This window comes from Pectinophora gossypiella, chromosome 25 (genome assembly GCF_024362695.1).
Source record: "Pectinophora gossypiella chromosome 25, ilPecGoss1.1, whole genome shotgun sequence".
Taxonomy (NCBI): Eukaryota; Metazoa; Arthropoda; class Insecta; order Lepidoptera; family Gelechiidae; genus Pectinophora; species Pectinophora gossypiella.
In genome coordinates, this window is record NC_065428.1 from 5602745 (window position 1) to 5810466 (window position 207722).

At 37.9% G+C, this 207722-nt stretch overlaps 4 protein-coding genes across 4 annotated transcripts; all 4 read left to right on the forward strand.

The window, feature by feature from the left end:
- Positions 1-1983: 1983 nt before the first annotated feature.
- LOC126378147 (uncharacterized) lies at positions 1984-3787 on the forward strand. Its single transcript, XM_050026336.1, has 2 exons — positions 1984-2230; positions 2560-3787. Exons 1-2 carry the CDS (start codon positions 2196-2198, stop codon positions 3545-3547), a joined length of 1023 nt encoding a protein of 340 aa, XP_049882293.1. The 5' UTR covers positions 1984-2195; the 3' UTR covers positions 3548-3787.
- A 10307-nt stretch (positions 3788-14094) lies between these two features.
- On the forward strand, positions 14095-19697 carry LOC126378146 (uncharacterized). The gene is made up of 3 exons (XM_050026335.1): positions 14095-14246; positions 15291-16231; positions 19482-19697. Exons 2-3 carry the CDS (start codon positions 15291-15293, stop codon positions 19582-19584), a joined length of 1044 nt encoding a protein of 347 aa, XP_049882292.1. The 5' UTR covers positions 14095-14246; the 3' UTR covers positions 19585-19697.
- A 1950-nt stretch (positions 19698-21647) lies between these two features.
- On the forward strand, positions 21648-164749 carry LOC126378040 (E3 ubiquitin-protein ligase CBL). Its single transcript, XM_050026127.1, has 13 exons — positions 21648-22375; positions 143556-143702; positions 144210-144353; positions 145949-146074; positions 146553-146668; positions 147414-147520; positions 147650-147762; positions 148714-148796; positions 149807-149895; positions 156141-156378; positions 156728-156840; positions 157354-158362; positions 159204-164749. Exons 1-13 carry the CDS (start codon positions 21834-21836, stop codon positions 159422-159424), a joined length of 3048 nt encoding a protein of 1015 aa, XP_049882084.1. The 5' UTR covers positions 21648-21833; the 3' UTR covers positions 159425-164749.
- Positions 164750-175291: 10542 nt separating this feature from the next.
- LOC126378004 (uncharacterized) lies at positions 175292-192720 on the forward strand. The gene is made up of 4 exons (XM_050026025.1): positions 175292-175328; positions 177055-177147; positions 190582-190742; positions 192538-192720. The coding sequence occupies exons 1-4, from the start codon at positions 175292-175294 to the stop codon at positions 192718-192720; spliced, it is 474 nt and encodes a 157-aa protein (XP_049881982.1).
- The last annotated feature ends 15002 nt before the right edge of the window (positions 192721-207722 follow it).

The following is a 207722-nucleotide window of genomic DNA, read 5'->3' on the forward strand; positions in this document are numbered from 1 at the left end:
ATTTAAAGACGCCTTTAAAATTTAAAGAGCGTTTCTGCAACTGACTGTAAGATAATAACAACATGGCGTCACGCCTGTATCCCAAAGGGCTAGGCAGAGATGTAGTAGTACGCATATTGTCAGTGGAAAGGCAAAATTAATTAATAGTGTTTTGATTTTTTATATATTCGGAATCAGCATTTCATTCTGCATCAATCTGTCTAGGTAGCATTGCGATACGAGCACTTTTTTGTCGCTTACGTAAATTGAAATAAAGATGATTTTTCTTTAGTCAGGTTTCAGAAGCGACACCTTTTTCGCGTTTTTAAATTACTATTTACAATAAATAAAGAGTAAAGATAATTTTTATCCATTTTTATGCACTGAATGACATGTAAGGAAGTTTGTAGTGTATAATAAGTAATTTGGACCTTCTTAAGATTGTGGATTATCAGTAACTTTGCTATGGTGTTCCTATATTTTTAACAATTTTTAACTTTATTTTTAAGTAAGTATTTATATATTGTAACCCTCGCAAGCAGCGCGGTCACTCCCAACACGAGCATATTAAATTGCTTACTGGGAGGCCCACAATTTCGATATTGTAAAATACTGGAGAAAAATCAAATTTTTTTTATTATTTTATTTTTAACAAAAGTCGTAAAAGTAACAAAATTTTGGAATTAACTTTATCATTTATGTCGCTTTCGTAAAAAACAGAATCAATTCTTTCGTAGCTCCGGAAGAGATCTCCGTAAAAATAGTAGCCATACATAATTTGGTGCTCGGAAACAATCGTATTTGTTTATTCCATACAATTATTGCTCAACAATCTACCGTGTGGTCTTATTATGAGGCTTTAATTTAAATCTCGTATTGACTCAGTCGTGACTTTCACGGTATATAAGGTACAGTTTTCCAATCTCAATCTTCATTCATCATCATCTCCCTAGCATTATCCGGTTTTTCCCAGGGTCCGCTTACCTTACCCGAAGATTTGACAGGAACTATTTTTTACAGAAGCGACTGCTTGTCTGACATTCCAACTTAGGTCACATACCTCCGAAAATGCATTTCTCGGGAATGTGGGTTTCCTCACGATGTTTTCCTTCACCGCTGAGCACTGATAATCGTTTATGATCCAAACATGAATTCGAAAACAAATTCGACAATCATTGGTTTAGGCTTGTACTGGATTCGAATCTGCGACCTCAAAGTGAGAGGCAAGCATTCTACCAACTGGGCTCCATTAATAATAACCTCAATCTGCATTCATTAAATCTAGTTTGTAAGGTTGATGACCGACGTCATCACGATGTCATAGTTATTATTGTGCCTCCAAAGGCCTTTCATATCATTTAACTTACTTACGGTTTTACATTAAAATGACTAGTATAACGTAAAATAAAATTAGGAGGTGTCTGCAAGAATCGCGGTCACTATCTATATATAAAAAAACAAACAACACTAGATAGTCGATAGGCTATTGTTTCTGACACATTGCTGTGTATCAATATTATCGATAGTATCGATAGTTCTTGCAATAGTCAGAAACGATAGCCTATCGACTATTTCTATTGTTTTTATAAACTGTCATCATCATCACAAACAAGTAGTTTAAAATATTTCTGTCCTATGTATATAACGTGCACTATTCAAAGGCGGAGGACAGGAGTCCTAGTACGGCATTGAAATAGACTGTTCTGGGCGCCATCACACTCGCGTCAGAATGCTACACCGACAAGAGCGTGGCTCTTAAATTAGTGATGATGTGTATAACGGATGTATTGACACAAAGTACATAACAGAACATATTGATCAATAGATTAAGCTTGTTATCAAAACTACCAATGTCAGTAATGTTAAACATAATTATATTCGTTAGCGTTATCGATTTATTTAGAAAATAACAAATTAACGAGCGCTTTTATTAAATTTTATGGCAGGATACTAATTATTGAACATATAAATAGTACCGAATGTAGCAGAAAGTAGTTTAGTGTAACACCGGACAGTTATCAAAGTGTGGATATTAAAGTGGCATGAAAAAAGTGCATAATAAATAGAGAAAAAGAAGAATAAGAATAAAATAAATTTATTGCCAGTAACAATTTACAATAGCAAGAATATTTAGTAAAACTGAGAACACAGAAAAATAACAACAAGAACTAACAGATACATGATTTGTCCTGGCAACACATTAAGAAGAACACAAAATGGAAAATTTTAACATCACAACCTTTGACAATGAGTACGATTATTATTACAGAAACATGACTGCATTAAGGGACATTGCTGTTCCTACGAATGCTGATAATCTTGGTGCAGCTGATTCGTCACAAATACTATTAACACCGTGGCTTTTACTCGTAACACTAGTCCTTATCATGAAGATCTTGAAGTCTTAAAGCAAAAGTTGAAGACTTCAACAAAAGAAATAAAATTAAAAAAACAAGTGCTACAGAAGAGAGTAAATTCAAAAGATATATAAGATCTTCATGCTAAGGAACAATGCTACCAGTATAAGCCACAAAACAACAACAAACGTAACTTAAAAAATATGGAATTTACCCCAAACAGAAGATTCGAAATAACAACAATGTCGAAAGTTCTAACCATCGTGCAAAATGTCACAGTTTCGATTTATGAAACCATAAATGAAACAGTAAATGAAACTTTGTTAAATGAAAACAGGACTGAAGTTCCATCACTTGAAGATGAAGAAGATGACATTGGTCATAACGAAGAATTTTACAATTCGACTTGCAATGTTCTGAATGAATGTTCACCGTTAATATTATACCTCGGACTTCTACCACTTTTGCTGTGTCTTATTATCTTTGTTATATTCAATTGTAAATTCTGCAAACTCTCAAACTACGTTTACAATTTTTTCAGTATGCAACACGGGATCTTTGGGTTGTTGCACTTATTCTGTCTCCCTCTAGCTTATTCAAATGATCTATGTGACTCCTCTTTTAGTTATATTCTCTTTTACTTTGAATTAATCTTGCCTCTTTGGACACTAGCGTTTGCAAGTATAGTATTTTTGCAAATATTTCTATTCGGCCTAAACGTAAATATCTATACGCGAAAAGAATTAACTTCATTTGGGCACGTATCTACGTCAATTGTACTGTTCTATAATGAGATTGTGAACTTTTTGGTAGAACAAGACGTTCTGTCTTTATCTATAAGGTTTACATCAGAGTTTCTAATAATGTGTGTACCGATAATGATACTTTCGTTAGTAATCATAAATATGTTTCAGAAACCGAAAATTCCGCTTTATATATGCAGTTTTATAGTTTCTCAGTTATTAATTTTCATTTTATCAGATATTCTTTTGGTTTGGTTTAACATTGCTTTTTATTACAAGAAAAGACCTGTAAAACTGGAGATATTAGCTTCGTTATTGTGTTTAAGGTTGGTTGTTGAAGGCTGTTGGTTCTTGTTTAGTAATGCTTTTATAACACGTTTTATATCAAAATGTCCGGAAGATGATGATGTCAGTGTTGACACTATCGATATGTCTGATATTACTCATCGGGAACATACTCGTGTCTAATTAGTTTTATTAGTTTTAACTGTTCAAAGGGGAAATGCTGCCAGTCTTTTTGGCACTTTGCCTGATGATGCTTTGGATGAGTTTTTCTATATGTCGTTTTGTGTTTTAAAAACTTACTTGTTTACTAAATTCCTTTGTTTTCCCCTCTCCATTGTGTACTACTGTAAAATTGTAAAATATTGTAGTATCCTTCAAAAATATTTTTGTATTGTGTAACTAGGGATTAAAATTTATAACTAATCTTTTATTTTATTTTATAATAATGGGCCATCATGTTTTTCTTCTATTTGGGTTGTGAGGTGGATGACCAACCTCATCATCCCGGACCCCTGACATGACTCATACGTAGTTATATCAGTAAATAGAAACCAAGACCAACGGATTCACGTGCCTTCCGAAGCACGGATCATTTTACATTCGGAAAATCAGGTGTAATGTACCTATAACCAAACTAGGCATTGCAAAGTGATATTTGTGATATGTCCCCACCGGGATGTCAGTGGTTGAGCGCTGAGCTCACGATCCGAAGGCCCCGGGTTCGATTCCCGGTGGGGACATATCACAAAAATTACTTCGTGATCCCTAGTTTAGGTATAACATCACAGGCTGATCACCTGATTGTGCGAAAGTAATATGATCCGAGCTTTGGAAGGCACGTTAAGCCATTGGTCCCGGTTACTACTTACTGATGTATGTAGTTGTTACACGAGCCATGTCAGGGGCCTTTGGCGGCTCAATAATAACCCTGACAGAGTTGATGAGGATGGTAATCCACCACACAACCCACACGATAGAAGAAGAATCACAACTAAAGGCGTCCTATGTTTTAATTCATTCCCAGTTCAGCATAATAGCTCTAATAATCCAACAAATCACAAAAGCCTACGTCATAGTCCGGATATAAATGTAATTTTGCTTTGCTATCCGAAATTTCTCATAATAGAATTGAATTTAGCCGAAACTACAATCAATTTGGGCAAAATGGCTGAATGCAAAATATCAAATTCGTCATTATTGCCCGTCCTGTATTAATTAGTAGAACTGCGAACCGGTTACTATTATATTTCGGTTCATTCTCGTTACTGCTCTTATTAATCGAAGGACGTAATATACGATCCCGACGACCCGATTACTCTAGCCATAGAGGCAGCCAATCAGCTCGCGACACCAAACAGCTGCCGGCGTGGTCGACGATTTCCCTCAATAGCGCACTAGGGTCGATAAATTCTTTCAAATATTTTTCTTCTCAGATTACGACCTGAGCCGAGGTTCGCGCCCAACTGGACACCCTCAGGCCTGTTGTCTTAAACATTGTAACGGGTGAGAGCCTTCAACGCTCCCCATTTGTCCAGCCAAGTAGTTAATGCCATCTGCGGCAAATCTACAATAAGTCAAGTCAAAAATAAATTGTTATTAACTTTAGTCTTTTTTTATACATATCTTACTCTGATATTATTAAAAAAATATCGCAATCTAATGTCTGTGGTATCACTATTACGAATAAAACATAAACAATCTATACGTGAGTAAAAAAAATAGGTGGTATGGAGCATACGCCACCACGCTGCTTCATTGCGGGTGTCTTTGAGAGTATGATATAAGAATAATCTTTATTTTTACTAAAAAAGTAACGATCCGGAGGTCCCGGGTTCGATTCCCGGTGGGGACAAATCACAAAAATAACTTTGTGATCCCTAGTTTGGTTTGAGCATTACAGGCTTATCACCTGATTGTCCAAAAGTAAGATGATCCGTGCTTCGAAAGGCACGTTAAGCCGTTAGTTCCCGGTTATTACTTACTGGTATGTACGTAATCGTTACATGAGCCATATCAGGAGCCTATGGCGGTTCAGTAATAACCCTGACACCATGGTTGATGGGGTTGGTAATCCACCTCGCAATCCCCGCGATAGAAGAGAAGAATGGCAAATATTTTGCCACCAAAAAGACTGATTCCAGTACACACTATCTAATTTTATTTTAAACTACGTATACCTGTCATTTTCTTATCCGCCGAAAAGGAAAGGGACGGGTAATCGACTGGCATAAAATTTATAAAACACACGTCAATTTTAGGCGTTTTGAAAAAACCTTCACAAATTTGGGAGGCCACTAAGGGAAATAAGTAGAAATTATCCAATGGGGAGTAGACTGTGTAAATACAATAGAGGTGTGTTATTTCAAATCCCCAGTGCTTCCACGAACATTTCCCGGTTGCATTTATAATGAAACCAATAACGACACTAAACTATATAATTACTGAAAATCGTGTTAAATTGAGTACCCCGATATCGACCCCGCCGGCGTGGTCGACGATTTCCCTCATTCAGCGCTTATCGCTATCGACCCGCTAGGGTCGATTAATTCTTTCAAATATTTTTCCTCTCAGACGACGCCCTGAGCCGAGGTTCGCGCCCAACTGGGCACCCTCAGGCTGTTGTCTTAAACGTTGTACCGGGTGAGAGCCTTCAACGCTCCCCATTTGTCCGGCCAAGTAGTTAATGCCATCTGCGGCAAATCTACAATAAGTCACGTCAAAAAAAGAAAAAAAAATTGCGAGCTGATATAGGATTTTGAAAAACATTATTTTTTATATTAACACACACGCAGTTGTCCAACACACTTGGCCGAGCATTATAGACGGCGATACCGCTCACCACCTATCACAGTGGTCTAAGAGTAAGCTTGGTGAGGCGTCGAATTCAATCCCGGTGGGGACCTACCACAAAAATCACTTTGTGATCCCTAGTTTGGTTAGGACATTACAGGGTTGATCACCTGATTCTCTGAAAGTAAGATGATCCATGCTTCGGGAGGCACGTTACTACTTACTGATATATGCACGTAGTCGTTACATGAGCCACGTCAGGGACTTTGACGGCTCAATAATAACCCTGACACCAGGGTTGATAAGGTTGGTAATCCACCTCACAACCCACACGATAGAAGAAGAAGGTGAGGCGTGGATACTTAGTTCATCTTGCGACCTGAATACCTCAATTTTAAGAACATTCACAAAAAGTCTTTACTCGAACGGGATTCAAACCCGTGACTCTTGTCTAGAAGTTCCATGCGCCGAACCTGACACACCAATTCTTACCTTTATTAAACTAGGTAATATGTCAAAACAAACGAAATACGAGAAATATCCAGTTCATAGTCAACTGGCCAAACCAAAGATTGAAAGGCAAAGCCAAATTGTACAGAAACATTTGGCCTTATTTGGTTACACCCACGCGAATTCTACGACTTATCGGTTTCCGTTTTGGTCTTAATATGGATATGGATCTTTATGGAATACAAGTAGAAATATTTATTTATTTATCAATGTTCTAGAACTATCTTTACAAGACTATTCCAATACAATAGTTCACTAGAAATATACATAATTATACAGATCTTAAAATAATATTTTAATAATAATTTTACAATAAGATTCCCATTGACATTCAGAATTTGCCTTTCAACTGTTTTAAGACAGTAGTTAAACAAAAATTTTACAAAAAAGGTTATTATAAAGTTAGTGATTATTTAGAAGATATGAATGCATGGGATTAACTGTCTGAGAACTGATATTAGGCAGCTAAATTACTCAATTGTATACCAATATTTTATGTTTATTTTTTTTAAAGAACGTCTAGGGCTCTGTGCCGAGGTTTTTCTTGCAGCTTCTTTTCCCCGGCTATACAGGTTGTGAGAAGCTGCAGTAGTTTTAGGCGGATGAGAAGTTCGTTATGTAAAATTCAAAGTGTAACTATGTTACCTATTGAATAAAGATATTTTTGAATTTGAATAATATTGATTATATAGTGTATATAGCATGTAACATATAAGGTGACCTTTCGGAATTCGGCCAAGCTACATATAAATAATAAGTTTATTAATTTATAATAGATATGTATCGTCTTCTCTATCGTCGTCTGCATTAGCAGTCGTTAATAACCATCAATCCGCACTGGGCTCGCGTGATGGTTTAAGGCCCGTTATCCCTATTCATCCACAGGGAAGGCCCGTGCCCCAGCAGTCGGGACGTTAATGGGCTGATGATGATGATGTATCGTCTCTCTAGCTTTATCCCGTTTATCACAGGGTCCGCTTACCTAACCTGAAGTTTTTATCGGTCCAGTTTTTAACAGAAGCGACTGCCTGTCTGACCTTCCAACCAGCGAAGGGAAAAACCAGCCCAATACAAGTTAGGTCAGATACCTCCGAAAATGCATTTCTCAGGAATGTGGGTTTCCTCACGATGTTTTCCTTCACCACTGAGCACGTGATAATCATATATGATCCAAACATGAATTCGAAAACAAATTCAAAAATCATTCATTTAGGACTGTGCTGGATTCGAAACTGCGACCTCAAAGTGAGAGGCAATCGTTCTACCACTTAACAACTACCAATAATAAATATAATTATTTAGAACAATTTCGCGCTGGTGGCGCAACTATACTGATTTTATGAAATAGGGCCCTTAGAAGTTTGAACTATGGTGTTCTTAGTATAAATAACTAATCTTCACTCTAACTTACAGGCATATCCATATAAATACCACGTCGTACGCAGCTCGTGCGCCGGCGCCGTCTCGCCGACTTGATAACCGTTACATTGGACACACTATGTCGAGACTATGTTGAGTAGTGTCGAGAGGCTTTGAGGGCCGTAGAGAAACGTTTAGAAAGAAATTATGCTACTTGAATTGGGCAAAAGATTTCGCTGCATTTGGACAGACATGAAAATACATAATACATAAATGCCAGCATAGTATTATATTTTATGAAAGCAGACTCCGTGATAACGGGACAATGTGCAAATATCCAGTTAGAATTCACGTAAATTGACGACATACATAACATAACCAATACTTTATTGCAGGAAAAAACAAAAGCTAGCATTATCCCGTTTTTCACAGGGTCCGATTACCTAAAGATTTGACAGGATCGTTTTTTTTACAGAAGCGACTGCCCGTTTGAACTTTCAACCAGCGAAGAGAAAACCAACCCAATAAAGGTTAGGTCGAATACCTCCGAAAATGCATTTCATTTAACCTGAACCTGATGATGTTATCGAGGATAAACATGTTGAATTATTTTCCAATCTAAAGTACCTATATCATTTCGCAGGGTGTTATAGAAACATCTTTAAGAGAGAGGTTCTAAAGTTTTTATAAATTGATCGATCTTTCTACAATATTACCTACGTTCTTTCTATTCACTAAGTCACTAACCCCAATAACCGTATATTTACAATGTGATCGATGTCTCCCTTTGACCTATTTCCACTTTAAAGGCGAATTTTCACAATTTTCAACCAAAACCATCACAACTTGATCTTTAGCAAACCAAAGAACCCCGTTGAAACTCCTATCGAAATAAACTATTATAGGGCCACGCTTATTTTGTCCTTATCCGCAGACGAAACAAGTTTACATTTGCCGTCGATTACGTTGCGTTTCGGGTTGAAATGGATGGGCTTTTCAGTTGATCGAAGGTAAAAAGGGATGGTAGAATTTAAGGGGGTTTCATTCATTACCTGACATGACATGGGATTGTGAAAAATGATGTCTCTTTTACCCCTTAGCGGATAAAAGGGTACCTCTGAGGTTGTAGCCGAAGTGGTGAAGGATAGGTAAGCTTTCACGTGTAAATACAGCGAATGGATTCGTTCGGGCAGTTTTTTTTACTAAAAGATCTGAGTGCGTTATACAGGGTGTTAGTGATATCGTAAAGAAAACTTTGAGGGATGATTCAGACCATGATTCTCATTCTGATAACAAGTGGAATGAAAAGTAAAGTGAAAACTAAAACTTTCATAAATTTTCCGACAGGAAATTCCACTTGATATCAACTCAGAATCATTCTGAATTATCCACCTCGGTAGTCGGTGTCAGTAACATCCTGTAAGAAGTCTTTTTTTTTAGATGTACCTCATTTAAAAAAACTGAAGAGAGAAATGACTTTATTGCAATAAGACGCCACACAAAGTAACGCAAAACAAAACTCCGCTTAGCCGCTAAGCCTTACCGACGGCACTGAAAGGTATCAGCGCCCGATATAGGTACGATCCTAACGACCCAATTACTCTAGCAATAGATGCGGCCAATGAACTCGCAACAACAAGGAATCGAACCCGGACCTCCAGATCGTGAGCCCAACGCTCTAACCACTAGACCACAGAGGCTGTTAATACATACCTACCTATATAGTAACATACTTACCTACTTAACAACTTAGTCAAATGAGATTAATACATACATAATCTCACGCCTGTTTCCTACCGGGGTAAGCAGAGACTATGGAATTCCATTTGCTCTGATCCTGACATACTTTTCTTGATTCCTCCACATTCATCAATCGTTTTATACACTCATGCCGGTTCGGAGTAGATCGTACTGAACCTTTTCTTCAAATGAGATAATTTTTACGAAACGTCAAAACGAAAATTTTCTATAGAATTTGTATGAAAATACTCTCTTGTGACGTCATCAATAAACGCGGTCAAACGTCGTACCTACTCATTGTTATTTCAATCACAATGAAAAATCGAAAATAAAACTTAATATTGAAAAATGAAATTGTTTATTCATCGTGTTAGACTGGCTTATAAGACACGACGAATTTATTAAAAACATCATAGAAGGAAAGCTACAAGGAAAGAGAGGAAGGGGAGGACCAAGAAGACCTTACATGGAACAGATTAAAGAAAAGGTTAACATCGTGTCTTATAGGGAAGTCAACGAATTGGCCTTTGATAGACTGGAATGGAAAATGCTACACCGACAAAAGCGTGGCTCTTAAATTGATAATGATTGGACTGGCTTATATTTCTAGATTAGCGTTTTATGATTTATCTTTGACCAGGTCAAATACCCTATTATTGGAAGGTATGTGATTGTGTTCAATAGTCCACCCAACAGTCAACCCAACATTAATAACACCATAACATTTTCAAAATTGCCATCAAACCCTGCTGGAGAAAGTATTCTCCCGATGACAAAATACATGATTAAAGTTTGGGGGATGACTTATTATGCTGGCAGCGTCGACGTTCATCCATTTGTCATCCAGGGGTAATGTGACGTCGATATATACGGGGACGGATTAAGAGAATCCATAATTGGGTTGACCGGGTCAAAGATAAATTATAAAATGCCAAACTAGTAATAAAATCCAGTCTAAGATGATCAAAAATCAATGTCATTTAACTTTTCTACTTATTTTCGAATTTTATTTGTGAATTAAGTAACAATGAGTACGACGTTTGACCGCTTTTATTGATGACGTCACAGGACAGTAATTCCATACAAACTCCATAGAAAACTATCGTTTTGATGTTTCTTAAAAAGTATCTCATTTGACTAGGTTGTCACTTAGTTTTTTTTTGACGTGACTTATTGTAGATTTGCCGCAGGTGGTATTAACTACTTGGCCGGACAAATGGGGAGCGCTGAAGGCTCTCACCCGGTAATTGTCAAGTAGCCTATAGCCCTGTTTCAGGAACGCGTTACTTTCATTGTAGTGTCCCTGCTTCGAATCTCGGCTCGGGCCCTAAACCACATATATGAGATTTGACTTACTTGTTGAAATTGACGTTAACAGGCGAGGACTTATCTCTAAGAGAGTTCTCTTCCTGCCAACCCAGAGGTAGTACAAGAATAGCTGCGGGAGAACAAAAAAATGTAATATACAAAATATAATAATTACATTTAAATGACGTAATAATGACCCCGATTCTTGCAGACACCTCCTAATTTTATTTTAAAGTTAAAGTTGTCAATCATCCGTCCCTTTATTTTCGGCGGATAAGAAAATGACAGGTATAACTTAAAATAAAATTAGGAGGTGTATGCAGGAATCAGCACCAGTAAATATATAAAAAATAAATAGACCATGAGAGCTAGGCCTCTATAAATCGATACAAATACGAATAGCATACATTATATCTAGATGTATACCTTTTATATATTATTAGACTACTACTTCTTTCCATCGAAGAACACTCAAAATCAAAAAATTAACGTAACAAAACAGAAACTCAGAGGTAAATCCATCGCAACATGAACTAAGTACAAACACCTCTCCGAGCTTTCTGTTAAACCAACGTGATAGGTGAGCCGTATCGCCATTTATAACGGTCGAGCCAACTATGTTAGTGAAAACATCAAATGAACATTGCATAGAATAGCCCAGTTCGAATCAAAGAAAAGTCTGTATTCAAAATATATCTGACATGTAATTGAGGTCAAAGAATCTACAATACTTACACCAGAAAACTCAATTTTATTTTTAAGTTCTGAAAGACGCTGGCGCGGGTCGGTATTATGCGCTTAAGTGTTTGCTGTCGGCAGCAGATTAGCCGGCTTTAGACTACCTAGAGTTATCAAGACATCGAGATCGTATATTAAGAAAGAAGAAAGAAAGAAAGAAAGAAACATTTATTACTTCCGGGCACCACAGACACAGACAGACAGGTACATTACATTCAACACAGGACAGAAACCACACGGAAATCAATACACAGAAAAAAGAAAAGAAAAGAAAACATAAAGAAAACCAAGATCAAAAATTATTAAAAAAAAAGAAGAAAAACAAACCAAAATCACAAAAATATTACGTCCTTCGCGGGCCAATATTTATCGGGACTATTCCTGCGCATGATGACCCTATTCCGAAGCTGCAACACACAACTCAATCGTTCTGAATCCGCGCCTGTCGCCAGCATGATTAAAGTTTCCTTCATTCATCACCTTTGTCGTTTCACAATTATTTTGAGTAACGCTCCCCGAGCCGAGGTTGGCACCTGAGTACATTTGGAGGCTTCAATGTTCACGCTTCACGGGTTTATTGACAATAGCCTGAAAGGTATTAGCTTGAGGAAGTCATTTTTGGGATTAAAAGTGGAGTTGGTTGAAGTTTTTCAGACTCTTCTGTTCGTTGAGAACATTTACGTATATACATACATACGTACATAAGATCGCGCTTATTTCCCTTTGGGGGTAGGCAGAGACCACGGAACTCCACTTACTGCGATCCTGACACACCACCTTCGCTTCCTCCACTCTTATCAAAGTCTTTATGCATGCTTGCCGGTTTAGAATACTCTTGATGTGGTCGCGGTATGTACACACAGGCCTTCCTCTTCCATTTCTACCACTTACACCCATCTTAAAATCATCTTCTTCTTCTATCGTGTGGGTTGTGAGGTAAATTACCAACCTCATCAACCCTGCCAGGGTTACTATTGAGCCGCCAAAGGCCCCTGACATACTCATATAACGACTACGTAGGTACATACATCAGTAAGTAGTAACCGGGACCAACGGCTTAACGTGCATTCCGAAGCACGGATCGTCTTACTTTCGGACAATCAGGTGATTAGCCTGGGAACTAGGGACCACAAAGTAATTTTTGTGATATGTCCCCACCGGGAATCGAACCCAAGACCTCCGGATCTTGAACCCAACGCTCAATCACTGGACCCCGGAGGCCGTTAAAATCATAAAAAGTTTTATTTATTTAATGCATCACAGCAAACCAAACCAGCCTTATGATTTCGAGAACATCTACATTATGACTAAAATGAATGCTAGGTTAAGTGTAACGGTAATAGGTATATATATCAAGTTGTGTGTGTTGAAGAGGATTTGTTTTTTTTTTATGTGATTTACTGTAGGTTTGCATCCCTTGGCCGGACTAATGGGGCGGTCTCACCCGGTACAAGTAAGACGATCCGTGCTTCGGAAGGCACGTTAAGCCGTTGGTCCCGGTTACTTCTTACTGATGTAAGTAAGTAGTCGTTACATAAGTCATGTCAGGGGCCTTTGGTGGCTCAATAGTAACCCTGACACCAGTGTTGATGAGGTTGGTAATCCACCTCACAACCCATACGTGGGAAGAAGACCCGGTACAAAATTTAAGACAACAGTCTTGAGGGTGCCATTTGGGCACGAACCTTGGCTCAAGGCGCCGTCTGAGTGGATTATATTTAACATAATTAATCGACTCCATTGGGTCGATAGCGATAAGCGCTGAATGTGGGGAAACGCCGGTTATGCTCAGTATCGACGTCCTGAAGTGTTTGGGGTCGCCAGCTGATTGGGCGCCTCTATGACTAGAGTAATAGTGTATTTTATCTATCCATCTAGAGCTAGCTTTGGGACCACTATTCGTCACGATGTCCTTAGAAAAGGTTTAGTACGATCTACTCTGAACCGGCGTGCGTGTATGTAAGCGATTGATGAATGTGGCGGAACCAAGAGAAGTGTGTCAGGATCGAAGCAAATGGAATTCCATAGTCTGATTGCCCGGTGGGAAATACGCGTGAGTTCATGTATTCGTCACAAAACAAGGGAAATATCACAAAATCGATAAGCTGTTAAATAATTATTTATTGGTGATTCACACTTCAAACTATTTAAAACAACTACAAGTACGTACAAAGAATAAATAACTGACATTTTCACCACAACATCAACAATTATTATTTATTCATAACAAATCGTAAACAGCTAACAAACAATATACAACGATGTCAATACAAAAGTATTCGTAAACAATGATAAAGTATATATAGAAACTTGTGATAATAAATGTGACAGTGCGCATTGGCTTACGATGTAAGGAAGTCTGATAGCTGTGAGTGAAGTGACAAGAAAAAATTATACTCAATTAACTAATAAAAGGATTGAAGAATAAATTAAAAAGGTATTTATTGATATTTAACTAAAGGTAGATACTTATAATTATTATTTAGTGGTACTTACTGGATCATAAATTATTATCACGTGATCAGCGGTGAAGGAAAACATCGCGAGGAAACCCATATACCCGAGAAATGCATTTTCGGAGGTATGTGACCTAACCTGTATTGGGCTGGTTTTCCCTTCACGGGTTGGAAGGTCAGACAGGCAGTTGCTTCTGTAAAAAACTGGACCTGTCGAATCTTCAGGTAAGGTAAGCGGACCCTTTAAAAACGGGATAATGCTAGGGAGATGAGTGGTACTTATTGGTATTGGTACTTATTTTGTTTATTATGTAGACCGTTTTGTGTTCATTTACCCTATTTCATTATTTACTTATACCTCCAATCATTATTTATTTACCCTATTGCATTATAAACTTATACTTACACCGTTTGATTACTTGCGGCTCTGCCCACCCCATTAGGGATTACGGGCGTGAGTTTATGTATGTACTTACACCGTCCAATATTTTGCAAGTTCTTTCACCATAAAGTTGCCTGGAAGAAATTAATATTTTGCAATAATGCCGCTGACTCTACTTCTCTTCTCACATTTGTAACTTTTTTAATGTTGTATTCACATATGCAATAAAGATTTTTTGTATTGTATTGTATATTAGCAGTGGTGATTATATAGTTGGTGGTTCGTTGGAAAAACCACAGAATTCGACTTTATGAGTTTGAAAATATGGAAACTTTTAAAGTGTCCATATTTCTTAAACTTTCACACTAATCTTTAGTTTTAGCTTTTATAAATAAAAGTAAATAGCAAACTCCATTCTAAGTAAACTAACCTACCTTTCGTCGAAAAGTTTCGTCGATTTTTTGAACCCTCATAACTCTAGTTTAGTTTATACCAGATAAACCAAATTCTCAGGATATTTTGTCAGCAGAAGTCATAATGTTTCAAATACATAACGATTATGCTTCATTTCATTATTCTTTTAACCAGAAACTTAAAAAGCCTTAAAATAATGATATTGACATTCATATTCTTCGCATTACAGATGGATCTTTCTTCAATACTCATTCTATTCCCGATGGCGTTATCGATTCACGCGACGCCTATAATGACACGCGAGAGATTGGCCCAACGAAACTACCATCAACAGTTCTGCAGCAGTCTTCTCAACTTCAACAATTATTTCTACTCCTTAGAAGACCAGAAGAACGTAACTGGAATTCCAGCTGACTTGAGCATCCATTGGAAAACCGGGAATATATTCTTCACGTTGATCAGCGAGGAAATGCGAATGACCCTGCAAGTACTTCATCCCAGTGGCGAATTTGAGACTATCAAAGTTGCTGGACTAGGCCAATCGACTACTGTTGATAACCTCAACGATATTGTATACTTAGCTACAGATAACGGTGTATATAAATACAAGGAAGACGGTAGTGTAGAATTATATTCAGCTCTAGGTGAAGACGTCATGTATATAGCAGTTTCTAGCGACGGCAATACTATGTACATAGCAACATGGCCACAAAACCGAGTGCAGAAAATCACGAATGATGGACAGAAACAGGAGACATTCTCTGTCATTCCTAACGGGCACGGTCTGACTTTGGATACTAGAAATAACATATACTTTGTTGCTACCAAAACGTCTTATATCCTGAAGAATGGTTATACAATTCCTATTAAAATCAAAGGTCTACCTAGTGATAAGATGACGGGAGTCTTCGTCAGTAGATCTGATGAGGTATTTGCTATGGATGAAAATAGTAACCTTTACACTGTAGATCCTGAAAATGCTAACGCCAAGCACATAGGATCTTTCAATGTAACTGGGGTCAACTCGTTCGCTATGGATTCTGCCGACAACGTCTTGATTGGTGTGAAAGGAGCCATTTTAAAATTCAACGCGTATGAAAAGAATCCTTGCAAGCAATATGAAATGTATGAACCGATTAAGTCAGCGACAATTGAAAAGGACGAATCTCAGTAAGTTATTTATGTGCTAAAAATATTCTGTGTGTTGTGTTGTTGTTAATAAAGTTGCTGTTCGCCTATAAGGTGCATTGGTTACTTGTTTATAATGCAATTGTTTGTAGTGAGTGCTCATTCGTTATTGTATAGTGAATCTTAAATCTTCCCTTTCTGATGGATGAAGATAGCACACTTTAAATTGCACATTGTATTACTAAATCTGCAGCATAAAACATAAATTCACAAGGACTTAAATCCATATTCAGAGAAAAGATAAGATTTCGATTTGGAAATGTAATCACAGCATTAGGTGAAGTTATTGTTATAGACGAGTCAATTTTCAATCTTCGATCGTATACGTATAATAATCACATAAATATAATGATCGAAGTTTTCAACGAAAAGATTATGGACTAAGCAAATGAATCATAATGTATAACCAATCTACGCTCTATATAACTAACTGTATATATTAACAGTTAAATTTAGATGCATAACTGGTTTCATATCTAGTTAGAAGTGCACCTGTTCAGTTGACTTTAATTTAATGTCTGCTAACCTATCGTGTGTAAACTTCTCATTGAGTTCGTATTACGTAAACTCATGCTTTTGATCTCTACTAGGGTAGCTAGAGTGTCACGGTTCTAAATAAAATGTGATATCAAAGCTTCCCGATTTATGGTTTGTGATAATCTTTTTAGTTATTCCTCTTATGGTTCTATTTTCTTTAAGGACCTGAAAAGGGCACTCCAAAAACCATTTTGTGTAAAAAATCTGAACATTATACGTTAAGCTGTTTATCGTCTTTAGCTTTTCACAACTAGGCCGGGAGAGCAAGCTGAACGCGTTGTATGGTTTTTCATTTTTTATTCCCTCCCAGTCCAACATAGAACCAGCATAGTAAGTAACAAATAATACTATAACATACTTAGGTACATGTGCAGAATAATGTCGATAACAATTTGTAATTAGTTAAAACTGATAACCTTTAATGACTAACCTGTGACAGTGACATTATACTATTTAAAACAACCATTATGTTTTATTTCTCCGTATAGTACAGATTCTGATGATGATTCAGCAACATTTCCATCGGTTGCATATAATTCCAAGGTTTACATAACGAGTACGTTTCGTACAACAAAAAGAACGGCAATAAATAAGGAAGGAAATCCATCAGATACAGAAGAGTATAGAGTGTACGTAGTGCCATTATCGGGCACATCTCCTGCGCAATCATTGCCTTCAGAAAGCGCATCTACCAAACCTTTGCCTTCATCTCTACCACCAAGCAGCTCTAAAGGAAATTGGTGGACCTTCCTAAAACATTGGCCAGCACATATTATTGGGATGACAAGCACACCTATTTTTGATTGAATAATTACCACTAAAAGGTGGGATTGTAATGATATGTTCAAGACAAGTGGTAACTGCGACTAACATCTTACTTTTGATGTGTGGGAGCTGATTGGTCGCTGATTTGTGATTATTGCTCTTAAACTTCCTACTTTATAATTTTCATATTTTGTTGATCGTCTTTTGATGTTAACGTCTTTGATTCTTTGCTCTCTAGCATTTGGCTGAGTGTTTTTTCAGCTCATATTATAGCATACTCAATATTCATGTTCCGTTTCCACCTGACGACGTATCTCCATTCCATAATTTCGGTCTGTTTGTCTTTAAAATATCTAGACTATTTACCGTGTGTTCGAGTAACTGCTACTAAGACTTGTCTCATCATCATCATCATCAGCCCATTAACGTCACCACTGCTGGGGCACGGGCCTTCCCTATGGATGGATAGGGAGATCGGGCCTTAAACCATCACGCGGGCCCAGTGCGGATTGATGGTTATTAACGACTGCCAATGCAGCCGGGACCAACGGCTTAACGTGCCTTCCGAAGCACGGAGGAGCTCGAGATGAAAACTTTTTTTTTGTGGTCACCCATCCTATGACCGGCCTTTGCGAAGTTGCTTTACTTCAACAATCGCAGACCGAGCGCGTTAACCGCTGCGCCACAGAGCTCCTCCTGCGCCACCGAGCTCCTCTTGACTATTAATATACGGAATAAGAAGACTTGTCTATTCATCGTTATTTACTCAATTTCGATCATAATGCATTCAAATTCTTTGATTCCTTTTCTTTTATCGTATGGGTTGTGAAGTGGATTATCAACCTCACCAACCCTGGTGTCACAGTTATTATTGAGCCGCCTTAGGCCTCTGACATGACTCATATAACGACTACGTCTTTACATCAGTAAGTAGTAACCGGGACCAAAGCTTACCGTGCCTTCCGGACGCACGGATCATCTTACTTAAGGACAATCGGATGATCAGCCTTTAACGGCCTCTGTGGTCACGATCCGGGAGTCCCGGGTTCAAATCCCGGTGGGGACACAAAAATCACTTTGTGATCCCTAGTTTGGTTAGGACATTACAGGCTGATCACCAGATTGTCCGAAAGTAAGATGATCCGTGCTTCGGAAGGCACGTTAAGCCGTTGGTCCCGGCTACTATTTATAAGTAGTCGTTACATGAGCCATGTTAGGGGCCTTTGGCGGCTCAATAATAACCCTGACACCAGGGTTGATGGGGTTGGGGTTGGATCCACCTCACAACCCACACAATAGAAGAAGAAGCCTTTAATGTCCTGAACAACTATGGATCACCAGTAATTTTTTGCTCATCTGCTTTTTGTATGTCTATCGTGAGGCTTCAAACTATACATTTCAGTTTTCAGCTCATTATTATCTCTTCTGGATATGTCTTGTTCAAGTCTCTTATAGATGTCTTATAACAATTAAAAAATAAAATAAAGAATTTCTACCTTATTTGATGCTGATTAATGGTTGTTAACGATTTTTTTATTATTTTATATACTTACCTACTAGCTGTGTTAGGGTTGTCGTCTTTTCGGCATTCTAAGTTTTTTATGGTCTATAATAAATTGTCAGTAATAAAGAAAGGCAACCATTTATTTTTAAGATAACTTGCATGAATATTAATAGTTCTGATTGCTCGTTGGAATAAGAAGGTACATTTTTTTTTAAATTGGATATTTAAGTCTGGGAACAATGAACATTAGTATTATGTAAATTCTAAATTTAAAAATACCTACGTAAAGGTGGATTAGTTATCGTCGTCTTAGGGTGATGCAACCCGGTCAGCTAGGTAACGGTGTAAGGTAGCAGATGGCTTCCTTTCCTCATAGTATTTTTAACAGATTAAAACTGATGATAATGTTACTTAATAATTTACCAGGCCTGGCAAAAAAGGAAAGAGACACAACGCGAAGAAACGCAAGCCAAAAAGATCACCAACCACTTCCACCACCGAAGCTACGGAAGAAGACGACGAGGAATAAACTTTAATAATAATGCTCATTTTGTTAATACTTTTCAATTATTTCACTTGTTATTCTTCACAATTTTCATTATTATTGCTAAATAAAATTAAATGTTTTTTTCTTCACAGTAATTCTGATTTTTTATTTTACAACGCCATCTAATGGCAAGAAATTGAACTACTTGCATATTATAGTGCCATCTATTCAATTATCTAGATACTATCACAAGAAGACAAAAGAAAACACAACTTGTAACACGATTACCATATTAGCTCACAGATGTCGCTAGTTGCATAATCATGAGCGTTTTGATAAAGCTACTACATAAAAAAAAATACAGTAAAACACAGTAGTGACAATAGAAATAAATATAAGTACAAAAACAGGAATTCAGTTAAAAAGATTATATTACGTCAATCGACCTTTTATCTTGTATTTTTGTCTCAAAAATAAAGTAGAAGAGAAATAAAACGGGAACAGCAAAATGTACCGTTATTACTATGCAACTACCAAACGCAACATAAAATGTTGCCAGTTTATTTACTAATGGTTTTAAGTGGGTAAATTTGTACCAAAATTGTCATGTGTTATGTCTAACTGTTAAAATTAAGTTCTGTGCAATAAAGTGTATTTGATTTCATTCGGTTGATTAATTGTACCTAATATTCATACCGTAGGTGTACATAACCGAACGTCTTACGACACGATGACAATGACATACAAGATAACAGGGAAGAGAAGTTTCGGATACTTTTTGCTCAGGATAAAAGCGTAACTAAAAATTTTAATAAAGAAATAAAAGTCATTTTTAAGTTTTTAGGCGTAAACTAACGCTTTCTTTAATAAGACAGAAAAATTTTAGGTAAACAAATCGTGGCCACTTTTATTGTATTTTTGAAGGAGGCAAATTATGATGTATCGGACGGTAATAAGCACTAATATTCTATAATGTATATATTATATTGTAATAGTAATACTGTAATGTAATCGATCACTCAATCCAAATTGAATAAGCTAAAAGCATCGTTAATATGTTATGCTACAAAAACCCAACAAATTGTCAATAATGTGGACGAACATAGTTTTTCTGTTCTGTCTGTTTGTCATACTAAACTACACCATGATAATAAATTAACGTAGCATGATTAAAGTGCCATAATCCCTCGTCTCTTTCGAACTAGGCGATGTACTATAATTATCACTGTTCTGGCATTCTAATTAAGGTATACGTTATTAACAGGGCATTAATCTACTATTGTTTTGAATTTTACCACAATGTTGTGTGAGTGATGGTAAGTACCTAATTACCAAAAAAAAACTGGCACAAATATATATTATATAAAAAAATATTGATGCTTGATATTTTTATCACATTATGTATAAATAGATTTATGCTACCTATATATTGCAACTCTTTATTTTGATCAGAATAATAATGGGTAGAAGATAATAAAAGACAATGATAATGATACTTTGATGTCTTGTAATAATGATGCGTTATGAGATGGGATGGGTAATTGTGCCTGAAAAACAAAGACAAAAGACGCATATTAAGTATTCTGTTATCCATGAAATTATAAAAATATTTACAGCGCCATCTATATTGTTTTTAAGGTATATAGCCTGGAAAGTCCCTCATTAAGTTGTAGTTTCATATTTTTATTGGACCTATACTTATGCATTTCTCTCTGTAGTAACTAAAAAAAATAAAAAAAAAGTTTATTTCGTTTACAATAACCTTAATTAACAATAATCAGGGTTGGAGCCTGCTAGTAAGTGCAAAAACACCTGTGACAACAGGATCCGCTCCTCCATAGCCATTCATAATTATACAACATATTTTACCGCTTATGTTGGTAGTTAATAATAATCAGTCCTCACAAGGGACACATTGCTACGATTGAAACAAAATAAGCACTTTTTTCTTATTTAACTGTTTGGAAATAATATATTATTAGCAATAAATGTTATAATAGTACACGAGCACCCCCAACTTCGGATATAATAGGTGAATTACGAGAATTAAATGGCAACACTAAATTTCCAACCTCAAACACCCCATTATTTGTCAAATTGTCATACGCGTCGGGGATGTGTCAATGAGCGTTTGTCGCTGCGGATTTATTTGTGTCGTAAATGTTGTGCGATATTGTGATAATGAGAAAACACACGCTGAACTACCTTATTATTAAGTGATGATTGTGTTTTGAGTTGAGTGCTTTATATAAATTGTTGTTTTCGATTTGTATGTCATTACACTTCCCAACATGGCGGCAGCTCGTCACAAGTCACAGCCGAAAAACATTTCTTCAATATTTTCGAAGCTCCACGGGGCATTCTCTGATGCGGTGTGCCCTACAAAGCTGGCCACTGACAAAAGAACCCTGGATAAGACTTGGAAGTTGATGGATAAAGTGGTTAAACTGTGTCAACACCATAAAATGAACTTGAAAAACAGTCCGCCGTTTATTCTTGATATTTTGCCGGATACATATCAGCGGTTGCGGGTTATATACTCGAAGTACGAGGATAATATGCAGGCGTTGAATAATAATGAACATTTTAATATATTTATTATAAATTTGATAAGGAAATGTAAACAGGCGATCAAGTTGTTTAAAGAAGGCAAAGAGAAGATGTTTGATGAGAATTCTCACTACAGAAGGAACCTGACTAAGCTTAGTTTGGTGTTCAGCCACATGCTGAGCGAGCTGAAGGCCATGTTCCCTAATGGAACGTTTGCCGGAGACCAGTTCCGTATCACCAAGAGTGATGCTGCCGAGTTCTGGAGGACTAACTTTGGCAACAGGTGAGTTTTTATATCTAGTTTATACTGTGTCCTGCTTTTAATCATACATGTCCTATTATTCCGAAATTCTTAACCTTGTTTGCAAGATTTGGGGATGATCAACCTGATTTACATGTATTCATGCATTTGTGTGTATAAGGGATAGCGTTGAAATATACTGTTTTATAGAAGTGTCTAGAAACATCTGGAAACAGTTAAATAGGAAGAGAAGCTCTTGCTTTGCAGTAGAACATTGATAAAAAAAAAATATTTATCCATTTAATATTATATTGAGTTTCAATTCATTGTTGTTTTGAGATTATAGATAGTTGACATCACATGGTTTCCAAGTTTTGTGTCTGGCAATGGGCTCTCCCCCAATTACATGGGACTTTACACCTCTGCCTACCCTTCGGGGGTACGGACGTGATGCTATGTTATGGTAATATTAAATTGATGCTAATCATAACACATAACATAACATAAACAGCCTATACACGTCCCACTGCTAGGCACAGGCCTCCCCTCAATCAACCAGAGGGGGTATGGAGCATACTCCACCACACTGCTCCACTGCGGGTTGATGGAGGTGTTTTTACGGCAACTGCTTAAAAAGAAATACAGACCATAGAAATTATTCTTGTTACATTTGTTTCTCGTACATGTAGGTACTTAATTATGTATTTACTATATTATTTATGCAATTGATCTTGTTATGCATAAGTGATGAAATACATGTGACTCAATGCAAAGACATGTGGGTGCATTATTTCAAATCCTTACCACTGCTTAGGTTTGCAAAATGAATATGCTGAACACCCTCCATGTTCCAGTGACGTCATCGTCACGATCTGGAGATCCCGGATATGAATCCCGATGGGAATATATATTCTTTTTTATATAATTATTTTCGAGGCTTGAGCCACTCTTGGTGATTATGCCAGCCTCATAGTGTAGAGAGTTTAATGATGATCAAATCATCAATTTACAAAAGAACACCATTACAGCACTACACCATGCTGTTCAGGGATTGTTATTCCTAAGAGACACAGTACAGTATTTATATTATAAAAGCCTTGCTGCAACGGACACTGGATCTGCCAAGTGGCACCCAATCTCTCCTCCATGTAGATTTTGGTGGAATAATTTCCTTCTAATCTGTTTGTTCGGGTCACACTCCACCAAGAAATGCATAAGGTCCTCAACAGTCCCACAGCGTGTACAATTGGGCGAGTCCCTCTTTCTCATTAAAAAGTTAAATTTATTAAGTGGGATGGGGATATAATATCACAAGACTCACTTTGATACCCAGTTTGGTAAGGACATTGCAGACTGATCATAAGTGTCCAATAGTAAGATAATCCGTGCTTCTGAGCATGGTAAGCAGTAAATCCCAGTAGTCGTTACATGAGCCATGACAGTGGCCTTTGGCGGCTCAATAGTAACCTTGACACCAGGGTTGCTGAGGTGGGTCATTGATCTTACAACCCACATAAATGTTATTTTGTATAACAACTTGACAAACTTAGGTGAAGCATAGGTATTCAGTTCATCTTGCGATCCATGCACCTCTGTCTAACCCGTTTGGGATAATACTTATGAGCTTATGTTATGTTTGTATTTAGCAACTAAGTATGATCGACTATAATAAAATAGGCAGTGCGTAAGATGGACGCATTTTAGCAAAAATGTTTAAATTAAACAAAGATTGATAATGTAAAGATTCCTTTTTCTATATAATAAACAAACATAGGCTTCAAGTATGATATATATTTAGAACATAATCGGTACAGTTTTCTTAGTTTCGTGAAATATGTATAAACATAACTTATGCTCACGACTATATCCCAAGGGGTAGTCAGAGATACATTTATCGCAAGATGAACTAAGTACCCACACCTCTCCGAGCTTTCTATTAGGGCAACGTAAGTGGTGAGCGGTATCGTCGTCTGTTATGCTATAAGATATATTTTTTTTTTTTTTTTCATTTTTGTGCCCAAACATGCGATCGGTCGACTGACCATAAGCAGTTTTGATGGTTTGGTTTTATTAACATGCAGGACAGGCCCCCTCATTAGAAGGCTGCCTTCATTAAGGTGCTACTGTATGTTATCCCATATGTGCGTCCTTTTGAGGCGTCTCATATAGTGGTTGTCACTTAAACTCCGGGCCAGTTTGTTTTGGTGATGAGTAATTCGATCTCTGTATAGCCTTGTAGTTGTGGCAATTTCTTGCTTAACTGTCCTCATTCCAAGGTACTCGTGTAGTTCGTCCATGCGAGTGAACCAAGGTGCTTGCGCTATTGATTTGAGCACTCCGTTTTGGAAGCGTTGTAGTATTTCCATATTTGATGTTTTTGCAGCACCCCACAACTGAATGCCGTAAGTCCATACTGGTTTCAGTACCGCTTTGTACACCAGTATTTTATTTTCGACGGAGAGCCGTGATCTTCTGCCCAGGAGCCACTTCAATGTCCTAAATCGGTGGTTACATTCATCACGTTTCTTTTGGATATGTGTTTTCCAAATTTGCTTCCGGTCTAGATGAAAGCCGAGATATTTTACTGTTGTATTGTGTGGCATGGTCTCTTGGCCAAGTTTCACGGGTGGGCAGTCTTCTTTCCTCAAGGTAAAAGTTATGTGGTTGGACTTTGTTGCGCTAGCCTTGATACGCCAGGCTTTCATCCAGGTGTGTCTAGATGTATCTGCAGATTACTTGAAGCAGTCGCAGCGTTAATGTCCGATGACAGGATAGCAGTATCATCCGCGAATGTAGCCGTCATCACACTGTCTGACTCAGGTACGTCAGCCGTGAATACGAGGTATAACAATGGTCCGAGCACTGATCCCTGGGGGACTCCAGCCTTGATGTCATAGAAGTCTGAAACTGCGTCGTTGATTTTAACATAGAAAATGCGGCTCTCTAGGTAGGATTCTAAGAGAAGGTACATATTATGTGGTAGCGTTTTTTTGAGCTTGTACTTTAGGCCATCGTGCCAGACCTTGTCAAAGGCCTGTTGCACGTCGAGGAACACTCCTGAACAGTATTTCTTGTGTTCGAGGGATTTTCTAACGTGCTCACACACTCTATGCACCTGCTCAATAGTTGAGTGATGCCTCCGAAACCCGAATTGATGTTCTGGAATGAGCGACCCTTCCATGAGACATTCATTCAGTCGTGTTGCCAAGATTCTCTCAAACACCTTCGACGGAAGAAGACTTATGGGTCGATATGAGGACGTCAGATGTGGCGGCTTTCCAGGTTTTGGAATCATTGTTATCTGCGAGACTTTCCAAATACTTGGATAATACGCAGACCTTAATATGGCGTTAAACAGAGAAACGATCAAGACCAGCGCCTTTCTTGGTAAGTTTCTTAGCACTTCCGCTGTTATTAGGTCAAACCCGGGGGCTTTTTTGAGTTCAAGGTCATGTATTGTCCGACGGAGCTCTGCAGGCGTACAGCATCGTACAGGAGGACTAAGCTGGAGATCGCTTTTTAGAAATGATGTCACCTCTCGATCCGTATCTCTATCTATAAGATATAATAAACCATCAAATAAAACATCCAAGGCTTAAAGAGCTCGTAGCGGTACCCTTAGCGTGCGGGGACTGTTGCGGTATCGCGATTCGGTGCGGGGAGGGGAGTGTCCTTTTTGTACACATAGTAGTATACAAATATTTCGGCCACACGATGCGTAGAGGTGATGACAGTTTAGAGAAATTGATTGTGGTTGGAAACACTGAAGGCAAAAGATCGTGTGGTCGTTCACCAAATAGATGGACTGATCAAGTGAAAGACTCGTCGTCATCCAAGTTCTACACAGTAGTAAGGGATGCGCTGGGCAGGAACCGGTGGAGGCTGATCATCCGCTCCAGGTGCAACCCTGATGCCCACGATCCTCAGATATGAGGGACCGACCCAAGAGAGAGAGAAAATTAATACCATGTATAGAACGGTTACTCCGCCCCGCGCCAATTTGTATCGGGCGCCGATCTCACCCCCTCTGGGTCTTACTTTAGTCTTAAATCGCCGTAAGCCGCTAAGGGGAAGGGGAATAGCGTGCAGACTATACAAGGTTGTAAGAATGAGATTTTTGTATGAAGTGTCTGGTCTGGAGTGTGGTAACATTATACCTTCTCTTTCCTTCCTATCTGTACTTTAACCATAGTAAAGTAATAAAAAGTAATATGAAGCCCGTATAAAACAACACAAACTTGTTTGACCTGGCGAGACAGGTGCAAGCAGTATGCAGGTACCGTAGATACATAGTACTAGATAGGCTGTAATAAAAATACGAGTAAAAACTTGTAGCATGTCTTGGTTTTTTATACTGTTGCTACTTATGGAATTAATTGTTATTTTTCTTCTTTTCTCGATATAGAAGTCAGATACAAGAAGATAAATTATTTATGTCTAAATATTATCCAGCTCATTACCTAATGGATAGTCCATCATTGTAATAAAAACATAAGGAACAAGACAGTAGAATAATTACACTTCTCGTCAATACCTCGCAAGTTTGTTTTGTATGCTCTTCTTCTATCGTGTGGGTTGTGAGGTGGAGTACCAACCTCATCAACCCTGGTGTCAGTGTTACTATTGAGTCGGCAAACATGGCTCATGTAACGACTACTTACTTAATCAGTAAGTAGTAACCGGGACCAACGGCTTAACGTGCCTTCCGAAGCACGGATCATCTTACTTTCGGATCTGGTGATCAGCCAGTAATTTCCTAACCAAACTAGGGCCTACAGAGTAATTTTTGTGATATGTTCCCACCGGGAATCGAATCCGGGATCTCCGGATCGTGAGCCCAACGCTCAACCACTGGACCACGGAAGTCGTTATGTGGTGGGTATTTAATTCTAAATGTTAAATTTTCCAAATTAGAATGTAAAATTTAATATCTTGTTTTTTGTTGTACGCGTAGTACAAGCACGGAAGTGTTTCATTCTTTTTGACGAGAAGTAATATTACACGTTGGTAATTTTAACATCCTATCCAATCATAAGAGGTTCCTGCCTTAGTATCGCATTTAAACACAGGTGCATTATACTTTACGTACTGTTTGCACTACAAATTCCTGTCAAATGCCAGTAATTATTGTACAACATGTTTAAACAGCGTCAATTGACAGTGCTAAAAGCTTTTACAGGTCATTGCACTTTACGTGTTATTAGTTGTGAGTCAAAAGTGTAAAGTGATGTTTACTTTAGTACTTAAAATGACGTAATATTTTTACGGTGTATGTATAAAGATTCTATATTTAAATAATATCACCTCGCGATTGACTACAATCTCATCTGATGGTAAGTGACAATGTGGTCTAGGGTGCCGAGCTGCATTGTGTGACGGACGCGGCAGAGACTTGGCTAGGGGATTTTAAGCTGAATGTATGATCCACGCAGGATATTTTATTTTTGTCTGCGCAACATCACTAGACCCGTCAGCGTGACACCTTCCCCATTCCACGATATGTCGACATTATGCCACGACACGGAACAATATAGACGTTAATTACTTTGAAACACGATTCATTGTCCCGCTTCCTGGTAGAAACAAGATATTCCCATGGGAAAATGTTTAGGAAATATGTCGTGATTGATCATGTTTTGTTCCTTGTTACGTCATCAAAGACAGACGTACAGGCAGATTGAACTCAAGCCCGTTATTCCTAATATGGGCATAGCCACAAGCAATCGGGGGTATTTTTCTTTTATGAAAATTTTATATTAGCCAATGACCCGACAAAATTAAGTTGACAGCACACGTAAAACGGAAATAATGTGAGCGAAATGCCTATTTTGTTCGCCCGGGTTATCAATCAGTTGTCAATCATCCGTACCTTTCCATTTCGGCGGATAAGAAAATGACAGATATAACTTAAAATTAGGAGGTGTCTGCAGGAATCGGGACCATTATGAACCGTGCCCTGATAGGCGATCAGACGAGAAACATTACATCAGGAATAGTTTTGTTATTAAAACATCTATAATGGAATTCCATGTATGGCGTTTATCAAATAACAGGAGGAAATTATTCATTAAACATACAATAGCTACCTTGTACCAGACATAAAACATGTATTGACAACTTCCGTTGAACAAGTCTAAATTAATATTAATTTGTCAAAAAATGAAGAACAAATACTATGTATAATAACATAGTATTAGGGTTTAATCCGGGGTAGGGTTTGATCTGGGTGACCGCATTCACAGTATGGCGACTCCTTTAAGCCGCATTTATGTAGGTGATGGTTCGACTTTCCATGGTTGGTCATGATTGGTTGCGCAATTCCTAACTTAAGACACACATGATTTTTGTTTCTATAGCACTTCCTCTTTTATCGTGTGGGTTGTGAGATGGATTACCAACTCCATCAACCCTGCGGGCTTAGCATCGTAAGAATGAAGAACAAATACTATGTATAAATACATAGATATACAAATACATATAAAATATTGTATATACATCATTCTTCATTCTTTGACAAATTAATATTAATTTAGACTTGTTCTATAGAACGGTAGCTCTCCGTCCCGCACCAATTCGTATCGAGCGACTTCACCCCCTCTGGGCCTTACTTTAATCTTAAATGGCCGTAAGCCGCTAAGGAGTAAAGGAGATGTGATTCCAAAGTGGGAATATTCGCAGCTGTAAAAAGGCGCGGAATTAATGTCAAAAGAGCTTCATTACCTAACCTTTAGCCAGATGGAAACAAGCTACAAGAAAGAACAATCTCGAATAAAAAATTCAGCCATCCTACTGAAGAGTTTTTACAACAGGAACATTCCCTTTTCTGGGAACTTTCCCGGGAGCGGCACATTATAGATAGCTTGCGCTTACGCGTTAGGTGACACACTGTAAGAATGAGATTTTTGTATGGAGTGTCCAGGGTGCGGTATGATGCAAATTAGTAGTGAACACGTATCCAAATTGCAGTAGATCTTGGACCTTGCGTTTACCACACTGACCGACGTACTTACTTTTATCGTGAGTGTCATGTATAGATGAAGAAACTAACACATAAAAACTTACAATATAAACTTTCAATCGGTCTCTCTCTCATTATTGAAGAGTTGCGCTCTTGTCGGTGGAGTAATCGCCATTCCTTTCTTCTCTCTGCCAAATTCTTCACCTGCTGATACGACACGACCTGCACCTTCTCTTTTATTTGTTTCATAAATGTTTTCCTAGATCCTCTCTTTCCGTATTTTTTTCCTTCTATGAAGTTCTTTATAAATGAATCGTGTTGTATCAGGTGGCCAATCATATTTCCTCTCCGATTCTCTAAAGTCTTTATTTTGGTTCTGTTTTCTTCAACTCTTTCCAGAACTATTTCATTTGACACTACCTTATATCTTCCATCTTTCGCCAACACACATCCAAACGCTTCCAATCTCTCTCTGTCTCTCTGTATCATATAGTCCATGTTAAACTTTCAATCAGAGACACCATTTAAATATGATCCTACCTATATGATTCTTTAAAAGAATGAAACATTGTCTGCATTGACACATTATAATACATTCTTTGTTCTATGTATGGTATGCAAAAAGTTGTCAATACCTAACCCATTTCCTGCTATAGAAATTGAATTATAATTGTTAAGCCGGTGTTTTTCCACACGTTTTTTGTGACGTGTCTATCGATAAGTTTAATTTGTCTGAGTTAGGCGTTACAATTTTTTCTAGAATCTGTGTACATTCTACAAAAAAATGAAGCTTTATCCGTGATTGAGTGAATCAAACCAATGAAGCCATCTTGTGCTTAGCAGCCATTTTTGATACTTGGAAGTCCCAATAAGCATTATAATGCATTAGAACTTCAGCAGGTATTTACTTATGAAAGTAAGATTATATTAATAATGAACATCTATCTAGTAACATCATAAACATCCTATGTTGTACATCCCACTGCTGGGCACAGGCCTTCCGTCAATTAAACGGAGGGAGTATGAAGCACACTCTGCCACGCTGCTCCAGTGCGGGTTGATGGAGGTGTTTGAGCTAATAGCCCGGGACCAACGACCTAACGTACCTTCCGAAGCAGGGAATCATCTTACTTTTCACAACCCGCAACAACAACAGCACTTCCATCAACCCGCAGTGGAACAGCATGGTGGAGTACGCTGCATGCCCGTGTAAATAGATGTACGTTTATTGGCTGTTTATGTATTATGGTATCTTATTTCTATACCTACGTAGTTACATCTCCAACACCGTATTAATACATTCTGACCTGTCAAATTACTCTTTTAATAACAGTAAAGATTCCTTATCAACAGTCAACAGGTATACGATTGCACAGACACTTGAAACGCTATAACATAGATCGCGTTCAGAGACGCGCGGGACGTCAAGCGGCGCGAAAAAACAAACGTATGACGATGTACTGAGCGTTCACGGAAAAGCGTTTTCGCGCGCGTTTGTTTGAATCGTAGGGTCACTCTTCTTCTATCGTGTGGGTTGTTAGGTGGAGTACCAACCTCATCAACCCTGGTGTCAGGCCTGTCTGGTGCAAAGGCCCCTGACATGGCTCATATAACGACTACTTACATCAGTAATTAGTAACCGGGACAACGGCTTAACGTGCCTTAATTATAGATAACCACTTTTTTATATACTTTTTCTACACAATTGCATGATGTGTTTAAGTATAAGTAGTTACTACATTTAGCTTTTAAGATCTGAAATGTAATATATTATAATGTTTTAGTGTGTCAGGAGCTCGGTGGCGCAGCGGTAAACGCGCTCGGTCTGCGATTGTTGAAGTTAAGCAACTTTCGCAAAGGCCGGTCATAGGATGGGTGACCACAAAAAAAAGTTTTCATCTCGAGCTCCTCCGTGCTTCGGAAGGCACGTTAAGCTGTTGGTCCCGGCTGCATTAGCAGTCGTTAATAACCATCAATCCGCACTGGGCCCGCGTGATGGTTTAAGGCCCGATCTCCCTATCCATCCATAGGGAAGGCCCGTGCCCCAGCAGTGGGGACGTTTATGGGCTGATGATGATGAGTGTGACTGTTAGTAAACTAAAATAAATAAATAAATTTCCATGAAAGGAGACAACAAGGAGAAAGGAGACGCTTGACGCCCGCGCACCGCGTCGCTTGACGCCCCTGACGTGTCCCTGAACGAGGCCTAAGAGCTGTTATGTCCACTAATTGACGCTAAGTAACTGACATTTGACTAACTATCAGTGTCAAATGTCTGAGCCATTAGATGGGAGTAGTCACTTGCACGATCATATTGTGTGCTAACAGCTAATATATCAGTTGACAGATGCCATTGTTTCACGTCTTGATTTGATTACTGAAGGTGTAGTATACCACTGAAGAATTTCGACAGGGGTGTATGGGTAAAAATGTGTCCTTCAAGCTGGTATAGGATAGTTTTCAACTGTCAAATTAGTTACGTTTTACAAAAGGTTTTTACGCAAAATTACGTACGCGGTACTTATGGAATTCAACGGCCTGTGTGGTCCAGTGGCTGAGCGTTGGAATTGCTGTTTAGCAATAAGGTCGCCTATTGTGCTTATTTTGATTCACATGTATATGTCCTGTGTGTATGTTTTGTGCAATTAAGAATTATTGATTGAGAGATTGAATTTTAAGCACAAATTTAAAGAACCCTTTCAAAATTTTTACATTTTACATTACCCGACACTATTAAGTTGACAACACACGTCAAACGGGTAGCGTATCGGCAAGATGCTTATTTGATTCGCTCGGGTTATTCATTCATTAACTCATTTATTTTAATGTCAATCATCCATCTCTTTCCTTTTTGACGGATAAGAAAATGACAGGTGTAAATTAAAATAAAATTTGAGGTGTCTGCAGGAATAAAGGCAGTATCAAAAGTGTTCGTTTGTTTTTAACCAGACGAAAATGCATAATTTATGTTTACATTTGCTTGCACTTTCCTCGTTTAGATTGTAAATGTGACTTGTCATAACGGAAACAGGAAAAATAATGGCGTTTCGCTCAACTTAACGGAATTTGCATTTTGTTACAGAAATGTTTGGATTTTTTATTTTTTTGTCACGTTTTGTAACGTTCCCTGAGGAGCTGTTTCTATTCCTGGTTTATGGTCCAGTTTAGAGGGTTCAAAAATTCCACGTTCAAACTAGTCAAATCAGTTACTTTTTGCTAAGCGTCAAAACACGAAATTACTATGGAATGAAAAAGCACACTGTGACGTCATAGAAAAACGTGATAAAACGTCTGACTTGTTTTTTTTTTTATTAAAATTCTTGAATAAGTGAAATAGAAAAAGAAAATGTTTTTCGTAGTTGAACCGGGGACCTCCGGATCGTAAGCCCAATGCTCAAACCACTGGACCACTGAGGCCGTTCTTGTATTTAATGATATTTCTAAATACAAATAACAATTTCCTCATTTCATGCTTAAAATGTATAACATAAAAACTCCCGTATCGTACCATCTGCTTCCATTCACAAGATACCACATTAATCTTGTTTTGCGATGAGTGACCGACATCGATACATGAATGGGCTGATAACACTCAATACACAGGACGTTTGTACTCCGACATCGATCATTGACGCTTATCGATGAATGAGCGACTTTCCAGCGATCGATCGATAATTTTATCACGTAATAGGCTAATATGCGCAACGTGATAAAATTATCGACCGATTCAATATATTTTATTTCCCCTAAAGGTGGGTGCTGACCGGTGTCACGAGGCGTATTGTACCATTCGCAGCGAGCATCTAATTTTATTTTAAGTTATATCTGTCATTTTCTTATGCGCCGAAAAGGAAAGGGACGGGTAATCGACAAGCATAAAATTTATGGAATACACGTCAATTTTAAGCACAAATCTAAAACAACCGTCTAAAAATTTTACATTGGCCAATAACGAAAGAATTATGTTGACAGTACACGTCAAACGGTTTGCATACCAGTCAACCTATTTGATTCGCCCGGGTTATTCATTCACTCATTCATTTTCGGCGGATAAGAAAATGACAGGTATAACTTAAAGTAAAATTGGAAGGTGTCTGCAGGAATCGGGGCCACTGTTGGTTTTATTAACCAAACAGTGTCATAATTAAATTTATTTTTAAAGCATAACATCGCTGGCTGTATATTTGACATCTATCTCGATTATGAAGATAAACGCTCTATGCTACTAACCGTCAGGTCTTGTTTATTTCTAGTGACTAATGAGTTTCACTTGAATTTCAAATCTACAATATATCTTTCATTTAGATTGCATGACTAGATGATACCGACATTTTTGTCAACACCATTTTGTCGTGTTCGATGGATTCATAACATCGATATAAATTATCAAATCCTATGTTTTCAAGTACTTCTGAGGCCTAATCGGCTGAATCATTTCCTCTATTATATGTCTTATCGGTGTTGATAAAATTGTTTCCGTTCGGGTTATCTAAGCCTAGTGTATGTAATAAGGGAAGTCGTGTAATCTAATCGTGCGAATATTGACGTAATTTCATCAGGTACTTACGCGTACCATTCATTCAATGTTTTGTCTATATTACATGTGTACAATGGCCCCGATTCCTGGAGACACCGTCTAATTTTATTTTAAGTTATATCTGTCATTTTCATATCCGTCGAAAAGGAAAGGGACGGATGATTCACAGCTCTTAATTTTAGGAAGAATGAGTAAATGAACGTGTCGGGTTATTGACTGATGTAAAATTTTTAGACGGTTGGTTTAGATATGTGCTTAAAATTGACGTGTGTTCCATAAATTTTATGCTTGTCGATTACCCGTCCCTTTCCTTTTCGGCGGATAAGAAAATGACAGATATAACTTAAAATAAAATTAGATGGTATTTACAGGAATTAGCACCAATGTGTATATAACTCGAGTTCGTTCATATAGATATCGAATTACGTTTCACAATTGGCTACTCCAGCCTCCGTGGTCCAGTAGTTTGAGCGTTGGGCTCACAATCCGGAGGTCCCGGGTTCAAATCCCGTTGGGGAAATATCACAAAAATCTAATTTATTTAGGACATTACAGGCTGATCACCTGATTGTCCGAAAGTAAGGTGCTTCGTGCTTCGGAAGGCACTTTAAACCGTTGGTCCCGGTTACTTCTTACTGATGTAAGTAAGGTCGTTACATGAGTCATGTCAGGGGCCTTTGGCGGCTCAATAGTAACCCTGACTGATGGGGTTTCACAACCCACACGACAGAAGAAGAAGATTGGCTACTTGACAGTTTTCGAGTATGTATTTAAAAAAATACAAATGCTTATTTTAATCGTCATTAAGTTTTCATTTTCTCGAAAAAGCTTTATATAATAGAAAAAAAAAACATATGTTTCTTCATTAATTTTAAATTTCGCGCGAAAACGGTTGGTCACGTGACATTTTGCTCAATGACGTCACATTTAATAAGAAAGATATCAAACAGTACATATAGCTTGAAACCTAACAGATAGTTTTTGTTTATTTTGTGAAATGTGACGTCACACGATGCTTAATCATGGCCGCCCGTGTTTCGGGTATTGTAATACACAGATAAAAAATCGCATTCTTATTTTGTAAAAATTAAATATTTAAAAATTATCTTAATAAAAAATCTATTGGATAATTATCGTTAAATGATAAACTACCATACAAGAATAAGAAGAATAAAATAAATTTATTGCCGTTGGTCCCGGTTACTACTTACTGGTGTAAGTTAGTAGTCGTTACATGAGCCATGTCAGGGGCCTTTGGCGGCTCAATAGTAACCCTGACACCAGGGTTGATGGGGTTGGTAATCCACCTCATAATCCACACGATAGAAGAAGAAGAAGAATTTATTGCCAGTAACAATTTACATTTATTTTGCTATAAGAACTAGGTAATATATCCGACATATTTCATATTTTATTGTTACAAATAAATGTCAAGTCAAGTAGCCAAATGAATATTTGCACGAAACATTTTAGACAAAAAACATGTTTTATTACGTAAAAAAGAATTCGGTTCCGCGTTTCTGCCGGTTCGAACCTCTGTACCTGACTTGCACCAATGAGTTACTACTCCAGCTATGACTTAGTCAGCTCTGTGAGGCGTGGGTATTTAGTTCTTCAGTACCTAATGAGCGAATTAATGAATAACGCGGGGGAATAAAATAGGCATCTCGCTGATATACAAACCGTTTGACGTGTGCTGTCAACTTAATTATGTCGACTTATTGGCCAATATACAGTTTTGTGAGAGTTTTTTTGGCTGCCTAATATTGACGTGTGTTCCTTAAATTTTATGTCTTTCGATTACCCGTCCCTTTCTTTTTCGGCGGATAAGAAAATTACAAGTATAGCCATATATTGGACACTTCATACAAACAACCTCGTTTAACACAGACACCACACATTGACGTTATCGTACACGCGCATCTGTGTGTGTGATATCTGACGCCATACGATTGAAGACTAAACTATGTCCGAAGACGGTTAGGTAAACCTAGCTCCGACGCTGGTGGGGAGCGGAGAGTTGCCGTTCTATACGTAGTATTATTTCTTATTATATGGTACATAACATAAATAGCCTATACGTCTCACTGCTAGGCACAAGCCTCCCCTCGATCAACCGGAGGGGGTATGGAGCATACTCCACCACGCTGCTCCAATGCGGGTTGGTGGAGGTATTTTTACGGCTAATAGCCGGAACCAACGGCTTGATGTGCCCTCCGAAGCACGGTAGTTTATGGCATAACTTAAAATAAACTTAGATGGTGTGTACGATGGTGGGTATGATCACCAATGTTTGGCTCAATCGCAAGTATTACTTAATGCTTGTAAATTCCTTGTCGTAGAACGTTCTACGCTTTCTAGATTATAAGATGTGTCATACGCAATTCATTTATGCTATAACAACTCGTACAAACAATACCTACTTACTTACCTTCCTAGGTATGACGTTATGTGTATGGGTTATTATATTATGGAGTAGTGGATGTTAGGTGGGCTTTTACAAAACATTTACATCTCGATTACTATCCATATTTATCCGTTATTGTTGAAAAAAGTTGTGCCATTTCTCTTCTTGTTATTTATATTGTCTTTTGTGTCTTCCTGTGTAGAATAAACTAATAAACATAACAGCATTACATAAGCTCACGACTATATCCCAATTGGGGTAGTCAAAGAGCAAACGTGCAGTCACTGAGCCCAGCGAATTATTTGTAAACAGTGGTGAAACTATGAACCATTAGTTGTCATAATTATAAAATTTATGCTTTTGTAGGTGTTTTTGGTCTATTACAGAAACGACATGTAACCAGGAGGTCTTAAATGCAACCAATTAATTTATTACTTTGCAAGAAACTGATAGGACTTTTCCAGCTTATCGTACATTCATCGCAAGATGAAGTATGTACAGTCATGAGCAATATCATGTACCCACTTTAGAACCCTGTCGCATTATCATATTTGACATTTAATGAGATTTACGGTTTAATTTGTCAAAAAAGTTAATGTGACATGGTTTCAAAGTGTATATTAGTACACGTGACCGTACTCTCATCTCACTGAGCTATAGATAGATAAAATACTTTATTGAGCACAATTGACACAAGATCCTGACCGGACCTGTCAAATCTTCAGGTTAGGTAAGCGGACCCTGTGAAAAACGGGATAATGCTAGGGAGATGATGATGAATGGACATGAGATACAGAAAGGCACAACAGGCGGCCTTATTGCTCATGCAGCAATTTCTTCCAGGCAACCCAAGTACAGGAGCTATCTGTTTGACCAACAATAGAGACTACTAAAATCAGTAAATTATTAAAAAAGGGGATTGATCCTTTAACCGGAATGAGATCATGGTCCTCAATCCATTTCCTTTCATCAACACATGTTACATTACCATGTCTGTGTGACGTCACGAATCGGAAATGCAGCCGACTCGGTCGGATGAACCAATGACAATAATATCGCTTCCAACGCGTTTCCGCTTGTTAATGTGATTTGGCCTGTTTTAATTCTATTTAGTGGCTACATTGGAATCGGATGTTACGAATCCAGAAATCAGAATCATTTATTCAACGTAATTATCATGGATAAACTTGTTGAAGGTCAATGTAACATTTTTGAATTTACGTCATTTCGCAAGGTTTTATGGCTGAGGAGAAGAAACGACAAGAAACTGCAATAGCAACACATCTTTTAAAAACCAATGAGGGTGTACATTACAAGTTATTTAATAACTAGAGGAACATATTCAATACCAGGAACACATTCAATATCCTAACTTTATATTATAAATGCGAAAGTGTATCAATGTGTAAGTGTATAGTGTGTCTGTCTGTTTGTTTGACCGGCTGTCACGACAAAACGGAACGACGAATTGACATGATTTTTAAGTGGAGATAGTTGAAGAGTCGGAGAGTGATATAGGCTGCTTTTTGTCTGTTTCTAACCAGTCACTTCTCCAAAATGGTGGGGTGGAATTATGTACCGAGTATTCTGCAATTTAAAGTTGAAACCTAAAAATTGGTACATAGGAATTACATTAGGAAAGGTGAACCGTGTTACCCCGCGAGCGAAGCCGCGTAAAATACATGTAAATACCTTTTCTATTTTATCGCTTACAACATATGTATCGCTTTATGACATGTGGTAAGCGAACTCTTAGAACAGATTGGCATACAACCACGGTCTCACAACCCACACGAGAGGAGAGAAACATTTGAATCGTTTGCTTCACTCGCATTTTCTTTATCAGCAAAATATTGTATTGTAAATGTCATTATTTGCTAAAGGAAATCCTAGTCAATTATCATAATAAAATATATTGGAAGAAGATAAGAATCGAAATGTTAATTTTAGATTTAATATTATAAGGCATGCTGTGCCAAATATTGATAAACAAAGGAAGCTCATGAAGATTTGAGTAGACTATAATTAACACGAGTTTTACTAAGAACCTTTGAGCAAGGTGAACTTATTATAAGTTATTTGCCTTAGAGATTCAAAACGCCTCACCAGCTTTTATTAGTCTATTTTCGCTTGTCATTCTACCCGGCTTCGTCTGGATACAAGGTTTCCCTTATTGTCTTTTCAGAGATAAGCTTATCCAGTTCATACAAGTAAAAACCGCATGCGAATCCATTCTCGATTTTAGCCCGGATATACATAAGACAGGTTTACCTTTATAGTGTGAATCGACTAGCTTCTATAGGCCGTTGGTCCCGGGTTATAGCAAGCACCTCCACCAACGCACAGGGGAGCAGCGTGGTGGAGTATGCTCCTGAAGGAAAGCCTGTTCCCAGCAGTAGGACGTATATAATATAGGTTGTTTCTTTTGATTCTCAAAACTGAAAAGGACTTTATCTCCTTTCGATTTTGTGTTGCCAATAAACAAAAACAGGGAATGGCCTTTTTTTAAAAAAAAAAAAAACAAACTTAAGACTAGGCTTCGGCCTTAATCTACGAAATAACCTGAGGCTGACTTGGTAAGAATTTTATAATACAAAATAATAATATGACTTGGCTGTATGGGCTATGTTCCCTTTGCCTGTTCTATGGACAAAATAATCGAGATACTATATATAAAGGCCGTCCTATAGGTAATGTTCTTAACGGAATTATGTAACCTATTAGGTATATTGGTGAAATGTTGACGTTGACGCAATTTCCCAGCGTTTGTTTGTTTTCGTCTTAAAGAGATTGGCACGGCGAGAATCAAATGGAATTGCGAGGGGGCGATCTGAATGGAGGAAATTGTACTGCTTGCGTTTTGAGCAGTCTAGAATAGAAATTGAAAAAATAAACCATTGAATGAAAAGTAGTTACGTTTTGGCGGCGTGGGTGTGGGATTGTTGAAAACATAAATATATTTAATATTTTTAAATTTGGAAACACTTTTGTGATTACGTTCATTCGCGGAACTTCCGCACTTCCTTCTCACAATACAACACAAGAACAAAACGCTGCTGTTTTATTTCGTAAATACGATTTCACCACCCCGACTCCCAAGGATTTCTTCAGGGATGTTGTTGGGGTAGTGTGGCTAGGGATCGTCGATTCCAGTTCTCAACATCTAATTACATTTTAAGTTATGCCCGTCATTTTCTTATCCGCCGTAAAGGAAAGGGACGGATGATTGACATTATTAGACATCTTAATTTTAAAATAAATGAGTGAATTAAAGAGTAACCAAGACGAATCAAATTAATAAGCAACCAGTGTAAGTGCGTAGTCGTTACATGAGTCATGTCAGGGGCCTACGGCGGCTCAGTAATAACCCTGACACCAGGGTTGATGGGGTTGGTAATCCACCTCACAATCCACACAATAGAAGAGAAGACCCGTTTTGAAGTGTGCTGGTAACTTAATGTTGTCGGGTAACTTAATGTAAAATTTTGAGAGGATTGTTTATATTTCTATCTAAAATTGACGTGTGTTCCATAAATTTTATGCCTGTCGATTACCCGTCCTTTTCGTTTTAGGTGCATAAGAAAATCACATGTATAACTTGAAATAAAATTAGATGGTGTGTTTTGGAATCAGCACCTACTTAATCAAGTAAGTAGGTATAATTATACAGCAGTACGTTGATAATTAAATTCGTGACTATCTCGTCACAAGCTGTCACGAGTTGACTAGAGTAATAAAATATTACATTTATGTGGGATGGGGCATGAAGAAAACGATTACTATTTCTAATAAACTTTGTTTATTTTGCAACGTTGTATGAGTTTTTACTTTTCCGTTATTCAAAAACACCCGTTCGCCATATCTCTGTCATTCTGCAACCCTTTTCTCTCTCGCTCACTCGTCGCTCTCTTTCACACACTTTGCGTTACGTTTCATTCAGCCTATCATTCCTACACTCGGCCATCCTGCTCTCAGTCTGTCCTCAGACTGACACATTCTGATATTACATTTAATAACAACTTTTATACACAAATAACTACTACTTGACAAACATCTTTGTTGTAAATGAAATAATAAAATCAATAACTTTTTGAACAAACTTTAGAAATAATTATCTGTTAAACTTAACATCACTACTTACACTATCTTTAAACACACTGTAGAAATAATATGATATCTTAAACTACCCCTTAACATCTTATTACAACATACCTACTAGAAAAAAAAAACAAAATAAGTAACTTAAACACCTGAACCTTGAAATAAAATTAACTAAATAAAGACACTATCAAATAACACCATTCTGGATCATAGTCACTTCGTTTATAGTCTTTTTCAGAGTACCAACCAGGTCTCCTTCTTCAAACATCCGTATTTTCTTTCTCTTTCTGTCAAATGCCCTTTCATTTTCTTCGTGTACCTTTCGTAGTCCTCCTATGTACTTCTGTCTTTTCTTCCTGTTAAATATCTTATTGTCTTCCTCTTGTACTTTTAGTTTTAGCACCTTATCTTGTACACTTTTGTCCATGCATTCTTTCTTGTTATTTTTATCAAACAATTGACAACATTCCAGATTCTGTTTTATCTTCATAGGCCTGTAGTTGTCAGTCACTTCTGGTACTACTGGAACTTCGGTAACCTGTTGCTCATCACGGGCAGGTAGACACCGTAAAGTCAACTTATTATCATGTGGCATAATCTTAATATCACCAGCATCAATCACAACTGTAGTATTAGCCAGAAAAGGTTGTCCTAAAATGGCCTGATACGGTATAGCAGTGTCCGGTATTACGTGGAACACCACATCAAAAGCATACCCGTCCATTTCCATACTAGTTGTCAACTTGCCATGAGAATACACCTTTGTAGAACCAACTCCTGATATTGTCATATTTTCATCTTCACAACACTTTAGTCCGAGCTTAGAATACGTATCACTCGTTATGAGATTAATGTCACTGCCGGTATCGATCAAACATTGTACTTCTTCTTCACAAATGCGCGATAATTTAAGCGATTTATTCGAAAGTCCACTTTTGAAAACACTAAGTACCGTTGCCGCCTTTGACGTCTGATTTGACGTTGACATTTCTTCATTCGTGTCCGCGTGACTTCGTTCATTCCATTCATTCGCGATCGGAGCGCCCTCTTGCGACTGCACGTATAAAGCTTGCCTATGGAATTCACGCCCACCATCATGGCGACTTGTCGAAGCCGTAGAATTTGTCACGTGATTTATCTTGCAATCTCTGCTTATGTGGCCGAAACTATTGCACTTAAAGCACTTCACGCCTTTCGGACACGCAATAGCCCCATGATCTTGATCGCCGCACTTATAACAATGCTGCCCCTTCACAGATTTTTTACTTTCAAATCGATCCATGCTTGTAGACATCCTTTGGTTTCCTTCACCTTCATAACGTTTCTTCATCTTCTCTTTCATAGTTTCATACAACATTAACTTCTCTTTCAATGCACCATACGTAACTACACCGTACAAAATAGCTTTGTTCATTTCATGATCGGTAATTCCGTCAATTATGTACTGAATGGCTACATAATCCGGGAATTTCGCCCTACGGCCCAATTCTTTCATAGTCAGCATGTACTGATAGTATGTCTCGTTCTTGCGCTTTTTCCGTGCACTCATAATCTCGTGCATTTCCTTACAATTTTCTATGGAGTCTGGAAATTCCTTTTGTAACGCATTCTTCAGTTCTTCATATGATTTAAACGGTTTTTCGGACCTCAACCATAGCTCCGCGGTACCAACCAATGATCGTCGCGCTATAATTAACTTCTGCTGCGCGGTCCATGAGAATATCTCGGCGTTATCTTCAATATCCTGCGCCCATTTAGCGGATGAATAGGTTTTATCTTCGGCGCTAAACTTCGGAATAACATCGGCCATTGTACACAAATTCCCCGTACTCATAAATGTAAATTCACCTCTTTCTTCTTTCGTCTTCAACATCTTTCGTCTTATTTCTTCTTTTATTTTCTTATTACTTCGCAAAACACCTTTAATGCTCAGTAAACACCTTTAATACGTCGTAAATCTTCTTTTCATCTTAAATTTTCATAACCTTTTTCCGTCTCGTGCCTGGTAATCTTCTTCAAACTTGGTAATCGTCAACTATATGCCCATCCCGGACGAGCCCCCAAAAATTGTGGGATGGGGCATGAAGAAAACGATTACTATTTCTAATAAACTTTGTTTATTTTGCAACGTTGTATGAGTTTTTACTTTTCCGTTATTCAAAAACACCCGTTCGCCATATCTCTGTCATTCTGCAACCCTTTTCTCTCTCGCTCACTCGTCGCTCTCTTTCACACACTTTGCGTTACGTTTCATTCAGCCTATCATTCCTACATTTATAATATGATTTGTCGACTTGGAAAACATCCTGAGGAAACCCACATTCACAAATGCGTTTCGGAGGTATATAACTTAATCTGTATTGCTCTGGTTTTCCCTTAGCGGGTTGGAAGGTTAGACAGGCAGGCGCTTCTGTATAAAAACCAGACCAGTCAAATCTTCAGGTTAGTTAGGTAAGCGGACCCCGTGAAAATGGGATAATATGACTTAAAGGACCTAGGCATGCCTTTTAAGGTCTGTCGTTTGCATATTTGCCACCAATTTTGAATTTAGAACTATTCAAAATTCAAATTTGTTGGAATTTAGAATATCAAAACAATTGAAAACATTATGATTAATGCAATTGTTTAATCCCAATGTTGTTGGTTTGAATCTGTCAGGTTAGGTACGAAATAGAATCTTACTAAGGAAAATGTCCGTGAAATATATTTCGATAACTTTCGAATACAGTGTTCAGCGACTGCAGTGTCCTACCTGAATTCATGATCAGTAGGTACGTCTCGCTATTTGCTCAATATAACCAATATAATATATCGTTATATTTATTTTGCGTTTCACCTGATTTTCTCAAGGCTTCCTCTACTTTTCTATTACAATTTGATCGCTAACGAATACGTATTCATAAATAGATTGAAAGGACATTAATAACATTGATTCCGAAAACGACGTTAAAGCTGAAGAAAAACAACAATGCCAGGAAAATATTACCTGTTTGCGGTTTTGTGCAAATAAAGATGCTCAAAAATATTCGAGAAATATATTTGTCAATTATACAAAATCCGTTGTAATGAGATTGTGATTTTAACATTGACAGCCTATGTGATATACATCCCACTTCTAGGCACAGGTCTCATGTCTATCAACCAGATTATTAGCGAATATGTTTTTTAACACTAACTCTTAAACCCTACGATGGCAAAGATAACTCATGCTTATAGGCATTGTTGTGATGGATGCTGATCGATTTTCTTTTTATCATAACATAAGGGTACTTTATGAAACAAATAAAAGAGAAGGTGCAGGTCGTGTCGTATCGGGAGGTGAAGGTTTTGGCGGGAAGAAGAGAGGAATGGCGGTTACTCCACCGACAAGAACGCAGCTCTTAAATAGAGAGAGAGAAGGGTACTCAGAGGTACATCCATCCCATCGAGCTTTCTGTTAGACCAATGTGATAGGTGGTGAGCCGTATCGCCGTATATAATTTTCGTGCCAACTGTGTTAGTGAAAACTGCACTTAAGATTTTAATAACTCATTGGTTCGGACTGTGCGCCCCCCGTGTGAGAACTAAGCCGGTGAACCGCAGGACCTCTGTGACTATTCTGTTTATCGTCCATGCATTTGACGCATGATTCGTTGGTGAATTTTTCTCACCTTTTTCAAACAAAGAACTCTTACAACAAAGAGCGTGAAGGAACAAAGACACATAACGGCGACACCCGTTCCCTCGATTACACATTTCCTCCCTCAATGTCACAAGGTGTGCAGTAACCATCTGTCCTTCCCTAATATTCGCATGGGGCATTTGCCCAACAACCTTCTGCAATTAACTTCCGCAGGCGTTTTTGTAATTAACAGGGGAAAGTACTACATTTTGCCAGGCTATTTAGAATGTTCATAGAATGGAGAAACCGCTTTTAAGCGATAAAGCTGCCATTTGCCATGTACCTTAGTTTTCGTAAATATTTCCTTTAATTTTGGTGCAATATATTTTTATTGTATGGTATGGAGCTCGATTTCATGGGGTGCTAGTCAACCGCAATATTTTCAATACTGGTACATAAATCCACGCTAATTTCTAATGTAGCTGAGCTTGCAGGGACTTTTGATACGTAGTCCTAAGATGGATATGATGAACCGTATGGTAACAGACGATCTGGGGGGTTAAAATAGCCACATCGAAGCAATTCATCTAAAAAAGCAATAATGCAATTTGCCATTTGCGCGTATAAAAGTAAGTGCGCAATATACACAAATGTTAAATAGTAATATTGCTTTTTTAGGTGAATTGCTTCGATGTAGCCTTTTTAACTCGCCAGGCCTTCTTTACCTAAATCTCGATATTCTGGAATAAAGTCTCGATTTTTGATCATTTTATGTGCGGAATTCAAAATATATGTATATAAAATATAATATAAAATAATATAATATATAAAATATTCAAAATATAAATATATGTATATAAAGATATGTAACATACATAAAAAATCCACACCCGCTTTCTCAATGGAGCGGGCAGCGCTACAAGCAATAAAAAAAAAACATGCAGAAAATACATTCAGCGCTTTTTTTTCTGTTCCCAGTTCTGCATTTAAACAGATTCCTCATCATCCTGTTACATAGGGACAATTGAATAGTCACATTTGGCGTTTCCTTAACTTCATGGATACTTATAAGGTTTCATTTTCCATACTGGCTATCGTCTATCATGACTCTCACACTTTAGCAGCGTAATACATGCTTACATATTTAAAATTAAGCCGATAAGTAACATAGATTCTCATTAATATGAATAGCTCAGTCAGTAAGAACACACACACAGTATACGAGGGGAGGTCAAAAAGTTCGCGGAATGGAGGGGTTGGAGGGGGTTGGTTTGCTCGTACAGGTAGCCGCTAGTTGCACACCTCATTAACAGTATATGTACCAAGTTTGAAGCAAATCGGGTCATTAACGTTTGAACTATCGACCAGCAAACAAGTGAATCGGGAAGAACTCAGCGAATATGGAGAAAATTGAACACCGCGCCGTCATTAAGTTCCTCACCAAGCAAGGAAAATCCGCTCAGACGATTTTTCAAGAGCTGTTAGCAGTTTACGCGGACTCTGCCCCTGGTAAAACCATGGTTTACAAGTGGCATAGTCTTTTCAAGCAAGGAAGAGAGTCGATTGAAGATGACCCCCGCTCCGGACGGCCCATTGAGGCCACCACACCGGAAATCATCGAAAAAGTAGAGAAACTTGTATTAGAAGATACCCGCTTGAAGAAGAAGCAGCTTGCAGCAATGGTCGGTGTATCCGAAACAAGTATTTTAAATATCCTACATCAACATCTTGGGATGACTAAGGTCAGCGCAAGATGGGTTCCAAGAATGCTCACGCCACTTCAAAAAAGCGAGCGTGTCGAGTGTTCTCGCCAGTTTTTAGAGCTCTGTGGAGAGAATAAGGAAGAAGTTATGGCCCGGATTGTTACTGGAGATGAAACCTGGGTTCACCACTATGAACCTGAGTCGAAGCAAGAGTCGATGCAGTGGCATAAAAAAGGCACACCTCCTCCAAAGAAGTTTAAGGTGTCACAATCGGCCGGAAAGATCATGGCCACTATTTTTTGGGATACAGAAGGTATTTTGCTGATTGATTATAAAGATCGTGGTGTGACTATAACGGGACATTACTACGCTTCTTTACTGGATAGATTGAAAGAGGCTATCAAGGAACAAAGAAGAGGAAAGCTGTCAAGAGGTGTGCTCCTTTTGCACGACAACGCACCCGTCCACACGTGCCATGTTGCGACGGCTGCCATTCACCGATGCGGGTTCGAAAAATTAAACCACCCGCCTTACAGTCCAGACTTGGCCCCCAGCGATTATTATTTGTTCCCAAAAATGAAAAAGGAACTGCGTGGACGAAAATTTGGCGATGATGAAGAAGTCAAGTCTGCAATTTCGGCCTATTTTGACAGCAAAGAGAAATCTTTTTTTTATGATGGAATAAACAAATTATTTGATAGATCCGGAAAATGTGTTAAGGTTAAGGGAGAATATATTGAAAAGGAAAAATAGTTTCGTGTTTAATTTCGACCCCCTTCCCCCTCATTCCGCGAACTTTTTGACCTCCCCTCGTAGGTACACTTTTATACCATGTCACATTAACTTTTTTGACAAATTAAATCGTAAGTCTCATTGAATATCAAATATGATAGTGCGATAGAGTTCTAAAGTGGGTACATGATATTGCTCATGACTGTACCTAATCAAGTATTTCAGTTCTTTAAAAAATCTGCGCCCAAATATATTCATCATCTCTGTTTGTTTAGCGCACGACAGACACTTGACCGAATATTTTCATATATCAAAGCGTGCGTCACTGTCAGAGGCCGGACGATATAATTAAGCTTGCCTTCATTGTGCTAAAGGACAGGGGTCGTCCGCTACTTAACAGACCTCGGGTGCTCACAACCTGTTTCAAAACATTTACTTATCTGACCTTCCAACCCACTAAGGGAAAACTAGCCCTATAGGGCTAGTTGTATACAGGTTAAGTCGTATACCTACGAGACGCATTTCCCGAGAATGTGGGTTTCTTCACGATGTTTTCCAAAAAAACATGTTTTCTAACTCGGCAAGTCATATTATAAATGTAATTTATTACTCAATTCAACTCGTGGCTTGTGACAAGATAGTTACGAATTTAATTATCAGCGTATTGCTGTAAAATTATACCTACTTACTTGATTAAGTTGGTGCTAATTCCTGTACACACCATCTAATTTTATTTCAAGTTTTATCTGTGATTTTCTTATCCGCCGAAAAGAAAAGGAAAACTGGCAATCGACAAGCATAAAATGTATGGAACACTCGTCAATTTTAAACACAAATCTATATAAATTTTAACAGTTTGCATACCAGCGAGATTTACCGGGTTATCGTTCATTTACTCAATCTTCCTAAAATTAATAACTGTCAATCATTCGTCCCTTTTGCAGCTTCTTTTCCCCGGCTATACAGGTTGTGAGAAGCTGCAGTAGTTTTAGGCGGATGAGACGTTCGTTATGTAAAATTGACGATTCAAAGTGTAACTATGTTACCTACTGAATAAAGATATTTTTGAATTTGAATTTTCTTTTCGGCGGATAAGAAAATGACAGGTATAACTTAAAGTAAAATTAAGAGGTGTCTGCAGGAAAATACCAATTTCGCATTATAATAAACGTTGCTTTATAAGGTAGGATGTATGAACATCGGTCAAAAATATTCGATAATTATTTTTGTCAATGACAACAACTAAATAGCTGATGTTATCAATATTTTCTTCATAGTTTCTTGTAAATATACCTAATACTTTAAAAAATAGTATTTCCCTACAAATAGTCGGCTTTCCTGCCTCAGTCGGGGATGTGGGATTATGAAGTGGGGAAAAAGTACCTCCTCTAGGTACTGATTTAAACTTTGATCATTAGCAGAAACGTGGAACATCCATTAGACACAAAGTGAGCCTAGCCTACCCAGGTCCATTATTAATGTTAGTTTACGAGTTTTATCACTCATCTATATTTCCTATGTTATGTCATGCTATGTTACGAGTATGTGAAGCTATGTCATGTTATGCTAACTTTGCGTCAGGATGCTACGCTGTAGTTATAAAATGTTTTACATCTGGCAATGAAATATACGCCGTGGTAGCTCAGTTGGTAGAACGCTTGCCTCTCACTTTGAGGTCGCAGGTTCGAATCCAGCACAGGCCTAAACCAATGATTGTCGAATTTGTTTTCGAATTCATGTTTGGATCATAAACGATTATCACGTGCTCTGTGGTGAAAGAAAACATCATGAGGAATGCTTTTTCGGAGGTATGTGACATAACCTGTATTGGGCTGGATTACCCTTCGCGGGTTGGAAGGTCAGATAGGCAGTCACTTCTGTAATGAACCGGACCTTTCAAATCTTCAGGTTAGGTAAGCGGACCCAGTGAAAACACGGAATAATGCTAGGGAAATGATGATCTGGCAATGAAATCTAGACAAGACCCTCGTTTAGCTTAGTCGCAGTCGGGTAACACAGATAACAGCCAATCTAACGGATCTAACTTTTAAATGTTACAAGTTTAACAAGTCAAACTTGTTTTTGGAATGCAGTGCGAAAAATATGCATTTTGTGACAGGGTTATAATTTATTTTTATGTATTCTCGATATCAAACTAACGGGGTCTTTTTAAGTGATTCTGATGAGTTTAGTCGTTTCGCTAGCTACTACCTTCCAACATGTAAACTTAAATTAATACCTGGTATTAAATTAGTTCCTCATTGGTGTTCTTCTACTTGTTGAATAACTTGTAATATATACCTACATTAATTTAAAAGATGTGTTGCTGTTGCAGTTTCTTGTCATTTAATCTACTCAGCCATAAGACCTTACGAAAAGATGTAGATTCAAAAATATTACATTGACCTCCAACAAGTTTATCCATGATAATTAAGTTGCATAAATGATTCTGATACCTAAAGTATGGCGCACTATGAATTAAATAACTAATTTATTTTATAAATCTGCTTGCCACCTAAAATTTCGAACTGTTCTGTACAATTCGATTACTCTTTGCGTCTACACTGAAAAATGATTGGTTATATTGTTTAAAAAATGCGTTGTCGCATTCTTTTTTGTAAACAATAACCAATAATTTTTCAATGTACTTTTAAAACATAAGCTCATGATTTTATCCCAGTTGGGGTATTCAGAGGTACATCCGTCGCAAGATGAATATACGGAAATAGTACGGAAGTACCCACATGTCACGAGTTTTCTATTAGACCAACGTGATGATAGGTGGTAAGCCGTATCGCTGTCTATAATGGTTGAGCCAACTGAAATATAAATTAATAAGTCATTGCTTCACGTTCACCGTTTGAGAAGCAAGCCGGTATACCACAGACAGTGACTTTTTTAAATTATGCTGTTCTTTACTACTATCTTTCAAAGCTATTCTCTTCGTAACTCCCAACCCATACACTTGTAGCCACAGGTTCAAAAGAACTCTGTCTCTTTAAATGTCGTGACATTAGGCGACAACTTTTCATTTCACGAGCGAATTTCCCCTCGGAACGGAAGCGACGGACAAAAAGTCGGCTAAAAACGGAATCCAACGCGCGGACCGTCATCCGCTCAAAACATCCGCCGGCTTAACGATCCCATTCAGAAGCTGGGTTGCCAGCTACATACGAAAATTGAGCAGAGTTTTCTGTAAATTATTGTTTGGGAAATTTTTCGACCAAATAACACACCTCAACACAGACACAAAGCAACAGAAAGCTCGGTGAGGTGTGGGTACTTAGTTCATCTTGCGATGGACGTTCCTCTGACTAGCCATTAGGATATAGTCGTGAGCTTATGTTATAAAATTAAATACTGTTGGCTCGGATGGGATTTGAACCCGCAGCTCTTGTCAAGACGCGGCGAGCTTTTCGATCTATATCGTCATGGTGTACATACGGTCACGAGTACTAATATGTATACACTTCGAAACCATGTCACATTAACATTTTTGACAAATTAAACCGCAAGTCTCATTAAATGTCGAATTTGATAGTGCGTCAGGGTTCTAAAGTGGGTACATGATATTGCTCATGACTGTACATCATACATAAATTACTTACCCCGGTGTGAAATAGGCGTGAGTTTTTATGTATACAATATGATTGTATTATGTTGTCATTATGCCGACGCCGATTTCATTTTATCTTTGTGAGTTTCCCTAAGCACGAATTAGCGCTATAAAAATATAAAATTCTTTATAATAATGGATTATGGTTAATGTCTCATAAGACATTAATAATAATAATAATATCTTATCATTCTCTCGGATTTTTTATTATTACTTTATTATAGGGAGATTTCAGATTGTTTAAAATCTTCTTGTTATAAGTACGAGTATAAGAGCTTAATGTTAAAACTTTTCGTTACTTTAATAAGTATTTCCAATTGATAATTTGTCATTCATTTGAATTTCAGAATTGTTAGTGTGTCTTTCGCCTTTGATCTTTTGAAAAGTCTTTATTGTAGTGATTGTGCCACGCAAATAGTCGCTGAAACTTTACAAATGGTATTTGATCGCTTTTCAAATTCTACTATAAAATCAATGTTAAATAATAAAGGCCAGCTCACCACCCATTCAACCCACGAAATTTAAAATACTTAATTATATCATCAACAGCCTCCGTGGTCTAGTGGTTAGAGCGTTAGGCTCAAGATCTGGAGGTCCGGGTTCGATTCCCGATGGGGACATTGTCGAAATCACTTTGTGAGACTGTCCTTTGTTTGGTAAGGGCTTTTCAGGCTTGAATCACCTGATTGTCTGAAAAAGTAAGATGATTCCGTGCTTCGGAGGGCACGTTAAGCTGTTGGTCCCGGCTATTAGCCGTAAAAACACCTTTACCAACCCGCAGTGGAGCAGCGTGGTGGAGTATGCTCCATATCCCCGGTTGATTGTGGGGAGGCCTGTGCCCAGCAGTGGGACGTATATAGGCTGTTTATGTATCATCATCTCTAGCATGATCCCGTTTTTCACGAGGTCCGCCTACCTAACCTGAAAATTTTACAGGTCTGGTTTTTTACAGAAGCGTCTGCCTGTCTGACCATCCAACCCGCGAAGGGAAAACCAGCCCAATACAGTTTAGAACACATACCTACGAAAATGCGTTTCTCGGGAATGAGGGCTGCCTCACGATGTTTTTTTTCACCGCTGAGCACGTGATAATCATTTATGATCCAAACATGAAACTGAAATACTTAAGTATCGATTCTGAATAAAGAAATCGGGTTACAAACTCCCACAATTGTGGACAAAAGTTTTTACACTGGCAACCCTGAAATGCCAAAGTTGTGACGTCACCAAATACGAATTCCGTTTGAGCGGAAGGTTCAGGAAACCCTTTCGGCTGAATAGTTGGCTTGACGTCATGTCAGTGCCACTCACGTGGTGAAGTTAAAACGAAAATAAACTGGGATAATGGCGGGTTATTTTGGCGTCAGCTTTTTAATGTAGGTACGGACTCAATGTACGCGCCTTCTTTGTTTGAGGTTAACCTTTAAATGCGAAATGAGACGCAATCTCGCAATCGGTTGTACTTTTCTGTTTATTATTCTCACTCCATGGGTAAGCGGAGACTATAGATTCCATTTGCGTCGATCCTGACACACTTGTCTTGCTTCCTCCACATTCATCAATCGTTTCATACACGCACGCTGGTTCAGAGTAGGTCGTACTGAACCTTTTCTTAGGACATCTCCAATTTGGTCGATGTACGTCCTTCTAGGTCTACTTACCTATGTGTAGGTACTCTTCTGTTTATTATTTTATACATAAACAGCCTATTTACGTCCCACTGCTGGGCACAGACCTCCCCTCAATCAACCGGAGGGGGTAAGGAGCATACTCCACCACGCTGCTCCAATGCGGGTTGGTGGAGGTGTTTTTAGGGCTAATAGTCGGGACCAACGGCTTAACGTGCCCTCCGAAGCACGGAATCATCTTACTTTTTCGGACAATCAGGTGATTCAAGCCTGAAAAGTCCTTACCAAACAAAGGACAGTCTCACAAAGTGATTTCGACAATGTCCCCATCGGGAATCGAACCCGGACCTCCAGATCGTGAGCCTAACGCTCTAACCACTAGACCACGGAGGCTGTCCTAGACCACGGAGGCTGCCCTAGACCACGGAGGCTGTTATTATTTTATATACATACATAAACTCGTGTCTATTTCCCACCGGGGTGAACAAAGCGGGGTGGGGGGTATCCCATTTGCTTCGATCCTGACATACTTCTCTTGCTTCCTCCGCATTAATCACCAATCATTAGTTTTGTTTTATTGTTTTATACCTCTCTATTGCAAATTGTTTTTATTCTATAGGCGTGATCTGATGTATGATACATGTATTATTGTTTTGATTTACTGAAATGTGTCTTACTATTTGATAAATAACGTGAGATAACATAACGAAACTAAATAATATGAAATTCCGACGTTTTTCCCGGAAATCCAAGGTATCGTAAACGATTTCTATTTTTAGCAGACACATCACATATTATAACAACAGGCTATTATCATATAAAAATCATCTTTCAGTCAGGTAAAAAGTTAGTATTTCGTTATTTATTTTCCACAACGACCTCCGTGATCTAGTAGTTAGAGCGTTGTTCTCTCGATCTTGAGATCCCGGGTCCAATTCCCGGTGATCCCTAGTCGGTTAGGACATTGCAGGCAGGTCACCCTATTGTCCGAAAGTTGTCGGAGGGCACGTTAAGCAGTGGGTCCCGGCAAGTTTACTTAAGTACATGAGCCAATTCAGGGCCTTTAGTGGTTTCAATAGTCTTCTTCTATCGTGTGGGTTGTGAGGTGGGTTACCGACCCCATCAACCCTGGTGACAGGGTTGCTATTGAGCCGCCATAGGCCCCTGACATGGCTCATGTAACGACTACTAACTTACATCAGTAAGTAGTAACCGCGTCCAACGGATTATATTTCTTTCGGACAATCAGGTGATCAGTCTGTAATGTCCTATAACCAAACTAGGGATCACAAAGTGATTTTCTTGATGTGTCCCCACCGGGATTTGAACTCGGGACCTCCGGATCGTGAGCCCAACGCTCGAACCACTGGACCACGTAGGCCGTTTCTATTAGTAATTCGCCATCATTCATTCGCCTCACAACCCACACAAGAGAACATTTTCCACTATAATACAGAAACGTTTCCTCTTCAATATATTTATGTTATTTATAGTAAAATAAATAAAGAACACTATTTATAAAATATAATATACTGTTGCTTGAATTTTATGCAGCAATGTAAACTAATTCCGCTCTAACTGTCATTGCAAAGATTCTTTAATAAAAATTGAAACTTAAAAGGAAATTTTTAGTTCACAGCAATTTTTTACTTTTAAGTTCTCATTCAAATGTTTGTAGGAAGGACGTTAAGAGAAAAAGCAATGTTTTCTTAAGATACTACGAAAGCCAGAGCAATCAATTTTCAATCCGGCGGAAATTTCTTTCCTTATGGATTGCAAACATCGTTGGCAGTTTGAAAAATGAGGGTACACTGCTTCTGAAAGTTGTACTGATTTGAAAGAAAGTAATATATTATTATAAAAGAATACAAAAAATAAGTATTTACTTAAGTATGTAGACGTTATATGAGTAAAGGGCCTTTGGCGGCTCAATAGTAACCCTGACACACATGAGAAAAGTACGAAAAAATCACAATCAAAACATACACAAATTGAGGATTAAAAAATGTTAAATAACTCTATAATAAAACTTTAATATTAGTAACATACCCAGTTTTAATCACTTAATATTACCATAAATATCACTCTAACTACGAATACCAATTATTATTACTACGAATTATAATAAGTAATATTAATAAAATCCAATACAGAAACTAGTTTTTCAGTTTACGCTTCTCACAACGACACAATCTGTTCACATGTTTTTTCTTCGAAGTTCCAGACAGAACACCCGCCAAAATGTTTTTTTTTTTAAGTGACAATAAAACCTTTTCATTCTTTTTTGATGACAACTTCTAAAAGTACAGCCATCGGAAGATGAACTAAGTACCCACATCTCACCAACTTGGTGAGCCGTATCGCCGTCTATAATGGTCGAGCCTAATGTGTTAATGAAAACTGCGCTTCAGATAAATTAATAACTCATTGGTGCAAGTCCCGTATCGGGGTTCGAACTGGCGCTCCCTGTTTGAGAAGCAAGCCGGTGTATCACAGGACTACGTTGACGTGTCATAGAACAAGTTTAATCGAATTCTCTTCAGATGGAGCAACTGCTAATTTTAGCAGCAGCCCCAAGACAATTTGACGTGACGAACTTAATTTACAATGATGTCACACAAGTCAGTGTTGAATGGTGGAAGTTTCAGTCTGATGTTTAAGTTTGCCACTTGGTTCTGATTTGAATATAACAGATACGAGTTTCGTAGTCATAATTTTATATTATTACATTGACGTAGTAATATAAAATTATGACTACGAAACTCGTATCTGTTCTGACTCGTATCTGTCAATGTACGGCCGAAAAAAAAATCAGAATCCTGATTCAATTCAATTCGTTTATTTGCGAATAACCAATATGTACATCAGATGCAAACCAAATATAAGAGAAATAATATTAAATGTCAAAATAGGTTACAATAAAACTAGGGTAAGTCAGGGATAGTTGGCCATATTTATTTTAGAGCCTGTTAAAGAAAAACATTTCGTGGTACAGCAAAAATTTTATTTGTATTTTTGAATTTTGATTAATTAGCTTAGTGTTATTTAATACAAAATTATCAATTTGAAACGAGAACGCCTAAAATAAAAAAGTTTTAGTTTACAAAAAATTACATCATACCTCATAAGTTACTATTAAGTAAATAATAATTAAAAATAATGTTATATAATGAAAACCAAACTTGTGACAATTTTCAAACCTTAAAGAATTTCTTCCTTCCGTCCCTTTATCCATAACCCAGATTCCTTTGTTTCCAAAATTTGCAATAGTCCTACACGAACCTCCCATACTGCCATAGTGCATACAGGGAATATCGCCGGTTGGTGTCACACCATATTTTTTATTATTTAATACATTTATATGTAATTAATATTGTTATCTCTTTTCAGGTAATCATCAGCAGTCTTATCATCACTCTAGCTAATGAGGTAGTAGTAAAGAATCTAGATAATATAATGAAAATTATATTAAACACACGACTTTTCTTACCAGGGTAACATACTATGGAATTCCATTTCCTTGGATCCAGACATACCTACCTACTTCTGTTGCTTCCTCCGCATTGATAATTGATTAATACACGCGCACCAATTCAGAGTACATAGATTATGTCAAATCTTTTTAAAGACATTCTCTATATTGACTATACATAATATACTTCTAATAAAGAGTAATGTTACTGTTTCGTAAAATTCGTGCTGCAATTGTTTTTATACAAAAGTAGTCTGTGGTTTGAAAACGCAAGTAGGTAAATCGTGCTATCTACACAAGGGCTTAGTGTTACTAGCACATTGAACAACTACTGAACATTTCAAGGTAAAGCGAAATACATACATAAACTTACGCCTATTTCCCACCGGGGTAAGCGGAGATTACGGAATTATATGTTTCGATCCTGACACAATTCTCCTGCTTCCTCCACGTTCATCAATCGTTTCGTACACGTGTGACAGTTTAGAGTAGGTACATTGTACTAATCCTTTTCTAAAGACATCTCCAATTTAAAAAAGGAATAAGTCCAAAAAATTCAAGAAACATAAATGTGTTTGACATTTTCCTTAGTATTAACACTACCAAAACCTTAGATGCAAATATTTATTTATTTATTTATTAATAAATAAATAAATAATAAATAAATAATAATAATAACTAATTAATTAATTTTTTTTATATAATAATAAATTTTCTGTTGCTAGAGTAATGCTACCGATTATTCGTGTTTGCACTAATATTTATTAAGAGGGGTGTCACAAGATGTGTGGGCGTCCCCAACTAAGCTTTCCTTCGGTATAATATACAGGTTGTTAGAGACACCGTAACTAAAACTTTGAGGGATGTTTGAGACCGTGATTCTGAGTTGATATCAAGTGAAATTAACCGTCACCAAGGTGGAACTGAAAATAAATTTAAAAAACACTATAATTCTAATTAATGCCGGAAACGGCAGGAAATTCCGCTTATTTCCCTTTTTGTCTACTTATTGAATTCCGCCTACGTTACGGCGTCACCAACTACTTGTATAACCACAATCAGGGACTGGTACAAAGTAGAACTGTAACTGCAAAGGATTTCCTTGGAAAGTGCCAACAATGTGGAATTTACTGGATACTTTAGTTGAACTATTCCAAGTTTCTAGAACTTGCTCTGGATTTACATGTGGTGGCTGCATATGGGTTATCAATTCAAACTTTGTCACGGTTGCGATTTTATTCGTCTCGTTAACTTTACCACATTGACATTTAATAGTTACTTATTCCGCTTCCTCTGGGTACAATTGGGTCGTGTAGGTACTAGGTTCAAGATAAATTATGAAATTCTAATTACTAAATAAAGGCAGATCTAGAACTGACGGCTAACATTTTCTTTTTTTATATTCAACTCATTTATGAATTTTAATCAAGAAAAACGTAATAATAAGTCCGACATTTTATTATAAATTCCATAGTAATATCATGTTTGACGTTTAGTAAGAAGTAATTGATTTGACTAGTTGGACACTACGCAATTTTTACCATATTTATTCTTGTTGGAAAATACAAAATATAAAAGATGCTAAAACATTCAGCGCTTTTCGAGATTAGCCTGAACATACTGAGGACAGACAGACATATTTATTATTATTTTGTATTTTAACCGCTGTCCTGTCTCTTTTACCGATTTATATTTGTAAGTCTTAAACCGATTACACTAAAATTATTTGATTTTATAACGGCTTATTTTTTCCAAATTATCGCCCAACAGCCTGCCCACGGAAAGTTGCCGCCCACAATATAGAAATAGACTAATCTTAAAACATAAAATAAAGGATTAAAAAGAAAACAAAAACGAAGTTAAATAAACTAAAAATAAAACAAATTATTTTCAATTACCAAATAACTATTCCTTAGTTAAAAAACTCGCTTCGAATCGTACCGTATCGTATTTTCTTAGATTACTTCATTGTAAAGGATAACCTTCCTGTAACTAACGTAATAAATGGGTAATTTGTCTTTTGCGTCCAATGAATTCGGTAAATTGGTTAAATGAGCCGAGAAATACCATTGGGAATATAAAAGAAATAACCGAAAATGTGGCAACGAATTTTGTGGAGGAACAAATTGGTAGCTAACTACCATGATCTGGAATAAGGAACTGTTCTATATGTTTGTATTATGTGCAATAAAGAATTATTGATTGAGGGTAAAGGTAAGGAAAAAGGAAGGGGAAGGGGGAAATATTCAGTAAGATCTACTCTGAACCGGCGTGCGTGTATGAAACGATTGTTGAATGTGGGGGAAGCAAGAGAAATGTCACGATCGAAGCAAATGGATTTCCATAGTTTCTGCTTACCCCAGTGGGAAATGGGCGTGTTTTTATGAATGTATGTTATGTCTCGGTGGCGCAGCGGTTAACGCGCTCGGTCTGCGATTGTTGAAGTAAAGCAACTTTCGCAAAGGCTAGTCATAGGATGGGTGACCACAAAAAAAAAGTTTTCATCTCGAGCTCCTCCGTGCTTCGGAAGGCACGTTAAGCCGTTGGTCCGGGCTGCATTAGCAGTCGTTAATAACCATCAATCCGCACTGGGCCCGCGTGATGGTTTAAGGCCCGATCTCCCTATCCATCCATAGGGAAGGCCCGTGCCCTAGCAGTGGGGACGTTAATGGGCTGATGATGATGATGATAATGTTATGTATGTGATTGAGGGTAGGCGAATCGAAATAGCTCAATGTGAATGTGTTTTGGGGAAACCTCTGAATAATACTGCGTATAGAACAGTAAATCTCCACCCCACACCAACTCGTATCGGGCGGTTAGCTAGATTTACCTCACACCCTCTGGGGCTTGCTTTTGTCTAAATGGCGGCAAGGAGTGTCCGGGTGTCTGTAGGTGTGTAAGACAGGTATATTTTTAGAAGTGTCTATGTAATTTGGTTTTGTATAAGTGGAGTGTTGTTCGCCCACAAATACCTGACAATTCAATAAAAAGGTCCCTCTCCTTCTATAGATTCTGACATCTCTATAGCTCGACTTTCAAAGTTTCTATCTTCCGTAAGTTGAAATTAATTTGTATTACAATTAGTTTCAGAGTAAATAACTAAAGGGCCGTAGGATTAAAGTTACACTTCCATCACAAAACTTTTCGTTTACCTCAAAATTTTCGGCTGTCTAAGTTACTTCCTAGAATATTGAAAGCAGACTTGACTGCTCTATATACAAAGCACATCGGCTTCAAAGTTCGAAAGTCAAAGTTTGCCTCATACAAGCCTAGTTGGCAATGTTGGCATGTTTCAAACGCTTCGGTAAAGTTTGGCACTTTAACGAAATCTTATTTCAGTTCCGTTCTTGACTCGTGTCCTGTGTTTTGCGTTTAAGGTATTATTATTTTTACTGACTTTCCATTTAGCAACAAGCATGTCAGATTCCCTGACGTGATTGATTTTTTTAAAATTTATTTTCGAATTTTAAACATTTTTCTTTTTCATTTGCTTAATGTTTCCAGATATTTATTATACTTTTGTTTGTTTGTGTTTTAATTTCAATCATAAAAGAGATTTTCTGCTTCGTTAAATCTGTGTGGGAGTTACGAGGTTGAGGTTTTAACCCACATTTTCTTCCACCCACGCGGTGCATCGTTTTAAATCATTGTTTACCTACACAAAATATTCTAGTGCGCAAACATGACTATATTATAAGACTATTGTCTTTAAGAAGTTTTACTCATTTACTAATCTCTTGAATTATAAGGTTAATACCTCTATAGGTAGGATTGTAACAAAAAACTAAGCGACATCATTTAGCCCCGTCTAATATTTATCTATTTTTATTAATTTTCATTTTTAGTTGTAATGTTAGATTATTTTGGTATTTGGGGTAGTTCTAATCTTAGGGACCACTATTTCGCGTAGTGTTTTATATTATTATATGCCTCTATACCTTCCTAAATTAGGAACATAGATTAGTTCATTTATTGATATTTGTTACTTTCAAAAAAGTCGGAGCCGTATCATTATCATAGTTGATGAAGAATTTTCACACTAGAAATACGATTTATTATTTATTTTTTTAAAGAGTAGGTAGATATTTTTCTCAAGATCGTACAGTTTTGAAACAGCCTATTCCGTTTCACGGAACACTCCCTTTTAGGTCTTGATATTAAACCAGTTTACAACGCAGAAACATATTCGGTTCGTGATCAGACAAATGCCAGGCGGCTGACATTTGAGATGGGCCAGTGAGATGGAAACGATAGTCAGAATCACAAAGGTTATTGTGAAGCCGAGTATAAGGGTACTCAAACCATTTTTGTCAGTGAATTTTGCTTCTCTGAGCGGAATTTTTTTGTGTAATTCCAAAGTTTATGCCAATAATTTAATATATAGATTCCTGCCCTTATTCACTAACGATATCAACAGAACAAACTTTTTTATTATTATTATTATTAACAATGTCAATGACTCTTGATGAATGATGATGCTTTAGTAAGCCACAGTATGCATATGTTGAGCCTCTTGGTGACTGGATCTCACAAAAGTATCTATCAGTTCAGCTATGTTATTATGTTACGTTTATAATCTGAGAAAGAGAACATTACATCGAAAAAGCCTGCCTTGGGTTTTGAACCCACAGCTCTTGTTGAGGCGGGACGAGGGTGTACCATTACACCACCGGGTCCTCATCCTGTCCATGCGACTTTTTCGATCTATATCATCAGGATGTCAGGCCGTCGAAGTTTTTCGCGCAGTCCATTATTTTGGATAAGACATAGCATTTTTCTATCAGTACCTAACCGAAAATGTTTGTTTATATGAAATTTGGCTTTATCGCCGTTCGTGATGAGGTGTCGGACTTAGAGGTCTTCCGATAATTTAATTAATCACACATTTCTTTAATACGGTTGCAAGTTTTTTTTTTTTAATTTTGCTCCTATCTTAGGGCAGGTTAGGCTACACTGTTGACTAACCAAAACTCAAGATAACAAAGTTCAAAACCATTTGCGCAACCACACAATAAATGTTACATTCGCTGCATTATTCTCTCGAGAACATGAATCGCAATGGCTGTCCTTTTTCATTCTCCTGACAAAAGATAAATCAGATAAAATGTAACGCCCTGAAATAACCTGCTCGTGTTTCGGCCCTCTACATCACACTTCGACGGTACAGCCTCTTAGACTCCTAATAATAAACGAACGGGCTCTGTCAACATATCTGGCTAATAGACCAAACGTTCGACCAATCGCGACTCCTTCTGTGACCTTTCGGCGTGTAGGTATACGATCTTAAGTGAGCCTTTACCTAAATTAGTTGACTGAAATTTTGAAAAGTTGGTGAAACACCAAACAAGATTTAGGCGTCTATTTGGTTGTATCGACGATGCTTCGTTATATTATCTAAGCTACCTAATAACGTGTACAGGCTTCATTTTTGCCAGGAAAATGAAATGTGTTAGCTGAGTGTTGTGAGCGCTTCATAAAAGGTTCTTTGTGAATTTTACAGGATAATACTTTGAGCTAAACTGGCTATCAAATAAATATAGTTATATCATCCTTATTATTAAATTCTTTGCTTCTATTTTAGTATGGGAGCGAATAAAAGACGTGATAAGGCTTATACAATAATGTTGGAATCGCATAATCTTGGGTATGTCGGAAAGACATACAGGCGGAGTGTGTTCTTTGTAACATGATGAGCCATGAACTTGCTATAAGCTGCTCATCTATTACCGTTATACGGTTCATCATATTCATTACCTCGTCATCAAAAGAACTGTCTTCCGATTATTTGTGGCTCTGGTCATCTTATTAGGGATTACGGGCTCAAGTTTCTGTGTTTATCTTCTTCTTCTAATCCTGTTGCGATGTAAGACTCGAGTAACAGATTTCCATTCCTCGCGATCTTTTGCAGTCTCTGTAGCTTGCAGTGCTCCCATGACATGCCGAGAGTTTTTAACTCTTGGTCAACCGAGCGTCGCCAGGTCTCTTTGGGCCGCCCCCTTTTGCATTTTCCACGCACACCCCAGATTTGAGCTCGTCGGGACGGGTGTTCCACAGGTTTTCTAAGGACATGACCAATCCACCACCATTTCCGTGTGCGGATGCTAGCCTCCACAGTATTTTGCCTGTGATAGTTTTAGGCCAGAAGATCTATAATATTGTGTTTACATTATGCATATAATATTTATTTATTAGCTCATTGCTTTGTAGAAGGATTTGTTTAACCATACGTACTCCTACCTATCTAATTAGTATTGCACGTCAATCAATGCTACTGCTTAATCAATTATGAGTCACTAATTAAGACTTGACATTAGTATTTCCTGTTTGATTGCAATATCAATTTGTATTGTTTATTCATTAATATTCTTCTTTAAATCCTGCTATCCCCTGTTTGGATATAGGGCTCGAACAACAGATTTCCACTTGTCGTGATCTTTTGCACCCCTTGTAGCTCATCTACAAAGTTTCTTCTATCATCCAAGACATGTTTAATAGAGACAAGTACTTCTTTTGTTACATTTCTCCTATCTAACTTTTCATTTCATTCGGTAACGGCGTCCGTGGTCCAGTGGTTTGAGCGCTGGGCTCATGATCCGGAGGCTCCGGGTTTAAATCCCGCTGGGGACATATCACGAAAATCACTCTGTGATCGCTAGTTTGGCTTTCCCTAGTTAGGACGTTACAGGCTGATCATCTGATTGTCCGAAGGGAAGATGATGTTTCTGAAGGCACGTTAAGCCGTTGGTACCGGTTACTTTACTGATGACGTCTCAATAGTAGCCTTGACACCAGGGTTGATGGAGTTGGTAATCCACCTCACAACTCACACGATAGAAGAAGATAACTCACACGACAGAATAATTTCATTCGGTGTAACAAAATAATTTAATACCAAATTCGTCATATGCATTTCCTCTGCACTCTGAAAGCATGTAACATTAGAACAAATATTTTGCAAGTTATTAATATCATAATCTTTCGAACTTTAGCATTTATATTAAGCTAGCTACAGCTGACAACTTGGGGTCTCTTATCTTCTCTTGGGGGAGTTTATAAGTGAGTTGCCGAGTATTAATGGGTTTAATCAGTATTAGACTAAAACGTGGTATCTTGTACGTTACATTTTAATTAGACGATGAACTCTGAGCCAATTGTTGTTAGTATGTTATTACTTGAAAATTACTTAGCTACATAAGATTATTGAATTATTAAGGTTTGTGCTTCCACTTCAGTCTATTCTGAGATTTTGTTGTGGTATGTTTATTAGCATAAATTAGCATCAAACGTGTATCGCAGAAGGAGTAGGCAGAGGTGTATAGTATATTGTACAGTCATGAGTCATGAGCAATATCATGTACCCACTATAGAACCCTGTCGCACTATCATATATGACATTTAATGAGACTTACGGTTTAATTTGTCAAAAAAGTTAATGTGACATGGTTTCAAAGTGTTTACATATTATTACTCGTGACCGTACACCCAGTCTTCGCCGGCTATGTTTAAGTCTCATGTAATAGGAAGGCTAAATAGGAGGCGAGCTTAATGAACAAATCCTGGTAACCACGTGATATCAATTATTATGAATGATCCGAACATGAATTCAGATTCAAAAGTCGAATTGCTGTTTAGAGCCCGAGCCGAAATTCGAATTCGTGACGGGTCACGCTACGATGTAAGTCACGCATTATCCGAACAAGGCTATCACTGATCCTTATTATATTAATGGCCTCCGTGGTCCAGTGGTTGAGCGTTGGGCTCACCACCCGGAGGTCTCGGATTCGAATCCCGGTGGGGACATATCACAAAAATCACTTTGTGATCCCTAGTTTGGTTAGGATAATTATTACAGGCTGATCACCGGATTGTCCCAAACGTAAGATGATCCGTGCTTCGGAAGGCACGTTAAGCCGTTGGTCCCGGTTACTACTTACTGATGTAAGTAAGTAGTCGTTACATGAGCCATGTCAGGGGCCTTTGGCGGCTCAATAATAACCCTGACAGCAGTTTTTTTTAAAGATGGTCCGTGCTTCGGGATGCACGTTAAGCCGTTGGTCCCGGTTACTACTTACTGATGTAAGTAAGTAGTCGTTACATGAACCATGTCAGGGGCCTTTGGCGGCTCAATAACAACCCTGAAACCAGGGTTGATGAAGTTGGTAATTCACCTTACAACCCACACGATAGAAGATTATATTTATTAGGTGTGTTTATAATTAGTCCCTTCGATTGTAAAGGACACCGTACGTACACTGTACTTTTGAAGTAAACGTACCCTGTCGAGGCAGAAAGAACAACTGAACTATTACAAATGCGTCTTTTGTAGTTGTTTGTCGGTACATTGGACTTTGCCCTTCCCTTAAAAATATATTTATCTACTCTGTTCTGTTTGTCTATCTACGTATTTCCGTAGAACTACTCAAGACGCAATGCTGTGTCAATTACACAAAGAAATCACCCCGAAACCCGATATTCACCTAAAGACATGTCGTAACCAAGATCGATAGGTTACAATAAAAAGTAAAAGCAGCTAGTAAATAAATAAAAAGAAGAAAAAGAACGCCGAATATTCTAAAATAGAGCTAAGGACGATTCGCTCGATAAACGAAATCTCTTGGCGTCGATCCAGAATGGTGAGAAAATACCCACAATAGCAACTAAAATAAATCCATTCACGAAAAGTAAGGTGGAAAATAAGAATCAATCGACGAAACTCCGCTGACGGAAAACAAACCTTATCTCACACATTTTACGATTGCAAATTGAGTATATGTAAGTGTCAAAGCGAGCTTAACTGGAGATTAAGCTAGATTGCGTCTTAGGTGATTACTGGTAGAGTTGATATTGCAAATTGGTGTAGTGCGAAGGGGTCGTTTCAGGGTTTACGATGGGTCAGGTTCGTGAAGACGGAACGCTCAATTTGTTTATTACCCTGACAGACAGACTCATGTCCATTAACACATTGAGGGTCACACGTCTCCAGAAGACAAACTTGCAGCCACAGCTGATAATGAAGTCCTAAGAAAGTTATGATCTTTGAAAGGCATAACGAATTTCTTAGAATAATAGGCGACTAATTAAAGGCGTTTTCTCTTTTTCCTTACTTCGAGACCTACAGATAAGCTGCTTTAAGACGGTATTTTTAACGACGTGCAAAGTTATGAATGAATGAGGCAAGTTTTTACGATCCGTCTTGCTAGTACGTCACGTTTACTTCAGTTTGACGTAGCCGAGGTAATTCCGTTGCTGAGTCTGTACTTTAATATTGATCTTTGTGTTCAAGGACTTATTCTATCTCGTCTTCCTTAGGACCTATTCCTTCGGAAGAGGTTCTGGCACATGAATTTATTACTATTATGTTGTTTTAGGCCAAAAAATGTATATGACCTTGAGTAATGTTATTTTGGTTTTTGATGTATTTATATATTTTTACTTTGTTTTAGCAATATCTAATTAATACATTTCAAGGAGAGGTGTTTATATACCAGTAAATATAACAAGAAAAGCTGTTGGCGATAATGTATACAAGATTGCACTGACGAAATCAATGGCCCAAAATACTGCGTAGTATTTATACTACGGGCTTTAGCTGATGTTGATACATGTGGTGTTATTGAGCAAAAATAAGATGGCCAACGAAAGAAAGTAAATGCAGTACAAGATATTAATAGTATCACAGGAAGTGACACGTCGGTCGTCTGTCGTATCACGCCCTTGATACATTCGTTGTTTTGACGCGCACGTCTGTATGAATGGTAGAGCACCATTGATACGTTGAGTTCGTCTGGTGTAATAATATCTTTACTCGCGCGTATTGATAAAGTATCGACATGAATAATGTATCGAGGACATTTTTGGGAGTTTTGGTTCTTGAACTTTCTACCAGGGAAAAAAATACTTTGACGGAGTTTGGTCGGTTTGATATAGTAGTGTTATATTTAGAAGATGAATGGTTAATGACGAGTACTTTTTTTAAATATCACAGAATATTTGTGATTATCGACAGTGTATTTCTTTATGACAAAAAAAAAGTTAGAAAAGGAACATCATATCCTATCTGGTATACTCCATCTTTGATTAAGTTGTTACATTGTAAAAATAAGATACGCTTGAGATATCATAAGTACAATAACCCAAGAGACGAACTTGAATATGCCTTGTACCGAGAGCGGTGCAACAAAATGATGCATTCTTGCTATAGAGATTATAAAGCCAAAATCGAAAAGAGCATTAGACTTAACCCTAAACACTTTTGGACATACGTGGAAAGTAGAAAGAAGACCAGTGACTCCATTCCTGCTGTCATGCACCTGGGGCAGCAGATCGCTGACAGTGGCCAAGCAATCGCTGACCAGTTTGCCACTCATTTTTCATCAGTATATTCTGTGGACTCAGGACAGTTATTATATTCAGAACCTAATCAAGAATCCATTGGTTCTTTGTCATTGGTGGAGATTGAAAAATCGGCGATTATTGCCAAATTGAAGTCTCTCGATGCCACCAAAGGCGCAGGACCAGATTGCATACCGCCCGTATTTTTTAGGCAGTGAAAGGCCGATTCTGTATCGCTCTTTTGAACATATCTATGTACTTTACGATCGTTTATAATTATATTAAATATTTTAGCGAACATCATCATCATTGACCTTAGATGTTTATTTCGGATTAAATTGTGCGAAATAGACATCTAATCATTGTACCAGTCGTTTTTTATGCCTGTGCAAGCCAATTTATACATAGCATTATTTATTCAAGAAAAGCATTAGGATATCTAAAGATTACGTTCTTAATTTAGATCATGCTACCTAACTCTCTGAACTTTGCTCATTTTTAATCATAATTCAATGACTTTGCATTTTGTGTTAATGAACTCTTGAGTGTTTATGTTTTTTTCTACTCCTCTACTTTAATCTGGCATTTAAATAACCAAAAAGTCTAATATAAGTACATACATAATTAAACTCTTTGAAAAAGTTTACGCTCTATGGCCTATAAAAGCATTGTTTACAAAGTGTAACTGTACTATAATGTCGCCAAAAAAGCATTGTTGTTGTTTTTTTTTTTTTTTGACCTGGAAACTGGCACCTTTACTTTGTTTGGTGCCATAGATATACTATAAAAAAAAAGTATACATTTGCCGCCATTTTCCCGCGCGTTGGAAAATAAATTGGAAATTTTTTGTTTCGTTTAAAATTACGTCGTCGTAGAAAAAGTATTGTATGCAACGTTGTATAACTAGGTCAAAAAATGCTCGTGGCGTCTCTTATTGCGATGTTCGCCAAGGCTCACATCGCAACTCACGCCACTCGCATTTTTTGACCCTTCTTATACAACTGTTGCATAAAATACTATAATATTCACTTGCCAAGGTCTCAGTGCGAAATAACAAATGTACTGTAATGCTCCCGACCTTCTTTAAGTAGGTGTACCTAGCTTCTTTAAGTGCTAGCGTTGGGAAAGAGAATACATTTGAATGTTTTATGAACGGCTCATTCAAGATTCTCTGACGAAGAATCTGCATTAAATAATTCAAAAACGAACCGTATTGCAATCGAAACTTAGAGTTTTCTTTGTGTAATATTCTTAGAATTTCTCATGGAATTGCGAAAGATAAGATATTACATTTTTAACATCAAATGTCAGACACGTGTTAACGATCAGAGAGGAAGTAGGTAAAGGGAAATGAATTCAATGTAAATATCGCAAATCACGACTCGGAAAGACCGAATAAACCAACTACTTATAAAGTGTGACTTAGAAGACTCATAGATTGCACTATTTATGCATGTTACATGTCAGTATTTAATAGATGCTTTCATTTTAGTGACAGGTTTACGTCATATATGAATTCAGCAGAATTTTATACCTACAACAACAAGCCCTAAACCGTTCTAACATTGACCCCTCGACGATACGACCAAATAGACGCATCATGTCTGATTTATCGCATTGACTTCATTCTGCCAACTACCTGACGTACCTAAGTGGTGATGAAAGTGGGACGCTGTGTTCTAATTAGTTCAAAGATCCTAACATCGAAAGGAAAAAGGAAGTCTGAACTGGACTTTATAAGTTTAAATTCATGTTTGGAATATAGATAATTGATATCACATGATTTCTAGGATTTGTGCCCGGTTGACTGCAATAGGCTCGCCCATGTCGCCCCCTATTCGATGGGACTTAAACATAGCTGGCGAGGACTCGCTGTATATGCTATACACTTGTGTTCCTCCCCGTTTGGTGGGGAGATACAGGCGTGATTCTATGTAATGTGAACGAAGTGGTTGTTTGCCGGACATAATCTTTTATTTGATCTATTAGTCAAACGTGTTGACAGGACCCGTTCATATGTCATTGGGAGTCTAGAGGTTGTATCGCCAATGCCTTGAATAAAAGGAATTGGAAGGAAATTGTTGTTTACCAAAAACTGTTTACAAGGGTTCGATCAAAACAAAAGCCTTTCCACAAGATCAACATCCGTCAGGTTAGAAAACAATAACAGATGAGTCTTCAGAATAAATTGAGTAGAAAGTTGTTAAGTAGACAATTAGTGCTAATGGGTAAATAATAACGTTTGAGGATTGTTGCTTGAAAATGTTTTGTGGTGGCATTTAAATAATAATTTAGATATAACTTCTGATTTTGACAAAGCAATCAGGAATTAATTAAGTAACCGGAGTCAGTGAGTTTTGATTATAATCAGATGTATTTGCATTTCCGCTGTGCTTGAATAAATAATCTTATCAGCTTATACATATTTCGCATCGCATGATATGTTTTGATAAGATCTTATTTCGAAAACGACTTTCAGGGAAACACACCGTAATAGTTTTCTGCACATATTAGTCCGGGCAATAGAGGGATTGTAGACTGCGTGAGAACCTAAGCGATTCCTGACTGAACTAAAAGTCCCCACGTCTAGGAGGCGACCCGGTGTGAGGGGAGGGGCTAAGGTTTTGGTTTTTAGCTTTTATTTTTATTATTAATTACTGTATTTAAAACATTGTTTTGTGTCGCAAAATGTGTGTAGGAGGAAAAAGTCACATTTTAATTTTTCGCTAACGTATAACGCCATCTAAATTGCTTTTGGTGAACGTAGCCTAGAAAGTGAGGAGCTCGGTGGCGCAGCGGTAAACGCGGTTGGTCTGCGATTGTTGAAGTTAAGCAACTTGCGCAAAGGCCGGTCATAGGATGGGTGACCACAAAAAAAGTTTTCATCTCGAGCTCCTCCGTGCTTCGGAGGGCACGTTAAGCCATTGGTCCCGGCTGCATTAGCAGTCGTTAATAACCACCAATCCGCACTGGGCCCGCGTGATGGTTTAAGGCCCGATCTCCCTATCCATCCATAGGGAAGGCCCGTGCCCCAGCAGTGGGGACGTTAATGGGCTGGTGATGATGATGATGAGCCAGAGAAAGTCCCTCATTACAAGTAGTACACGAGGCAGATAGCTAAACCGGTATGTATTACAGTTATGGTTTAACAAATACAAAACATTTGTATATATCTACAATGAAGGCATGTTTGTCCATAATGTCGCATGTTTTGAATAACAAGTCAATCGAAATTTCAGGCGGCGCCCACGCGTGTTACGGTTTACTCCAACCTTCCGCTGATAAACAATGCAATTAGTGATGTTTCAATTCGATTATCCTCTCCATTGGAGTCGAGTATTGCGCCTACTCGAGTATTTGTTTTATGTTTTGTTTAATCTGTTGTAAAAAGGGTGTATTTTCATATCTTTATCGAATCGTTTCGCGTTCGACTGTAAGCTCATTTTTCGATTAAAAATAAAAGGAACACTTTCTCTAATCTCAGGGGTCTACAAACGCCACATTAGAGACATTCATCTATAAAGCATTATTGCAATTTAACATTTGATATTGTAACAAATAGCAATATTAGCAATAAAGAATTGCTTCAATTTAGCCTTTATTATTTGAGTTAATAAAGCAGATTTAGTAATGTTTGTATGCTTTGTGCAATAAAGTACCTACATTTGATTTGATGTTGTCTCTGTAACAATTATTCTTAATTTTTTATTTATTTCGACAGCTCGAAAACTTTCCTTCTCTGATTGTGAAAAAGGATAGAATTAGTTCTATAAAAAAAAAAATCGCCCATAAAATAAAAAGCCCAGTACCCCTGCTGGGCACAGGCCTTCCCTCAATCAACCGGAGGGGTTATGGCGCATACTCCACTCTGCTCCACAAACAACTCTACACATTTTATAATAAGTAACTGAAACTACAAGAGTTGTTTATAATACCTAAAAGCAAATAACGTAGGTAAACGAAACTTATTTCCCTATTTCAAAATGCGCATTCAGTTTCGAGTTTGTTCAGAACGTTCAGAATTCGAGATACAGTTCGTAACTACTCGATTTAGTGAATTTCGTACTTGAGTTGCGTTACGAATTAGTAATGGAGGTCTTTATACATCCCTAAGTGAATACAATATAATACTCGTATATACATCAAATCTGAGTGGGATGATATTATTGTCCTCATTTTCCTTTGTTTGGACAAACCCTGTGTAATACGATGAAGATTAATTCAGATACATATTCTATTTTTAATTACAATAGATATGACGAACTGTGTCATGTAAGCTTTTCACGCCAATCGTCTATTTGAATAATTTTGACATTTCTTTCTAACACCCTGATTTCGGATGGCTGTAACTGTATACACACACTACACTGCCACAACGCCCACCACCACCACCACTGCTACTACTGTGGGTGTGTTCAGACCATGATTCTGAGTTGATATCAAGTGGATTTTCCTGACCGAAAATTCATGAACATTTTAGTATTTTTTCCTTTTTTCCTGAAAATTATTTTCCTTTCTTTACTTTTGCGACGGAAAATTACACTTGATATCAACTCAAAATCATGGCCTGAATCTTCCCTCAAAGTTTTCGTTACGATGTCACTAACACCCAGTATATAAAAACTTTTACCTACTTACTTTACCTGTACTTTAATACTTTACTTCGTGGGTATCCGGGTATTGTGGCTTGTTTAACAAAGTTTCAAATTGAGTAATCTTCGTATCGATCGCTTGAATCATTCATTGATCAGTTGACCTGACCTGGATTGTTTGTTGGCTTCACTTTTGTTTATCACGGAATCTGAAGCTGTAGTAAGTATTAAAGTTCCTTTCATAAACATTTTCATTCATAACCTTTCGGTGTCCATAAAGTTGTTCAACTTGTATTGTCTTGGGGCTGGTGTCCAATGAAAAGTTTTTTTTTTTTGTGTTCTCCATAACATGAATGAACTCTATACTAAAGAACTATCAATCACCGTAGTAAAGCGTCTCCCGTTATTTAGTTATTAGGTAAGTCTGGTATTGGTGCTAATTCCTGCAGACACCGCCTAATTTTATTTTAAGTTATATCCGTCATTTTCATATCCGTCGAAAAGTAAAGGGACGGATGATTCACAGCTCTTAATTTTAGGAAGAATGAGTAAATGAATGAATAACCCGGGCGAATCAAAAGGTACCTCGCTGGTATGCAATCCGTTTGACGTGCTGTCTACTTAACTGTGACGGGTTATTGACGGATGTAAAATTTTTAGACGGTTGGTTTAGATTTGTGCTTAAAATTGACGTGTGTTCCATAAATTTTATGCTTGTCGATTACCCGTCCCTTTCCTTTTCGGCGGATAAGAAAATGACAGATATAACCTAAAATAAAATTAGATGGTATTTACAGGAATTAGCACCATTATCTCTGTAAAAGAAATAAATATTTTTATTTTTTTTATTATGTGTGTTCCTTAAGTCATTAAATAAATAACTTGTAATGCAAACTTTCATTGATTGAAAAGATGTGTTGCTGTTGCAGTTTCTTATCATTTCTTCTCCTTAGCCATTAGCACTGCTGGTGAGATGGTGAATGTCAATGACCAGTAATCCTAATAATTTGTTATCTTAATAAGTTAAAAAAATGTTGAATGGCGTTGTAAAGTATGACCACGCTCCGATGTAGCCAAGTAGTTAATTTTCCAGTCAATTAATTAATACCATATGGGGTAAATCTACAATAAGTCACGTCATAAGAAGGGCTAATAGCGACGCAAAATGACAATTGTGTAGACCATGATATAAGAAAATCAGCGGGCTTAGTACCGTAAGCACGCGACTCTTTCTCGTCGCGACAGAGATCGTCTGTCTCTTTCAGTGCAGTACTGTGAGAGAGTGACGGGTGACGTATGTCGAGGCGAGAATGAGTCGCGCGCTTACGGTGCTAAGTCTGCAGGTATGCTCAATCCTGTGACAAACCCCCATTGATGACGTAAATGTTACTACTGTGTTACCATTAAATTGTATCTCCAACATTCCAAGGACGTAAATATTATTATTGAAAATTAAGGGAATTACTGGCTAATGTATTTAATTACTATTACTTGTCACATAAGTATATAAAAATCATTAAGAGTGTAAGTAAATCTTTTACTAAAAGTTCAAAATTTCAACATTGGTCGTGGGTAATTTATTTTTTACAAAATGGCAACGCAAGGTGGGATGACGTCAGCTGGGCTAACTTTGAAATATTAGCTTGAACTTTTGAGCATACCTGGTCTTCTTACCATGGTGAAGACTATTTTTCCGAAATGCCCGGCAACACATGAGTCGATTTATATGTTTGCCAGTGTATAATATTTTGCATGTCTTTTGCTTTGGTTTGATTATGTAACTAACTTGAAGGCACACAATTAATGTGTAGGTTTCAATATAATACTTTTATTCTTTGTAGAAAACATCTCATAAAATGCCAATAAAAGTAGACAAACATTGTAACATTTTTACGTTTCCAAGAAATGTAATAAATGTTGGTGTTTCAAACCTTTGAGCTTTTAAGAAAAATTTTATAAATGGCAGGAATTTGTCTTAAGTAAACGCCGATTCGATATTTTTTATTAACTTCCGCGTAGGTCCAGCTTTTCATGACGCTTATCTGTACTGATACTTTTAAATCAATTACTTAATTGAAATCGAATTTTTTGAGGATACTTTTGCGTCACTTATGCTAAGATACTTTAGTGATAGAAAATATACTTAAGTACCTACCCCACATGCTTTAACCTATCGCACTAGATGGTACATCATATTAAGTAAAAGTTTTTAATGCGACGAATGGGTGCCGAGACAAACCACTGTGGTTTAACGGCATCATTCAAACCATGTATTTAGATTAAGGATATAATGAAAATAAATAAAAAAAAGAAAGAAAACTTTATTTATTAATTAACAAAAGTATTATTTGAAGTCCATTTTACAATGGACGTAAAAAGAAAATTAAACATAATATAGTAAATTATTGGTAAACGAGATCAAAATAAAACTGACATTATCCCTTTTTTGCATATTCTGCCTTCATATACTGAAAAAGTCCGTTAAGTGGCAAAAGTTCATTTTGAGAAAACATCAAAGTACCTGAATAACTACTTTTTACCCGACTACGTCGAAGCAAAAAGGAGGGTTATGAGTTTGCCCACTATGTATGAATGTATGTAGGTACGTATATGAATAAACGAATGCCACTCTGTTCTAAAAGTTGGATTACCACGGCATAGGACCACGGCCAATGTCAGATATTGGACATTACAGGCTGATCACCTGATTGTCCAAAAGTAAGATGATCCGTGCCTCGGAAGGCACGTTAAGCAGTTGGTCCCGGTTATTACTTACTGATGTAAGTAGCCGTTACATGACCCATGTTAGTGGCCTTTGGCGGATCAATAATAACCCTGACACCAGGGTTGATGAGGTTGGTAATTCACCTCACAACCCACACGATAGAAGAAAACTACGGCTTCTTTGAGTATTGTTGAGGATATCATCCCACAGTCGAGTTTCCCGCCATGCTCAGGATGACGTCATGCCGATTAATTTTATGTCCAGTCCAAGAAATGAGAATATAAATACGCCTGTACGCACAAGTATTGTAACGTTATGAATGGCCAAAGCACATTCGCTGTTTTGTCGACCTTGTTCGTTTTGCTGGCAATCGGACGTTACAATTTTAGTTTAGTGGGTCATTAAACGAACGGGCCGTGGGCTATAATCGGAGTAGCCAGACGGTCAAATTGAAATCTACCGTCTGGTAACACAAGAGGGTTTGATTTTGATTGCCCGTGACGCGTCAAGAGTGTTATGTAGTTATTGAATTATGAAATTGTAGGAGTTTGATGAATGGATTACCAACCTCATCAACCCTGGTGTCAGGGTTACTATTGAGCCGCCAAAGGCTCCTGACATGACTCATTTAACGACTACGCACTTACATCAATAAGTAGTAACCGGGACCAACGGCTTAACGTGCCTTCCGAAGCACGGATCGTCTTGCTTTTGGGCAATCAGTTGATCAGTCTGTAATGTCCTAACCAAACTGGGGATCACAAAGTTTTTTTTTTTAAGTTATTCTTCTGATATGTCTCCACCGAGTTTCGAACCCAGAACCTCGCTCAACCACTGGACCACGGAGGTGGTAATAATAGATAAAGAGGCAAGACATCATCATACTTACATAGGCCTATTCCCCACCGGGCTTAGCGAAGACTATGGAATTCCATAAAGAAATAAAAAGAGAGAGGGAGAAAAAGAAAGAAAGGATGAAATAGTTAAGAATTAATAACTTAAAGAATATTTTTCGATTACTTTGGAATTTTGGTGTCGTTCTGGGGAACATGGGAAGACACCGGAACCACAAAAAATAACTACTTTCTTAATCTTCTCTTTGGTTTTGCTTCATCTTTTCTGGTTTCCCTTGGGTAATAATATGATTTTTATTGTGAAACGGCTTCCTTTAATGATTGAAATGTTCTTTCTGGCAGTCCTAGATTCGTTTCCAGCTATAAGTAACTATTAAATAATAATTTCCAAATTCGAAATTTTTCTTTTTTGTATTTTATTAATTCACTTTCCCTATAGACTTTACCTTAATTATGGTAGGATACAACGTATCCCAATGTACATGAGTCTCACGTATAAAAAAACTACTTTTAGTTCTTTCCCCCTTAGCCCATATTATTGTGCAGGACGCCCGTTTATTATTTTATTACTGGCCATAAGTTATGACGTCCTTAACTAAACGTAACGGCGATTTAATAGATTTGGTCTCGGTAAACGAAAGTGACCGTAAAATAAAATTTATATGGCTTTAGAACCGCAACACGATGGCTGTATGTATGATTTGATCATGTTAAAATGCTATTTTTGAGTCTTAAACATCTCTTTAGGAGTGAGCATAGCCATAAGTCGTTGGAAGGCAAGTTGTAGCAGCACTTGGAATTAGAATTAAAAACCGAATGCTGATTATCAGTCCACCATAAAGGCATACACCGGTCATTCCATACCAAATCTCATTTTTACCGTGTGCCGCCTAACGCGTAAGTGTGAGCGAGACAGACGGTCCGCGCTCTCCTCCTTACTCCATACGGCCATTTAAGTCTAAAATAATACCAAGCGATCGACCTAGGTCGACGACACTCCTCTTCGAGTCGCTAGATTCTCTTCCTTCGTCATTACGCGAACTGCTAAAGAATGAAATTCTCTTCCTGTGTCATTGTTTCCCGATATGTACATATAATTTGGAGATTTTCAAGGCAAGAGTGAATAGGCACTATTCGAGTTTGCGTGCTCCACCTTAGACCGTATCGCTGTTTTAGTGGTCTAAATCAGCGATACGGTCTAAGGTGGAGGTGGCTGGATCGTGGTGAAACGCACTCAAAAAAGTCTTACCAGAAGCGGTGAGGTCGGCACCCGATACGAATTGGTGCGGGGCGGAGAATAAACCGTTCTATACGTGGTATTATTCTTTATTCTATAATTATAACCCGCAATGAATGTCAATAGTCATATTTAATAAAGAACTACTACAAGAAAAAGTAGTGGATGCAGTTAGAAAACATCTAAAATATTTCTAAATTTGAATCTAACGGTCTCTATTCACGGAACAAATTACACTTCCACATCAATATGAAACTTGCAAATTGAATAATAAAGTACGGACTCTAAAGGCACGATCTTTGAAATGTCAAGAGTCTTGAATATGCTTCGATCTTCCACGTTCCAAATTCAAATACCTTTTGAACGTGGAAACCGGACGCCATATTGGAGAACCCTTTCGAATTTAACGCGGGAATAAACTGGGTTGCAATATAATATAGCTAGTAGGAATCTGTGTTGCCAGATCTTAGCTTTTCCAGAAATTTCTATGTGAATACTTTGCTAGAAATACGGTGATATATTCGAGAGACCAGTAACTTTAAGCGCAGAATTGCAATATCCGCTTTTGGATTTGTGAATTATTTACTCACTTTACGTTACACGTAGCGTTTCCTCTTTGCTGTGTGGTAGAAACGGCATGGTACATAGAATAAGTAATTAAGTAGTTAATGCTATTTCGGGGAATTTACCCACTACTGGAGGATCAAAACATACTTTTATATGCGCTAAAGTCAAATTGCAATATTGCGTGTTAGATGAATTGCTTTGATGTGACCTTTTTAACCCCTCTGGACACATACAAGCAACCCGAGGGCGTATGGGTCGTACTCCACAAACACGCTTTATGACTTCTTACAAATTTTGTTCTCGACTGCAATTGGCATTTTCCTTGTAACTTTTGCAAGCAAAGAATCTACTTGAAGAGACGGCGAGTTCCGCAAAGAATACTTCAAAATAATTCCTCATCGTGTCTGCTTCAACGATCGCGAATGTATTTTTAAACTTCACTCGAGTGACCCGAGTCGTTCACACGTTAAGACCACAATGACAACGGAATAAAATTTCCGATCATGGCAGAACTGGTTCACAGTAACATCGTATACCATACGGTCTTTTTAGGGTTCCGAACCTCAAAGGGCAAAACGGAACTCTTATAGGATCATTATATTGTTCGTCAGTCTGTAAAGGCTCTTTTTGAAATTAAAGAAAGAAAGCAAGAATAAAGATACTTACATCTGATACAGCTGCTGTAAAAAAATCAAGCTTCTAAATTAACGTAATCCAGAGATACGGCAATAAGCATCAAAACCTATTGGATGTACTATCACCAAAAATATATATGTATTTTTGCGATTACAAACCTATTTGCAGTTGGTAAACTAATCGTGAACTATTTCGATGTACCTATTGAGACAATAGTCAACGAAGAATTCAAAGCCAATACCAATCGGTGCGTGAATTGAACTTGCACTTGACCAGCTTTTAAGTGTCGTTACACTTATTGCTGTAAACACTCTTCCTTAAAAAGTAATCGAGTTTCATCAAATCGGTTCAACAGTCAATATCAATCGATTTATCTAGTCAGAAATCCAGGGAGTAATCGCTAGTATCATTGAACCACGGGTAAATAAAATTACCCGTGAACTTGGCAATGGGTCGATTCATTGGAACCACGGGTAAGGATTGTTAAAAAAATAATAGTCTAGAGTTATTTTCGCACGCATATGTACCGAATATGAGTATGGATTTTCTCTGAACATGACTTGGTTATTCGTATTCTTGCATTGAACTGAAGTAGGTTTTATAAGGCATGCATTCTCCATGCGTCATAATGTAGAACGCGAAGCTGTAATGAAAAACATTGGAGTGTTATGATGTTTCTGACACCTAGTCGTGTCATCCTGCATATGCACAGCATTATGCTATTCAAATATTATACTGGTGGCTCACCACCTATCACGTTGGTCTAGCAGAAATCTCAGTGAGAACTGAGTACCCCAATTGGGATATCGTCATGAGGTTATGTTATACTGGCAATTTACACTATATGCTTACTATGACAGAGTCAAAGATAATACTTGAAATGTTCCATACTGCTTGATATCCTTTATCTTATTGTAGACTTTGACTCTAGGATTTAACAAAATAAGCAAGAGACATTTTGGTGAAAGGACATTCTGGTGAAGGGAAATTTTGGGGAAAGGACATTATCTACTGCAACGGAGTCCTCCATTGTTAATTTTATGAACTTGATGAAAAATAATAATGAACTGGTTTGTTATGTGTTGGGTTCTTTAATAATATTGCGACTATACGTATACAAGAGTGACTGCCAGTAATATGTTTATCCTATAGTCTGCCTTGGGTCTGGGTATGTTATTAAAATATATTCATAGGGAATATACCTTTATTTTTCCATGTCATATAAAACAGCGGATAAAACAAATTAAAACGACAAGATAGAGCTCAATATTAATAATATCCTGTTCGCTAATGTCAATGTAGTCACATCCACATCCTGTCAGTTCGTCTTTTCTGCCTTTTTAATACCAGCTCGTCCTGTCACGCTTTTATATTAATAAAACGCAATAAATACCTCCTCCCCTCGCACACGAGGTCGACTATATGGCTTGGGTTTACTCTGACTCATGACAAAGATATGATTGATGAAAAACGCTATGTCTTCCTTACTAGACTGAAATCAGACGACGCCTTAAGCCGAATTTTGAATGGAATAGAATATAAATTGTCTATTATAAAACCCGAGGTGGGTTAGCCCTCAGATCTTAAATTTTGCAGCAGTTGAGCTCCCCATTTATCCGGCCAAGTAGTTTATGCCATTTGTAGCAAATCTACAAATGTGTTATGTTTTTGTAAAGACCGTCTAGGGTCCTGTGTCGAGGCTTTTCTTGCGGTTTCTTTTCCCCGGCTATACAGGTTGTGAGAAGCTGCAGTCATTTTAGGCGAATGAGACGTTCGTAATGTAAAAAATGTCGATTCAAAGTGTAACTATACTACTTGGTATGGGGTGAGAACTTAGTTCATCTTACGATGGATGTATCCATGTCTACCCCAATTGAGATATATCGTGATCTTATGTTTGTAATAAGCGCGAATTTGGCATCAATTTCGGATCAGAATGTAAATAGACTTTATTAGACTTTGTAGACTTCCTCGACATACTCCAAGAAGGCATGGAACATCTTATTTTTCGTCTGCGAGATTTTGTAGGGTAAAAAAACTAGCATAGGTACTTATTATATCATCCTTATGGAGGAAAAAGGGTCTTCCTCAATGTTTGCGCTAGGGAAATATGTACTGACTATATTTAGTTGGAAATAGTTCTAGTATATGGAGGAAAGTTAAAAATACACCTTTATTTGTTAGCCATTACGGCGGAGGAAAATATAAGATGTGTTCTATATACAACAATGTCTCCATAGTTACAGAAGTGTACTCTTCTTCTATAGCGTGGGTTGTGAAAGATGGTGTGCCGTTCCGGGAACGTTCTCGATGTAAAACTCTTTTACAGTAAGGACACTTGTCTGCTTTTCTTTTTCAAGATGGTCTTTCTTGTACTCTGATCTTATCTGCCTAAAAAGTTGGCAATAGTCATTTTTACATAAGGCCTTTTTACATAGTCTTTTTACATAAGGCCTTTGAGGAGCTCGGTGGCGCACCGGTAAACGCGCTCGGTCTGCGATTGTTGAAGTTAAGCAACTTTCGCAAAGGCCGGTCATAGGATGGGTGACCACAAAAAAAAAGTTTTCGGAAGTTTTCGGAACGGATCGGAAGGCACGTTAAGCCATTGGTCCTGGGTGCATTAGCAGTCGTTGATAACCACAAATCCGCACTAGGCCCGCGTGGTGGTTTAAGGCCCGATCTCCCTATCCATCCATAGGGAAGGCCCGTGCAGTGGGGACGTTAATGGGCTTGGTGATGGTGATGGTAAGGCCTTTTTACTGCCGGGGACGTTCTCGGCACATCCTTGGTTGTGAAGTGGATGACCGACCTCAGCAACCCTGGTGTCAGGATTATTATTGAGCCGCCATAGGCCATTGACATGGCTCATGTAACGACTTGATGTATATAGAGCACTTACTGTTCGTTTTTATTAGCTAAATATAGATTTCGCTTTTAAAAGTTTTCGTTGATGCCTCGTGATGAAATATGATATGATATTTTAAGAGGTTGTATGTCGTCGTGTTGCTTTGTCCATCCCCGTAAGGATCATGGCCGTGAGTTTGTATATGTATGTATTTACTTCATATGGTATGTTCTTTTTTCTTAATTCTTCATATAAGAGCTTGTCCAGAAAGGGCGAATTTGCCGCGATTCTCTCGCGCGTTTTACGCGCGACCGTTGCGTCCACAAGGTACGTGCCAACGCGCGAGCATTTGGGAAAATTTTGGCGCTCCATTGCCCTCGATACGTGCACTCGCTCTAAAGTTCGCGCGTTAACTGGACGCAACAAGGCGTCCCTAGTATCTCAACTCGCGCGCAATACGCGCGAGTCGAGAGTCTGGCGTAGTGCACACGATTTACGCGCGTATTTTGAATTCGCGCGATGCTTGTGTACACGCTGTCTAGTATCTCACTAACGCGCGAATTATTTCGCGCGAATCGTTTCGCGGCGAATTCGCCCTTTGTGGACAAGCTCTAAAATCGTCGTCCTATACAATAAACTGTGTGATTTTTAGATAACGTAAGCTGGAAAGTCCCTTATTGTATAACAGTATTTTATGTTTTTTTTATTAAAAGAACATCTACGGCCCTGTGCCGAAGTTTTTCTTGCAGCTTCTTTCCCCCGGCTATACAGGTTGTGAGACGCTGCAGTCGTTTTAGGCGGATAAGACGTTCGTTACGTAAAAATGAAAAAGCAAAAGTACTGATGACTTTTATGACAAAAATGAATAAGTTAACAGTTAACCGCATTGTTTACAGTTTAATGTAACTATTTGTGTCCGCAACTACGGTAATTTGAAACGAGAATTACAAAAACTACCATAGGGTCAAATGAGTTCAACGTTTACGGCTTGACTTGTATTATAGTCGATTGCTTTATTATGACTGGATACGTATAATGGCATTTGAAGAAGAAATATATATTAATGTTTTTAAGAATTGTTCAATTTTTTTTATTATATCCTTAATCTAAATACATGGTTTGAATGATGCCGTTAAACCACAGAGGTTTGTCTCGGCACCCATTCGTCGCATTAAAACAGAAAAAAAAAACAATAATAATATAAAAATATAGAAAACATTGAAAGGAATCATGCCGATAGTTATCCACAAATAAACTCAAAAACAGACACAGCGCTCTGTCGTACCGAGTAGGCATAAATGCCAATCAAAACGACGAATGCGACAGTTATAAAAGGCAAAATGAAAAATTGTAACATCTTATGTGTTTTTGTGTGTGTGTGTTCTTACATGTGTTGGTTGACATCGTTGCAAAGGCGGGAAAGTTGTGGATCAGGTTAAAATGCAGGAGGCCAGCAGAGGGATGATGCCGGCTAATTGATGATAATGTGTTTTTATTTGACCGTTGTATTAATTTCACGTGTTTTTTACTGATTGGACATTAATAACGCGTAGAATATCTTGTATGATAGGTATGATAATGATAACTCACAGATAAGATCAAACCATACAACTAACACCTAGTTTGTTATTTTCAAGAAAAACAAATCTTTAGTCTTATTCGTTAGTAGCAGGCCGAGCATTTTTATACTTATTAGTATTATTTTTTGATATATACGTCCACTTTCTAGTTACCTTATTTTAGATGAGCATCGGACCGCTCTTTACTGTAATAAGGCCGAAAGAACGCGTCTCACGTTCTTCAATATCACATACCATGGACCTTAATTTTGAATCGCTCACCTTCAATTCACGTTCGAAAATATATTATCCATTTCACATAGCACATCAGAAGTTGTCATTTGCAAGATGAGACGGGTATACAAGGTGGACCAGAGATTCACGTTCAAAATGAAAAATTAGATAATGGGGCTCATTAAACAAACACCCCCATGAATGTTCAACGATTATTTACGGTTTAGGAGATATGACCCATTTTGTACCTTTTTCAAGACTCTACCTTACTTCAGAAATCATTATTTTCTTGTTATCTCTTTATTAATAATTCTTACATTTAATTTCATACCTGTTACTAGCCACTAGGGCCACTAGCTGAGAAAATAAAAACAGCCAAATCAAAGATAAAAAATGTTATTGGAAGTCAAAGTGAGAATTTGACCATCAATTAAAACTGAGATGTGTCGCGTTCTTATCACGCGAATCAAATAGGTTGTACTTACTAGGGTAAATAAAACGGTATATAGAAATAAAACCAAGTTTATTGACATTAAATCCCTAGCAAGTACATAGATCGGATCTCTGGGTCGCAGGTAATTTGATACTGGCTGAGCACCCTTGGTGCAGTAGGAAAACTACCACTTCCCTGTAACTCTTCCCACGACGACACGGGGTACACCGGCGCGCGCAGCAGGGCAGCAGAAACGGTGGGGTAAGTACAGGACCGAAAGTGGATCCAGCGGGTTGTAGAACCCGAAAGGTGAAGCGGTAGAGGTAAGTACAGGACCGGTAGTGGGTCCTGCGGTTGTAGAACTCGAAGGGTGAACCCTGGAACCCGGAATTAGTCATTTCAAGAATTGTCCGAATTCCCAGTCTGACTGCCACATGCCGATTCCTTAGCTTGATTGAAGATGGGAAGTGGATAGCAAGCAAGCTTAGCAATCTAAGATGTGGCTGTCAGCAAATTACACACAATAAAAGTGAATTTAGCAAAATAAATTTAGAAAAAGAACAAAGAACAAGATAAATTTATGGTAGGTAGTTGTTTTTAAAAAACTATCTAACAAAATAGTAAAATTGAATATTTTAAGCTGAATAATTTTAATAGTAACGATATTAAACGTATTTTGTACATTATTATTGTTCCATTTAAGAATTATTTAAACAAGGAAAGTACTTAGGTACAAAGATAACTTTACGTTGGTTAAGTAGAATTAATTTAGAAAAATTGACAATTTAAATGTTGTTTTGAACATAAAAGATTGCTAATTATGATATAAAATAAGCACTAAAGCGTGAAAATACATTTACACGATGATTATGAAAAATGACAGTCATGCAATGAACAAAGAAAGCATGTACTAGTCTACGTTGATATTTAAACTAATAAAAATAGTAATTGCTACACTTACCCAATTAATGGGGATAACACAACACTATAAATTATTATATCGTAGACAAAATTAGTAAAAAAACGTATTTAAAAAATATACGAGTAATCGAGGTGTTCTCGCTACAAAGGCAGAAGGATTGTGTCGAACATCCGACCGGAAGAGTAACGGCTCGGCTGTGGAATGTAGGTACGGCTACCTACGCAATGTGATAATTATTAAAGTCGTACAATATTAACGGAATTATTTTGTAAATAGATATGTTTTGTTAAATTAATTAGTATATGTTTATTTATGTAATAATATTTTAGTTTTAAGCAGTAGTTTTTAAGTGTTTTCAATGATAACTTTTTGATAGTTCCTAACAGAAAAACAAGAGCAATTACACTCAGTAGTAAAACGCGGCAGGCGTTACATACCCCCCTTTTTTGGGTAGGATTTTCGCTAAGAAAATCCGCTGACTAAAATGTAAGCTAGTCTGTCCTTCTTACTATTGACCATTCTAAAAATTACGTGGTACACATTCATTTCAACCCTTCCATTCACCCCCCTACTTTCTTTCATCCCTTTCACACACAAACAGTTATCTTATTTCGTTTTAAGTGACTGCGTCCTTTCCAAAAAGAGTACTAGACTTTTAACCGCAGCTTAGTACTCACACGTAATCAATAGGAGATTTAAGGTAACCGTTTTTTTTTTTCTTTTTATAGTATAATTTTCTTATCTTCGGGGTAGGGCCGAAGATAAAATAAATAGAATGTCCTAGGGGTAGGGCCTGGAGATTCAATATTTTTTTTTTGTAAAAAAAAAATTAGAAATACTATATATAAGTAAATATATTTAAGACGGTAGGTAGTTTTAGTAAGTAAGACATTGTTTTAGGCTAGTTTTGGATTTTTTAGTATAGTTTTAGTAAGTGTAGTTTTAGTTTTTTTTTTTTTTTTAAGGTAGTATGTAAGGTATTTTTAGAGAATATTAGAAGATATTAGAAGACGCATGCCATGCTCAAGATTTAAGTTTTTGGCAGGCCTAAGGCGTTTGATGGTATTACACATCAATCTCTTGACTGACTCTTACAGTCTGCTCGAGAATTAGTAAGCAGCTGGGGGATTCTATGTTTTTCTCTCACTTCCATCCCAGCAAGGAAGTTGTATAAATATAGAAAGTTTTATTTTAGTTAGGTAATTTTTTGTTTATTAAGTTTAGATATAATTATTTAGAATAGTTTGTAAGTTTAATATCCTTGACATGCCATGTACCTCTTCATAAAGGAGTTCATCTTTCTGAAGTGATAGATATTTAATTGGACGAGACATCTCTATTACTTTATGTTTAAATTGTAATTAGTTTAGTTGAATAGTTATTTTTTTGAGTAAGTGTTGCAAGTACCTGAAGTCTTAATAACTAAAACACAACAAACGGCAGAAGGAAAATAACAAGAAAACAAACGCTACTATCAAAAGTACACAACAATTAAAACACAGGGATAGACAGAGGTTGGCAGTGCAAAATCAAAGTTTTCCTTCTGTGCGATGTGGTAGGTTCGATTTTGTGTTTTTAATTGTATGCAATCACCTTGAAAGAGAAATAGTAAGGTATTCCCACAAAGCAACCACAGCACACAAAAGTTGCAGTTACAATTCACTTAAAGCTAGACAAAATAATCAGACCAACACCAAAGATGACCAAAAATGCTAAAACCAGCAAAAAGGATACTCAGCTCAGTATTTCCTTAGTTGGGCGCCATTGTCGCGTTCTTATCACGCGAATCAAATAGGTTGTACTTACTAGGGTAAATAAAACGGTATATAGAAATAAAACCAAGTTTATTGACATTAAATCCCTAGCAAGTACATAGATCGGATCTCTGGGTCGCAGGTAATTTGATACTGGCTGAGCACCCTTGGTGCAGTAGGAAAACTACCACTTCCCTGTAACTCTTCCCACGACGACACGGGGTACACCGGCGCGCGCAGCAGGGCAGCAGAAACGGTGGGGTAAGTACAGGACCGAAAGTGGATCCAGCGGGTTGTAGAACCCGAAAGGTGAAGCGGTAGAGGTAAGTACAGGACCGGTAGTGGGTCCTGCGGTTGTAGAACTCGAAGGGTGAACCCTGGAACCCGGAATTAGTCATTTCAAGAATTGTCCGAATTCCCAGTCTGACTGCCACATGCCGATTCCTTAGCTTGATTGAAGATGGGAAGTGGATAGCAAGCAAGCTTAGCAATCTAAGATGTGGCTGTCAGCAAATTACACACAATAAAAGTGAATTTAGCAAAATAAATTTAGAAAAAGAACAAAGAACAAGATAAATTTATGGTAGGTAGTTGTTTTTAAAAAACTATCTAACAAAATAGTAAAATTGAATATTTTAAGCTGAATAATTTTAATAGTAACGATATTAAACGTATTTTGTACATTATTATTGTTCCATTTAAGAATTATTTAAACAAGGAAAGTACTTAGGTACAAAGATAACTTTACGTTGGTTAAGTAGAATTAATTTAGAAAAATTGACAATTTAAATGTTGTTTTGAACATAAAAGATTGCTAATTATGATATAAAATAAGCACTAAAGCGTGAAAATACATTTACACGATGATTATGAAAAATGACAGTCATGCAATGAACAAAGAAAGCATGTACTAGTCTACGTTGATATTTAAACTAATAAAAATAGTAATTGCTACACTTACCCAATTAATGGGGATAACACAACACTATAAATTATTATATCGTAGACAAAATTAGTAAAAAAACGTATTTAAAAAATATACGAGTAATCGAGGTGTTCTCGCTACAAAGGCAGAAGGATTGTGTCGAACATCCGACCGGAAGAGTAACGGCTCGGCTGTGGAATGTAGGTACGGCTACCTACGCAATGTGATAATTATTAAAGTCGTACAATATTAACGGAATTATTTTGTAAATAGATATGTTTTGTTAAATTAATTAGTATATGTTTATTTATGTAATAATATTTTAGTTTTAAGCAGTAGTTTTTAAGTGTTTTCAATGATAACTTTTTGATAGTTCCTAACAGAAAAACAAGAGCAATTACACTCAGTAGTAAAACGCGGCAGGCGTTACAGATGAGTTGAGTTGTTAAAACTTCGCCAATAAATAATGAACACATGAGGTGTTCACGGACTCTGACAGTATTTCTAAAAACTGCTCCATTTAATAGAGGTTTTAGAAATAGGTTTTTAGAAGTATACTAAAAAAAAGATAGAAGATGCGAAGATATCTTCGCACGTGAGTTGATGTACAAAAATAAGGCCCCATGATTGCAGCATCTAAAAGCATCACTTGCTATTCTAGGAACTACACAGCTAGGTGGTCTGTACTTAAACCGTTTCCCGCCAAAAGAGCAAAAAGTCTGCCCACAGTAGCGAATCCAGTGAAGCAAGTGGGTAAGCCCAAACTCAAACGGATAAGTACAGTTTCAATTCAAGCTAAATGACTAAAATTAATAAGTGAGTCACTCAGCAGGGCTCACATAATACCAGAGTCGTCGTCGGCTCACGTGGTAGCGTGTGCTGAGCGTGAGTCTTTTATTAGGAACCTCACCAGATTTAATAGAGCTACCATTTTGTGTTATGCTATTATATTATCATTATTATTTTTATATTATTTTGGTTTTTTATTTTTCCTTTCGTTCTTTCAAATCGGAATTCTGGATCCGCCACTGCTGGCCGGTAATGATCGCGATCGCGTCATCTGGCCGCCCGACACCGTTTCCGCTAAGCAGTGTTGCCATTTAGAACACATATTCCCCACATTATACAGAAACAAGCAGGCTGGTAAAGGCGGGTAGGGTACGGAAATGATGTATGAAAATTGGATTTACCAGAAAGGATGCCGCGAAAATGTTGTCACGGTTCCGCATCGTAATTGTAAACCTTGTTGTTCTACAAATTAAACCTTGTTGTTCTACAAATTCAAAGTTCTTTATTATTTTTTTTAAAATTTGCCTTGTCTAAGATGAGTAGGTTGAGTACTTTAGTGCAAGGCATATTTTTATCGCATTTCCAATAATGTCCTAATTAGTATGTTTAACAAAAGCGCAGGTCAATTATGAAATATGCTGAAAACAATAAAATTGGATAAACGCGAATCTTTCGTCATTACAACGTGAATTCTTTTTTCCATGTTTTTTCTCTTAAAATGGTAAAGTATTAATGACAGCAACACTGACATCGGCCATCTTAGAAGTATTTATGGGCGGTAATTTTTCGTTTCGCATCGTCGTAATGGTTAGCTCTGTTACTCAGCAGGTTTCAGCTTGCATTGGCCATTGCCGGAGCCATTAGTATGTGTCACTGTCAACCTCAGTTAGTTTTGGCATTAACAAAGAAGAGTACTTCTTGAAATATTAAGTTTCTTCACCTTGTATTGTATGCGGAGAGGTCCAATCTTCATGTGTCCTTTATATGTGTTCCGTTGAGCTATGTTAAGCAATATTAAATAATTGTGACAAATAAAAGTGCATCTAGGTGTTTTGTGAATATTTTGTCGACCAGTTGTTTCGATCATTACAGACGGGGTACTTAGTTCATCTTGCGATGGATGTACTTACTTTAATTCTCTGACTTTAATTGGGATATAGTCGTGAGCTTATGTGATGTTCTCTGTGTGGCCCATTTCTTGCAGGTTTTTCTTTTTTTTTTTAAATGTTGGCTACAAGTAAGAAACTTATATAGCATTCTATTCTATTCAAAAATTTACCCATTCATGGTATAAACTTACTCAGGTTATCTATTATTTATAGATATTGCGTTCTCACAATATTTTCTCAATCATTATCATAATATGTTTACCTTATTTGCTTCTCATTCATCATAATCAGCCACAGTTTCGCAGTTAAACTCGACAGCTATTACCATCTGATGCCATTATACTATATTGTTATAATTCCCATCGTTAATTAAAACAATACAATGTGCATCATTACCATTGAAGATGCAACCTCTAGACACCTAATAACATATGAACTGGTTCTGACTAATAGATCAGGACATAAGCGGTTATTACATTTCTCTATCCACCGGGCGAGGTGCGTCAATGTTGCCGATTTGCCGATCAGATCGTGTAGTCTAATAGCAAATCGGCGGAGCGTAACCATGGTGACCACGATCTCGAGTGAGTTGGTGAGGAGTAACCATGGTAACCACCCGTGACCTTGACGCATCTAGCCCGATGGATAGGGTAATGTCATAACCTCTATACCTATAAGATGCTGCCTGACAACGTTCGGACGATCGCGGCTACGTCAGTGGCGTATTTTGCCGTTTTTAAGAAAACAGCGTCTAGTGAGTTGCCAGAATTAATTCTATGAGAAAGATTCCAACATTAGGTGTCTATCGGGCTGTATCGTCGATGTACATTTCATTTCCCTTATCGAATCAATCAACATCATTACGATGCTTAAAGCCATTCATTACATTCTCATACCCGTCAATTTATACGCGAATTATTCCTTGTTTAGGTAGGTACCTTTTATAATATGCTTCATGAAGACTCTATTTAACTCATTGCCGATCGATTTAAAAATAATAACCCTTATACTGTTTTTCTTTTTAGAGTTCAGTGGAACTAGAAAAGGGTAAAAGAAACCAATATGCTCTCTTCATCATCTCCTTATACTGTTTTTTACAGGGTCCGCTTACCTAACCTGAAGATTTGACAGGTCCGGTTTTATACACAAACGACTGTCTGTCTGATCTTCCAACCTGCGAAGGGAAAACTAACCCAATACAGGTGAGGTCACATACCTCCGAAAATGTATTTCACCGCTGAGTACGTGATAATCATTTATGATCCAAATATGAATTCGGAAACAAATTTGACAATCATTGGTTTAGGACTGTGCTGGTTTCGAAGCTGCGACCTCAAAGTGAGAGGCAAGCGTTTTAACCATCTGGGCTACCACGGCTCAGAAACCAGTATGCTCTCTTATTGTTCTATTTTTTGAGTAATGTGGTGCAAGTCAGAAATGTTGTTTTGTTGGTATACATAAATTCTTCACTAAAGATCATGTCACGATCATGAGATCACGTCCTGTCCAACGTGATGGTCAATTACCCGAGCAGTGGGTTAGTAACCTGCCATTTTATAATTCATTATCAATATCTGTGCATCAATATTAATAATGCACATTTTTTTTTTTTTAATTTTAGCTAGAAAGGAGTGGGTATGTATACTTATACATCTCTGTCCACTCACTACAGGTTTGATGCTATGAATTTTCTTTTACTTGTCGAGTTGAAAGTGTAGGCTGAAAGATAATATTAATTTCATAGAACATTTGATTAGTTAAGAAAAATGTATACCTAGCTACTAATGCGCATTTAACTGTCGTACGTAGTATTATTCCTCATTCTACTCTTATGCTGTCGTTTCATAATTAGGAAATAATTGATCCTGAAAAATAACATAGCAGTATACTTTAAATAAACATCATCTACCTATACAGAAATATCGCTACAATATTACGATTTTAGTTAATACAAAATCTTAAATACAGAACTCTCCATTTGCTTCTAAAGTTTGCTCATAACCAGTTTTTTTTCCAACTTATGGGAACTGGATTGCGTGCATTCAAAGGACCTGACAAGCTTTGTTCGTCTCCTATTAAGTATGATTGGTGTACTAATTAGAAGTTTTGCCGACAACACTTCGCATGATTCCGGGAACGATTTGAGAAGTCAAGAGTTTAGTCTTTGAAGTCTTCAGATCTTTTGTACTTTATTGTTTCTGTTTTTGAAGTCTGTGTACTGTTACAAGTTTTTGTGTATTTCAAAATGGTCATGTTTTAAAAGTTTTGTTTTGTGTTTGTTACAGGTAAGGATTCGTATAGCTTTACAAAGATGTTTGACAAAATAGCAGTCTAAAGGTAAACTTACAAAAGTATCGAAATAACAAATACCAGTCAAATATTATTTGCCAAAATCATTTTATTACTACGTCGGTTGCAGATCGCGAGCTATACTATGTTTGTTTAAAGCTTAGCCCTTATAGCTGACGCAGTATTCCCGCCGAGTCGCAGTCTGCACACAACTGTGGAACGTCAAAGGAGCATCAGCTATATGAACTATGCTTAACTCAGTTTAGCTCGCGATCTGCAACCAGCATCAACCATGTTTTTTTTACATTTGAAATATTGAAACATTCTACTCTGATAGACCGGTTTATCAGATGAATCTATCATCTATTTGTGTAAATTTTTTTTATATGTTGTGTGCAATAAAGTATATTTGATTTGATGAAACAGTCGTAAGACCGAATGTCCTTTTAGAAACTGTTTGTTTAACCCTCGAAATCCTCGGCTTTAGGAAGATAATATGTCGTGATCACACAGTCAATTTCTACATATAGCCTTATAGTGAGACCATATTTTTTTACCCGGATTGAAATTAGCATGTCTGTTGCGTGGTTTTGTTAACCAAATTGACATCCAAATGTAATTTTTCAAAAAAGCGCTTTCTAATAATCTGCATCAGAAAAAATACTTTCTCTCCCAACTAATAATAATAATAATAATAATAAAGCTTTATTTCAGAAAACATTCCATACATACAAAATACAACACAATTAAAATATAATAATAAAATTTACAAAAATAACAACACCTGACAATAATAACAATACTTACTTAAATAACTATCATAGTATACCACTACTTTTTCCCCACAGAGAGCAATGTCCAGAATCGCATGATGTGAGAGTCGAAACTTGTCGCAATACTTCTAATGATGGTGTTAGAACTGGACATTACTCTCTGCATGAGAGAAGCAACACGTTTCCTTAACACAGCTGCAAAACCATCTGTGCGCCAGAAACAGAACATCCCAGAGGCACTACAATATCTAGGCAACCGAAACATTGCTCTAAATACATCGTTATATTGGACACGCAGGACACTGTGCGATTGCTTGGTATAGTTGGTCCAGAGACCGCACGTGTATAAAGTCTGACAGTAGGCCTTGAACAAGGTGACTTTGACTTGGTCAGAACATCGTGCGAATCTCCGGGCCAACATATTACCTCGCATTGCCAATGCCCTGCGTTCCCTTTCAATATCATCATTATCATTCAAGTGCTCATTAACAATATGCCCAAGATAACGAAACTTATTAACACGTTCAATCTGAGTCCCATTTAATAGAACATCAGGGACAAAATCAGGGCCATTTTTATATTTAAAAACCATTAGCACAGATTTTTTACTATTATAAACTAATCCGTGAGATTGGACATAACTTTCACAAATGTCAATAAGCTTCCTCAGGCCTCTTATTGATGGGCTGAGCAAAACCATATCGTCTGCATAACTAAGATTATTAACACTACATCCACCTATGTGGCAACCAACACGTGATTTGCTCAGCTCACCAATAAGATCGTCGACATAAATGTTAAAAAGACTAGGAGAACTTATTCCACCTTGCCTAACCCCACATTTTAATTTGTAAGTATCAGAAAAAGAGTCAGACCACCTAACTGTATTTTTCTGATTATTGTACCAAAATCTAAACATATTTATTACCTCTCTAGACAATGATGACTTTTCAAGTTTATCCCATAATAAATCATAATTTACAAGATCAAAAGCTTTAGATAAATCTAAAAAACAAGCATAAACATTTGTCTTACGAGCAGTATAATAAGAAACTGTGTGCTTAAGACCTAATATTGCCATTTCAGTGGACAAATGTGGGCGAAATCCAAACTGACCATCATGTAATTTCATATGTCTCGATAATCTCACATCAAATAGCTTATCTAAAACTTTAGCTATTACAGTAGCCAGTGAAATAGGTCTATAGTTACCAACAGAAGATATATCACCTGTTTTATTCTTAACAATTGGTACAACAATAGTTTTTATTACTAAGACATCAATTTCCAATACATACAAAATACAAACAATTTTAATCGAAAACCAACAATTCCACATATCCACCACACGTTCAGTTGCATCAGTAGGATAGAACAATGCAGTTGGGCAACGAATGGCCCCACTATGATCAGCCAACACACTTTCAACATCAGAATTTATGATTAGCCTATTGTATTTTATTACCTGTGATTATCCTTGATACTGTAATACAAGTACCTATGCACTACACATGCGTTGTTGAGCAACATAATATCACATAGATTAACTGATTCTGAACTGATATTGGAATGTGGTTAGGAGTTGAAGAATTTTGGTTATAAGAATTTATTGTAGCACCTACTCTCAATAATCTTAATGTGGATACACAAATAAGTTCAGGGTTGTACTTTTATTTAAGTTTCACCTTACTGGCCTTATCTTCACCAGATGAGAGCCCTCAAAGTGTCCCGTTTGTCCGGCCCAGTAGTGAATACCATGTGAGGCAAACTATAACGTAACAAGATGCCTTACCCTTGCTTTGCCGTTAAAACAGGTAGTCATGCACAGGCCTATTCAAATTGCCAATATCAAAGACGATGTGAGTGAGTAAAAAAACTCCAAAAAATCAAAATCCTTCGGACTTTTTCAAGAATCAGTAGCGCAATTTTTCCCCCGAATTGAATTATTGGGTCACTGACTACGCTTTGAACTTTGCTGTTCATCGTCCCTTAATTCCTTGCCGTCTTGTCGAGTTGCAACACGGTCTACTTTACAATAAGGAATCAGCTTTTCGTATCCATTCACGCGTATGTTTCGTATCCATATAAAATTCTGTTTCCTCTGGTTAGGTTATAAATAGGCATTTTCTAGGCATGCTTATGTAAGCATGTCCCTCCCTTGTCTACTTCGCCACTTACCTTTTTCCACTTACTGGAATCAAAACGTTAGTGGCCTAAAAATGTTTCTTGCTGTAGTTGCTCTCAGATATCAAATTCCAAAAAATACAAACTGTTTATATTTCAATCAAAATTATTTTCAAGAGAAAGCCTGAGACAGTATTAAACTGCGTCAGTAATCCAGATCAATTCGTGAGAATTTTTTTAAATTGAGTTCTGTGTTCTCTGCAAAAAAAAAATAATAGCAGAACGAAACTGACGGTAAACACTGGTATTACGTTAAAGGTGCCAGTAATTGGAGCTAAATAAGAAAATCACCAGAGCAATATTGGTAAAAGGCAATTTTAATGACTATTTTCGGTATGGTGCAAAAGAAACTGTATAGCTAATTGAGGTAAGCACTTATTCTCTGTTGAGGTTTGGGATGTCAAATTAATTTCAAGTCACGAATGCCTCGGCTGAGATACTTTCAAAAGGTTATCCGGGGATTGGGGATAGAAATACCAGAAGGCTCGTTGTTAGTTTTATTTAAAAAGAGTTAACCAACGATTTAGCTCAATTAGTTGGTCAAAATCTTCGTTTCGTTTCGTTTCCATATTCGTTTTTTTGTTGGTATTTCTATAAGCCTTATTATATACCTTCATTCCCAATCACAGAATACATAAACTCACCACCACGCTTCCTAATGAGGTGAGCAGAGTCACAATCACTGTGATATATTCCGAAGACAACTTGTAACAAATTTTGACATGATGTCCTAAGATGAATCCCAGACCTGTGTCAAAAATTAATACGAATTTGTCGTTCATAGAAGAATCAATAAATCAAAAAATATTTATCTATGGTATGGGATTTATAATTATTATGTATGACGTAGGCAGACACCAGTGCTGGCGCTGCTAAATATACCAAAATACACAATTTCCATCCATCTCCCTAGCGTTACCCCGTTTTCACAGGGTCCTCTAACCTAACCTGAAGATTCGACACAGGTTTTTTTCTGAAACTATCTGATCTTCCAACGAAGGGAAAACCAGCCCAATACAGCGGTTACGTCACATCGAAACACATTTCTCGGAAATGCGGGTTTCCTCACAGAGTTTTCCTTCACCGCTGAGCACGTAATATTAATTTATGATCCAAACATAAATTCGCTAATATATCAGGTAAATTTCCATAAATTTCCATTTACAATTGATGCGTGGATGTAATAGCTTGAACGTTTCGCTCTCGGGACTAGCATAATTATACACATTTATACTACTTTTGTTCTCAAACGTTCAAATGATCTCCGATTTAGCTGTATCTGAGGAATCAGTGTTTCAAAGTCGTCTATTAGTTTGATTTCTTCATTGCCACCCGTTATGCTTTGAAGATTTGATATGGCGATGAGTTTTAAGTAGCTTTTGCGAAATGTGTGTTATTTTATAGCTATTTTTATGCCTAAGTTGCTTCATTATTTGTTCTTGACTTGGTTTTCGTTGCTTACTAAGGCGTGATGTTGTGATAGTTATTTCGATACTATGAACTTCACGCATCGGTTTGAACTGGTTGCCTTGAGGTTATTGTTATTTTACTTTATTAACATAACCCAAGCTGACGACCATATCCCAATTGGGGTAGTCAGAGGTACCTCCATAACAAGATGAACTAAGTACCCACACCTCACCTAGCTTCCTATTAGACCAACGTGATAGGTGGTGAGCATATCACCATATATAGTGGTTGAGCCAATTGTGTTAGTGAAAACTGCACTTAAGATAAATGAATAATTCATCGGTGCAAATCCGCCCAATAAATAGTAGGTATCTACTGAACAGATTTCTTATAGGTCTGATAAAACAATTTATAAACGATAGATCCTAGCAACAAAGGAGACCCTCAGCACTAAATTAAACGCGTCCGCATGTCGCCTGATAAGTCTAGTCACCTCGCAAGTGGCCACAAAAAGACATTTTTGGCTGGAACGCAATATCGTTTTACCCGCCGATCATTGCGTAGTAACACAAGCGCTAGTTATAGTTGTGCGGTACCAAAGAAGCAATGAATGACGCGGAAAGTTTTATAATACGAACGTTGCCTCGGCAAAACATTTCGTTTTGTGCATATTTTGGTCCCACCGGCGATGCTCCGGCGGGATAAATCTGTAATAAAAACTTTTTGTTATAAACCAAACATACCTTATATAACCAGAACAACGAACGTTGATTACCAAACCCTCGAAGCATCTTAGAACGCGCTGAAGGGGGTGGGGGGGGGGGGAGAAGGAATTCTTTGAAAAGCTGAACAATATGGAAGTGATTAATATCTTTAATCTATTTTATTTATTACCAACCACGAAATTACCTACAAACAATTTGTTTACCAAGCGCCGAAGAAGATATTTGTTATATTTATCGTGCTATTTTTATGGAAGGCTTCTTGGTAAATTGGCTTCCTCCAGATTGCTTGAAACAAACATCTTTGGTACAAAAACGAAAATCATGATTTGATGGCATTGTCTTACTTTTAAAAATAGAATATCAGAAAAGTTGACGAATAGAAAATGAAAAAAATATATATATGTACGAGGATTTCTGTAAGTGTCAAATTACTATGGAACGTCATAGAAAAATGAGACAAAATGTCGCACTTATTATTATGTACATTTTTATTTATTAAAATTCACTAATAAATTAAATAGAAAAAAGAAAACGTTTTTTGTCACCCTTAGATCTGTCTTTATTTATTAATCAGTATTTCATAATTTCCACACCCAGCCACACAGCCTCCGTGGTCTAGTGGTAAGAGCGTTAGGCTCACGATCTGGAGGTCCGGGTTCGATTCCCGATGGGGTCATTCGAAATCACTTTGTGAGGCTGTCCTTTGTTTGGTAAGGACTTTTCAGGCTTGAATCACCTGATTGTCCGAAAAAGTAAGTTGATTCCGTGCTTCGGAGGGCTCGTTAAGCCGTTGGTCCCGGCTATTAGCCGTAAAAACACCACCAACTCGCAGTGGAGCAGCGTGGTGGAGTATGCTCCATACCCTCTCCGGTTGATTGAGAGGAGGCCTGTGCCCAGCAGTGGGACGTATATAGGTTATTTATGTTATGTTATGTTATTTCATAATTTATCTTTGACCTGGGAAACTACCCAATTCAATCACAGCGTCAAAAAAGGGATATTCTAAATCGATTACCAAAGATAAGAAATTCCAATTCTAAAGCCATGGCAGAAAAGATCCAATCTCCCGTTTTCCTTGAAAACTACTTAGACACATTCCCAAAGGCCGATTTGGAATAGTATTTCCCTCGGGCCTTTGATTTCCTGGTTCCTTATAGTTTCTTACGTATTATCCTCGCATGGTTCGTTTCAACTTGTGATTGGATTGGTTTTACTCGAAAAACAAATAAACTTCTCACCAAAAACATCGAAACATTTCCGAATTTTTGATCAACAAAACAGGAGTTTAATTAAATTTGAAATTTTAATCTGGAACGGTTTTAATTATTAATAATTTTAATCTAAATATTATTAATAATTAAAATCTCGTAATACTTACTTCAAAAGTAGCATGGAAAATGCTGCACCGACAAGAACGTGGCTCTTAAATTGATGATGATGAATAGTTAGTTCATTTTGCGATTAATGTACCTCTGACTACCTGATATAGTCGAAAGCCTATGTCATGTTATATTGATTACCTTTTTTTGACGTGACTTATTGTAGATTTGCCGCAGATGGCATTAACTACTTGGCCGGACAAATGGGGAGCGCTGAAGGCTCTCACCCGGTTATATTCATTACCCTTAGTTTTAAGTTCCACAGTAGTAGTAGTAGTTTGCCGATATTAAAGAATACAATATTCTTAGTAAGGCTGTAACTTAATTAAAAACCGACTTTTTTCCGAAGACAAACAGTTTTCCGTAAAAGAGGAAACACTCTTGTTATTAATTTCCAAAGCTTGTCTATTGAAGAGTTTGTATTGTAACAGGCCTCGTTAGGAGTTGTGTTCGAATAATGTAATAATTTCACAGAAGAGGGCCTCAAACTGCCTTAAGGCTTTCGTTAGATGTACGGGGAACATCGGCCTTCGTTAGCTTTCGTACAGCTTCTGGGTAGAGTGAAGTGAACGGCAGTAGCGGATCCAGGGATGAGTATCTAAGGAGCTCAAACCAGCTCCCAAAAGAATACTGAATTTAACGTCCTAAGGCCAAGATTCCTAGACACAATAGTTTAACAATGGGGTTTGAATTTTAAAAGAACATTTGGTTCGGGTCTTTAAAGGCTTTATTAGCTTATTATATTACCTGATTCATTGAGCACGATGCGTTGTAGCTAAGGGGTTAGAGCCAGCTCCAAAATAGTACTGGGTTTAAAGGCCTTATTAGCTTATTACATTACTTGATTCATTGGCACGATGCGATGTGTGTTGATGCGATCTTAGGGCTCAAGCCAGCTCCAAAATAATACTGAGTTTAAAGGCCTTATTAGCTTATTACATCACCTGATTAATTGGACACGTTGCATCGTAGCTAAGGAGCTCAAGCCAGCTGCAAAAGAATACTGGATGTAAAGGACTTATAACTCTTAAGGGTCCAGTTTGTACGAAATCACATGCAAAGTGCATCCAGCCCCTACCTTTGTTAACCTACTGGAGTGACCTAGATAAATTTTGGGCCCTCTGAGCCAAATTCTCAATCCCCCACTGGCAACCGTTTTGACAAGTTTTAATAGCTTCGTAAATAACAGTCAGGCTTTGTTTTGTTCAAAATTTGTACTTTCATGTAAACCTTCGAGTTGTATTGTTATGTAGCTTGACTTCTCTTTGACATTGTTCTATGGCTCACACATGTGTGTTTAAAATTCTTCTGCTTAAATGAATAAAGTTTTAAGGTTACGAGAAATAAGGTGTAATTCTGGACGGGTACAGAGTACATACATACATACATAAACTCACGCCCGTAATCCCAAATGGGGTGGGCAGAGCCACAAGTAATCAAAGACAACTTGCAGCCACTGTTGATACGAAGTCCTAAAGATGGATATGATGAACCTTATGGTGATAAGGGATCAGCCTATCGCCCATAAAATTAGTCCATCATGTTAGAGGACGCAATCCCTCTGTCGGTTTTTACGACATGCCCGGGAAGACAAGCAGCTGAACGTGTTCTATGTTTTTTATTTGCTCCCAGAACAGCATAGAAGCAGTACAGAGTTGTTATTATAATTTTATCTTAAAAGCAGTTTTCAGTAATATAGTTGGTTTGACATTTATAGACGACGATACGGCTAACCACCTAACAAGTTGGGATAACAGAAAACTCGGTGAGGTGTGGGTACTTAGCACATCTTGCGATGGTTGTACCTCTGACTACCTCAATTGGGATGTAGTCATGAGCTTATGTTAATAAGTACAGAGTTTTATTATTAATTCTTTCTATGCTGGATTGGATGCGAGTAAACAAACATAGGATACATTCGGTTGCTTATCTTCATGCGTGTCGTAAAAATCGACACAGGGATTCTTTCTAACATAATGGGCAATGGACTGATCAGTGTATGTTTAATCATATCCATCTCCAGATTTAGTATCAAAAGTGGCTACAATATGTCTTCTGACTGCTTCCGGCTCTAAATCAAATCAAATTAAAATCTTTATTTGTGAATACAGGTATACAAAAGGTGTTACATAAAGTTATTATAATCTCTGTATTCAGCCTGTTAGTGGGCATACAAATAGTGGCTTATTATTTAAATACTTTATATTAAATTCAAAATTTTATACAATAGGATTTTAAGCAGAGATGTCAATTTAAAGCTAAAGATACATGTATATTATATTAGATTATTATCCATTAGGTATTCATGGATGTTATAATAGGCTTTATTTGTCAATAGTGCATGTAACTCGTTCTTAAAATTTTCCAGATCTAAACATGTCATATGTTCAGGCAATTTATTGAAGATCTTAGGAGCTAGACCTAAGATACTTTTGTGCAGTAGAGCTGTGTTATGTGCAGTAGAGCTCTGCTAGGTATGAATGATGTATAAATAAAAAGCTTTTAACAAACGATTTCTCCGCTCTCCGCCATTAATAATCCAAATTGTAAGATAAATACGAGAACGTCCGTGTAATTACTGTAAACTTCAATAAAGCAATTTCTACGAGCAAAACTATCCATTGTCTGGGTTAGCCCACTTCTGTAATTGCAACGATTTGTCGTGAACAACGTATTAAGACGATCAATCTGGATTTAATAGCAAATTAGAAATGGGGCTGTGGTAGGGTTGTACTTAAACTAAACTAGCATTCGTCTGTGCCACGGCGAATCCTCATTTTTCCCTACCAGCCTCTGTCTCTCTCTCTCTCTCTCTCTCTCTCTCTCTCTCTCTCTCTCTCTCTCTCTCTCTTAGCGTTTATTAAGTCATCTGTTTGTGGGGTCTGCCTTCTCCGATTTCATAACACATTGCAACAAGTTAAAAGGAAATTCTTTTGTTGCATGTTACATTTCAATAGTAATAATATGTTCATAAAGTAAAGTATTATTGATTGATTGATTGATTGATAAAGTATTCCAGTTATCAAAAACTTAGTTACGTCCAAGGTGACAATTAGCCAAATAGTTTTTTCACCTTATGCTCATGTGATGGAAGCAAAACGGCCAAGCACCATATTTTGCCTAAGGTGTAGAGTTTGAGAACTTAGGGTTTGTATTTGTACAGTTAGAGCGTATAGAATTAAAGCTTGGCTCTACAGATCTGATAGCTTTTTGACATTGCCATCGATATGATCTTGTCTTGGCATAATTTATGTAGAGAGATAGTTTCTATCGTACCAAATAAATGTTTTATATATCTATCTAAAGTGTTCGATTCGTATCAATAGTTTAGTTATAAAATACACAGATCAAGAGGACACAAGAACTAAGTTCCACAAACCGTTATAGGAAGCTAGGCAACCCTAGGTTAGCGATTTGCTTCGAGCTATGACTCTGAAAGGCTAGATTGGGTCTTGGATGGGATGGTCTCAGGTACCGGTATTTCTTAAGAAATGCTATCATTAGGTTGGCTTTTTTTATTGGTTACATTGAAAAGCAAAAAAGCGGTATTTATTGGATGTCTCCACTGGGATATAGAGTACCTCTAATCACCGGTGCTTGATATTACCTAAGACATGCATGGGGGAGAAATACAAGTTTAGTGTTCAATGTTTCATCATAATTTGAAATGTTATAAAGTGTTACTAATACTAACCTAGGGTTCCATAATACATCATGATTGCAAAAAAATACAAGCTTAGTGTTTCATGACCCATCATGATTTATCTTTCCTGGGATGTCATAGAATTCAGCAAAAAACTCAAGTTAAAAGGACTTATTATGGCAATGGGTTGGTCCCCTTCTCATTTTAAAACACAAAACACTAAAAGTTTTCTGACGTAATTCTTATGTATGGATTATAAGTTGTGTTATGCTAGACTGGGGGCGAATAAAAAACGTACTTATATTATGACTACACAATTCATGTTTTTTTATATCGCATCGCTTTATCTCTCCTAGTATACACTTACCACATAAGCGAAAGTCATTGTACTTATGCCATGGCATAGTTATTCTCATCGAAACTTCAACCAATCGCGGTCTGCGGTTTTGGCGTCGATGGCTAGAAGAACGGCATACGGTCCGTTGACAAATGTGTTGCTGATGCGAAATGACAGGCGTGACACGCGTGTGCTTACCTCGACATGTCGATACAAAGGGCATAGAGCACGGAACGGAAAGCTCGGTCGTTACTAGAGGCGGCAGGTGTAACAAATACCATGCCTTGACCAGGATTTATGCTGAGACCTGCAGTGCTCTGCTGCGAACAACATTGACAAACATCAATTGAGTTGGCATAGACAAGATTTCGTCGAAGAACCCAAAATTAGGTTTTTGATTGGGTTAGAAATAAATTATAAAGTGCTTACCTGACTATTTAAAAACAATCCCTATGATCTTTTTTACTTATTTCCTTTAATTATGGATTAAGTAACAATGAGTACGCCGTTTGAGCGCTGTTATTGATGATATCACACGACAGTATATATCCATACTAAATTGTCAAGTAACCTATTAACGCGCCTTCTGTACGAAGCCGCACAAATTTTACGTCTTGTACTTAGACTTGTCCTTGTCACTCTTTCATAAGGGAAGTAGGTAAGTACTTACTTACAAAGTCGTATCTAGTATAGCACTAGCGAGATTTGATTCCATCCTCTATGAAAAAGGGTAACATTATGTGATATTAGTGCTGGGTTTCAGACCATTCGCTCCAAATCGATTGCAATAAGTTTTGTGATGACAGGCTCTTGTGGCACGGTTAAGAGATTTATCGCGATTTCAAAAAGCACATTTGGTAGAGATGTGGTAACGTCTACTTACGTCGTTTCTGGTATTTAAATATATACTTTTGGTCTTATATCGTGTGGGTTGTGAGGTGAAGTACCAACCTCATCAACCCTGGTGTCAGGGTTACTATTGTGCCGCCAAAGGCCCCTGACATGGCTCATGTAACGACTACTTACTTACATCAGAAAGTAGTAACCGGGACCAACGGTTTAACGTGCCATCCGAAGCACGGATCTTCGTACTTTTCGACAATCAGGTGATCAGCCTGTCCTAACCAAACTAGAGACCACAAAGTAATTTTTGTGATATGTCCCCACCGGGAATCGAACCCGAAGCCCAACGCTCAACTACTGTACCGCGGAGATCATTACTTTAGATGGTTTATAAAATATTTGTTTTTTTATTATTTTCAGTTCTATACTTTTGCGACGGAAAATTCCACCTTAATATCAACTCAAAATCATGGTGTGAATGATTCTTCAGTTTTCCTTACGATGTCACTAACACCCTGTATAAATATTTTATACAAAATTAGCTACAAGGTTTTTTACCTACCACATCGCCTGAACATTATACGCCTGGGGAACCGTTATAAACATTATAGCGATAATGGTTTTTATTACCTACATTTTATGTACGTAATTTGCGTACGATGGTATTGCCTATAAAAATGGCAATGTGCACGGATTCTGAGCGGCCTGCTTAGCTTAGAGTAATTGCGGATGTGTGATGCGAATTGCGACCTTTTGTTCAGAGCTTTGGGTTCATTGGCATTCAAACTTTATGTATCTAGTCTAGTGCAGTCAGAAAAGAAAATACTTAACCAGGCAATAAGGTAGTTGACAAGTGTAAAAAATATACGTTTTTCGTAATAGTTGCAGAATAGACGTAAATTGATAGCCAAATGTGAAGACAGAATCCAAATTCGTTGAAAAATAAAGTAGTTACAACCATAGGAAATCAAGGACTTAGAAAGTAATGGCAATAGGAACTCACACAGTCACAAACAATTAGCTACATACTAAATCAAAATATGCAACAAAATATTGAACATTTAAATCGGAATTTAAAATCAAATCAAATATGTTTATTTATCAAAAAAATTAAACATGTATACATTCCTGGCGGACCCCGCACTGGGGAAACCCTGTATCGCGGAGATCCTGAATATTTGTTATTAGCAAACACTTTTAGTACACCGGCGAGCTAGCCTTTCATAGTAGTTAGTTTCATAGTACTTACTGCTCTAGTTCCTTGTCTTCACAGAGTTTAATTGCCTTCAAAAACTAGAAAGTGCACCATTATTAACTCTCGTAAGCCTTTAGCGCATTTTCTCCTCTATATCCAGCGTGTGAGTATAAAAATAGCAACAAGAAATGCTATTTCAAGTCCGTTTGGGGGAATCCTCTTCTGTAACGCGATATTTCTCTCTGTTGGCATTCGCACTGATATCCAACAAAGAGGCGATCGTGTAAGTAGTTCAGTAAGACGACAACGGTATGTTAGGATTATGTTGTGAGTGGCATCTTTGAGATGTACACTCTTATAAGCTTCGCGTCCATGGAATGGAATGAATTCTTAGCGGTAGAAACGTATGGAGCGTCAGTATTTACGAATTGCCATGAGTTGTCAGATCCACCGTCGACGTGACTGCTCTTGTCAAGCCGGGACGAGCGTGTTAACCATTACACCACCGGGTCTTCATCTAAATTTTTTCGATCTATATCTTCATTCTGCCGTCATTATTGGAGGGTTTTCTTAAGTAGGTGCGAGTGATTGCTATAAAAAAACAAAAGCCTTTAAGGAACTGTGGCTTCTTTTTTAATGGAATATCTACATAATGAGCCACTGGCTGGTAACCCTTCATCGTACTCGACGGCTTTTTAGTTGTCCTATTCCATTCGTCCCGCGCCGCGTTAGAAATGTAGGCAAGTGAGTAAGAGAGAGTACTATGGAAGGATAATTAATGGGGATTTGGTTGTTTATGGTATGAATTTAGGATGGTTAATGATTGGGACGGAAGGAAGTTTTATAAAATATAAAAGGTTTGTCTATTATTAGATTGGGGTCGGAATGTAAGGGGCATTTGTTTTTTGGGTAAAAAGGAGAAAATAAAAGGAGTCAAGATATAAAAATATCCCTTTTAAGTCTATATCCCACAGAAATTGTTTCCATTCGGAGCCCGGCCCGTTCGGAATCCGTCCCATTCATAGTTCGTCCCATTCGCTACCGAATTCACATCCAAACATAATGTTCCGTTTATCTTTAAACTTCGCAATTGAAAACAAGCTAAACACCAATTCGTTTACACGGCAATTAAGTAATGTGCCATAAACATTTAAAACCGTAGGTACATGGTCTTTTAGTGCCCGGCACTTAACATCTTACGACTGTCGTACCGTCGTATTAGTGTACTATTTAGGTTTAGTACTTGAATCACTGTACTGGGAACGAGTAGCGAGTGAGAAATAACAGTTATTTCACTTCGCTAAGGACTAAGTGAACAACCTCCGTGGTCTTGTGGTTAGGGGTTCGATTTCCGATGAGGAGATTGTCTCTAGACTTTGTGAGACTGTCCTTTCTTTGGTAAGGACATTGTAGGCTTGAATCACCTATCCGAAAAAGGAAGATGTTTCCTGCATGTTAAGCCATTGGTTCCGGCTATTAGCCGTAAAAATCACCTCCACTAACCCGCAGTGGAGCTGCGTGGTGAAGTATGCTCCATACCCCTTCTAGTTGTAGCAGTAGTATGTAGGCTGTTTATATTATGTATGTTAAGGGACCGAGTATGGCAACATTGATGTATAATTATGTTACGTTACTATGGCAACGCTGCGGTTGACGTTGACAAACGTCATGTATGTGTGTTTTGTGTGAATGTTTTTCAATTAATTTCAATCCGGATAAAAATTGAGACCGCAATTTTTTACCTCGATTGAAACTTGTTTTTCTATAGACTTCTAAATCACTTCCGAATGTGGTTAAAAGGGGCGTTACGTGGTTTTCACAATAATGCGACGATATGGCATGTTGTGTTTGTCGACTTGAGACACCTACCAGGGCGTGAGTTTATATCTATTTTGTCTGTAAACAACTTTATAGGTTAATATCGCCTTCTCGCCTTTCCGCCATCAAAGAGATTGGTTTTACACTGTTATATTAGGGTTTTTACGATTGGTAAGAATCGCAGCGCTCTAAAACGTCTTTATTGAAACATTAACTGTAAAGTACGAACGCTTAAGTAATGCAATCGTACCAAATGGGTATTTGATTAGCCACGACTGATTTGTTATGTAGGGAGAACAAGATTGATTTCGGATGAATGGAGAAGGGAAACAATGTGGCAGTTGTGCTTTTGGAATTGAACGTATCAATCTAATAATAACCTCCATGGTCCAGTGGTTGAGCGTTGGGCTCACGATCCGGAGGTCCTGGGTTCGTTTCCCGGTGGGGACATATCACAAAAATTACTTTGTGGTCCCTAGTTTGGTTAGGACATTACAGGCTGATCACCTAATTATCCGAAAGTGAAATGATCCGTGCTTCAGAAGGCACGTTAAGCCTTTGGTCCCGGTTACTACTTACTGATGTAAGTACTCGTTACATGAGCCATGTCAAGGGTCTTTGGCGGCTCAATAGTAACCCTGACACCAGGGTTGATGAGGTTGGTACTCCACTTCACAACCCACACGATAGAAGAAGAATTTAATAATTATTATTATTTGAACTGGAAGACATACAGGGTACTAGTGACATCGTAACGAAAACTTTGAGCCATGATTCTGAGTTGATATCAAGTGGAATTTTCCGTCGCAAAAGTATGAAACGGAAAATAATTTTAAAAGACACTAAAATCTTCATGAATTTTCCGACAGGAAAATCCACTTGATATTAACTCAGAATCATGGTCTGAAGTCTGAATCATCCCCGTCATCAGTATTCGAACAACCTTGAATTTTATATTATTATTATTTTAAATTGTTTTAAATATTGTCTGTGTTGTTACAATTGTAATTGACTGTAATGTATGTGTTTATGTGTTTTTAATTTGTGTTCAATAAAAAAATTATAGACGTGTACTTTACTACAGTCGTTAATAACCATCAATCCGCACTGGGCCCGCGTGATGGTTTAAGGCCCGATCTCCCTATCCATCCATAGGGAAAGCCCGTGCGCCCAGCAGTGGGGTCGTTAATGGGCTGATGATGATGATGATGACTTGTGGACATACATATACTGAAAATCCATGATAAGACCTGTTTGGAGAACGCGAGATTTACAACGCAATGTGACGGGTTCGAATCTTGGCGTGGGTTTCAAAGTACTGAATTCGATTTTATGAATTTGAATTCAAATTTGGACCATATATTTGTACTCAGTTAATGGCAATAGGCTCGTCCCCTGTTACATGAGAGTTAGATTTAGCTGACGAGGAGTTGGTGTATAAATTATACAACTCTGCCTACCCTCTTCAAAAGTTCATCACATCCATCTTAGGACATCGTATCAACAGTGACTACAAGTTGTATTCTGATTACTTGTAGCTCTGCCAACCTCATTAGGGATTACGGGAGAGAATTTGTATATGTATGGACATCTAAAAATAACCGCAGTAATTAATTTCCTTTATTAAGAAAAAAAGAACTCGACACCTTGTCTTTTATCATTATAATTGGCTGGAACATTTCTGCTCAAAGCATCGCGCTAGATGACAAGATGTGCTCAGTAACGGTCCGCGCCATTAATTGATCGAGGTAAACGGTGTCAGCTTTAACGGCACTCGAGATAGTGTTGTACATATCGATAAAATAGTTATCGATACTACGATGCTCACAAAGAGAAAAATGCTTTCGATAAAACGCGCTATGTTGTGAGTTGGTAGATGAAAGTAGCGTGATCGTCGTTGTATATTATTTTTCAATTTCTTGTTTTTATTATAAATATACACTAATAGTAATTTGTGAGTGAAAAAGTAACAAAGTAAAATATCTGTAGCATTTTGAAAGGCAATTCCAAAAGGCAATTATAAATTACTTTATTTTCGATAAAGCAAATTCTTCTGGCTTTGGTTTTCCTTATATTCTGTAGAGTATAGAGTATAATACTATTTAATGCTAAAGTCAATCCTTCTATTGTCGTATTATCGCCACTGAAATCCCGTCATATACTTCTTCCATCGTATGGGATAAGGTAAATGACTAACCTCATCAACCTTTTTGTCAACCCTGGTGTCAGGGTTATTATTGAGCCACCAAAAGCTCCTGGCATGGCTCTCGTAACGACTACGTACTTACTTATACCAGTAAGTAGTAGCTGGGGCTAAAGAAAGAATAAAAGAAGTGCCATACGATGCACGGATCATCTTACTTCCGGATAATCCTTCATGTACTAAGTAGGACAAACAATCAATATTATATCAATATACCTTGTATATTATACCTTTTATATCGATAATAAATCTATCGACTCCCGCTCACCTCTATAACAGGTTGTTCTCCTACCCGTTCCGGCGCAAACAATACTGTAATAGTATGTTTTTGTAATTTATTGTTAGGCATGGGAACCGAGCGTTTTGAGAATATTCCGTTTTGGTAAGTCAGAGCATTGTAAGTGGTAGAAATGTTGGTAATATATTGAATGTTGTTTCTTCTAAGTACCCACTGTTGAATTTGATAGTTACATAGGATACCTATGGCCCAAAAGGATAGATGTCGTATTTGATATCATGGTTTGCAGGATTTGTGCCCGCTTAATGGCATGGGGTTCGCCTGCTATAACATGGGCTGGCGAGGAGTGTGTCTACTATACAACTCAGTCTTCGGAGGAACAGGCGTGATGCTTGGATAGTTTCCTAGGTCAAAGATAAATTAAGACCGATCTAAAGGTGACAAAAAAGTTTTCTTTTTTCTATTTAACTTATATGTAATAATAAGTGCGAAATTTTGTCGCGTTTTTCTATGACGTCACAGGTTGCTTTTTCATACAAATTCTAATAGTAATTTCGTGTTTTGACGTTTAGTAAAACTTAACCAATTTGTCTAGATGGAAACTAGCCTATTGTATATATATATATGTCGTGATATACACCTACTACCTATGCACGCCTTATTTCCTAACGGGAAGCAGCCTTGAGATGAATAATAGGTAATGAATTTTTAGTGAAGTACTGTAGAGGGCTGCTATTTAGAAATGTAAAACGTCGCGACAAAGACGTAGTTCCAAAAATAGTCTGGAAATTTTAGTCGCTACACGGAATTATAAATCCCACTGCCAACGCACGTTTTACACGAAAATTGTCATTGATAATATTTCTAAGTAGGTTTAAAAATCTGGGCAAATTGATAAGTCTGACAATGGATGGACTAATTGGGGGCAGTAGTCTTTTTGGTCACGATTTTGGATGGATATAGGGGTAGAACACGATGGATTGTGTGAAGAGGGATATGTGTGTGAAAGGTGTGTGACTGAGATGACAACTGATAGAGATGTTTGGAATAGCCGCCTATTGTGCTTTTTATCCGTTTGTAACTATCCTGAAGAGCTCGGTGGCGCAGCGGCTAACGCGCTCGGTCTGCGATTGTTGAAGTAAAGCAACTTTCGCAAAGGCCGGTCATAGGATGGGTGACCACAAAAAAAAAGTTTTCATCTCGAGCTCCTCCGTGCTTCGGAAGGCACGTTAGGCCGTTGGTCCCGGCTGCATTAGCAGACGTTAATAACCATCAATCCGCACTGGGACCGCGTGATGGTTTAAGGCCCGATCTCCCTATCCATCCATAGGGAAGGCCCGTGCCCCAGCAGTGGGGACGTTAATGGGCTGATGATGATGAACTATCCTTACTACCTCATTCAGTGCTTGTCGCTATAAACCCATTAGGGCCGATTAACTCAATATAACCCTCTCAGACGACGCCGAGGTTCGCGCCCAAATACCCTCAGGCCTGTTGTCTTAAATTGTGTACCGGGTGAGAGCCCTCAGCGCGCCCCAGTTGTCTGTTTTTGTGATTTAAAGACCAAGTAGTTAATAAGCTAGTGAGCCGATAGCGATAAACGCTAAATCGGTTCTTTGCCCGTGATCCTACTGCGTAGTCCTACTAGTAGTACCATGGGTAATTTTTTTTTTGCCCGTGGTTCTATCAGTAGGACTACGGACAAGTAATATTGGCTAAAACAGGGAAATCATCGACCCCGCCGACGGAGTTTTCGGAGTCCTGAAGTGTTTGTAGTCGCGAGCTGATTGGCCACCTCATTGGAACAGAATCAACTATTATCTTATCTTTTATCATTACCTACTCCAATAATGAAGCACGGTTGGGACATAGTTTATTAATTTGAAGATGAAAGAAAATGCCGATGGCATTAGGCATTCATTGTTAAAAATACCTCTTGAATATAATATTAGCTTAGGATAGTGACGTCAGAATTACAAACGTGGGTACCTAATAAAAACTGTCTGACGGTTCTATTTGTGGCAAAGATCAATATTTAATTTTGTCTAGCTACTTTTTCGACATAACCTACTAGCTGGTAGGCTGTTTACTTAATGGCCCCGATTCCTGCAGACACCTAATTTTATTTTAAGTTTTTTTTATTTTTATTTATTCTTATTCGCTGAGAAGGAAAGGGACAGATGATTGACAACTTAATTTTAGAATGAAATAATAAAATTGACATCTCGCTCATATGCAATCTGTTCAATTTGTGTTGTCAACTTAATTCTGTCGGTTTATTGGCCAATATCAATTTTTAGAAGGGGTTTTTAATTAATGCCTAAAATAGAGGTGTGTAATAAATTTTCTGCCTGTCCATTAACCGTCCTTTTTGGCGGATAAGAAAATGCAAGGTATATCTTAATACCTAAATCAGCACTAATATCTACTAATGAAACTTCAACAAATATACCTACGTCCAACTGCTGGGCAGAGGTCTACTCTCAATTAACCGTAGGGGGAGATGTGGAGCATATTGCAATTAATGTATCTATTAAGAGCTAAGCTCTTGTCGTTCTGCGGTTCACCTGTTTGCTTCTAGAAAGAAAGAAAGAAAAACGGGGAGCACCGGTTCGAACACGTACCTCCGGTACCGGACTTGCACCAATGAGTCATTATATTTATCTTAAGTGAAGTTTTCATTAAACGCGTCAAGGATGTTCGCTGAGGCGCAGGTCGACTGCTTCTACACCACAATGCGTAAACGATGCACATCACTGACTCGTAGGATCCGCGCCAGCCCCAACAGTATCCTGAGCATGATTGTAAGTAGGCTGGACTGTCCGTACATGACTCATTGCTCCATGAGTCACTTGTACAGGAGCAGTAAATAAATTTCATATTTTTATTTCAATTTATTGTGTATGTGTGTGTATTGTGCATCTATATAATACTAATATTAGTGAGTAAGAAATCATTGTTACTAACAACCTGGGTCCAAGTTACCCGTAATAAAAATTATTTTATTTTTATTTATTTATTTATTAACACAGCTCAACTATGATAGACGGCGATAAGTCTCACCATCTATCACGTTGGTCTATCAGAAAGCTCAGCGAATAGTGGGTACTTAATTTATCTTGCGATGGATGTGCCTCTGAATACCCCAATTGGGATATAGTCGTTAACATGTGTTATGTAGATACCTAACTGTGTAACTATAGCGGCGCAAAAACAGACTTTAATTTCCCTATGCAAAAGAGGCTGCCCTATTTAACAATGCAAATTTTCATAGCTACGTTACACCAGTTATACTACCTACGTTTGGTACAAAAAATATCATTTCCACATTGCACGCTTAGGTATTATTTTTTTCTTTGGAATAAAAAAAGCGAATTGTAACTGGAGAAATGCTTGGATAAAGGAATATTAAAATAACACCAGGCGTGCGCTGCTATGACTATCTATATAGGTCATTTGCTGAATGGTAAAACGCACGCAACACAAGCTTATCGTGGTGGGCAGAGCCACAACCCTACAACAATAACACTATGCCGACTTGCCGTGATAGCCCAGTTGATAGAACGCTTGCCTCTCACTTTGAGATCGCAGATTCGAATCCACCACAGGCCTAAGCCAATGATTGCCGAATTTGTTTTGGAATTCATGCTTGGATCATAAATGATTATCACGTGTTCAACTGTAAAGGAAAACATCGTGAGGAAACGCACATTCCCGGGAAATGCATTTTCAGTCAGATAGGCAGTCGCTTCTATAAAAAACCAGACTTGTCAAATCTTCCAAAAAAACCAGACTTGTTAAGTAAGCGGACCCTGTGAAAAAAGGAAAAATGCTAGGGAGATGATGATGTTTATCATATCGAAACAGTCTTAAAAGTTAGTGTCTCAACATAGAGTCATCTACATTTTTTTTTTAAGAACGGAAATTCCTTCATTGTCATTAAGTCTGAATGTGTATTTATATTTTGTTTGTCTTTTAGTATGATTTAGAATTTAAATATAAGCTAAGAATTAGTTTATCCTGTAAATATTTTGTAAATGTGTGTGCAATAAAGTGTTTTATTATTATTAATTATTATTTATAAGCTATTTTGGGTGCATTTTTAGCTACTTATTTAAGGAGCGACCATTAACGGGACCTTTTTAGAACGAAACGGTAGAATTTTTAAATTAAAATGAAGAAAAATGCAACAATGTAGCGACATTGCGTTCCATTACCCGGAATATATAAGTGTCCTGCTACCCGGGCTATTCAAAGAGTGCCTCGCATAAAGTGGGGTAATTTTCTCTACTTCACGTCTCGTTAACTTCGCTACAATAACCTTTTATCACTCATCACGAGTTTATTTCCATGTAAAACATGACGAGAGGCTTCTATGCCGAACTAAGAGCGAACAAAAACACTAACTCGTTTCGGCTTGCCTTCTCAAGTATGTCGTAAAACCGACATCGAGAAAAAGACGGAAAATATTTATTCATCAAGGCCCAACCCTTCTTTCTTCTTCTATCGTGTGGGTTGTGAGGTGGACCAACCTCATCTAGCCTGGTGTCAGGGCCATTACTGAGCCGCCAAAGGCCCCCGACATGACTCATGTAACGACTACGTACTTAGATCAGTACGTAGCAACCGGGACCGACGGCTTAACGTGCCTTCCGAAGCACGGATCGTCTTACTTCTGGACAATCAGGTGATCAGGCTGCAATGTCCTAACCAAAAAAAGGTTATGCTTTAATAAAGTAATACATGTTAAAGCTCTCATTATGAAACCAAACCTGTACGGTCACGAGTACTAATATGTACATACACACACACACACACACACACACACACACATATATGTATATGTATACACTTTGATACCGTGTCACATTAACTTTTTTGACAAATTAAACCGTAAGTCTCATTTAATCTTAAATATAATAGTATGACAGGGTTCTAAAGTGGGTAGGTACATGATATTATTCCTGACTGTACATCGGAAAAAAGTGTGTGATAAAATACAGAAACGCTCCGTTGGTAAAATTGAGCACGAATTCCACAGAGACTGCAGAAAAAAATCGTAGAAATCTACATGAAAATGTATGAGATTTGTAACAGGGGTGAAATAAATTGAAGGTATTTTGTGAATGAATATTTACGTCCTAAGCCGTTCTGGGACAAAAGTTTTTTTTATTTTGTTGTTTATCATATCCGCCGTATAAGAGCCGTGGCAGCCCGGTTGGTAGAACGCTTGCCTTTCACTTTGAGGTCGCAGGTTCGAACCCAATACAGATCTAAACCAATGATTGCCGAATTTGTTTTCGAATTCATGTTTGAATCATAAATGATTATCACGTGCTCAGCGGCGAAGGAGAACATCATGAGAATGTGGGTTTCCACATTCTCGAGAAATGCAATTTTCGGAGGTATGACACCTAACCTGTATTGGGTTGGTTTTCCCTTCGCGGGTTGGAAAGTCAGTCAGGCAGTCGCTTTTGTAAAAAACTGGACATGTCAAATCTTCAGGTTAAGTAAGCGGACCCTGTGAAAAACGGGAGAATGCTATGGAGATGATGATGTTTATCATATCGAAACAGTCTTTAAAAGTTAGTGTCTCAACATAGAAGCGTGTCGAAGGTAAATAAGGTTTTAAAAGTTTAGGGATTACATCATGGGAGCGTGTGTGTGAGAGCTGTCAGCGTCCATTTGTCCGGCCAAGCTCTGTCTACCTTTTCGGAAATGCTGGCGTAACTTAGAATAAAATTAGGAAGTTTCTTCAGGAATCGGGGCCATCGTCTAATTAAATATTGTAAAATTAAGTAATTAGGTAACACAATTATAAAGTTTAAAATTATATAACACAGCTGTTTATAATACTACACGTGTAAAACTTAATAACAAAATTAGAAATCGGGACAGTACAATAATTTTCTTCTTATATTACAATACAAAATGTATTTATTGCACAAACACAAAAGAAAAATAACCATCACAGATAGGTAGGTAGTAAGAAAGAAGTATAATAGGTGGCCTTATTGCTAAACAGAAATTTCTTCCAGGCAAACTTGGGTGAAAGCTGTAATAAAAAATTGTAATCACCTAACCCTATGGTTAGGTATGTGTTTATGTTGTTGCATCGCCCCGATCACAATTACAGCTTCTTTCACCCTAAGTTTGCCTGGAAGAAATTTATGTTTAGCAATAAGACCGCCTATTAATATAGATTAAACATATCTCTTCTTGTTTTGCGGTTTCATACACAATCCCACATCTCGACCGAAGTGTCAAATTATACATTCGTAATTTATTGCTAGTCCCGCTTCCGCGCCTCTGTGTGAAGAAAGCATTGTTTGTCGAGTTGCTACTTGGCAGTCGGACTTTAAGGTAACAGGTCTCCTGGGAAATATAGGTATTATACCAGAGTATTATATTCAACGTTTTAGAGCCCAGTGCTTTCATAACCTCGTGTTTATTATCTTCGATCCACGTGTATGCAATCTACATGAAACAAAATTAATTATGTATACCTTTAATTATCTATTTGAACTTGTTTAGTAATTGAAATTCTCTTTCTTTTCAGGTAATGATCAAACTACGTTGTTGGAGAAAGTTTAATGAAATATCTGAGTTCGTTTCTTTTAATATTCTTAATCCGAATGCTATCGAAACGATAAGAAGAAGACGATATTCTTAAAATGGTTTGTAATATAAAAATTGAATTAACTAGTTTAAGCGTTCTTGAGCCATTAGTAACTAACGGTTAAAAAAAGAACAATTTCTTTTTGTCGTAACTACCTACTGTTTATTTTTTTGTCGTTGTTGGTAGCAACACTTAAAAGGGCTCTTTTTGGCCACTTTTGTAAATAAAAGATCAGGGTAACGGTAATTTTTAGATAAATACTTGTAAATAAGCGTTACAAATCTTCGATTCAACAACGTTTATCTTAACATCCCGGACACTTCGTACAAATAACCTCGTTTTACACAGACACTGCAAATGCAAATGGAATTCTATAGTCTCTGCTTACCCCGGTGGGAAATAGGCGTGAGTTTATGTATGTATGTATGTATGTACACAGACACTCATCACTAATTTAAAAGCCACGCTTTTGTCGGTATAGCATTCTCCATTCTTACTCTCCATGCTACTTTTTAGGGAAAAATAGGGCAGTGGTTTCCCTCTTGTCTTCCGCTCCGCAGTACTTTGTCTGACGCGAGTAAAGTCTGAATTCTATTTCAAAGCCGTACTAAGACTCTTGTACTCCGCCTCTGAATAGTACTGTCAGTTACTGCTGCCCTCTGTCAGGTTCCAGGTTACAGTCCCTGTGACTTAATTGGCGATAAGAACGCGGGTTATTCTAAATTTAGAGACTACAGCGGTGCAGCAGCCGAACCAATCTCGCAAGTTCTGAAGCCAGGAGGGCCGCTTCCTTCCGATACTTCTTTTCCCGAGATCTTCTCCTGGATGATGTCCTGGAGTAAACTGTTCTGGTCAATGAGATCAGTCATCGACCTTTAGAATACCCACGAGACCTGAGGATCATTGGCCGTACCAATTAAATTTATCCATTTAAATGCAGGCAATTGATCCTGAAACACGGCTTTCTCTTTAAAATTCAGTTATTCCGTCACCCTAAGCGTTTTCTGTTCGGAATAAATTTTCATTTAATTAGAGGGAATTCACTCGGGAATGGCTGTAAGGGTTTTGTTTTCGTCAAGTTAAAATGTTGTTGAGTTTGTCCAAAGAGTCTGTGGTCCTGTGGTACACTGGCTTGTTTCTCAAACGATAGTCGCCGGTTTGAACCCCGTTACCGGACTTGCACCGTCATCATCAGCCCATTAACGTCCCCACTGCTGGGGCACGGGCCTTCCCTATGGATGGATAGGGAGATCGGGCCGTAAACCATCACGCGGGCCCAGTGCGGATTGATGGTTATTAACGACTGCAAATGCAGCCGGGACCAACGGCTTAACGTGCCTTCCGAAGCACGGAGGAGCTCGAGATGAAAACTTTTTTTTGTGGTCACCCATCCTATGACCGGCCGGTCATAGATTTGCGAAAGTTGCTTAACTTCAACAATCGCAGACCGAGCGCGTTTACCGCTGCGCCACCGAGCTCGTTGGCCTAACAGAAAGCTCGTTGAGGTGTGGGTACTTAGTTTGTCTTGCGATGGATGTACCTTTGACTATCCGATTTGGATATTGTCGTGAGCTTATGTGATGTGTTATGTTTTCATACAAATATCAAGAATAGTGATTTACATGTAACAACTTCTGATAGTGAGTAGTCTCTTCTCTTTATTTAAGAGCTGCGCTCTTGTCGGTGGAGTAATCGCCTCCATTACTACATTACTTTTGCCTTCGTTAGTGAGTAGTGACCCACTTAAACCTTCGACAACTAAAAATAGACCGATTTTGACTCCTACGTGAAGACGTGGGCGCCTTATGTCATTGTTTTCAATTAAGATGTTTTCGTCAAGTTTTCTTGCGGCAGTACTTGGAACTGATTATGCATGTACAGTCAGGAGTAATATCATTTACCCACTTTAGAACCCTGTCGTACTATCATATTTGACATTTAATAAGACTTACGGTTTAATTTGTCAAAAAAGTTAATGTGACACGGTTTCAAAGTGTATACACTATACATATTAGTACTCGTGACCGTACTTAGTTCCCAATGTTTAATAGACTTTAAAAGGAAGGAGGGATTGTTGGAATTGCATAATATTCGTACATGGCTTGTAAATACTCATGTCTTTCATACGTGTATGTATGAATATTTTTACCTATATCAAAGAGTGCTTCGTAAGAAACGGCTCGGGGTCGTGCCTAATGATTCGAATTCAAGGGGCCCTGACATGGCTCATGTAACTACGTAGCTACTTACATCAGTAACCTGTACCTACGGCTTCACGTGCGTTCTGAAGCATGGAATCATCTTATTTTTCATAAAATCATGTGATTTCATCCTGCGATGTCCTGGACAAACTGGGGACAAAAGTGTTTTTTTGTGTGTCTAGGGAATTGAACCCAGGACTTCCGGATCGTAAGCCTAGACCATAGGCTGGACCATAGCCGTTTAATATACTTACGCATTGATCCAAAAATAGATATCACGTGATATGGGTTACTTTTCGGTCCGGTAGTAAATCATTTGTCGTACGTGTCAGAGTATGGACCCCTACTCCACGTTCGATGCAGTGACACAATTAGGCGTAGGTTTCGCGTAGGTATAACTACTCTTTAGTGAGGTAATGTCAGAGTTATTTGGTCGAGTAATACTTTGTTTTTTTTTGTGGTTAATTTTCCTCGTTTAATAATTTTAAAAGCGAACATAAACAGCTTATAGCTGTGGACAAACTCAAACAACCGGAGAGTTTATGGAGAAGACTTCACTACGCCTTCGTTAACATGGTGGCTCGATCATTATAGACGGTGACGGACGGCTCTCCATTAACAGAAAGCTTACTTAGTTCAACTTGCGATGGATGTACCTCTAACTACCCCATTGAGATATAGTCGTGTGCTTATGTTGTTATGCCTACCACATCTCTAATCATCCGCAATTGATAAAGGAGGTTTTTGTCCTACAAAGAAAATAAACTTGCTCTAAATAGAAATTTCTGCCTTCCAAAAATAAGTAAGCGATGTCCAGCATATTGAAAAAAAAAATAAGGGTCAATTCTTCCCACGTAGATACAATATGGTAAATGTGGTGATCCATTTTGATCGATACACATCAGGCGTAAAAAGCGTTGTCCCATAAAAGCGAGGGCTATTCAGGGGCTGACCAAACAGATTTACTGTCCAGATCACATTATAAGTATAAAGTAGCCTTTGATATAATGTCGTTCCGTCAAAAACCATTCTCAATATTACGATATGAAGCAGCCGTAATATGCGGGTATTCATCAATTGTCTACCACGTGCGTTGTGAGGTGGATGACCGACCTCATCAACCATAGTGTCAAGAGTCATTATTGAGCCGCCAAAGGCCCCTGACATGGCTCATGTGACGCCTATTTATCTACATCAGTAAGTAGTAACCGCTTAGCGCGCCTTTCGATCTTCTTCTTTGCGAGTTGATGGCGATCGATATTAAATTTTTGCTGACTAATAATTGGCCATGCTTACGGCATTGTCAGTGGCTTCGTGAAGGTCTTTAATAGTGTAAGTGTTAGGGCACTTAGGACAGCACAAAAGGTGAGCCATAGTTTGTGGTGATACTCCACACTCGCACTCATCGCAACACGAGTGTCTTTCGATACTCGCGGTATTCACAATGTGATTCGTCGATTGGGTGTGCTTAAATGCTGTGCAGAGCCACAAGCAATTAGAAGACCACTTGCAGCCACTTTCGATGTTTTTTTTTCCACTTTTTCTGTGTGTTTCTAGTGTCAGGGTTATTATTGAGCCGCCATAGCACCCTGATGGCTCATTTGTTTCCACGAGATGCTATTTTACAACATCTCTTTATAACAACTTACTAGTTACAAAAACCTGACTTTCTAACTTATTAGCAACAAATTGTATAATCAGAATTGTCGTACAATATTCATAACATATTTATAAAAATAATACGAATTGAAAAATATATGGGTAGTCTACTTCTCTTCCCTAGAATTATTAGCATGATTCATGTAATATAATATCTGAGTCGACGTCAAAAAAATTATAGGCCTACGTGTCCAAAATGGCGTAGGAGCAAGGTGTAGGCTTGTGTAGGACTCATGTGACACGTAGGTTTGTCATTGGGACGTATCACACGACTCATACAGCTAAAATAAACAGATAGTCAACATACATACATAAACTTACGCTTATTCCCCACTAGGGTAAGCAGAGACTATGGAATTCCATTTGCTTCGATCCTGACACACTTCTCTTGCTTCCTCCACATTCATTGATCGTTTCATATCCACACGTTCAGATTAGATTGTGCTAAATCGTTTCAAAGGACATCTCCAATTAAAACAAGAAGATGAATACGGATGAAATATAAAGATACTTATACTATGTAAAAGGTTACGTGATTAGATGAAGCCTAGTGCGAAAGGGACGGGAGATATGTTCACGTGAAAGAATCGCAGTAAGAACAGGTTTATTTCAATACGTTTAACAATAACTTCACTGCACTATACTAGTTAGATCTGTCAAAGTGCAAGCCTGTGTCTGTGTTGCATAGTGATGCGTCAGTCGAGATTCGTTTCATCGAATCTATTTTCTAACACTACTTACATAAATAATATTATGACAAAGTTTTATACCTACCTTTCGTGAACATTGTCGTCTTTTCAAATCGTCGCAAGACTGTGCACACATAAACATTGGTTGCCTGGCCGTAATTAGCATAATTACCCTCGTCATTAGAGCTACCTGCATTAATTTAAATATTGTTCTAAATATCTCTTGTTTATGCATAACTGCCTACGCCTACTTTGTTTACTTTAGTTTTGTTGTCAACAACGCTTAATGTAATTAATTAATAGGAAATTGTGGCTTCATTTACGTAGGTAGGTACTTTGTTATGTACCTTTAGACAGAAAATAATCGATCGGCCTAATTTCGACTAAATACATCACTATGCTGATGAACGTCACAACACTGGCTTCTGTACTTTAACAGATCTAACTCGTACTGTGCAATTGAAGCTATTGTAAAATGTTATCTATATTGAAATATGATCACTAATTGTACTGAACTATCCCGGCTATCAGCCGTAAAACACCTTCGCCAACTCGCAGTGGAGCAGCGTGGTGGAGTATATTCCGTACCCCCTCCGGTTGAGTGAGGGGAGGCCAGTGCCCAGTAGTGGGATGAAGAATATAAGCTGTCTATGTTATGTATTGAACTCTCTGTTAGTACTTATAGACAATTAAGTTGGATTTCGATACTTATGTCCAGTCTAGTTTTAAATAGACAGGGAGAAAGCAGTGGGGGGAGCTACTACGTTATGGGCCCAGCAGTGCGTACACCAGGGCGCTGTGCTCGACATATATACAGCTGCCCGGACCTCTCCTCTAGCAGCTTCTTCAGACATTATACCGGCACAGGAGTTGCATCACTTGATGGCAAAGGTTTTTCTAGAGGGTAGTATAGTAACCAGCCACCGCCGTAGAAAAAAAACAACCTGATTTGTCCCGACTGGGAATCTAACCAAGTTTGTCTATCAATACGTATCCTATCTATCGATTACATCACAAAGTTCGTCAACATTAAAACATATCAGCAATGATGCAATTTATAAACCCATTCAACTTGATGGCTGAGCCTTTGCCAACGCCAATAAAAATGTAAAGCATGGAACATCCAGGCATGTTGCCAACACGGTGATGGCACACGCGATGCTATCAACAAGTACGTACGTAGTAAGTAGACACATCGCCTTCGTGAGATGCATAGATATGCTTAACCAACAAGAACACCAAAACCTTGATGAACACAATAAAGTATAGCTATTTGCTCCTTTAACGTAGTTATTATTTAATGTAAAACTTGATGAGCGGGACGAACGGTAATACTAATTTAAGTGAGTAGCCTATGGGCTGATTTTTCGATAAAAGAATAAATAATTTGCGATAAGGCCGCCATTTTCCATGTACTTAGTTAAGAGACTTTTGTAATTATTTATTTTTATTTTGGTGCAATAAAGTGTATTTGTTATTTGTTAATGGAAAAGCAAAATTTTGTATGAATATATTTAAAATTGGAAGACTATCCAACGGATGGACGTTATCTGACTATCGAGAAACTACCCATAGTCAATGGTTGGGTTTTAATAAAAACTGACAAATAGGACGAAACAATAAATGCTTTTAATACCTAATGGATTGGGCAGAGATACGAGTAATCAGAAGACTATTTGCAGACACTTTTGATACGAAGATTATCAGGCTAAAGAAATACCCAGTTCTTAATTTTTAATAAGAATATTTGCGGTTACCATCATCACTAATTTAAGAGCCACGCTCTTGTCGGTACAGCATTCTCCATGCTACATTTTAGGGAAAAATAGGCCAGTGGTTCTGAGGTGTTCCAGTCTGACGCGAGTGGGATGACGCCCAGAGTAGTCTATTTCAAAACTATACAAGGACTCCTGTCCTCCGCCTCTGAATAGTATTGACAGATACTGCTGCCCTCTATCAGACTCCCAAGTTACAGTGCCTTCCGTCCTGCATTGCAGTACCGATGGCTCTCATCTCCGCCTTTGCCACCGTTGAGGTCTTCACCCGTATCCCTGAGCAAGTTCTACGTTATATACCGTAGGTCTACGTCCCTATCTGAACTCAGCTACCTTGTCACCCCCACGACAAGGACGCGCCGAACAGGAATTGCCCCAGTGGAGGGCAGGGAAGATGACTGTCCCCCTGGGATCGTGTTAATGGTCTTGTATGAAACCAAAACCAGAGGCATTTGCGTTTATACTTCACCATTAATAATTGTCATCTCCCTAGCGTTATCCCGAGGAGCTCGGTGGCGCAGGAGGAGCTCGGTGGCGAAGAGGAGCTCGGTGGCGGAGGAGCTCGGTGGCGCAGCGGTAAACGCGCTCGGTTTGCGATTGTTGAAGTAAAGCAACTTTCGCAGAGGCCGGTCATAGGATGGGTGACCACAAAAAAAAAGTTTTCATCTCGAGCTCCTCCGTGCTTCGGAAGGCACGTTAAGCCGTTGGTCCCGGCTGCATTAGCAGTCGTTAATAACCACCAATCCGCACTGGGCCCGCGTGGTGGTTTAAGGCCCGATCTCCCTATCCATCCATAGGGAAGGCCCGTGACCCAGCAGTGGGGACGTTAATGGGCTGGTGATGATAGCGTTATCCCGATTAATTACAGGGTCCGCTTACCTAACCTGAAGATTTGACATCTTTTGGCATGAAATATGTATTAACGAAAATAACACCACAAATGATGCCTAGACTCATAAAATATGATTAGGTATACGGTGCCCTCGATCACATCGGAATATACCGAATAGAAATTGAATTCGCTATTATGGATCGCAATAAATATGAACAGAAGGCATAATTTACGTCCATTGAACAAAGGAGAAAGGATGTTGATTAAATAGATAGAGAAACCACAGAGCAAATAACTGTTCAATAGGATAACGGTAATACAGTATCTAGAAAACGATATAATATAATTTAATACGCGTACAAACATACATACTACATAAACCGATCCTGAGGTTATTATAATGAGGGCCTTTCCAGGCTAAGTTCCTCAAAAATAATATAGATGGCGCTGTACAGATTTTTTTTCGTTTAACTTTTTAATTTCATGGATAACAGACATGTGCATCTTTTCTATTTGTATTGGCAGGCACAATTACATCTTCCTCACAATAATATTCTGATCAAAATAAAGAGCAGCAATTTAACCTCTTAAGACCGAGATTTCCAGACACAATAGTTAAACAATGGGATTTGGATTTATTAAGAACATTCGGTCTTAGGAGGATATAGGTAGCAACATAATTATATACATAACTAGCGACCCGCCCCGGCTTCGCTCGGGTGCAATGCTGAGGAAAAATGAAACTATTTACGACATCACATTAAAAACCAAAAAAAATAACAATTTCTCCACTATTTCATGGATGTTATTATACATATAAACCTTCCTCTTGAATCACTCTATCTATTAAAAAAAAACGAATCAAAATCCGTTGCGTAGTTTTAAAGATTTAAGCGTACAGAGGGATATAGGTAGGTACAAAAAAGCGACTTTGTTTTATACTATGTAGTGATGCGATCCAAATATGAAAATACTAAGTATTATGTACTCGAGTCACACTTCACTCACTATGGCACACTGTGATACTTCACTCTCTATGATACTTCTTCAGTTGTCAATGTGTTCTTGTAAATAAACCAATTATTTGACTTGATTTTACTCTAAAGTAGTATAAACCCATAACAGTGAGAAGATTTACGTTAATTCCACAGATTAATTTATTGTTGACTGCTAAGCGCAAAGGACCATTGTACAAAGGAATATTACTCTAGCTAATGAGCATTTTAATTAAAATTTAAGACCTTAGGTAATACTGTTTATAGGGTTCAAAAAGGTCTTATGATGTTTAGGCTAAACCAGCTTATTAAGATTGTTTGGATTATTGTACTATAGGTAGATTATACCTTGTTACTTATGTTACTTATATAATAAATCTAATTACCAATAGTTTATAAAAATAAACTTAATCTGTTATTTAATCAACTGTATCGGTGAACGGTTTCTTCTATCGTGTGGGTTGTGAGATGGAGTACCAACCTCATCACCCCTGGTGTCAGGGTTACTATTGAGCCGCCAAAAGCCCCTGACATGGCTCCTGGTAACGACTACTTACTTACATCAGTAAGTAGTAACCGGGACCAACGGCTTAACGTGCCTTCCGAAGCACGGATCATCAATCAATCAATCAATCAAATATACTTTATTGCACAGAACTAAAATTTCAACAATCAGACATAACACATGAATACAGTACAATTTGGGCGGCCTTATTGCTCTAGAGCAATCATCTTACTTTCGGACAATCTGGTGATCACCCAGTAATGTCCTAACCAAACTAGGGACCACAAAGTAATTTTTGTGATATGTCCCCATCGGGAATCGAACCCGGGACCTCCGGATCGTGAGCTCAACCACTGAAAAAAAATGAAAAATAATAATGGTGAAAAATATTTTGATCATGATTTCCATGAAAAAGACAGTTTAGAAACATCCTTTATTTGGCCAATCACATTATAAGAAGCCATAGAAATAAGGTTAGTGTCGATGGAAGGTTTCGACAATCAGTAAGTTGTCTAAACGGTATATTAATTGCCGACATTTCGAAGGTTTGTGATCTAACTTGTATTGAGCTGATTTTTCTTTCGCGGGTTGGAAGGTTAGACAGGCAGTCGCTTCTAAAAAACCGGACCTGTCAAATCTTCAGGTTAGGTTAGCGGACCCGGTGAAACGGAATGACGCTAGGGAGATGATAATGAAGTTTAGCATAGAAGCTTTCATTATGTTTTTTAAGTCAATGTTTTATAAATATCGCTATATAAAACATAAATAATAACATCATCAATATTCTACTAACATACCGGGTGTTAGTGACATCGTAACGAATACTGAAAGGGATGATTCAGACCATGATTCTGAGTTAATATCTAGTGGAATTTTCCGTCGCAAAATTCATGAAATTTTGAGTTTTGTTTTTAATTATTTTCAATTCCATATTGTGCTTTTAGCTGCATAGAACCCAAATTTCAATAAAAAAAACAATAATGACAAATTATCGAAAATTTTCGATGTAATGGAGACAACAGCTGCTCGAACGGGTCAACGGCCACACGCACCGCGCCGCGCGCCCCGCTCCGCACGCCCCGCTCCGCGCGCCCCGCGCCGCACGCCGGCGGCGCGGCGGCGGCGCGGCGGCGGCGCGGCCTACAAAGTAGGCACTACGAACCGATCCTATTTCTTTCTCTGTCTATCGTAAATTATAAATTTATTTTATTCTTATTCTTAAATGGACGGATAATCAACAGGCATAAAATTTATGGAATACACGTCAATTTTAAGCAGAAATCTAAAACAACCGACAGAATTAAGTTACCAGCGAGATACCTTTTTGATTCGACCGGGTTATTCATTCATTTACTCATAGGAATCAGGGCCATTATCTACCTAAAACAGTTGAAACAGTAAATAATTGTATTCTTTGTTGTCATTAGAATAACTAACAACCAACTAACACAACCACCACAGATTAGGTAATTAGTTACCTACTATGTCAACCATCCACCAACTTAGTATGTAAGTACCTACGCAAAACCTCGCTACACAAAAATCGAAAATAAATAAATCTTTTAGATCAATACCCATTATTGTTACAAAGCAAGACCTATCGGTACTATCGCTAGTATCGATCTAAATGTACTATCACTACTTTCGATAGTTTAGACAATTTTCAAGTTCAACAATTGATAATCTACCTATCGATAGTTCGGCAACTCCGCCGCGTAGGCAATGTCGGCATGTTCAAAGAAAAAAAATGTCCGAGTGGAGTGATCTTATTTTTCTTGTTACATGTTGGTACCGTACCGAGGTACTAAGTACTAAGTTATTCGTAGTTTTAAATCTCATTGTTAAATCATCAGTAAAGAACTAATTAAACCTATCCTGTTTTGTGTACAATATTCATGTAACGGCTACGTGCTTACATAAGTACCTAGTAGACGGGAGCAACGACTTAACGTACCTTCCGAAGCACGGATCATTTTACTTTCGGACAATCAGGTGATCAGCCTGTAACGTCCCAACCAAAGGCCTTATAAACAGATTTTTGTGATATGTCCCCACCGGAATACGAACCCGGACCCTCCGCATCCCATCGCTCAACCACTGGACCACATAGGCCAAGAAGGTTCTAAGACATAATTAAAGGATCCTGGGACGCAAGACCTCCGAGTTAGGGCTTGTTTGATCTGTCTTGATGGATACTCGGACGTGAATAGCCTCACGGATCAAGGGCAACGCGCGCCAATAAAGTAGGCATTACGAACAGATACTAGGTATTTCTTTGAGTTGATAGGTATCAAGTGAAGTTTCCTGTCGCCAAATTCATAAAAATAATAGATTTTTTTCAGTCCCATATTGTGTTTTAAGCTGCATAGAACGCACATTTAAAATAAACAAATAAAAAATACTAATTATTAAATTTTATCAATGTCATCAATAATAATAATAACGTATCTACAACTTCAGCTATGCGCAGGTGAATAGCCGGCGCACGGGTCAAGGGCAACGCTCGCCAATAAAGTAGGCATACGAACAGATACTATTTCTTTCTCTGTCACTTGCACCATAACCATACTTCTCTCTCTCTCTCTAGTCGTCGGCTCGACGCGGCCGCGGCCGGTGCGTCGTCGGTGCCCTTAGTCGGCGCCTTTGATGCTTTGCGCTAACGCCGCCGCGCGCTTCCGCTCAGTCGAATACTAAGCTTGACCCGAATCGCGTGATGTTTTTCGAGGATATTTTTTTCGTGTTTGTGAGTGTTTGTTTCATTCTGTAAATGAGTAGTGTCGACTATGATGATAGATCATAGACCATTTACTGCGCAAAAGTATGGAAGATTGTTGATGTTTATTAAAGAGCAAGGTGTTGTGTTTGTGAGTGCGTGTGATACCTACCTACCGCGGAGGAAACGCGATGTTGCATACCTACGTGACGTGACATGTTCTAGGGTACCTACCTAGGTACTTCATCCGAAGGAATAACAATTAAGGTAAGGCAAGAGTAGGGTTTTTATTGTTAATAAGTTAGGAACGTTTTAATAACTGGTAGGTAGGTACCGTGCGTGAAAAATCGTGGCAGTAGGTGTTCTACTTCAACAAACAACATTTTTAAACGTTGAACCACTACTAAGCATCTAAATACAAGAGAATGAAAACTCCTACCTAGATATCAACATCGTATCTCACACGCGTAACGTAGCCGCGCGTAAGTTTAGCGTCTGTGTGGCGCGTTGTTCGACTTACATTGCGGCACAGTAAAAATTGAAAATCTTAATTAAACATTTGCGACAAGAAAAACACCCACCATCGTTTTTAGTACAATAAAATAGGCGTTCCATTTTTTTTTTCGTTACGATGTCACTAACACCCTGTATACCAGTTTTAGACTCGACAATGGCACGGATTGTAGGGGACACCAACTTAATTTTAATTTACTTTGCCAGTTCCAAAGCTTATAGACTACTCTGTCTCTTTCTTGCACTTATCGTTAGAGAAGGATGGCACTATTTTTAGAACTGTCAAATTAAAGAAAGAAAGAAAGAAACATTTATTATTTAGGACACCACAGACACGGATTACATATAATGACATCACATCAGAAGTCAACGCACACACGAAATATTTTCTATACAGGGTGTTAGTGACATCGTAACGAACACTCAGGGGGATGATTTAGACCATGATTCTGAGTTAATATCCAGTGGAATTTTTCGTCGCAAAATTCATGTTTTTTTTTTTATTTATTTTTTAAATTATTTTCAATTCTATAATTTTGCGATGAAAAATTCCACTTGATATTAACTCAGAATAATCAGCTGAATCATCCTCCTCAGTATTCGTTACGATGTCACTTACACCCCACACAAGTACATACAGTAGCCATACAAGTAGGTATGGGTGTTAGTGACACCGTAACAAATACTGAGGGGGATGGTTCAGACCATGATTCTGATTTGATATCAAGTGGAATTTTCAATCTGAATATTCCTGAAAATTTTTGTGTTTTTTTAAATTATTTTCAATTCCATACTTTTGCGACGGAAAATTCCACATGATATCATCTCAGAATCATGGCCTCAATCACCCTTCAAAGTTTTCGTTACGATGTCACTAACACCCTGTATAGAAACATGGAAAACGAACACAGAAACTTATACCTAAATTAAAATGTGACGTCATGTTGGCTTACCCATGTGTAGTGGACGGTGTCCCGTATAAAAGGTCCTCACTCAGCTTATGCCGCGGCGTAAGCCGCGACGCTGGTATTCTGTGAGACCTGAGTATTGAGTGAAGTACGGACATCGCGCCACCATATGTACAAAAATAAATTAATAAAAATTAATATCAAGTGTGTGTTTGCCAGAATCGGTACCAACGTAACGAGTTTAACTTACTGTTAGATAAATAATGTCGACTTATCACATCACTATGCGTACATCACAACACTGGATGCCGTACTTTACCACGCATTGAAGCTATTGGTCTGTGTTTAATATTACCTAGATAGTATAGTCGACCCACTCCGACGTTACACACCGCAAATCCTCAAACTGTAACAAGTACAAACAACTTTGAGACGTTGATAAATCCTCTACGAAACTCTCCAAAGTCAACACAACTTCACTAGGTGCGAATTGAAAAAGCTAGCGAAAGTTGGCCGAGTCACCGAATATAGGTCAACTCAAGGCTTCCTATTCGGAATAATTTGTCGCTGGCGAATGCGAGTCGGCGCTCTAATTAAAATGTTTGCGACGTCGTGAAAATAGAGCGGGTTTTGATACTACAATTTTGTTCTAGAACTTGAAGATTGTTTCTCATTCAAAACGTAACGCCTCATAGTATTATCCCTTATTCTACGCAAATAGTGAAAAACACAAAAGCGTATTTTTCAAAAATCATCGGATTTGATTTTTGTTAACAAAACTTCGCAATAAAAAAGCTAGTTTTGAATTGTGGTGTCAATTTTCATCTGGATTGAAAGAAATTGAGAAAATCACATTAGGATGTAATTTTTTCAAAAATGCGCTTACGTAACTTTCGCTATTAGGCGTGATCTAAATACCACCCGTATTTAGATCTCTGAATTCCTTTAAGATAGATGCAGTTATTATGTATAAGTATCAGAAATCGGTTGTGTAATCGGTCTATATAAGTGTGTTCTTTTTTTATGGAGAAGAGTTTTACGTATCACTCTTCTCCATAAAAAAGTTATGGCAAAAGATGTAGATGGTTAAGTTATGGCAAAACATTCCAAAGCAAGTGCCGATTTTTGTTGCATTAGTAAGTTTTGAGTTTGCTAACCTTAGCGCACATTCAGTGTATAGGTAAGTAATACAGGTGTCAAAAGATAGGTCGTAACTAGTAAAACACAACGGCTTGACAATATCTGATGCTAAAGACCTTGCTATAGTATTCAAACGAATATGACACCTGACAGTATTCACTGTAGAAGCACTAATAATACTAAAGCTAAAGTGGTCTAAAGTAACTTCGCTGATAGAATGCGGGGGTGGATAAGGTATATCATTCCTTTAGATATCCAACCTATCTATTCTGTCCTCCTTGTTTTATCGTCTATTCAGAATGCACTCAATAAACCTATTTTTAGATTCTCTTTCAATTAAATTAGATTTTGTGCGATGTTTCTTAGCTACGTACGAGTACGATCACGATTACTAATACGTACCTATACATTTGGAAACCATGTCACATTAACTTTTTTGACAAACTAAACCGTAAGTCTTATTAAATGTCAAATATTATGATAGTGCGATAGGATTCTAAAGTGGTACATGATGCCGTGTGCCATGACTGCCGAGTAGTTAAAGACATTTGCGGCAAATCTATAATAAGTCACGTCAAAAAAACAATGGGGTACTTCCCACAGTCCCACTCCAAAGAATCATGAAAGGCAAGAAGGAATGTCTTATAGTACAAGTAAAGGAATAATTCCGAAAATCGTTTTTCCGATTAAAATTTGTTGTTCCATCATACCTACAGCTGTTTTGCGCTCTTCTATCGTGTGGGTTGTGAGGTGGATTACCAACCTCATCAACCCTGGTGTCAGGATTAATATCGAGCCGTCAAAGGCTCCTGATGTGACTCATGTAACGACTACGTACATACATCAGTAAGTAGTAACCGGGACCAACGGCTTTATACTATGCTGCCTTTTCCTACGGGGATACACGGGTGGTGACATATTACAAATACATACATATTAATGTATTATTAACATAAAGTCACGCCCATTTCCCACCGGGGTAGGCAGCCGAAGCGGTGTGGCGTATTATTAATTTAAGAGCCACTCTTGTTTGTCAAAGGCCTTAACTAATAATAATCATCATCATCAGCCCATTAACGTCCCCACTGCTGGGGCACGGGCCTTCCCTATGGATGGATAGGGAGATTGGGCCTTAAACCATCACGCGGGCCCAGCGCGGATTGATGGTTATTAACGACTGCTAATGCAGCCGGGACCAACGGCTTAACGTGCCTTCCGAAGCACGAAGGAGCTCGAGATGAAAAATTAATATGTATTGGAGGATCTCGGTGGCGCAGCGGTTAACGCGCTCGGTCTGCTATTGTTGAAGTTAAGTAACTTTCGCAAAGGCCGGTCATAGGATGGGTGACCACAAAAAAAAGTTTTCATCTCGAGCTCCTCCGTGCTTCGGAAGGCACGTTAAGCCGTTGGTCCCGGCTGCATTAGCAGTCGTTAATAACCATCAATCCGCACTGGGCCCGCGTGATGGTTTAAGGCCCGATCTCCCTATCCATCCATAGGGAAGGCCCGTGCCCCAGCAGTGTTAATAGGCTGATGATGAATAGGTATTAAATATGCATTGTTTATCCTTAGTTTCTGTCCTTTCTACTGTTTTGTCATGCTGTGTACACAATTTTTTGGATTGTAGGCTAGTTCTAAATCTGCTTCGAGTTATACCATATGTGTATTGTTTACAATCTGTCTGTGTACCTTTTTAATAAAATAAAGCCTTTATAAACGCTTTGCTAGAAATTGTTCCTAAATCGGCTCGGACAGCTCCTTTGAAATTTAGATTAGCTAAATCTAATTAAATCGTGTGACCCAATTTTGCCAGCAAGGTCGTCCCTTAATGTCTCTAAAATAAGACACACCTCCACCTTCCCTAATGAGTCAAGAAAACGATCTAATTCCAAAGTAGATTAGCCGAGAGTAACTTCCTCTTTCCTCCGTAAATCTCTTTGTAGGCGTAGCTATATATACCTTCTTATCAAAAAAACGACAATTCCGAATTTCTGTTCAACAAAACACGAGTGTAATAAAGTTTGAATTTGGAATATTAATATGAAGAATTGAAAACCTTATGATACCCACAGTTTTAAGACTAATGTATGCACCCAAATTCATATGATTATTGATTGTCGAATCCGAGAGCGGCAAGGTATACCACACGCTTTGCATAATGTAGTCAGTTGCAGGTCCTGTACCATTTTAGTTTCGTCTGGCCCTTAGAGGATAATATACAATCATGTTATAATATATAGTTTTTACTAGAGTCAGAACATTTAACGGTTTGTAACAAAAGTTAACTTGTGTGGGTTGTGAGGTGAATTACCAACCCCATCAACGCTGGTGTCAGGGTTATTATTGAGCCGCCAAAGGCCCCTGACATGGCTCATGTAACTATTACTCATTTACATCAGTAAGTAGTAACCGGGACCAACGACTTAACGTGCTTCTAAAAACTTATAATTATGTTACTAAAATTGAATATGTTCACTAATGTTTCTAAATATTTTACACCTAACTCAACAACAGAGTACCGGTAACAGCTTAAATCGATGCTATATCCTCTTTGATACTCGGCACTTTGATATCATGTATTTAAACATTATATTGTTGTATTCTATGATAAATATAATGTCGTAATAGTCAAGCGTAGTTCGTTGATTTTGTATGTGCGTTGGTATCTATATGGCTTCCCAGTTGATAGGATTTCAATAGTACCCAGCTATTGTATGAATTACATAAACATAAACAGTCTATATACGTCTCACTGCTGGGCACAAGCCAATCAATTTAATGGATAGGCAACACTTAGAAGTTATGTATGTCAGTGAGTGTCAAAATTGGGGTTTTTCACATATCAATAAAATTTAAAGTATAATAGCTATGCACTTGAAACTTTATAGGTTTAATAAGTCCACTGCTGGCAACACATCCTGAGAGTTTATTTCATCTACCATAATCCAAACCTGAGTTTAAGGGTTCAAAAAATTGGCGAAACGTTTCGAGAAAAGATAGGTAGTGCCTGCCCTTGCGCTTCGCTTTGCTCGTCTTGGCGGGGGCACGATCGTGCCCCCAGATGTAGCGGTCCAGTCAGAAATGACTTGAGTTAACAGGCTACACGAGGACTCGTATAATTAGCGCTGGGCATATCACTCCCGTTTCTATGATCTGTGCCCGGGACAAAGCATTTTAGCCTCAAAATTCAAACAATAGGGGAATATTCTATTATTGTAGTTTCACAACTACCTGCTTAACTACCTACATAGTTCAGTGAGTGCTGGTAAAATTCAACAGAGCGAACTACTGCAAATGTTAGTGAAATGTGGAACGTGCTGATATTGCGGGATATTAGGGTGCGCTAACACTCTAAGGGTGTGTTTACACCAAAACGGAGGAGACAGGGGTGGAACGGAGGCGGTAAGTAAGGCGAAGACGTGTCCACAATCCACATGAATTAGCTACACTTATACAGTACACTCATTATCCGCATTATTTCCTTAGTGTTATCCTGTTCTTTACGAGAACCGCTCACCTAACCTGAGGATTTGACAGGTCCAGCTTTTCAAAGAAGCGACCGCTTGCTTGACTTTCTAACCCGCGAAGCCCAATGTTAGGTCACATACGTCTGAAAACGCATTTCTCAGGAATGTGGGTTTCCTAGCGTTGTTTCCTTCACCATAGAGCTCCTGGTAATCTTTTATGAACCAAACATGAGTTTGAAAAAATAAAACCAACATTCACTGAGTCAATGGTCTTGGTCCGAGCAGGATTTGAACCTGTGACCTCACAGTGAGGGTCGAACCTTCCAACTAAGCCACGGCTTCCACTACCACAATGCACCCAGTATCGAAGAGGCGTGTTTCCAAAAAACAAACGAAAGAAGAGAAGAGAAGGACTAACTCAATTTGACTTTTCAAGCCGATAGAAAATGTCATTCTACTTGCATGCGCTATGCCATAAAGTACCTAAGTGCACTAAGCAAGATGAATATTCTAGACGAATTAGGTCATGCGCCGCGAGCTGAACGGATGGAAGTGAAGCGGGCGCTAGGCGGAGCGTTGAAAGGATGGAGTCTATTGATCGCTTTTTTTTTGTGTACCTATCACGTTGGTCTAATAGAAAGCTCGGTGAGGTGTTTGTAATTATTTCACCAGATTCCCTATTTCCGATAGAGTCGTGAACTTATGTTGTTTTTTGTACAGGTGACTTATTGTCAAGCTTCCTGTCTATTCAGCGGAAAAGAAAATTATGTAATAGAAACTGGATGTAAAAAAAGAAAGGAAAACATGAAACAGTAGGACTAGGGCCCTGTGCTGGGAGGTTTTCTGGCCATGTCTTTCCCTCAGCGTTACAGATTCCGATGTGGTAGTAGTTTTACAGCTAGTTACATAAATATGCAATTTAATTTTTGACGTTCAAAAAGCGCTAACTTTGTAAACCAATAATGAAAATTAAAAATATTTTTGTTTCTTTTTTTTGACAGGGTTAACTTAAAATAAAATTAAATGGTGTCTGAGGACGGTGTCAACACGAATTAGCACCGGTACGTCTTGTACTACATTCCAAAGTAGAAGGCTTAAATAACCGGGTGAGAGCATTCAGCGCTCTCCATTTGTCCGGTCAAGTTGTGAATGCTGTGGCAAACCTACAATAAGTCACATATATAACATAAGCAGCCTATAACTATACATCCCACTGCTGGGCACAGGCCTCCCCTCAATTAGCCAGAGGCGGTATGGAGTATACTCCACCACGCTGCTCCAGTGCGAGCTGATGGAGCTCTGTTTCTAAAACAACAAAAAGGTCAACCAGTTTAGTAAGCGAGTGGCCCCGATTCCTGCAGACACGTCCTAATTTTATTTTAAGCTACACCTGTCATTTTCTTATCCGCCGAAAAGGAAAGGGACAGATTATTAGACTGATAATTTTAAAATTAATGAATAGCCCTGGCAAATCAAATAGGTATCTCGCGGAATGTAAACCGTTTGGTGTGTGTTGTCAACTTAATTCTGTCGGGTTATTGGCCAATGTAAATTTTTTAGGTTGTTTTTTTGTTTAAAATTGACGCGTGTTTCATAAATTTTATGCCTGTTTTACCCGTCCCTTTCCTTTTCGGTGGATAAGAAAATGACAGGTATAACTTAAAATAAAATTAGATGTTGTGTACTGGGATCAGCTTCATGTCTAGTTTTATTTGAATGCATAAACTGGCTTTTATATAATTACAAGAAGCGAGTTTGATGGACTGGATATAAACAGTCGACTACCTTCCTTATTGGTCTTGTTTGGATCCTGTGTTGCCTAGGACGTTGACTTGGTGGGAAAAATATGAGCATCGCGCTTGTACCGCGAAGGGGTAGGCAGAGGTAAGATGAAAAAAGGAAATTCATAAGTGCGATTTTCTATCGTGTGCGTTGTGACGTGGAGTACCAACCGCATCAACCCTGGTGTCAGGGTTACTATAGAGCCGCCAAAGGCTGACATGGCTCATGTAATGACAACTTTCTTACATCAGTAAGTAGTAACCGGGACCAACGGCTTAACGTGCCATCCGAAGCACGGATCATGTTACTTTCGGACAATCATACTAGTAATGCGTATTGTGTTGTGATGGCTTGTGTTGTGTCTCATCAGAAACGATCGCGGTTGAGTCAGAGCTGTATTGTTTCAGAATATCTTCATGAGGCGTCAGAACATAACGTATAAACGTAAAAACTAGCCATCACGTCACGACACTACACGTCACAACAGATCAGACAAATATGAATCCGCCTTAAGTCTCATTCAATGTCAAGTATGATAGTGCGACAGGGTCTAAAGTGGATACATGATATTGCTCGTGACTGTACCTGTATAAGCATTCTTTAATTAATTTTAATCTTCCAATAATACGATTACGTTAATCGATTCAGCAGTTTTTTATGGAAATGAAATGTATATAATTATAATGAGTATCATACCTTTCCTCGGTGGTATGATAAAATAACTTTTATAAAATTAATTAAAACTGCTCTCGTGTGTACCTTTACTGGCGAATGCGCGTTCCATATTTAAATTCATTAGACTTAATTATATAGATTAACTTATATTTGTGTAGGTCTTTTATTTATTGACTTGCGTGTAGTGTATGCAATGGGTCTGCTCAACCCGTATGGTAAGTAAGCGTGATAAAGGGATGTATTGCGAAAGGGACATTCTGTGAAAGGGACATTTTGCGAAAGGGACGTTTTGCTACCAAGGGACATTTCGTGAAAGGGGCATTATATGACGAAAGGCTTTTATTCTACGTCTCCATAACATACAACATAGCATCACGCCTGTATACCCGAAAGGGTAGGCAGAGGTGTATAGTACACCTACTCCTCGCCAGCTATGTTTAAGTCCCATGTGAGTCCTCTCCATAATACATAAACAGCCACCACACTGCTCCAGTGGTCTAGTGTGGACAGCGTTTGGGTCACGATTCCCGATGGGGTCTGCGTTGTCGAAATATTTTTTGTTGTTCTTAGTTTATGTTAGGACATAAAATAAAAAATCGTTATCTAAGTTATAGTGTTTGTTAAAAACTAAAATTTTATTGGAAGACAGGAACCTAAGCTGTGGGTCTTGAAATTTTTGGTCTCCGCCTCTCGGATTTGAATGACTGAGTAGGGCATACATTGCATCTAAGTATTCTATTCTTTTTTTAAACGAATTATATATCTCTGATAGTCTAGGAACGATCGTCGTGGAGATCCTTAGGGGAGGCCTATGCCCAGCAGTGGGCGTCGTACGGCTGATAATGATGATAGTCTAGGGGTAATGATAAAAGTCCAGAATACGTTCTGCTATCAAGTAATCTTTGTTTCCGCTTGCTTATCGTGGTTGAGACCATTCACGTCGTTCCGCTTTAAGCTATTAATTCGCTAGTTTGAAAGCCTTATAAATCGTTCAGGCACTATGGCTGTTTCTACCTAATCAGCTTAGATAAATCCGCTTTTAACAGGTTTAGGAATACGTCTAGCGCTAGGAATGTTTTTTTTTTTGCCGTGACTTATTGTAGATTTGCCGCAGATGGCATTAACTACTTGGCCGGACAAATGGGGAGCGCTGAAGGCTCTCACCCGGTAAACTAGGAATGCGAATTAGGCTAATTTAAATGTGTTATCGTACTTCTGCCTATCCCAATTAGGATATAGTCGTGAGCTTATTTTATGTTGTTCTTCTTCAAGAAAATTAACTATTCTGACAGTTGTTCTACGCAACATATAAATTTACTCATACTCGTATCTAACAGTACAAACACATCAACATTACAAGCGGGCCCGATGCGATGATGGAAAAACAAGGTTCCTTTGAAAAATCTTATAAACATTGATATAAAATTAACAAGATATGTAGATATGTTTGTTACGTACCTAACTAAAGAACCACGCATCACCGGACAACTTGCGTTATCTATTCACTCCGTATCTACGGGATACCCTATTCACAATTTAGCATCCCGTCCGTACTATTCAAACTTGTACAATGTACAAACTACCAACTGTGAGCCAACTCCTGAATGAATGATTTATGAATGAACTGCTTCATCTTATTCTCCCAGCAATGTTGGAAGCAGTCCAAAGTATCTGTGGTGTTCGATCTGTACTGTAAGCAAAGTTGCGCGTGTTATCGGACATAATAGTGCTGAGCGTCGGCGTTTACGAATGTTTATGAGTTGCTGAACGCAAGAGTTGGAAAACGCGAAGCAAGTGCCCAAAGATCAAACTCTAAAATATAATTATTCAATAGGTAACATAGCTACAATTTGAATAGACTTTTACTCATCTGCCTAAAACTACTGCAGCTTCTCACAACTTGTATAGCCGAGTTGCGAGCTGCAAGAAAAGCCGTGAGACTTTTTTTTTTTTAAAAAAATCTTCAGGTGCAGAATGTCCAGTTCTCAAAATTCACCCCTTGTTCCAAAATGTCCCTTTCGCAGAATATGAGACCAAGGGGATTCTGCACGGCATAACATCGGGCGCGGTTTCATTAATTACATGGCCGGGCAAATGGAGAGCGCTGAGGGTTTCCCCGGTACAATATTTTAGACAACAGGCCTAAGGGTGCCCAGTAAGGCGCGAACCTCGGGTCAGGGCGTCGTCAGCAAGTTAAAAAGTTAAAATTGTACGAAGTTTTTGGGGAGCTTACAGTTAAATTTACAATGTTACATACTAACTTGATATCAAAAAGTCATTAACAAGCTTCCACAGATTGTAAATTAACCTTTTGTATTTTACACAGCCTTCAATCTTCAACTATCTTCAGGAAGTAAGTAGGGCAACCGAATTGTAGATTCAACCACAGTCAAACATTTTATAAATCCGTTCCTAAGGCATTGTCCAACGCAACATCGTCGTCCATATTGAATAATACAACGGAGTGAAGTAAAAAAGGTTGAAGCCAGAGACGGATCCAGGATTTTGGTTTGGGAGCGGCTTGGCTTGAAAATGTACTTACCTTGTGTGAGGGTTATTCAAAACAAACCTATACCTATTAATTTAAGAAAGAGGAACAATGTCTAGTTTGTTTTGAGATTCTGTGAGGCATGTACTGAGACGATTTCTGAGATTGGGCCCACTTGACTCCCTTGGTTTGAGCCCATATAACCCCAGATCCGCTCCCGGTTGCAAGGTTTTAGGCCCGCAGGGAAATTCGGTTCTCGGTCACAATTAAATTACAATGAATCCGAGATTGCACGCTATTGATTGCAAATCCTCCGTTTCATGTCGCTCAAGCAAGAAAAAGATTTTTCGCAGAATAACGTATAATTTTTTCGTCATTATTGAACCCTTCAGGGGTTACAATAATAATAGGAATATGTTACGGTCTTCCGGTTTTGTTAGATATTTCTTTTATGTTACATAACACACGCGCATAACATAATCTCATGACTATACATCCTATATTCCCAGATGGGTTAGTCAGAGGTAGGTTCGCTCGTCACATGACCGAGTTTTCTGTTAAACCAACGTGATGGATAGTGAGCCGTATCACCGTCTATAATGGTCAAGCCAACTTTGTTAGTGAAAATTACACTTGAGATAAGTAATCGAATATGGATCGAATTGGGTCGTGTACTAGATTCAAGATGAATTATGAAATTCTGGTTACTAGATAAAGACAGATCTAAAACTAACGAAAAATATTTTCTTTTTTCTATTTAACTTATTTATGAATTGAAATTCAAGAAAAACGTATTAATAAGTCCGACATTTTATAATTTCTTTCTATGACGTCACAGTGTGTTTTTCCATACAAATTCCATAGTAATTTCGAGTTTTCACGTTTAGTAAAAAGTAACTGATTTGACTTGTTGGAAACTAGCCTATTGGTGCATCCCGTTTAAGAAGGAATCTTAGTGATGATGGGATATTTTACCTACAGCAGATGAAAAAAAAAACAAAAGACAGACTTGTGGCTTTTTTCAATCTACTACAGATTATTGGCGTGTGTCTATGCGCTAAACATTGGATTTTTTCATATTCAGAATATAAATTCAATTCGAATTTCGAATTGAATTTTATGTAAGCAGTTTCGAATCGTATGTAAGCAGTTAAAAACATTAACGATTCTTTACTTTTCGCAATCCATGGTATGGTTATAATTATAAGATGCTAAAGTGCTATACAAAGTGTACTAATTTGCTTTTTTAATAATCCTTTTAGTGAACCCACATGTTTGCAGCATTGCTGCCTTTTTACAGAGCTTTTAAAAGCTGTATGCAGCTTTTATACTTAAAACTTAAGTGGTCACAAGACGTTAAAATATTAGTATGTTATCCTAAAAATGTCTTGAAAGTTATTTGTTTTTATAAATGTTGATACGAAGTCCTTAGATGGATATTATGATCCTTATGGTTCAGACTAGCGCCATAAAAAATCCCATCATGTTGTATTAGATTTTAAAAAATAGATAAATGTTACAGTTATATTTGCAAATTCCGTCTCACAAAATTGTTCCTTTGCACCTGTAATGTGTATACATAAATACCTATATACACATGTCATACAGGCAATAATATAACCTTATACTATTATGTTCAATACAACAATTAATTAAAAACATTTATTGATGCTGTTTTAGAGCGTTAGGCTTACGATCTGGAGGTCCGGGTTCGATTCCCGATGGACATTGTCCAAATCCCTTTGTGAGACTGTCCTTTGTTTGGTAAGGACTTTTCAGGCTTGAATCACCTGATTGTCCGAAAAGTAAGATGATTCCGTGCTTCGGAGTGCACGTGAAGCCGATGGTCCCGGCTATTAGCCGTAAAAACACCTCCACCAACCCGCATTGGAGCAGCGTGCTGGAGTATGCTCCATACCCCCTCCGGTTGATTGAGGGGAGGCCTGTGCCCAGCAGTGGGACGTATATAGGGTATTTATGTTATGTATGATAGGTGTACGATAATTACGTGTTACCGTTTCCTCGCCACAGCCTATTCAACAGGTAAACCACTAAAGTTCCCACTCCTGTAACACAGCACAGGTGACCAAAACAAATGGCGTGATTACCCGCCATATCGTTCGTTCACCTACTTTATCGCTTCGCAACATGGAAGTAATATTAACACTAGAAAGGTTCACATTTTTAAAAACGAGCTGGGAAAATGATCAAAACAAGAGTATATCTCTTTGTAAGAGAGCGATAAAGGAAGGATAAAAGGACACCAAAACGTTTTTATCTGTTTTATTTCATTTATTTAATATATTTATTTATTTGTGGAGATAGGCGTTATTAAACTGGGAGGCAGGCGAAGAGTTAGTTTTTTACTTAACATTTTTAATTTTAATTTCTAACCTGATTATGGTGTGCAAAACCTTAAATGTTGATATGTATAACAAAGAACCGAACATCTACGTATCGACGCCTTATACTTATACCTTAGTCACAAGCCCGAATGTTCTTTTAAAATCCAAACACCGTTGTTTAACTATTGTGTCTGGAAATCTCGGTCTCGGACCTGTCAAATCTTCAGGTTAGGTAAGCGAACCCTGTGAACAACGGGATAATGCTAGGGAGATAAAATGCTGGAAATGTCGGTCTTACGAGGTTATAATGAAAACCACGTAAGCTCCTTTTTAAGAAATCACATTCTAATGTGTTTTTTTTTAACAAAACCTCGCAATCGACACGCTAGTCTCAATCTTGATAAATAGTGGTTAAAAAATTTACCCGGATTGAAATTAATTGAAAGAAATCGAGTTTTTGTCGTAGAAAATTACATCAGAATTTGATTTTTCAAAAAGGCTCTTACATACATACATAAACTCACGCCTATTTCCCACCGGGGTAAGCAGAGACTATAGAATTCCATTTGCTTCGATCCTGACACACTTCTCTTGCTTCCTCCACATTCATCAATCGCTAAAGGCAAAAAGGCTCTTATACTTTTAATAGGAAACTATAGTCCTTCCATACCATACTCCGCAAACTGTGAGTCGCGACGCATTCCTACCTCATTTGATGACACACATAACGTAAATAAACGGCCACATTGAATTTCTAGGTGTCTCTCTTTCGTAAATGAACGAAATTCCCACCTATTTAAACCTATATCGTATCACAGTCTATCCAGTAATAACCAGCTGTTCAGAGTTAGGCAGTAGTTGCAAACTTGCAGTTGAATAGAATATGTGTCACGCATCGACATTACGACCAATAAGACGCCTAATATTTGATTTTTTGCATATAATTTAATTTCAAATTATATGCAAAGTAATTTTAAATTTAATTCAAATTATATGCAAATATAAATAAATATAAAATAAAATCAAATATTAGGAGCCTAATTGGTCGGAAGGACGACGCGTGAACAAATTATACGCAAAAACAAGGGGGAAACGAGGAAAGTGGAACGCTAATTTATTTTATTCTTATTCTATGTTCTGATTGGCTCATTCAAACAATTGAACACGTCTATAAAGCAATCGTCTATATCGTCTAATAACGCAAGAGGTCGCGATTGGTCGAACGTTGTCAGGCAGCATGTTATATCTGATATATTAGTCAGATGGCGTGTCAGTTGCCTGTTCTTAGGCGTCTAGCGGTTGTATCGCCGATGAATCTGTGTCACCTATACATCGTATAAGGACTCCTTAGCAGTCTGTTGGTTTGGTATCCATACAATGCAACAAACAGCCTTATTCGTAGAAAGCCAAGAATGTTTGGACCAATGACAAATTGGGACCGCATGGTTTAATATGCTGCAAGAATGCCAAAGGTGTAAAATGTGTGGGAACAAGGATTCAAAGCATATTAGGTATTTCTGTAACCATAGTATGAATGCCGAACGCGATAAATGAACCAACTCTATTCTATTCGCTACGCGTTAAATAAAATACTACTTCTTACCATTATTTTTTATACTTCTCACCATTATTCTTACTTCTTGCCATACTTCTTATTTCTTATTCTGATCGGCTGTATGATTAATAAAACCTTATCGATATTTAAGATAATTTACTAACATAGTTCTTAAGTTTGTTACTAACCAAATGGATCTAGTTGATCGATAATAAAATATATTTCTTTTTTATTATTTATTAAATTATTAATTTAACGTCTTCAATTATTTATTTTATTTTATTTTGTATAGGATTGTAATAAATTGTAAAATTATATCCGAATTGGAATAAAATTATATTGATTTTATACAAAAAAAAAACATTTTTTCGTTAAATTAATTAGTTCGTTTATCGCACAGATATCACTGTGTCCATTGCTACGACTTCAGACGCTGTACTTGAATTGCTTTTAAACTTTGGAAATCAATTTCAATAAATTAATGTGAAATTAATACATAAGAGAATATTCTCCTTATGTTCATTTGTTTCTACTTTTTACTATTGGTATTGATAGAATATTTGAAATAAACGCTTGAACCGATGCTTAAATCTACTTAAGTATTCTGTATGCATTTCAGTCTAGGGACTTCAATAGTGCTTGACCTATTTTAAGCCTGTAGGAAAGTCTAACAGACATAGATATAGATAAGTAGGGATTGTAAAACTGTATAGCATACCCTTAATGTTCTTCTTGTCGTGTTGTGAGTACCAACCTCATCAGGTTTAATATTGAGCCGTCAAACGCCCCTGCCATGACTCATGTAACGACTACATACTTACTTACATTGGTAAGTAGTAACCAGGAGCATTGGCTTATTGTACCTTCCGGAGCCCGGGCCCTTAATACCAGACAGCATCACATCACTAATTGAAGAGCCACGCTCTTGGAGGTGTAGCATTCTCCGTGCTACTTTTTTAGGGAAAAATAGTGCAGCGTCTTGCTTTCCGCCCCGTAGTACTCTGTCAGACGCGAGTGGGATGGCGCCCAGAGTAGCCGTACTATGACTCCTGTCCTCCGCCTCTGAATAGTACTGACAGTTACTGCTGCCCTCTGTCAGGTTCCAGGTTACAGTTCCTGTGATTTGCCCCATTCGTCCTGCATTGCTCCGCCTCTGCAACCGTTGAGGTTTTCACCCGAATTCCTGGGAAAGGGTTCTATGTTATACCCCGTAGGTCTAGATCCCTATCCGAACTCAGCCTCCATCTCACTCCGGCCCACTGAAGCAAGCCAATACCAGGCAGCGACAGAAGTAATTGATGAAGCTAAGCGTATCGACGTTATATTTTTAATTAAAACTTCTAAGCCCCCGATTAATTACCGCCAACAAAAAAGTTACACAATTAAGAACAAGTATAGGTATACTTCCGTCTTTGATGGTTTTGTTGAAACTGAACTGTTTTCCTATCGGTCTTTTTATACTTATATTTAATTAGTTCTCTTAGATTACTTACACATGCTTAGCGATGAAGGAAAACATCATGACGATGAGTATGATAGGCCGGTTATCTGTCCGTGTCACACCCCATACAAAAATCTCATTCTTATCGTGTGTTGCCTAACGCGTGCGAGCGAGACACATTCCGCGTACTCTCCCGCTTACTCCTTCGCGGCTTACGGCCATTTAAGAGTAAAAGAAGACCCAGAGGGGGTGAAGTCGGCGGCCGATACGAAGTGGTGCGGGGCGAACAGTTACCGTTCTATACGGAATTCGTTCTATCTTCTATGTCAGTGTCTGTCGCTGTCGGATTTCTTAGGAATATCGTAAGAAGAATGTTAGCTGTTTAAGATTATCAAAATAGATTTTCACTTTAAACATTGTTTTATTTTGTAATTATGGTCACCCTACAATTTAAGTAGTAGTACAATGCGGCTAAACGTGGACCGCTTTATTGGAGAACGTATCGCAATGACAATACGGCTAATCGTTAAACCGCCGCATTACAAAACGGCCCTGTTTTTGAAAACAGGATTATACAATTCGACTGCGACATCTATACCCAAATTAATTAACTACATAACTAATTTAAGACCTACGCTCTTGTCAGTGTAGGATTCTCCATGCTAGGGAAAAATAGAGCAGTAGTTTCCCTCTTGCCTTTCGCCCCGCAGTACTCTGTCTGACGCGAGTTGGATGGCGCCCAGAGTAGTCAATTTCAAAGCCGTAGTAGGACTCTTGTCCTCCGCCTGAATAGTACTGACAGTTACCCTCTGTCAGGTTTATATTAATTACTTACCAACAGTTCCATATTATACCAACAATACATAAAAGGTACATGTACAGTAAAACAGTAATAATACTCGTATCAACGTAGATCAATGTGAAATCCAATTTAATGTTATTATCCTTTGTACTGAACATCTGTTGTTTCTATACTAATTATGTTGTTGTATGTCTGGGTCCGGATTCAGGTTCAGGATTTCTTTTTAATAGGCTAGTTTCCAACTAGTCAAATCAGTTACTTTTTACTAAATGTAAATTGTTACTGGCAATAAATTTATTTTATTCTTATTCTTATTCTTCTTATAAACGTCAAAACACGAAATTACTATGGAATTTGTATGATAAAGCCACCTTGACTTTGATAAAATGTCGCACTTATTATTACATTTTGTTTATTGAAGTTCATAAATAAGTTAAATAGAAAAAAGGAAACGTTTTTTGTCACCTTTAGATCTGTTTTTATTTAGTAATCAGAATTTCATAATTTATCTTTGACCTAGAAAACTACCCAATTCTCTACTATTGGAGACTACTGGGAATAATCCGTTTTTCTTTACTTAAATGTACCACACACTTAAATAAAAAATAATGTTACATAGGGCCGGCTAGAATACCTATTTATTTATATAGCCTTACGCCTTAGCCACTTACGGCCATGTAAATAGGGGTGCCAGACCCTAAAATACAAAGGCCGGACATTTTGCCCTAAAACCCGGACATTTTGCCCTAAAAGCCGAACATATTTTCTAATATCCAAACATACGAGTACTGTTTTTACATCTGAGCTGATGAAAAACGTATATATAGACACACGCAGTTCGCTCTCCGCTCGCCTGTGCCTGCCCGGGCCCGCGCCTATCAAAATCCGGACAAGCATAACACACAAATATTTGGCCAGAAACGACCGCAAAAAGCCAAACATGTCCGGCTAAAGCCGTACACCTGGCAACCCTACATGTAAGACTCAGACCCAGAGGAAGATAAGTCGGCGCCCGAAACGCAATAGTGCGGGGCGGAGTTACCGCTCTATAAGCAGTATTGTTCTTTATTATATGACACTGGTACCTACTTAGCGATGGTTTTGAAGACAGCCGTGGTCGTATCCCGTAGTACCCGAAATCTTAGTACAGATTAGCATAGTACATCACCTAGTGCGTAAGTAATGGTAAAAAAGCGCGATTTTTCCGTAGTCAGGTTTTAGTTTTTAAACTTTTTTTTAAACATTACACCTTACTTTGCCTAAATTCGTGTCTGAGCTGTCGAACGCAGGCCCTTCCCAGCGGATATCGGAAATTAATTTGCTTAATTGCGAAATATGCAAGCAGACAGCAATTAGCATTTGCTGGTGACCATAAACGATTATGGTTATCGATTTGCTGTTCGACTGGTCCGAGACTTTTAATATGACGGGTTGGTACGTTGTAGCGGTGAAAGATTACATAACGGCATATACATAAACTGCCTATATACGTCCCACTGTTGGGCACAGGCCTCCCCTCAATCAACCGGAGGGGGTATGGAGCATACTCCACCACGCTGCTCCACTGCGGGTTGGTGGAGGTGTTTTTATGGCTAATAGCCGGGACCAACGGCTTAACGTGCCCTCCGAAGCACGGAATCATCTTACTTTTTCGGACAATCAGGTGATTCAAGCCTGAAAAGTCCTTACCAAACAAAGGACAGTCTCACAAAGTGATTTCGACTATGTCCCCATCGGGAATCGAACCCGGACCTCCAGATCGTGAGCCTAACGCTCTAACCACTAGACCACGGAGGCTGTCAGTTTCGACATTAGCGCATATAAAAGTAACGAAAATAATTGTCAAATAGCAATATTGCTGTTTTAGAAGAATTGCTTCGATGTCGCGTTTTTAACCCCCCAGTTCGTGAATCTTTCCGTAGTTTGTTTAGGATATTGCAGGGTGAATCACATACATGTTTGTTTGAAAGTAAACGATGTAGTCTTTCGGGAGGTATTATAATTGTATGTCGTTGTATGAGCCTTGCCAAGCGCCTTTTGCGTGCCGCTCAATTACATATAACCCAAACACCAAAGTTGGTGCAGTCAGTCAACTACCTCTAAAGAATTGGGTAGTGTCCTAAGTCAAATATAAATTATGAAATACTGATTACTAAATAAAGACAGATTTAAAACCGACGAAAAATATTTTTTTACTTTTTCTAATTATGTTTCTTATAATGCATACATACATACATAAACTCACGCCCGTAATCCCAAATGGGGTGGGCAGAGCCACAAGTAATCAAAGACAACTTGCAGCCACTGTTGATACGAAGTCCTAAGATGGATAATACAATCTTATAATGAATTTTAATAAAGAAAAACGTAATGAAAGTGCGACATTTTATCACTTCTTAATTTTATTTCTATGACGTCACAGTGTGCAGTGTGTATACTTAAAGGTTGCCTGGAAGAGATTGCTACTTAGCAATAAGGCCGCCTATTGTACTAATTCTATTTCTCTTTTGTTTTGTATTTTGTTTTTTCCTGTTTGTGCAATAAAGTATTTGTTATGTTATGTTATGTGTGCATTTTCATACAAATTCCATAGTAATTTGATGTTTTAATGTTTAGTAAAAAGTAACTGATTTGACTAGTTGGAAACTAGTGTGTTCTTTTATTATTTTAACCTGTTCTAACAGAGGCTAATATCCGATCAAGTAGTTAACGTTGATTTGATTAATGTTATATGTGGCATATCTATAGGTATAGAATAAGTCATCTAAAAAAAACATACATCAACTAATCTAAAATTACCTTTGTTCCAGCACCCTGGTCCCGTGGAAGATCTTCAGAGAAGAACTGAACAACGTCCACCCGATATCCTCAGGGTTGGAGACGATGGCGCTGAAGACCACAATAGACCTGACATGCAACGACTTCATATCCAACTTCGAGTTTGATGTCTTTACTAGGTAAGTTGACGTGGCATTTAGAATGGTCATCACATACAAAAAGCCTCCAGAACGGTGACAACTGTTACAGTCATAGTTGTAAATTCACCATCTTAGCGCTATCCCGTTTTTCACAGGGTCCGCTAACCTAACCTGAAGATTTGACAGGTCCGGTTTTTTACAGAAACGACTTGTCTGTCTGACCTTCCAACCCGCGAAGGGAAAACCAGCCCAATACAGGTTAGGTCACATACCTCCGAAAATGCATTCCTTCTCCGCTGAGCACGTGATAATCATTTATGATCCAAACCTGAATTCGAAAACAAATTCGACAATCATTGATTTAGGCCTGTGCTGGATTCGAACCTGCGACGTCAATGTGAGAGGCAAGCGTTCTACCAACTGGGCTATCACCTGCTCAGAAACCAGTATGCTCTCTTATTGTTCTACTTTTTGGATAATGTGGTGCAAGATATATTACTCAAAAAATATATTATGTATTTATGTATTGTTTTTCAAAAATTCCAGGTTATTCCAGCCGTGGAGCACTTTACTCCGCAACTGGCAGTTGCTGGCGGTCACTCACCCCGGGTACGTGGCCTTCCTCACCTACGATGAAGTGAAGGCGCGACTCCAGAAATACATCCACAAGGCTGGGAGTTATGTGTTCAGGTATGATTTATATGTGTTCAGGCTGATCACCTGATTGTCCAAAAGTAAGATGATCCGTGCTTTTTAGGCACGTTAAGCCGTTGGTCTCCGTTACTACTTACTGATGTAAGTACACATAATAACGGGTTCTTACCGCGTTTAAATGGGGATATGAGACTCCCGATATTTCGACACTGTTGCAAGTGCCATGATCACGGGATGACTGATGAGATTAGAGTGGAGTAGGTAGATCCATAATTTTCTACGGGCAGACATATCTGTCTACCCTCTTTCTTTGCCGCTTGTTTATGTTTTTGATATCGGAATGTTCGGAACCATCTGAACTCGCACCAAACTCACTACGACAAACCGCACTCACTGTGTCCTCACGTTTTTTCACCACATTAGGCCGTTTCAAGCTTTTTACAACACCTACTACTGGATTCCACATGGTCGATAATTTTAAACGCGGTAAGAACCCGTTATTATGTGTTTTAATTATGATAATAACCGCGTAAACTTAAAACGATGTAAGTACGTAGTCGTTTTAGGGGCCTTTAGCTCAAAATAATCCTGACGTCAGGTTTGATGAGGTTGGTAAATCCACCTCACAAGTTCACAACCTATATGAGAAAAGAAGGTATGATTTGCTTCTGTGTTCTTTTTACTTACAAAGATGCAGAAACTAACAAGGGTGTGAAAGAAAACGTCGTGAGGAAACCTAAATGAAGTAGGTATGTGACCTAACCTGAATTTGGGCTGGATTTTACCAGCGGGTTGGAAGGGCAGAGGTAGTCGCTTCTGCAAAAATTGTACATATGAAATGTTCAGGTTAGATAAGCGGACCCTGGGAAAACGATGAGGGAGATCCTCACCCCTGTAATAGTTAAATAATCAGCGGACATTATTCAAATCAAATTGGTATACTTTATTGCACAGAACTTAATTTTAACAATTAGACATCAATTTGATTGATACAAACCCCTGAGATATAATGAATCTTATCGTGACAGATTATCTGTACATCGCATATAATAGTCCATTATTTTAGAAAGGGCACAATCCCCCCGTGTTTTATGACATGTCCGGGAAGATAAGCAACTGAACGCGTTCTATATTTTTCTCCGGCCCAGCTTTAGAAGCGACGTGAAAATTTTGCAGAAACATTTCCGCCAGTATATCTCATAAGACAGTTTGTGGTTGCCTCGGTTCCAGTAATGGCCTGTCTGGAACCGCACGGAACAATTCAATTTTCTGACGGTGGGAATAGTGATTCAATTTAACGGGAACAAGAGAGCTTTATAATTTTGCTTCTAAGGGCAGGATGTCAATTAGCTTGTTCTAGTAAGCTGGGGTATTGGTTAAGAATGTTTTTTACGCGTAGGTGTAAAAGGGGCATGATTTCTGTGCTAATACGGTTGAGTAATCAATCGCTTTTGTAACTTAAGATCGTTATTTATGTCCAATTTTATACTTCGTCCTATAAGCATCCAAATGTCCTAGATAGATCTGTTTGCCTAGTGCATCTATCTACTTATCCCTTTGTTTTGGTTCCTGTCGCACGCCTTTTAGATTTATAAAAGCAGGTATTATTGATTCATTGAATATATTTCCAGATTATCGTGTACGAGGCTCGGCCAGTGGGCGATAGGCTACGTGACAGCGGACGGAGAGATCCTGCAGACCATTCCTCAGAACAAGAGCCTGGTCCAGGCTCTACTCGATGGCTACCGAGAGGGATTGTGAGTACATACCGAAGTAGAAGGCAGGGGTGTAAATCCCGATGGCATGTTGGTCAGCCGGCCCCGACTACTATTTACCTAAGTAAGAATGTAGTCCAAAGATGAGGTCTGTTTGGGGCTTATGGGGTCTCAATAATATTAAAACATATAAACAGCTTATATACGTCCAACTGCTGGGCACAGGCCTCCCCTCAATCAACCGGATGGGGTATGGAGCATACTCCTCCACGCTGCTTCACCGCGGGTTGGTAGAGGCATTTGGGCTAGTTCCAAGCACAGTATCATCTTTCTTTGTAAATGTCCAAGCCAACCCATCGGGAATCCAACCCGAACCTCCAGATCGTGAGCCCAATGCTGTAAATAAGACCACGGAGGCTCTTAGACCACAGTTGCATTTAGTCAGTCATTGATCTCACAACCCTCAGTAAGTAATTAAAGTAAGAATAATGTCAACTAATTTGTCTCCTTCATTTTTCAGCTACCTCTATCCAGACGGTCGTGATGTGAACCCAGATCTCAGCAGCGCCATCATATCGCCAGCTGAAGACCACATCACAGTCACACAGGAGCAGTACGAGTTGTATTGTGAAATGGGTTCGTAACACCAGCTTCTGTAATAGAGTAATTGTTAGACAAAATGTGCTACTTTTTGGTCTGAAGAAGCCGCAATTGAGGAGATAAAAGAGCGAAATATCTGAACGGGTTTTCAATCCGCCAGTCTTTAACGTCGGGAATAAGCATTAGCTGTGATCTGTTATCATTCTTAATGGCTTCTGTGGTCCAGTGGTTGAGCGTCAGGCTCACAATGCGGATGTCTCGGGTTCGATTCCGGTGGGAGCATATAGATCATTAAAATCTCGAAATAAGATGATCCATGCTTTAGAAGGCACATTAAGCCGTTGGTCCCGATTACTACTTACTGGTGCAAGTACCCGTTTCAAGGCCCCCGTCAGGGGCCTTTGACGGCTCAATAATAACGCTAACACCTGGGTTGATGAGGTTGGTAATCCACCTCACAACCCACACGATAGAAGAAGATTATCAATTTAAGTTTTCTCACTGCGATCAAATCCAGGATGTTTTAAAGAAGCCTTTCAGGGCATGAGTACTCTACACCAGCGAGCATTCAAGAAGACTTGGTCAGAGTGGGAGAAGCAAAAGTGGTGAGTCAGGATCATCACACTTCTCCCTAGCATGCGGTTTTTTCACAGGGTCCGGTTAACTAACCTGAAGATTTCTCAGGATCATAGTGGGTGGAATTCCGTGGTCTCTGTCTACCCTATGCTAATGTATTTGTATGTTACGTTATGTATTTTAAAATACATTTATTTTTTTACAGGAAGCACGTTCCAGCTATGCAAGATTTGTGCAGAGAACGACAAGGACATCAGGATAGAACCTTGTGGTCACCTGCTCTGCACGCCCTGTCTCACTGCGTGGCAGATTGTAAGTATTTATTTATTCGACATAAAAACACAGGCACAGACCTCCCGTCAATCAACCAAAGGTGGTGAGTCTATTTGTTCATAGTATGTCAGTGATAGTAATATTAACTTTATTTTTTTAATATTCCAGGACTCAGAAGGGCAGGGCTGTCCATTCTGCCGCGCGGAGATCAAAGGGACTGAGCAGGTGGTGGTGGACGCCTTCGTACCACCACGACCACCCAACACACAGGGAGACGCCAAGTGAGTTGATCTGTTGATTTTATGGATGGCGTCCACTACTTGGCCGGACAAATGGTAGGGGGGGAGGGGGGTACAAAATTTAACACAACATTCTGTTGTTGGAAAGTAGCTTAAAAGATTTATCATAAAGCGTCACGCGAGTATCCCCGAAGGGGGGGTAGGCAAAGGTGTATAGTATAATTATACACTCACTCCTCGCCAGCTATATTTCAGTCCCATGTAAAAAAGGGCGACCCTATTGCCATTAACAGGGCCAAATCCTGAAAATCGCGTGACATAAACGTGAATTCAAACTTGTCATCTCCCTGGCATTATCCAGTTTTTGACAAGGTCCGCTTACCTAACCTGAAGATTTGACAGTTCCGGTTTTTTAAGAAGCGACTGCCTCTCTGACCTTCTACCCGCGAAGGGAAAACCAGCCCCATACAGGTTAGGTCACAAATGTATTTCTCGGGACGTGAATTCAAACTCATTAATGCGAACTCATTAATGTGTAGGACGACGCTCAGTGGGTAGGCCCGCTACAAGGTGGACCGACGATCTGGTGAAGGTCGCGGGAAGCCGCTGGATGCGGGCAGCGCAGGACCGATCGTCGTGGAGATCCTTGGGGGAGGCCTATGCCCAGCAGTGGGCGTCATACGGCTGATGATGATGAATGCGAATTCAGTTAAATATAAGTTTATACAGTTGATACTGTACCGAATCCGTCGCAAAACTCATAAAAATGTTCGTGTTTCATATCTTTGCGACGGAAACCACATGACATCAACTCAGAATCATGATCTGAATCATCCCCTAAAGTTTTTGTTACGGTCTCACTAACAGCCTGTACACTATACCTATACCTTTGCCTGCCTCTTCACGGATATAGGCGTGATTTTGTGTTATAATATTAAAATCAGGCAACGTGGCTTCATAAACATAAATATTAAATATCTGTTTCCTTTGCAGAAGCACAAACACAAAGACTGCAGTGAAACCCGTCACGTCAAATTCATCAGGGTCTTCAAGTTCATCCGGGTGCAATGGTTCAAGTAAGTTTTAAGTATATAATATATCTAGACTTGGGGCAGTACTGTAAGTTGTAGTAATATAGAGCTGATGTTAACGTTCACCGCCTTACCTGACTCGGAATTATAAAATATTTATTCACTACACATGTGGCCAAATTTGACATTTGCGCAAATTAAAAGTAAGTGCGCAATGTACACAAACGTGAAATAGCAATATTGCTTTTGTGGATGAATTGCTTCGATGTGGCCTTATTTTCCGAATGTTGCCTGGCACCAATGAGTTATTAATTTATCTTAAGGAGGAATTTTTCAGTATAATTATTCCAAATACAATGTAATGGCAGAAGCAATATAAAAATAAGTATTGCTTGATATTTGGATCACGTTATGTATAGAATTACGTTGCTACCTATATTGCTTCTCTTTATTTTGATGAGAATAATAATGGGTGGAAGATGTAAGTGTGCGCGGGTATAATTAAAGTTATACCCGAAAACAAAGATAAAAGATGCTTGTGTAAATTCGAAGGTTAAACGAAGAAAAGTGTGTACAACGCCATCTATATTGTTTTTGAGGAACGTAACCTGGTGAAGAAATAGGTTATAGAATTGGTATATTTGGATGAATATAATAATTATTAGGGAGCGGGAAAATAAAATGCATCGTTCGTCGTTACTTCATTTTGTCTCTCTTTTTTATTTGGCGTTGGTTACCAGCGCCATCTGTTGGTTCTTTTGGTAATTACATTACAATTTTCCTATCATAAATATGGATGTAGCTAGCTAGCTAAACTAAATTGTTACAATAGGTTTGCGCTAGATGACGCTTGTCTGTGACACCTGGAAAGTTGCGCAGTGGAGTTTTCACTAACACAGTTGGCTCGACCGTAGACGGCGATACGGCTAGCCACCTACCACCTACTTAGCTCATCTTGCGATGGATGTTCATACATACCTCTAACTTCTAACTACTCATGGAATGTAGTTGTGAGCCTATTTTATGCTATGCTTATGACGATTGTATATTTACAGGTGTAGATGTTACAATCTCAAGCAACGCTAACGGATGGACGTCGCGCAATGCTTTCAACGGCCTAACTGACGACATTGACGACGCAGAGGTATGAGCCTTATTGCAACGACATAGAGTTCATGCTCAGTTGATGTTGTGTTGCTGGAGGGTAGATTTGTGTGTGAATACAGGTAGATTTTTGTTGGTAGTGATTTTTTCGTTCTCTTCTATCGTGTGGGTTGTGAGCTGAATTAACAACCTTATCAACCCTGGTGTCAGGGTTATTGTAGGTTACTCGACAACCTAGTCAAATGAGATACTTTTTACGAAACGTCAAAAAGAAGTTTTCTTTAGAGTTTCTATTGAAATACGGACTGTGATGATGTCATCAATAAAAGTGGTCAAACGTCGTATTCATTGTTACTTAATTCATAAATAAAATTCGAAAATAAGTCGAAAAGTAAATTGAGATTGATTTTGATCATCTTAGACTGGCTTTTATTGCTAGATTAGCATTTCAAGATTTATCTTTGACCCAGTCGAATACCCTATTGAGCCGCTAAATGCCCCTGACATGACTCAGCGTTCATTATGGCTCAGTTTTTTGCGTTGAAAAGTTAAAATACCCACCTAAGAGATTGAAATATACTAGATTGAATGTCTCTCTATTGACTCTATATCGTGTGAATTCCGACTTTTTGCGTTTGTGTACAACCTTTCACAAATAGATCGAATTTGATTCGATTCAGGGGGCTAAAACTGAGTTTGAACCCGTGACCCTTATCATACTGGGATAAGGTTCTGAACGCTCTATTTGGATGATATGTATCGTCGCCCTATAGTCATTCTGATGTAATTTTATTTAACAAAGCCTCCGTTTCTTTCAACTAATTTCATTCCGCGAAAAAATTTAGACTTATTTTTTTTATGTGACCTAACCTGTATTTGGCTGGTTTTCCCTTCGCGGGTTGGAAGGTCAGGCAGGCAGTCGTTTCTGTAAAAAACCGGACCTGTCAAATCTTCAGGTTAAATAAAGACAGTCTAAAGGTGATAAAAAACGTTTTCTTTTTTCTATTTATTTATTTAACTTATTTATGAACTTTAATAATGAAAAACGTAGTAATAAGTGCGCCTTTTTAGTCACGTTTTTCTGTGACGTCTCAGGTTGTCTTTTCATACAATTTTCATAGGTAGGATATTTCGTGTTTTGATGTTTAGTAAAAAGCAACTGATTTGACTAGTTGGGAACTAGCCATTATTGTCCACACATCGCATCATCATATACATATATTATCATTATATACATCATTGTATTCACACAATCTACCCTCAACCGCGAGCATGGATGGATATATATCAGAGTGTGGCATGATAGTGTGGGATGCCAGAACATTCGGGTTACTTCCTTATCCAATTGCTTGAATAGACGCCATTTTTAGTTTATTCCAATTATTATTTAAGTCATTCCATTTTGGTTGCAGCTTGGAACTTTATGCATGGGGATTTGAATTGCGAATGGAGGTGCAATAATGCATTTAGTTTTTTAAGGGTTAATGATTAAGCAGTCTTAAAAGAATTATGCGCAAATAGAAACCATAAATAATTTAATTAGTTTTTATTTTATCGTATAGGTTGTAAGGTCGATAACCGACCTCATCAACTGTGTTTCCGGGTTATTATTGAGTTGTCCAAAGGCCCTGAACTATAGAGGCAGAAAAAGATGAGTCCAAAACATTATTTTTTTCTTTTTTAAAACTTTTTTATCTTGAGTCGTCATAATGGCTGCAAAATCTGCTAACTGTATCTATACGCTCAGCTGTCATCAGGGGTAAAACTTATATTCTGTATAATAAGCCTTATAATAAAAACCACATTAAGGCCTTTTTGAAAAAACATACTCTGGTGTCATTTTCGTTAGCAAAACTTCGCAATAGACAAGTTAGTAGTTTCAATTCTGGTAAAAAATTGTGGTCACAAGTCTCATCGAAATTAATTTAAATAAAACCGAGATTTTGTTGAAGAAAATCACATTCGCGGGTTGAAAGGTCAAACTGTAAAAAACCGGACCTGTCAAATCTTTACGTTAGGTTAGCGGATCCTGTGAAAAAATGGGATAATGCTATGGAGATGATGATGATGAAGAAAATCACATCAAAAAAGGGTTTTTCAATAAGGCCCTTAGGTTTTCACTATATGGACAAGATATTATGGACTCTTTTCTTTGCACGACTACGGAACACCTCAAGTTACAAATAACCTTCGGTACAGTGCGCCACTCTAAGCGCCAACTAATAAATACTTACTGCGTTGCACGGATACAAGAAGCCAATAGACAATCGTTAAAAACAGCCGAATATATCGAGTTTTCTAAATATTAATAAAAGACGTGTAATTGAGAACCTCCTCCTTTTTTGAAGTCGGTTAAAAATGCAAAAATAAGTTCGAAAGCTGCAACCTTGCACGGACGGTCATTCTATATGTGATTTTTTCATTTGTTTTGCAGAGGCACCAGAGAAAGTCACCGCATGCTTAGTGTTTGCACGCCCGTTTTGCATTTTGTGTTGTGTGACGTTGGGACAAGGTCACTTCTTCATTATTATGTCGTCTATACATTCCATTCCAAATTCCAATGGAGCACAATGACTTGTAGATGAATTAGATTTAATTTAAAAAGAGAATGCTGTTGATTCTCAAAACTTTAGTTTAACAGTTCTAAAACTAGCTCTATTTCTTTCATGCGCTTAGTGTAAGTGAGGGACGGCACTATATTTAAAACTGTTAAACAAAATTTTTGTTGTACAGAATCGACGGCAATGTTTGTTTGAATTTGGAATATTAAGTTGAGTGAATGTTTTTATTTTAGTTATTTATTTTTTAAATCCAAAATTTACGCAAACGTCACTTGTTTTATGAATTTTGTCGTTGTGATTCATTTGACAATACTATGACCATTTTTAAAAGCTTTTTTTTTTGTAAATTCTGAATCGTTTTAAAATGACAACAATATAGTATTGCTTTTAGATACGACCAATAGATTTATGGTCTGTTTTATTTTATAATATTGACTGGAATCAATGAATTTCGTTAGTGATTTAATTTTAATTTATTGATGTTTTGAAAGAATTTTGAAAACAATTCAAGATTTGAATTGAATACAATATCGAATCGTTTTACCGTAAGCCTGATTAAGATACGTTCAGTTGTGCCTAAATTATTTAATGATTTATCATTTATGAAGTATAATTCTAAATGTAATTTGTATATAGTAGAGATTATGAAATGGGCTCTGAATTATTGTGGGTCGCATATCGAATGTTCGTAACATGCAAAAGACTTTTTTAAATTAAAATTTTTGATTTACACCGCGAAAAAAACATTAATTTTATTTAATGTTTTTAAAATTGTCTATCCAAAAGGCGGAACTCTATTATGAAACGGATTTTGCATTTCTGTTTGTATAAACATAAAGGCTTAAAGTTTTTTTTTTTTCAACTTTTTTTATTTTTATTTTTGCTCTATCGTAAAGTTGGTATCATATATAACAAATTTCAACGTGGTGTGATTGTATTGGCAACTTCCAAGCAAGTAAACAAATAATGAACACCGGTCAAACGTGAGGCGGATTCTATTAAAAGTCTTACTTTAAAATATGCGATCCGCGAAAGTATAATTTTAGTCAGGCTTTCATAAATACTTGTGTTCATAATTGTTTATCATTTTCTATTTTCAAAGTCATTAGAAGGCTTCATTCTGATATATTATTTTGATATTCATACATACATACGATTTTTTTTTATACTTGTCTTAACTATTGGTACTTCATTAAATAAGTAATTAATAAAATGTGAACAAACATTCATACGGTCTTTTAAATGGAATCCTATGAACTATGAATGACGAAAACAAAAGAAAATAAAAATAATTGGCTTAAAGGTCTCCTAGCCAGGTAAAAAATTGCACAAAAGATATCTTTTGTATGCACTGACATGAGGGCGCCATATTTGTTAAATAAGACAAGTATAAAAAAGGTACATCTTTCTCAATTATACTTACATGAATTTATTATAATGTCTGTTTTTTTTTGCTTGTGTCTGAAAGAATGTAATGCAATAGTATTAAAATTATGATTGAATTTAATTTATTAGTATTTCAGTTTTTGGTTGGTTTGTTTTGAATGGAATTTTAATTAAATTGTTTTTCTTTAATTTACTAAAGTATTATAATGTTTTATGTGTTTTTTATGCTTTATTTTAATTTATATTTCCTAGCCGTCTATTATGAAATTGAATGAATCGGGTTTATATTATTATTTGCATAGCATTAAAAAAGATAAAGATGAAATTTAGTAGGTTTTAAATAATCTTCTAATAATGAAATACGTTTATTTCCTTTTTCTTTTCTGTACTTTTCCATACATAGGCCTTCAGAAACATCTCCACCAACCCGCAGTTGCGCAGCGTTGTGGAGTATGCTCCATACCCATTCCGGTTGATTGAGTGGAAGCCTGTGAACAACAGTGACGCGTACATGGGCTGTTTATGTTATGTTTAGGTTAATAGACATATTGAACTTAGCACAAGATTTTTTTTTATTTCTTATGTGCAATTAAGTATACTGTATTTAAGTACCTATACGTTTTATTTATGATTTTTTTTTTATAAAAACAGTATTTAAAGAAGTAAAGTACTTAAAATACTAAAATTCTATTCAAAACAAACGACCATTCTATCTAGTTGAAATATAAATTAGGTTAGGCTTTAGATAATTATTTTTATACGATTTCTATTGGCTACTTAAATCATTATTTATTTGTAAGTGTACTGTTTCGAATGTTGACATTATACGCTTGGTGATATGTGCTTTGTGTGTTTTTTTTTTAAATAGCCTGCTTATGTTATGGTTCGCCCCCTATCACATGGGACTTTACACCCCGGAGACTGTACAAAAAACATAATTCTAACCGTGTTCCCGCGCGCTACCCTTAACACGTTGGCGCGCGGTACCAGCTATAACCGTAATTTGGACTCACAAAATAGCACGGTACGGTCACTTCCGCAAATAGTTGTAGTTCTTATAATCATTGCTACGGTCAATGCAGCCCAGTTTCGATACAATAATCACTTAGGCCACGCCCACTTCTTTTTTAGACACAGACCCTTTTGTTGCTACTGTCAAAATTGAGTAAAATATTTTAAGTTTCTTTGAGCCATAACTCACACATATGCAGTCTACACACACATCCACACTACGGTTATAACAGTAATAGGTGTATGCAATTTTGTTCGCCATAATACGGCTGAAGCTGTACTGAATCTTAGATTGGAGAGATGTGTTTCTCAACAGTGTAAATACGGTCATGACAGCACTGCGGTTGAAGCCGTACTTTGATTCACCTGGATCCTATATTATGCTAGGTAGACACAGTACGGCTATTGCGACTACGGTTTTAGATGTACTGATCCTAAGTAAATATTTTTTCTATATTACCCTCATCAGTACGGTATAATTATGCAGATTACTGTCATAGATGTTACTATCGTTATGTAGTGTTTTGATTTCTCATAAATTTAACAGTACGGGGTCGATAATTACTACAGCTAATTTACGAAAAACTACCGCGCGCCAACGTGTTAAACCCCCCGCTCCCCTTAACCCTCCCCCCTGCGCTCCCCTTGACCCCCGGGCGCTCCCCCTCCCCCCACCCGCCCGGCCCGCGCTCCCATTTGAGTCTTGTAATTATTTATTTTTATTTTAGTGTAATAAAGTATATTTGTATTTCACTTCTTAGCGGCTTAAGGCTATTTAAGACTAAAGTAAGACTCAGAGGGGGTGAGGTAGGCGCCCGATACGACTTGGTGCGTGGCGGAGGGTTACCAACGCAACATAGGATCTCGCCTGTATCCATAACGGAGTAGGCAGAGGTGTATAGTAGTCGCACGTTGTAGGGGGCGAGCCTATTGTCATCAATCAATTATGAACCAAATATGAATCATACTTCAATTCGAATGCAGCGGATGAGATGACGCTTCATTGATCATGTGTTTTGTCCACCTTCACATCAAACCATTTTTTCTATTCACTTTCTACAACCTCTTACGTTCAGTCGCATTATTCAAAGTCAAATATTATTTCCTCATTATCATTTCAAGGTGAGTTTTATTAATTTTAATTTAATTATTTCGCATGGACAGGATGAGGACCCGGTGGTGTAATGTTAATACGCTTGTCCCGGCTTGACAAAAGATGCGGGTTCAAGTCCCGAATGAATTACTTTTTCGATTCTAAAATGACACAAATTCGTAATATTTTTTTATTCGTAATATTGTTACCTCTGAAACACCATCACCATCTCAGGACTGGGCGGAGTTCAACGCGGCGACATCAACAATCGACGCGCTGCGCCCCTCAGTGCGAAGCCCGGCGGCTTCGCCCCGACACTCCCCTCGCGCCGCCCGCAAGGCCCCGGCCGCAGAGAATGCTTACGGGGAACTGAGAGCCCCGCCACTACCGCCCAGGAAGAGCCTGTCGCCGGCAGAGCCTGCTATTCTAGCTGCTTCTAGCGTCCAGGACATTGCTACAGCCAGTTCCCAGGGTAAGAGTTTCTTTAAACGGTTCTTCGAAACCCTTCTTTTTTTCTTCATTTGAGGTTCGATCCATGAAGAAAACCGGAACCCTTTAAGGACGTTTTATTAATTAAAAATAGGTTTGCATTTTATCTACTTGACCACAATCTCACCTAATGGTGGTGTATGTTTACATAGTAGTAGCCTATTACGCCCGCGCGGTACGATTTTCGTTACGTCAGTTTTGAGCCACCAGGGGCCTAATAAAGAAAGTAATGGCCACTAAGTCATTTTGTCAAACACGATAAACCAATTCAATAAGGTCCCAGAATGCTTCCATGTTTATTTTTACAACATAACATTGTTTATACATAACAGAACCGCGAAGACGATCTTCTCTGGAGCCCGAGCCTGACTCCCGGCATCGACTGACGTCCATCATCACGGGATCCACGGAAACCATCACCGGGATCATTGACACCAGACACGAGGTAAATAACTAATTCAAATACATCACCCACCTCGTCTCATTTTAATCTTCAATCGTATGGGAGTCACACGTCACACACACACGCCAATGTGTAGTGTCTGTGTAAAACGAGGTTTTCGATAGAAGTTTTCTTTTATATTTAGTCCTCTAAATCAAATCACATAACATCAACACACAATGTTTCTTCTGGACACAAGCTTGCCTTCAATTAATCGGGGTATGGAGCGTACTGCACACCTTTGAGGATTAGTGGAGCTATTTGGGCTAGTAGCCAACCCATTTGCTTTGCATTGCTCTTGTTTTGAAGCAAGAATGGATATAATTAACCCAATGTGACAGGTGAGCTCATTGCCCATAAAATATTTCCACGTGTCAGAAAGGATGCAATCCCTTTTGTTGGGTTTTACAATATTCCCGCTAGATAATCGGTTGGATGTCTTTTATGTTATTAATACGCTCCCAGTACAACATACTTACCTTTTTAAAAATAAATAACCAAAATTGTAACTTGCAGGTGCCACCAGATCCAAGAGCCTTCGAGAAACCTCGCCGCGCCTGCACTCCCCAGTCTAACAGCCGCCCCCTTCCCGCCCCTCCCCCACAACAAGACGACAGACCCACAGACAAAACAGACAGACTCAACATGCCTGACAAACCTGACCGACACATCCCTTCACAATCAGACCACAGACAGAATATGCCCGAGCACAGAGCTTCTGATAGACATGTACCTGAACGACCTTCTGACAGACATAGTATGCCGGATCGGCCGGTGGAGCGACATATGCCAGACAGACAAGCCGATAGACATAGTATGCCAGAAAACAGGCCTTTACCCCCCGAGCATAGACAAGTTCCGGTGCCAAATGAATGCAGGGAAAGACTCGAAAGTAGGCAGGACAGACATATTCCTCTCCCAGATAGAACGGAACGCCATGTGCCTAATCCCCCAGTGCCAATCGAGAGAGAACGTCATGCACCAAGTTTGCCTTCTGAAAGGCATTTACCAAGTCTACCTCCAAGCGAAAGGCATCCGCCTTTACCAGCGGAAAGACATATAAACATGCAAGAGAACAGACCTATTCCCATACCGGCAGAGCGACATCCAATCAACTTGCCTTCTGAAAGACATATGCCAGTGCCAGAGAGCAGACAAACAGATAGAATGCCAGAGAAACAAGATAGACACAACGAGAATAGGTCTTCTGAGAGACATATGCCTGAGAGAAGCCACGCCTCACTACCAGAGACTAGGCACGTTTCTTTACCAAACGAGAGGCATATAGAGTTCAGGCAACCTCCAGAAAGGCCTGGAGAGAAGCCGGATTTGAGGAATGAGTCTAGGTCGTTTGATAGAGGGGATAACAGGGCGCCTCCCAGACAAAGGTCGTTGCCCTCGACGACTTGCGGAAGCGTCGACCAACCGACGAAGTCAACGACTATGCCAAAGTTTCCTTCAGAAGACGTCAAAGACCCGCCTTATGAGAACGTCAGTGTGGAGAAAAATGAGTTGGCTGTTGCACGTAAGTTCTTTAATAGAAATATATTTTATTATGAGAATTGCCTCTGTCTACCCCTTCGGGGGTACAGATTATTATTCTTCTTCTATCGTGTGGGTTGTGAGGTGGATGACAAACCTCATCAACCCTGGTGTCAGGGTTATTATTGAGCCGCAAAAAGGGCCCCTGACGTGACTCAGGTAACGACTACTTACATCAGTAAGTAGTAACCGGGACCAATGGCTTAACGTGCCTTCCGAAGCACGGATCATCTTACTTCTGGACAATCAGGTGATCAGCCTGCAATGTCCTAAACAAACTAGGGATTACAAAGTGATTTCTCCCTACCGGGGTTCGAACCCGGGACCTCCGGATCGTGAGCAGAACGCTCAACCACTGGACCATGGAGGCTGTTACAGATTATTATTATGAGAATTATACCCTAATGAGTTATTTTCACTCTTTAGTAATGTAGGAATCCAAAGTCGGTTATTTTTTCATCTGACCTACGTGTGACTTCGTAAGATTTGTGAAGACATTTTGTAATTTATTCTATGCTATTTTATCTGTCGGTATTCTAACCGGCCCTATGTGACATTTATTTTTTATTTATTTATAAGGTACATTTAAGTAAAAAAACGGATTATTCCCAGTTGTCCCCAGTAGTAGGGATTTATCTACCCATTTTTCACCGGGGATCCCTTACCGGTTGTAAAATCCGACCAGTGCATAATTATCTTCTCTCTTTTCTACTACAGAAAACTGCTGTTTATTTATTTGTTTGCAGCATCACCAGAGGGGACTTGTGGGTACCCTTTCAATCGGGGGAAAAAATATTAAATATTTTTTTATTTTTTATTTACAGCTAAATTGAAAATCAACCCGCTGACTCACGACAAGCATGGAAGGAAATACGGTGATAATGTTTCGTATGAAAATATTAATTTAGATTACATCGCACGTTTAGTAGGCGAAGGTTACCCAAAGGATATAGTCGTGCGAGCATTAGGCATCACTAGAAACGACTTAGAAATGGCCTGTGACATACTACACGAATTCGGTTCGAAAGTGTCTAATAAATGCTAATTTAATGTCTTAAATAGTTTGAAAAGTAAAAGCCAAAAGGTTTCGTAATTGTGATAATTCATAAATTTTTTCTTCGATTTTTTACAATTTTACATTAAGAATTCCTTCTTTTTAATGTTATTTCCATTTAAATTGTTATACTAAATATTTTTTGATAAAAAAAAAACAACAATTAAATGGATTTTCCGATGACATCCACATTTAATGGCACTTTCTGGCACCTTTGATTTCTAACTATTTACCTCTTCAACTCATCTTAAAAGCAATAGATACAGTTCCTAAAATATTTTTCTAATGCAGAATCAAACAATGTTTCAGACTCAATGCACATTGAAAATGAGCGTAACATTTCCTTTAACAACTCACGCGTCTGTGGTGACTACGGTCCCCAAAAAATTAGCTTATTACGTTCGGCGTTCGCGAATGTGTGATGTGAGTGACCAAATTAGCACCAGTTGCGTTAATTTTCTCTTTTACACTACACTACTACTGTACTATTAAGTGTAGTGACCAAATTAGCACCAAACGACTGGCGTTACTTTTCTCTCTTACACTACATTACCACTATACTATTAAGTGTAGTGACCAAAATTAGCACCAAACGAGTTAATTTTCTCTCAATTTTCACTACTATTATCCCCGCTGTAGGGCCCCAACAGACTTCCCCTTTTCGCGATCTTTTCAACCTCTGTAATTGCTCTCAACAATCGTAATTTAAAATAATTCCCATTTGCGATTATTGGAATTCTTTCCATGGCTTCATAATCAATTTAGTGATGGATGCCAAACATAACATGCATAAACAGAAAAACTTCATTGTAAATAGGCTGTTATTAAAACAATTATTTGAAGTGTGAATTGAGTCTAAAATCCCATTCAGAGCAAGATAAAAGTATTATAAAGTATACTGTGATTTTATCAGTCGTTGTAAAGTTGTAATAATGCTAAAAAATATCTTATAAGACTTTAGAAGTGACAACCATTTTTGACCTTAATATTGGAAAAAATCTCGATGTGTTTTTAATATATTAAATGATGTAAATATTTAGCCAAGTTCTAAACTAACATAATGAAAGGTCACTGGTATTTTGTAAGATCATAGGCAAATATACCAACCGATTTTACGTTCTGAAAATGTGTGATAGTATTATAGGTTTAATTAAACTTGATCATTAGCTATTAAGCAGTTTTTTCGACTATTTATTTACAGATATGAGCGCTCATAAATATTGCCTCACTCTTAGATTAAGTTTGAGCACGATAATGAGCATTTTTTGATAATGGCCCCGATTCCTGCAGACCCCTCCTAATTTTATTTTAAGTTGTACCCGTCATTTTCTTATCCGCAAAAAAAGAAAAGGGACGGATGATTGTCAACAATAATTTTAAAACGAATGAATAACCCGGGCGAATAAAATAGGCCTCTCGCTGGCATGTAATCCGTTTGACGTGCTGTCTACTTAACTCTGACGGGTTATTGGAAGATGTAAAATTTTTAGACGAATGTTTTAGATTTCTGCTTAAAATTGACGTGTGTTCCATAAATCTTATGTCTGTCGATTACCCGTGCCTTTCTTTTTCAGCGAATAAGAAAATGACAGGTATAACTTAAAATGAAATTAGATGGCGTCTGCAAGAATTAGCACCAATGTCATATTTAGTTAACATACTCTCTAAAGCATTGATGGCCTCTTAACTATAAAAAAACACGCTTTAATACGGAGAGATGTTCCCTAAAATTGACACTATTTGTCATTATATTAGAACAATGACAATGTTTAATATTTTAGTCCTCGTTTGTCCCACTGCTGGGCAATTTTAGTCAATTTTAATTCCAGTGTTTATTCTGAACAGTATTCATTTTACTCACTACTTTCACGTAAGAACCTTGTAAATATTTGTACAATAATATTACTTATATTTTCATATGAAAATGAATTCGCTATCTTAATAAACTACTTAAAATAATTCACATAGAATATATTTTTTCATATATATGGTACGAAAGTCCGACACCTTTGACTTATGACACTTGCAATATTAATATTTAGCATAATTCTACATTTAAAAATTATTGTTATTGTAAATATGATATTTCTATTTTTTGGGAACTCGTAAAAATTCCTGTCAGAAAAGAAAAATTAGAAAAAAAATCGTATAGTAGTTTGGTAAAGGTTTACATTTGGTTTACATTTAATGAGCTTAACGTCACCAAAATGTTTTAGACTACAACCGACTCTTTGTATTTTTCTAAAGTTTGTTACTAACTGAACAATAATTTTTTAAATGCCATTTTTCTAATATTCGTATTTTCCAATTGTCTTGGAAATGTTTCTCTTTGCCTACAAATATTGGAAGCTTTACGTTTATATTTAATTGAAGATCTTTACATAAAAAAGACCAATTTCCTACTGGGCACATACAAATCAACCCTCATCAGTAAAGGAATTCCTTATACAATATATTACAATTGTAGAGCATGCCTACCGTGTTGCATTAGTACGATTGTCTTCAAGATCTTGTTTTAGTTTGAGAATACAATGTACCATCTAAAACTATAATAAAACTGTTGTATTTTTTACATAAAATATGATCTGTTGAATGTTATCTATCATGTGCTACTGCCAGTTTTCTACCAATACATTCATCGGCAGGCCTTATGTTGTGGATACACCACCAATTCGCACTAAACGTTTTGCCTCTTCCTTTTTGATGCGAACAGTAAAGGACTGGAACTGTCTGCCGTCGTCTGTTTTTCCAACTCGTTATAATCTGGAAGTCTTCAAGGATAGAGTGAATAGGCATTTGCTAGGTAAGCGTGATCCACCCTAGACCACATCGTCACTTACCATCAGGTGAGATAGTGGTCAAACGCGAGCCTATAATATTAAAAAAAATCATTGACACTACTAAGGTCATCGTGTGACATGCGCTTGGAATTACATTTGAAAATTAAAAATATATATTTTTATTGTCATGACTTATTATAGTTTTTGATGATTCAGATGGCATTAACTACTTGGCCGGGATTAAAATATATAGCATTCCTATATTTGTAGGTAAAATATTGCTTGTATTTATATGTGCTTTAGCGATTGACTTGACTGAATTTTAGGTTAAATTATATCTAGTCTTACGACCGAATGCTTTGTCCAGACTTTAGACTAAAAAGCCTATGAAAGGGAGAATGTGAAGTATGTTTTTAAATCTAAAGTGTTGCTAAAACATTCGGAACATCAGATTTGTTATAGTTAAAATTACAATTAATTTGTTTATTTAGTTAATTATTTGAACAAACCATATTGTAATATCTGTAATTTTAAAATAATTACAATTGTAATAAAATAGTTATGTAGATTTTACCCACGGACACTTTAGGTATTTATGAGTGAATACATATCCACCAGATTACCTAGTCAAATGTGATTTTGTATGTAAAAATTACAATAAATTACAATTGTAATTTTTGATACAAATCGTAATATTAATTAATAGTTTGTAATCCTTATGCTGGATATACACTCCGCGAAACATTCAATTAATTCTTAAAATAGTGAAATTCTCTTTAATACGTTGAGAGACAATTTAATATTACTTACATTTTAAAATATTTGTATAATAAAGTAATTGTAACAAAAGAGTGTATACCAGCCTTAACTATAGTCCCCTTGTATACCCCGACGGAAAACTATTATTCACTTTATTTTTTATTTTGAGTAATTTACATAATATGTTCTAAAATGTAACTAACCGACGTATAACTAAATTAATCCTAAGACGTTAGTTAGTGCAAAGTTGAAAATTAGATTCCTGTCGAAAGTTTTTATTTACATTTTAGGACATTTAATATTGAAATAAATTTTATTAATGTTTACAGTTAAACAGACTGTATAACTCTTCACCTGCTATACTTCACACATTTTATACAAAAAAGGGTTGGCAAGATAACAGTTTTAAAAATACATGACTTTCAAATTCATGTCAATATCTGTTGTAATAAAAAGTGTTCTTTCATCTTAAAATTTAAGAGTATTCAACAAAATTATCAGGAATAATTATTTAGGCCCGAAACTAAAGTCAATCTGTGTTAACTTGCCAAACTTTGTAGCATAAAAACTACATTTTAAAACAGTTAATTGTGTAGAAGTCATATCAGTCGACAATATACATGTTGTTGACATTGAATCGTCATTTAAATGCACATTTTACCAATGTTAGTTGTTACTCGCTGTTTTCCTAAGAATGTCGGGAAAGAGGGGTTGGCAAACGACGAGTGTATAAAATTTGGTCGAAGTCTTTTTGGAAAATGTATCTGGGTGTTGAGGTAAAATCATTGATTGTTAAAAAAGTCAGGAAAAGAAAAGTAAAAGTTGTAGTTTACTACCGGTCATTAAGCGATATGTATCCGTTTTCATCAGCAATAAGATACATCCTTTTGTTACAAACAAATTACATACTGGTTATGTTTTTATAACCTTTTTTATAGAGGGTTACCTAGTTAGTCTATCAGTCATTCTTTACATTTTTCAAAAATATTTCAATAAGTATGTGTTCAAATAATACAAATAAATGAGATGAAAGTGAAGTATACTTAACTGGTACAATTAAGATGGGGCGTGTAGTGAGGTTAAAGAAAGCGAAGTATGTTGTCTCTCCTTAGCTTACTTTTACCATTTATTTGTTTTAAATTGTGCGCATTATGTCGATTGATTTAAAATAAGTATTTCTGTTGGGTTTTGTTGATGGCAAATTCATATTATGTTGATTTTTCGTTTTAATTTGCAATCATACATTGTGAAAAATAAAAATTATATATTATTATTTCTTTGTATATGCGTTAGTATGTAAACGTTTAGGCATATGTTTTATGAAACAGTCTATAAATCCCACTACTGGGCATAAATCTCTTTATCAATTAGAGTAATACTCAGACCTGAAAAATAATGGCTAAGGCTCACTTATCTAGGTATTTAAACGGGCAGACTGTCCATTTTACGATATTGATTACACAATGAACATCGAGTTGAAATTGTAATCTATATTTGTAATGTTAATATGTTATTTGATTCAATTGTAATTAACACTAAATTGTAATTGTAAATTACAATTACATTTCGACAGATTACGGGTTAAAAGAGGTCTAAGTCCAGTAGTAGCTAAAATAGGCTGTTGATTGTAAAAGTAATAATTATAAATTGTATAATTGTTTTATTTTTGCCATCGAATTATTGTTTTTGGTGGAAAGTCGGAATGTTTCGGGGAGAGCGAAGTCTTGTTTTACGCTTTAGTATGAATACGTTGCCAATATATTTAAGAGGAAAAATACTATGTTGTTTTATTGTTGCTCTTTTTATTCCTTGCAATATACAATAGCTTAAAAAAATAGACATACTCGAGAAAGATTACAGTACAATTAGCGGCCTTTACGCTCTGTAGTAATTTAAAATAAATTTAAAAAAATAGAAAATAATTATTGTTTATTTTCAGATAATTACAAATCCATAGATTGTTAGTAAAAAATGCTTAAGAATACTATGTTAGTACAGCGAAACAATATAAATACTAAAAGATAAGTCGCCCCCAACTCGATTAATTTATTCCAATTAAATTATCAAGCTTTTCTTCCCCTTTTGTTTATATTACTCCAAACTTGTAAAAATAGATACTTTAGAACCATGTCCTACTAACTTATTTGAAAAATTTAAAATAAATTAAACGCGACAGAGTTCTACAGTGAACAAATTATTGATCTAATAATTATATTATTAGATCTTACCGAGCGACTTTCAAGATTTAGTTTCATTTTTATTAGACGGCAGATCTAACGGCTTGTCAACTAAAATGCGATGCTTAATAATACCTAAATACGGGCAGAATAGTGTGGTTGTTACTAGATACTGTGTTTTGCCTTTACTTTGCCGGACAGCTGTGTCTTTTTTGTCAATTTGACTATCTTCGTGTCCTGACCCATGTTTCCTTGATAGCACATTCAAACTGCTCCAGTAATGTCTAAAACCATTATTATCAATAAATAATCTTTCCTTGTCGTCCGTTTTTGTAGTTCGCAGCATATATTCTTTGAAGTAATCCGTAATTCTATGCACTGTAGGGTTCAAAATCTTGTAGGTATCATTCTTCAATTTGACTTCACCGACTTTCTCTAAATCCAAATGGTCAGGAAATTGTTGTGGAAAAGATTCTTGTATCTGGAATAAGTGACTATACTTAATATAGAGGAGCTCGGTGGCGCAGCGGTAAACGCGCTCGGTCTGCGATTGTTGAAGTTAAGCAACTTTCGCAAAGGCCGGTCATAGGATGGGTGACCACAAAAAAAAAGTTTTCATCTCGAGCTCCTCCGTGCTTCGGATGGCACGTTAAGCCGTTGGTCCCGGCTGCATTAGCAGTCGTTAATAACCATCAATCTGGGCCAGCGTGATGGTTTAAGGCCCGATCTCCCTATCCATCCATAGGGAAGGCCCGTGCCCCAGCAGTGGGGACGTTAATGGGCTGATGATGATGATGATGATACTTAACCTCTCATATGCCGAGATACCAGACACAATAGATTTTACATTGTGTCTGGTCGAGATCCGCGTTCCGGCGTTCGAAAGATTAATTTATATTTCAATTAATATTGAAAACAACTTTATTTACGCCGTTTTAACAGTCTATAAACGTAACTACTGGCCTTATGCGAGTTATAAAGCCACATTAAAACAATTCATCTAAAAAGCAATATTGTAATGCAAGAAATGTGGGCGAATTGCTTCAATATAGCCTTTTTGAACCCTCTGATCTCTTTTTGAACTAGAAAAAGGCATTGAAGTAATTCATCTTGAAAAGCAGGCAGAAGTTTAAAAACCCTTTAAATTTTTTTATTGGCCTATAACCCGACAGAATTAAGGTGCACACGTCAAAAGATTACGTGAGCGAGATGCCTATTTTCTTCGCCCGGGTTATTCATTCATTTTAAAATTATCAGTTGTCAATCATCCGTCCCTTTCCTTTTCGGCGGATAAGAAAATGACATTAAATGAGGTGCCTGCAGGAATCAGGGCCATTGCGCACTTAATTTTATATGTTGCCAGTGTCCATACTATTAGAGGTTTTTGAACATTTCAGGTAACGGCACATAATTGCTTGAGGCTCTGTCCACTCCGGTCTTCTTCTATCGTGTGGGTTGTGAGGCGAATTACCAACCTCATCAACACTGGTGTCAGGGTAACTATTGAGCCGCCAAAGGCCCATATAACGACTACGTATTTACATCAGTAAGTAGTAACCGGAACCAACGGCTTCACGTGCCTTCCGAAGCACCGATCGTTTTACTTTCGGACAATTAGGAGATCAGCCTGTAATGTCCTAACCAAACTAGGGACCACAAGGTAATTTTTGTGATATGTCCCCACCGCGAATCGAACCCAGGACCTCCGGATCGTGAGCCCAACGCACTACCATTGGACCACGGAGGCCGACTCCGGTAGGAAGTAGGTACGAGTACGTGTTAAAAAGTATATTACTTACAAATAAACTAATCCAAAGTAAAAGTAACATTTCTTTTTCTTATTATAAAAGTATTATGACTTTAAGTTCTTATACATTTCTCTATTCATTTTTACTTAACATTTAAAATCAGGCAGACTTGGGTAGTTAAATTATTTTTTATGACTTCTTCGCAATTCGATTAAGTATTATAAAACTTTCAATTTAATGTTTCGGTTTTCATATCCGAGTTCAAGATATTCTTTGTGGCTGATATAATGGAGAAGTATCCTTCCTTTCTTTCCTTTTCGACGGAAAATAAAATAAAATTAAAATGACAGGTGTAACTTAAAATAAATTTAAGAGGTGTCTGCAGAAATCAGGGCCAATATTGTCATTTAGTCGTTATAAATGAACTGAAAGATGAAAAATGCGCTAATGATGCTGGCCGGGCTGACCATTCGTGATCATCCGCCCATCATCATACGGGGCATCTTAGCACACCGCATCATCGTAAGTTTCATAAATTAACGCTTTTTAAATAAAAAAAAACCCTTAAAAAATATGACTACAAAACAAACAAAAAAGCGCATAAGATAAAATACGGAGAAATTAAAAAGTACTTATTAAAAAAAATGCTATTAAAATAACATTTTATTTTATTAATATGTCGAATTTCAATGTTTACAATAATCATTTATTTTTGGTGTCGGTGCTATTTTTTTTTCTTTTTTTGACATGACTTATTGTAGATTTGCCGCAGATGGCATTAACTATTTGGCCGGAAGGTGTCGGTCCCAACTATTAATTCAAAAATATCTTTATTCAGTAGGTAACGTAGTTACACTTTGAATCGCCAATTTTTACATAACGAACGTCTCATCCGCCTAAAACTACTGCAGCTACTCACAACCTGTATACCCGAGGAAAAGAAGCTGCAAGAAAAACCTCGGCACAGGGATCTAGACGTTCTTTAAAAAAGTGGCAGAATAGCAGTTACTAGGTAGGTACAAGTAAAAAATATTCACGTCCTATTCACTTATAAGTATTACTTTATTTAACGGTAAGTACGCGAAAATTAAAAGTGGAATATTTTCTCTCCAAATAGGTGTAATAACCACATACCTACATTGATAAACAATTTTATACGATAAAGATATTTAATTAAGGCAACAGAGCTTATCGTACCTTACTTATATCGTGATGAATATGATTTATGTGGAACAAATGCGGTTTGCCGAGGGTATAAAGTGCCTAGGTACTCCAAGTATGGTATATAAAGGGGAATTGTCGTATATCCTCGACAGTGGTTGACTTCATCGCCATGAAGTGGCTTGTCCTCTTCTGCGTTTTGGTGGCCATTCTGTACTCAGTTGCGGTAAGAAAATTTTATTTCTAACACGTTCACTGTGTATGAAACTCATACGTGCATGACCCATATGTGGGCCAGATAGTTTTTTCTTGCCATAATGTGTCTATGTACCTACATAAATTCCAATGGTGTTTATCGAAAAATAACATTAAATGTGAGGAGTCGATATCTTTCAGTTACACAGTAAACGTGTTAGTAAGGCCGTATTATTAGAATCACATTTTTTTGACGGCAGATGGCATTAACTACTTGGCCGGACAAATAGGGAGCGCTGAGGGCTTTCACTCGGTACAAAATTTAAGACAACAGGATGGTACCCAGTTAGGCGAAAACCTTAGCACAGGGCGTCGTCTGAGAGGATGATTTTTGAAATAATTAACCTTAGTGGTTCGATAGCGGTACTTACATACTTACATACTTGTTGTTTCGAAGTTAAGATACGTACAAAATTAATTAATGTTCGGTGAGGGCCCTATCTCACCAGGACATCAACCAGCAAAATGTATGCAGTTGTATAAACATCATCACCAGCCCAATAACGTCCCCACTGCTGGGGCACGGGCCTTCCCTATGGATGGATAGGGAGATCGGGCCTTAAACCATCACGCGGGCCCAGTGCGGATTGATGGTTATTAACGACTACTAATGCAGCCGGGACCAACGGCTTAACGTGCCTTCCGAAGCAGGCTCGAGATGAAAACTTTTTTTTGTGGTCACCCATCCTATGACCGGCCTTTGCGAAAGTTGCTTAACTTCAACAATCGCAGACCGAGCGCGTTTACCGTTGCGCCACCGAGCTCCTCTAACATAATTCGTGTGATTCGTGTGTTTGTCTTATTGACAAAAGCAAAAGATGCAAATCAAATTCGCCAATAATTTCAGATACGTCAATTACCGACATCACCGACGTTATACTCCATCTCGCTGATTAGGAGGCTAGCCAAGACCAATGGCTTAACGTGTTTTTCTTAAGTTTTATTTTCTTATTGAATCTAGAAACTGCACTGCAGATTCTTATTCTGTGACCTACTTTAGACTTTCCCAACTGCGCCAAGATTTATAATTGTTTTTATGAAATTGTTATGCTATTCGATATTAATCCTTGGGGAGCTCGGTGGCGCAACGTTAAACGCGCTCGGTCTGCTATTGTTGAAGTTAAGCAACTTTCGCAAAGGCCGGCCAAAAAAAATCATGTAAAAACTACCTACATACCCCGGACACCATATAAAAATCTGTCTGTTACAAAAGTCTGTGTTCTGTCGTACTACGAACAAGCGAGACAAATAGTTTGCGCACTCCCCCGTATTCCTTAGCGCCTTACGACCATTTAGCATTTAGACTGAAATAAAACCCAGAGGGGGTGAGGTAAATCTGTCTCGAATTAGTGCGGGGTGGAGCGTTACCGTTCTAAACGATTATTATTCTTTATTCAAAATAAATTATAATTAAGTATTTCTCTATTATTAAGTACTGCTCTCGGAATGATTATAATTGATGGCCGTGACTTTTAAAATTTTGTGTCAATTTTTTTAGGGTCAGCATGTGGACAGAGGTCGTGCTGACTTTACCAGCAGGTATGCCGAGTTAGCCTCGCCAGCGCCGAGGAACGTAAACGTCGATGATCTAATCCACACTCTACGATCGGCAGCGCAATAATGACCCCGCCTTCTGACGACTTCCGGCACCTTCTGACGACTTCTGACCACTTCTAACGGCTTCCGATAACTTCTTACGACATCCGACGACCTAACCTCATGCAAAGGACCTAGTATGTAAACAATCCCACTAATTCTAAATGGATTTTTGATATATTTTATTGTTATATAGTATGTCACTAATCGAACATAATTTTGTATAAGATTTTTATAATAAGTATAATTATTTTGTATATAACTTATTAAAATGTTGGAGCGTGCTTTTGTCATATAAATCGTTGTTTTATTACTAAATAATTCAAAAATTTAACTTAAACTTGTAGACGTTCAAACTCTTGTCATAATTCAATACAACAGTCCTCCGTGGTCTAGTGCGCTGGTCAATCGAAAGCCATGGGACATAATTATAAAAATATCTTTGTCCATAGTTTGGATACGACATTACCGGCTGATCACCCAATTTGTCAGAAAGTAACATAATCCGTGCGTCTCCCGGCTATTATTTACTTGCGTAATTTTGCTGCAGCGCAATCTTTTTGCTCTACAAACCTTCCTTTTTCTGGCTATTTGGACGTTGGCTCTATATTTGAAATCTGCGGGCTTAGCACCGTAAGCACGCGACTCTTACCCGCCGCGAGACATCTGTCTCTTTCTGTGCAGTACAGTAAGAGAGTGACGGGTGACGTATGTCGAGGCGAGAAAGAGTCGCGCGCGTACGGTGCTAAGCCTGCTGAAATATGAATTAGTCTCCTTGAATTTTTCTTGTTTCTTGACATTCGAAGGATATTCTTGGTCGCTGACTGAAGGTTTTTAGAATTTTGGCTTCAAAAACTGATAAATGCTGAAGATTATAAGTTAAAAGTGATGGAGATATTATAAACTCTTACGTATATGTTGTCGTTGTATGTAGTCGTTACCAGAACCGTGTCAGGGGTCTAAGGCGGCTCAATAGTAACTCTGGGTTGATGAGGTCGGTCATTGACTTCACAACCCACATGGGAGAAGAAGAATGCTACATTTTCCTGGATGTATTTCACAGCAGTTTCAGTTTCCGTACAGTTTTCACTAACACAGTTGGCTCGACCATTACAGACGGCGATACGGCTCACCGCCTACCACGTTGGTCTAACTAATAGACAGCTCGGTGAGGTGTGGGTACTTAGTTCATCTTGCGATGGACGTTCCTCGTACTACTCCAATTTGGATGTAGTTGTGAGATTATGTATGTCATTTATTTTTTCTTTCACAATAGGCTATAATAATGAATAATATATTTCTGTCATTTCCTGCTGACAAATTAAACGGAGTATACTTGGCTAGTAACTGTAGTGCGCTTAAGGTTGTAAATGATGACGACAAAGGTGACAAAACCTTCTGTCGACTGTGTTGGCAGTAGGCCTAAAACTAAAATCTTTGCGGCTTATGAAGGAGTTTGGTAAAATATTGTTTCGTTACTCTATTAAATCAGGGTTAGGGCTGCCATCTCTAAATTCTGACAACTATGATACCGGAGCGGAGCGAAGGAACATTAACAGTACAGTTTACACAGTACAGTATAGTTTAGAGCGGAGGAAAAATACAGTTTGCGCAAGCAATCCTATTAGTTAAAATATTTATGTCCTCCAGCATAATTGCTCCCTGCCCTTACCTTGCTCTCTGTTCGATTGGGGATGAGAGCCCCTATTTTCGTCGCTGCAGTGGGCTGCACGCGCCCAAATGTATTATAAGTTTTTGATATTGTATGTTATTTTTATTTTATACTAATATTAGAAATAAGTCATTTACCAACACATATGAGTCAATGGTTACTTGGAATAAAGATTTATTTATTTATTTATAATTATATATTTTATTTTCTTTGTTTTACTTTCTTTTGTGTATATATATATATATACACCCACCCCACGATACCACCAGGGGTTTCGTCAGGGGTATCGTTGGTCCGAAATGATGTAAACAGTGATACTAATAATAATATTCCTTATGATGAGTAGATAAGATAAGATTTATTTTATTTCTTTAAGAACTTATAACTAAAAACAAATTAGAGCAGACCCCCATTTTATTATAATTTATTTATCAAGCCACTTGCGTCTTGATGGATACAGCTTCTCATAGTTCAGATTGATGTCTGATGGATGCGGTTCTTCGGCGTCTCTTCTTGAATCCTGTACTTGCGATCGACCAATCGGTATGTAGTCATAAGGAACCTGGAAAGATATATTATCTCTGTGGTCTAGTGGTTAGAGCGACAGTCTCTCGGTCGCAAAAAAACATTTTATGATACATATTGGCGACTCAACACAGATCATTCGTTGAACGATCATTCAATTTTTTGAACTACGTACGACCGCAGCCCCAAACACTTGGGTTAGGACATTGCAGGCTGATCACCCGATTTACCGAAAATTTACATGAATATAATGGTGGTAGGCTATTAGACTCTTCTTCTTCTTATCGTGTGGGTAAGTGAATAATCGTTACATGAGCCATGCCAGGGGCCTTTGGCGGCTCAATCATAACCCTGACACCAGGGTTAATGAGGCTAGTATTCCACCTTACAAGCCACACGATAAGAAGAAGCTGAATTATTTCTCAAAATAACACACTTTATTTCAACAAATTGGTGGATGAAATAATGATGAATCACATGAAATAAAAGTACGAACCTGAGGTTTTGCATTCACATAGGTCAAAGTTATCACAACGAAAATAAAATAAACGAATAGCATTCTCGCCATTATTTTCCTTTTTTATTTCAACAATATCGACTCATAGTCTTTCTTGCAGGAAATCGTTACTACCGCTTTTATGGTTTTTATGGAAATTGAAATTGAAGTCAATTGGTGTGACGTTATGGTTGCTAAAGAATTATACGGTTGGTTAGGTTAGGTACCGTCTTATATCTGTTATGGATACGTAACGGAAAACTACTACTACTTACTGATGTAAGTAAGTCGTTACATGAGCCATGTCAGGGGCCTACGGCTCAATAATAACCCTGACACCAGGGTTGATGAGGTTGGTAATTCACCTCACAACCCACACGATAGAAGAGAGAATGGAAAACCAATAGCTTTTTTATACATGTCAATTTTATTACATTCCATAGTTATTTAAATGTCTTTGTCAGTTTTTTTTAAATAAAAAATCAGCACGTAATATTTTTTTGCTTTCGATATTCTGTATGCACTCTCAACTTTGCTTTTATTGAACTTATTTTTTTTGATTAAAAAACTGACAAGGACATTTAAATAACAATGGAACGTAATAAAATTGACATATAAAAAAAACTTAGGAGGCCTTTTTTAACAGGCTCATGAATTGGATATTACACTACATAAAACCTTACACTGTGAATGCGGTCACCCAGATCCAACACTTTCTCACATTGTGGCACCAGTGCCCCCTACACCGGCAAACATCAGTTCAGTACTAAAATCAAAAAAGAAATAAAGCATTGGCATTGCCTTCGTCAACAAGCGTCACGTCATTGCGCCTTCAATACGAAATTTTGCCTAAACGTGCGGCAAAAGTTGCCTATAAAGAATTAACTAACAGCATTAGCGCTACAGGCTACGAAGATAGCGCAAAAGTTGCTATTACAGTATGGCAGCAGCATTATCGCTATAGGCCACGACGACAGCATTAAAGTTACTTTAAGAAAAGCAGCAATATCATTATCGATAGGCCACGAGGATAGCGCAAAAGTTGCTATTGAAGAATGATCAGCAACAATAGCGCTATAGGCCTCGAGAATAATGAAAGAGTTGCTTTTAGAGTATTAAATAGGAGCATTTGCGCTAAAGGCCATGTGGATAGCGCAAAAGGTGCTTTTAGACAGTTAAATAGCGGCAATATCGCTATCAGGAGAAGTGACTTCTTTTATGAGTGTATTTCAGCTACTTGACTTTCTACTTTACGGAAAATTTTCAACGTAAAACATTTTCATAACCTCACATAATAAAAATAAACATAAAATTATATTTTATTGTGATTTGTTACACGTTTCCTGTGCTGAACCATATTTCTTTATAAAGAAAATGTGTAAAGAATAAAAATAATGTGAAAATGAGGATACTCTAAAATGGGAAGTTGTAATAGTTTTTGGTTCATATCGTTTGTATTGTTTTGTTTAGTTTTCGCTGTAAGTAGATACATAACATTGTCTTGTGTACGTATTGCTATAGGTTGCTTTGAATAAGTAGGCTATTTTGACATTAGGATATTAGGAACCTATAACTTTTGGTGTCAGTAGACCCACGGGACTGCACGCTGCTAAACCCACGTTAAGCCGTTAGTACTGGCTACTACTTTTTGATGTAAGTTACTTAGTCGGTACATGAGCCATGTGACCCTTGGCGGCTCAATCGTAACCATGACACCAGGGTTGCTAAGGTTGGTAATCCACCTCACAACCTACACAATAGAAGAAGAAGTGGACACATTGATGCTTTATATTTAATTAGCTCAGCCCCTGGTGGGGAACGGAAAGTTACCGTTCTATACGTAGTAATATTCCATATTCTAAAGTAATGGCTTGAAAGATATAACTCTTCTTATATAAGTTTTTTAACTTAAGCCACATCGTGGTGACTGAGGGTTTAACATTATTTACCAGGAACCACAAGTCAACGATCAATTCGACTCGCCCTTGGAATCCGAAAGTAATTCACCACCGACACCAAAAGAGACATCCAGCACACCAGGCTTCAAAGAAGACCCACCAAATCTCGACACAACAAATAAACCAGTCGAAGTAATACCATCTGCCAAACCTGTTATAGTTGTGCAGCAAGTTGTAAGAGAAGGACCCATAGAACCGTCATTCTTTGAAAAGTTCTGCAGAACATTAAAAAATCAGATATTACGATTTGTAACAACACCTAAGGTGTCTATCGTGTTGCGAAATATGGCAACCTGTATCGTGAACGGGGTGATGGAAATCGTGTCATATTATTTTCCTGCACCTTTAATACCTCTGATAGCATCAGCTGCAGGAATGATAATTCCATTCGAACCAGTGTTAATGTTGAGAGATAGAATGCCAGTGACCAGTTACAGAAGAGCATTTTCAACAGCAATAAACACGTTCCTAGGAACCTTTGATAAATATAAGCTGGAGGATAACTATGAATACGACCCGTACATGACTCAACGTTTCCATAGACGCATGATGAACTATGGGTCTGTTGAGAAAGACAAAGAAGTGAAACCTGAATTAAAAGAATAAATTGTTTTATTTTTTGCTTTTATTTAATCTAACACATGACATATTTCTATGTAAACACATTGTTATTAAAGTCTTGAGACAGATCAGGTTTTATCAGCATTCCACTCATCAATCAATAGTTCACTATGCTGCTCCATTACGACCTGCTGAAAGTGCCAGAAGGTTAGTGCATGTTTTTGTCTAATTACTATTTAGTGGTTATTGAACTCCACCTAACAACCTTAGCAACACTAAGAGCCTTATACACTAGGAGAAGACGGTTGCTCCAACAGCGGGAAGTACTTTTGACGTTTGGTTGTCGGCAAAAAAATACTATCAGGTGAATTAAAAACCTTTTATAAAACTGCATTTATTTTGTTGGTGACGCTACATTGGTGTCACAGTAAGATAGAGCCCTTAGTGTAGGTAAGGTTCTTAGTTATAACTCAGCAACGACAAGCAATACGGGAAACGATTTGGCTAATAAAAGTGATAATAGAATCGATAGCTTTGATTGACATGCATTGTAAACTTTAGGCCTATTTAGTAAACTTAACTTGTAACTTTAGCTTAAACTAAATAAAATATCAACCATGTTCTGTCAAAAGTCAAACTCAAATTCATTTAAGTATTCAACGTATCAAAGATAAATATGTACCAGTAGAACATGAAAGCGTAATGTCCGATGATCAGGGACAAATAAATACTATTCCAATGAATGGCGATAGCCTTAAAAAGGATTATTGATAGACCTGATTATAGTAGCCTTATTGATAGTAGTCTTTTAAAGAACAAAACTGTATTAGTTGAAACATTATTTATTAATACAAGTCTAAGGGTTCGCCACCTGGTACATTTCGATGATGTAGACGACGATCTCGATGGTCGCTGACAGGGCGAGGACGATGCATGCCAAGATACGGCTGGTGATTGAAAAAAATATATAATAAATAACATAGTATATACAGGGTGTTAGTGACACCGTGCCGAATACTGAGGGGGACGATTCAGCTCATGTTTCTGAGACTCTTAGTTAACATCAAGTATAATTTTGCATCGCAAAAGTGAAATGAAATGAAATGAAAATAGCTAGTCACTGACTTCAAAAGTTACAAAGTAGTTAGTATTAGATTTTCTTACGTTTAATTGTTAGTAAGTACAATAGCTATCTAAAGTTTTATATTAATAATTATTTACTTAAATCAGCATCCTTAACAGTCAGGTTGTCTCATGACATAGGCCTCCTCTAGGTCTCTCCATATATTTCGATCTTTTGCTAATCTCCTCCTTTTTTTGTTAAGGAGGAGGAGATTAGCATCGCAAAAGTATGAAACCGAAAATAATATAACACACTTAACATTTTCATGAGTTTTACGATTGAAAATTCCACTTGTCATTGAATTATAATCATGAGCCGAATCAACCTTCTCAGTATTCCGTACGGTGCCACTAAACCCTGTATGTGATATTCTATGCGATATTCCTCATGGTGCGAAGCAATTCGTGCGATATTGAAACAAATGACGATTTGAGCATTTTACGTCAAAATGTAGGATTATTTGTTAATGTTTGGTCTAATACTTGCAAGCCTCGTTGTTATTGTGAAGCTTCTAGATACGCCCTGAAGTCCCCCATCACTCCCTTTCTTTTTAGGCGGATAAGAAAATGACGGGACTTAAAATAAAATTAGGAAGTGTCTGCAGGAATCGCTGTCATTAATAAATTATCTGAATCAGCTGTGTATAGGGATGTGACACATTAAGATTTCCACACAAGGGACCTCAGGGCGTAACTAGAAAAAAAATTGCACCAGTATCAGCTGGTGGTAAAACCGGCTCTCAGTCTTTCTTCTCACTCATAACCATATTTCCTTCTACATATAAGTACCTATATTGTTTAACGTTTGTAGTTATAGATGGTGAGTCTGGCTCGGTGATGACGGCAGCAGCCACTTCAGGGTTGCTGCGGCGCGTGCGCGGCATTGGCATTACCACCTGCCATGGTGCGTCCTGCAATGAATATTTTATCATTATTATTTATGTCGTTTCCATATTTCGGGCCTTTGGAGTCCCGGACTTTTGGAAGACGTGTGTGGGGCCGAAGCCAACGCGTAGAGGCCCCTTATGACAATTCAATTTAAATGTGGTGTGACACCAACCGCGATTATCCCTGTATGCACTATGGGAGTGCACCCAAAGACAATCCCCGGTTCGTGTAGGACTATTATTTTTAACGATCTCCGTGGCCGTTGATAGAGCGTTGGGCTCACGATCCGGAGGTCCCGGATACTAATCTCGGTGGGGACATATTACAAAAATCACTTTATGATGTTTGTTTTAAATAATTGACTGTTATCATTGTCATGTCTTTATTTATTTGTAACCGCTCATCTATCTTCCATTTTGGGATCCCTATACCAAGTGAGCAAGTTGTTGGAAAAATATGTTTTTCCTGTAGTTGTTAGTCAAAAATAAAATAAAAATAAAAAAAATATTTCGACAAAAAGCCATTTTACAACAATTTTGAAGTTATAAAATAAATAAGTGATTCAAAAGAAAGTAAAAGTGAAGTGAAGTTTTTAAGTGAGTAAATGAGTGAGTTTTCTTATTCTATTTCTCTTTTGTTTTGTATTTTGTTTTTTCCTGTTTGTGCAATAAAGTATTTGTTATGTTATGTTATGTTAAGTTTGAAGATTACTTTTTATTTTTTAAATAAATAAATAAATGGATACCTAATTATGATGGACTCGTTTCCAGAAAAAGACACTCACATTAATTATGTTACTTTAATGTGATAACCTAGAAAAATAGTTTATGTTACTTGTTGCCAAGTTCTTAGAAATAAATGTTTTTTTTTAATCGTTGTTGATATACCTTATAAGTACTTATAATCAATTATGGAATTGTATAAAAATACCAGATAGACAGCTGAACAACTTTTGTGTTGGCTTTGAGTTAGATTTTGAATGTGTTTCTTTTTAAGATTCAATAATGAACTATCTTCAAAAATTTGAATGTAGCTACATACAAAGTGAGGCCGTAGCCTTGTGATCTTACTTGATGTCTCTTTTGTGGCGTAGCTAACAAGTATTTCTTATTTAGGTATACTGGGGCCCATCCTGCCAGGAACGTATCCTGTAAAACATGGACCCGAATTAATACCCATAGTTTTCTTTATTTATTTTTTTATTATTTATTAATGATTTAGTTTCTGTTCTGGTCAAAAATTGTACAACATTTTGGCTTTGTGTGTATAAGTAGATTTAGCGAAATCTGTGATGAATTGAGTCTGAGGTTTGGTGAGATGACAATCACAAAAAAAGTTCACAAAATAAAAAAACTCTTTTCTTTTCAAAAGATGCACTAACAGAGAGGTCTAACAGAAAGCTCAGTGAGGTATGGGAACTTAGTTCATCTTGCGACGGTTGTACAATCAAAGAGCAAAAGTCACTGAGCCCAGCTAATTATTTGTAAACAGTGGTGAAATTATGAACCATTAGTTGTCATAATTATAAAATTTATGTTTTTGTAGGTGTTTTTGGTCTATTACAGAAACGACATGTAACCAGGAGGTCTTAAGTGCAACCAGTTCATTAATTACTTGGCTAGAAACTGATTGGACTGACTATGCGGGATATAGTCGTAAACTTATGTTATACCTACACTATTTGGGCCCCATAATATTCAAAACCCCAATGGAAATAAGGCCATGTTAGCTACGCCACTGGTCGCCCCTAGTTGGAGGTATTCTACCTCTTAACTCCTCAAACTTAAAGTTTGAAACAAAGTAGGTATAAATAAACACACTGACGGACACGTTCACGGAACTCAGAACAAATACTAGTATTTAAACAAATATTTGCTCCAGTTTGTACAATCAGAAAAGGAAGTTTTCTCCGCGGAACTTTACCAAATGTGACTTGTAGGTATGTGTGTGTGAGTCGACACACAAACGACAATGGTGGCGATGTTTTTAAAGCGGTTATTATACTACCCAATCCACCCAGAACAAAGCGTCAAGGTCACACCGAGATCGGGAAAATCGTAAAAATATGCAAAAAATGATAATCAAAAATGTAAGTACTTATGTGTAACTGCATAAATAAAATCATCATTTTGGTTTTTCTCTATATTATTTGGCAAAGATAATCTGTGATTTTTGTATTTGATTTCGAATTCATGTTTGGATGAATGATTATCACGTGCTCAACGGTGAAGGAATACATCGTGAGGGTAGGTATGTGGCCTAACCTGTTTTGGACTGGTCTACCCTGCGTGGGTTAAAAAAAAAACAGACAGGCAGTCTTTGCAGTGTCGGGCAGACTTTAAATTGGACACATCATGAAATAATTGGCCATATCACGAAATACCGGAACATCATGATCTGCCCAGGTAGATCTGCCAGCCCAGTTTGACGATCGGCTCACGACATAATTAGGTATCCAAATACATAGCGTGATTTTGTTATATTGTAGTTCTTATACAGATAGTTGCTTAAGGACGGTACTGAAAAGTATCGGCGTCCGAAGGATGTAATATACGATCCCGACGACCCGATTACTCTAGCCAGAGAGGCAGCCAATCAGCTCGCGACACCAAACACTTCAGGACCCCGATACCAACCCCGCCGGCGTGGTCGACGACTTCCCTCAATCGGCGCTTATCGCTATCGCCCCACTAGGGTCGATTAATTCTTTCAAATATTTTTTCCTCTCAGACGACGCCCTGAGCCGAGGTTTGCGCCCAACTGCACCCTCAGGCCTGTTGTCTTAAACGTTGTACCGGGTGAGAGCCTTCAGCGCTCCCCATTTGTTTGGCCAAGTAGTTGATGCCACCTGCGGCAAATCTACAATAAGTCACGTCAAAAAAAAAGATGGTTAACTTAAATGCAGATTGTTCTATTTTAAATCGAATGCATCGAACCGAACAAACTTTGCTGTCAGTATTTGATATAAAGTTTGTAGGAAAACCAAGAGGAACGATGCCAAAATACTTATGATGGAAAACAACTTTTTGCTTTAAATGTAAAAACATGTCGTTTAGTCTTAGGAAGTTCGATAACGACAAGAATAACAAATAGCCACTGGAAAGGCAAAATTACGTAAGACCCAAAGAGCTATTTTGAGAAAAAAAGTTGAAAATACTTTTTTCGTTTTTATCGTAACTTTTTACCCATTAATCCAACTGAGTTGACGTCACCGTAAGACTATATTTTTAGGGTTCCTATCACTCTGGTGCCGAGGTTTTTCTTGCAGCTTCTTTTCCCCGGCTATACAGGTTGTTAGAAGCTGCAGTAGTTTTAGGCGGATGAGACGTTCGTTATGTAAAAATTGACGATTCAAAGTGTAACTATGTTGCCTACTGAAAAAAATATTTTTGAATTTGAATTTGATGTCCGTCCGTCTATCCGTCTGTATGTCTAGCAACACATACTTATCATAATATTATGGACCGCCATTTTAGGGTCTTTTGGCACTTACGTCATTTTGTCTTTCCATTGTTGATATATTAAAGCGGCGTTTCCATTTTGGCAACATATAGCGCGTTGAGATATTTTGACACCTAGGGACGAACATGGCATAGTTTTTAATCCCGGAAATCATCCCGTAGAAGGATGAAAAGGGGATGGAAAAAATGTGCCGATAACCGAGGTCCACGCGAACAAAGTCGAACAAAGTTTACAATACGTTACCTACGGCAGAAAGAATAAAGTAAATAATCCTATTCGTTTCAGAATACTTTCTTATTTCATTACAAAATACCTAACTACGTCATAATATCATAATAATATATGCTATTCTTGTAAGTAGTTCAATGTTGTATAATCGTGTCCAATCGATTTAATTTCAATTCTAAATCAACTACGTAAGTATCTTATATCGATAACGTATCACCATTTTAAAATAATGGTTTTAATACTCTTTATTTGAGTTTTTTTTCAGTTAGGTTTTTTCGCTTTTTGCAATTTGAAGGGAGAATTTTTGTCAAAAAAACGTATGATTAATCGTGATTTTTTTTGACGTCACGTATAAGTAAATTTACCGCATATGGTATTAATTAGTTGGCCGGAAGGTCAGTCTGGCTTTGGCTGTGTTTTCGTACGATTTTTTTCTCGTGCGTACACGCAGGATTAATACCAACCTTGTAGGTAAGATAGTACTCGTAAGTACTATCTACTATTAGAAGCGCGCACGCTTGGTGTGAGTTTGTCGTCTTAGAACAGTATTCAGGTGAGAGCCCTTAGCGCTCCCCATTTGTTCGGCCAAGTGGGTAGGTAATCCCATTTGCGGTATTTATAAGGCACGTCAAAAAATAAAAGTACATTCACGTACGATGCATAATTGTATCTTTTTATTTGACGTGATATTGTAGATTTTCCGCAAATGGCATTAACTACTTGGCCGGACAAATGGAGAGCGCTGAGGGCCCTCACCCGGTACAACATTTAGGACAATTGAAGATGCCCGGTTAGGCGCGAAGCTCTCGCCTGGTCTATGAAGGGTGAAAGGTTTGAACTAAAATATTTTGAACAACGGTACCTTATCAGGAATAAAAGCTGGATTCAACTCTTGTGGCATCAGTGCGGTCTCCATGTCTGCTGCACTTTGTCGTTTCTAGAAAGAAAAAAGTTTTGTTTACAAGTGGTTCTGCCAACCCTCCTTCCGTCTTGCCATCATTATCAGTGTTGTGCCATTCCCAAAGTAGGAAAATTCTCGGCTCATGTAAAAAGTGCTTTATTAGCAGCTGATAACATCAGAGATCAGGAAAGATCAATTCGAAAAAGAAGACCCCAAGTGTCCTTACTATTACAGAGTTTTTACAACGGGAACATTCATACATACTTCTTCTTCTTCTATCGTGTGGGTTGTGAGGTGGATTACCAACTGAGGCTTACCAAAGGCCCCTGACATGGCTCATGTAATGACTACTAACTTCATCAGTAAGTACTAACCGGGACCAACGGCTTAACGTGCCTTCCGAAGCACGGATCATCTTTCTTTCGGATAATCAGGTGATCAGCCTGTAATGTCCTATAACTAAACTAGGGATCACAAAGTGATTTTGTGATGTGTCCCCACCGGGATTTGAACCCGGGTCCTCCGGATCGTGAGCCCAACGCTCAAACCACTGGATCACGGAGGTCGTTAACATTCATACTGATCACAATAGAACTAAAATCACACCCCGGACACTCTATAGATACAAAAATCTCATGCCATGGAATACGGTAGTTTCCAACTAGTCAAATCAGTTACTTTTTGTTAAACATCAAAACACGAAATCACTATGAAATTTGTATTGAAAAGCACACTGTGACGTTATAGAAAAACGTGACAAACTGTCGCACTTATTAATACATTTATTTATCTTTATTCATTTATAAATTAGTTATAAAGAGGGTTTTGTCAAACATTGACCACGCCATCCCCATCGGACTAACCTAGAGTATCGCCTACGTAAACACAATTTTACAAATTCATAAATAAATTAAATAGAAAAAAGAATATTTTTTTGTAACCTGTCTTTATTTAGTCATCAGAATTTCATAATTTATCTTTGACCAAGGAAACTATCCAATTCTGTTTTATTTAACTACCAGCAAAGACTAATATTGGGGCCAGTCTATTTTGTGCCTTAATTAGGTCCATAATTCATCGGTATACGTCGCCCGCTTAAGTAATACATGAAAGCATAACCAGGGCCGCATTCAGGGCGTGAGGACCTTCTTTAAATACGTCATAACCTTCCGAATTGAGATAGGACTTTCTGCTTAAAAAATTCACAATTAGGTAAAAAAAATCATTTTTTTTACATGCATAGGTACTAATTAATTTGTCGACATGATTGCCGACAAATCAAATCAAATTAAAGTTTATTGTGTTGTAGTTAAAAGTCTTCACTTTTTTTTTCTAACAGAATGAATATTTTTTAACTAAAATCTTATCACATTCTCGAACATTCCTTATCAACTTTCCAGTATTTCAACCATTTGCAAATCAAGAATGTTAAACGAATAATTTAGCCCAAGGACAGTGGCGTAAGATAAATATTCTTACGTAGTTTAGTTATGAGAATAATTATAATAATATTCAACGTAATATTACCAATGCAGTTTTCACTAACACAGTTCGCTCGACCATTACAGACGGCGATACGGCTCACCACCTATCATGTAGGCCTAATAGAAAACTCGGTGAGGTGTGAATTCAGTTCATCTTGCGATGGTGTACCTCTGATTACCCGGAATATAAGAAGTCTTGAGCTTTGTTGTGCCTACACTATTTGAGCCCCATAATATTATTTATAAAGGGAGTGGAATTCTTTTCCGTCTACTGTATTTCCGAATGCATATAACCCGGGTGCTTTCAAGGCCAGAATGAACAGGCACCTTCTGGGCTAGCCATCTTAGGCCTCGTCTTGCCTTCGAGCAAGTCTGGGGCCAAGAGCAAACCTATCAAAGGAAAAAAAGACCCCAATGAAAGTCAGGGCCATGTTAGCTACGCCCCTAGTTAGCGGTATTCTAACTCTTAACTCCTCAAACTTAAAGTTTGAAACAGGGTTGGTATAAATAAATACAATGACGTTGAAGCAGCACACAGAACAAATGCTAGCTTCTAAACAAATGTTTGCCCCGGTTTATACAATCTATCAATCAATTGGGATATAGTTGTGAGTAGGGAATACGGGATCCCGATTTAATTTTTCGGGATCAATCCCGAAGCAAAATATGACGACATCCCGTTCGAGATTGACGGGATTGGGCGAATCTCCTTGAGTTATACTTACTTTTTGTTTTGTTTATGCTGTTTTACAAAGAAAACTTAATTATTTAGTTAGTAATATTGAAGAACAAAGGTTTTTGTATTCTTTCAAAAAGAATACAAAAACAACAAGTAAGAAGTTTTCATCGTTTTCAGCCATCGTAACTTTACATTTTTTATGAACTAGTCGAAATTTCGGGATCTCACGGGATTGATATTTCTAATCCCGCGGCATTTCGAATTTGTGATCTCGATTAATGTGGGTTTGGATTTCCTAATCGTGATATGTTTAATAAGTACGAGTAGAATAGAATATAATAGAACAACTTTATTCCCAAAACAGTGAAGGTTACAAAAGCATTCACATAAATTAAGATTAACAATTTGTGACTAATAACTGACACTGAGTACCTACCTGCATGTTTCCGATTGTTTTACTTTTCTGTATTACTGAACAGACAGACACATTAATTTTTAATAGGCCTCATTTTGGACCCGAAAAAGTTGAGGCCTCAAAAGACCCCAAGGCCGGTTCTGACAACCCCATTGCCTATTGTCCCAATTGGGTAGTCTAACAATAATGTATTCATAGATCAATAATGGTACTACTAGTGTCAGTCGCGATCTAATCAATAGAGTATCAAGACGATCGTGTCGCCGTATACCTATGGCTTGTTTGAACAGTTAATAATAAACATAGTACAGTCACGAGTACTAATATGTATACACTTTGAAACCATGTCACATTAACTTTTTTGCAAATAAAACCGTATGTCTCATTAAATGTCAAATATGATAGTGCGACAAGGTTCTAAAGTGGGTGCATGATATTGCTCATGACTGTACATGTTCAGTTGCTTGTCTTCCCGGATTTGTCGTAAAAACCGACAGAGGGATTGTTTCCTAACGGCCCGATAATGGCTGATGCCTTTATTTTTGACGTTAACTACTTGGTCGGACAAATGAGGATCGCTGAGAGTTCTCACCCGGTACAAAATTTAAGGCAACAGGCCCGAAAGTGCCCAGTTGAACGCAAACCGCGGCTCAGGGCGTCGTTTAAGAGGAAAATATTTGACAAAATGAATCTCTACCCTATCGGGTCGATAGCGATAAGCGCTGAATGAGAGAAATCGTCGACCAGGCCGTCGGGGTCGGTCGATTCCCCGTGGGGACATATCACAAAAATTTTAGTTTGGTACATTAGACATTACATACAGGCTGATCACCTGATTTTCCGAAAGTAAGATGATCCGTGCTTCGGAACGCACGTTAAGCCGTTGGTCCCGGTTACTACTTACTGATGTAAGCAAGTCGTTATATGAGCCATGTTAGGCCTTTGGCGGCTCCATAGTAACCCTGACACCGGGGTTGATAAGGTATTCCACCTCACAACCCACACGATAGAAGAAAAGCCAGTAACATTACGTCATATATCCTACTATACGTCAGTACGTTACATAAAATAATGGTTATCACAACTTACCAGCAATAGATAGTGATCACAAGGCTACATAGGCAACAAAATAGTTCCAGCCATTACCGACTGATACGAGAATAGCCCAGGGACGGACCCAGTAGGTCAAGGTCCGACGCAAACGCCTCAAAATATTGATTTGCACCATTGTCAGTTGTTAAGACCACATTTTTGCTAGGGGTTTGGAATAACAGCTTCACCGAGCTTTCTGTTCGATGTATATAATGACAATGGCCACGATTCCTACAGACACCTTATTTTACTTTAAGTTATACCTGTCAGTTTCTTATCAACCGAAAAGGAAAGGGACGGATGATTGACAGCTCTTAATTTTAGGAAGAATGAGTAAATGAATGGGATAACCCGGGCGAATCAAAAAGGTATCTCGCTGGTATCAACATCAACATAATTCTGTCGGGTTATTGGCCAGTGTAAAATTTTTAGACGGTTGTTTTAGATTTGTGCTTAAAATTGACGTGTGTTCCATAATTTTTATGCTTGTCCATTACCCGTCTCTTTCATTTTCGGCGGAAAAGAAAATGACAGATATAACTAAAATAAATTTAGATAGTGTTTACAGGAATTAGCACCAATAACTACCTGACAATTGGTTCGGCCATTATAGACGGCGATACGGCTCACCTATCACGTTGGTCTAACAGAAAGCGCGGTGAGGTGCGGTTACTTAGTTCATCATGCGATGGACGTACCACTGACTACTCAAATTGGGATTATAGTCATAGGTTTATGTATTGTGCTACTTGGAATATGTATGTTGTTAAAACTCGGTCAAGTAAAAGAAAGAAAGAAACGTTTATTATAAAGCAGTGGTTCCTAACCTTTTTAATGTCACTACCCCTGTGAACAAGTATGGAAATTGAGTTTACCCCTAATTTAAAATAATTAAAACCACACAAATTCGAACGAATATTATATATTTATTATGTAAGTAAGAAAATGCACGTTTAGGTAACTAGTAAAGTAGGTAATATATAAATCTCGGAGTTAACTAGTGCGAAGGTTGAAATCGCTTTGCATTCGCAAGTTTGACAATGGTTTGCAAGGTTTCACTAAACGCGCATCTTATGTCATGCTCAACATTCAGATGGTTTCTAGCTTTTGTTTTTTATGTAACAAGAAGTATAATCTGTTATAATACTATTTCATGCTATCCTGTGTTACCCCCCTAGAATCTCCGTTTTACCACTGTGGGGGTAATTACTCCCAGGTTAGGAACCACTGTTATAAAGGGACACCACAGAACAGACAAAAAACAAAACACGGAATAACACATAACTTACAATCAAAACACGCAATAAAAACAACTTACACAACAGAGTACAAATAAATAGACAGTAGACATTAAGGGAAATTGTTATTGACTGTATGGACTGGTCGGTCAACAATGTCCGGTCCTTTATAAAAGACTCGCGCACTAAGGTTTCCGTACAATAATTTCTAAAGAAGTCTTTGCAGTTGAAAAACTATTGTCTCCATACACATCGAGATTAGTTTACCAAAAAAAGTGGTCCTATAAGTAGTCCCTTTTTAACCCCCGACGCAAAAACGACGGGGTGTTATAAGTTTGTGTGTCTGTGTGTATGTGTGTGTAAATGTCTATGTGTCTGTCTGTGGCATCGTAGCTCCCAAACGGATGATCCGATTTTAATGAGGTTTTTTTTTTGTTTGAAAGGTTTATCAGTCGAGTGTTCTTAGCTATGTTTGGTGGAAATCGGTTCAGGTCTTCAAGGTCATCAGGTCGTTAGTTAAGTGTGATAGGAATATTATACGCTCAGTTTGTTTGCAAGCATATATGTGGGATTAGTTATTTTTTGCTTTTTATAGGGTTTAGCATTTTTAACCTTTTGTCATAAAAATTGAGTACTTTTTTTGGTCGGGGTTTTTTTTCCTATTGAGGTTCGGATCTTTAAAAATCTGGACAAAATAATGTGAATAGATATATTTTTTTTCTTTTATAAGAATATTATTATATAAATTCAAATTAAATTAATTTAATTATTTTATGATTTTATAATTAAATGCGCGTAACAATATTTTTACATCGCATTTGTGGCAAATGTAGTCTAATCTAAAAACGATGATAAAATTACAAAATGATTGATGTCCTTTTTTAACACAGAATGGGAAACCTCATTTACCCTGTTTCGACCTTGTTATGTACAGCTTGAATGTGATAAATTGGATGCTTTTGAAGTTTGATTTATTATAAAAGATTTATAGTGAGTCTATTAATGGTACGAATAGGCACGGTGACATCTGGTGACATACCCACGATACTTATAATGTTATCTGTAAACTGTTAGTCACCTTCGGTACTTCGAAGGGCACGTAAGACCGTTGGTCCTGCCTATTAGCCAAAAAAACACCTCCACCAACCCGCAGTGAAGCAGCGTGGTAGAGTATGCTCCATACCCTCTCCGGTTAATTGAGGGGAGGCCTGTGCCCAGCAGTGGGACGTATATAGGCTGTTCATGTTACGTTGTGTTTTGTTAATCGATCAACAAATAACAATACGACAACACGCAATTAAAGCTCTAATGTTGTCTAAAAGACATTTACGAACGTTACGCTTGAATGCGCTAACCCGCTATTATTATCATCATCATCATCAGCCCATTAACTTCCCCACTGCTGGGGCCTTTCCTATGGATGGATAGGGAGATCGGACCCAGTGCTGATTGATGGTTATTAACGACTGCCAATGCAACCGGGACCAACGGCTTAACGTGCCTTCCGAAGCACGGAGGAGCTCGAGATGAAAACTTATTATTGTATTTGTACAAAATTTTCCCGTACCTAAAGGTTGCCTGGAAAAATATGCTGCATGAGCAATAAGGCCGCCTGTTGTGCTTTTCTGTATATATTGTTCTTATCTTTGTATTTTGTGTCCATTGTGCTCAATAAAGTATTTTATCTATCTATCTATCTATATCTCGTTGGTTCCAGGCAACTAGCCCAAATACCTCCACCAACCCGTATTGGGGCACCGTGGTGAAGTATACTCTACACCATCTCCAGTTCATTGAGGGGAGGTCTGTGCCGAGCAGTCGAATGAATACAGGCTATTTGTGTTTGTTTTCGTTATCCCTTTCAGCGATAAACCCGCCTTTGTCTACTTTAGTGTTAAATTCTTTCTGTTTCTATTTTTATATTTAGAGTAGAGTCCACATCACGAAAGAAGTTCTGGGGCCACGGCGCTAGTGGCGTACTATCGGTACCTATTGAGGGCTGGATAGAGAGCGGAGAGCCCGGATCGGCTTCATCCGCCATATTGGGTAGGAATTGAAGGTCTCGCCAAAATAACATCTTCGTTACGTCGCTTAATTATTCTTTACTCCGATTACTTGATTGGATTACCGAGGTAGGGACATCGAGGTATCGAGCATCGAGCCAACGTCATTCGAAGTTGAGTACGAAACCCCCTATTGAGGTATTACGACTTGTCAATTTAGTTCCGTAACACACACTCTCCGCTATCTGTATAACCTTTTTGGGAGTTTAAAAACACCACATTGAACCAATTCATCTAAAAAGCAATAATTATTGCAATTTGACATTAGACATTTAGGTATGCTCCTATAAAAGTAAGTGTGCAATGCCACGAAATGTCAAATAGCAATTTTTTATTTATTTATTTGGGAAATAAATCTCCTTTAATCTTGTAAAAATTAAAAATACATAAACAAGTACATTTCATTCAACTACAATTGTAACAACACACATATTATTAAAAACACATTTTAAAATAAGAATAAAAAGCTATAAATAAAAAAAAAGTCACCACATCGAGGCAAAGTCCCCAGAATACTGGCCACGTTGCCTCTGCACCGCCAAACTGACCCTTTGGGCAAAATAACTGCCTGCTCTAAAAAATCTATTCAAAACTATCTCTCTATAATCTTTCTGTTTCTTTTTTATTCTATTGTTCTTTTTTAATCTGTTGGGAAATTGTCTTAAAGATAAATACTTACATTTTGATGTCCATTTACTGTGGTCAGCATTACCAAAAAACATAGACATAATATTATTTTAAACATATTTTACCGCAATACAAAATCAACAAGTAATTGGACAAGAGCATTCAAAAACATATTTTATTGTTCTTGAAAAAAGGAATATTATTTATATGGAGCAATAACGTTCTTTATGTTTGATTGATAAGAAATTTCACTACATTTTTATTTTTTTAGAAATAATGTCGTGAAAAATGAACACCTATAATGTAGTGTTTTTAACACTTTTTTGCGCTATCTATGCGCAATATCAAAAGCCTGTGAGTATTATAATTAAATCGTCACCATATTATTACACCATATTATGTATGTTGTTTCCATAACTCGGGCCTATGGAGTCCCGGACTTTCGGAAAGCGTGCGTGGGGTCGAAGCCAACAGAGGCTGCGTTTCCATTGAAGCGGAGCTAGGCGGAGAGGAGCGGAGATGTGCCGGAATCGACCAATCACCGTGAGTGAGAGAGTGACAGAGCGTCTTCGTTTTTCGCTCTCTCGAACACTGTGATTGGTCAAATCCGCACATCTCCGCTCTTCTCCGCCTATCTCCGCGTCAGTGAAAACCCGGCCTAAGACAATTTAAATGTTGTGTGACACCAACCGGCGATTATGTCTGTATACTACTAGTCTTTCCACAAGTCGCGGTCCCGTGGATGGGACTGAGTATTACCATCATATATATTTTTAGTGAGCTTTATAGATATATCTATATAATACACCCTTTACAAACAAATAAGTACTACTTTATGCTATTAGGTACAGTAGATATATATCTGTCCGTCGAGTTTTTTGTTAATTCATACCATCTTGGCCAATAGAAATGATAATTCAAACTCAGGATTTGTTCATACAGAGAACGTTGACGTGTTCGGATATGATATGACACGTTCGGGTATTGCAAGTTCTGGTATTACACGTTCGGGTATCACAAGTTCGGGTATTCCACGTTTGGGTATTCCACGTTCGGAGATTATACGTTCGGGGATTATACGTTCGGCCTCTAATGCGTGGCCGTTTACTGTCTGATAGGACTTTCACAACTTAATTTTTTTTTAAGTTGTGATACTCGGTTCATCTTGCGATGGATTCACCCCTAACTACCTCAATTGGGATAAAGTTGAGAGCTTATGTTATATGCATGATTTTTAAGTTAATTTTAATTTGATTTTAAGTTGCATATATCTTCGAATTCCAGTTACCACTAAGTGCAAGATACAAGAGGGATAACGCAGTGGGTGCTCTCGACATAGTCACTAACAACGCACACCCAATACATGCTGAGGTGAAGTCTGAATCTTTAGTACCTATTGGAGACATCAGTACTGCTGATAAGGTTTGTTTTATTATTCGAATAACGCACTGCTCATAGCTTACTAACATAAGCGCTAGTTGTGGTTGCGCGATACCAAAAAAGCAATGTATGATGTGGAAAGTTTTATCATACAATTGTTCCCTCTTACAAGGTGTTAGTGACATCGTAACGAAAACTTTGACTTATGATTCTGACCATGATTCTGAATTGATTTCAGAATCATCTAAGGTGGAATTTTCCGTCGCAAAAGTATGGAACTGAAAATAATTAAAAATAAAACTCAAATTGACATGCAATTTCCGACAGGAAATTCCACTTGAAATCAACTCAGAATCATGTCCCCCTAAGTATTCCTTACGGTATCATTGCCATCCATACGCACTTGTATGGCTACCTGGGGGGTTAAAATGGCCACATCGAAGCAATTCATCTAAGAAATTGCGATTTAACATTTGCGCATATAAAAGTAAGTGCGCAGTGCAAACATATGTCAAATAGCAATATTGCTTTCTTAGATGAATTGCTTCGATGTGGCCATTTGAACCCCCCCATACGTACTTGTACGGGGTATAAGTGACATCGTAACGAATACTAAGGGGGGTGATTCAGCTCATTATATTGAGTCAATTTCAAGTAGAATTTTCCGTCGCAAAAGTATGGAATAGACAATATTTAGAAAAAAACACAAATTGACATGAATTTTCCGACAGGAAATTCCACTTATTATCAACTCAGAATAATGGTCTGAATAATCCCTCTTAGTATTCGTTACGGTCTCAATTACACCCTGTATATGATCGTTTTGTGAATATTTCGGTCCCACCGTTGCTCTATAATGAGAACTCTGTGGATAAGGCCCTAATCTCAATCAACTGTTGTACTGCGGGTTGATGGAGATGTTCAGGCTAGTAACTAATCCATTCACCAAAGTACTCTTTTTTTTGACGTGACTTATTGTAGATTAGCCGCCGCAGATGGCATTACCTAACTAGTTGGCCGGAACCAAAATTCTCAATTCCCCTGAAAACCACCGAGTAGGTTGAGTCGATACCGAAAAATTGTCGTAAATTTTCGTGATTTTAAACGTAGCGTTAAGGATGTGTGCTTCTTTATTTCTGCCCCATAATTTTCCAGCCATGCCCCCAATACATACCACCATCATCCATAGAAATGGGCACTGTCTTTCAGGTAATTTTACATACATACAAAAAAAATCGATCCATTCATCCCCTCCGGTAGATGGACGCTTGTGCCCAGAGGGGCGTATATATAGGCTATTTAATTATTTATAATTATGTTTCTACTGTTAACGACGTAGTTTTACTACTTGAAATGTGGCTACACAGCAATGGTGTCAGGGTTACTATTGAGCCGCCAAAGGCCCCTGACATGGCTCATATATATTTGCTTGCTTAAGGAAATAGTAGCCGGGACCGACTCAACGTGCCTTCCGAAACACGGATCATCTTCATCATCATCAGCCGAACGACGCCCACTGCTGGGCATAGGCCTCCCCCAAGGATCTCCACGACGATCGGTCCTGCGCTGCCCGCATCCAGCGGCTTCCCGCGACCTTCACCAGATCGTCGGTCCACCTTGTAGCGGGCCTACCCACTGAGATCATCTTACTTTCGGACAATTGGGTAATCAGCCTGCAATATAATCAAAGTAGGGATCACAAACACAAAGCGATTTGACGATATGTCCCCATCAGGATTCGAACCTGAAACTTCCGGATTGTAAGCTCAACGCCCAACTACTGGATCACGGAGGCCGTTACCTAGTTATACAAAAAGAAACAATATTTTCTCAACAGGTAACTCCACCAAAGGACAGCATATACCCGTCGAAGTCGCTCAGGAAGTCATGGCCACTGACCAGCCGGCTCGACCTCGTCCGAAGTGTTACCAGGGTGGTCACATTGGTCGTTCTTGTGATCTCCGCTGCGTTTGAGTTCTACCCTCTTCTGCAACATCTGTACGATTTGTACTACTTCTAGTTACATTGAATAAATGTTAGATTCTATTAAGATGGTTTTATTTGACAAGTTTAGGTTCGTTTCAGGTTGTCTACTGACAAGTCATTGTGGTCCTGTGGTTGATGTCATAAACGGTTTGCTTCTCAAACGGGAGCGCCGGTTTTGAACCCAGGTACCGAACTTGCACCAATGAGTCAGTACATAGTTGGCTCGACCATTTTAATAGACGGCGATACGGCTCGCCACCTATCACGTTGGTGTAACAGAAAGCTCGGTGAGGTGTTGGTTCTTAGTTCATCTTGAGATGGATGTATCTGTGACTAAGTACTTTAATTGGGATAATGGTCGTGAGAATGATCGCCGGCTATTATAATGGTCGAGCCAACTGTGTCAGTGAAAACTGCACTTAAGATAAATTATTAACTCATTGATTAGTGTACAGTACCGGGGTTCGAATTGGCACTTCCCGTTTGAGAAGTAAGCCGGTATACCACAGGACCACATTGACTTTCTAGAAGGAAAAACATGAAGTGTGATATTTTGTTCGTGAGCAAGACAACGCTCGATTCTGCGCAAGTACGGGGCCCTGAGAACGCTCGATTCTGCGCAAGTTCAGGCCCTTATTTTTAAATCGTTCGCTTTCAACTCGCGTACTAAAGTGTATACCTGTAACTGTCTCATCTTCCAAATGACAAGTTCTGATGTGCTAAGTGAAATGGGTATATATTTCCGCTCGTGAGATGATGGCGAGCGATTCAAAAATAACGCTCCAGATTTCCATCTGGTCAGCTCTGCCTGACTTTTATAGAAATACCCATGATACTTATAACACAACCAGGTATGCTCAAACCTATGAACAGCCGCCATTGCAAGGTACCTAATGACGTAAGTGTTATCACTATATTACCCTTCAATTAGTATCTCCACATTCCAATGACGTATTTTTTATTGAATATGAAGTGAATTACTGACTAATGTATTTAATGACTATTACTTGTTACATAAAAATCATTAAAACTGTAAGTTAGTAAATCTTTTATCAGAAGTTCAAAATTGCCTTGCAAAGTAAATTAAAAACATTGGTCGTCCGTAATTTATTTTTTTACAAAATGGCAACGCAGGATGGGATGACGTCAGCTAAGCTTGAAATGCTAGCTATCACTTTTGAGCATACCTAGTTTTGTCATATCATGGAAATGCCTACTCGTACGTATATCGAAGTACGCATTGATCAGAATGTTTACAATAAAGTCAAGCAAGAGAAATCGATTACATATTGAGAGCTGGAAAATGTACACTAACTAAGAAACTAATAGCCACTCTAAGTCATTTCGTCAAACATGATAAACCAATTCATTTAGTACCCACTGTAATAAAAATGGAGGTCAAAATTATTAAAACGTGGCTCGTAATTTTTGTTCTGTGTGGATGTTTACAAGGTTCATATTCAACTGTAAGTATTTTACCTTTATTCGTATACACATACATACATAAACCTTATTGATGGCCTTCATTTGCTGTACAACTCGGACCATATTTACAATTCTATAAATATATTTACAGAAAGCCATAGATGAAAAAGTATCAAGCAATATTTTAAAGAAACAGGGAGTGAAGTATACTAAATTACCAGAAAATATGTATAAATACGGCAATGCACCAGTGGTTACAGTTCTTAGATCTACTAATCCTTTTAACCAACGGCAAGATATAAATCGACATTTAGACCCTATAAAGGCAGCCAAACGTGTAGTATCCCCAGTTTGTCCGCTTACACTAATAAAATCGCAAGTCACAGAACCTTTAAAGAATATTCCAAAACCTCACCAAGAAGATTCATTCATCGAAGATGATACTCCGGAATGCTCACACAAACATGAAGTCAATAAAAGTAATTTGAATATAGAAGCTTCAGCGAACTTAGACCATAATAATAATATTGTCATTGATGGTCATGCTGCAACGAAAGGACTGCAAGATAATTTAATTACTAATATTGATAACAAACCTGAACGTAATAAAAAGAGTGAGAGTCCAACGCTTAATTCTGCACAAAAGACTGTGTTTTACGAAGAACCTATTGCTAAAGTAAAACAAAATCAACCACATGTGATTGGAAATGATGCGTTAAAGAAAGTGACTCTACCCACACAACAAGTTACACCAGTGACAGAAACATCTTCTAATAAATCTATTTGTAGTGCAACTAATAATGATACCATTATTGGTGTTCTAAATAAAAGTGATATAAGCAAACTCGGAAACAATTCTTTACCTATAAATCGTGTCGAAATTGCCATTCCAACCAACAACGTGAATCATGAAATAGGTAACATAAAGTCAACTGATAAACAAAATGAAGAAAATAAACCTACGAGTTTAAAAATAAATGAAAGTGGAAAACCTTTTACACCATCACTTATGCTTTCAAATCTGGGACCAACAAGACGCATGAATATAAATAAACCAGCTACTGATGTACTGAATGATGTAACATTAAATGAAAATAGTGATATATGTAATACAAATATTTTGCCTTCAATTTCTGTCGATACTGATACAAATTTACAAGAAGATAACGCGTCTTCTCAAGAAAATAATGCAGCTAATAATGGTAAGTTTACAATTGCTTTTAGAGTAGTACAAAGTAATGCACATTAGTCATCAATTAATTCACAACATTTAATTTAACACGACTTTTGACAATTATTTTTTCTCAAAAGTCGTGTTAAAAGTGAGTTTACCGTGAGAAACGTGCGCGTATATGTTTTTACTACCTATTTTATGTAAATTAAATCATGATATTACTTCAATTTTTATAAGGCTTTGATCTTATTCTTTATACAATTTGGTAAATATAATAACTATCAATTGGAAAAAAAATATACGTTCATGGAAAAGGTCAGTTTAATTTGGACATCAAATTAAAGTATGGCGCCAAATGAGTATAGCTTTTATTATTCAGATGAAAACATTCCAATAACTTATTTGAGCTTCACGTACTTAACTTATTTGATTTAATAACTGTTCTGACCTAAAAATTATTCCACCCAACCAATCGACTAACTGTTCAGTTTTCACGGAGAGTGTCAATATATTAGATTGAAAAAATAGGTTCAATATTTGCAAAATTACTGACTACGTATAATTTAAAATTCTCAGAACCAAAGACAATGAATGTGTTTTAAAGAGAAGTTTAAATACGGCAGTAGATCATAATATATCTTGAAATGCATTTATTACCTTACCAAGCGTAAGGAGGAATAAAACAAGATGGAAAATGGAACCATCTGTGGCCATACATCTTACTTGAAGCCACCTGCAGCCATCTATTATAACGCTGTTCGGGAAAATTTACATGTAGCCTGTGCTAATATCGCCAACTGACAATCAACTTAACACGTTGATTAACAGAAAGGAAAATAAGGTCATAACCGTCGTTACTTAACGTATCAAATCTGACAGAAATTCTATGCAAGTCGCTTTAAATTTTGCAAGTAATGAGAGAACGGTTAACACTATCTAATAACACAGGTATATTTCTGTGTAAAGCAATGATATAGCCGTTTACAGCTATATTACAGCCGTTCATGTGAATGAATTTCCTATGGGGTGACCCATGTGTTTACTGATCGATACTTGTGCCGACAGAACGGTAACATCCGTCTATACAAAATACTTGTGTCAAAACATGGTGAAAAACTGACCATCAATGTGTTTTCATGACCATCAATTCAATGGTAATTGTAGGTACTGAACAAGAAAAAGACATGACTTATTGCGACCTTGTGTTCGTACAAAATGTAATTATATAAATACAGAAGCATTACAGTATCATGGACCCAGTAAGGGCACTGCCACTGCAATATTTCTTATTATCCAGTTCACACAAAAAAACAACAAAACACAGAATGAGAAGCAATAAGTAATATTATAGATTTACCCTACAATGATAAAATCTCCCGTAGTTATCTAATAAGTAACTCAAATCCTCTTACCCCGATGATAATAAATAAAAACATGTTTTTGTTTCAGAACTAGAAGATATAGTTATTGATAATCACGGTGTTGACGAAGTTGTTGAATCATATAAATACCCTTACTATACAGGTTATAATATGGACTATAATACTGACTACAATCCAGCTTATAATTATAATCCATATAACAGATTAACCAACGAAGGTGATATGTACAACAGGTATAATCCAGGAAATTGCTATGCACTTAATCAAGGATTAACGCAAGAATACACAAATAATATTCCAACACAATACTATAATACTTACGAACCATCAATATATCAATATGAACAAATAGATGCCAAGCAAACAAATCAAAATGTCATTAGACCCGATTACTCGCTGGTCCCACCTTCATTTAAATATCCTACACCAGATCTGTTCACACGTAATAATATTTATGCAGCAAATAACTATGCCAATAATGCAAACGAATATGTCCCGTACCCTTTAAATATTGATAAAACTCCTAGCCTATGGTATCAACAAGATTCATCAAAAATTCAAGACATCAACGACATATACGGTCGAATACCTGAAAATTGGACATACAGTCAAGGTTATTACCCAAATCGATTCGTAGACAGAATATTTAGATCCTGGAGAAGAACACTGATAACATTGAAACCTGTCAAAAATAATGCGAAGCCGTTTCTAATGAGATTAAAGCAAGGTGGAGAAAATATTAATAAAATCCCAGTATCGGTTCTTGATGTAAGAAAGGGTCTTATCAATAGTAATGGTTGTTATAGAAATCAAAACATCTTTGCGTAAGCGTTCCACCGATTTATATATCTGCTTAAAACAAAGTAGAGGTTTTGCAATTTTTTGTGAGAATTTGAATAATATTTTTCAATATACGTTGCAGCCGTATCATAACGCTTTGATATTGGGCTATTTTTATAGGATACAGTTACATTTTCAACTGCTGTTTTAATTGATCCAAACCTAGCTCGCGGCAATCGCACCGCGCGCTTTTCGAATTATATAGAGGGCTTCGACCAATAGCCATACGTCTGTCTACATAGATAACATTCGCTGCGTGTACTGGTCAAAGCCGTCGATATAAATAATAATTCCGTGTTGTTGTGGAGACCCCTCAGGTTTAGTAATTTAAAACCTATTTAAAACGTGACATAAACGTTTGATGTAAATACGTCCCACTGCTGGGACTTTCTCCTCCGCCTCCTTTCATTAAGCTGCTGCACTGCGCGTTGGTGAGAAATTATTATTATTGCGTATGGCAGACAAAAATAAAATATCCTGCATGGATCATATATCCAGCTTAAGATCCCCTAACCAAGTCTCTGCCGCATCCGTCACACAATGCAGCCCGGCTATGCTGATATGGTGAGAAATAATTAGACATGAGTCAATTTAGAAACATTGACACTTTAAATGACCCGACCGAGAATCGAACCCGGAATTTCTGGTATGGCGGTTAGTGTCTACTGTCTAATACGCCATAGAGGTTGTCAACAATAAAAATAGTAATTTAAGTTAAGCTAAGTGTAGGTTAATAAATATGTAAATATTAAATTTAAATAAATTTATTTTCCCATTTAGCAGAGTGCATTTTACTTCTTAACTAAACTTTTGAAAGAGCCTTTAATATTATCGTAATTAAAATGTAAACACTATAAAAAAGAAGCTCAAAAAAGCTCAAATCTGATGAAGCAAAAATCACATTCTGAAGTTAATACTTTCTTTAACAAAACATGGATTTCTTTCAACTAATTTCAGTTTGGGTATAAATTTAGACCACAAATTTTCACTTGGATTGAAATTAGTTTGTCTAATGCGAGATTTTATTAAACGCTTACCTAGTAAGACGACGTTATATAATGAGGTACTTCCCAGTGTACGTTCCCCAAAAATTATATAGATGGCGTTGTACAGATTTAATGTGAAAATTACCTATTTTCTCATTGCTCGGTTACATAATTATTCAAAAATATACATTGTTTTAAGTTTACGCGGATATTGGTGCTAATTCCTGTAAATACCATCTAATTTTATTTTAAGTTATATCTGTCATTTTCTTATCCGCCGAAAAGGAAAGGGACGGGTAATCGACAAGCATAAAATTAATGGAACACACGTCAATTTTAAGCACAAATCTAAACCAACCGTCTAAAAATTTTACATCCGTTAATAACCCGTCACAGTTAAGTAGACAGCACGTCAAACGGATTGCATACCAGCGAGGTACCTTTTGATTCGCCCGGGTTATTCATTCATTTACTCATTCTTCCTAAAATTAAGAGCTGTGAATCATCCGTCCCTTTCCTTTTCGACGGATATGAAAATGACGGATATAACTTAAAATAAAATTAGGCGGTGTCTGCAGGAATCGGGGCCATTATCATAATTAAAGCACATAATAACGGGTTCTTACCGCGTTTAAATGAGGATATGAGACTCCCAATATTTCGACACTGTTGCAAGTACCATGATCACGGGATGACTGATGAGATTGGAGTGGAGTAGGTAGATCCATAATTTTCTACGGGCAGACATATCTGTCTCCCCTCTTTCTTTGCCGCTCGTTTATTTTTTTGATATCGGAATGTTCGGAACCATCTGAACTCGCACCAAACTATATCCCCATTTAAACGCGGTAAGAACCCGTTATTATGTGCTTTAATTATTCAAAAATAGAATGTAAAATGACAGAAGCAAATATTATAAAAAATATTGTCGCTTGATATTTGGATCACATTATACTTATATAGATTTATGTTGCTACCAGTATTACTTCTCTTTATTTTGATTAAAATAACAACCCACCACCACAACACACCACATTTGATGGGGTTGGTAATCCACCAGGTGAGAGCCTTCAGCACTCCCCATTTGTCCGGCCAAGTAGTTAATGCCATCTGCGGCAAATCTACAATAAGTCACGTCAAAAAAAAGGTAATCCACCTCACAACCCACACGATAAAAGAAAATAAAGAATAACAATAGGTGGAAGATGTAATTGTGCCTGAGTGTAATAACAAGGGTCATCGTTCTCTTCTTATCGTGAGGGTTGTGAGGTGGAATACCAACATCATCAACCCTGGTGTCAGGGATATTATTGAGCCGCCAAAGGCCCCTGACATGGCTCATGTAACGACTACTTACTTACATCAGTAAGTAGTAACCGGGACCAACGGCTTAACGTGACGCGAAGTACGGATCATCTTACTTTCGGACATCATTGATACTCAAAAAGAGATGCATATGTCTGTCATCCATCAAATTGGAAGGTTTGTCGTTCTTCGCTTATGAAGGGAAGACTGTTCAGCGCCATGTTTTTTTTTTATAGAGGAACGTAGCATAGAAAGTCCTTCATTTTGTTGGCGCCTGATTTTTGAGCGATAAAGCGATAGGCACTTGTGGCTTTTTTTGACGTGACTTATTGTAGATTTCCCGCATATGGCATAAACTACTGGGCCGGACATATGTGGCCAGTATTTTAGAACAATATGAAAAATGTATACTTACAGGTACTTTGAGAAAATCACCCAATAAGATGAAGTAACAAATAACTGGGTATTTGTTTGACCTACTTATCCTTAAAGAGACGAGGCAAAGCGTCACCCTCATTATTGCGTGACAGTAAGGTGACAGTGGGAAGACAAGGCAGGTAACATCGCTCAAGATTTGCAATGTCACCTTGGTACGCCAAACCTATGTAAAGCATTAGCCCCATGGCCAGCGACAAGCGATAAACAATGAGGACTCCGTCCTCAGTCGAGATGATCTCAAGAAAATCATCAACATCTCCATAGCATTATCCCGTTTTTCACAGGGCCCGCTTACCTAACCTGAAGATTTGACAGGTCCGGTTTTTTACAGAAGCGACTGCCTGTCTGACCATCCAAACAAGTACCTATATTTATGATCAAATAAATTAATCAAAATCAGAATTAGAATAATTTTGAAACTGAAAAGAAACTGTAACAGCAACACATCTTTTAAATCAGTGAGGGTACATTACAAGTTATTTAATAACTAGAGGAACACATTCAATACCAGACATTTTTATCATTTAGGTAATCATTAATCTTATAATATGATTTTTTACAAATCTTATAGTAAGCTTCACGTGAGCTTTAATTCTCTGACAAATTTAATTTAATATTATCTGGTACTCAATTAAGAGCACTCAAATAACAATATGATATCGATAATCAAATATTCGTTATCTTAATTTATTATCTTTCGTGGAAGTATTTAATTTTTATATTTTTATAAGTAAATGAAACACAAAATGTATAAAAACTCACCTTTCAGCACTGTAGGTTAGCTGTCGGCTCCGCAAATCCGCACACAATATCGGTTAGCACGATTTATGGTTCCGCACACCATTATCTCTGATCAATCGAAAATATACTTAAATGTTAATTTCCAAAGACAAAAAAACTGCAATCGGAAGGAGTGGAATAGTCTTTGATACTGTCAATTAATGTCTTATTACGATAAGAAATTTTAATAACCCTCCTTTTTGCGTCACTGCAGTCGGGTAAAAATACGTACAGTCACGAGCATTAATATGTACACTTTGGTACCATGTCACATTAACTTTTTTGACAAATTGAACTGTAAGTCTCACTAAATGTCAAATATGTTAGTGCGACAGAGTCCTAAAGTGGGTACATTATATTGCTCATGACTGTACACTTCTTTTAATTTGTCACTACAGGCACGAACGTAACAATTTTAAGCCGGTAGTAGAAAAACGAATAATTTTGACGTGTGCGTGAAGATTCTATAGAAAATTGTGATATTTTCTGCGTTTCCTACCAATTCTGCTAACAGTGGGACATCACCCTTAGTGGGGTAAATAAACTAAAACATTCCACGTGTAAGAAGCCTGATAAAGTCGATAAGTAGATTCTCCATAATATTATTGGTTATGTCAAAAGTCGTAGTAATGATGGCTGGAAACTTCATTTTTCTGGGATTAACTGCACTAGAGGGGATTACCCGTCTGAGGGGAAGAACCGCTTTTTTTATTTTACTTGTAGAATAGAATAGAATAGAATAGAATAGAAAAAGTTTATTATAAAAGGACGCCACACACAAAAAAAAGTCAACAACATCATATCAAATTTCCACTAAAACAATTACAAAAAAGCAAGACGGATGTTTGTCGAAATGACCATAAGGTGGTGGTGGACGTCCTGAGATAAAAGGGCCTCACTCAGCACAAGTCGCGGCGTGAACCACGACGCTGGTATTATGTGGACCCTGTTAGGTGACGCACGAACATCGTATTCCATAAACATGTGTTAATGGTGTGTATATTCAAATTCAATTCAAAAATATACATTATAATATATACCAAATTATTTTAATAGAATTAGAGTGTACATAGACAAATATTATCGCAAAGATGTATACGTAAATACTTAAGGTTAGAATAAAAAAGAAAGTTATTAATATAGGTAAAACTAGTAAACAAATGTAATAATATAAACAAATACGAATTCCATGAATGTGTATTGTGTAGTCTGTCTTAGTACCTATCTATCGCGCGCGCCGCACCCCGATTCTAGCTCGGTCGGTAAAGTAGTTTGGTTACTACTAGTACTTACTTATAAACAAAATATTTTTTTCCATTCGACCGCCGCGCTGCCGAACGGGCACGACGTGTTCCCAAAGTAAAGCGAAATTATAAATTTGTAATAGAATTGCGTATATTAATTAAAAAGAAAAAATAAAGTGAATCAAATAAAGCAAATATACATTAACCAAATAAGAAACAATAAATTAAGTACGTCCAGTACACTCAACAACATCCAAAGTAAATAATGGAAACGTGCAGTCGTTTGAAAACCCCAATAAACAAATCCATGAGGTAAGCCAAAACAAAATATAGTGTTTTATGCTTAATGTACCCACCTATACCATCCACTAATATTGAATAAGTACGCACTTTTTATTTTTGATTGACGGACAGTATAATTAAGCCTGTGTATAATATTGCCATTACTTTTCAGACCATGCAAACATTACCCGACGGAAAATAATAATAATCATGACAAAGGTTGTGTCGCCGCATCCAGCCCGCTAGGAGGACTGCGCCACGTTGACGTGTCGAAACCAATTAGGTAAAATTTTAATTAGCTTAATAGCTGCATATCTAGGAGATAGCATTTGTACTTTGATTTAAAGCTGTAAATTGTTTTCAGACTACGAAACGGCGGCGGCAAATCGTTCCAGCACTTGGATGCGGCGAACCTGAAACTGCCACGAAAAGCGGTGGTGCGGTGACGAGGCACCGCGAGTGAGTAGTACGACGCACGGGTCCTGGCAGCAGTCACGTCGCGGGACCAAACTAGTTTGTCCGCAAGATATGGCGGTAATTTAAAATTAACTATTCCGAACATCAGCGTTGCAAAATGAAACTGTCTGCGATATTTCATTTTTAGGATTCTAGCCTTGTTTATGTAAGGTGTTACGTGTGTGCGGGGAGGAATTTTGAAGCAGAATCTAGCGCAAGCATTCTGTACTCTCTGAACCAGTTTTTGTGAGCGCGCCAGAAGCCGAGGCCCATACACAGCGTCCATATAATTAAATTTAGAGAGAATTAAAGAGTCGCATAGTTTGATTCGAATGGGAGTACTTAAATATTCTCGAATTTGGTACATTACTTTCAGTCTGTAAAAACAGTTGCTAGCAGTATTCGTAATGTGCTTTTCAAAAAGTAACTCTTCGTCCATTAGCAACCCTAGGTTTCGCGATTCAGACACTCGCTGTACCACTTCGCCCCGAATACTAACGTTCAACCCTTGACGCGTAATACCGTCTATCTGTTGTTTAGTTCCAAGAATCATATACTTCGTTTTACTTGCGTTAAGTACTAGGGTGTTCGCTTCTGCCCAGGTTGCAACACGTTCTAAGTCTTCTTCTAGCCTAATTTCCGCCAGACGAGTATCACAAGGCTTACATGAAGTGTAAATCTGTATATCGTCGGCGTAAACGTGGAATTTACAGTTCTTTATTTGTTTCACCACATCGGCGCTATAAATAATGAACATAAGAGGACCCAGTATTGATCCTTGCGGAACTCCCCTTTTGACGGTTTTAGAGTCCGACCTGACAGATGAACCGTCCTCGTTGCACAATTCGACAATTTGGGCTCTGTTTTCAAAATAGCTACTAAACCACTTTATGCTGTCTATGCTAAATCCGTAATAGTGTAGCTTCGACAATAGCATTGGAATATTTATACAGTCGAAAGCCCTGGAGAAGTCCAGCAGAGTCAGCAAAGTCCCCTCACCATTGTCACGCGCAGCCAGTATATCATCTACAACATGTAGCAAGGCAGTCGTGGTGCTATATCCCTTCCTGAACCCCGACTGTACGTAAGGTAGTATGTTATTCTTTTCCAGAAATTTTGTAAGCTGCAAGGCAACTACTTTTTCTAATATTTTGGACATACATGGTAGGATACTGATTGGACGAAGATCTTTCAATTCTGTGGCATTTGAAGATTTTGGTATCGGTTTTACCAATGCCTTCTGCCATAATGTAGGATACGTATTTGTTACTATGGAGCAATTAATTATATTGGTAATCACAGTCAACGTATCAGGCAGGGTAAGCAGTAGCATATCCAGCGAAATACCATCCATTCCAACAGCATTCGTTTTAATATTACGGACGACTTTCATAATATCACTTTCTGTGACCTGGCTTAAAGTAAATGTGTCGGACACACATTGATGACATTCGAGATAAGTCAATTGGGATATTTTTACATTATCGCTACCGGGTACATTTAGAAAATAGTTATTTATTTCGTTTGGGTCCTGGAAAATATTTGCTGGCAATTCGGGCCTACTTTTAATTCTCACATTTTTTTTAATATGTTTCCAAAGCGTACGCGAGTCATTTTCAGTGGAGTTAATATAATGTTCGAAGTATGCCTGCTTTTCCATATACAATGCCTCACTCACTAGCTTTTTTAAATCTTTATAGTATTTTTTATGGATTTCCTGCTTAGTAAGTCGAGCCCTGGTATGTGCCTGGTCCCGCTTCTTCATCATAAGTTTTATGTTATACGTTATCCACGGGTACTGTTCGCACTTTACTGATACGGTTTTGACGGGAGCATGGATATCGAACAAGTATGAAATCATTTCACTGTAGATGGTGACCATGTCATTTACATTTGTTAAAGAACTAACGTTGGTCCAATATAACGATGACAGATCTTTATTGAACATATTCAGATCGATGTCCCGTAATGACCTTCGCGTGATTCGACATGGCGCGGGTTTACATTTGGGGATATTTATTAAACATGTAAGGAATGCATGTCTTCCTAGTTCAGGGACATAATAGACATCAACAGAGCTCCCCTTTACATCTGTACAGACCAAATCGATGAGAGTCTCGCTGTGGCCAGTGAAGTGTGTTGGCTCAATAACAAGTTGATTTAAATTGTAACAGCTTAGGAAAGTATTTAACTTCTTGACGGAGCCGTCTCGATCAGCGACGTCCAACATATCGACATTGAAGTCCCCAAGCAGTACTGTATGATCACTCCACGAAAATGTAGACACAGTCTCGGACAGCGCCCCCAAAATCAAGTCTACTGTTACCCATTGTGGGCGGTATGCAGTGCCTATAACGACTTTTTTGCCGTTAACTGTAATAGCGAGCCACATCTGCTCGACACAACCAGACGGCGGGTGAGGCAGCACGCGGGCGGAGACGCCGCGGCGTATGTAGAAGCCGACCCCGCCACCGCGCTTGCGTTTGCCCGGCGGCCGCGGCTCGTGCCGCAGCCGGTAGCCCGGCACGGCGGGGGCGCACCCCTCCCGGCCTTCCTTCAGCCACGTCTCGTTAATAGCCATTATGTCTACGTCGTGTCGGTCCATAGCCACTAGAAATTCGTCATGTCCCGTTCCCAAAGAGCCAGCATTAAACAAACCAACTTTTAATTTGCGTGTTACAATCATTTTAAACACATTAAACCGGTGGTATACCCATATTCATTAATAATAATGAGGAGTGTGATTAGAGTTGATCGTGTTAATATATTTGTAGCGTAGTTTAAATGTAGTGTTGCTGTGTTGTTTCTTGTCTGGGTATGAACATGTATGTAATAAATGTATAATAATATTATTTGTATATAGGATAAATTAAGTGATAGTAGGCATATACGATATAATAGCAAAAAACAAATATAAAGAATAATTTTCCATTCAATCCGCTCGGATATCCCCACCTGACCAAATGAGTCATAACGACTTTGTAAAGATACAATACACACACAAATAGTAACAAACAGTAAACAATGAACACCAGTAAACGACAGCAAAATACATTCAGTACAACCGGAAAATATCGTTACTTCATAATAACGGCTTCTTCCTTGCTGTAGCCGGGACCAAAAACCGATAGAATGTCGGCTTCCGATCGGATTCGGTGTCCAGCGGATCCAGATGCTCGACGACAATATATTTTTCCGTCTCTTGACCAAACAAACCGCCAGTCCAACCGGTTTGCTGCTTCGCGAGCCCGGTAGAAAAGGTGGCGATTAGTTTTGGTCAATCGTTCGTTGACGTAAAATCGTTGCGGGGCACCCTGCAGGCCGAGCCCCTCGGTGGTGGTAGTGCGGCGCACGCGCGCTGCTCGTAGCAGCGCATCGCGGGGCGCGCGGCGAGCTAGTCGCACGACGATGGCGCGCGGCCGCGGCGCTGCTCCCCGCTCCGCCGCGCGGGTGACTCCCACCCGGGCACAGCTCACCACTTCACGCTCGTCCAACGTCACACCAAGCTTGGCAGCGCAAAGAGCAAACAGGTGGACAGGGTTTTCTCCACCTACCTCTGGAATACCAGATAGCTCCACATCATTTAACAGGAGCTCCTGGTCCCTATCGTTAAGCTCCATTTTTAGTTGGGCGACTGTAGACTCCAGCGCCTTGACCACCCCACCAGCCTCCCCACCCTTCCTCTGCTCCAACTCCATCAGGCGAGTCTCCAGCTTGTCGAGACGCGCATCGCAGGCACCGACCGCCATCCTGAGCTCCTGCATATCCTGTCGGAATGCACGAATCTCGCCACGCGTTTGCCGCATCTCCTCCCGGAACTGCCGAAACTCCAGAGCTAGCTCGGACTCCCGGAACTCTGTGATGGTAGTGTCCAAGGTAGGTCCCGCCTGCGGGCTCTCCCCACACGACTGGTGAAGCGGTGGTGACACGGCAGGGGCTCTTACAGGGGTGCTATCCTGGTTTGCCCTCGGGACTTTGGATGTGCACTCAGGACACTTCCAAGTCCGGCCCGCCACCGCGCCAGCAGGCAAGCCGACACACGCGCGGTGGTACAGCTTTGTGCAGCATGCGCAATTAACGCCATCTACACTAGCCAGAAACTTCCCGCACGCACCGCACTTCGACTTTGACCCCACCATATCGATAGTCTAGTAATGACAATGTTTGCCAATAGATGCTTGTTTGTTTATGTTTGTATTTTGTTTTGACGGTACTTTTTGTATTAAGTTTATGATTACGACCGTGAATAAATAAGTATTATTGATAGTGACTATTTATTGTGGTTTTTCTGGTGTATACACTGCACTGAACACTGTGTCCACAATTAAGGGTAATTATGAACTTGGTAAGTTTATGTTTATTATGATTTGATAGCACAATACACGGTTTTTATATTTCTTTTTGATACAGCAACGGGTACGTGAACACGGTAACACGACGTTCGTGACGTCACCTTGTCTGAACTGGGTCTTCAGTTAGTCCGGGTTTTTTAATGCACGTGACACATGCATAGAATATTAACGTCAAAAACAGTTTCGTCGTGTTTTAAAATCAACGTAAAGGGAAATAATTATGCTGGCGCGATATTTCCAACGGTGCAGCGACTATGTAAAACGAACATTATTTACGACCTTTTGCACAAACCTGTACACAGCGGTGTTATGGTGTCGATACACAATAATGACATACGAGTATTTTACAATAATGCGTACCGCGCTCTGCAC

Excerpts from the sequence above, each read along its gene's own strand:
- LOC126378004 (XM_050026025.1), top strand. The coding sequence starts at position 175,292 with ATGCTGCTCCATTACGACCTGCTGAAAGTGCCAGAAG. Across the intron at positions 177,148-190,581 it reads TGGCATTACCACCTGCCATG|TTGCATATATCTTCGAATTC; the intron begins GTGCGTCCTGCA and ends TTTGATTTTAAG. Across the intron at positions 190,743-192,537 it reads ACATCAGTACTGCTGATAAG|GTAACTCCACCAAAGGACAG; the intron begins GTTTGTTTTATT and ends TTTTCTCAACAG.
- LOC126378040 (XM_050026127.1), top strand. The coding sequence starts at position 21,834 with ATGGCGGCAGCTCGTCACAAGTCACAGCCGAAAAACATTTCTTCAATA. Across the intron at positions 144,354-145,948 it reads GCTGGGAGTTATGTGTTCAG|ATTATCGTGTACGAGGCTCG; the intron begins GTATGATTTATA and ends ATATATTTCCAG. Across the intron at positions 158,363-159,203 it reads AAATGAGTTGGCTGTTGCAC|CTAAATTGAAAATCAACCCG; the intron begins GTAAGTTCTTTA and ends TTTTATTTACAG.
- LOC126378147 (XM_050026336.1), top strand. The coding sequence starts at position 2,196 with ATGGAAAATTTTAACATCACAACCTTTGACAATGA. Across the intron at positions 2,231-2,559 it reads ATCACAACCTTTGACAATGA|AAGATTCGAAATAACAACAA; the intron begins GTACGATTATTA and ends TACCCCAAACAG.
- LOC126378146 (XM_050026335.1), top strand. The coding sequence starts at position 15,291 with ATGGATCTTTCTTCAATACTCATTCTATTCCCGATGGCGTTATCGATT. Across the intron at positions 16,232-19,481 it reads ATTGAAAAGGACGAATCTCA|GCCTGGCAAAAAAGGAAAGA; the intron begins GTAAGTTATTTA and ends ATAATTTACCAG.